Source organism: Sinohyriopsis cumingii, chromosome 13 (assembly GCF_028554795.1).
Source record: "Sinohyriopsis cumingii isolate HCF-2022 chromosome 13, ASM2855479v2, whole genome shotgun sequence".
Taxonomy (NCBI): domain Eukaryota; kingdom Metazoa; phylum Mollusca; class Bivalvia; order Unionida; family Unionidae; genus Sinohyriopsis; species Sinohyriopsis cumingii.
The window spans coordinates 17,827,447-18,115,804 of record NC_142973.1 but is presented as its reverse complement, the minus strand read 5'-3'; the positions used below and the strand labels follow the sequence as shown (position 1 = coordinate 18,115,804).

The 288,358-nt window shown below is 37.0% G+C and overlaps 3 protein-coding genes across 6 annotated transcripts; 1 reads left to right on the top strand and 2 right to left on the bottom strand.

Annotated features, from left to right (window-relative positions):
- Window positions 1-58,652: 58,652 nt before the first annotated feature.
- LOC149785002 (putative ammonium transporter 1) lies at window positions 58,653-144,495 on the bottom strand. The gene is made up of 13 exons (XM_089931267.1): window positions 144,469-144,495; window positions 91,203-91,236; window positions 85,049-85,138; window positions 82,866-83,093; window positions 80,074-80,174; window positions 77,919-78,056; window positions 69,208-69,441; window positions 67,814-67,952; window positions 66,967-67,061; window positions 66,331-66,457; window positions 63,979-64,092; window positions 61,714-61,729; window positions 58,653-58,995 (listed from the first exon to the last, which is right to left on the bottom strand). The coding sequence occupies exons 1-13, from the start codon at window positions 144,493-144,495 to the stop codon at window positions 58,653-58,655; spliced, it is 1,686 nt and encodes a 561-aa protein (XP_089787393.1).
- A 15,931-nt stretch (window positions 144,496-160,426) lies between these two features.
- On the top strand, window positions 160,427-235,081 carry LOC149785001 (carboxy-terminal kinesin 2-like). Its single transcript, XM_089978697.1, has 15 exons — window positions 160,427-160,520; window positions 165,201-165,299; window positions 168,502-168,733; window positions 184,644-184,751; window positions 192,454-192,688; window positions 197,122-197,332; window positions 200,894-201,061; window positions 204,972-205,118; window positions 205,554-205,670; window positions 207,494-207,667; window positions 211,535-211,699; window positions 214,961-215,099; window positions 221,977-222,116; window positions 225,129-225,278; window positions 228,239-235,081. Exons 1-15 carry the CDS (start codon window positions 160,497-160,499, stop codon window positions 228,281-228,283), a joined length of 2,154 nt encoding a protein of 717 aa, XP_089834823.1. The 5' UTR covers window positions 160,427-160,496; the 3' UTR covers window positions 228,284-235,081.
- Window positions 235,082-236,996: 1,915 nt separating this feature from the next.
- LOC149785000 (uncharacterized) lies at window positions 236,997-288,022 on the bottom strand. Of its 4 annotated transcripts, none has more exons than XM_089978700.1 (12): window positions 287,897-288,022; window positions 281,125-281,524; window positions 268,472-268,679; window positions 267,875-267,993; window positions 267,339-267,544; window positions 264,715-264,886; window positions 261,191-261,359; window positions 257,846-257,943; window positions 250,642-250,783; window positions 246,727-246,809; window positions 245,322-245,490; window positions 236,997-238,314 (listed from the first exon to the last, which is right to left on the bottom strand). In XM_089978700.1, the coding sequence occupies exons 2-12, from the start codon at window positions 281,485-281,487 to the stop codon at window positions 238,211-238,213; spliced, it is 1,833 nt and encodes a 610-aa protein (XP_089834826.1). In that variant the 5' UTR covers window positions 281,488-281,524; window positions 287,897-288,022; the 3' UTR covers window positions 236,997-238,210. The 4 variants fall into 4 exon arrangements, with proteins under 4 accessions (XP_089834826.1, XP_089834824.1, XP_089834825.1 ...); XM_089978698.1 differs by lacking the exon at window positions 287,897-288,022 and adding an exon at window positions 286,835-286,962; XM_089978699.1 differs by lacking the exon at window positions 287,897-288,022 and adding an exon at window positions 284,634-284,878.
- Window positions 288,023-288,358: the final 336 nt, after the last annotated feature.

The following is a 288,358-nucleotide window of genomic DNA, read 5'->3' as shown; positions in this document are numbered from 1 at the left end:
GATGTAGATCTGGGACACATTTGGCTAATATACAGAATAATGACATTGATGTAGATTTGGGACACATTTGGCTAATATGCAGAATAATGTCATTAATGACAACTGATACAGCATAGATTTGGGACACATTAGGCTGATACACAGAATAATGACATTGATGTAGTTTCTTCTCATATAAGAGCAAGCTACGTACACACTCGAATCTATATTCTAGTCATAGCGCCAAAACATGTCCCTGTTAGTTTTACCGGTTATTTGGAAAGATCGGTATGGTTGTATGTAATGCTAAGTCAGATCTAAGTTATGGGATATCGTTCATGTTGAAACAAAAAACACCTTGTGCTAATTTCAGATCAGTGTGATTTGCAGAATTTTTTTATTAACACCTCATGTAGGCAGCCAGTTCAGGTGAACACATAATATTTACAACGCATATGGGATTTTGACCCTTGGGTCATTGTCTTGGCATGAATGCTGAGTACCGGAAAAAGGTATCAATGATGGCAGGTTTGGTATGTGGAATGTAAATCGATTTCGAACCATGGAAGTTGCTGTAGTTAGTTTTGATTTTGTAGCAGTTGTTTCTTGTCATTGTTATTAATGTTAATTTTGTGTTGTTGTTGCTGCTGTTGTACATGTTTTACACTGACAATTATTTTTCACGGAGTTTTCAAGTAAACGAATCATCTGTGAAATATGTTTGCTGAGACAGGAGTGAAGATTATGATACAAATTATCATGAAAAGTACAGATCTGTCTTCCATACTGTGCTGGTGATAGAATGCCATTCCATCTACTTATCGGCCCATTGCATTCCGTCTAGGTCATGTCTGTCTCAACAAAACAAAGATCTTTACAGTGATGTTTCTATGTGAGTAAAACTTCATTCTTTCAGAGCGACTCCGCCCTCACCTGGAAACACACACACACGCACGCACACACACACACACACACACACACACGGTGTCGAAAACTGATCATGTAGATTTACAAACATAAAATATTGATGTTAATGCATGATATCTTTGTGTTGTCACGTTCCACAAAGGGGTCCATATATGTTTTTGTTTTCTTTAAATCTAAAATATCGTTTTTTGAAATTGTACAAAATTGAAAAGGTGTCAGTATTTTGCATATATCAAACCTGACCACATTTAGGTACCAAATTCAAAGAAAGGGCTACACATATTCAGATCAAGTTTTCTTTTAAAATCAGGGCAGTTGAAATGAACTTGATTAATAAACTAGGCAGTTTTTTGTGTCAGTAGGCGCAGATAGAAAAGAAATGTTTTCCTAGGCAATCCAACGAGGTAAAATTAAAAGAAATGAGAAATCATATTATCTACTTATTTTTTTCTATAAAACAACAGTACTATGTTCAATGGATGCTGGCTATGTCAGGCACAAGGTAATATAAAAAAATAGCTCACAATGTTGGACGGCTAATACAGTGTTAGAGAAGATCAGGCTGTAGCTAAAGGTTTCTCTAACTTAAAGGGATATTTTACTCGTTTCTATATTTTTTTTTAAAAAAGGTATTTTTTCATTTGAATATTGGCTTAAATTTTTCACAACTCAGACATTTAAAACAATCGTTTTGTCGTACAGTTCAACTTATTTGACTGTTACGTAGTTATATCTTTAAGTATTTTTCACATATACATTTTACCTCGTCTTTACTTCACGAAAAATCAAAACGTAAATATCTAGATTTGCATGACATCAACCATAAATACCACTGATGTTAATTTTTGGACAAAAACGGCGAGGATAGTTGTTTGTATTTATTTAGATGGAACAGTATCATTATCATTATCTTTGTTAATTGGATCTTATGTATACACTACTTTTGTAGGGGTTTAACTTGACCGAGCGGTGTCGAACCCTGGCGCGATTCCGCTAAAAGTCATAAGTTTCCCCTGATTCCAAAGACTTCCGTACCACTTCTTTTGTAAATTAGAAAGTCCAACGTGTCCATTTTAGAAATAATTTTACTCTAATTAATACAAAGCGATAGATCTCACAACTTCCCAATTGCCTATCAGTTGCACATCTGCACGGTTTCTCTTCATTAATTTAACGTAACATACCGTCAGCACTTCACGCCGTTAAGCTATACTACTCTACCAACTAAAACACGGAACTATTTTTACTACGCCACCATAGGCCAGTAAAAGCATGGTTTTAAGCCACAATTCGCCAGTAAAATTGCAGCACGTTTGCCACCAAGGCAGCATAAATGGTACCTGCCGACAACGGAACAGTCGCTTCTAGTTTATTCCATTGTGTAATCTCCAATCTCAAGAGTCACATGATTAATGTACACAACCAGAATTTTAATAGGGACTATGGAACGACAGAGATACCCATGCGGTTCTGACCTGAATTCACCTTAAGTAATCCATGACATCATGGAAACTCACTAACACTTCTCTCGGTGACGTTTGCTCCTAGTAATTGGCTAATTATTTCGGGCTGAGGAATATATTCCCAGCTCTGACTCCTCATAATCAAACAAGTAATCACAAAAATCTAAGAATTCCTTAAAACGAAGCGCTATAAACAAATGCACATATTCCAAATCTATTACAGCTTTAATGTTTTAAATTTTAACGTGAATCCGAGGTGGTTTAGTCATTAGCGTGCCGGAGTCATGACCAAAATGGCGCGGGTTTGAATCCTACCATCGGTCCAACCTGGTTCAGCTACCGTGGTGTGTCTTTGGGCAAGTAATTTTCCTACTATTGCCACGGGACTAAATAACTTATTCTTTTGTTGCCGTGCAGCAAAGCACAAAAATAAGACTAAACCTTTGAACCTGGGATATACTCGCAGCATCTGGTACATGTTGAATGCTAAACAAAAATAAATCACGCCACATTACGAATTATTGGATTCGTCTTTAAATAACACATTGTCAAGATATGAAACTGGAGTGGCACTAAAGATATATGCAATTGTTTGTTACTTTCAAAAGAAGCCTTACCACCAAACCTTGTAAAGATGGATTCTAAGTAACGGTGAAATGACTAAAATATAATAAGAAGGAAACAGACTACGAAATAAAGTTTTTCTTCAGCACAAAATCCTACAAATGGCTTAAGACACTCAATGCTAATAGTTAACTATAGGCTTGTTATAATCGATTTTAATACATTCTCCAATCTATCGAGTACCAAAAAGATGTTTCGCATTAAAATGTTTTTGTACTTACAGTGTCAAAGAACGTTATATATAAATGTTGGAATCGTTTGTTTTTACTTTTTTAGTTTTATTTTAAAAACAACAACCCTGAAAGAAATAAGTAGTGAACTTCACCTATCCTTAATAATGTACTACGTTTGCCGCTTACAAATCCTCATTTGGAGTTGATCTCAGGAGGTCTTCTTGCACTAGTTGATATTTTAAGACTTTGCTCTACAACTATTGTGATGCTATAATTAACTTTTCTTCCCTATTAAACAAAATTCAAATAAAAATGAGGCTGATCACATGGTCCAACTGTCTTTGCATAGCTACATCACTGGAGAGCAGGTTGCTAGGACTAATAAAGTTTCTTCTTACGTCCTGTTACGTCACCGCAAGTCTATCATGATGCAGCAGCACGTAAAATTATTTTTCCCATAACTAGTTCTTTTCTCCTTATTTGATCTTTCTCTGCTCGTTGTATTGTCTTCAGTATTTTACATAATCATAAAATTGTAAAAGTATGTCAGTCTTTCTATATCCATTTCCAATGCGTAATAAATCTGACATGACGTAGGCTTTCTCAAGTAATATCCATTTTACCTACTTCTTTGATTTAGTAGAATATATAAGCTTATATTATATCGCTATCAATAAAAAACAAAGATGATGTGGTAGTACATTGTTTGAATTCCCAACCCACCCAAATGCTAATTATTAGCCATTTGCCATATAGTAAGAGTTATTTGAAAATAATGTTCAAAAATGTTAATGTATATGACCACTCAGGAAAGGAATCAGTCTGTTGTGTCTAGACGGGTGTGTATATGAAATTTATGTTTAAAAACAACAATTTCTTATTTCAATAATTAATAAATTCTAACATATAACTGTAAACAATGATTTATCTAAAACATAGTCTTGCAAAATATATATTGTTACTGTGTACGCCAAAGTTTACCATTAAAAAATAAGATGATTATTTCGTTAAAGGTAACAACCAATGTGGAACTGTGTACAGCCTTTCATGAAAAACACCCATCCTCTTGGGCATTTTGTGTAATTTGATGCTAGCTGCAGCCTTCGGGAGACAGACGTTTATAAATACGTAACATTTCAACTTTTAGATGTCCCGAAACTACTCTTAGACTATTTTTTTTTTTCATGTCTGCCAGCACAAATTGTTGACACATGAAAATAACAATCCATTTGTAAAGAATAAAACATGTTTGATTGAAAAACATGAAAAATGAATAAGATTATTACTGCATTTCAAAATGATTTTCAAATTTAACAAACACAGAATCAACAACCAAAAGGACCTTATACTATTGGAAATACTGGGTATAAATACATGCTGGAAATGCTGGGTGTAAATACATGCTGGAAATACTGGGTATAAATACATACTGGAAATACTGGGTATAAATACATACTGGAAATACTGGGTATAAATACATACTGGAAATACTGGGTATAAATACATGCTGGAAATACTGGGTATAAATACATGCTGGAAATGCTGGGTGTAAATACATGCTGGAAATACTGGGTGTAAATACATACTGGAAATACTGGGTATAAATACATACTGGAAATACTGGGTATAAATACATACTGGAAATACTGGGTATAAATACATACTGGAAATACTTTGTATAAATACATGCTGGAAATACTGGGTATAAATACATACTGGAAATACTGGGTATAAATATCAGAATTACACATTTTAATCAACATTGACAATGTCCAATGAGATTAACCGAAGCGGAATTTGTCTATAGTCTCCAATGAGACAAAATAAAATTAGCAGCAAATATGGAGTCAGTTTTCCTCTGAAAATGTTTCAGCATCTTAGTGAGAGATATGGAAATGCAGTAGTATACATAAATTGGTAGAGTATTTGGCAAGAGTTTAAAAAGTTTTTGAAATAAGTCACGAATCAAATCCCGCTTTCATAAAGCGTCACAGTATTGAGCACAATCGTAGCACAAGTATAATTCCATGAAACATTCGTCTTAAAGTAAGGTAGTTATCTTAAGACGTAACATTATGATACGATATAATTTGGACATAGGAACAAAATTTTAGATGAAGTACGTTCTTTAGCTAGAAATTTTTATGAAAGCGATGCAAGTCAATTCACTTTTCGCCAGAATTTAACACTTTTTACATACAAGGAAATGAAAAACATTAGAAATCAAGTTGAGAAATGATAAACAGTTTGGTCACGTAAATATACTCAGCTTGACACTCATATTACACGAGGGAGAAGAGTCTATCGTCAAAACACACATAGCACTTCTGAAAACAACGAGTAAAAAATATAAGAAAGCTGATGGGTTTTTTTAATACTTGCATTTACTGAAGAAGTATCTGAGCAATACACGTTCAATCCGAAAATCAATCCTGTCAAAAGAATATTGTTTTTCTGCATCGAAAGACAATCATCATCACTATAAGCATCTGAAGGATGAGATTCTTTTGTAACGTTACTATAAGTTATCATAATTCTGAATGATACTCCGCAATGTTTAAATTCTCCATACAGTTCAAAATGTTCACAGTTCAAGAGACTGGCTTAAAGAAGGCGTGTAGCGTGGTCTCTTGTATGCAACGTCTTTCCTTAACTAATGTGATTTGTGTTAATAACTCCATCTCTTCTGCCATAGCCAAATAACGCCCATCCTCAGCAGTAGCAAGATAAGATAAGATAAGATAAGATAAGATAAGAAGTCTTTATTTCAGACCACATAGTCCGTACATTTAAATTAAAATATAGATATAAAGTAAAAACACTGTAAACATAAAAGAACATATACATCATACGTACAAGTATACAGATACATCTACACAATTAACTGCGCCCTGCATTGTTAGGAATGAAATTAAGTGGCACATATAAAGAGTAATTTATTCTATCTGCTAATAATTTGAGAATTTAAATGAATGTCATAGTTCCAAAGAGATTTCAATATACAGTTTTTACTACTAGATATTCTTGTCATCTTTGAGAATACATACTTTCTCATTACTTCATCAAAACTGAATGCATTATAATTTACAATCATGTAGGAGGCACTGTTCCATCTAGGAAGACATAATATAAAACGAGGACTATTATTATAACCAATAACTAGTTTTCTTTTTATACATTCATTAAAGTTTGTCCACAGAGGAGCACAATACATAGAGCAGCAATAAGATTTGAATAATTTAATTTTGATATTCAATGAACAATTCATAATTTTTTGTAGAAGCATGTTTGTTTGAGTACACAAAAATTGGCATTGTCTCATCATATCCTCATTATCTGACCGATTGGATTTCAGAATATGACCCAAATACGTATAAATGTTGACATATGTAAGAGCATTTCCGTTAAGATGTACAGGAGGAGGAGATGGTAATTTGAAAGAAATTGGCTGAAAGACCATGCATACTGATTTTTTTTTTGTATTATAGATGATATCGTTCTCAAATGCGTATTGTTCACATATCTTTAATAATTTCCTTAAACCCGTGATCGAAGGACTTATCAATGACATATCATCAGCAAAACTAAAATTGTTAAGAAACAACACATTTGGTGGCAGACGTAACCCCACGTAACACTGACCTAGCTTACGATTTAACTCATATATATATATATATATATATATATATATATATATATATATATATATATATATATATATATATATATATATATATATATATATATATATATAAACAAAGGGGAAAGAATACCCCCCTGCCTCACCCCATTGGTTACGTGGAAAGCGCTGGATAATACACTTCCCCATCGCACATAACACAACTGTTTGGCCATACCAGTTGTACTGTTGATCATCTATACAAGAAATGAATGGCATCGATCACGGTTAGATAATAAGCAATTAAGCCCAGTCTTTCTTAAATGGATTACCTACTATATTTTAAAATATTAGATTATTTATCACAATTTTCACAAACTATATCAGGTTCTAAAACCAAATAATAATAATAATAATAATAGTAATAATAATAATTATTATTATTATTATTATTATTATTATTATTATTATTTCTAATAAAAAGATTGCAGCAACAGGATCGTAATTTCAAACACAACTTAAATATTTTTTTAAAAAAATTAAACACAGAGCCACCTTTAAACAGACTACATTATCATGAACTGTTTGACATATAATAAAAGAAAAGGAAAAATATAGCTATACCTTAAATACATGCCATATTTTTCAGACAATATTTGTCACCTTGGTTTCGTCTCCCTAATTGAATTGCGGTCATTATAGCTATATGTTGTATGGTGTGTACAGTATAAATTTTACCAACTTTATTTTACCTGTGTTAAGGTCAGCGTGAATTTCCTGCACCTTATCATTTACATTTGGCTTGTCCATCTCATAAAAAATATCTAGTATTTATCATTTCTCTTCCTGCTGATAACTAGGTATTTTTTTTCAAACCAGGAAATTCTCAAGGTCTGGTTTGGAATTGGTCCTTGTGTTAGACGATAGCAATTATCATAAAATGTTTAAACGTGTATCTGATACAGCATTTGACATGGATGCACCAATTCTCAAAGATGAATCTGTGCGTGATTATCAATATTATTCTTATGACGCACGACATCCAAATCAGCGTGGGCGAACTGAGCTGCAAGTTCAGGATACAAGCGGATATTTCTTACCCGCTGAAGCATTTATTGAAGTAGAAGGTGAAATGCTAAAAATAGATGATACTGAATATGGAGCTGATGTTAGGGTTGGTTTTGTTAATAATGGTATTATGGCGTTGTTCGACAGTGCTACGTATATCATCGACGGAAGAAATATTGAATCAATTCAGAAAGACGTCGACGTTGACACGACGATATTGGGTTTAGCAAGATATACCGATAATTATTCAAGATTGACTGGTCCGTCAATGATGTTTGTAAAGGATACTTCTAGCAACCCTGACAACGGACCGTATAATATAAGACGATCAAGAAACGCCATCGACGGTTCATGGTGCTAATCCAAATTTCAACTTAGGATTCGCAGCACGTCGATCAATGTTGAAAGATGGAAGTAGTAGATTTTCATGTGCAATTCCACTGTCCCACATCTTTGGATTTTGCAGAAATATCAGAAAAGTCATTTTCGAAGCCAAGCATACAATTGTCTTTGTAAGAGAGGCTACTGACGATGATGCAATCTGGCGCCCTGCTGGTGATGTTGGTAAAGTAATACTGACAAAACTTTTATTGTGGATGCCAGTAAAGCTACCATCTCTCACTGAAGAACAACGGCTGGTCTCTTTTATGGACTCATGTGGTAAATCTACATTATCATGGTTGGCGATGACCACAGATAGTGTTCAAAGTACCACTAATGGTTTATTCACATGGCAGATAGCATCACAACAATGTGTTTCTGCACCACGATATATATTTCTTGCTTTCCAAAATACTGAACGAATAAATTCACAAACACACAGTATAATGATATTTTACAACCGTGGTATTACTGAAGTTTCACTGAGAATAAATGGACATCAAGAACCATCCGAAGATATATTATTGAATTTTGAGAATAATCATGTAGCACGTGCATAGCATCGTTTGAATACATTCATGAAACGTGATCAAAATATTGATTCTGGTCTACAAATATCACAACTAGATTTTACAACGCTATATCCGATCTATTACTTTTCGCTGGAACATCTGGATTTATTTAGACAATCTGTCTTTGATATACGAGCTCGTGTGGCAAGAGGAGCTATAGCTAATTACAGAGTAATCGCTGTTATACTCTCAGACAAAACAATGTTACCTGAAGGTGCTTGTGGACGAATGAGCTATTCATGCCCCAGTGGAAAACATGTAATTAAATCACTCATGATATTACAATGTCATATCATCACGTTAGTGTCAGTCTGACTCCTGGTCAGATTAAAAAGCTTCAATCGAAATCAGCAAATAAACGCGGAACAAAAATAGCACTAAAACAAAATCAGATCGCAGGTGGTCCGAATAAACTATCATTGACAGAACGTCAACTCATGCACTTCAATGAAGCCAGACAATCAAAGACTGGCGTTAGACTTAATCTTTCTGCGCGTGCCATAAAAGACGCAGTCTTGTAACTATATCAGCGTTAATAGCATCTGCAGCCCCAGCTGTTGAAAAAGCAGCTGCACTTGATGCTGTTGGAACTGCTTCTGGGATGGCACTAAAGAAAACAACAGGTCACGGAATAAAGACTTCAAAAAAAAAGGAAAAGGGTCTGAGACTGTCAGGAACCCCCCATTCATGGCACGGAAAGGGTATAAGGCTTCCCGTAACACTTCATGAGACGCAAAGCGTCTCCTTCCTATTTCGAATTTCGATTTACTTGATGTTTCTAAAAAAAATTAAACATCAAAAACTTCAGAGGTGTTTTTAAGCGTGACCAATTACCAAAACAACCATACCGTGTTGAAACCGGTATCATTAATCTCGATGGAAGTTCTGGTCCAGGTACCCATTGGGTTGCATATGCGATTGATCCACGTGGAATTATTTATTTCGATTCATATGGACTGGCACCACCAGAAGAATTTTTAAAATATGTCGGCAGAGAGCAAAGCGCTCATCTTCAAAACACTCCCGTCTGGTATTCAACATTACCAAAACAGACAACAACTGATCCGCCAATATGTGGCCGTCAAGTAATTGGTGTACTCGACGCTGTGTCAAAATCTTCCGATGCACCTCATAAGGTTGTACATGCGTACACGAGTTCTGTTTTAAATAATTACTAATCATATAATGGATAATGGTTGATATTTATGGAAGATCTTCTATCAAAGACAAGGAAGAAAAAGATATTGATTTCTCGAATTACTCGACTAGAGATGATCTTGCTGATCTTATGAACCTCTCTGGAGTTGACCTGGATTAGGTTGTTATTTTTTAGGATAAATACGGTGTTTTAAAGACGAGTAACATTAAGGGGGTCGACATATTTCGTAGAGTTCTCGGTGCTACCACGGATAACACTCCAGTATTTACTGACGGCGGTAGAATCAGAGACTCAAATGTATCAATCGCAACTATCAGAAATTAAATTATAAAAAGTGTTGCTAATTGTTTACGATTCACCGGTGATACAATGACAGGTGGACTCAACATGAATGGAAATAAAATAATTATTTTAAGAGAACCAACATACGATGAAGATGAAAAAAAATATGCAGACAATAACTATACTACAGTAGATGCCTAATTAACCACGCTGCGAACTGAGTATGACTTTCACGTAAACATGTTTTCAAATTTTCGTAGACATAATGCTCTCTGAAATTAACACGAAACTCGGCGATATTCAAACAGATATGTCAGATACTGAAACGATTAATCAACGATTAGGTGTTATAAGAGATCCTAGACCATTTTCAGATCTAATCACGATTGCGCAGAGGAATATCGATGATATTAGAAGAAGAAAAACTAGAAAATGTCAAAGGAATTTCTGATATTGTTTAAAAAAATAGATTAAAATTCCTCACAAGGAGATCATCAACGTGGTATACACAGTATCATTAGGATCATCAACATGGTCACAGCAAGATAACACTATCAAATATACCGCGGAAGTCGCTGTTGTGTACAGGCTATCCGTTTTCAGCTGTGCAAAATTTAGTATATTTACCACGTATCTCTGGCGTCATTCAACCGATATTTTTTTCTTGGACCGTGTCTATCGTGTTAAATAAAGCGGACGAAGAAACGTTTATGCTGGAACCATATGATAAAAAATTAACCACAGCTTCTTACTGGTGGTGTCTGGAATTTGTCGCTGAAACACCTTAATTGATTACTAAGTAGTAATTAGAATATATGATTTCACAATCGTCAGATCTAAATTTTGCAAACAAATACAGTTTCGAACAAGTATGTTTGTGGCATACCCAACTGAAAAATATCATCGACGAGTGTACAGTAAAACAAAAAACATATCTCAGACGTGTCGTTGTTACTGATATAATTGAATATTCTGCATCCGGGGTCATCGCTGGAACTGTAACTATCGTTGGAGCGTTATCAGCGTCATACGTGATAGCACCAGCAATGGGAATTGGTGTCACCATCATAACCGGCGTTGCTGATATTCTTAATATCTTCGCAAAAAAAAAGTATCCACGTGCGTGGTTGATAAATTACACGAGTATACACGAGTTATCTTCGTTGATATCATCAGGTCTTAGTGATGGAATAATATCAGATCAGGAATTCGCAGAAATGATTAGGATTTGCCACAAAGGCACAAATGTACCTTTGGGAATAACTGTATCGGAATCGACGACAAAAACGATGTTATACCTCCGGTTTAATAAATAATAATGTCGTCATCGCAAGAATTATTACAGCAGGTCGTCGCTAATACAACTCCATCAAAAACCACGATGATATCAGCAAGCTCAACCAATCCCGAATTTAGCGTTAGTTTTCCAACTGCGATTCCAGCCAAAGAAATAGCACTAGCACAATTACGAGCATATCACAGCTGGCCTAATATTAGATCAAATTCATTCGGTGGGTTGCAAGCAAATACTTCTCTGGTATTTTAGTATAAACATAAACCCGATGGAACACCAGACTGGAATGTTGTAAGTATACCTACGGGCAGTTATCAAATCGAACAGATCAATGATGAACCAAACGCGGAATCAAATCTATCACAGTAAAAGAAACAAAAATTGCAATCACTGTGCGCAAACCAACATTATCAGCCGCGATGGAAATAAACTCGCTAGAATACGCTGTAGATATATATCAATCATCGATCAGAACCGTATTAAGATGGCCAGAGATATAAGTTTATCAAGGACCGTTAGAACCACAACGTGATGAATTCTTCACAGACAAAAAAAAATATTTATAAATACTCCAGAATATCGAAAAAGAGAACCATGGAAATCTCCTCCTACTAGTATTAGATTTGGATTTTATGCTCGTGATGGTGAAACAATTTATAAATTACGGAGAAGTATATATGAATATGACAATGATAGACCATTTATCGACGAAAAAATTTATCAAACCTGAGTACTCACGTATATTTGATAACCTGCAAAATTTATTTTCCAGTATCACACAATACTACAATAACGATGTAAAACAACAGATTATTGAAACGATGTAACATCTAAATCATGTTATATCAGATCTTAATTATATCAATAAAACTATCGTTGAAACAATGATTCGTTGCGGTAGTTGTTTCTTAATCAGTATAAAATAACTGAAACAGAATTACTAACATTTGTAAAACCAGGATTCGTCACAGACGGGCTTAACAAATCAGTCATCAATATTATCGATAAATACTTCCCAAAAATTATCGCGTCATGGAAAAAAAAGCACCACCACCCGGTATTCGTAGATACGATAATCACCCGTACGGCGGCGGCAGACATATTTCGCCAGGAATTGTTAATATAACATCAACGATTGCAGATAATCTTGTATGTGATGTAATTCGCGGCAGTTAGCAAGTTGATCTCGAAAAATCTAATCAGGTTCAACAGGGATATATCTTACATACATTTACACCTCAAGTGCCTCCTAGATTTTTAATTGTAAGTGGACCTATTAATCCGGTCTATTTGCGCTGTCATAATCCGCTATTATCATGGATACATTTCAAGTTTACTGACGAGACCGGACACTTACTTGATTTGCGATATGAAGTTTGAATATGAATCTGTATGAGAGATTATAGATCTTCACGTTCTTAGAGGATTTTGTAAAATCAGTTTCTGAGTCGAATTTGGCGTTTTACAAACACTACACACTACAAATAATTATTCCTTGATTAAATCAAGGGATATTATATAATGTATCAACACGTGATATCTTTTGTATACAACAAAGAGATACTAGAAAGTGCCGTCAGAACAATATTTACACTTCCACACACATACAAATTTAGTGTCAATATAATTATTGATGAATACGACGATGAAGAATTTTTGTTAATATAGGAACATTTAAATGAGCTACAGAGAAAACATATTATTACGATTGTATGCGATAGAGATCATATCCTGAATTATGCACATTCTTGCATTGAATTTGATCAGCTTAAAAAATAAACAGATTCTTCCCTGATTATCGACCACATTTTATAATTTGCTGGGTAAATGGTATTCATAATTATGATCATCGACCATATTTTATAATTTAATGGGGTAAATGCCACTCAAAATCATAATTATAGGACTAATTGTATAATTAGCTGGAGTAAACGGTATACAAAATAATGAAAATCTCATAAAAAAATTGTATAATAATACTTTCATAAGCAAATCTAAGAGCTTTGTAACAGAATTTATTTTTGCTGCTGATTTTCGTTAATATGATGGGGTAAATTTTACTCAGAATAATGAAAATCAGTCAGCAAATTATTGTTCATCATTTGATCGGCAAATAGTATTCAAAGTAATGAAAATCTCATCCCCTTGACTTTGTCAAGGAACAAATAAATAATCTGAATCAGAATAAATATTCCACGCGTTATTATTCGCTGTTTTCATATCTTTCATTTTCATCAGTGACGCTTTTACTGCTTTCCTTTCACAATCATGGTGACAGCACTTTCATTTTTACAATGAATCGTTTCACGATCTGACATAATTTTTCTCAACTGCCTTACACGCGCATTCACAATTTTTTTTGTTTCGTTTTCGTGAGGTATTTCTGATCTAATTTTTTCAATCGCGCGTTCGAGTGATAAGAATTCTTCAACTTTTGTATCTTTCACGGTCGCCAAGGATTGTAACATAGATTGTTGAATCAGATTAATAAATCTGTTTTCAGCTGGTAATGTATATCTATCTTCAAAATTTCATTGTAGTTATCATTCAAAATCAAAAAATAATTTTTTCAGGATTAAGTTGGTCAGACAATTTTATACCGTCAAGTTGTAATTTCTAAATTGCAGAAATAATAGCATTAATATTTTCGAAATTCATTATATAATAAATATATATTTAAAAAAAAATATTTACACAAGACATCCCCCATGTCAACGTCACTCTAGTTACTCTAGATAAGAAATATATACAATCTTAGATCTAAGGACGGCAAAATGCCCATGTCAATCCCTAGATTGCCAAACGACTTTCAAGCAAGTCCAGAGGGTATATATATATATATATATATATATATATATATATATATATATATATATATATATATATATATATATATATATATATATATATATATATATATATATATATAATCGTAGATCTAAGGACGACACAACACCCATGAGAACTCCTAGATTTCCAAGCGACATTCTAGCAAGTCCAGAAGACGATACGAAATATATTTAATCTTAGATCTAAGGACGGCACATCATATAGTGGCATATTTACAACATTATATACAATCTTAGCTCTAAGGACGGCAAAATATACACGTTCAAAAAACTACACACCTTCCCCCATAATCAACCCCGGGAGAGTACAAAAAAGCACCCACCACGTGGAGACATTGTGGGGAGGTGTACTTGTTTGTAGAAGTTCGAGCATGGGTTGGAGCCTCCATCTATTAATGAAAAATTGCGATTATCGCCCTACCATCTGAAAATTTCTCAGTCATGGGATTTGAACGCCAGACCTCGAGAATGAGATCCAAAACACGCTAGCACTACACCACGGACTATCCTTGCAGATACATGTTTCAGAAATTATTATGAAGTTACATATGCTAGATTCCTAAATGAAAATTATACTGAGTAAACCATGATTATTATAAACTGCAGCGTGGAGTTATTTCAGTTTCCAAACACACCATTATAAAATAATTGCACATATATTTCTGCCGAGTTAAAGTACATGTTAGGTCTGTATACAGCTATCTTACATAGAAATCTAGAAATAACTTAGCTCTATTACATTAGCGGGGCGTGTGACTTACTGTTTTTCTGAATTTATCAAGAACGAAGTCAAAAGGTGTAAATATCCTTCTACGAATTTGCACTGTTACAAATTACGCTACTCCACTGACAGCTAATTGCCACATAGGTAATTAAATTACTGAATATAGCAATTACGATGACAAAAAAATAAATAATCGCGTTAGTTATATAATATTAAGCAGTAACAAACGGGGTAGCAGCATAATTACTCTACTGGATAAAGATTTTCTTGACAGAGTTATTTCCCTTCATTCGGAGTGTTTACATCTAACACAATCGGGAGATACTGAAATATTATTTTTTTAATAATATTTCTTCGAATACGCCTATCTGGTAATATTATCAGCGACATATTGTCAGAACGCGTTGAAATATCAAAATGTTTGCCAATTGCATTCATTGATTGAAATATTATTTCTTCGTTAGTCTCTGTATTTAATAACTTTTGCAATCTTTTGTGCTTACCAGTATTTCCAAATTTGCTATTTTGACTTTGTGTAACAGCTGGTAAATTAACCAAGGAATTATTAAGTTTTTTATGGCAATTAATATGATCGATCACAAACCTTTTTCGATTTGTCCATGAAAACACTCGTAGATAAATTTATGACAAAGATGCATTTTATTCCCCCGCCCGTATTTAATATGAGATAACCAGCATTAATGACAGTGCTGATTGTTTTTTTAGTCGACAGTTCCTGATGAAACCATCAAGAAATGATTCATAATTCTTTATGATGGGATGTTTTACACATCTCATTTTACATCATTTATATAATAATATTATTTGTCTAAATTATTATTTTATTGTTGGAATGAATATCTGGCGAAATATTTTTAATATAATATGGCTTTAGCTCTCTTTATCTTTTACCACCACATTGCACACACAACTGAGTTTCACTTCTAACCCCAATACCATACTTCAAACACGGTTTTGGTCCTAGACTCGCTCTTCGCACTCTTTGCATATGAAGTCCACAGCATTCGTTTACGCAAGCTCTGTTACAAGAAACTGAAGAACCGATCATTAGCCATTGACAGTTATTCTTTGTTTGAATCATTATATATATATATATATATATATATATATATATATATATATATATATATATATATATATATATATATATATATATATATATTATACTTCAACTTAAATATAGATTTGCCTGAATTATAATATATAAGAGTTTGAGATATTATCTACGATTAGCCTTGTCAATCTAAATTCGGTCTTGACAGAATATCTTCTTTCTTGCCGAGGCGAGCTTTGGTTGATCCGACGAATAAAACTCTTATTAAAAGTATTAGTGGCGTCAGGGAAGAATTTGGCGGCGATGGTGCATCTCATGCCTTGTCAACATTCATAATTTTACGCGACACCGAATGTGTTATCGATGCTACAATGAATGACCTGTCACGAAATTGTGTATGATTTATATCAATATGTATATGTGATCAAAAATGTACTCGGGTTTCGTTGCCGCGTACAGAGTCACCCGAGGTTGGTATATTTTTCGGCTATAGTTATTTGGAAATACTGAGCGAAACTCAACCCATGCTGCGTGTGCAAATTGCCTGCAGCGGAAAACCTAAGTACCTAGCTGCGCATATCTGTCACTCCTAGTATACATATAGAGCAAATTCTCTATAAACGAATTACATTACGACGAGTCTTGTCAGGAAGCTTACCTCTTTTAAGGGAGCAAATCTCCAGCTGTCGAGGTAATGAAATTTAAGTATACTTTATTACTATTCGTTTTATATGACAGCATTGTTTCATATATTTGATGTTTTAGAATTCATTCTAAATTCGACAGAGAGTCAATACCTAGGTTATACAACGCCATATTAGAAATACTATAGTAATGTTTCGAGTTAGCTATTTGTTGTAACTGAACAGACAAATTGAATTTAATTATACGCTGCATGCATTGAACGATTAATGTGATGGGTTACGAATTCATGTGCGCATGCGCAACATATATCAATGCAGAAGTACTTAACCGTGTCATATGTACTACACGGTTTAGTTGTTATAATTTTAGCTGCCTTATACATGGTTTGATGTGGAGTCACAGAACTCTGTGTGGTTTCTTGTGACGTGTACGCTGTGTCTGGTGGCGCTGGTGTTCTCGATGCGAGGGACCAAGGCTTCGCGACCATCGGGTCTGTGTCAAATGTGAGGGCTCTCGATGGATCCTTCAACAGACTGAGAGGGGCGGACCATACGTGGGCGCTTCTCTGACCATTGACTAGAGCGAGTGGAACCGGAGATACATCTTGGACGTCAAATGGGCGCCACGATAGTTATATATATTATGTGTTCCATGTTGTTATTTTCACTATTACCATCTGAGCAAATTTACATGCATTCCCATTTCGATATCGTTATATGAACGATACATTCAAATTTACATGCATTCCCATTTCAATATCGTTATATGAACGATAAATTCATAATTACATGCATTCCCATTTCAATATCGTTATATGAGCGATAGATTCATAAATTTATACATATCCCTATATCCCTTGGTGTTTAATAAGACCTTGTTTATAATGGGGTGTAGATCGTATACTTTTATTTTGTTGATCGGTGATAGGACTTAATTCAGGTTTGTTTGAAATTCCATTTGTTAAATTCATGTTTGAGTTTTCTCTTTGAATTGCTTGTTGTTGATAGTTCCATGTTAGGAAGTTTATAATTTTCCTTATCTTTTTTGTTTATAATGGTGTCAGATTTGTTAATATTTAATTTGCGTTTATAAATAAACATCTTATTAACGCAGTTGCTTTCGGTGTCTTCACTAATCCAGTCCCAACCCGGCCTCATCTTGTGACAGACCAACGAGCGGCGACGATTATTAATTATCTCGACAATCAAAGATACTTTTTAGAGTCAAGTTTATTATAGTCGTAGAAACCGCGGAAGTAAACGATACTTGGATTATCCGTGGCAAACGTGACCCCGCTCGATTACATCACACTGAAAACAATGTTACGTTAAATAAAAGTTCCAAACCAGGAAAGATGACTGGTATTGACAAACCGTATTATGAACGAGAGTATCCTGTGACTGCAGAGATGCAATGTAATATAGCCCAGTTCGAATACATCATTTACCTCTCTTAAAGAATAACTGCAGAGTTATCATTCTTGCTATGAGTGTACATTAGTTATTTCCGGGGAGCATTGTAACAAGAGATTTAAACAAAGGAAAAGGCGATCCATCAAATTTAAACGTTACATGTACGTAACATAAACGCTCTGAAAAATGCCATTCTTTACTTGAATTGTAAAACGTCGACTTATTTAAAACCTGATGTTTTTAAAATCGTCTTTCAGCAGGAAATAAATTGTACACTGTTTCATTTGCTCTTACTTTAAGATTTATAAGTGAGTCAATTGCAATGAAACATAATAGCTTATTGCTATCAAACAGGATCACGTTCAAACAATTTGGACTTCATGCTTAATAACATGAGTCTTTGAACTAGATTTAAAGTTTATTTTAGTAGAATTGTATGTGTAGTTTGTTTGCTTACATAAATATTTACCCTAGTTTTGTTTCAAATGATGGAAAGTTTGCATAAACTTGAGGGGCCGTAAATTTTAAATTGCGGGAGAAATAGAGAAACAAAAGTCATTTATAAATTTGCAAAAGTACTTATCCTTCCTTTTTGGTAATGAATAACTAAATCTTGAAAATACAAATTACCCATAACAACAACATAGCAAGCTTGTGAAGAAATATGGGGTTCGAATTTATGTGAGTACATCGAAGAAAACTAATATATATTAAGACTGAAATTAAATATATATGAACCTGTTGGGGAAATACTAAATTCTGACTGGTTTTTGCCATCTCGGCGACAACTATATAGATGAAATTCCGCACGGTCAATTAGATCCAAGCCAATGAGATAACGACTTTAATATTTGCACTTTGAGAAGTTATGCAAATGAATATATTAATTATACCTTTCCTTTTTCTTAACATAAAAATGATTTCGAATGAGTCTTGTACAGAGCTATAAACCACTAAGTTCTTGCCACAAATGTGGTTACCAGAACCAGAGTTCATGTACCATGATGGTGTTAACTTAAAAAGTCATGAACCAATAGTTGCATTTCAAAGTTATCCTGAAAAACTTGCTGTAAATGCAAATGACTGCAAAGCTATCGAGTTAAGAACGAGAAAACAGTCCAAGTGCACAGAATGGAATGTTGATAGAAGTGGTCGATTAACTCTGTCAAAGTTTGGGATGATTTGTAAAAAGCTACCCAACACTTCACCCAACTCCATCTTAAAGATAGTCATGCGATACACAAACTTCACATGTGATAGTGAACCGCTCCGGAGGCCTAGTGGTTAGAGCATCCGCCTCGGATGCGGGAGGTCGTGGTTTCTATCCCCGGCCGAGTCATACCAAAGGCTTACAAAAATGGTACTAGCAGCTGCCTCGCTTGGCGCTCAGCATTATGAGGTTAGTGTTAGGACTGGTCGGACTGGTGTCAGGATAATGTGACTGGGTAGGACATGATGTTACATGTCTGCGGCATGATGCCCCAGTGCTAGACATCACTATAAGCTGCCACACTGCAGACATCGTAGCGATATGACTGAAAAATTGTTAAAGCCACGTTAAAAATCAAAATCACACACACACACACACACGTGATAGTGTGAAATGGGGCAACAGTCATGAAGCAGCTGTACATAGCTTTTATGTGAAAAGAGTCTGGATTTATAATCAATCCCAAATTTCCACACATAGGTTGAAGTCATTCATATTATTATCAGATGCAGGGACAACTTGCAATTTCACAATACAAATGGTGTGACTTTTATGTGTGGACCTTAGAAGGACGTTCAGTAGAACGTATTTTTTTTACATTGAATTTTGAGAAAGTATAGTCACCATGTTGAATGAGTTTTGCCTCCTTGCAGTTGTCCCTGAAATTTTTACTAGACATATTAAACGTGGGAAGACTTAAAACCATTAGGTGATGCATAATTCAGTATTGTCGAAACAATCAATATCTGTGTTAGTTGAACACTTTTAAAAGAAAAGAGAAGAATGGAAAAAATATTTTCAGATTTTTTATGCTGTTCAATTTATGTTCCCTTAAATTGTGATTTATAGAATAAATTTATGTGTGCATTGCATTAGAATGCATTAAGAACTAAGTACTACTTCAATACATCTTTTTTGAGTAAATTTAAAGAGAGATATTCATAATACTACATTTTACATACAAATTAAATCAAAGTTATGTCCATATCTTTTCTAATTGTTCATGATTATTTCCACAATAACCTGACATAAAGTTCATACCAGTATTGATACATTTTATGTAAGCATCCATTTATATAAAATATATTCAATCTGAAAAGTTTAGTCTTGATCTGGAGTTTTGTGCTCAGGAGATCGATAATTATTACCCATGGCTGCGGCTGAGAAAGCATGCAACTCATATTGTCCCCCCCCCCTTTAAATACGTGTTCCTGTGTGTCCGTCTATCCACACAACACATAAAAGAAATGGCAATCTATTCAATAAGTATCCTAGCCATAGTTAGAAATTGCTCCCCGGAAGTGGCAGCTTATACTTTTCTTATCGTCGGCAATTGAGAGCACGTCAAGGGACGTAATTTCAAGATGCACTTACCGAACTGGGCTATATCCGCTGAATGATAGACCTAGCGTTGATGTTCTGAAACCGATGAAATTTCGAAAATTAATTGTGTAGCCGAACAAGTAATGGAACATTTTACAAATGCATCACGTGAAAATAAACTAAGATATATATGACGTGAAAAAAATAAACAAATGGGTTGAATCAGTGAAAGACAAAGGAGCTACAATAAATGATGTTGCTAGGTTAGAAAAAATACTAACGTTCCCAATAATGGTGAAAACAATAAGAGGAGAAGTATTATACGATCCAAAATATTTATCGAAAGGAGCTCCAATAAATATCGTTGATTATAAAGCGCATGCTTGGACTTCTGCTATAACACTATTTCCAAGAAAAAGAACCGTAAGATTTTGCCAAGGAAATATATTTGATTCTATTAATGAAATAAGTAAGAATGATCCTGTGTCCGTGTGGCTATTTCAATGTTCTGAAGAAAATCACGACGAATTAATAAAAACTGATGGAACTATCTGTATCGAAGAAAATAAAGTAGTATTATTACGATATGTTTGATGTAAAAATACTATTATCGTTAACAATAAGTGAGGCAATAATATCATATTGTCCACAGAAACAAATTTGACTTCCGGAAGAGAAAAACCGATCTTTGGATCCCAATGAAGATCAAATCAATTATGAGAATTAGCTCTCTAAAGATCTCGGTAGAACGATAATTGGCAAATTCACACACGGTGGTTCACGTGATCATAAGCGCCGTTGTTGTCGATTAGTTATCGATGATGCTGAACTAGACTTTATGATTGCTGATACAACGAAGAAGAATACCTGTATTTGCCGAGAAACAGCTTACCTGTCAGATGGAACTAAATTAGGTACAGTTGTGAGTTAAACTGATGGTGAGTCACCACAGTTTACTCATTTAAGATCTTCAATGCTCGCGTACATCTCAATAAACCTACTGTCGATGGTGAACAGATTTCCTAAACACGCTGTCAGAGTAGCAACAGATTTTTCTATATCTACAAGAAGCATATAAATCGATTGAAACAGCTGAATATAGGCACTGAATCATCGTGGGGTGGATGTAGAATAAAACGAGAACAATTACACAGCTATGATGAAACAGCTGATGTTGAACATAAAATATTTGTCGTGAAAACAATCAAACATCAGTATCATCAGCACCATCAATAAATTATCCCGTAACGAAATATAAGACGATTTATCTAAACAGACCAGGAGTTCTGGTAAAACAACACGTGTGATCGAATTATTTCGTGGATTTGATATAATTGTGTTAACCCCTACACATAGACTCGCATGAACGAACCAAGAGTTAAATCTCATACTTATCACAGCTGCTTCTTCCGATGGAAGAGAGATGCATGGACTCCTGAACGAATGGGTGAAAAATATATTCCAAAGATTATTATCTGGGATGAAATATGTACGGTGTCGCTGGAGACATTAAAAATATTTCTTGATTGGTTGTTGACAAAAAAATGCTGCTGTGATAATGTGTGGCGATCATGACCAACCACCGCTTTTGTTGGATTGTCTCCACATGAATGGCTAAAAAAGTTCGCGGATTATTATGAAGAAATAAGTGATGATCATAGAGCACTTGATCCAGAATTAAGAGAGCTTAAGAAATTAATCAGACTACAACCAAATAAAGTTAAAGGTAAAATAATGTGTGAGATAACTTCAGAAACTCCTATTAACAGTTTTTGGAATTTATGGAGACCAGATGATTTGATAGTTGCAAGTAGAAAGATAGTTCGTGATACACTTCAACAACAATTATTTCTGTTACATAAAGTACAATTTTCAAACATACCCGTACTATTGTGTTATCGCCCAGCAGATACTCGACGGCAAAATATCGAAGTTTAAATTCCAGGTTATGGTAGTAAAAAGATTATTGCGTTAAATTCCATGGACACTAGGATATGCTACTACGATTCATTCGTCACAAGGATTAACTATTTCGGATACTAATATTTGGATTGCTGATGATCGCATCGAATGGTCGTACTTAGTTTGTCTCGCTGTGTCAGAAAAATATCTCAGCTGCGGAAGGGTATCATAAACTTCACAGAAACTAATAACTAAACTCAGGAAATCAACGATGATGTAGTAAGAAAAAATTTAGTAAGTTATAAACAGTGTGACAAAATAATAAGCGCGACTTTGATCTTAACGCTGAATTTATCATGACTTTGAAACAACAACAGAATAATCATTGTGTGAGCTGTAACGCAGTAGTGTTGTGGCAGTATTCATATAATAATCCAAGACAGTTTACCGTCGATAGAATTAACAATAGTCTTGGTCAAACAAGTGAAAATGTGATGCTGACCTGTCTTTAGTGTAATCGACGTCGAGGCGCAAGTTCACAAAAGTGAACGCGGTGGTAATTGTGTGTCTTCAGGAATTACTTGTAAATGTTGCAAATCCACGCTGAGGGGCAGTTGAATCTAATCTGTAGATTGCAGGTCTACCCGTGGATCTTACCACGCTGAAAGTGTTATGTGTCGTCACACTCCAAATAAGACCAGCAGCTTTTCTTTTACCCCTTCACGTTGATTGGTTCATATGAATACCTCACAGTCACAATGCCTAGTACTGGTTGTTTTGAGAAGGAGTAATGCCGTTTGATTGGTATATATTATTTTGTGATCGCATCAGTGGGTTGCATAGAAATTGCACGAGTAATTTCATTATTAAACGCAGCTATCACACTTGGCAGTCTTGCAAGCCAATCACGAGCTCTCATGTCTTTTTGAACTTTGTTCAGGGATATTTCCTGCGCATACTGATAGCCAAATAACTGCTTAGCAAGTTTTCGATTAAATCGTTCAACGATTGCCTGATAGCTATCAATTGAGGTGTGCCCTCGTCTGATTTTGACGTTGTTTTTTCATGATGATACTGCACCAAGAACTTCCTTGCCAGGATCAACCTGTAGCAACTGTGGCCATCGTAAGGGTCCTTGTTGATAAATTCGTTCAAAGTCAGATGCAACTGCAGATGCTATTTTATTTGATAGTGGTTCTGCTTCTTTATACCTACTTGCAACGTCAACGACAGTCAATGCGTATTTGTATGTGCGTGATTGACGTCCACGTGTTTTAATAGCATCGTGTGGTAAACACAAAATATCAGCTTAATGAACTTGCTTTGGAGCGCTGACATCAAAATGTGCATACTGAATTTTTTTAGGTGGTGGTAAATAAATTTGCAACATTGCTTGTCGTGCTACCAAATTTGCAGCAACAGAACGTGTGACATTTGCTGCATCAGCGAGTTTACTAATCGCTGCTTTACCTCTCCAATATCCTCTTGGGCTATAATAAATCGATTCAATAATAATAATAATAATAATAATAATAATAATAATCGGTTGATTAATTACCGGCTCCTATACTAGTTTACCATTTATTGCGGAATTTACTAGGTAGCTAACAAGTTTTGCTCTGAGAGTTTAATTTTTTATGGAATTTAACGAGTGAATCAACTTGACATCTGCAATATGTCGTTGTTGTAAATCCTTATTTTTATACCCTACATCATGAACGTGACATGCTTGATCAATAGCATTTATTGGATACTCTCCAGGTCTTGGTTGATCTCGCTCGTCAAGTCGAATATCAAGTCGGGTTCCAGGACCACAATAATTATATCCAGAAAGATGTTTTTCTCCTGGGTGTTTAGCCCATGGAGCTCCTGGTAATTTTCCTAATGAAGCAGCGATATCACCAACTGTTTTCCTTGTCTTGTCAAGGGAGATAAATTTATATGTGCTTGTACCATATTTCACACACTTTCCTGTAAGTGCATGCTTCTTATTTTATGTTATTATTGTTGTTAGTCCACTGGTGAGGGTTCAGCATCGAACACAATATAAATCCATATTATTTATTATATTTCTACAAAATGGATGTCATTGATTTTTCAACAACATGAAAGCAAGAGCCAGTCAAACATCATCCAGCGCTGCCAAATTCTATCATAGCAATGATCATAGGCCCATCTGGGTCTGGTAAGACGCAATTATTACTTAATCTGATAATGAGATGTCTCAAGTGGGATAAGTTATATTTAGTGGCACCATCCGTAGATAATCAACGATGCTACGATGTACTTAAAGATTTTAATGAAAATAAAAACTTTTTGGACGAGGACGGCAATGATATTATTGATTTTATCACCGATATTGATGAAGCCCCATCTGTAGATGACCTCGATGGATTTATTAATAATCTCGTAGTATACGATGATGTGATGCTGGAAAAATTCAAATCCTGCTCGGATTTTTTTCTCGAGGCAGACACAAAAACACAGACGTGATTTATGTTACTCATCGATATACACAAATACCTAAAGTGATCAAAGAAAACTGCAATATTTTAGTTGTGTTTAATGGAGTTGATACACATACTCTGCGAAATTTTCATCAAATTTGGTGTTCAGGGGATATGGATATGATTAAGTTAAAAAATTTATTTTCACGTGCGCAAGCTATCCGACACGGATTTATCACGATAAATTTACATGATCCTCGGTCGCGATATAGTGTAGGTCTTTATAAACTATTTGATTAAGAGATTTGAGCAGTGAGGGTGACGACCAACAATGAGTGTCCGGTGGGTAAACAAACACACAAAAACACAACTGTCGAAAATAAAGTAACCCATTTAGAGAAATCTCGGTCGGTTAGAGGCTTCGGTTTGGAGTTACTGACCTTGTATTTTCATTTTCGTAGGAAGATTTATTTTCGCGATCAGACTTTCATAAGAAGTGGTCTGTTTACCCTCCCTGCTACTGTGTGTGTGTAAATGAATGTCAATTGTTTTAGCTTGCTACCTCCATTTTCATTGCGTACAACTCTGTTTTAATTCACGTAGTTTTTTTTCTCAATAATATCAGTAGTAATGTATGGGACCCTGTAGCCTCAAACGGATTTATAGCCTCAAATGAGACTCTATGGTTCCAAACGTGTTTATAGCATCAGATGAGGCACTATATGCTCAAACGAGTTTATAGCCTCAAATAAGACAATATGGCCTCAAACGGGTTTATAGCCTCAAATGAGACTATGGCCTCAAACTGGTTTGTAGCCTCAAATGAGACTCTATGGCCTCAAACTTGTTCATAGCCTCAAATGAGACTATGGCTTCAAACGAGTAATAGCCTCAAATGAGACAATGTGGCCTCGAACGGGTTTATAGCCTCCAATGAAACTATGGCCTCAAACGCGTTTATAGCCTGAAATGAGACTATGGCATCAAGCGGGTTTATAGCCTCAAAAATGAGACACTATGGCTTCAAACGGGTTTATAGCCTCAAATGGGTTTATGCTGTAAAAGATTTCATGGGGTCAAAAGGGGTTAGGGTCAAGGGTGAATGTAAAAGGGTTTTAAGGTTTAAGTTGAAAAGATACAGTTGCACAAAGACATACAAACAAAACACAGAGAGACAACATCTTTGGCAGTAATGAAATATTATCTTTTCTAAGCAGATGAGTAGCTCTTAAAAAAGGGACCGTTGGGGTATTTTCTTCTACTTCTTCTTTGGCCACCATTTCTTCCACCAGGTCTTTGAAGACTTTCTTTTTGGGAGACTTTCTTTTCTTCCTCAGAGATTTAGTCAGGGTGACCCATGGCTCTAAACTTTTCCTGGATCTTCATCCAGTCTGCATTGAAGCTTTCAAGATCTCTTTCTTTTGTATGTTCTCTTCTTTTTTCTTTCTTTTTCTTGTCCTTTAATCTTAATCTTCTCCGTTTTTTCTTCTATAACTTCTCTGATGAGCTTCTTGGCTCTTTGAAGGGCACTCAACTCTCTTCTAATTCTCTTTTAACTCGGCTTAGGGTGTGTCATTGAGCATCTATTTGCTAGCTGCTGCTCTATGCCCACCATGATGTCTACCGCTTACTGCAACTTTCCTGTCTTGTTATTCTCCATTGTGTCTTCTCGTCTTATGGACGACAAATGGTACGAATGTATATGTGTCTGTTGGATTATAGTCGTTGTTCCCATTCAGGCATGTGCGACTAAATTAATGTGAATGGCAAACAAATGCGGCCACCCGTCATTTTAATGTACGACAAATGTACTACTTTATTGGCCATCGGGTGGGAAAAGAGCCATACACCCGATGACACCCAGGTACCGTGTGAGCACCAGCTTCATGGATATTGTTGATTTTTTACTAATGGGCATCGTTCCACCGATTCGTATTATCATTCATGTCTGTTCGAAGCAAAGTATCAGTAAGGGTACGCGTAGTCACCGGTTGGGTCAGCTTCATTCTGGTATGTTGGCCTAAAGTTATCGCCTTTGTCATTTGAATACATAGGACATGTGCTGCTATTAATTTAATTTAATGAGGAGATGGTATCGGTTCTATCTCCCTTTTAAGTTTTGTTTTGTTTCGATAATATATGCCTCCTTGTGCGTCGGGACCTGATTTTTAGAATTTATAACTACCTTATATGATGTAATAGTGTTTTGGGGAGATCAGTTGTGCTGTTCAATAGTGCTTACATGTTTTATCTATTTAAATGTTACCGCCCTGTGCGGCTTGATCTGGTGGATTGGACTTCTTGTCCACTCTATAATATTAATTGGGGGATGTGTATGTTTATTCTATAGTTTGTTTCCAAAGAGTTGCCACTTTGTCCGGTTGGTCCTGTTGACCTTGTTCTTTTATGGTCACCTTATAACTCCTAGTTTTGGGGTCATATTACAACTTCTATCTTTCTAATTTAGAATAGCCAATCTATGCGACCTTGTGCGGCTGGTCTTGATGGTCTGGGCTTTTGACCACCTTATATTGTCTGTTTTACGGGCCAGTGGTTTTGATTTATAATTTATCTTGAACTTTATTTGATATCAGTTCATGGTAGATTCTTTTTAATAATTATGCCTTAATTGCTACTCTTTTCTTACTGTAAAATGAATTTGATATCAGTCAGAGTTATCTACCTTTAGAATGTTAATGTGTATCTTATTAATATTTGGTAATTTTGAACCCTTGCCATAATAGCCGACTGATGTTGTAGTTGTTGTGGTTAATTTGCTCCAGATCTTTTTTTTTTTTTTTTTTTTTCCTATCCCTGAATGTATCTAAGTAAGTTTTGACAATTTGGACATTTTAATTACTTAGTTTCAAAATTTCTGGATAGGTTATTTGGGCTTTTTGTTTGTTCTGTTGGGTGATGCATTGTTTGTTGGTAAAAACCTTGCAAAAACTACTTGCATGGAGAGTTTTCTTTCCGGTTCTTCAATTGTTTGTAATTTTGATGTAATTTAGATTGTGCAATCTGTGGGCATATATTTTTCTACTTACATCCTTAGAATAGAGTGTAGCAATGTGCCTTTTAGGCTGTTATTCCATTCCCTTTGCCATTTGAGATTAATTTCTTTTATGATTAAGTTATATAATTCCTGGGTGCTGTTATCGGAGTAGTATGGCTTTTTTATCTGCCATTTCGTTCCCAGGAATATCTATATGTGATAGGACCTACACGAATTCTAATATGCAGTTGCTTTCTTCCAATATTTTTAGTTACAGATTCACTACTTTCAACAGATTATCTCTGCTTGACGAGATTTTATGATCCAGGGAGTGCAGCACACTGAGGGAGTCGATAACTATCACCACTCTTTGAGTCTGGATTTTTTGTATCCATTTAATAACTTGATTAATTGCCCATAATTCAGTTAAATAATTGGAGAAGTGACCTGGCAGTCTCGCCTCCAGAGAGGTCAGGACAGCATCGATCCGGCTTTTGGGATTTTGATCCATCTGTGTACATCATTGTATGCCTCTGATATCTGATTCTATTTCTGAGAATATTTTTTCTTTGCTTCATTTCTAATGGTTGGTCTTTTTTGCATGCATATTCTACAGGTGTGTAGTTGATTTTGGGGTTTTACAGGTCTTTCGTGCAGGGTCAGGGAATACGACAATATCTGCTTGAAGATCCGAGATATTCAGTTCGTTCTTTAGCTGATGGAAACTTTATCCTCCAGGACTGGTTGAGAACAACTTACGTTTAAAGGTTTTGTTGCACATCTCAGTAACGTTTCTGGTGGGGTGCTACCTGTGGATAGAGATCCTAGCAGAATATTTTAGAAGAGTTTCTTCCCGTCTAAGCCTAAACGGTGATTCTTATGTAAAATCTGCAATTCTTCCAGTGAGGTATATTTGAGAACACCGGTGCAAATTAACAGAGCTTTGTATTGTATTTGATCAATTTTATAATCACTGATGGGCTGACCTTGAAATAAACCTGTCTTCCAATGGGCTGGCCCTGCAATAAACCTGCCTTCCATAGTCAAATTTGAAAAGAATTAATTATCCATATAGGGTGAGAATTGTATCCTGGTCCACATACCAATCGGTTCCTTTAAGGTTCCTCAGGAGATTGTGGTATTGTCTCCATCTTTTCATAGCATAAATTATTTAATTACCCCGATCTTCGCTAGCCAAGGTTCCCTTGCGTTAACCCTATCTATACTTTGGCAGATCGTTCAGATATTTCGGTGCTTCGGGTCTGTGAATTTCATTCGATGCTGCGGAAAGCCACCGCATGCAATCAAAACAAGTTGTTCAAATTTGACCACTGTTCCTACAAGATGGAGACAAATGGAGCACACAATGGACGCATAAGTAATTTGCCACTGTCATTCCGTGTTTGTACAAATACATACTTTCCCTCAAATACACATGTAATGACTTCTCTCTGGTACATAGTCATACTTTTGATATTAAACTTACAAAGCATCCTTCTGAGGTCGATTGTCTCCCCTATTTTCAGCCGACGTACAGCGTAATGCTGTTATCCGCTATTGGTTAGTCGGCATTGCATACTAAGGGAGATAACTCAGGAAATCTAATAGATGTTACTAGGCCAAATCTCTGAAATATATGTAGGATCCGCCAAAGTGTAGATAGGGTTAACACTTCGGAACCTTGGCTAGCACAGATGGATTGACCCATGTGATTTGCTGATTATACATCATACCTTTATTGGGGTGTCATTTAGGTATAGCTTGGGGGGGGGGGGTCTGAATTTTTTCTGGGACCATACATTTTAAAGTTAGTTTTGTGTTTTAAAGAAGAACAGAAGTTTTTTTTTTTCCATGAACAGAGTTTAGCATTCAGATTAGTTTGTTTCGAGAGTTTTACTTTTTCTTTGTAAACAAGGAAATCAGATGCATTTCTGGTATTTCTGAATGTATTTCAGGCTGTTTTTTGTATTTAATGGCTTGTTTACAATGTTCTGACCTAAAGGGTACCGGCTGTTCGACGTTTCCCTATCTCATTCTTGGGGTGCTGTGTCCATCAGCCAAGGACAATATTTCAACGATGTTTTGTAGAGTTGATTGATAGTGTGGTCTTACAGCTGTTCCACCCGCACCCCATAACATAAAGTTCGAAACACCTCCCAGTCGGTCTTGTCAATGCGCCACCAAGACACCCTGGGGATTATATTTATACTAATTGGTAGTTGAATGGTTATCGTTCTTGGGAAGTGGTCACAACCTAGAGTACTTGTTGTGTCAATATCCCACTCATCTATTTCAGTTATTTTAAGAGTGCAGAATGTTATGTCTATTGGTACGTCTGACATTGCAGACTGTTATGTCTGTTTGTACGTCTTATATAACTGAATCAAGAACATGAAAGAAAACTTCCCTGACAAAAACTATAAAACATTATGACAGACAAGACCAAAACAAGGAAAATAAATTTGGGCGGACCTAAAGATACTCTCTCAACATTTTACATGCAAACACTCTATACTCCATTAAAACACACATTATATCAGGAATTTTTTTATATTATTAAATACAAAGACAAACACATACATACATACACCAAACCATTGAAACACACCTTTTGAAAAGGAAGGGATTTTTCTTTTAGTAAAGACAAACACACACATACACCAAATCTACAAACCACACACTATCATACAAGCAGGGACAGCAAGTGTTTATAGACACACCACTAAACCTTCACATACAATTACACAAACAAAAACAGTCTGGTAAGATAAAGACATTTTTGTGTGGAAAGACAAAGACATATACAAACACCCACATACATTAACACTTAAAGCAAATTGATAAGTATATCTTTTCTAAAGAGCTGTTGACTTTGAAAACGGCCGTTTTTTCCTCCAGTGCATCTGGTTAATGCCCGTACCTCCCTGGTCGAGCTCCACCAACACATAGTCTGCTCATATGGATTGATGGAGAAAAGCAACGCTGACGGAGTTGTGTGACATCAGAACCCCAATCCTCTGTTTCAGTGATTCTGACTGCTCTTTCCCTCAACAATCTACGAGGTGCTTGTGGATGTTGTGGTGGCTTCGGCCGTTGTAGTAGCTTCTGCTGTGGTGGTAACGGCAGGTATGAAAAGCTTTTAGCTTTGTTCGTAAAAAGAAAATTTCCAGTAGGAACTGAGGGGGTGTAGTAGTGTTTGCTAATTATTGTGTCAAGAATATGCAGTGATATGCAGAATTGTGTTTTGTTCTATATTTTTTCTAATTTACCAAGATCGGGGAGATAGTTCTTGTATTTGTATTTCCAATGCAATGTTGTCGGGCATTTCTGCGTACTTTAGGTTCCCGTCACCAATATCGAAGCAGAACTCATCCCGACTTCGAGCGATGGACGTAAATAAAATACAGCAATGCTTACCATTTGAAAAGTGGGAATTGTCACCAGAATATTCTGTTCAAAATAATATTAATTTTGGACACACCGGATACCAACCCTGTGTTTTCGCATAGCTTTGAAAATGTGTGTGTGTGTGTGTGTGTGTGTGAGAGAGAGAGAGAGAGAGAGAGAGAGAGTGTGTGTGTGTGTGTGTGTGTGTGATTTCGATTTCAAACTTAGCTTTAGCAATTTTTCAGTCATATCGCTACGATGTCTGCAGTGTGTCAGTTTATAGTAATGCCTAGCACTGGGGCATCATGTCACAGACATGTAGCATGATGTACCACCCAGTCACATTATCCTGACACCAGGCCGACCAGTCCTAACACTAACCTCTTAATGCTGAGCGCCAAGCGAGGCAGCTGTTTGTACCATTTTTGTAAGTCTTTGGTATGACTCGGCGGGGGATCGAACCCACGACCTCCCGCATCCGAGGTGACCACAGTAGCGGTCTTTGAAAAGATGTAATATTTATCCATTGGGCTATGGAAATGAAATAACATTACTTTGGACTATTTCTGTCAGCATTTCAGTCGAATAATTAGGTCCTATTTATAGCTGTTTTTACAAAATTCAACGTAACATAACCAATAAATGTCAAGAGATATTAAGTAATCTAAACAGATCTTATAAAAAATATTAGTAAAGTTCAACATTTTTTATAAAAATGATATTATGTTGAAAAGAAACAACAATGAATATGATGTAATAAGTTTAAAACGTATCGTTTATGGGAAAAAATACCAAAGAAGTTAGAAACAGTCTATACGCCCGGTGAATTTCTTGAGAATCCCGTTATAGCGGCAAGTTGACATTTTGGATAGCAGACGATTTTGTATGTGTGGGACAACTGCTTGCAAATTTGGAAACTTGGTTTAAAATGCAGTTTTTTTAAGGTATATATTTCTATCGTTTATATAATTTATTTATTTGTATGATTCTAAAATATATATAGTAAATAGGATTTTCTAGGTTAAAAGTTTAAATAGGTCATGGAGTGGGTGTCATGTTGACATTTAGAAATGACATTTTCATGTGCATTAAAGTAAAAATGTGGGATACTTTTGTACACTTTATGAATATCACTTTCCTTAATTAAAGAATGATCGTTCTTACGTGATACAAATTGGATTTTCGACCAGAACCAACACGTGATCCAATGTTTACCTGAATGTTGTATCGTTGCGCAGAAGCACGGAATTGGCCGACATGGTGGGTATTTCACCCCAGAGACTGCCAATTTATGTCAATCCAAAACAAAATGGAATCGATTTATTAATTGAGAACGTAGAAATAATACAAATATATAAATCAAGAAGCATCTTTGGCAGTGGGAGAGAATTGAATGTTCGTATCAAAGATTTTCTACACTTATACTTGATGACAGTTTAAAAAATATTCTCTCTGCAACTTAATAGAAAAGACTGAAGCACACACACACAAAATTTAGTTTTAATTTTTTTGTAGAAATGTGTAAAATCTAAAATACATGCACTTATAGGATTTTCAACGATAAGGATCGGAATGTAACATGTATTGCAAGTTACTGGGTTCAGCAAAGTGGATTATGTTGTAGTCTCTACAGAGTTATTTCCCATCAATCAAACTTTGGTACTATTGACAGAGAGAGCAGCGGGGGGGGGGGGGGGCGAATCCTACAAGTTTTTTCCGTCTAAAATCATCTCTATCAATCCATTTACAAAAAATAAGTCTTATTTTGGAAAACAAACCCTTATTTTAGTAACAATGACAATAAAGGTGTCTATTTACTAAAATAACAGATTTAATCCTATAATCTAGTCTTGGAAACGTTATTGCTGTACAGATTACATAATAAAACCATCTGATTTAGCGCCCCCCCCCCCCCCTGCTGCTCTCAACAAAATGATGTGTCAAGTGGAATTAAAAATTTAAGTTAACAATAATGGCCAACATCGGAGAAGCACATTCTGCTAGACTAGCTCGAAAGCGACTGGCGGCGATTGAAAAATTTCTTCCTGTACGAGACAGTGTAAGACAAAAATTACAAGCACGGCAGCAAGCACAAGTTGAATTCATGGAAGGTACAGAACAATTATTTCAACCCGTTACAGCAGCTACTGAAAGGGCTGCGGCGGTCACCAAGGAAGCTTTACTGGGAGATCCAACAGATATAACAAAACCGGGTATTCTTCCAATGTTAAAACAAACTGCTGAGCGGACTGAAAAGATTGCTAGAAGAACCAAACAAACAAAAAAGATTTTACGAGATCCAACAGCTCAACCTCCATCCGCCGTCAAAGAAATACTTGAAGGCTTTGGGCAAATTCGTACTGAACTCGCGTCCAAACCAATAAGGGAAAATATTGGACTGATTGCAAAATTTAGAGAAGGGTTTGTCGAAGATATTAGAAATACTCCAAGCGAAGAATTGCCCAGAAAAATATTAATTGGTATGTTTAATAAATCTAGTATCTTAAACCCCGGTTTTGAAAACGTGAATGATGATAATTTTATTAAATGGATATATCGTATATATAAAAACAAAAAACAAGCCAGAGACGATGATTTAGAATACAGAGGTCTCCTTGAAGAAGTAAAAGGAGTTTATAACGAACATGTAAAACAACTAGAATCCTCCCAGCAGAAACCTTCTACACCTTTACAACAACAACGGCGGAGGATAGCAGATACTGACCTAGTCCCGTTAAGTGAATATGAGGTTGCATCTGAACAAGGTCCACGTGGTCAAAAATCCAAGCCAACTAGGTCGCCGATAATTGGTTTAACAACGTCTCCTGAAAGTTTACCGCAAGATGTTTTAGCCCCAAGAATTGTAGAACAACAACCAAAAGCCGGATCTGGTCTAGCTGTTTGCCCTGATAATGTTCTCAATGATGTATCACGGCTAGAAGTTCTCATCGGAGGAAAACGAGCTGGAAATAACTCTCCGGAAATAATTAATGAAGCGGCTGATATCTGTCAGCGACTATTTCGCGGCGGCATCATGGATTCTCGCATCTATAGAGAACTCATTAACGAACTCGCAGACGGTTATTACAGCGACTAATAATTTTAGTTAGAGAAACAATACTTAAATAAAATGATACTACACGATTCTTTTCGCATACCAAGCATGGTTAGAATAGTAAACTCACGATTACCAGTATACGAGGTTGTTTACGGAGATGGAGTCGGTGATGTTGTCAGAGATTTAGTCACAAGGATTGCTCCAAAGGCAGGACCGTTAGCAAAACAATTTGCGATGAAAGCTGCTGATGTTGTCAGGGATAAATCCATTGGCGCTGTTGGTAATCTTGCCGGGAAAGCATTTCAATCAATCAAAGATAGAATAGCACAACTGATACGAAGAAAACCACGTGTGGTTCAACCGCCAGTAAAACTACCATCCACCGAAGCTATGCAGGCAAATGTTAGTAGCGTAGTAAATAGCGCTGCAAATCAGAAATTAACTGAGCTCGCAACGGGAATTACCTCCAAAGCGTTGCAAGATAGTTTAACCGCTAATTTGATAGCCGGTAGTGGTTTCCGACGATGACAACATTTTTTATTTAGACCGTTGTATTCATAATAAAATGTTTGCACACAAACTCAATGACGCGTTTAATATGTCCAAACCAGTACTTAAGGATGATTCTTTACGTGATTTTCAATATTATTCTTATGATGCTCGTACTCCTGATCAGCGTGGGCGAATTGAACTGCAAGTCCAGGATACAAGTAGATATTTCTTACCCGCTGAGGCTTTCACAGAAGTCGAAGGTAGATTTACAAAACATGATAACACCCTTTATGACGCAGCTGATAAAGTTGGTTTTGTTAACAACGGCATCATGGCGTTATTTAAAAGCGCCATATAAATGATACATGGAAAAGAAATTGAAACAATTATCGGTTTAGCAAGATATTCGGATGATTATACTAGATCAGCTGGACCGTCAATGATGTTTGCAAAGGATGCCAGGGACGTTGCTGATCAAAGTCCTTATATTTTTAGACAACCACGGAACAATGTTGGAGCCGCTGATGCTGATGTTGAAGATTTATATTTTCCAAACCCGAATCATAATCTAGGATTTGCAGCGCGTAGAGCCATGTTAAATGGTGCTGGTCAGTTCTCATGTGTGATTCCGCTGTCTCATATATTTGGATTTTGCAGAGATGTCCGTAAGGTTATATTCGGCTCCAAACACACAGTTGTACTTGTACGAAAAGGTGATGATAATAATGCTATCTGGCGAAATGATAATGTTGCTGACGCTGGTAAAGTGACGTTAACTAAATTATCGCTGTGGATGCCAGTGATGTCTCCGTCAATCGCTGAAGAACAACGACTACTTTCTTTTATGGATACAGGCGGTAAAACACTACTGTCCTGGAAAACGACAACCACAGACAGTCTTCAGAGTGATAATACTGGATCGTTCACGTGGCATATTTCATCGCAACGTGGATTATCAGCACCACGACATATCTTTATCGCATTTCAGAATAATAGTAGATTAAACCGTCAGCAAGGAAATCCGATGGTATTTGACAATCTTAATGTCTCTGAAGTCTCGTTGAGAATAAATGGACATCAAGAACCATCCGAGGAGATATTAATAGATTACGACGGTAATCGTGTTGCACGTGCGTATCATCGTTTGATGTCATTTATGGGACGCGACCTTAACGTGGATACTGGTCTGCAAATATCACAAAAAGATTTTACAACGTTGTATCCGATATATTACTTTTCGTTGGAACATCTTGATCTGGTTAGACAATCTGTTGTTGATTTACATTTCAAAGCTCGTATAGGCGGTCCTATACCAGCTGAAGATCCTGGTCCACCTGCAATTCCTGGTGGTTTTAGAGCAATCGCGGTCATACTTTCCGATAAAGCAATGTTGCTTGAGGGTGTTGGCGGCCGAATGAGAGTCATTGATGCACCAGTAGAAAACCTGTAGGTGCTCCAAAAACTTGTAAACAATTAGATCAATATCGTATTAAATAAAATGTCATACAGTTACGTTAATGTGTCACTGACTCCTGGTCAGGTGAAGAAATTACAATCGAAAAACGCGAGCACATGTGGGACATCAATAACGTTAAAACACAATCAGCTAGCGGGCGGTCCAAACAAACTGTCATTGACCAAAACTCAGCTAAAACATTTCAGCAGCGCGAGGCAGGGCACGACTGGAGTTCGACTTGATCTCTCTCCGGCCGCGGTCAAAGATATGGTTAAAAAGGGAGGTATATTTCCTCTTCTCGCAGCGATACCAGCACTGATAGCTTTTTCTGCTCCCGCAGTCGCAAAGGCAGCCGCGTTAGGAGCTGTTGGAACCGCAGCTGGAATGGCACTAAAGAAAGCCACCGGGAAAGGATACAAAAAAAAGGGATCCGGTCTAAGACTACCGGGAACTCCGGCGTCATGGTACCCAAAAAGGTTTTGAAAACACTTCCAACGACGCAGTCTCCGTTGAGCAATTTTGATTTACTTGATGCTGCCTCACGGTTACGTATAAAGAACTTCAGAGGTGTATTTATGCGAGATGAATTACCAGCAACACCGAATAATCCAGAAACAGGAATTATTAATCTCGACAACCGCGAAGGTCCTGGAACTCACTGGGTTGCTTACGCGATCGATCCACGTGGAATTATCTATTTCGATTCGTACGGGCTAGCACCGCCAGTTGAGTTTCTCAGGTACGTCCAAAGATTTTCAATTCCAGTTTGGCAGTCAACGTTACCAACACAAACACTGATTGATCCTCCGATATGCGGTCGTGAAGTATTAAATGTTCTTGATGCGATCTCAAAATCAGCGAGTCCTCCTCATAAAGTCGTGCATGAATACACGTTGAAATCACATCTGTGATTTCCAAATTTAAACAACCCCATAACAGATAATGGTTGATATTTACGGAAGATCAAGCAGAACCAAGGAAGAAAAAAAAGATATCGATTTATCGAAGTATGCGACCAAAGATGAAATTGATGATCTTTTAAATCTAACCGGGATAGACCCAGATGAGGTTGTTATTTTTCAGGACAGGCACGGCAAGCTAAGAACCAGTAACATTAAGTGGAATGACATAATCGCAGGGTTATTGGAGCTGTCACGGACAACATCGTTGTATTCACTGACAGCGGCAGAATCAGAGATTCGTCGATATCAATTGCGATGCTGCGAGATGATGCACGAAAAGTCGCAACGGAGCGTGTAGCGAAGACCGGTGATACAATGACAGGTGAACTCAGCATGAACGGCAAAAAAATAACCGTTCTAAAAAATCCGGAAGGTCCCGAAGATGCCGCAAACAAACAATATGTAGACACCGTTGACGGTAAACTAGCCACGTTGCGGGCAGAGTATGATGTTCACGTGGGCGCGTTTACAAGATTTCGAAGAAACTCTCAAAAAACTGGTGATACCGTGGATAAGTTCTTTGGGGCTCCTCCAGTCATCGATATAAAACTTTCTGAAATCAAGACCGACATTGACACGATCAAACAAACACAGCAAGATATCGTATCGGGTATTCCTGATATCGTTAACAAAACCAGTCTGATTAAAGTCGCCACTGGAGTTACCCCGGGGCATATCACCAACATCGTATACACGGTATCATCGGGATTCGCAACATGGTCCCGACAAAATAATTCACTCAAATATACAGCAACAGCCACTGGTATGTACAGGTTGTCTGTGTTTTCAGCCGCTAAATTTGAAATCTTCACAACATATCCCTGCAGACATTCCACCGATAAGTATTCGGGGGTTGTAACTGTAATACTAAACAGCGGAACCGAAGAAATATTTATACTTGAAGCCGCAGACGAGAAATTAACCGCAACATCCTACTGGTGGTGTTTGGAATTCGTCGCAGAAACACCTCAATTGGTTACCGTGTAATTGAATAATGTCAACGACAACATTAGATGCCCAGCAATACCGATATGATCAGGTACGCGAATGGCAATCAACGTTGAAAAACACCATTGAAAGATGCGCAACAAAAATAAAAAAATATAAACGCCGTGTGACCGCGCTGGACATGATAGTGTATTCGGTATCCGCGGTAGTTGCATCCACGGGTGTGCTATTGTCTGCGCTGACACCAGTGACAACTGCAATCGCTATCACAATCACAATTTCTGCCTCAACGACGATTGCGGGAGTCGCCAACATCATCGCAAAAAAAATATCCTCGTGCGCGACAACAAAATTACACGAGTACATGTTAATGGCCAACGCGGCCAACAGCGCCTACTCGAAATTGTCCTCGTTGATATCATCCAGCGTAGACGACAACAACATATCAGATTCCGAATTCACGCTCATGTCCAACATATACCGCGACTACGAACGCGCGGTGAATCTTGATTTGAAAACGAACAACAACAATAACGATGGAGATAATTCAGCGCCAAGCGTTGCTCGACATAGCCGCGAATACAACTCCGGTAAGGACCACAATGATATCAATATCGTCGACGCAACCAGAGTTCAGCATTAATTTTCCAACTGCAATTCCAGTAAGTGAAATCGCGTTGGCACAATTACGAGTATATCATAGTTGGCCCAATATCAGGTCGACATCATTTCACGGACAATCGCCGAATAATTCATTTGTTTTATCATATCAGAATAGCGCTGACGGCACACCAGATTGGAACGTCATTGCGTTACCCACTGGGAGTTATCAGATAGAAGAAATCAACAAAGAAATACAGCGTCAAATAAAACGTGTCACCGGAAAAGAATCAAAGATCAGCATATCAGCACACGAGCCAACGCTGTCAACGGTCATCGAAATCTCAACGCCGGGTTACCACGTAGACATTTATAACAGTTCAATCAGAACAGTATTAGGATGGCCTCGAAATCCACCACCGGCACCGGCACCGATACCACCCCCTGCACCCGAAAAATCCGATTATATCACTGACGCGAAGTCATATCACGGAATTACACCCGGTTATAGGCCGCGTCTGGATGATATAAAAGGTGCAACGGTGGATAGGTGGATCCCGCCTCTTAGTGACGGCGGCGATATTGTGTTGACTTTTACTCGTGCAACATATTCAACGGGGGTGGGAGGATTAGGATTTCGTGTTTATCTGAGCGAAATTACTGAATTTTTTAAAACTATTAATGTGGCGCACCGCACGCATCTAGCGCATCTACGGCAACGCTTCCAAGAACATCTTTCTGATGTAACAGGTTCACGTGGAGAAATTATTAAGCAAATCGAAATATTAAATCAGATTGGCGCAGATATAGAATATATTAACCAACGAATGATTCAGGTAGTAACTAACAGTAGCTCCATCATTAAACAACAATTTTAGGATAAGTACTCGCTGACCGAAGCTGAACTACCGAATTTTAAATTACCAGGATATGTTCCCCCGGTCATCTTGCGAAAATTCGTCACTGATATCGTCGATGAATACTTCAATGACATACTTGCACAATGGAAGCGAATACTACCAGAACCCGTTATCTTGGCACATGATAATTCCACCAGCGGTGATGGCCGGCATATTTCTCCGGGCATAGTAAATATCACTGATGTCGTCGCGGTCAATCTTGTATGTGATGTCATCGATGGCAGTTACAACATAGACACGACAACATCGAATCAAGCCCAGCAAGGGTTTATATTGTATTCATTTACTCCTAGAGAACCACCTGGGGTTTTGATTGTGCAAGAGCCAATCAATCCAGTATTTCTGCGTTGTCATAATCCGACGCTGACAAGGATAAATTTTAAAGTCACTGACCAACAACAGCGACTGTTGGACCTGCGTGGGGAAACAATCAGTCTAAATTTACTGGTGAAATCTTTCAATTAGCGATATCATAACATAATAATGTCCATGAAATCTTCGAAACGATTTCACAGTGAATCACAAAGTGATTGTGAAACACAAAGTGTTTCCACCGACAGTGATTGTGTTGTCACCGATGATGAATCACTGTCAACACAATGTGATTGTGAAACACACACAAGTGTTTTCACTGACAGTGATTGTGAATCACAAAGTGATTCCGAATCACAAAGCGATTCCGATGAAGAAACACAAAGTGATTCCGATGATAGCCCGGTAGGAAACGGCAGAAACAACTCCTGTTTTGCAATCAGCGACAGCACCGTTATAATAAATTATATTAAATGAAAAAATATATATAATGACTCACTACCAGCATGTTCGCGTGCACATATTTGACCGAAAAGAACTTGCCGATGAGATCAGAGCCGCATTTACACGAAATGAAAATATTCGATACCCGCTGATAGAAACCCGGATACGTGTGGGAAATGCAGAGCATTTCAAAGGCGGCTCCGATAAAATATTGCTGAGCAGCGATGATATCGAACGGCTGCGTGACCATAATTACATTTACGTGTTCTTCAGCGATGACGAAATTTTGAACTATGCACACTCATGTTTGACCAGGGCGCAGTTAGATGACATTCTCGCGGGCGGAAATATTCCTTAATATTGCATTTAAACAGATATATTCGCCAAGCAAATATATAGTGATGAGATTTTCACGTTTCATGGACGATCGCTGTCCGACCCGACTTCGCAGCTTCAAAACGATAACTAATCTTACTTCATTCGAATACTTGTCGGTGTTTGAAAACATTAAATATATCCCTGTTCCTGACACCATTTGGGGGACTTTTCCCAATGTCGTATATCTCCGCTGTCGTTGCCGCTGAAGTTTTCCCGCGATGGTCTTCTAGAAGAGTATAAAGATCGTAAAAAATTTTTCTTCTTCAAAACCATGTACGGGTACAATAGCCGCCATAGATCCCATGAAGACTACCATGAATACAACACCCGCGGACAACCGATACACAGCATTGAAGCGCTTAAATTTATTGAACGAATTATGATAATTGTGTTATCAAGTTAATCCTTGTCAAGTTGACGCAGTTGTTGCTCCCAGTCTGAAACACAAGGTGTTTCCGGGCAATCTTTTTTTTACCGTGGGTTTTCGCGTTACGACGACGGTAAAAAAATACTAAAAAAAATTTTTACCGTGAAAATTGTCAGTAATAATAATTATTATTCGTTGATGAGCTGATCAAAAATAATTATTCGTCGATGAGTAATTTATCGAGTTGATCAGAAAGAACTTTTGAAAGTTTTTCTCGCTCGAATATTTTCCGATGTCGTCAAGAATTTTTTTTATGACGCGAGCCACCGGCACGAAAGTCTTAATTTGGTCTCGGTGCTGACAAATAATTTTATATCGAAGTTCATCATTGAGCAGCTTTACCTTTCTGTATTCGCGCTTATGAGTTTTATAACCTTGTGCGCGAGCTTCTGCGATGCTATCGTATTGATCCTGCAACCACGCGGAATTAAAAATTTCACGGGTTGTTGCGAATTTTTTTACAGCATTAATTTCTTCGGTGAGTGTCGCAATTGTTTCTTCGTTCATTATACCTATAGCGTTTTTTTGTCTCTAATATACTGTCAACGTTAGGCAGGTTCATAAAAAGATATAAATTTTTTACATTTTTCCGAGTATGCAAATTTTGTTACGTTTCTGAGAGTTCGATAAATAGATGCCGAGTTTATCTCGAAATATTTAGCGGCAGAATATATCGACGGAAATTCGATTTCTTCGTCATCTGTGACAGCAATAACAGGCTGCGGAGGAAGTTTTTGAGCAATTCTTGTTGTGTTACGAGAATTTTCGCGACAAGTAACAACTCTTAGATTTTCGATACGGTTATCTAATTTATCACGATTGATATGATCAACAACGAGTCCTCGCTGAATTAGTCCGTGAAAGCATTCGTAAACAAATCTGTGTGAATAATAATTTTTTTCCTTCGCTGGATTTATAGACCATAACTTGTTTATAACCACAGTTACCAATAATTCCAAGTGGTTTTTTTAATCTGCAGTTTCTGATTGTTCCGTCTGCTGAAGATTCGTAGTTGGTGTAGATTGGATGTCGTCTGAATTCCATTTGTCTATACTAGAGGGCTTTTGTTTGTTTAAATAATAGATCGGGTTTTTATTAATATATTCTTGTTCTGTGAGGATATGATTATGCTTACGCTGGTAATACCTGGCGAGCTCGCGAAATCTCTTACCGCCGCAACTTGAACATAACTTTGTTTTTCCACGGACTGCAATATCGCATACGACACAAGTAACTCCACCGTTGAATCCTCGCTTGAAATTTTGATTATGAGATGCACAATATTCGCCGACACATCTTCGTTGGCATCGCTTTTTGGTGCCCGCGATTTTCCATCCACAATAGTTTTCAGGCATATATAGTTGCTATTTTTTTAATTAGACACTATTTGTTCTACTGTTATATATGGAAGAATTTGACAGATTGTCATCGATAAGACCAGCCCTGGGGAGATTTGATCTTGATAGGTTAACCGGCGATGCTCAACGAAAAAATTTAACAACGCTGAATAGAATCATCGGACGCGCGAAACAGGAATTTCGTGATGATGGTGCAAGTCACGTATTCTCGACGTATAAAATTATCCGTGAGAGTTTTGAAGATATCTTTGAAGAACTGTTTGGGGAAAATGTCATCGACGGCACAATGACCGATACGCGCGCGGGCAATATTATTGAATATCTTGATGATAGCAAATATGGCATGCTGATAAAATTTATCACAGGTGTCGCCGATGATGAAACCGGCGAGGATAAATGGATTATCCGTGATAAACGTGATCCTGTACTCGCCAACGGAAAAACAGTTTTGTTAAGTCGTCATAGCAGACCAGGAATGCTCGTTGGAGTTGATAGTCCATATTATGTCAGAGCGTATCCTGCATCTGCAGTTGTTTACGGATTATATCCTATAAAAAAAAAAAAAATTGATAAACTTGCCCCGATGAAAACTTCTACGTTAAATTGTGTAGCCGAGCGAGTAATGGAACATTTCAGTAACGCAATGCGAGGCAACGGTTTAACACCGTCAAGAAAATCCAGGATAATAACATGGGCTAATCGAGTCAAAGATAGCGGAGCATCAATAGCGGATGTTGCTGCGTTAGAACGTTCACTAAGATTTCCTATAAGGGTAGCATCGTTGACCGGAGAAGAATTATACAAACCAAAATACAACCGTAACGGATCACCGATAACAATTATTGATCATAACAGTCATGCTTGGACTGAATCAGTTAGGATATATCCGCGAGACCGTGTTGTAAAATATTATAACGGAAACATATTCGACAGTATTTATGAAGCGAGCAAAACAGATCCTGTGTCGGTATGGTAGTTTAAAAGCGATGAAGATTCCGAGTATGATCAGTTTGTGAGACCCAACGGAGAAGTATACCGAACACAAGAACTACAACAACGAATGAGAGCACTCGCGGAAAAATACTCATTTTCCGTTGACTCGTTAGATCAGTTACTGACGCGCTGTTTTACTGTTCCTAGTGTTGCCGCGCACATCGCCAGAGAACGAAATTCATGGAAACCAACCAGCGATAGATTCCTCGAGGATATCAAGCTGAGCTGTGTTGAATATGGTCACGGTGGATTGTGGAATATTCCGTATTATTACCGCGACATGATATCCGCAGATATGGCCGCGTGTTACCCGGGAAGCTTTCTCGGGTACGGCGCATGTAATAAATATTTTGATAGATTTGGACATCCGACCAACTTGATGACAAGAGTATCCGTTAATGGACCGCTACCTGATTTTGACTTGACTGGATTCGCCCGGGTGACATCATTTCAATTTGCTGAGAAGTTGCACCCGATCTATTATGTATGGTTCGGTAGGCATTTCGCAGAGAAAGGTTGGGTTCCGATTGTGTTGCTGCGATACATGCTTGACAGTGGCGTGCTAACATCGTTGACTGTCGGTGAGGCAATTATATGCTATCGTAAACAAACCTCAGTTTGGTTGCCAACGCCAGCTACCGAAAAAGAGTTTATCGAAAAATTGACTCGAGATAACCCAGAAATTTCCATGGATACCGCTGCGAAATTGCTCAAGATTAAACTCAAAAGCAATGAAATTGATGCGAAGGATCTTGGACGAAGAATAATAGGTAAATTTACTCAAGGTGCAGCATTTGATCACAAGATACATCACAGCAGATTAATTTTCGATGACGCAGAATTGAATTTTATAATAGCTGACGCCGCCGCAAGAGATGTGTTTTGTAACCGTGAGGATGCATTGTTATCGAACGGAAAAAAATTAGGCACGATTGTTAGTTACCTTGATGGAGAATCATGTCAGTACACACATTTAAGATCTTCGATGCTAGGCTATGTTTCTATAAATTTGTTAGATATGATAAAGAGATTTCCTGATCCACACAGCACTGGCATGGCAGTCAGAGTTGCCACGGATTCGTTTTACATCGACAAGAAACATTTAAAGTTACTAACCGATATAATTCGCGGCGGAAATGGATGGAGTTCGTGGAGAGTGAAAAATGAAAGATTACACGAGTATTGTGAATCAGCTGATGTCGAAATTAAAGATAATTATCGTGAATCAACGATGACTGAAATATCTTCCAACAAGTTTCTACCGTCTGTGCATGATCCTGTTGCCAGACACAGAACTGTTTATCTAAACGGACCAGGTGGCTGTGGTAAGACAACTCGAACAATTGAGTTATTTCGAAATTCCGACATGACCGTGTTAACGCCCACACATAGACTCGCGCGAGAGATGAAACAACGCGGAGTTAATGCTTGCACGTATCACAGTTTTTTCAAATACAGCGGAGGTGAATGGACTCCTGAACGAATGGGCACAAAGTATATTCCTGAGAAAATTGTGTGGCATGAAATAGACACTGTACCGCTGGACACAGTGAAAATGTTTCTTGAATGGTTAATGACGAAAAATACTGCAGTTATTATGTGCGGTGATCATGGTCAACCACCGCCGTTTACAGGTGAATCTCCACATGATTGGCTGACGAATTTTGTTGATTATTACGAAGAAATCGATGACGACATTAGAGCACTTGATGAGCGACTAAAGAAGTTTAAAAAGCTGATTAGACTACAGAATAATAAAATTCAATGCGTAGTTATGCGCAAGGTAATTCCAAGGACGTCAATGAAAGACTTCTGGGAAAAATGGAACCCAAGTGATCTCATAGTGGCAAGTAGAAAAGTAGTCAGAGACACACTTCAGCGGCGATTACTTCAACTGCATAAAGAAAAATTCCCAACGTTGCAGGTACCGTTATGTTATAGACCAACGGATACACGATTACAAAATATTGATGTTGATATTCCAGGACGATCAACGAAGCAGCAGTTAGTGTTAAATGATATTGTGTTAGTTGATGTTGATGTTGTCGTTGCTGCACTTGCTATGAATAAATCTCCGTGGATGTTAGGATACGCTATGACAATTCACTCCGCGCAGGGATTAACCATCGAAGACACAAAAGTCTGGATCGTTGATGATCGCATCGAGTGGTCAAATTTAGTTTACTTAGCCGTGTCAAGAGTGCGAAGAATGTCTCAATTGGGAAGAATTGTGTTAGATACGTCAACGACATCAGTCGTCGATGAGTCAGCGACGAATTCCACGATAAGAAAAAAATTAACCGATTGCAAACATAGCGACAAAAAAAATCATCGGGAGTTTGATCTTGATGTTGAATTCGTAATTACGCTACGACAACAACAATGTAATCGCTGCGTGAATTGCAATTGTGTAATGTTATGGAGATATCCGAAAAATGACCCAAGACAGTTTACGTTAGACAGAAAAAATAGCAACCTTGGCCACACACGTGAAAATATCATGTTGACCTGTCCTGAGTGTAATAGACGCAGAGGCGCCGCTGCAGCTATTTAAGTGTGGATCACTTTAGTGATTTTGGTGGTAATTGTGTATCATCGGGAATCACCTGAAGTTGCTCACGGGTGAATCCGCGTTGAGGAGCAGTTGAATCTAATCTATAGATTGCTGGTCTGCCAGTGGATCTTGTCACGGTGGATATCTTATGTGTGGTAACACTCCAAATGGGATCAGTCGCTCTTCGTTTACCACCTTCAAGTTCGCCTGGTTCGTATAAATATCTTACAGTAACATTACCCAACACTGGCTGTGTTGAAATATTATTTCGTTGTATTTGTATATATTTTTTTGTGATCGCGATGGAAGGTTTCATGTTGGTTGTTCGAGTTATTTCATTATTTAGCGCAGTTATCACACTTGGTAATCTTGCAACCCATTCGCGCGATCTCGCATCTTGAATGAATTCCTTCGAGTATTGATATCCAAATAACCGCTCAGCAAGTGTTCGATTAAATCTCTCAACGATTGCCTGATCACGATGAATTTCAGTGTGTCCTCGTCGTATGGTAACGTTATACTGCTTCATCAGCGATGATACTGCACCTTGAAATTCTTTGCCAGGATCAACTTGTAGCAGATGTGGCCATCGTAGACCACCTTGTGGTCCAGGGCCTCGCTGATAAATTCGTTTAAACACATCGGCTACTTCAGACGCCGTTTTAGTTGTTAACGGTTCCGCATCTTTGTATCTACTTGCAACATCAACCACTGTTAACGCGTATTTATATGTTTTCCGACGAACAACATCATGTGGCAGAAATAGTATGTCAGCCTGATGAACTTCGTTGGGTACACTAACATCGAAATGCGCGAAGTGAATTTGTTTGGGCGGTGGTAAATAAATTTGCCATATTGCCTGTTTCGATAGCCAATTTTTGGCAACCTCTCTTGTTACCGACGCTGACTTGGCGAGTTTATTAATTGCTCCGTTACCTCTCCAGTATCCGATCGGGGAATAATAAATCGACTTCATTGGAAATGCTTGCATCGTTATTAATTACTAGCGCCTAATACTAGTTTAGATTTCATTGCGGATCTTATTAACCAGTTAGCGAGTGACTCTTTAAGAGATTTATTTTTTATCGCGGATAACGCGTGAATTAATTTCACATCTGCGATATGTCTATGTTGCAAATCAGGATTTTTATAAGCTACATCATGAACATGACAAGCTGCATCGATAGCGTTTATCGGATACTCGCCGGGTTTGGGCTGGTTGTCGCTGTCAAGTCTGGTTCCAGGACCGCAGTAGTTGTATCCGGGAAGATGTTTTTCCCCGGGATACTTTGCCCAGGGAGCTCCAGGGAGTTTTCCAAGTTGGGCTGCGATGTCACCTCCGCTAAACTTTTTTTTGAAATCTAAATTTTTTTGTGCACATCGAGCACATCTACCAGAAAGTGCTTCCCTATTATTTTTTGTCGTAATTGTTGTTAAGTCGTTTGTTGGGGTTCGTGCCCTGCACTTCACACAATATAAATCCATAATACTATTCATTTGTATACAAATGGAAGTTACTGATTTTTCTGCGACGAAGAAAAAAGAACCAGTAAAACATAATAGTGTGTTACCAAATTCTATCCGTATGATTATCATAGGACCATCTGGGTCGGGTAAAACACAGCTGTTGTTGAATTTGATAATGAAGTGGATGAAATGGGATAAACTATATTTAATTGCCCCGTCTGCAGATGACCAGCGATGCTACGATGTGATAAAAGATTTCAACGAGAGTGCAAAAGCAATCAGTGAGAATGATGAAAACGTAGTTGAATTCATAACTGATATCAATGACGCGCCTGGCATTAATGACATCGATGGATCAATTAACAATCTAGTTGTGTACGACGATGTGATGTTGGATAAACAAACGAACCCTGCAAGAATATTTTCCCGTGGTCGTCATAAAAACACAGATGTCATTTATTTAACAACGTTATACACAAATTCCAAAAGTAATTAGAGACAATTGTAATATCCTTGCGGTGTTCAACGGAGTTGACGTACACACGTTACGAAATATTCATCAGACTTGGTGCAGCGGAGACATGGACATAAATAAATTCAAAAATTTCTTCAGTCGTGCACAGCGAAAACCACACGGGTTTGTGACGATAGCGTTACATGATCCTCGGACACGGTATCGAGTTGGACTTGACACATTATTTTGTTGAGAGCAGCAGGGGGGGGCGCTAAATCAGATGGTTTTATTATGTAATCTGTACAGCAATAACGTTTCCAAGACTAGATTATAGGATTAAACCTGTTATTTTAGTAAATAGACACCTTTATTGTCATTGTTACTAAAATAAGGGTTTGTTTTCCAAAATAAGACTTATTTTTTGTAAATGGATTGATTGAGATGATTTTAGACGGAAAAAACTTGTAGGATTCCCCCCCCCCCCCCCCGCTGCTGAGAGGAATCATCCCGTTTTCCGATCTATTGTAGCCTGAAAAATGTTCATAAATTAAATAACTGTAGTAATATGGATTCGATTATGTATATAATGAATATATCAGTAAAATTTGCAACGAGTAACGGTGAAAACGATTTCTTTACAAGATGAATAAGGCTGTCATTGATAACCAGATAATACAAAACATATGATGATAAACATTTTATAAAGCGATAATACAAAACATATGATGATAAAGATTTTATAAAGCGATTACGTACATTATATTTAATCATTTGGAGGTTATGAATGTATGGTCATTACTATTCAAGTAGCTATTTAACTGAATGATAATATTCAGTTTTCAATACGTAGAGTGAAATCAGATGCAAATTTCAACAAGCTAATTTTACAAGAGTTTCAACTAAAATTACAGGTGTACACTTTTAAACATTTATAGTCCTAATCGTGACACACCAAAGTTTGACACCGAAGTGAGGCAAGATATAAATGACTTTTTTAAAAAAAACCAGCATATAGTTATTAGAGGTGATCCATTTAGCTATGAATCAAGAACGTGATACATATAATTAAAACTTCCTTATTAACCCGAAGGCAAGGGATGCAGTAATAAATATTTTAGCTGAATATAATCTAATTTATACGTGTCCAGGAAAAAATATGTACACACAAAGAAGTAAATGCAGAAAGAACAACCTCATCAAACGCAAGCACTTTTTGCAATAGCAAATTATGTCTGTATAGAACCAATTTATCGCAATGATCATTCTCTAGTCCATGTAACCCTTATCATTTGGATGGCCTCGAGTGCTTGCCTTTACTGATCACTGCCATCTCACCTCGGACTCGGCCAATGTGGGTGTGTGAGAAAGCTGCCAGTAGCTTCTCGTGGGTCGATGGTCTATACCGGCATATTACCGGTTCTTCCCCCGCTATTTATGCTGGCATATCGTGTGCTGAACAGGGGCGTTAACCCCAAAACAACAATCTTATTTTTAAATGACAAAAATAGTAAGAACATTTTGGAAATTTAACAATTCTTTATTGAAAGATGAAGAATATATACACTTGTTAAGGACTCAGTTCAAGAGTGCAAGAACAAATATGACTCACACATTAAATTATCATTTGGAACCGGCTCCAGTGTCTGAGGTCAGATTCTCCATTATTGATCAATTGCTTTTGGAAATGGCATTTCTAGAAATTCGGTGTAAAACTATGTCTTATGTTTCATATAAAAAGACAACAAGCTCAACTGGGAGACCAAATAACACATTAGATTACTATTTTAAAGAGAAAAAAAATTATAAATAAACTACATATGAAATGGTTTCAAATTTTTTTTGTAATTTGAAAATCAGTTGTTGTTGTTGTTGTATGGTTTAACGCCATTTTTCAGCACACAATAGGCTATACATGGCTGCCAGTATTAATGGTGGAGGAAGAACCCGGGAAAAAACCCGGAAAGAACCACCGACCCACGAGAAGCTACTGGCAGGCTTTCTCACATACCCACATTGGCCGAATCTGAGACTCGAACCCACGCAGACAGAGGTGAGATGGCAGTAATCCGTAACGGAGAGCGCTTTAGACCACTCGGCCACTCGGGGCCCCTTGAAAATCAGAAACTATACGAGAAGGATCAAGCCAAAGCTAAACAAGATGGAACATTTGAACAACAATTGATCTACACCGTTTAGAAGAAACTAAATTATACGATGAGACGTGATCAGTTTCACTTGAGGCTTCATTAAACTTTAGAGATATCCCTAAATTAGATACAATTAAATACGGACCAATCAATGACCCAATTAAGCTAACAGAAGCACCATCAAGTTTAAGAAATATATCCAATAATAAAAGTCTAGGATCAACTGGATTTTAAAGTCTTGTGGACCGATAATGGTCAGTATTGTTTAAGAGCAATTAATTTTGCCTGTAATAATGGCCACCTACAATCAACTCAGACGGAAGGTATTATAACTTATCTCCCTACATGGGATAAACCAAAACAATTTTTAAACAAACGAGATTTATTTTTAAACTCAGTGTTTCATGCAAACTCGCTTCAGAATGCATCACAAAAAAAAACCGACATAAGCCTATACTCCCGTTAATTATAAGTAGTGATCAGACGAGTTTTATTAAAGGCAGAGACTGGGGAGAAAATATCCGTACTCTTTATGACCTTATATATTACACAAAAAAATGTAACTTACCCGGATTATGTTGTGTGGTCTTTTATTGATAAAATCCTACATTTTCTCAATTTTAGCAAAGACTTTCAAGGCCGTATCTAGCCTTTTTCATGCAAAAATATTAAATATTGTGTCACTGTAATGTTCTTCGTGATTTGAAATCAGTATACTTTTTTAGAAATAAGTGATCTATTTCGTATGTGTTTCACATAAATAATGATCACCTATCCCCATACATGTTTATTTCAAGTCATTCTAATTAAAACATAGAATTCCTATTCCACAGTATGCAGGTGACCTTGAAAACTCAAAGATGGACCTGCATGAATTTCTTGACATAGTCAAATTCTCTGGATATTTTGGGCATACGGGTTTATTATTGTGAGACAGGAATAATTATATGTATCTGGGTGTTTTGGTTGTAGTGCATGGCGTGAAGTACTAATATTCGGCTTGAAAGAAGTTACTAATAAGTCATACAAGTTAAGAACAATTAATAAAAAAGATACATGTGTGCAATAGGTGACTCGAGGAAAAAAATCTACAGTGCTTGCGCGTTTAACAACATTTCAGTTTACAAGGACTGACAGCGACTGTTATGTTAAGGAAAAACAAACATCCTCAAGTCTGGCTCATGCTGGTGTTTGATTTGCTCGGTATGAGACCGATTTTAGCAATGTATACTTATCTATCTATCTATCTATCTATCTATCTATCTATCTATCTATCTATCTGTATGTCTGTCTGTCTGTCTGTATGTATGTATGTAACGCCTTTTTCCGGCTACAAAAGTTTTGGGTTCTCCTGTCTAGCTTTTGATTAGAAAGAATAATACAAGACCGTATAGAATCAACATCGAAAGTATTTATTTGTAAATTTCCTTAAGTACAACAGCAGGTGAACATGCAATTACTGAATGTCAATACAATTACATATACATAAACATTTAAGATTTAATACCAGACTTATGTAAACCAGAGAATAACGGGAGACAAAGGTGATCGACTCCCCTGGGGGAAGGTGCAATGGAGCTTCAAATATAACCGCACCTTCTCCACCTCCTTAAGAATATATTTGTAATGATTTATATCACATATAATTCTCGTTATGGACGTACAAGAAAGAGTTGCTTAAATTGGGGCAGTGAATAAGGTGAAGTATTAACCTTCAGGTGTTGAAGGTCATGAGTACTGTAAGGTGAAGGTGCAACGTGAGTACGTCTTTTAACGAAGGTGAAGAGTGACGGTTTAGTAGAGTTAATATACTTATATAGCAGTTTCTGAGGGAACAATTTGTATGTTTCCCAGGATTGTATATATCATAATGATCTCTAGCCTTCACTTACATAGGTTAATCGCGGTGATAATTAAACCGAAGGTGAAATCACATCAACCAATACGGTAGCAGACGTCACCTCATGAATAATAAATAACTTCTGGAATTCCCCGTAATGTCAAGCAAGCGTATTAAATTTCATTAGAACTAACCATTGCAACCCGACTATGTTTATCCAACATAGCTTGAGACATTATTGAAAAATAGTTGAAATGGGTACAACGTCACCCGATGCTTTGCTTCCCTCTGCTCCGAACGTTGGACAAGATAACAGTGAAGCCCCATATTACATGTACGTGGTGCTATTAATAGGAAAAAGTCATGTGACCAATAGCCAATCAGATTCCATAGCGCTCACTGACCAAAAGAGTGCAAATGGCGGATTAGTACGTATTTTGACGGTGAGTGCACAGTCATACATGGAATAATTTGACCATGTCCTGGTGGAGCTATACATGACACAAGGTAATTTCATTATACTGCTATGACTAACATGTAAAATATGCACAAAATATTCATACAAGGTTACTATACATACCGAATCTGTCTATCACATCGTGTCAAAACATCGTGAATCAGCGTGTTCCAATACACAATGCAGGTAACAAAATTCAATTGCTAAACGCTGAAAGACTTGTCCTAGATAAGTACCTTATACATATTACCGTACATAAAGCACATATCTCGTCTAGGAAATGATGCATAGTAATTACATTGTAAATTCGTAAAGAAGGTAATGTTCATTATATATATATATATATATATATATATATATATATATATATATATATATATATATATATATATATATATATATATATATATATATATATATATGTGTGTGTGTGTGTGTGTGTGTCTGTGTGTCTGTGTGTGTGTGTCTTGTTTTATATGTATACTATAAGGATTCATAAAGTCCGTGGTTATCGTCCGTTCACAAGTGATTAATGAACTCAAATGAGTTTATCTTGCGAAGTAAAATACTTTCAATAAGCTTTCATCCATCTCTCAGAAAGCATAACATATCTAGCCATATTCTGGGCTACCTCACATAAAGCATAACGTATCTAGGTAACTTCTGGGCTACCTCACATAAAGCATAACGTATCTAGGCAAAACTTCTGGGCTACCTCACATAAAGCATGAGGTATCTAGGCAACTTCTGGGCTACCTCACATAAAGCATAACGTATCTAGGCAACTTCTGGGCTACCTCACATTAAGCATAACGTATCTAGGCAATTTCTGGGCTACCTCACACAAGGCATAACGTATCTAGGCAACTTCTGGGCTACCTCGCATGAAGCATGAGGTATCTAGGCAACTTCTGGGCTACCTCACATGAAGCAGTATGATCTAAGACGTCAATGACATGCCCTTTCAGATACTCTAACATTGTCATTATCTAACCATCCAAGATGTCTTCAGACCATTTTATTTTGAAGGCAACGTTTTCACTATTATGAAATAACAGCTTTCTATTATATTGAACTGAAATGCGGTACATACTAATGTAAGGGACTTTCTCATCGGGGATATCCATTTCATCATTATCAACTGACATGGCGGGCATCTGCTATTGGCACAATTATATTTTTCTACTTTCTCGTCTCTTGATACACACATTTTTTTATGGCTTGACTATAGTTGCGATTATGTCGACCAACAATGTCATATAATCGCCTATTTTAATTTTTCTTTATAAGGCACCATATGTGTTTGCAAATTATTGTATTGCAGCATTATACAAACTCAAAATCTTTAAATGTCAGGCACCGAAAACAACCAGTCAATATTTAACACGAATGCAAGATATGTCACACACCGAAAACAACCAGTCAGTATTTAACACGAATGCAAGATATGTCACACACCGAAAACAACCAGTCAATATTTAACACGAATGCAAGATATGTCACACACCGAAAACAGCAGTCAATATTTAACACGAATGCAAGATATGTCACACACCGAAAACAACCAGTCAATATTTAACACGATTGCAAGATATGTCACACACCGAAAACAACCAGTCAATATTTAACACGAATGCAAGATATGTCACACACCGAAAACAACCAGTCAATATTTAACACGAATGCAAGATATGTCACACACCGAAAACAACCAGTCAGTATTTAACACAAATGCAAGATATGTCACACACCGAAAACAACCAGTCATTATTTAACACAAATGCAAGAAATTCCAATAATACAACACCAAGATGTATATAATTCGTTCGAAATTATGTTTAAACTCCTTCGCAAAATAACGTTTAATTGAAACGTGTCCTAAGCGACATGCCATAAATTCCGCTCTGGAAGAACACAAGGTATACATGTCAAAACTCGCCGTCTATAACAATGTTACACTAACCTTCCTTTAGAACAATCGTAACAGCCATGGAAGGACCTGCTTATAAAGTACATAATTTCTCATATATCTTACCGGATTAATACTTTAAGTTTCATATAAAGAACAACTTAGTCTCTTGAACCCCATTTTTAGACTTGCGGGAAATGCCGTCTCACACACTAGCGGAAAAACATCCTACAGGTACAATATTTTTAATAGTTACAGGGAAGATCATATACATGTATTTAATATTTACGAAGAAATACAATTCTTATTAACGATACATAGTAAATTTAAAGAAATGTACATTATCTTTAAAGTGGTATCAAGAATGAATGACTTAATAGTGAAAGATATTCGGTGGCTAAATATTTACAAAAATATATGCAGTGAATAGACCGCGTACAAGCAAGCCAAGAAATACATTTCACATATTTTTCATAATTGTCTTCCTTTCACAACCTTACTGTCTATATGGAAACTGTTATGGCTATCGGGTTACTTATATACGTTTGGTACAAGTCTCTGTGTTTGATAGCCATCGGGCTACTTTATATGCGTTTGATACAGGTCTCTGTGTTTGATAGCCATCGGGTTACTTTATATGCGTTTGATACAGGTCTCTATGTTTGATTGCTATCGGGTTACTTATATGCGTTTGATACAGGTCTCTATGTTTGATTGCTATCGGGTTACTTATATGCGTTTGATACAGGTCTCTGTGTTTGATAGCCATCGGGTTACTTTATATGCGTTTGATACAGGTCTCTATGTTTGATTGCTATCGGGTTACTTATATGCGTTTGATACAGGTCTCTGTGTTTGATAGCCATCGGGTTACTTATATGCGTTTGATACAAGTCTCTGTGTTTGATAGCCATCGGGTTACTTTATATGCGTTTGATACAGGTCTCTATGTTTGATTGCTATCGGGTTACTTATATGTGTTTGATACAGGTCTCTATGTTTGATAGCCATCGGGTTACTTATATGCGTTTAATACAAGTCTCTGTGTTTGATTGCTATCGGGTTACTTACATGCGTTTAATACAAGTCTCTGTGTTTGATTGCTATCGGGTTACTTATATGCGTTTGATACAAGTCTCTGTTTTTGATAGCCATCGGGTTACTTATATGCGTTTGATACAAGTCTCTGCGTTTGATAGCCATCGGGTTACTTACATGCGTTTAATACAAGTCTCTGTGTTTGATTGCTATCGGGTTACTTATATGCGTTTGATACAGGTCTCTGTGTTTGATAGCCATCGGGTTACTTATATGCGTTTGATACAAGTCCCTGTGTTTGATAGCCATCGCGTTACTTATATGCGTTTAATACAAGTCTCTGTGTTTGATTGCTATCGGGTTACTTATATGCGTTTGATACAAGTCTCTGTTTTTGATAGCCATCGGGTACAATATATGCGTTTAATACAGGTCTCTGTGTTTGATAGCCATCGGGTTACTTATATGCGTTTGATACAAGTCTCTGTGTTTGATGGCCATCGGGTTACTTATATGCGTTTAATACAAGTCTCTGTGTTTGATTGCTATCGGGTTACTTATATGCGTTTGATACAGGTCTCTGTGTTTGATAGTCATCGGGTTACTTATATGCATTTGATACAGGTCTCTGTGTTTGATTGCTATCGGGTTACTTATATGCGTTTGATACAGGTCTTTGTGTTTGATAGTCATCGGGTTACTTATATGCATTTGATACAGGTCCCTGTGTCTGATTGCTATCGGGTTACTTATATGCGTTTGATACAGGTCTCTGTGTCTGATAGCTATCGGGTTACTTATATGCGTTTGATACAAGTCTCTGGTTTTGATAGCCGTCGGGTTGCGTTTGATACAAGTCTCTGTTTTTGATAGTCATCGGGTTACTTATATGCGTTTAATACAAGTCTCAGTTTTTTCATAGCTATAAAGCTCATATATGCGTTTAATAGTAGCCTGAATCATAGGACAATACTGACTCTTTGCCACAAAGACTCATATCACAATTATTTTTTCCTATATGGTCTCTACTTTTGTTTCTTATTAAATTTATAAAAAGATGAATAAAAAACATTTAACTAATGCATATTTTATTAAAATTCGAAATTTACAAGCGTAAACCCTAACCAAGAATATATACGATCAGTATTTTAAAAACCCGAGAAGCAGATGTTCATGGTAGATGCATTAACATATTTATTTTGTTAATTGGTGTTTCTCACAGATGTAAACAAAACTGACATTAGAGCAAATTGCAGCTGGAGGTCACGAGCTGCATTCTACAAACATACCCTTATAACACTGTGCGCATTTCGAGGTTTATTATAAATGCCTGGCAGTCAATATGCAAAACTTTTCTAGCAACTATATTTTCGTAAAACATATTTTGCATAACTCTGCAACTTATTTTCATGAGGAGTTATACTGCACTTCAGAGGAATGATGGAAACATATTTCAAACATTATTCTATTGAAAAATCTGTTAGCTCCGTTCATTCGAGCTATGTAATGGACATCAACAAAATAAGTGATTAAATATCATTTTTATCACAAAGTTGTCCGTTAAATGTCAAGGAAGCAGGTCAAATACATGTAAATCATTTCTCTACAAATGTGTAATTCTTGTGCCTATATTTAGTTTCTTTGCAAGTTTATTTACCCATCAGACATTTTCTTACCGGGTAGCACTGATTTATTTCGCTCGTTCATTCAGTAGAATGAATTGGATTGATCCCCTTGGCTATCAAACCAAGCATTATCTTGCTAGAAGTTGAGATTAACGTCAAAGTGATTTTTATCTATCTACTTATAAATTATTCCGTAAATGCCACCCCTTACCTTGATGATTGCTGATGTCATAATCTACTGTAACGAGAAATATGAAGACAAGAATCAGAAGTTGATACAGGTGAAGTCTATTATGAGAATCACGTTATCTTTCCATGAAAATTGACGTTTACTCCCTTTAAAAAAAAATCCGTCAACCCAACTATGTAATCTGTTTATGAGTATAAAATATATCAAACAAAATGGCCGCCTTTACTCCACATTAAAATTTCTGATCCCATTTCAATTAACACAATACACAGAGTAAAAGTAAAATTGACTTAAATATAAGGGAATACGCTAGGATGTGGTAATGTACTGTTCAAAATGTTGCCTATTATCCTAAAACTTCCATAAAGACTGATCGACATATGGTTTTAAGTGATTGAGTGCTTAAAATATGGTCATTCTGCTGTATGGAACGTGAAAAATTAAAGAATAACTCGAACCACTGACCTATTCAAACATAAAGCTCAAACGGTTGTCAAGAACCCCCACTTTCCCATACTACTATTCGATGCTATAACTCTGCGATTGTTGTTCTGTAACTGGTGTTGGATGGCTAAAAATGGTAAAATAAAACAAATAAAATCACTTGCCATACATATTGTACTAATATATAGAATATACATATATACAGGATATTCGAATTTCATGGCCCTGCCAATAGACTTCTTACTGTTTTAGAGCGAAATAGTATCCACCATATTTAAAATATCTCTTGCTTCGAGAAAACTTATATGTACTCGTGAACATGTGCAAGAAGAAAACAAAAATTTACAAAGACAGAGAGCGAGAAGAAAAGCCTAAAGAATCTTGTGCTCACGTTTTGTTAGCAAGCGTTCCATCATTAGATATTTGTGTTGTATGTAACAAAATTGTGATCATAAAACATTTGGAATGGAAGAATCAGGATATCAAAATCAATCTAAAACCTTGTTATGGTATCAAGTGAGATGGTTGTTTTCAATTCTGAGTCCTTGCATGATTCCTTGCAATCCAGTTCTTTCACGACACTTTGTTTCTGGTTATTTGTTGTCTTGTCTTCTGGGAACGCGTATGAACCATTTTCGCCCATTTTAACTAAAACATGGCCGCTGTGTGTCACATTCCATTAAATGCCGGATTTTCGAGGGAAACATCAAGTTCATATGTAATACTTCCTTGCTTTGTATGTATCCTTTTAAAATTAGAGTTGTCGATTGAACTCTTGTCATCCACTTCGGTGATGGTATGGTTCAATTGATGACTGAGTGGTGGTCTCCATTCTGGATGTTCATGTGAACCTTTATCGTGTAGTTGTTGGATGGACGCGCTGCTCTTTCTGAATACTGAATCTATATGTATATCACGCATGGCAACGCTGTTATTTCTTCTTTCTGCAACAATTTCTGGATGTTCATATGGACCCCTGTCTTTCAATTCTTGGAATGTCATCGCCATATTTCTGTACCCTGAAACAAAGATACACTGTCATTGTTATTATTATTATTATTATTATTATTATTATTATTATTAAATTTTACGAAGACCCTTAGCGACGATGACGAGAGCTGGACACGAAAGTTGTTTGGCAAAATCAGAATAATAAAGCCTAATATATTATCCCTTGTTATTCGTTAAACAGGAATAAACTGCATTGTAATAAATCAATAAAAATATATTTAAATATATAAAGGCATCAAGAAACAAACAAGTTAATTAATGTATATAAACATATAAAGGCATCAAGAAACAAACAAATTAATTAATGTATATAAACATATAAAGGCATCGAGAAACAAACAAGTTAATTAATGTATATAAACATATAAAGGCATCAAGAAACAAACAAATTAATTAATGTATATAAACATATAAAGGCAAAGGGAAACAAATTAACATTGCCACCCATACGCATTGAACTAATGTAAATTGTAGGAAAACAAGTCTTGCTGCAGTCTAATATTGAAAAGCCTTTTTTTCTACACCGATGATTAAGATCAACATTTCAATTATTGACTGATATTCATTTCATGGAATTTGTTAAAGTCATACTGTAGATGATACTTAACGGAATGCAATTTTATTTTCATGTAAAAGAAAAATATGAAATTTAAGCGTCTAAACAACAGTCTGTTACCGACATCAATTAAAATGAGTATTTGACGTAAAGAGATTTTAAGCAATGAAAGCTATGATTCATTACAGAGAATTGGAACGGACTGTTCATATTGAATTAGTATATGAACGCGAACAAAGCTAATTAATTTATGTAGCATAATGCAATATGTTTGAAGTATGTTCAACAAGTTCACAACCACTACGCCAATATAATTATTTACTAATTCGAGATTATAATGCACCTTCACAGTAATGTAACATAAATTATAAGTCCCTAAACTGAACACACTTCGAACTCACGCATTGAAAAGTAAGCCTTCGAACTGTTTCATCGCGACCACTTCTGTTGCAGGGATACATAATCTTGATTAGTTTTTTTTTAATTCTACGTTTTGACATTTATTGAAAATTGAAGATTTAAATTGCTGCAGTAATTTCTAGTTTAATCCAAAAATCTTTCGTTTAAATGGAATATTTATATTGATTCTACCATTCAGAAACGATATTCACGATAAAAAGTAATTTATTCTAGTAAAAAATGTTTCATTGGAAATACTTACTGAATCATAATACCGTATGAGAACTACTACTACCTCGCAAAACCAGCCCTCCCATGAACACTTTTAGCTAAAAAGAACTAAAAGTCATCTGCATACACAGGTGGCGGTCGGACAGATGACCTACAACTGATACAGGGATTGGCGAATCCCAAGAACATGTCATTTACTAAGGGTAAGTATTCGCGAAGAACCATATTTCGCAAGAAATTAGTTTCTTCTTAACTACGTTACCCGATCTTAATACCTTAAGAAAATAGGTAAGAGGTAGAGGGGGGTACATCCCCTTACCCAAAGGTGGCCATCTCCGGTCATCCAAGATATGTGAGACACCTTCTAGGTTACCCGATTGGAAAAGAATTCATCTTTAGGGGGAGCGGCTTCCAAAAGGAAACATTTTCCCTTCCGCAAATGCAGCGAAAATCTTGAATCCGCGTCTTATGGAGCTGTCGAACGAACAAGATGGGTCAGCTTCACTCATCACGCTTCCCTCTTTGATTGCTAAGAACAGATTCCCGTCCATAAGTAACCAGACTTTTGAAATGTAATCTCTGTCTACTCTGGACACTTCAGTTCAAGACCACCTATAGTATTTAGTACGAGCTTTGAAGTGTTATCTTAGAATATCAGCCATTGCGTCGTGGGAAATCACGCTTATTTTTACCTCTCGAACAGGGACAGGACGATAGAATAGCACAAACCCTTTCATCCTGGATTTGGTGGGCTATTCGCTTTGCACATCGAGTAATAACTCGAGCTCAATAATTTTTTTACGCATTTCGGCTCACGAAGTTAAAGCAGTTGCCGCAACTATAGCCTTTGACCAGAACTGTTCTCTACCTGACAGTATGCATGCTGTGGGATCGAGATCGGAGTAAATATTCTCCAGTTTTACCTCCAAGATCTTTCGTCCCAACGGATCCAGCTCGATCTAGTAGGACCTATAGATGTGGCGCAACGGGTCATCCCCACGCCGTCATGTTAAATCTCTAATCAATCACGAAATATTGGAGTCTTCTGATCTCTTATCAATCACGAAATATTGGAGTCTTCTTCCTACCGAGACTACGATAAGGGTAGGATGTAGTTCCCATATATGTCATCAAGACAGGGAGAGTCTCTTGGAAACGATGGTGGAAAAGAGGGACCTCTCTGACTCGTCCACTCATTCAAGAGCTGTGTGACTATTTCCGGATAGCATGCGCTCTAGGGACGTACCTGCGACCTTGTTGGTTGCTGTATAAAACCTGAGGTTAGATGATGGAGATTGCGAGCGTACCTTGGGCCAATATCGCTTCTGTCAACTAAAATTCAGCTCCTGTCCTTGGCTTAGCTTCGAAGTCCGGCGGACCATGTTTTCCACTAACAGGAGAAGGGGTGAAGGCGGGCCACTGGCGCCTTAAAACCAGTCGCTTCGGGTAAATGGGACTCGTAAACCTTGGATGGTAGCTCATCTATGAGAAGAAAAACTCTGATTACAAACCTCTGCTACCTTGCGGCTATACCCACTCTTGGGAAAGGCTAAGGGAGTAAACCCCGACAGAAAATCCGGAGACAGAGTCCCAAAGGCGGACTGACATTGACTTCAACGTCATTCCGGCAACTCCTGCGACGCCGTTGGTGCCAAGCTGTATCGGCATTCGTCGTTCCCTTGGGTCCACCAGCTGCGTGGAGGGGGATCTGAGCATGGGCAACATCTGATTCTCCATACCATCCTGCCCAGGCTTTGTACCTCCAATGGAGAGGACACTCCAGCGTCGTCGTACAGCGTCGGCACAACACTAGAAGTATCAGTTTACCGGTTCTAAGTCAAAGCTCGATTGGCGTAGAGCTTGGCGCCAGGGGTTACTTCTGACGGTGGGAGAGATCACCATGTCGCATTGGACAGTTACCGCCCGCCTCAAGCTGGGCAGCCTTCAGCCAGTAAAGGGCTGCCCGCTATGGCCTGCCTGCTTCACTAGGAGCGTGGAGCTTAGAAAACCATCTCTACTATGGCCTGCCTGCTTCACTGGTTGAGTGGAGTTTAGAGAACCATCTCGACAATGGTCCACAAACTCCGCACCAGGAAAGACTCAAAGAAGAAATAAGAAGACTCCAGGTCTTCGTTTTGCAACGTGGAACATCAGGACTATGTGTCCTGGATTGACTGCTGGCCTACAGCAGATCGACCATGCACGGAAGACTGCCGTCATTGGCGTGCTAAGATTAAAGTCACAGAGGTACTCATCCTTGAATTGCTCTTCGTCGATTATGCAGCCTTGACATCACACACGGAAGATGGACTGCGGCAGCTGGTGTGCCGCCTCTCCCACGCCTGTAAGGAATTTAGACTGACCATCAGTTTGAAGAAAACGAACGTCATGGCGCAAGACGCAGACTCCCCTCCCTCCGTCATCATCGATGGGTACAACTTGAAAGTTATTGAGAATTTCACATACCTGGGGTCCAACATCTCCAGCTCATTCTCCATTGATTCTGAGGTGAACGGCAGGATTGCCAAGGCATCAGCAGTGATGACCAGACTTAACCAGATGGTCTGGAGCAACCTAACCTCACCGAGATTATCAAACTGTGTGTCTACCTGGCATGCATGCTCAGCTCACTCCTCTACAGCAGCGAAACATGGACTACCTATGCGAGACACGATAAGAAACTCAACAGCTTCCACCTGAGATGCCTGCGGAGCATTCTGCACCTCCAGTGGCAGGACAAAGTACCCAGCACAGAGGTTCTAGAACGCGCCAACATGAACAGCATGTTCTCCATTCTCAGCGAGAAGCGCCTTTACTGGCTCGGTTATGTCAAGAGAATGAACCCATGCCGTATTTCCAAGGACCTGTTATATGTGAAGTTAGTAGAAGGTGCACGACCGACTGGACGACCACGTCTGCGCTACAAAGATGTTTGCAAGAAGGACAAGAAGACGGCCAACATCAATGTCAACGACTGGGAGAGCTGTGCTAACGACCGTTCCACCTGGCGCCTAGCTATCAGACAGGGCGTTCAAAAAGCCAAGGAAGACAGAAACATAAAGCAAGCTAAAAACAGAGCTAGAAAGAAGGGGAAACAAAAGCTTACTCTGGAGCTACACCATCGTCTCCCGTAGACGGACGGATGCCAAGAAGAATGCATAAAGACACTAAGCATAGAGATTGATTAGAGTACAATGTAATGTAATGAATGAAGCAATAAGCATATAAATTGATTAGAGTATAATGTGTGTAATGAATGAAGCACTAAGCATATAGATTGATTAGAGTACAATGTAATGTAACGTAATGAATGAGGCCTTGTGCGCAGAGACTGATTACAGTGTATTGTAATGAATGAGGCATTATGCATAGAGATTGATTACAGTGTATTGAAATGGATGTGGCATTATGCACAGAAATTGATTATAGTATATTGTAATGAATGAGGCATTATGCATAGAGATTGATAACAGTATATTGTATTGTACCGCTCCGATGACCTAGTGGTTAGAGCGTCCGCTACCGATGCGAGAGGTCTGGGTTCGATCCCCGGCCGAGTCACACCAAAGACTTATAAAAATGGTACTAACAGCTGCCTCGCTTGGCGCTCAGCATTATGAGATTGATGTTATGAGTGGTCGGCCTGGTGTCAGGATAATGTGACTGGGTGGGACATCATGCTACTTGAAAGTTGGATATTGTTGACACAAGGGATACAATATGAAATTTAGTTTAGCTAGCTGACATAGCAGAGCTGACCAGATGAATCATCTATGTTTATCAATGGTCTCGACTTACCTTGAAATATCTCCATAGGTGTACTCTCGAGTATCTGTATTATCTTCTCGACATGACCGTGTCCGTAGGACTCAACTGGGTAGCCAGGCTCTTTGTGTCTTGGGATGTCCAAGCCTACAAAACGAACACAAAAATGTTTCAAATAATGTTTTGAGTATGTTAAGCTGAACCACTGGGAATTACATAAACTTTAAATTACGCCATGAACCTTTGCTTTAAACGCCATAAGACCTAATCTAAAAATCAAAGATTGGTGTTAAGCGCTAAAGAGTCCTCAGCTAGTTGGGTTGCTAATGGTATGGTTTCTAGATCAGAAAATTTCTGACACTGGGTACCAAAATTTTTTTACAAATCCACCACATAGATGACTAATGTGCAAGATATTTATTTTATGATTAAACAGTATTATATTAAATACGTAACAGTAAATATAACATGGTTCTGTGGAATTTAGTTTTATCTTCAGCAAAAACATTATGATTTATGTTATCTCATCTTATGACTGAATTTCTTTAACGTAATAAATATCAAACAAAAGACCTCTCTGAAGAAAACAAATCTCGAAGACATGATACACACGTAAAGAAGTTTGAACTTGCTCATTATAATCGTTTTCGAGTTAAACAGCGAAGTGGAAAACGTAAATCGCTTTGTCCTATGTTGTTGTGTAGTACTACTCTGTGTGTGTGTGATTTAGATTTTTCACGTAGCTTTAACAATTTTCCAGTCATATCGCTACGACGTCTGCAGTGTGACACTTGAAAGTGATGTCTAGCACTGGGGCATCATGCCGCAGACATGTAGAATGATGTCCCACCCAGTCACATTATTACCAAGCTGAACGTTCCTAAAACTAACCTCTTAATGTTGAGCGTGTAGCGAGGCAGCTATTAGTACCATTTTTAGAAGTCTTTGGTATGACTCGGCCGGGGTTCGAACCAAACCTCACTCATCCGGGACGGACGCTTTAACCACTAGGCCACCGGAGCGGTCTAGTACTAGTCTATATGCATGCACATATTAAGGTTCTTGAATGTAAAGGCAACAGTTCCAATAACAGACCTAAAAATACAACGTGCACGTTATAGACTCGATCATACGTCAGGTCCAAATGCAAACTGCGCATGAGCTGATCTATAAGGTGACTGGAGAGTTTATTCTGTGAAGTCTGTTATGAGTAATGAGTATTTGAAAAATATTTGTCCTGATCAGTTGGTCTGCTATGAGTAACGAGTATATGAAAAAAAGATATGTCCTGATCACTTGGTCTGCTCTGAGTAATGAGTTTGTGGAAAATATATTTCCTTATCAGTTGGTCTGCTATGATTAATAAGTATATGACAAAGATATGTCCTGATCAGTTGGTCTGCTATGAGTAATGAGTATATGAAAAAAGATATGTCCTGATCAGTTGGTTTACTATGAGTAATGAGTTTATGAAAAATGTATGTCCTGATCATTTGGTTTACTATTGGTAATGAGTTTATGAAAAATGTTTGTCCTGATCAGTTGGTCTGCTATGAGTAGTGAGTTTATGAAAAACATTTGTCCTGATAGGCCAGCGCATTAAACGACGGCGGATCAGTGTCTATGTCGTTTGAAGTTGGATCTGACTTAAAGGTGACAATATGAAATACATGGTCCAACAGTGAATTAACGAGGTCACTTCGACCTTTATTAGTTGGCTGTAATTCTGCAATGAACAAGAACACAATTTAATCTCCATTTACAACATGTGCGCGTGTGGATTTCACGGCTAGAAAATTAGAGTTTTTAAGTTACCTAAAGACATTGAAAATTATCAGTGATTAAAGATTGTCATATTGATGAAAAGTGACAATAACTGTTGAAGTTAAAAAAAATGTACTGTTTGACAATTATAAAATTTATCTACATTTTACTGTAACTCAGTTCGACAAGATGCGAAATGTGTTCAACGTCATTAGATTTCATAAACACTTTTTTTTAATTCGAGATGTGTGATGAGAGTACAAAAACGTAAATAAAAAACGAATCAGGCAAACGTAATGTGAATCGGTATTTAAATCTGAATCTAAAATTTGTTCCTGAATATTTAGCCATTTTCATCGTAGATGTCTTTGTATTAAGACAAATAAAAAGCGAGACCTCAAAATTTTTTATTTATTTCACTGGAAGTTTGGTTTCTTTGTTTTTGTTTCTTTAAAAAAAAAAAAGATATGATGTTTCATTTTCAACCACTGCATGTGAAATCTATGGAACCTGATGGCTGATCTGATGTTTTGCTCAGAAAAAAAAAAACTTTTAAAAAACGATGTTGTTTCATATCTTTTTTCATTTTGACAATACTGAAACCCCTATTGAGGGCCTCACCTTTGAGTTCAATATCCTCTGGTACCCTTAGGATCTTCATCCATCTCATGATTCCAAAAGAAATTGCACTCCAAAATGCAGTCCAGGCCATAATGAGGGTTATACCAGCCAACTGCCAACCAAGGAACTGAAATCGAAAGGCATCAAGAAAATGAATCCATCAGGGTTTTAACTATACTTACTCTCGAGACGACAAAAATCCATTTAAAATAGAAGCATGAAATGAAGACCTCACCTGGAGATTCCAGTGACATTGTTGCATTTCTTTTATGCTCTCATATCCGTGTATGTATATATTAAATTGCATCCGCACACAATTTTATTTGTCTTAGCTGCGCAGCGACAATTATTTTAGCTCATTACTTATATAAAAATGACATAACACTTTGGACTGTCTTAATTAAATCGCTACTCCTACGTTGAAAGTTCTATTGCTCGTTTTGTTTTTTCAGAAACCCATCTTTACAAGCACATTGTTTGTGGAAATGATGTCTTTACGTATATCTCAAATTTTACCAAGGTACAAAAAAATGCATTTGCTTTGCAAGGAGATGAAGAACTGATGCAATTTGTGTTTTTTCCAACTTCTCTTACCTTTTTATATAAAAATTATAATGAATAAGTAAATAAACACACCAGTCCTGACTGCCGATTCCATTTAAGGAGGATGCCTTTATTCCTGTCCAAAAATCCGACGGCAATGACACCCAGTGTTCCTCCTCCTAAATTCACTGAAATCGTGAGACAACTAACACCGTTAGCATGGACATTATTTTCCAAAAGAATCAGTTGTGCAGTTAACGTTTGTACAAAGTTTTTCAAGCGTTTTTGAAAGTGGTCATGATGATAGCATTTTAATACGTATTTGCCAAGAAGACGAATAAATATGATATCAGTCGCCTTCTTTGCTATAATCGCAAAGCCTGCTTTCTCGGCGCATAATGGAAAAGTTACCGTGACCTAGTATTATGAACCATGATTATTAGTCCACAAAACTAGTGAACGTATAAAGCATGGCCGTAAAAGTCGTCATCGGTATGAAAAAAAGACAAAAGATTTGGAGGAATCGTTGCAGCTCGAAAAACAAATCACTCACTGAGACACGATGAGCTCCAGTGACCTTATAAAACAACAAAATATGACCTTATAAAACACAACAAAATATGACCTTACAAAACACAACAAAATATGACCTTATAAAACACAACAAATGACCTTATAAAACACAACAAATTCATATCAATATGTCATGCTATCAAGATGGTGGGAAATGAATTCAATATAAACGCAATTATTACACGTAACTGAGGAAAAAGGTGACATTGGTGTTTATAAAAATGAAGGGAGAGACATAAACCGCACTTAATAATATTAATACTTCTAATAATGATTTTTGATTTTGTCCTTGTGTGTTTGAATATATATATATATATATATATATATATATATATATATATATATATATATATATATATATTCTTACTCGCGACAGCATCGGTTGGGTCATCTACACGGACTGCACGGACGAGCCAGCACCAGACGTGATAGGTAATGCCTGCTGTGATACCCAATATGCATGAACCCCACGGATAAAGAACATTACACCCTGCACAAGATGCAACCTATAAAGAAAACAGTTATTATTGAATTTACTTTCGTTTCTCGGCCTTCATTAAACAGTATATGTTTGGTTATAAATGTATTTGGCCCATGCCCACTAAAACGCACATAATAAATTTTAACCTTTCATGACATAAATACATACATACATGCATGCACGCACGCACACACGAACATACATACATGCATGTATTCATGCATTCATCCATCCATCCATCCATCCATACATACATACATACATTAATTATCCGATTTGTGTATGTAAGAAATTTAAATCAATTGCTTTGCATGGAAAAATAAAGAAAACATATATATAAAAAAGTCTCTTGGGGAATAAATGTATATATTAGAGATAAATTTGTTATGGGCAATATATTTGCTTACGGGTACGAGGGTAATATAATATCAATTAAATTCAACTGTTCAATATTTTGAAGATTTTCTTTTTCTTTCGCCTTTTAGAACTAGCAGTCAATCTATGGTGGATATAAATATTTTTGACATGTTAAGTAAATCACTTGAAAGAATAGAAAGTAATTAGAATAAAAAAATTTAATTTTGTTATTTGTGGTGACTGTGATTCTCGAACGTCAGTACGCCCGGATTTTGTTGTTGATGACGATATTTTATATATATATGCATTACCCGGCGCGTATATTGTTGATGATTTTAATAATGTTGATGACAATACTCGATATATGTATGCAATACCCGACGAGTATCTTGTTTATAATTATAACATTAAACCCGTGTTTCACAAGGTACTGCATACCCCAACTATGGTATTGCTTCTCAGTACCTTTTCAGTACTGTTCTATCGTTTGAGGTTTGTGAGCCTAATATTGTATCAGATCATTGTGTTGTGCTTTATACATTAGAATTTAATACTGTTGTTGATGATGAAGCAACATTTATAAGTTATTGTTGTGTATTGTACGATCCGCCAATCAATTCAATTAATTGAAAATGTATTCTCATGCACGCACGCACGCAAGCACACACACACAAGCACGCACGCACATACATACATATATACATGCATGCATGCATGCATACATACATACATCCATACATACATACATATTTTAGATAGTTTGATAGATAAATGAAGAGAATGGAAGTGAACAGAAAGATGCACGGGAGAAGAAATTAGTATGAAAGAAAGCCTAGGTTATTGATGGTTAGTTATACTGACATAAATTAAAACATAAAGAAACATAAAGATTATCTGAGTTGCAAACACGTTTTGAATCTTACCATTCCGGTGATTGCACCGTTACTAGCGACAGTAATACACCAGGCACCAGATCCAAACCTGGGAATACGGTAGACGAAGGTCGCAGTAAAGGAGGCGAAGGTTGCCGTGATCATCGTGTTGACGATCGCGAGACTAATGGCTTCACCGTCACCCGCCTTACTAAGGGAAAGCTGGGACGCACCGTTAAACGTCAGGTACCCAAAAAACAAAATAAAACCACCTAGAGTTGATAGCTGCAACAGAAATATATTTATCAATAAAAACGCTTAAATCTTTGTATGCATGTGCATAAGTTAGTAATTTAGTGTGGTTTAATGTGGTAAAAAAAAATCCGAAATTCTCTCTTTAAAGATGAATTCAATGAATCATCCATACCTGTGAAGAATAATATGCGTATCACCCTTTTGTGTAATACATTGCAAAAACATTGATTAGGGGGCGCTCTACAAATATTATTATCTTCGTAGAGTGAGACATGCATAAGGTGAAGTTGTTTGTATCTAAAACATTCGCAATGGAGAGAACGTTCGCATACCTTTGTGTTTATTTTCATATAATGTGGTTGAAATTTCTTTGGATATTGTACTTGTGAAAAATGTACATAATCTGAGAGCACGGTTAACCAAAAATGACTGCTCCCGTGTGACTAGTAACTTATGGCGATTTAAAGATAACGGGGCTGTACCACTGAGAAAGAGAATATGGAATCTAGGGACAATCAAATTCTAGTGTGAATATTGAATGGAGGGACAAAGGAAATTTAACAATGTGGGACAGTCTTGGGACAAGAGAATGTAACATGTGTGACTTCAAGACACTGGACACTAGGAAAAAAATAGCAACAGTGTTGCAAGTGGCTGGCCTCAGTCGGACATTGAATTAGTAACAGTGTTCGAGTTCATCACAATACGCGTTGATGAAGGTAGGTATGAAAAAGGCTATGTGAAATAGACGTTTAGGGACAACGGGGTTTATAGGGACAAACAAAACATAGACATACACAAACAAGCAGACAAAACATACAAAAAGACAAAATCAATTTAGGTAATAGCGAAAGAGGATATCTTTTCCAGTCAAGGAAGCAACCCTGAAAAGGGTCGTTTGGGGTCTTCTCTTGTGGAAAAATCCTATGGTGAAACCCTGCTACATATTTACAGCCTCAACTTGTAGAAATTCATATGGAAAAAAATCTTGTATCAATTTATAGCCTCAACTCTTGGAAAATCCTAAAATCATATTGGAAAAAATTCAACTTATGGAAAATTCCTTTGGAAAAACCCTGATATCTAGTTATAGCTATAACTTGTATGAAATCCTATGGCAAAACCCTAGTATCACTTTATAACCTCATCTTGTAGGAAATCCTATGGAATAGCATAAGTGTGTATTTGTAGCTTCAAAACGTACCAGTTTTACAAACAGCTGACCTCAAATGAGTGGTGACTTAGTAACAGTGTTCGAGTTGACCTCAAAAGGTGGTAGTCTGGTAAATGTTGAAAATTCTATGTTTTGGTCTTTTATTTGGTGGAAATGAATGTTTTGAATAACTGTACTTTGGATTTGGATTTGAATAATCAGGCTCCGCCTGACTCTAACTTACAAGTTATGGACTTAAGGTTAAAATACAAGAATGAAATCCAGTTAAGAAAGCTTGAGCTTCAAGAAAGACAGATGCAGTTAGATAAAGAGAAGGGAAATGCAGTTGTAGAAAGAGAAAAGAGATAAACAAATGCAAAGGCAAATAGAAAAGAAAGAAAGTGAACTTCTGAGAGAAATGGAAAAGGAAGAAAGGAACATCCATTTCGATTAAAAGAATTAGACCTGCCAAGTGAAAAGCGATCCTCCACTTAACATACAAATTCAGGGTTTGATGTTATTAAGAATATTAGGTTAGTGCCCCCAGTATTGGACTATATTATACCAAAGTGCATGTTTTGGCAAAGCCCGAGACGTCTACGCTTCCCTGTCAGTAGAGCAAAGTACTGACTATGATCTGGTTAAGGTATGCATCTAGAAGGTTTATGAGTTACTGCCTGAGGCTTACAAAAAGAAACTGGACAAACTCCTGTCGAATTTTTTGCAAGAGAAAAATAGCAATCCCTTGATAGGTGGTGGTTAGCCAAATTTTTTTATCAAGTCTATAAAATCTCAGACAAATCTTATTAGTTGAAGAGTTCACGAGCTGTGTCTACAGGGACGGTAAGACTTATCTTGATTAACATAACTGTAGATGCTGCTCGTACTGCTGATGAGCATTCCTCAGCTTATAACGTTTCTTTTGTCAGTAAGTTTTCTACTCATCGTTCGTCTGGTAAAAACATATTTCAGCCTAATACGAGCCCTTCCAAATCTCAGTCTGGCACAACGTTTGGAAATTAAGTTTCTGATAAGATTTATCAGAAGTTCTTATATCGTTCTACGTGTACCTTTTGCAAGAAGAAATTACACGTTATTTCTGATTCCTACAAACTGAAAAATAAGCAACAGGATCAAGACAGGCCTATTCCAAATGCTTTTATTTCTAAGAGGTCAAGGTAACGGTCGTGCATTGAAAGCAATATATTTGTTGGGTCAAATAAACTCCAGTCTGATTTTATTATGGATAATTATGAAACATTTATGTTGAAATGTGATTTGGCCAATTCTATCACTATTAAAATTTTAAGGGACATAGGAGCTTCTCAGAGTCTTTTATTATTAGGTACTTTGCCTTTTTCTGAGAAGTCTTCTTCTAATGAGAGCGTTCTTATTCAGTGAGTAGAGTGCGGTTTTGTTAATGTTCCTCTCCGTTGTGTAAATTTATCATCAGACTTGGTTTCAGGACACGTGACATCCGGAACATTTTCGTCTTTACCCATTTAGACATTCATTTATTACTAGGCAATGAACTAGTTGGAGATCAGGTTGTGGTTAATCCACTTGTAACTGAAAAGCCTTGTTTGGATCAGAAAGTCGATCCTATTGAAAAAAAGAATTCTCTGACTTATGCCAAGCTTGTGCAATTACTAGAGATATGGCAAAGAAAGCTCTTGAGAAAGATGTTGATCAGGAAAAAATTATTTTATCTGACACATGCGTTGGTCAGGTTTTTGATGAGGTCACTTTCACGCCTCGTTTGGATCAATCAAAAGGTATTGATCATAGGGATCCGCTTTTAACTACTCATTCTCATTATTCTAATCAGGGCGACAAACGACAGTCTCTTGTCATCGAACAGGAAAAAGACCCTGAGATCTCCTGCTTGTTTCAGAGGGCCATTAGTGAAACCAAAGCCACAGAATTACCCATTTGTTATTTTGTTAGCAGTGTGGTTCTTATGAGAAAATGGAGACCGCCAGAGGTACCTGCTGGTGACGAATGGTCAGTTAACTATCAAATTGAAGTTCCTTAATCATACGGACAGAACATTCTTAGTCTGGCCCATGAAACTCATTTAGCTAGTCGTTTAGGAATCAGTAAGACTTTTTACAAGATCTTGAATCACTTTTTGGCCAAAAATTAAAATTGATAATTGTAAATACTGCTGATCTTGTCACACTTGTCAAATGGTAGGAAAACCCAATCGGAATTGGTCTTCCCAAATCTGTCCGGTCTGATTGAGGGTCAAATTTTATTTCTGGAATTTTCTATCCAATTATGCTTGAATTTGGCATCCAGGAATTTAAGTCAAAATTTAAACTAACCTTTGAAAGAATTACAATGTTCATTCTCGTGATAGAGTTCTGTCTCACTGACTCACTCTAAATTTTCTTCAGATTAAGTGTTATGGCCCTTACGAAAGTTAACAAGAAAATCAGTGAGTTAAATTATAATAATAGTACTCCTGGGATGTGAATCTATTAAAGGATTATCAGTATGTAGATAGATATAGCCAGGTTAATCATGCAATTAATTTTGTTTAACTTTGTTCCACACACTGAGGATTTAAGCTATGGCATGCACTCGAACTGTATTGATTTTGGGGTAACAAATCTTCGGAATTAAGAAATTATGAATAACCTCAACCAGAAACTTTCACATCTGCAGCAACAAGAAAAGAATGAACTAAAACAGTTATTACTTGAATATGAGCATTTATTCACAGATGTTCCTACAGTTACAAATAAAATCTACCATGACGTTGAAATCGTAAATTTCACGCCAGTGAAACAACACTCGTACAGGATGAACCCTCTCAAACAGGAAAGTTTGAAAAAAGAAATTCATATTTGCTGGGGAATGATTTCATATTACCGAATAACAGTGACTGGAGTTCACCATGTATACTTGTTCCGAAGCCAGATAATATTTTCCGCATGTGCTCTGACAATAGAAAGGTGGACAGTGTCACTAATTCAGATTCATTTCCATTACCAAACACTAATGACTGCTTTGATAAAATTATAAATTCAAAGGATGTCACCAAATTTGACCTGCTGAAGGATTTTTTAAAATTCCACTGATGGAAAGGGCAAAGAAAAGTTCGTCATTCGTGACTCCAGATGGACTTTATCAATATAAATTTTGCGACGAAATGTTAGCCTTGTACTTAAAAACGTTTAATGAACATAATTGCATCTGGTCTAGATAATTGTGATGCTTACATCGATGATGTCATCATCTATATCGACACCTGGAAAGATAAGTTAGCGATAATTCAGAAATTCTTTGATAGACTCAAGGATACAAATTCGATAATTAATTTATCCAAAGATGAGTTTGCCGTGCTTGTGTAACATTTCTAGGACATATCGTGGACATGGTCAAATAAAAACCATAGATGCTAAGGTCAAGGCTATATCTGAATTCCCTGTGCCTATCAGTGAAAATAAACACCTGATGCGGTTTTAGGGTATGGCTTGATACTATCGGAAATTTTGTTCCAACTTTTCCATAATTGATGAACAAATTTATTGAACATGGAAACAAAGTTTCAATGGTCTTAAAATGGTAGGAGCCTTTTGATAAGTTAAAGGCCATTCGTAAGAGTGCATCGGTACCTACAGCTCCAAATTTTAGTCAAACTTATAAAATGTCTTTTGATGCAAGTGATGTTGGAATTGGTGCTGTATTGATTCGAGATGACAAAAATAGTGTAGATCATCCAGTGTGCTTTTTTTTTAAGAAGATAAATAAGCACCAGAGAAATTATTCCACAATCGAGAAGGAATGTTTGGCTTTGATATTAGCATTACAACACTTTGAAATCTATATTATTTCAGCTCATCCAATTATTTAGTGATCACAATCCCCTTACCTTCATCAGCAAGATGAACAACAAACTTCTGAGATTATTAATATGGAGTTTGATGTTGCAGAAGTACAATATTGACATCAGGCACGTCAAGGGGAAATACAGTTTAACAGCAGATGTGATGTACATTCACTTTTATAGAAGCATAATGTTTCATGAACACTTTGTGTCATTCATAAGATTTTATCTTATGTATATTTGACTAATGTTATTTTTAAAAAGAAAAAGCTTTATTACATAAATCTTTCTTTTTCTTTATGCGTTAGCTTAAAGTATAATATGCGGAGCTTAAATCTCACAAACATAATCTCACAACCAGCTATACCGTCCAACACCTCGTGAAAATATTATCCATTAAACCATCTATAATATTCATCACGCTCCACCCTCCATACACATACACACACTCACACATATACACACGCACGCATGCTATCTCAAAACACCACGTGTGGGCTTAGAATCTAAGAGAAGAAGATGAAAGCAAACATCCATCACACCATTAAAAATACCATCCACCAACTATACCATTCAACACACCTTACATCCACTATCTCAAAATACCTTGCGCCAGCATAGAATATAAAAAGAGAAGAAATCTCACAAACGTAATATCCAAAACATCGCCTATACCATCCCACACCTCTTACTCACACTATCAAAATCACCTTGTCTTAACTTAGAGTGTAAGCGAAGAAAATAAAATCCAACAAAAATACTCTCACATATCTTATATACCATTCAGCATCTCATTATGCACTCTATCATAAACGCCTTGTGTTAGCTTAAAGTGTAAGAGGAGATGAAAATAGACAAACGTATTATCCATCACACCACAACAAAATACCATCCACCACACCAACTGTACCACTCAATATCTCATTATACACTCTACCCGAAATGCCTTGTGTTAGCTTAGAATGTATCAGATGAAATCTCACAAAATACAATATCCCTTGCCCCACAAAAAATACTATTCATCACACCACTATACCATCCAATATTCCAACACCATCCAACAGCCCTGATACACATACCATCCAAAACGTCCCATGTTAGCTAAAAGCGCAAGAGAAGGAGATGAAAGCCAGCAAAACATGTTATCCATCACACCATAAAAATACTATCCATCACATAACTATACCATCCAACATTCCAATACCATTCAACACAACTTACACACTAAATACCACAATGACTTCTGTTAGCCTAGAATATATGAGAAGGAGAAGAAATCTCACAAACATAATATAATGGAATCAACATCATACACCCCTTACACACAATATTCCAAAGCGCCCTGTGTTAGCTGTGTCAAACTTACTCTTACCATCTTATATACCATTCATCACCTAATGTTGTTGTTTAGTTTAGTTATAGTGGTGTGCGCACAACTGTGCATGCGCCACTAGATGACCTAATAAAAATAATATCCTTTACACAATCTATAACATCCATCACACAACGCCCTATCCCAAAACGCCTAGTGTAAGCTTAGAGTGTAAGAGAAAGAGATTAAAGGAAACACTACACATTATCCATCACACAACTATCTCATCTAATATCCCAATACAACATCCCACGCAGCTTACACACACTCTCCCAAAAATGCTATGTTTTACTTTTGAGTGTAAGAAGAAGAGACGAAATCTCACAAATATGTTCACTGTAAGTATTTTCGTTCGATTTCAACTTCTTCGCTTAAACTCTAAGCTAATACAAGGTGGGTTGGTGAATGTGTGTACAAGGCGTGGGATGGTACAGATGATGTTCTGGATATTATGTTTGTGAGGTTTCGTCTACTTCTCTAACATTCTAAGTTAACACAAGGCGTTTTGGAATAGTATTTGTAAGGTGTGTTGAATGGTATAGTTGGTGTTGTGGATGGCATTTTTATTGTGTGATGGATAGAATGTCATGCTCGCACTCATCTCCTTCTCTTACACTCTAAGCTAACACATAACGTTTTGGGATAGTGTGTGTGTGTGTGTGTGTGTGTGAGAGAGAGAGAGAGAGAGAGAGAGAGAGAGAGAGAGAGAGAGAGAGAGAGAGAGATAGTGGAGGGTGATGGATGGTATATATGGTTTAGTGGATAGAATTTTTATGAGGTGTTGGATGGTATACTCGGTGTGTAAGAGTACGTTTGTGAGATTTCATCTCCTCTTCTTACACTCTAAACTAACACAAGGCGATTGGGATAGTGTTTATAAGGGGTGTTGAATGGTATAGTTGGTGTGGTGGATGGTATTTTTGTGGTGTGATGGATAGCATGTTTGTCTATTTTCAGCTCCTTCTGTTAAATCCTAAGCTACCACAGGGCATTTTGGATTGTGTGTGTGTCTGTGTGTGTGCATGTGTTTTGCTTATCCACATTAAACCCCTTTGTAAACCGTGTGTCCATAAAAAGCCCTTTAAGACGCCATAGAGTCCACTGTTTAAACTATATGTTCCGTTTTACATAGAATGACAAATACTTACACAGACTAGCATCTATTCAGGTCAGATCGATTACTTTTATTAAGTCACCGAACATTTGAGGTCAGCTACTTGTAACACTGCTACGTTTTGAGGCTATACATATAAACTTTGGCACTTCGACAGGATTTCCTATAAGACGAAACTAAATATAGATACAAGGGTTTTTACAATGGATTTCATACAAGTTGTAGCTTTAAATATATACCATGGTTTTTCCCAACGAATTTTCCACTGATGGAGACTAAAAATAGATACTAGGTGTTTCCATTGGATTTACCACAAGTTGTAGTTATAAATAGATACTAGATTTTTCCATAGGATTTTCCGACAAGTTGAGGTTATCAATTGCTACTAGGTTCTTTTTATAGGAATTTTCCACAAGTTGAGGCTATTAATATGTACCAGGGTTTCTCCATAGGATTTTCCCACAAGAGAAGAAACCCCAAACGACCCTTTCCGGGGTCACTCCCTCGCCTGGAAAAGATATACTCTTTCACTATTACCCCCCAATTTTGTCTTTGTTTTCTATAAGTATTTGTCTGTGTATATTTTGTTTGTTTGTTTGTGTATGTCTATGTTTTGTTTGTCTAACATATACTATCTTTTATCAGCTTTTAAGATAGAGAAAATTAATTTTGCAAGACCAGGCAAGGCCAGGTTCTGAAAGCACAACGAATGAATGACAAAACATATAAAATGTAACAAATTTTATGGGCTCTATTTTTGTTTTAAATTTACTTCTGAAATTCAGGAAGTGAATATGACCAAGGGGAGCTAGCAGGAGAACATCTGAAGTAAGGATTCTCTATACCATAAATTACACCCGTCAATCAGACATCAAATAATTGAACAGTTCTTTTAACAATCCTTAAGATGTACAAGGTCTTTTTAAAATAGCCAGTATAATTAGTGACAATAACCTGGGAAAATCTTTTTCTTTAAAAATCTAAATCTCCTATACGAAACTGTAGAGCGCCATCAAAAAAACTAAGAACTTACCGGAATAGAATGCCCTCTGATATAGACTGCTACTCCAGTCTCCGGGTCAAATCTGCCTATTCGCGGTCCAATTATTGCCGCCCCGACCAGCGCAGCCATGCCCCCTACCGTATGCACCACTCCACTTCCGGAAAAGTCCTAGCATATGTATAATGCGACTATTAGCCTGGCTACATGTTTATGTTGCTGTTAGATTGGTTAATAATACTGGCACTTATAATATATTTATAATATGAAATTTTTTGTAGTTTAAGACTCATTTCAAACCTAGCTGTATAATATATTGGAGGAACAGGAACTGCACACTTCTATATCAAAATATGGTTTTTATTTATTGTATAATGATATCCAGCTTTCATCTTCAGTATTACTGATTTTCGCACTTTTAAATCTACAACGATGTAAGTTTTAAGGGTCTTCATACACACTGGGAGGTCTGTGTGTGTGTGTGTGTGTGTGTGGTGAAGGAAAACCTAGCAAAACCACGGGAACAACCATGAACCGACCCACAAACCGAGACACGATCCCAAGTGAACAGAGGTGAGATGTGTGGGTGATTTGTAACGGCGAGCGCTTTAGACTCCTCGGTCACCTGGGGCCCTCGGGAGTCACTTAGATGTACATAATAAATATACTATTATATTTGTAAGCCGTAGGAATGACTGTCGGCCTTACGAGAGTATTGTGATATTAGAACATGTGTCAGATAGTGCTTTTTCCTAGTAAATCGCCTTTCGCAGTAGCATATTGAATAATGAATAAATTTTCTCATACACAGTTAAAATAAACATGGGGGATAGTCAAACCTACGTTTACGATATAGCAGCGAAACACATGAAGGCAAATTAAACGCGGTGTTCGAACTTAGTAATGGAAACAACGCCTGCACTTCGATATTTTAACAACGTAGATTCTTCTGAACGTCTCGACTATGACTGTAAATTTGAGATGATAGAAACTGTTGATGTTGTAATGTTTGTGAAAATGAGGAGAGAAAGAGAGACTGTGTGTGTGTGTGTCTGTGTGTGTGTGTGTGTGTGTGTGTGTGTGTGTGTGTGTGTGTGTAAAAATAGGTCAACGAGTAATGAAACTTCTATTCAAGGGACTGGCTTATTTTTTTTTCACTCTAAACTACTTCTCGCTGATTCTAAACTTTTGTCATAAAAACAAGTTGAAATGGAACTTTTAAAATTACTTGTGCTATTTTCCATTTGTTGAAGTTAGTGGTTTCAATAAATTCCTTGTGAATATTTTTCACATGCATGCAAATCATTCGCTGACAATATGCAAGATACAAACCGACACAATGGGGTAAAGGTCGAACCCGCTTTAGCCATCTGGGAAAAATGGGCAAGATGCAAAACCTATACAATGGAACAAACGGACAAAGCCGTTTTACATATTGGGGAATAATAAGCAAGATGCAAATCGACGCAGTGATGTTTAGGGTTGAACCTACTCTACCAACTGAGGAATAATGAGCAAATTGCCAATCGACGTAATGATGCTTAGGGTTGAACCTACTCTACCCATTGGGGAATAATGAGCAAGATGTAAATCGACGCAATGATGCTTAGGGTTGAACCTACTCTACCCATTGGGGAATAAAGAGCAAGATGCAAACACATTATACACACATGTAGCGCACTATAACCTAGCGAACCAGATACTTGTAGTTACAATAATGTAATCTAGGCACAGTTATCTCAGTTAATGATTACTATGTATTAATTACAACGTATGGTTTCTGCTGAACTCGTATGAAGTTATATGGCTAGAATACAAGTTGCAATGACCTAAACGGACACATGGACCTAAACCAAACATTTATTAGAGAAACACATTACTCTTCCAAAATGGCGATGTGTCCTACAGGCCTATCTGTTCCATTTTTCAGATACTTTCCTCCTTAGCAAAGGCTTCTTTAACAGTAAAGAAATTCCAAAATGTCTCACGCAAACTAATGACAGACGAGAATGAAGATTGGGTTTCATCATGACTATTTACTATATAAAAAAAAAAATGAAAAACAAAACAAATTAAGTAATAAACAAATGAGGACTCCTGAATCATTGGAATCATAACCACTGTGTGGCTATGTTTACGAATACCCCATGTCTTCAAAGGAATTCCCCCTCCTGCTCCTATAACTAACCCGGTATCCAATCCGTCCAATATCGCCTCCATAATCTATCCCCTGGAAGAGAAATCCATTATGCCACCAAGTCCAGTGAGTCACCAGTGGGTATATAAAGCCTGAAGATAAAACGTGTATAAAATACATCATTCAGTTTTGACTGGAATAAGTTTTGTAATGACTTTTTTGACGTTATTTATCTGTTTAAAACTGTTATTTATCGCCAAAGAGTATATGCTAAACAAATTTTTTTAAAATATATAATCAGACGAAAAATTACTGAACGAGTCAGCTTTCAAAATAATATCTAAGATAAAATATGTAACAAGTCAATTAAGCACCGGTAACTGCGCACAGTAACAATGAATTCACCATTTTTTGCAGGATACTTCTTTTAGTGGATTTCGTGGCTGCTACAAACTACCAAACCCCAAAACAAACTTGTTATTGTGTGAAAAAATAGGTCTCCTTCGCAAATCCACGAATTAAAGTACTGACACAAACGTCAATTTTCGCAAAAACGCGAAAATAGATACCCATCAAAATAGCCGAATACAGAGTAACTACAATTAGGCCGGAACCCTTTTTAATAACATTAAGAAAGAGGCAAAGCAAAGAATTTACAGGAATTCAAATATTGATCCTTAATTAATGAAAACAAATAATCCCTGAATTTATCTGGACATTGTTGGTTAAATAAAATCCTTATAGGACTTACGGTACTAATTAAGTTCCCATAGTAAACCTACGCAAACACCTTGATATTAAAAATTCAATAACTTAAAATTTTTGAGTGCTCATGATTAGACCTATATTTATCAGTATAGGTGAAACCTAGATATCAGCTTCTGTATAGAGGAAAATATATGAGCCGCGGCATTTTCTGGACCTGCATGTGCTTGAATCAATTCCGCACCAAAGAGTCAGGTGCTAATTTTAGTAATGAGTGTTCAAAACTCAAGACTGTTTAAGGACTGAAATTCCATCAATAAAACAATGTCTCTGGGGTTTTTTTCACTTACAACTAGGAAAAGCTCTCAAAAGATTCTTTTTCATAAAACTGAACTTACATTATTAACCAATCCTGGTCAGCCAAACCCATACATACTCCATTTTATGTTCCCCCATTTCCAGGCTGGTTTCCATTTTTCCATATCATCAGTACCGTGTGACCTATACAGTGTGCCACCTTTGTAATCTCGAAGTGTCAGTGAGATCTACGTTATATGTGAATAAAGGTACTGAACGGTTAGTGATATCAACATGATACGAACATGAAGATACTAAAATGTCCATGAGATCGACATGAAACGAACATGAAGATACTAAAATGTCCATGCGATCGACATGATAGGAACATGAAGATACTAAAATGTCCATGCGATCGACATGATAGGAACATGAAGATACTAAAATGTCCATGCGATCGACATGATACGAACATGAAGATACTAAAATGTCCATGCGATCGACATGATACGAACATGAAGATACTAAAATGTCCACGAGATCGACATGATATGAACATGAAGATACTAAAATGTCCATGCGATCGACATGATACGAACATGAAGATACTAAAATGTCTACGAGATCGACATGATACGAACATGAAGATACTAAAAGTCCATGCGATCGACATGATACGAACATCAAGATACTAAAATGTTTTGCGATCGACATGATACGAACATCAAGATACTAAAATGTCCACGAGATCGACATGATACGAACACGAAGATACTAAGATATCAATGAGATCGACATGATACGAACATGAAGATACCAAAATGTCCACGAGATCGACATGATACAAACATGAAGATACTAAACTGTCTATGAGATCGACATGAAACCAACATGAAGATACTAAAATGTCATTTTCCTTTAAATTTTTAGAACTTTCCTCTTTATTGGCACCATATAGCCATCATTGTGTTGATGTGCAATTAAACGCTAATACATACTAATACATATCTAATGTCTATTTAAAGCAATTTCAAAACTATTGAACTATTTAGGGTAAATATTAAGGTTGTTATGTTAAGTTTAATCAAATAGCAGATATGCATGGTTAAGCATTCATTAATATTGATAGCGACCAAAAGTGTGCTGGCCTTTCAAAGCTAAAGCCCAATCCACGATATTGGTAAAGTCAATTTTGGGCGATAGAAGCTATATTTCATGGGTTAGAAATGTATACGATTGGAGAAAACAAAGAGATAAATGACGGGTCAATTTACATCAATGTCTCATGAAACATACAACGGCAGCTATATGCGGACCGTGCATGGGTGTGAGGGTTTTCAACTACAAAAACAATCGGAACAGACTGTAATTTAAGTAGCAGGTCAGTTTCGGCCAGTTTCACTCCTCGTTGCTTTTAGGAGATATTAAACATGTTAAACATTTGTATGTTACATGCTGGTAAAATATTTCACGTTCGTGTACAGATGTTTGCGTCATTAAACTTCTCCAATTATTTTGAATGAAATCGTGACAAAAGACTTCAGATGGTGGAATCCGAAAACTATGCGTAAACCACCAACCATGGACGTACACAGAATTATAATTACACGTGTCGAGAACGAAGATCGATCCTAAATGCATGTGGTACAAAGCGAGCAAATTATGCTGCAACATCAAAACCGCTGACTCTTTAGCTAGCAGAAGGGTCGTCATAAACGTTTCGCATAAGTCCTAAAACATTGCTGTGTAATCATCGTTAAAAATCCCTTCTTAAAAATTATATTTTTTTCTGGAAGACACTTAATTAATCCCTTTAATGTGTTTGTGGTTTAGTCTCTTACCAGTCATGATGAAGCTGAAGATAAAATAAGACATAAATTCACACCGCTCGGACATAGCCCCCGACACAATAGTGGCGGCAGTTGCAGTAAATGTGAACTGAAAGAAAAAGTATGCATAGCGACTGGCAGGAAGGTCAGTGATCGCGAAGTACGTATGTCCAATGAATTGATTTCCATCTCCATATGCAAATGCAAAGCCAAAAAGCCAATAGGATACACCACAAATGACTGAAAATAAAAAGGAAAATTATGTTATATATATATATATATATATATATATATATATATATATATATATATATATATATATATATATATATATATATATATCTGCAAACGCTTTTTTGTTGTACAAATTTGCAAAAAGATAAGTGTGATGTACAGGTATGTCAAAAATGAGACCTAAAATCATTAATAAACCATATCCAAAGAGATATTTCCACAGACTCGGAACAAAACAAGAAAATGGTTTTGTGATAGTTGTATAACTCCTCTTTTCCGCTTTCCGTACATTTTAGTTATACATTGAGAATGGAATAAACGTAACTTGTGATTTGCAAAAGTTCGATTAGATACATCTAACAATGTTTTGAACTTCCTGAGGGAATTTAGTTTACTAGAATATAACACACTTCAATCTATATTTTAAGGAATTTCAATCTTGTTTCCTTTATCTTTTATTTCAAAATTTTGTCAAGAATTTTAACATTGTACATTTTATATTTTTTCCTCGTAGTACTACGTATTTACGTTTATATGGAAGGGTTCGTCTTCCTCAAGAGCTTTGTGTTGTTCTCATCATTACATTTGTAAAACTTAACTGTTAATCAGTTCCATATAGGCAGTATTGTGCTGTCGTGCCGTTAAACCCACCTACCCCATCCGTCCATACATACATGCAAATATAAATGAGAGAACGTCAGTAAAAACACACGAGTTCTAGGCCATAGTATGGGGAAATACAGATGACATGCGCGTCGAACGTTAAACCAGCTACATAGGATTAAATGAGTGTACAATAACTGATATTATCATTTATTTCATAACGAGACATTTGACATTTCTTATATACCCATTTCTTCTGACATGGTCGATGTGGCGTTGGATACCGATTCTCAGTCAGTACACCCAGATTGGAACTATTTTGGTGTCTTTTCTGACGTCCGTGCGTCGATATATTTAGATGCATTTAATTGAACTGTACAAATCCCATTTCGTTTTCAACCGCTCTATAATGCTTTAATCGTACCCTTACAACAGTCATGTTCACTATATCCATCCGCGCAGATACAGTCGTTAATTTGACAAAATGCTCAATTTGAAAATTTGTAGGTACAAGTTACATTTTCAAAATGTCGCTGTCTTATAGTTATTGTATTTGGGAACTTCTTTTATGGATGTAGTAATGCAGCATGCGTTAATCGCAATGGAACAGTGTGTGTGTGTGTGTGTGTGTGTGTGTGTGTGTGTGATTTTTAACGTAGCTGTAACAATTTTAGTCGTATCGCTACGATGTCTGCAGTGTGGCAGTTTATAGTGATGTCTAACACTGGGGCATCATCCCGCAGACATATGGCATCATGTTCCACCCAGTCACATTATCCTGACACCAAACCGACCAGTTCTAACACTAACCTCTTGATGCTTAACGCCAATCGAGGCAGCTCCTAGTACCATTAATTATTATAAGTATTTGGTATGACTCGGCTGGGGTCATTGGTATTGAATTGAGATAACAAGAACCATACAAATGAATGGTTTTTGACTTTGAGAATGGATAAACAGAAAATTTACGTTCTATTTTCTAGTAGATATGAAGAGTTATTTTGCTTGTGAGGTGGAAACATTTTAATTGTCACTTCTGAATGTTTTCCTTATATCTAAGCATTAACGCATTGTTGTTGTAGGGTTTAACGCCATTTTTCAGCACACGATAGGCTAGACATGGCGGCCAGTATTAATGGTGGAGGAAGAACCCGGGAAAACGTCGGAAAGAACCACCGACCACGAGAAGCTACTGGCAAGCTTTCTCACATACCCACATTGGCTGAATCCGAGACTCGAACCCACGCAGACAGAGATGAGGTGGCAGTGATCCGTAACGGAGAGCGCTATATATTCCAGCTACAAAATGCAAAACAATTTAATTTTAATACCAATTCTTTCATAAAATATACGCTTACACGAATCGCAAACGTTCTTGATTAGAATGTTGGTGACGTTCTTGCTTCTGACTGAGCCTGCCTCCAGAAGTGCGAAACCTGATTGCATAACTGAAAGAAGAAAAAGAAGAGTTTAGTAGTTTTTATTCAAATTTGAAAGTGAGTTCAAGTTTCTAAGTTTCCGTTGAATACTCTAGTCTGCTGGCAAAAAATAGTGTTTCCAGGCAGAAGTTTGTTTCCTGGATAGTTGAATGGTATTTAAAATACAGCATCATACATGACAGCCATTTTAGTACCATGGCAACGTGTATAGCCATTTTAGTACCACGTCAACGTGAGTAAACCGCCGTTTCCAGCTACACACTGTAGCAGTCGACATTGACTGGTGTATCTATGAACACGGACTCGCAGTACCACTCTGAGAGGCACATCACAGCCGCTGACACCAACTGGTGTGGGCAGGAATACAGAATAGCGGTCAGGTGACTATTAATTAGGCATTATATCCACTCAATCACCGCGCTTCCCTATGCGGTAAAATAGAAACAGAGGTTCCATTTCAACCACGGAGGTAAAAAGGCACAGATGTTGCTAGTAATGTCTATGCAAGTGACTGAACAATGGGTCTTAAATCGTACAGAAGGAACAGATTGAGTGATTGATGGTTTTCTTGATTAACTGATTATTTGATTAAATGAATCAGTTTCACAGTCATTCATTTGGAAGGACAACTTAATATAGCAAAAATTAGTTGTTGAATTTTATTAAATCATTCGGTTTTCGATTTTTTGTGTGACTTGGTTTAAGACCATACAGTCGTAGTAGTATGTATCTGTAACAGTGGATTTTAAATAAAAACATTATTACAAAACATACATGGTCAATCTTGTCGCGGTCAGCGTGACACGTGACAATTAACAGGGATTCTCGGGGGGGGGGGGGAGCATAACTGATTTCTAATTAGGACCCGCTTGGATAAAGGTTAGACATAGTAAAAACATGTTAACTTTAGGTTTAAGTAGATGGAAATGACAACGTGGAGACAAGCTAGAGACATTTTTAGGCCATTTGAAATAAGTGTCATAAAATTAAATTTTCCAGGAATAGTTATTGATAAAGACTGACTAGACAAAATTGTTCTTGCTTCAAAGGGCGTGTTAAATTTTTAGAGGTTAGATAAAGTTAATTCTGACTGGCCAAGTAAAAAGAGATGTGTTTCCCGGACGAAAATCAATCTTTTAAGTATTCTTCCTCGCGAAATTAGTCTAAGTTTCTGAAGGTAAGCGAGAAGTCTCAGCCCGAGATCAGTAGAAAGTACTTTTCTCGTTTCATTGTCCAAGAGATGGGTGTCTGGATAGTTGAGGACAAGGAATAGAGAGCATCGGCTTTACAGAAAAGAAAGCGAATCTCGGGAAAGCACACGGTTTGTTTCAATCGCTACAATATATTCATCGATATAAATTTGTAATTATTTGTTGAATTTATTCATTTTAAATTCATGCTTCAATTTTCATTGAGTTCAGAAGTTAATATCGCATTCACTGATCTTGAATGTTATATGACTCGTGTATTCTACGATTGTTATAAAATATTACATTGATATGAATCCGTTCGAAGAACCCCGTTTAGATGCCACATGAATCACGAATCCTAATAAATGTATGCATTACTTCTAATACAAATCGTGTGAACACCTGAATTTATCTGTCTTAAAAATGTACGTAATTTGGATGCTAAGAACTGATTTTAATATGGCTATATCAATGAAATGCTAGTCAGTAAATATGGCAGTTAACAAGATGTGAAGTCCATTAATTAATTTATGTAATTATGTTGTTAATTCTTTTAACCAAGAAATAGGTTCACGCCGAACGACATCGTTCAGTTAGTGAGTTATAGCCCAAAGGGGCGTCGTATTAAGATGTCTAGTTTTGTCATGGTTCCAGTTAGGAATGTACATAGCAGCTAGGAAAAAGACATTAATTTCATGGTAATTGGCTTGTGTGTGTATCACGTTGCGAGCTGACCATATCAGCCTTAATTATGCTGAGTTATGATAAGACGACATCTAGGGTAACAACAGCGGGAATATTGTTTGACGCCAGAAAAGGAAAATTTGACAAATATCTAGGTTGTGTTTTGTTCTTTTGAAGAAAAAATTGCTCAGAATATACACCACGTAGTGAGACAATGTATGTATGTATGTATGTATGTATGTATGTATGTATGTATGTATGCATGCATGCATGCATGCATGCATGCATGCATGCATGCATGTATGTATGTATGTACGTATATGTGTGTATGTATGTATGTATGTATGTATGTATGTATGTATGTATATGTGTGCGTGTGCGAGTGCGTGCGTGCGTGCTATGTATGTATGTATGTATGTATGTATGTATCTATGTATCTATGTATGTATCTATGTATGCATGCATGCATTCATGATTGTGGATTAAGTATTCAAATCATTATTAATGCAAACATGTTTTGGGGGGTCTGGGTCTTGGACATTGGTATTCCTGCATGGAATTACCTAGTGTACCTGATGTTTCCGATGTTCTTTATTATAACTTTGGTAATAGTTATTATCTTCATGACAACTGAGATGGTTCTAGCAGAGAACTTATGACCCTAATCCATGTTCTTTTTGGGGGGTCTTAGTTTATGTGTGTGTGTGTGTGTGTATGTGTGTGTGTGTGTGTGTATATATATATATATATATATATATATATATATATATATATATATATATATATATATATATATATATATATATATATATATATATATATATATATATATATATATGTGTGTGTGTGTGTGTGTGTGTGTGTGTGTGTGTGTGTGTGTGTGTATCTGCTCTTGTTTATTTGTGAAATTACTAATTCTTGCATGTGACATATGAGGCAGATTCAGGGTTATTGCTGTTGAAAGCATTTGATTTGGGTGTTATGCGAAATATTTATTCAAATTATTATTCACAGGAAACACAGAGAGCTTTTAATAATATTCTTAGACAGAAACATTAATTTGTAAGTATAGTGAATTCAGACGAGGACATCTTGGATTGTATTATTATGAAACATCAATAGACTGTTGGCACATCTCCGCGCTCTTAATCACTTGTATGACTTGTACATTCGAGACTAAAGGCACATCAACACTTGAGCGTCGGATCATATTTGGAATACCACAGGAATTTAATTAAAACTTGTATTCGTTAGGACTTGTAATAGAACCTTTAGGAATAATAACGATTTAATTCACAATATTGAAAGTTGTTTTAAAATTTCACCTTGTATTCTAGGGAAAAAATTATTTGTTGATTTTTCACAAAACTTGTCGGTTTCCGCTCCATTCTGTTACATAGTTAAAGACCATAGATTAGTGTGTGTGTGTGTGTGTGTGTGTGTGTGTGTGTGTCAGACAATCCCGCTATGGTATTATAAATAATACTGCAGAAGGCGTGCATTAAAATTTAACGAGTCCAGATCCCCCATTGAGCAAAGACGACACTGTAATTACAAAGAACAACTAAATTGAATAGATAACAATATTATGAAATGTAAAAATCATTTAAGCTGATTTCCTGGACATTAATCTTCAAGTTTTACTAACAACTTGGAGGTAAAGCTTCAGTTTAATTTTATTTGACACAATAACTGGCCTTGTCATCCAAATTCCACTTTACACTTTCATTCGTCACACGAAAGTTAATGTAATATTGTGAGAGAGTCTCTGTTCAGGACGTTGGTCCTGGTACTCGTCCGCTATTAAATTGTCTTCCTTCCTCTTCCTCCTTCTGTACTTCAGACCTCTTGTGTGCACCCTGAAAGTTTTACTCGGTCTCCTTCGCTTTCCTCATTTCTGTCCTCCTCCCTACTCCCTCCTTCTTATTCTCTCGGAGTCATCACTATGTACACATTGGGAATCTCTCAGCGCCGACTTTCTCGAGCCCCTTGGGGGCTTTCTTTAGAACCTTGTTTTACATAGTTCAAATTCCCTTCTTTTTATTGGTAATATCTTGACAACATTCGAGTGGAAATAGACACTCAACAGAAAAAAAAAACAGATAGGCAACATAATCTTTTAAAAATCTGTAGACATTTTTATGAATTGTGCACCAGCATTCAGTATTTATCAGCACTGTAAGTTTCAATCGTCTTTCACCATCTAAGCCTGACTGTGTTTTTCACTACCCGTCGTTATGTGCTTTTGACATTTTTCAGTAGTAAGGTACATGAACGACCATCGATACCTAAGATGCCTAAGATCAGACAAAGCTAGTGCAAGGAAATGAAAACCCACTGATACCTAAGATCAGAGATAGCTAGGGCAAGGATATGAAAAGCCATTGATACCTAAGATCAGATATAGCTAGGGCAAGGATATGAACAGCCATTGATACCTAAGATCAGACAAAGCTAGGGCAAGGATCTGAACAGTCTTTGATACCTAAGATCAGAGATAGCTAGGGCAATGATATGAAAAGCCATTGATACCTAAGATCAGATATAGCTAGGGCAAGGATATGAACAGCCATTGATACCTAAGATCAGACAAAGCTAGGGCAAGGATCTGAACAGTCTTTGATACCTAAGATCAGAGATTGCTAGGGCAAGGAAATGAACAGTCATTGAAACTGAAGATTAGAGATAGCTAGGGCAAGGATATGAACAGTCATTGATACTGAAGAATAGAGAGAGATAGGGCAAGGACCTGAGCAGTCATTGATACTGAAGATCAGAGATAACTAAGCAAGGGTCTGAACAGTCACAGTAAAGAGAGCTAGGGCAAAAATATGAACAGACGTTGATACTGAAGATCAGAGATGGTTAGGGCAAGTATATAAACAGTCAATGATACCTATGATCAGAGATGGTTAGGGTAAGGATATGAACAGTTATTGATACCTAAGATCAGACAAAGCTAGGTCAAGGATATGAATAGTCATTGAGACCTAAGATCAGAGATAGCTAGGGCAAGGATATGAACAGCCATTGATACCTAAAATCAGAGATAGCTAGGGCAAGGATATAAACGGTCATTGATAATTAAGATCAGAGATAGCTCAAGCATGGATATGAACATTCATTGATACCTACGATCAGAGATAGATAAAGCAAGAATATGAACAGTCATTGATGCCTAAGATTAGAGATAGCTAGGGCAAGGATATAAACAGCCATTGATACCTAAGATCAGAGGTAGCTAAAGCAATGATATGAACAGTCATTGATATTGAAGATTAAAGAGAGCTAGAGCAAAGATATGAACAGACGCTGATACTGAAAATCAGAGATAGTTAGGGCAAGGATATGGACAGTCATTGATACCTAAGATCAGAGATGGTTAGGGCAAGGATATGAACAGCCATTGATACCTAAGATCAGAGATGGTTAGGGTAAGGATATGAACAGTCATTGATACCTACGATCAGAGATAGATAAAGCAAGGATATGAACAGTCATTGATACATAAGATCAGATATAGCTAGGGCAAGGAAATGAACAGTCATTGATACATAAGATCAGAGATAGCTAGGGCAAGGAAATGAACAGCCATTGATACCTAAGATCAGACAAAGCTAGGCCAAGGATATGAACAGTCATTGATACCTAAGATCAGAGATGGTTAGGGCAAGGATATGGACAGTCATTGATACCTAAGATCAGAGATGGTTAGGGCAAGGATATGAACAGTCATTGATACCTAAGATCAGAGATGGTTAGGGCAAGGATATGAACAGTCATTGATACCTAAGATCAGAGATAGGCAGGGCAAGGACATGAATAGTCATTGATACCTAAGATCAGAGATAGCTAAAGCAAGGATATGAACATCAATTGAGACCTAAGATCAGAGATAGCTAGGGCAAGGACATGAATAGGCATTGATACCTAAGATCAGAGATAGCTAAAGCAAGGATATGAACAGTCACTGAGACATAAGATCAGAGATAGCTAGGGCAAGGAAATGAACAGTCATTGATACCTAAGATCAGACAAAGCCAGGACAATGATATGAACAGTCATTGATACCTAAGAACAGACATAGCTAAAGCAAGGATATGAACAGCTATTGATACATAAGATTGGAGAGAGCTAGGGCAAGTGTCTGAACAGCCACTGATACCTATGATCAGAGATAACCTTATTATTATTATCACAGAGAAAGCACAATCCACTCATAATCAAATTGAACTACACCTATGTTTCCTCTAGCAATCCCATTTATGAATTATTGAGCAGCAGGGAAGTTCTACAGACCAGGTGGCACAGACGAAATTAACCCTTCTAGACAAATAATTTCCGTAGAACCCTCAGAATTCAAAAATAAAGCCTCCTACGCGAAATAATCCGAAAAATTCCCCCCAAATTTGCATTTTCGGACACAAAAAAAATGGCGGCTTTTTTGGGGGGGGATATTGTAAAATTTATTTGCCGTAATTGAATTTGGGTTGCAATTTTATGAGTAAATTTGATCAAGACCAACTCGATACCTACTACGCGGATCATGAAGATTAATCGTGACAAAACCATGTGGTGTTGCCTGAGCGTGACTAAAGAAATTTTTAAACTTATTTATATCCATGTCGCCATTGCACCAAGTCTGATGGATATTCCTCAGCGTGTGAGTATCAACGCCATTGAACACTGATAAAATATTACAATTATCTCTAATTACCTTTGGAATTTGCGTATATCGCTGCGTCACGTAAATCACATCGGTGTTCTTATGTCGGCCACGCGAGAATATCCTGGCTGGATTAGTTTGCTTATCCAGCATCACATCGTCGAAAACAACAAGATTATTAGTATCACCGTCTAAACTTTCCACTGATGGAGTTTCATTAATATCCGTTATAAATTCTATTGTGCCATCCTCAGTTTTATCGCTAAATTCCTTTAGTACTTTATAACATCGCTGATCATCAACGGATGGCGCAACCAAGTATAATTTATCCCATTTTAACCATCTCATTATCAAATTTAGCAACAATTGCGTTTTTCCAGAACCAGATGGTCCAATGATTATCATTCTAATCGAATTTGGTAATGACGCGATATGTTTTACTTGCTCGCGTTTTTTCGTGGCTGAAAAATCAATTACATTCATGTTATTAGAATATTATGGATTCATATTGTGTTAAGTGTCGCACTCGAACTGCTACGATAAATCCAATCGAAGTCGTTACACGCAACAACAGAAATGCAATCAAGGGAGAATGTGAAGTTTGCAAGACAATTAAGTTTAGATTTGTAAAAAAAAAAGTAGAACCGGAGGAGACATCGCAACCTCCTTAACAAATCTGCCTGGAGCTCCCTGGGCGAAATATCCCGGAGAGAAACATTTACCAGGATATAATTACTGCGGACCTGGTACAAGGCTAGATATAAGACTTAACGATAATAATCAACCAAATCCTGGCGAGGATCCAGTAAACGCCATCGATAACGCATGCTACTATCACGATCTTGCATATCGTAGCGGAGATTTACAACAAAGACATCTCGCTGATATTAAATTAATTCACGCAATAGATGCTATTCCTGATAAAAATTTCAAAGAGAAATTGGCAACTTGGTTAATAAAAGGCGCGATGAAAGGTAAATTAGTACTAGGTGCTGGTAATTTATAATGGAGCAAATATATTATTCTCCGCGAGGATTTTGGCGAGGAAAATCAGCAATAGCCAAACTTGCTAAGGCAGCAAAAGTAAAGCAATCTGTCGCTGAATCGTGGCTATCGAGGCAAGCAGTTTGGCAAATTTATCTTCCTCCGCCTAAGAAAATATCATATGCGAGTTTCTCTGTCAGCGTCCCTAATGAAGTCCATCAGGCTGATCTTATGTTTCTTCCTTACGATACCGTTGACGGAGTTACATATAAATACGTGTTGACGGTTGTTGATATTGCTAGCAGATACAAGGAAGCGGAACCGTTATCGAATAAAACAGCAACAGATATTGCTAAGGCGTTTAGCGAAATTTATTCACGATCTCCATTAACATGGCCGAAGCTTCTCCAGGTTGATCCAGGTCGAGAATTTCTTGGCGCGGTTACTTCACTGATGAAAAAGAATAATGTTAAAATCCGTCGCGGTATTGTAGGTGTTCATCACAATCAAGCTATCGTTGAGAGATTCAATAAAACTCTTGCAGAACGATTATTCGGATATCAGTATGCGAGAGAATTTATTCAAGATAAACGATCTCACGATTGGGTAACAAGATTACCTCACGTGATTAACGCGCTAAATAACGAAGTAACACGAACAATATCAATGAAACCCGCAATTGCAATTACAAAACCAAATATACCACTAAAGCGAAGTTCAATAATTTCGCCGGTGCTAGGTAGCGTTATTGTAAGGTATTTGTATAAAGAAGGAGAAGCCGAGGGTGGCAAAAAAAGAGCAACCGATCCAAACTGGAGTGTTACAACACATAAAATATCGGCCGTAACAAGATCATCGGGAAGGCCAGCAATTTATTTTCTAGATTCATTAGCACCACAACGAGGATTTACCAAAGAGGAACTACAAGTAATTCCAAAGGATACTCAATTACCGCCATCTTCGTTAATGTGAAATCTAATTCTACCTAACTGAGATAATTTTCTTACTCGAGACACGGCCAGATAAACTAAATTTGACCAGGAAATTCTATCATCGACAATCCAAACTTGGCCATCTACTGTTAATCCCTGTGACGAGTGAATCGTTGCTGCGTATCCAAGTTTCCATGGCGATCTTTCTGCGTTTATCGCATCATTGACAAGATTAATATCAACGAAAATAATATCGTTTAAAACTAATATTTTTTCTTCTCCACATGGCAAAATAACATTAATATTTTGTTTTCTAGTATCAGCGGGCCTGTAGCATAACGGAACCTTCAACGTTGGAAATTTCTCACAGTGAAGTTTGAATAGTATTTCCTGAATAGTATCACGAATAATTTTTCTGCTAGCAACAATCAAATGATCTGGACGCCACAAAGTTAGAAAATTATCCATCGGAGTCTCATCAATTATTTTTCTCATCACATCACATTGAAACTTATTAGGTTGCAACCGAATCATTTTTTTAAACTCGGTTAGTAAAATATCATTAGATCTATAATCAGTATCAATCTCTTCATAATAATCCACAAAATTTCTAAGCCATCTATGAGGAGATTCGCCATCAATAGGATCAGGTTGGCCGTGATCGCCGCACATTATTACTGCGGTGTTTTTCTCTTCCAACCAACTTAGGAATGATTTTAGTATAACTAAATTTACTGTGCAAATTTCATCAAATATTATAATCTTATTAACGTACTTGTTTCCCATTCGAGCCGGATCCCACAATCCACCGCTGTACTTGAAATAACTGTGATAAGTACAAGAATTAACACCACGCTGCTTTATTTCTCTTGCTAGTCTGTGAGTTGGAGTTAACACGATCATATCAGAATTTGAAAATAAGTTTATTGCTCGTGTTGTTTTACCACTACCGCCAGGACCATTTAGGTAAACGAATTTGTTTCGTGAAATCGGATCAAACGCAGATGATGCTGTTGATATTTCATCACATTTATCTTTATGAAACTTATCGCAATCTTCTACATCCGCGTCCTCACAATAATCTAGAATATCCTCGTTTTTTATTCTCCAAGTTCCCCAAGAACCATCGGTGATTAAATTTTCTAATCTGCACTGATATTTCTTATCAATATAAAATGAATCCGTTGCAACCCTTACCGCGATATCAGAAAATTTATTTATCATTGACAGCAAATTAATACTCACATAAGCGAGCATCGATGATCTTAAATGAGTATACTGCGCGGATTCTCCATCGAGATAAGTGATCACTGTACCCAATTTTTCTCCATCAATAATAATATTTTCTCTACTGCAAAATATTCCACGAGACACTGTATCAGCAATAATAAAATCCATCTCGGCATCATTGATAAATAACCTAGCGTGGCGATGTTTATGATCAACTGATCCTCCTTGAGTAAATTTACCAATTATTTTTCTTCCAATATCTTTCGCGTTCTCACAATCCGTGGGTAACCACACCTCGGTCTGCTTTCTATACGATATAATCGCTTCACTTACCGTCAATGATATCAACATCGACGAATCCAACATAAATCTCAACAATACCGTAGGGACCCATCTGCGTTGAGATAAATGCCGACCAAACCAAATATAACAAATTTTATGCAAATTTTCAGCAAGTTCGAATGAAGTAACATGAGCGAATCCTGTCATTACAAAATCAGGTAATTGTCCGTTAATTGCAACTCTAGTCATCTCGTTGGTGGGATGGCCGAATTTAGCAAAGTAATCTGCACAATCGCCATACCCAAGGAAACTTCCAGGATAGCATGCGCTCATATCAACGGAAATCATATCTTCGAAATAGTATTTGGTATTCCATAGTCCTCCATGGCCGTATTCGATACAGCTAAGTTGAATATCATTGAGAAATTCATTTCTTGTAGGTTTCCACGAATTTCTTTCTCTAGCAGCATGAGCAGCAACAGACGAAATGGTAAAGCAATTTGTCAGTAATCGATCTGGATTTGATGAATACTTCACCGCGATATTTTTCATCGATTCATGTAATATTTCATCTCGGTAAATATCTCCGCGTGGCAAGATAAATTGATCGTATCTTTCTTCGCTCGAGAATAACCAAATCGATATTGGATCGGACTTGGCTAATAGTTTGATAAACCTAAACATTGCATCGGAACTATCTTTGGATTCCACCGTGGATTTTTCCACGGGATAGAATTTAACAACACGATCTCGTGGGAATATCATTACCGACTGACTCCACGCATGTGAATTATGATCAACAATTTCGATTGGTGTTCCTCGAGAATTATACGGCGATGAATATAATATTTCACCCGATAGTGTTTTAACCGTAATAGGAAATTTAAGTTTCTTACTTAACGCAGCAACATCATCGATTGATGCGCCATCAACAACTGTCTTTGCCCATGAATTAATTTTATCCAATCTCAATTGAGTCAGACCAGATCCGCGACGAGCATTTTTCATGTGCTCGATAACTCGCTCAGCTACACAATTTATCATCGGAGATTCCCTCATCGCAGGTAGATTTTTCACATCAGGATTATTATTCAGTCGATAAATTCCATAGACAACAGCACTAGAAGGATACGCCCTAGCATAATAAGGACCATCAATCCCCAGCAGCAATCCCGGTTTCGAATTTTTATCAAGAACAACATTTTTCTTACCGCCACGTACCGGATCTCGTTTATCACGAATAATCCAAATGTCATCGGGCATTTGTGCAATAAATTTTATTCCGAAAATAAATCTCTCTTCTTTGTGTGAGTTTTTTATATGTTCGATTATCTTCTTCGCTCGCTCCAGATTCATCGTAGCATCAACGAAATTAGTTTTCCATGTCGACCAAACATGAATCGCTCCATCATCGAAAAATTCCTTCTTCGCACTATCAACTTCAGGAATGATATATTCTGCCTCATCAAGATCAAATAAATCCATTATTATATTTTAGACAAATATCTAAATATAATGAAGCAATGCGCGTGGATAACAGTTGGATCAACAAAATCATGTAACAAATCCTGCAGAGGTGAATATTGTGGCGCTCATATATACGAAATTCGACGAGGTAACAAAGGACCACAACGATGTTTAGTTTGCCAAGTTGGTATTCGAGGAAAAACAAGATTATGTTTCTCTTGTGGAGGGAAAAAATATCGTGAGTTACGGAGATATTATGAAAAAAGATCCTCGTCAGTGATAAAATGTGAGGAAGATTATATTAATCGATTCAAAGCAAATTACGATTTAAACAAACAGAATATCATATATGAATCACAAATCAACGATCCCTGCAATGAAAATCTCACACGAGTATAGATCTCATCCTACCATTAAGAATTACGAAGCATCTGCCGATGGTAATATCAGAAATATCAAAACAAAGTATCATCTCGGTAATGTTTGTAATTCGGGGTATTTGGCGTGTAACTTCAACGAGAATAAAAGAATAAATTATCTTTCTCACAGATTTATATTCGAGTGTTTTCATGGAATCATCAAGGATAATTTGGTTATCGACCACATTGACGGAAATAAACTTAACAACAAACTTTCTAATCTTCGCGCGGTAACTCCGAGTGAAAATGCAAGATTTGGTAATACCAGTAGCGGACGGCGACCAGCTAAGGCGGTTAAATCGATAAATCGAGAAACAGGTGAGGAGATCGCTTTCGAATCGATGAAATCAGCTGCGAAATATTATAATATTAGTTCAGCATCAGTGCGGCGAGCGGCAGAAAAAATAATCCACGCTACATTTTCATATAATCTCGGCAATTGGATCGAATTCTCCTATGTACCAATAATATTTGATTCGGAGAGTGACGAAGAATAATTGAATATCTCCGCAAAACAAAAAAAAAAGATTAATTTTTTGAAAATTCTCCTGGGTTTTATTTATTTTTTTCCCCAGAAATATTTCTGGGATACAGATTTGGAAAATCTCACTTGTGATTTAAAAATCAGAGATTCTCACGATTTCACCAAAAGATTGATACTTACAGTTTCTCCTCGTATATCAAGTAAATTTCCTTTCTGATCCGTTAGTTTGAAATTTATTCTTGTCAATAATCGATTATGACATCGCAGGTAAAACGGATTCATTGGTTCTTTTATTATCAAAAAACCAGGAGATGCGCTAGGTGAAAATGAATATAAAATAAAACCCTGATGAGCTTGATTTGATTCTGACGCATCAGCATTATAACTACCCTCGACAACATCCGCGTGAAGATAAATCGCGATAACTTCCGTTATATTAACGATACCCGGCGATATATGTCGTCCACCTTTGTCAGGATCGTTATTGTGTTTAAGAATCAATTCTGAATGTATTTTTTTGGTCCATGTGGCATGTAATTTCGGAAATAAATCATCGATGGTATCAGTGACGGATTTTCTCATCGCATCAAAATCAGAATTAGGAAATTTAAATTTTGGCAGTGTTTCCTCGGTTAATTCAAATACTCTCATGAATTTTTGTTTCTCACCCGAGTTCTTGATCAACTCGAATTTGCTAATAGGAAGAACATAGTCGGCAATTGATATATCGTCGACTATCGCCTGAATAAACATATCATGATAATATTCAATATCATTCGCGAGTTGATTTAAAATCTTCACGTGCTTTATAATTTCGCTACATGAACCAGATTTATTTAGGATGCATTCATGAAATGATCCTCGCAATAAATTTAATTGTAATTCGTGTTCTTGAATAAACTCGTCTAGAGTTCTTCTTACCAAGATACCGTCTATGGGGGCTATTATCCTGTTAATGTGGGTAGCGTCGAAGATTTTCACATCTGGGGGGATTTTAGGAAGAGGCAACCATGAGAGAATTCTTTCGTTAATAAAAGTGAAAGCGAACATTACCAGGTTAAATTTGTGGTTATTCATGAGATTGATGGCGCTGTGGATCAGAGGCTTGTGTTTGATATCTCCATACCATCCTTCGTTGGTTGTAAAATCTTCCTTTTTTGGTTCCGGTAGTTCTGGAAGAGTTTCATCATACCAACCTGGAATAATAACATCCGATTTCTTTGGTTTTATCAGAGGTGCGACCTCGGGCCAACCTAATATATTCCTGATCGATGATTGGTAAATATCTACCACGTACGGTGATTTCACTTCTATCATTGACGATAGTGTTGGATCATGTGAAGATATCTTTATTCCCGGAGTAGCATCGCCGGTTAAATTTGATATTCTAGTGGTAAACTCATTATTCAGCTGATCAATTTCGTAACTACCGGTTGGTATACCAACGACGATCCAATCGGGTGTTCCATCGGGTTTATTCTTATTTGCAAAAACAAGTGAATTATTTGGCATCAAATTACCGAATGATTTCGATCTAACATTAGGCCAGCTATTGTAGACACGCAACTGTGTTAATGCAATTTCGTTAACGCTAATTGGTGTTGAGAAATTAATGCTAAACTCTGGTTTCGTTGAACTTAGTGATATTAACGTTGTTGTTGGCGGTGTCGTGTTTGTCACGATCTGGGCTAACTCGGACATTATTAATATTCATTTGTTCAATCTCCGAGTAAATACTAATCATTGAAGAAAATTCTAGATCGGATATAATACCATCGTTGAGACTCTCAGAAAGTAACAATGATAACTTCGAGTATGCGTCATTTACCTTAGTTAGTTTACTTTTGTACGAAGATAACTTTTCACTCGTGCACGAGGATATCTTTTTCGCGATGATATTAAGAACACCCGCGATTGCTGTTGTTGACGAGATTATTATTGTTGCTACGATTGGCGCTATCATTGTTACCGCGGATAGAATTATTCCTGCACCAGCGACCACAGCAGATACTGCGTAAACAGCAACATCAATGATAACTAATTTGCGCTGGTATTTATTTATTTTTGTTTGATAATCGTCGAGGAGTTTTTTTAACGAATCCTGCCATGATCGCGCCTGATTGTAACGGTAATCAGATGCGTTCATTTATTAATCTACGATAACAATTGCGGAATTACTGCCTATATTCGGATAAAAATTCGAAAATTGCAAAATAATTCACCGGTCCCATGGTGGTTCTATCTGGCGGTTCTAGCGTGAATGTTGGATTGCCATATTCACTTAACGAAATAATAAAAAATCCAGGGCAGAATTCATAAATTTTATTATTCTGATCCGGTTGTACCTTAAATTTTATATCGGAGATAATATGTGCTCGATATACGCCAGCAATTGGCGCGGTAAAGCTAAATGTGTTATTCTGGGGTGTCCAGGTAAGATTATTTATGGTTAACACAAATGTTAGATTGCATCGTATAATTCTGTCTATCAAATGATCTGGCACATAAAATTTCGCCAATCTTGGGATATTCAATGACGATATTTTTGTGTTGATATTGTTAATTTTTGTGGTTGTTTCGATAATTTCCCTACCTAATTGCTTTACGTCAGTGGCGTGACCAGTTTTATCGGCGGATTGATCAATTTTTGTTGTTGCAGCAAGAAGTTTCGTGTTTAAATCTCGAATTTCTCCGTCGTACGTTGATGTATCGACTTTTTGACGCACTAATTCACGTACCACGTTAATTTCATCGTTGATGGATTTTATTTGTCCTTGCATCACGTTAATCCCCTTGGTAAATTCAGGAACAACAACATTACCGAGTTTAATAATTTCCTCGTTGATTTTTTTGTTGAGATCGTCGATCGATGGTTTCTGACCCATCGAGATATTTACTTCGTTAATTTTGGCAAGAATATTAGTAATTTCCTCGTTGATTTTTTTTATTTTCTCGCTAAGATCGTCGATTGATGTTTTATCGATTTTCTGACTCATCGAGATATTTACTTCGTTAATTTCGGCAAGAATATTAGTAATTTCCTCGTTGATTTTTTTTATTTTCTCGCTAAGATCGTCATGTGATGCTTGATCGGCTTTCTTATTTGCTAGTTCGTTTGCGGCGGAGGAAGTATCACTGGATGTTTTTATATTCTCGTCAAATTTTTTGCTAAATTTATCTAAAGCATCGTCAAGTTTTTTAAGGTCGTTATTTAGCCTATTAAGTCTTTTTGTCATTCTATCCTGAAGATCGTCGTGTAATGCTTTATCGGTCTTCAGGGATAACTTTGCTATAATATCGGCGATATCAGCAATAGATTTTAATACCATCTCCGATTGGCGAGTAAATTGACTAATGTGATCGCGGTATTCGTCTCGCTTGATTATGTCAGTTATTTTAACGTTACTAGTTTGTAATCGCCCTTCGGTATTTTGAAAAACAGCAACTTCGCCAGGATCCACCTCTGACAGCGATAAAAGATTGTTAATATCGCTCTTGGTTGCAAACTTTGATGTATCGATGTCGACTGCTCCCTTTTTTTCTTTTCTGAAGAGAGATCTACCGTAAATATCAACCATGATATTTATCTACGGTATATTCAAATAAAATTTTGCGAAAAGGACGAGATGATTTTGAAATTGCATCAAGGACGTTAATTGACTCCGGGCCGCATATTGGTGGATCCGCTAATGTTTGTGTTGGAAGTGTTGAATACCAAATTGGAAGTTTTAATTTTGACACATATTTGATAAATTCATTTGGCGGTGCTAATCCGTATGAGTCGAAGTAAATGATTTCGCGAGGATTAATCGCATACGCAACCCAGTGAGTGCCAGGACCAGAATTTTTATCAAGATTTATTATTCCTGTCTCGGTGGGATTTGGTTTATCTGGTAGTTGATCTCGCATAAATACGCCTCTGAAAAATTTTATTTTCTTTTTTTTTGCTTCACTTATTAAATCTAAATTTGAGGCTGGTAGACTCGACTTAGACCGGATCCGTATGGGGGTCGTCTTAGGTAAAGTCCTGATCCTTGTTGCGGCTGCATCAATTTTGCGAGAAGAGAGGGGAAGAGAAATCCTCCCTTTTTTTTGCGATATCTTCCTCCGACGACCTTTCTTCCTAATGCAGAACCTATCCCTCCAAGTGCACCTAATCCTACTGCCTTTGCAATCGCGGGAGCCGCCGCAGCTATCAATCCTGGAATAGCGGCGAATAAAGGAAAAATACCACCTACTTTGATCATATCTCTGATTGCACCTATCGAGAGATTCAAGCGAATACCAGTATTTGCTGATCTGGCTCTGGTGAAATGTCCATGTTGATTTTTAGTTAACGATAGTTTGTTAGGTCCACCGTGAAGTTGATTACTTTTTAAGGTTAAACTTAAACCTCGTCGCGCTGTTGTTGCTGCATGAAGTTTTTTCACCTGACCGGGAGTCAGAGTTACGCTGACGTGATCGTATGGCATTATTAATAATCACTTAATCTAAATTTAGAATTTTGTTACATGTTCTCTACGGGTGCATCGATGACTCTCATTCTTCCACTAATACCTTCTAGGATCATTGTTCTATCACTAAGAATAACTGCGATTGCTCTTGCTGGTCCTCCTGTGTTAATTCTGGCTTTGAAATGAATATCAACGACAGACTGCTTTACCAAATCGAGATGTTCCAGGGAAAAGTAATAGATGGGATAGAGAGTATTAAAATCTAACTGTGATATTTGCAATCCGGTATCAATATTTTGATCACGTCCCATAAAACTTAATAATCGATGATACGCGCGTGCCGTCGAATTGTTCTCAAAATCGATGGCTATTTCCTCGGATGGCTCCTGTTGGCCATTTATTCTCAACGATACATTTGTTGCCTCTAATCTATCGAATATCATGTTACTATGTAATTGATCGTCTCTAATCATGCTTTGCAGAGCAACAAAGATATGTCTAGGTGCGGAAGAGCCTTGCTGTGAAGCAATTCGCCAAGTAAATATTCCGTCCAAATTAACATTTTCGTTGGAGTCAGTCATTGTTGTCAACCAAGACATGATGGATTTTCCTCCTTGATTCATAAATGATAATAATTTTTCTTCTATGATCATCGATGGAACTATTGCTGGCATCCACAAGGTAATTTTTTCAAGGACAACTTTACCAGGATCACCAGGATCTCGCCAAATGGCTCTGTCATCATTGGCATCTCGAACGAAAGATATCGTATGCTTCGCTCCGTAAATAACTTTTCTGAAATGTCTGCAAAATCCAAAAATATGAGATAATGGAATTGCACAGGAGAATTTTCGTTCATCTCCCTTCAACATATTTTTTCTTATGGCAAATCCAAGATTGTAATTGCCATTGGGGGCAATCATCGCTGAACGAACATCAGCGGGGTGGCCAGCGGGGTCTACCGGTCTACCAATATCAAATGGTAAATGTTCAGGGTAGTTGGAATTATCCTTGGCAAACATCATACTAGGACCGGCTGATCTGGTAAAATCATCCGAGTATCTTGCTAGACCTATGATAGTCGTTGCTATATCAACGTTGTTCGTAATTGATTCAATCTCTCTTCCATCAATCATGTAAGTGGCATTCTTGAATAATGCCATGATACCATTATTGACAAAACCAACACCAAAATTTGCATCGTAGTTGGTACCATCAGCTGCCTTTACAATTTTTCCAACAAATTCGATATACGCCTCAGATGGAAGAAAATATCTTGTTGTATCGTGGACTTGAATTTCCTTCCGATTTCTTGAATCTGGCTCAACTACATCGTACGAGAAATACTGAAAATCTCGCACTGATGTATCCCTACCTACTGGCTCGTCCATATCAAATACTTCATTTGACACTTGTGCGAACATTTATTACTAATAATATCGTTTAAAACGAAGACCACTACCTGAAACAAAACTTGTATTTGCTAAATTTGTATTAGCAACATTCTGTGCTGGATTTATATTAGCAACTTCCTGCACTAGATTTGTTATAGCAGCTTCCTGTGCTAGATCATTTATTTTTTTATTTGCCGCATCATTTATGGCCTTACTGACTTCAGGTGGCATTTCGCTGGTAATGGGTAATTTAACAGGTTGCTTTTTGCGTACTAAACTTAATATTTTATTTTTGATAGCGTTGAAGCCTTTACTGGCCAAATTACCGATACCAGAAACAGCAGTCTCACCAATCTTTCCTATCGCTTTCAACCCAAATTGCTTAATCACGGGTCCAATTTTAGGTATTACTCGAGTAACGAGACTTCCAATGATATCGCCGAATCCATTACCGTGAATATATTTGTATACTGGCAATCGAGAGTTTACTATGCGGACCTGATTAGGTCTGCGTTGATGTTTATGAATAATCATATTATTTCAATTGTGTTGATTTAATCGATGAGTTCATCGACAAACTCTTTATAAATGTGAGAATCGATGATACCACCACGGAATAATCGCTGACAAATATCTGATGCTTCGTTGACTATCTCACGGGAGTTATTTCCGGCTCGCTTTCCTCCGATTAATACTTCAAGGCGAGATACATCGTTGACAACACTATCGGGACAAACTGAATATCCGCTTCCTGTTGGTGATTTTTTTGTTTCTGGAGATTCCAATGGCGTTGAGTAAAATATTTCGTCTGACGGCGATGAAGATGTCCCTGACGACGATGACTTCGGTGGCAAATCCTCTATAGGACTATCTTGTTTAGGATATTTATCCTTTATAGTAAGATATGGGCTTATAGCAGCCTTTTCAAGAGGAGCATATGGTTGTAAAATAGAAACTTCTTCAAGTGATTTTACATGCGGGGGGTATGTTAATTTAGAAATAAGTTCCTCTGTGGGATTATAAATTTTTTTAGGACTAAACTTTTCAGGACTATCTTGTTTAGGTGTTATTAAAGTTGATAATCTTGCTTTTCCCTCTGATAACTTTATTCTGTAATTACCAACATCCGATGAAAATTTCGCAAAACCTTCATCGGAATATCTTACTGGTTTTCCTAAACTACCAAAATACATCATCGCATACCAATCAAGTGTGTTAACTTTATCAGCATCAAATTCTTTTCGCAAAAAGAATCTTTTATTTTTCGTAGAATCATCCGCAGCTATTTGAACTACTGAATCATAGTCGCCAAGTAAATAAAATCTTTTTGGATTCAAATAAATATCCGCTGTTACACTAGGATCAATTTTAAACACACTAATAACCGGTGATGATACATGTTCGGGAACAATTATCGGTTCATCACTCTGATCTTTTTTCTTTCTTGATTTTCTTTCTTTTTTCTGAGGTGAAGTTTTTTCTTTTGGTCTAGCTCCTAATTCCTCTGGTTGAAATATTGGCTCCTGTGGTTGAATATCTTCCTGTGGTGTTTCTTTTCTTCCTCGTTTTTTAGTTTTTTCCTTCTTCTCCTGTTGTTTTCTTTCTTTTTCCAGTTGTTTTCTTTCTTCTTTTTCCTGTTGTTTTCTTTCTTTCTCCAGTTGTTTTCTTTCTTCCGCCTCTTGCTTATTAAATCTTTGTATATCTCTTGCTGTTTCTAAAAATCTTCTGTAACGCGGATCCGCTATCTTACTTATTGATGTTGTTTGTGTGTAAATTTTATATACCATATCATACCAACTATCGCGAGTTGCATATCTTTTTTTTCCCACTGCAGTCAAAAATTCAGTTCGACCACTAAAATATTCCTCCGCAAATTGGCCAATCTCATCTATATTATACAATGTCGAGAGGGGCTGCGATATTATTTCCCATCCCTCATCGGTGAAATTTTCTCTTAAATTATCGATATTAAACTTCCCTTTTATCATTGCGATTTTTCTTCCTCCCGGTTTTCCATCTCCAGGTTTTCCTCCATCAGTAATTGCAAGTTGTTGCGCCGCTGCTGCTATTGCTAATCGCTCGGGTAATGTTCGTGATTGATCCTCAATACCTTTCAACATAGGAAAGATTCCACGTTTTCTAGCATCTGGATCTTTTTCGTCGCCATATACAACCTGCTCAATTGTTCCGGTCACTGGCTTCAACCATTTTGCCGAAGTTTCTGAAATTCCATGTTGCATATCTTCGTAACCACGAACATTTTTCTTAAATAATCGTTTTGTCGGAATTAGCTTCTTTAATGCCGCTAATTGATCTCGCGCTAATCTAGCAGATTGAGGTTCTCCAACTGTGCTAACTTTTCGACTCATCTTATTTTCAACTATATTGTTTTATTGTGAAATAAAATTAGTATCCGCAGTCGGAATTTGCAATCACAAACAAATTTTACAATACCCCCCCCAAAAAATTGCTGTTTTTTTTATGCCTAAAAATGCACTTTGGGTTGAAATTTTGCGGATTAATTTGCGCAGGAGGCGTTATTTTTGAATTCTGAGGCTTCTACGGAAATTATTTGTCTAGAAGGGTTAATTTCGTCTGTGCCACCTGGTCTGTAGAACTTCCCTGCTGCTATTATTGAGTCACTAAATAAATTTAACTTTGCCTGACCCGCCATCATTTTTGTTTGCAATTCTGACTAAAATCTTGGGGCAAATGCTGCAGATGTCATGGACGGCGATTTAGATGAAGATCTTACCGATAATATGAGGTCACTAACGCTGGTTGGAATGGACCGCATTGATTCCGCTTTTAATTGAATACATGGTCACTAAAGCCGTTTGGAATGGACCGCATTGATTCCGCTTGTAACTGTTGTTATTCTAGGGTTTAACGCCATTTTCAGCACAAGATAGGCTATACATGGCGGCCAGTATAACTGGTGGAGGAAGAATCCTGGAAAACCCAGGGAAGAACCACCGACCCACGAGAAGCTACTGACAGGCTTTCCCACATACCCACGCTAGCCGAGCCTTGGACTCGAACCCACGCAGACAGAGGTGAGATGGCAGTGATCCGGAACGGTGAGCGCTTTAGACCACTCGCGCTTGTAACTGAACACAGGGTCACTCAAACCGGTTATTTAAGTAATTGACACCTGTTCTCTCTGTCTTGATGTAAGAGAAGTTGTTTTGGGCGTTTTGTTGTTTAAAGTTGCATAAGATTTTTTTTCTACGCTAAATGTTTACATTAAGAATGTTTAAAAATTAATTCTTTGTAATGAAGAAAAAAAATACAAATAAAATTGCAATGTTGCAATTTTTCTTCATTCATTTTCTTTTGTTGATTTTTTCATTTTCTCTTCCTCCTTCTTACTTTGTGCCTATTGTTTTACTCGGCCTCCATTGCCTTTATCTTTTTACTCCTTCCTTGTTATTCTCTCGGTGTCATCACTAGCAGCAGAGAGGGTGAACAGACCATAGAATTCCGACAAAACAAATAAAACAAACAAATAAATCATCTCGTAGAAAGGTCCAGATTTTACAAATGAACTTTTCCTTGAGATGTTTTATTTCTGCAATGACCGATTGTACTAATAAAACCTCAGTTCGAAATAGTATCTGAAAAAATAAAGTACTCTACGTATTTATTTATTTCTTGTTTATTTTTTTGACGACCAACGTTGGTAGGTACCCTCTCTGCTGCTCCCCCTGTTACCCAAATATTTTATCAATACCCACACGATATCTTGTTCTTGGATCATGTAAATTTATTGTTATAAATCCATGCGGGGTAGCTTGCGCTCGTGAGAAGAAATTTTTGAATTTAATTATATCCATGTCACCACCACACCAAGTTTGATGAATATTTCGCAACGTGTGTGTGTCTACGCCATTAAACACAACTAAAATGTTGCAGTTGTCTCTGATCACCTTCGGAATTTGTGTATATCGTTGAGTAACATAGATCACGTCTGTATTTTTGTGTCTACCTCGGGAAAATATTCTGGCTGGATTTGATTGTTTATCTAGCATCACATCGTCGTATACAACTAAATTATTAATAAATCCGTCTATGGAATCTACGGATGGTGCTTCATCAATATCGGTTATAAACTCTATAACATCATTATCTTCATCCAGTAATCGCGCGTTTTCATTGAAATCTTTAAGTACATCATAACATCGCTGATCACCAACGGATGGTGCTACTAAATACAACTTATCCCATTTCAACCATCTCATTATCAGATTAAGTAATAATTGCGTCTTACCCGATCCAGATGGTCCTATGATAATCATTCTGATGGAGTTCGGTAGCGCAGGATGATGCTTAACTGGCTCTCGCTGCCGAGTTGCTGAGAAATCAATTATATCCATATATGTTATAACATGAATTTATATTGTTTACGCTGTAGAGTTAAAACTCCAACTATTGATTTAGCTACAGTTACAACAAAAAACAAAAAAAAATAGCATACGGTGGAAAATGTTCTGTATGCTGTAGAAAGAAATTTTCGTTTTTACCTAATAAGCGCGGTGGTGATATTGCTAATTTGATGTCAAAGTTTCCAGGTGCTCCATGGGCTAAATACAGCGGAGAAAAACATCTACCAGGATATAATTATTGCGGTCCTGGTACCAGACTTGATATCAGGCTCGATAATCAAGATCAACCAAAACCAGGCGAGGAACCAATAAACGCTATTGATCGAGCTTGTCATGCTCATGATGTAGCTTATAAAAGTCAAAATCTACAAGATAGGCATATTGCAGATGTAAAATTAATTCATTCATTAAATTCTATAAAAAAAAAAAATATTAGAGAATCATTAGCTAATTGGTTAGTAAGATCCTCGATGAAAGGTAAATTAGCGATTGGGGCTGGTAATTAATAATGGAATCAATTTATTATTCGCCGAGAGGATACTGGAGAGGCAAAGCAGCAATTGGTAAACTTGCTGATGCAGCGGCGGTTAAACATTCTACTGCTAGCGCGTGGTTGTCCAGGCAGGCAATATGGCAAATTTATCTACCACGTCCTAAACAAATTCAGTACTCGTATTTCGATGTCAGTGTTCCTAATGAAGTTCATCAAGCTGATATTCTGTTTTTACCGCATGATACTGTGCGTGGAAAAACGTACAAGTACGCGCTAACCGTAGTTGATGTTGCAAGTAGATATAAAGAAGCAGAGCCGCTATCGGCGAAAACATCATCTGAAGTAGCCGATGCGTTTGAACGAATTTATCAACGAGGACTTGGACCACAAGGTGGTCTACGATGGCCGCAGCTACTACAGGTTGATCCTGGCAAGGAATTTCTTGGTCCAGTATCATCGCTGATGAAACAACATAATACCAAAATACGACGAGGTCATACTGCAATTCATCGTGATCAAGCAATTGTTGAGCGATTTAATCGAACACTTGCTGAGCGGTTATTTGGATATCAATACGCGAGGGAATTTATTCAGGATAAAAGATCTCGCGAATGGGTTGCAAGATTACCAGGCGTGATAGCTGCATTAAATAATGAAATCACACGAACAACCAACATGAAACCCATTAGCGCGGTCACAAAAAAAAATATACCAACACAACGGAAAGATGCTGGAAAACAAAAAATATTAGGTGATGTCACAGTCAGATATTTATATGAGCCTGGTGAACTTGAAGGTGGTAAAGCGAGAGCGACCGATCCTATTTGGAGTGTTACCACACACAAAATATCTACCGTGACAAGATCCACTGGAAGAAACGTAGGCGTTTCCAGACCTGCAATCTACAGATTAGATTCAGCTGCTCCTCAACGTGGATTTACACGTGAACAACTACAAATAATTCCCGCGGATACACAACTACCGCCGCGATCACTTCGGTGATTTCGATCACTTAACTAGCACTAGCGCCTCTACGTCGATTACACTCAAGACAGGTTAACATGGTATTTTCTCGTGTATGACCGCGACTATTATCTTTTCTATCTACGGTAAATTGTCTTGAATCATTACTCGAATACCGCCATAACATTATACAATTACAACATGCGCAATGATTGTTCTGCTGCTGTTTTAACTCAATAATAAATTCAACATCAAGATCAAAGTCACGTTTATTTTTTTTGTCAGATTGTTTGTATCCGATTAATTTTTTTCTTATTATATCATCATCGATGATGTTAAATTTATCAACGATTTCAGGAATTATAATTCTACGTAATTGAGATATATTTCTGACCCTCGATACCGCTAAATAAACTAAATTTGACCACTCGATGCGATCGTCTACAATCCAGACTCGTGTGTCAGAAATAGTTAATCCCTGAGACGAGTGGATTGTCATAGCGTATCCCAACACCCATGGAGATTTGTCAGCGCGTAATGCATCTTCGACCACACTGATATCAACGGCGACAATATCATTTAATACGAGAATCTGTTTCCTTGACTCTGTCAAGGGTCCTGGAATATCAACATTAATATTCTGTTTTCGTGTATCTGATGGTCTATAACATAACGGAACGGGTAGTTCTGAATATTGTTCTTTATGTAGTTGAAATAACTGCTGCTGTAAAGCGTCTCTGATTATTTTTCTACTTGCTACGATTAAATCGGTGGGTCTCCATGAGTTCAAAAAATCACTCATTGATGTCTCTGAGATTACTCCGCGTATTATTTCACACTGAATTTTGTTTGATTGTAATCTGATTAATTTTTTAAACTCCTTCAAATTTGCATCAAGAGCTCTATGATCATCATCTATTTCTTCGTAATAATCAACGAAATTTTTTAACCAATCATGTGGAGATGGTCCAACAAAAGGCGGCGGTTGACCATGATCGCCACACATTATTATGGCGGTATTTTTTGTCAACAACCAATCAAGAAACATTTTTAATGTATCCAATGAGACCGTACATATCTCATCCCAAATAATTATTTTAGGTATATATTTTTCTCCCATCCGTTCAGGAGTCCATGTATCTCCGCGCCACCGAAAGAAACTATGATACGTGCACGATTGTACTTGCCGCTGTTTCATCTCACGTGCAAGTCTATGTGTGGGTGTCAGCACGATTATATCTGAATTTCTAAAAACATTAATCGTTCGAGTTGTTTTGCCGCATCCACCAGGTCCATTGAGATATACTGTCTTATATCTAGTTATTGGATCACTCAACGATGGTGCTTTCGACATTTCTGATATTTTGTTACCCTCACGATAAACATCTCTCATTGGAACATCTGCTGATTCTGTATAATTGTGTAATAGTTCCTTTTTTATTCTCCACGAACCCCATCGTTCATCATTACTTGTAAATTTCATAACAGGTTCTAAATATTTACTTGAAATATAAAACGAGTCCGTTGCGACTCTGACTGCGGTCTCAGGAAATCTATTAATCATCGATAATAAATTTATAGAAACATAAGCCAACATGGAAGATCTTAGATGAGTATATTGCGGGGATACGTCATTTATGTAACTAACGATCGTACCTAATTTTGTTCCGTCGGATAAATAAACACTCTCTCGATTTACAAATGTATTTTTCGCCGTTGTATCAGCGATTATAAAATCGTACTCGGCATCATCTAGAATTAATCGTGCGTGATGTCTTTTATAATCATATGCACCACCTTGAGTAAATTTACCTATAATTTTTCTACCGAGATCTTTTGCGGTTTTGAGTTTATTAGGAATATCATCTTTGGAAACATCCTTAAACTCGCTAATAACTTCAGAATCTGACATGGGCAACCAAACTTTGGTCTGTGCATGATATGATATAATTGCCTCACTGACCACCAACGATGTCAGTGTCATACAATCTAGCATATATCGCAACAGAACTATAGGTGCCCAACGTTTTTCACAAAAATGTCTGCCAAACCAAACATAACAAATCTTGTGAAGATTTTCGTTAAACTCGAACGACTCAATACAGGCGAATCCAGTCAGATCAAAATCAGGTAATGGTCCATTAATTGCCACTCGCGTCATCTCGTTTGTAGGGTGACCAAATCTTTCAAAGTACGTAGAACAATCTCCGTATCCCAGAAAACTTCCTGGATAACATGCAACCATATCAACCGAAATAACATCATTGTAATTGTATTTGGTATTCCATAATCCGCCATGTCCGTATTCGACGCAGCTTGCGCGTACATCCTCGAGTAAATCAAATCGTGTTGGTTTCCATGAATTTCGTTCTCTGGCTAAATGAGCCGCAACAGATGGAACGGTAAAACAATTAGTTAGTAATTTGTCAGTATTTTCCGCGTGCTTGCACTGTAAAAACGTCGCAAGATTTTTCATCTCGTCATGGAGGGATTCTGTGCGATATATTTCACCGTTCGGTTTGACAAACTGATCAAATTCACCCTCCTCATTACTTTTAAATAACCATACCGATACAGGATCGGTTTTACTTATTTCGTTGATAAAATCAAACATACTATCTGTGGGGTAAAATCTAACAGTTCGATCACGTGGAAATATTGTTACTGCGTTAGTCCATGCGTGCGCGTTATGATCGATAATATTTATTGGAGCTCCTTTCGATTTATATTTCGACTGGTACAGTACTTCTCCCGTTATTGTCGCCACGGCTATTGGAAATTTTAATATTTTTCCTAACTCAGCAACATCTTTTATTGTAGCACCGGTATCCTTAACTGAATCAGCCCACGAGTTTATTTTTTCACGCCTTAAATCAGTTAATCCATTTCCACGCATCGCGTTTGTAAAGTGTTCTATTACTCGTTCAGCTACACAATTTAACCTTGAAAATTTCATCGGCGCTAGTTTATCAACGTTAGGTTTTTTATTTATCTCATAGATTCCATAAATAACTGCTGTTACAGGATACGCTCGTTCATAATACGGTTTATCAATACCTGTCAGTAGACCCGGTCTGGAATTTTTACTTAATATGATAGTTTTATTATTACCAAGGACAGGATCATATTTGTCACGGATAATCCAACTATCTGTTTCTGTTAATACAATAAATTTTACTCTGAAGAAATATTTTTGATTGCCCTCGTATTCAGCGATGTAGTTAATGATAGTTGCCGCTCGCTTGTCGTTCATTGTGGCGTCCGTGACAGTGTTGCGTATAATCTTGAACGTTGACCATGTATGAGATGCACCATCCGTGTAAAATTCTTTCTTGGCGTCGTGAATTTTCGAGATCAAACTTTTATTTTTCGGATCAACCAGATCTCGTACTGGCAAGTCAGAAGATAATCTGTCAAGGTTGAATTTATGCTTAACAGGCCTAGTTTGGGATAATCTCTCAAACTCGTTCATATAATTAAAACAAATATTTAAATAAAGAAAATTATATATATATATACAATGTCCCAATGCAGATGGTTGATGATCGGCTCAGTAAATCGATGCAACAAATCCTGTAGAAAGGAATTTTGTTGGATGCACTCACAAAACATACGACGAGGAAGTCTAGGACCAATACCATGTCTACGGTGTGGTATTGGAGTGCGAGGAAAGACAGAATTATGTGGGAAGTGCGGCGGGAAACGGTTCAGAGAGCTTAAAAGATTTTATGACAAAAACAATAATAGCGGTGAAAACGCTATAAAATCCGTGAGGGATTATATATCAAGATTTCAGACAAACAATGATTTAAACATATAATATTATTATAATGGAGCAAAATATATTTGTCCCACATCCTGTCATAACAAACTATGAATCAAATATTAATGGTATCATCAGACACTGCAAGTTGAAGAAACAAGTTGGTTATATTACTAATGCTGGTTATCTAATGTTCACATGCGGGGGGGAAAAGAAACATTATCTGTGTCATAGATTTACGTATGAATGTTTCTTCGGAGTGATCAATGATGGTCTTGTTATTGATCATATTGACGGGGACACTCAAAACAATAATTTATCCAATTTACAAGCTATCTCTCACAGCGAGAATAATACACGCGGTAATACAGGAAGATGTAAGACAATCGGAAAGAGGGCGGTAATTTCCTCAAACATAGAAACTGGCAAAGAAATTATGTTTCGTTCAATATCTTCTGCTGCGAAATATTTTGATATTCACCCGCAATCAGTACAAAAAGTCGCAGAAAATATATATAAAACAGCTTTATCGAAAAAATATAAACAGAAAATTATCTTTAAGTATCAATAACTATCATCACCACATTATTAACTATCATCACCACATTATTAACTATCATCACCACATTGAATTAATTTTTTTAATTTATGTCACAGTAGGTCCTCCATACACTACTGAATTTTTGATTATATAAAGGGAGATTACTTTGTAATATATAGTTTTCTTCGTAGATGGTTGGTTTTTTATGATCGTAATTAGTCAGTTTAACTAATTACATCGTAACTAATTACTCGTAGAAGTATTATTTATGTTTTTTAAATATTTCCCCATCATACAACACATGATAATGTTATTGATCCGTAGGAAGCTGTGTGTGAAACAGAAACCGTTTGTCATTGTAATCGACCTGCAGTTGTGTGTTCACTGAACTTACATTCTGGAAAGTTCTTTGACTGGTGCATTAATGCCACTGTTATTATTGATTCTCAGTCTACTTGGGAAACCCGCTACAAATACAGAAACTATTATTATTGATTCTCAGTCTACTTGGGAAACCACCACAAATACAGAAACTATTATTATTCAGAAACTGTTATTATTCAGAAACCGCTACAAATACAGAAACTGTTATTATTCAGAAACTGTTATTATTCAGAAACCGCTACAAATACAGAAACTGTTAAATACAGAAACTGTTATTATTCAGAAACCGCTGTTTACTGTAAATATTGGTTCCTTAGCTATATATTAACTTCCAAAACATATGTTCGTAACAATGTTTGATAGCTCGATCAGTATGGTATTGGACTGTGACGCTCGCGGTCCAGGATCGAATCCCCATGGCTGACAATTTGTCGGTGGTGCGCATAATTGCGATTTTTATAATAGTGGGGGGAACCGCAAACCCCCCCCCCCCCCCCGCTCAGCAAAATTCCCAACCACAATATTGACTTGTGGTTGATACATATTTTCGTATCACCCACTGGATTAATTATTGTGGGTGGGATTTTGCTGAGCGTACATGTTTGTACTGTCCTTAGTTAGTGCCGTTTCATTCATAATCTGAGCTCGCTAATACACTCGATAGGGGCTCTTCATTCATTGTATATATGTTATATGTATATCCTCTAAACTTGGTAGATTGCGGTGGCAAGCTACGAGTTTAACGAGGACTGTGCTGTCCTTAGTTAGTGCCGTTTCATTCATAATCTGAGCTCGCTAATACACTCGATAGGGGCTCTTCATTCATTGTATATAACCATCTCATTGTATATATGTTATATGTATATCCTCTAAGCTTGGTAGATTGCGGTGGCAAGCTACGAGTTTAATGAGGACTGTGCTGTCCTTGTGCTGTCCTTAGTTAGTTATATGTATATCCTGTAAACGTGGTAGATTGCGGTGGCAAGCTACGAGTTTAACGAGGACTGTGCTGTCCTTAGTTAGTTATATGTTATATGTATATCCTCTAAACTTGGTAGATTGCGGTGGCAAGCTACGAGTTTATTAATGAGGACTGTGCTGTCCTTGTGCTGTCCTTAGTTAGTTATATGTTATATGTATATCCTCTAAACTTGGTAGATTGCGGTGGCAAGCTACGAGTTTATTAATGAGGACTGTGCTGTCCTTGTGCTGTCCTTAGTTAGTTATATGTTATATGTATATCCTCTAAACTTGGTAGATTGCGGTGGCAAGCTACGAGTTTAATGAGGACTGTGCTGTCCTCCCTCTTGGGCCTCTAGACCGTTGTTTGGCGGGTTAGGGGCTCTCGTAGAGGGAATATTTGCCTAATGAACTTGGTAGATTGCGGTGGCAAGCTACGAGTTCTTGGTTGTGCTGTCCCTGAAACATCCCGACGAACTCGCTAATACACTCGATAGGTGTTCTAGGGATATTTTTTTTATTTTAAAGATTCATATATTATATAATGAACCATGAAAATATCAATGATGTAATTGTCGCTATTAAAAAATTAAAAAAAGATGGAATTAATATATCTGATGAACTTAATCCTGAAAAAATAGTTTCTGACTTTGAGATTTTACAAGAACGTAAAACCATGGGGACACACACACTATCATCTGAATACAGGCTCATGAAACGGATTCAATCGGCAATGTTTCAGTCGCTAGCTACCGTAGAAGATGATCATGTGAAGGAGTTCGTTCCTCTTTCTACCGCCGTAGAAAGAATTAAATCGTTATTATCCCACGAGTATGAGGCAAAGAAAACGATTAGTACCCGTATAAGACTATTAAGAAAAATAATGTTAGATCGTGAAACGATCCAAAGTAGTAATTCCGATGAAGATGACTGAGATCTTTGATCAGAAATATTATTTCTGAATTTGATGGGTTAGTAATTTGTTTTTTTTTTACTGAAATTTAACAAATTTGTACAAATTTCTTAATTTTGACTACCATTTACCCCATCAAAAGCATAAAATTGTACAAATTTCTTAATTTGAGTACCATTTACCCCATCAAAAACATAAAATTGTACAAATTTCTTAATTTTACAAATTATTTATTTCTGAATTAATTTATTTATTTACTGAATTAATTTATTTTTTTTTACTAAAATCAAGAAAAATGCACGAACTACTTGATTCTGACGGGGTAGTTGGTAGTCAAAATCAAAGAAAAATGCACGAACTACTTGATTTCTGACGGGGTAGTTGGTAGTCAAAATCAGGAAAATTGAGCAATTTCGTTGTATTTTAGTAAAAAAAAAAGTAAAAATCTCAGTAAAAATAATATTATTAATAAATAAAATTAATTTATAATAAATAAAATTTGTTAGGAACAATTTGACAAGGTTAGAACTTTCTTGATTTTGACGGGGTAGTTGGTAGTCAAAATCAAGTAGTTCGTGCATTTTTATGTTTCTGAGGGGGTAGTTGGTAGTCAAAATCAAGTAATTCGTGCATTTTTATGTTTCTGAGGGGGTAGTTGGTAGTCAAAATCAAGTAATTTGTACAATTTCAGTAAAAATCAGGAAAATTAATAAATCCTATTTTTTTTGTGATAGAAATTTTAATTTTACTTTCATCGACTAGCTTTTTTAGTTGCCTAGGCCGATTAATTTGTACCAAACACAAATTTGTGCCAGTAATAATAAAATATTTTTTTAAGTTGATCGAATTTGATTCTGAAGATCTACGACAAAAGTCCTTAGACAGAAATCCTTACGACGGAAGTCCTTAGACAGAAATCCTTACGACGGAAGTCCTTACGACGGAAGTCTTACGACTTTACATACAGATTTATTACAAGCTCTTCTTCACGTATGTCAATCAAGCGATTAAGGTGGTCTGTGAGTTTAAAATTGATTCGTGTTAACATATTATTGTGACACCACAAATACACGGGATTAGTTGGTTCTTGCACGATTAAATTTCCAGGGGGAACTTGTGGTGTGAACGTGTACAGGATGTATCCTTGTTGAGCTTGATTTGATCTTCCGAGATCTATTTGATAGCTGCCATCGATTACGTCACAAACCAGATTGACCGCGACCGTCGGTGTTATATTAACGATTCCCGGAGATATGTGTCTTCCGCCGCCATGTGGATCATTATCATATCTGAGAACAGTTGGAGGTGGTGCTATTTTTCTCCATGCATCGAGTATTTTAGAAAAGTTTTCGTTGATAAGATCCTTAAGTGTTTTTCTTAATTCATCTGTTTCAAATCCTGGTAGTGTAAAATTTAATAAATCCGATTCAGTTATTTTATAATGATCAATGTATATTTGTCTGAGACTTTGTTTTGTTGTCCAAGGAGGATCATCATTTATTACTTTAATAATAGCCTGATTAGCGTATTTAAGATCTAATACAATTTGATTTAAATGTTGTATCGTTACAATGATCTGATGTTTTAGATTGATATTGGGATACTCCAGGATATAGTTTTTAAGTAAATATGCTAATGTCGTTAATGTAGTTGTGTGTTCAGTTCTAATTTTATTAGCTGTTATTTTGAAATTTCGTTCATAAACAAATTCAGTTAAAGTTTCCATATCAACATCGGTGATAGAAAACGGTATCACAGAATATCTTTTACCATCTCTCAAAATGTAGTGTTCATTTTCAGTCCATGGATACAAATTCGGTATTTTGGTATTGTTATAAACCTAGCTTCGTCCGTGAGAAATTCAATTAATTTTGGTTCTGGTGGTCCCTCATGCACCGGGGGAATTTCAGGCCAACCTAGTACGGATCTTATCGTGGACTGATAAATATCAACGGCATAATCAGGCGAGTTTATTTCAATCGTCGAGGACAGGGTGGGTTCATGAACGTTTATTGATATTTTTTATTCTTTTCCTGTTATTGATTTTATTCTACGCGCAAATTCCTCACTGATTTGTTCGATCTCATAACTGCCGGTTGGTATTCCAACAACAACCCAGTCAGGTGTTCCATCGGGTTTGTTCTTGTTAGTAAATACAAGCGAATTATTTGCTGGTGTACCATTAAATGATTTTGATCTGATATTTGGCCAGCTGTAATATACTCGTAATTGTGCTAGTGCTATTTCTTTTACTGGAATTGCAGTAGGAAAATTAACACTAAATTCAGGATTAGTTGAACTTACCGAGATCATCGTTATCTTTGGCGGAGTTGTGTTGGTCACGATCTGCTGGAGTAATTCTGTCATTATTGATACTTGTATCTTTAATACCTTCATCGTATATTTTGGTTATCATTGAAAATTCGAAATCAGATATAATTCCATCACTGAGACTCGCTGATAACAACGAGGATAATTTCGAGTATGCTACCGTCGCTGTATGTAATTTTATTTTGTAATCGGATAACTTTTCGTTCGTACAAGTACATATTTTTTTTGTGATGATACCAAGCACACCTGCAATAGTTGTTGCTGCTGATATACAGATAGTTACAGCTACTGGTGCCATCGTTGTCAACGCTGATAATATTACACCGGTTCCAGCAACAACAGCGGATACTGAATAAACAATCACATCAACGATAACCAATCGTCGTCGATATTTTTTTACTTTTACTGTATATTGATCGACTTGATCTTTTAGCGCCGCCTGCCATTCACGCGCTTGATTGTATCTGTATTGTGCACCGTCCATATATATTTTTATGCAGTAACCAATTGAGGTGTTTCAGCTACAAATTCCAAACACCACCAGAAGGATGTTGCGGTTAATTTCTTATCATCTGCTTCCAGAATAAATATTTCTTCGGTTCCGCTATTTAATACAACAGATACAACCCCGGAAAACCTGTCTGTGGAATGACGCCATGGAAACGTTGTAAATATTTCAAATTTTGCAGCACTAAACACAGATAGCCTGTACACGCCAGTGACTGTTGCGGTATATTTGATAGTATTATTTTGCTGCGACCATGTTGCAAATCCCGATGATACCGTGCATACGATGTTTGTAATATGCCCGGGAGTTATTTCAGCTGGAATTTTAATCAAATTGGTTTTACTGACAATCTCAGGAATTCCCGCTACGACGTCTTGCTGTGTTTGTTTGATCGTGTCTAGGTTATTTTTGATATCAGCGAGTTTCATGTCAATGGCGCGTGGAGTACCGAAGAATTTATCTATGGCATCATCGATTTTTTGAAAATTTCTTCGAAATCTTCCATAAGCTCCTGCGTGAACGTCATACTCAGCCCGTAACGTGGATAATTTACCGTCTACGGTGCCATAGTTGACATCGACGTATTTTTTTGTTGCTGCGTCTTCGTCAGATGTTGGATCTTTTAAAACTACTATTTTGTTCCCGTTCATGCTAAGTTCACCTGTCATTGTGTCACCGGTGTTTCTCACGCGATTAGCAACACTTTTTGCAATTTCATCTCTGATGGTTTTAAGTGACATACTTGAATCTCTGATTTTGCCGCTATCAGTAAACACGGGAATATTATCTGTAACTGCACCAAGTACTCGCCGGACTATATCATTCCATTTGATATTGCTGGTTTTTAGTTTACCATATCGATCTTGAAAAATAACAACTTCATCTGGGTCAACTCCAGCCAGGTTCATAATATCAGCGAGGTCATCTTTAGTCGCATACTTTGACAGATCAACGTCGGATTTTATTTTCTTACTAGTAGAAGATCTTCCGTAAATGTCAACCATTATAATAAGATCCGTTGTTTAAAATGCTTTACGCGCAACATATCGGTTGCTTGTATAATCGTGCACGACTTTATGTGGCGGCCTGGATGATTTTGATATAGCGTCGAGTACATTAATTACTTCACGGCCGCATATTGGCGGATCTGTCATTGTTTGTGTGGGTAGCGTTGAATACCAAACTTTGGAACCTCTAGTTGTTGCGTGAAGTGGTGCGACATACTTGATAAATTCAACAGGTGGAGCTAACCCGTACGAATCAAAATAAACAATTCCACGCGGGTCAACCGCGTATGATACCCAATGAGTACCAGGTCCGGAACGTTTGTCAAGATTAATAATACCTGTTTCTAGTTTGTTTGGTTGTTTCGGTAATTGATCTCGCATAAAAACACCTCTAAAGGCGGATATTTTTAATTTTTTAGCAGCATCAAGTAAATCAAAATTTGATGATGGAACGTCTAACGAAATGACCCTGGAAGCCTTAGGCCTCTCCCCCAACGAGATCCCGGTAATCTTAGACCGCGTCCCTTTTTTTTGTTATATCGTCCACCAGTAACTTTTTCGAAAATTTTTTTACCCGCCGCTCCAGCAACACCTCCAGCAGCACCTAACGCAACTGCTTTTGCTACGGCTGGAGCAGCCGCAGCTAGTAATGCCGGAATGGCCGCAAGAAATGGGAATATACCACCCGTTTTAACCATGTCTTTGATGGCGCTCGGGGAGAGATGGAATTGAACTCTAGTTTTTGATTCTAGGGCTTTATTGAAATGTTTAATCTGATTATTTGTCAACGATAATTTGTTTGGACCACCACTAATCTGATCTCGTTTTAGTGATATTTTAGTTCCGCATTTGTTGGCGGTTTTTGATTGAAGCTTTTTTACCTGACCAGGAGTCAGGGTAACATTAACATGACCATACGACATTTTTATATAAAATATATTTTTCTAAATAACACGATTAAAGATTTTCCACCGGTGCATCAACGATCCTCATTCGACCACTGCCACCTTCAAGTAACATGGCCTTGTCGCTAAGTATGACCGCGATCGCTCTGTAGAAGCCGGGAACAATTGGTGGACCGGGTATATCAGGAGGAGGGTTAGTAACATGAGCTCGAAAGTGTATATCAACAACAGATTGTTTGGATAAATCAAGATGTTCTAGTGAAAAATAATAAATCGGATATAGACCTGTAAAATCTAGTTGTGATATTTGCAACCCGGTATCTATATTTTGATCACGTCCCATGAATGACATTAAACGATGATATGCGCGCGCTACATGATTTTGATCAAAATTTAGTTGTATATCCTCGGCTGGTTCTTGATGTCCATTTATCCGTAAGGAAACTTCATTAACTCCAAGGTTATCAAATATCATATGTGAACGTTGTTGATTATTCGTCCGAGCATTATCTTGTAGTGCAATAAAAATATGTCGTGGTGCAGAAACACCCTGTTGTGATGCTATATGCCATGTAAATAAACCATTAATATTGCTTTGAGCAGCATCTGTGGTTACTGTTAACCATGATAGCAATGATTTGCCGCCTTGATCCATAAAAGATAGTAATTTTTGTTCCTCAGTAATAGATGGAGTCATTACTGGCATCCATAGTGAAAGTTTTGATATATTTACTTTACCAGCATCAGCAACACCAGCACCTCGCCAGATTGCATCATTATCATCACCTTTTCTTACGAGCACAATTGTGTGTTTAGCTCCAAAGATGACCTTTCTAACATTTCTGCAAAATCCAAAGATGTGAGATAATGGAATTGCACACGAAAAATTTCTATTATCTCCTGACAGCGCTGCTTGGCGTGTTGCAAATCCTAAGTTGAAAGTCGCGTTATCACCTTTTACAATATCAAAAGCAGCAGCTGGTCTGGCTGCGTATTCAGGACCATCAGCAACCGGTTGTGGATCAGATGCAGTATCTCGAGGTGTCCGTATTTTAGCATACCTGATATGATCAGCGTTGTTGGTGATATCCTTAGCAAACATCATTGTTGGACCAGCTGATCTTGTAAAGTCGTCAGAATATCTCGCTAGACCAATTATTGTTGTAGCAACGTCGACATCATTCTGAATTGATTCAATATTTTTTCCATCAATCATGTATGTGGCGCCACTAAATAATGCCATAATCCCGTTGTTGACAAAACCAACACGTAAATTAGCAGCATATGGCGTATTAGCTACAACATCCGTTACAAGTCTACCTTCTACTTCAATAAACGCTTCAGCGGGCAAGAAATATCTACTTGTATCATGAACCTGTAATTCGATTCTCCCCCGCTGATTTGGTAGTCTTGCGTCATAGGAATAAAATTGATAATCACGTACTGACTCGTACTTAAGGACAGGTGCCTCCATATCAAATGCTGGGTCTGATTCGCGCCTGAACATTTTTATTATAGTTACCATTTTTCCAAATGATGATCATCGTCGACGAAGACCACTTCCTGCTATTAAATTTGCTGTTATATTTTTTTCTGCTTCTTCAGATATCGCCGCTAGTTTTTGATTTGCAGCCTGATTTATTATTTTACTTACGTCTGCAGGCATCACCTCAGTACTTGCCAGTTTCACCGGTGGTTGTTGTTTTCGTCGCAATAATCGTGCTAGTCTTTCCTTGATCGCCGAGAACGCCTTACCAGCAACATTGACAATTGCACCAGGAGCTTTATCACGAACAATATCAATAGCCTTCATCGATAATTGTTTTGCAACAGGTGCTACTTTTGGAGCTATCCTCGTGAATAATCCCCGAATGACATCACCAAGTCCATCTCCGTAAATAACACTATAGATTGGTAATCGTGAGTTTACCGCTCTAACCTGTGTGGGTTTACGATGATTATCATGCACAATCATCTTATTTTATTTACCATTTATCTAACAACTAGTCATCAACGAGTTCATCAATAAGTTCTCGGTAAACGCCAATATCCATGATACCACCTTGAAATAGTCGCCGACAAATATCAGCTGCTTCATTGGTTATTTCTGGTGAATTATTTCCGGCACGTTTTCCTCCTATGAGAACTTCTAACCGTGACACGTCATTGATGATATTATCAGGACATAAACCAGATCCTGTTTTAGGTTCATCTTGAGGTGTTTTAAATACTGGTGGTTGCATTACCGAAGTAAGTACTTCAGTGGTGGCCGGGGGCGAGTCACCTTCTCGAAATCCATGTGGTGAACCTGTCGGTGTAAATGTCATTTTCGGTGCAGAAATTTTCTTCGAGGGGGGTGATTTAAGTGACTCTTTAGCCTTTTTAATTTCCGACATCAACCTTTGCTGTGGCGAAGAAGATTGTTGTTGTTCTATTTGTTGCAGAGGTAGCAGCAGGGAGGGCGAATCCTACAAAATACTTTTCCGAGACACCCCTTCCAGGAAACTATTCCTCGATAGAGGGCTTATTTCGACGAAATAACACTTTTATTCAGAAAACGAGACAAAAGAAAATGTCCTTGAAAATGCTTTGTATTTCCGCTGATATAACGCGAGTTACTTCAATAAATCCGACTCGTATCCGACATAATTTCCACGGTGAGGTATCATCGAAAAATCAGGTGTAGTTTGCGCCCCCCTGCTGCTCTACGAAGACGAAGATTTCCAAGGAAAAACATTTTTATGTTAGCGGAATTAAATCATTGACAAATAAATAATGGCAAATATCGGAGAAGCACTTACTACTAGATTAGCTCGAGAACGTCTCGAAGCAATTCAGAAATTTCTTCCTGTCCGTGATAGTGTCAGACAAAAATTACAATTAAGACAGCAAGCACGGGAAGTATTTGCAGAATCCGCGGAGGAATTATTTAAACCCGTCACTGCAGCTACTGAACGGGTTACAACTGTCATCAAAGAAGATCTTCTTCCGGTATCAAAACAAACTGCGACGCAGGCTGAAAAAATAGCAAGAAGAACTAAACAGACAAAGAAGATTTTACGAGATCTTCCAACTGGTATAGCTGCGGCTCAACCTCCACCTGAAGGTACTGACGTCGCCGCCGGGGAAGAAAAACCAAAATCAGTAAAAGAAACCGCAGAATTGATTAAAAGATTTAAGGAAGATTTTATCGAAGAAATTAAAAATACTAAAAGGGAAGAATTACCTAAAAAAGTATTACACGGTTTATATAATAAAACTAAAATTTTAACCCCCACCCATGAAAAAGCAGCTGATGCTAATATTATCAAATGGATATATCGAATATATACAAACAAAAAGCAAGCTAGAGATGATGATCCAGATTTTATAAATTTTCATGAAGATTTAACAAACCTTCATAAGATACTAGTAAAACAAGCAAAAGAAGAACAAGCAAAACAAAAACAAATAGAACAAAAACAACCCGCCGGGTATCAACTTCCTCCACCTCTGCAACAACAGCAACAACAGCAACCTTCTTCTCGGCAGCAGAAACAAACTCGGCAGCAGAAAAAACAACCTTCATCATCTCAGCCACAACTTCGGCCGCAATCTCCAGAGGAAGAATTTCACGACGCACCAGCCGCTACTGGTAGTGGTCTGGGAAATAATTTTATTTGTCCTGATAATATCATCAATGATGTATCACGGCTAGAAGTTCTCATCGGAGGAAGACGTGCCGGAAACAACTCTCCGGAAATTATAAACGAGGCCGCAAATATCTGTCAGAGACTATTTCAGCGTGGCATCATGGATATCGGCGTTTACCGGGGACTCATTGATGAACTCGCAGACGGTTACCACAGCGACTAGCAAATTTAGTTAGAGAAACAATAATTAAATAAAATGATCGTGCACAATTCTCAACCTAGACACGCTAGCGTGTTACCAGTCCGCGTAGTGAACTCGCGATTACCAGTCTACAGAGCAACCTACGGAGATGGTCTCGGTGATACAGTTACTGGTTTGTTTTCAAGAATAGCCCCTAAGGCATTACCGATTGCAAAACAATTGTCGATGAAAGCTATTGATGTCATTAAGGATAAAGCCCTTGGATCTGTTGGTGATCTCGCCGGGAAAGCATTCGCGTCAATCAAGGACAGACTGTCACGGTTAATTCGCAGATCAAAAAACCACCACCGGTGAAACTGGCCAGTACTGAACTTATGCCCGCGGACGTCAGTAAAGTAATAAATCAGGCTGCCAATCAAAAACTTGCAGAGCTTGTAACCCAAACACCCGAACAAATAAATACAAGCCTGATATCAGGAAGCGGATTTCGTTTTAGAAGACAATAATTTTATATAAAATGTTTAAACCTATATCTGATCCAGCGTTCGACATGGATGCACCAACACTAAAAGATGAGTCCGTGCGCGATTATCAGTATTATTCTTATGAGGCAACAGTACCTAATCAACGCGGACGAATTGAATTACGAGTCCAGGATACAAGTAGATATTTCCTGCCCGCTGAAGCATTTCTTGAAGTCACGGGTGAACTTGTAACAGATGTTGTCGCTAATACAGAATACGGAGCTAATGTTCGAGTTGGTTTTGTTAACAACGGTATCATGGCGCTGTTCAAAAGTGCTTCATACAGCATTGACGGAAGAGAAATTGAAATAATTCAGGATAATGTTGACGTTGCTACAACAATCCTGGGATTAGCGAGATACTCAGATGATTACACTAGATCAGCTGGTCCGACTATGATGTTCGCTAAGGATAATTCTGATCATCCGGATCATAGATCTAGCATTTTTAGACAAGCAGTAAGTCGTGCTGCTCCTCCTGTTGCTGTTGATACAATAGAGAATTTACCATTTCCCAACCCTAATTACAATCTTGGTTTTGCTACGCGTAAATTAATGTTATCAGGTGACCGTAGGAGATTTTCATGCGCAATTCCACTATCTCACATCTTTGGATTTTGCAGAAATGTCAGAAAGGTTATTTTTGGAGCCAATCATACAGTTGTACTTAACCGAAAAAGTGATGACGTTGACGCCATCTGGAGAGAGGATACTGCTGGTGTTGCTGCCGGTAAAGTAATATTATTCAAGCTTGCTTTGTGGATGCCAGTGATGTCCCCATCGATCACTGAAGAGCAACGATTACTCTCTTTCATGGACACAGGCGGTAAATCACTGATATCGTGGTTAACAACATCAACAGATTCCATTCAAGGTGCCGGTGCCGGGCAGTTTACGTGGCACATAGCATCACAACAGGGAATATCAGCGCCGCGACATATTTTCGTTGCACTTCAGGCTAATGCGAGACCGGGTTCACAATTGCGGAGCCATATGATATTTGACAAACTTAATGTCTCTGAGGTTTCGCTGCGAATAAACGGGCATCAAGAACCATCCGAGGACATACTGATAGATTATACAAACAATCAGGTCGCGCGTGCGTATCATCGTTTGATGACATTTATGGGACGTGATCAAAATATTGATACCGGGTTGCAGATATCACAACTGGATTTTACAACGCTGTATCCGATTTATTACTTTTCGCTGGAACATTTGGATCTAACAAAACAATCTGTCGTTGATATACACTTCAGGGCTAACGTGGGTGAGTTTCCCCCCGGTGATCTGCCTAATGGTATTCCTGCTGGTTTTAGAGCGATCGCTGTCATACTCTCCGATAAAGCAATGCTGCTTGAAGGTGTTGGCGGACGAATGAGAGTTATTGACGCTCCAATCGAGAATATGTAACGCAATTAAAATCAAACTTAGGATATAATGTCATACAGTCACGTTAATGTCACCTTGACTTCCGGTCAAACGAAGAAATTGCAATCGAAGAACGCAAGCACGTGCGGGACATCAATAACGTTAAAACGAGATCAACTTGTTGGTGGTCCAAACAAGCTGTCGTTGACTAATACTCAGATTAAACATTTTAATAAGGCACTAACAGCAAAAACCGGTGTCCGACTTAATTTCTCTGCTGCAGCTATCAAGGACATGACTAAAACCGGTGGAATATTTCCCCTCATCCCAATACTAGCTGCTGCAATTCCAGGATTACTTGGCGCAGCGGCAAAAGCTGCAGCGTTAGGTGCAGTTGGAACCGCAGCTGGAATGGCACTAAAGAAGGCAACCGGAAACGGATATAAGGGGGGGCGCGTCGGTCTAAGATTATCGGGAACTCCATCACCAGCGGCAGCACAGGCGATAGCACTCGGTGCACTTGGACCGGCAGCTGGAATGGCACTAAAGAAGGCAACCGGACACGGGTACAAAAAAAAGGGGCGCGGTCTAAGACTACCAGGAACTCCACCATCATGGTATCCAAAAAAATTCTAACGCCGTTGAGCAATTTTGATTTACTCGATGCTGTTAAAAAATTGCGTATAAAACATTTCAGAGGAGTATTTATGCGAGATCAATTACCGCAACAACCGAATAATCCAGAAACTGGCATTATCAATCTCGACAACAAAGACGGTCCGGGAACTCACTGGGTTGCTTACGCGATCGATCCACGTGGAATTATCTATTTCGATTCGTACGGTTTAGCACCGCCAACTGAGTTTCTCAGGTATGTCCGCGGAGTGCCTCGCACTCTCAACAGCAGATTTTTTAATATTCCAGTGTGGCAGTCGACGCTACCAACACAAACATTAGTTGATCCGCCCATTTGTGGAAACGAGGTTTTAAATGTTCTTGATGCAATCTCAAGAAATCCAGCAACGTCTCCTCATAAAGTAGTGTATGAATATACCGCATCGAGAAACGCTAGCGTTTCCAATGCTAGGCATTTTCATGCTCGCATTTGAAAAACAGCAATAAGAATAATGGTGGATATTTACGGAAGACCTTTCACAAGAAAAGTCAAACCTGGCACGGATGTTGATCTCTCAAAATATGCGACCCGAGATGAAGTCGATAATCTTTTGAATATAGCTGGAGTTGACCCAGATGAAGTTGCTATTTTTCAGGACAAGCAGGGAAAACTAAGAACGAGCAACATTAAGTGGAATGATATAATTCGCAGAGTTCTTGGAGCTACCAAGGATAACTTCGTTGCATTTAGTGATGGCGGCCGGATCAAGGACTCGAATATATCAATCGCAAGCATCAAAGACATTATTGATAAAGGTGTTGACAAGTGCGTGAAAAAAGACGGTGACACGATGACAGGCGAACTCAGCATGAGCGGCAACAAAATAACCGCGTTAGCGAATCCCGAATCCGACCAGGATGCGTCAAACAAACAATATGTGGACATCGTCAACGGTAAACTAAATACGCTGCGGTCAGAGTATGATGTTCACGTGAACGGGTTTAAAAGACTCCAAAGAAACTTTCAAAAAACTAGTGATACCGTGGATAAGTTCTTTGGAACTCCTCCAGTCGTCGATGTGAAACTCACCGATGTACAGAACGACATCAGCACGATCAAACAAACACAGCAGAATATCGTAGCGGGAATTCCTGAGATCGTTAACAAAACCAGTTTGATTAAAGTTCCCACTGGAGTTACTCCCGGGCATATCACCAACATCGTATTCACGGTATCATCGGGATTCGCAACATGGTCACAACAAAATAGCACTATCAAACACACAGCAACAGTCACCGGTGTTTACAGGTTGTCTGTGTTTTCAGCCGCTAAATTTGAAATCTTCACAACATATCCTTGGAGACATTCCACCGATAGGTATTCGGGGGTTGTAACTATAATACTAAACAGCGGAACCGAGGAAACATTTATGCTTGTAGCCAACGACAAGGAATTAACATCAACATCTTACTGGTGGTGTTTGGAATTCGTCGCTGCAACGCCTCAATTGGTTACGTAATTGAAAATTACCAGTAATTTTAAATAATGTCAACGACGCCAGATGCTCAACAATATCGATATAATCAAGTCCGTGAGTGGCAATCTGAGTTAAAAACTGTCATCGACGCGACGTCCCAAAAAGTAAAAAAATACCGCAGACGCATAACAGTGTTAGACATCGCGGTTTATTCAGTATCTGCCGTTGTTGCATCCGCGGGAGTAATACTATCAGCGGTCACTCCGGTAATTGCAGTCGCGGCCACGATCTCTGTTTGTGCGACCACAACCACGGCAGGAGTTTTCGGCATCATAGCAAAAAAAATATCCTCGTGTGCTAACACAAAATTACACGATTACACGACAAAATTAAATACAGCCACGACCGCATATCAGAAATTATCATCACTGATATCATCATCGTTAGACGTGCAATCCAGCGACGCCGCGTTGATATCAGATTCTGAATTCAAACTAATGTCAGATGCGTACAATGACTATTTGAAAACTAAACAAATAAATAATGTCACTGATGGCAACGCCACAGGAACTGCTTCAACAAATAGTCACAAACACAACACCGGTAAGGACCACAATGATCTCAGTGTCCTCGACGACACCACAATTCGGTATTAATTTTCGAACTCCAATTCGTGTGAGTGAAATCGCGTTGGCAAAGCTCAGTGCGTATCACAGCTGGCCCAATGTCAGGTCGGCATCATTTGGTGGTCTGCAGCCGAATAATTCATTTGTGTTCGGGAGACCCAGCGCGGACCCACAACAACGTGAACTTGAATGGGATACAATTACACTCCCCACTGGGAGTTATCAGATCGAAGAAATCAACAATGAGATACAACGCCAAATAAAACGAATCACCGGCAAGGAAACCAAAATATCTATAGCCGCGCACGAACCAACGCTGTCTGCGGTCATTGAAATCTCAACACCGGGATACGCCGTGGATATTTATAAAAGCTCAATCAGGTCCGTATTAGGATGGCCACAAGAACAACCCGGGTTCGTGCCGGGTCCGGAACTGCCACCGAAGTCGGATTTCACGACCACGAAGGAAGAAGTACACGACCTTGTCAACAAGGTTGGCGACGATGGTTTTGTTTTATCTCGAACCCAACCACTAATAGAAAAAGTTGCGTTTACTTCAACTCACAAAGACGGTTTTGGTTTAGGATTTAATCCGTACGGGAATAATGCTTATCTCAAGATTTTACATGTAACCGAGATAGAACCTCAGATATTTATTCCGATCAAACAAATGCATAAAGAACAATTGGAACTGTTGCGGGCATATTTCCAAGATTATATTTCTGATACGACAAGTGGAAACGCTAACGTTTCTACAAGCAGTTCTCGCACGAACATTATCACGACCATAGAAAAACTAAACAAACTCGCATCCGCAATGGAAAAAACAAATCAAATAGTAATTCAAAAATTTCTGGATGATCCCGACAAAGGAATAAAATTTGCGACGTTGTATAATATCCGCGTGGAAGATATTCCTAGTTTTAAATTTCCTGGGTATAACGCACCCGTGCTGCGAGAATCAGTCCGGGATCTCATCGAGGAATCCTACAAAGATATCACTGACGCGTACGCGCGAACAAAACCACAACCTGTTATTTTAAGACACGACAACAGTACAGCATCCGATGGCAGACACATCTCACCCGGGATCGTAAATATCACAGATGTTATTGCGGTCAATCTTGTATGTGACGTCATCGATGGCAGTTACAGCGCAGGCAGCGCTAGCGCTGACACAACGACGGCGACGCAGGGGTTTATCCTGTACACGTTCACACCAAAAGACCCCCCTGGTTTTCTGATTGTGCAAGAACCAATCAATCCCGTCTATCTACGGTGTAATAATCCGTGGTTGTCAACGATAAATTTTAAACTCACCGACCAACGGGGGGATTTGTTGGACCTGCGTGGCGAGACTGTCTCCGTGAACTTACTGGTGAAATCCTGAAATTGGCGATGCTAGCATCGCTCGTGCAAAGCATTTCTGGAAGAGTTTCCACGCATAGCGTTTCTCTGGCGATGCTAGCATCGCTCACGCATTTAAAAAAAAACAGTTGTGTATAATGGAACACGAATACATCCACGCACGAGTTCATATTCATGATAAGCAAATTCTTCACACGGCAATAAAAACCGCATTTGGAAACGCTAGCGTTTCTGGAAACTCAAAGAGTCAGCCCCCAGAACAGTATTTCCCCGTTCGAATAATCGTTGACGTGTACGGCGACGAAGACTTCTTGTTGACGTCGTCACAATTAACACAGCTACAGCAAAATCATATGATCACAGCTTGGTGTCAACGAGAACAGATTATGAACTATTCTCATTGTTGTATTGATGTTGAAACGCTCAAGCAAATCCTGAACACTCATCGATGAGAAACTCTTCGAGTTGAGAAATGCAAAAAAAAATAATACACTTTTTTTTTACCCTGGAAATTCTTTGAATTTCTCAACTCGACATTTCCACGCTGGCGTGCACGCGGTGGTATTTATACTTCTTCTGGGTCCGCGTCTGAATTCTTTATATACCCTTTTAACAGTCTCACCCTGGTGTTAATTAATTTTCGAGTCTCATACTCGGATGACAATTCAAGCCTGATCTTCTCAACTGCAACGCACAGTGGAATAAATTCAGATACCTGATTGGACGTTATCGTGGCAAGCGATCTGTAAATGCGATCTTGCAAACCCTTAATGAACCTATATCTGGCAGGGAGATTGTTCTTCCCGGACCGTGATAGCTCATTCAAGGATTCAAAATCTGACATAATTGTTTCAGTGTCTAGTAAAATATTAAAACCCCGCTGTTGCAATTTTTCGAGTTCAACAATTATGACATTTATGTTTTCGTGATTCATATTATTATATATTTTTATATTTTTAAATTGGGAAACGCTAGCGTTTCTGAGAAGTCCCTTGGACTTCCAGAGAAACTCTTCGTTTTTTTTTCTTATACTGAGTTATCGTTGTTGTCAATGATATAACAGAATGAAATCTTCTGTTTGAGCTTCTTGGAAAATGCTGTTTTGTAGATCCCGGTTGCGACATGCTGTACAACAGGTGAACAAATACCGAAATACCTACTGGCGGCGTTTATTGACTGGAATACAATTTCTTCACCTGCGTTTATAGATTTAATAGCTCTTCTTGCAACTGTTTTACAACGCCCTGTGTTACCCAGTAGGCAGTTCTTGCTCTGAGTGACCACGCGAAGATTGTTTATAGAGTTATCAAGTATGTTACCGTTAATGTGATCAATGACAAAACCCTTAGGGATCACTCCAAAGAAACATTCATAGACGAAACGATGACATAAATACCTCTTTGAGCACGTGGCAGTAAATCTTAAATAACCAGCATTATCAACTGTACCAACTGGTCGTCTTCGCGTGCAGTGTCGCACCGTGCCATCTCGGTTTGCCTCATAATTTGGAATAGTTGGATGTGGAACAAATTCTTGTTCGGGGGTGAATTCTTGATTCATTATACTATAAGCAAATCATTTGTCTAATTCATAATTTGCCTGAAAACTTATTTATGTAATCACGCTCCGTGAGAGCGTTCGAGGCTGGATTTTTTTTATCATAATACCGTTTTAGTTCTCGATAGCGTTTTCCCCCACACGCTGAACATAATTGAGTTTTTCCTCGTACTCCAATGCCGCATCTGATACACGGTATCGGTCCTAGACTCCCACCGCGGACCTGTTGAGCATGTTGTCCACAGTATTCGCCTCTGCAACGTCTGTTACACGGCTCTGATGAATTTAGTTTGATCCACTTGCATGAGAAATGCTTTGCATTTCCAGAGAAACTCTTTGAGTTTCCGTTCATTATATATAATATTTTTGTCTATTTAAATACTTGTCTTAATTATAATAATGAGTTTTGAAAGACTATCCAGAATAAAACCCGTATCAGGTTCTCGATTCGATCTTGACCGGTTAACCACTGATCGTCGACGAAGAGAGTTAAAGGAACTGCTTGGTGTTATCAAGAATGCCAAGGAAGAGTTTCGTCGTGATGGTGCCGCACATGTGTGGTCGACATATAAAATTATCCCCGACGCGAGCGTTATCATTGATGCTACCATGAACGATACAATCGCGCGTAACATAATTGGGTATCTCGACGATAGAAGATATTTCATACAGATAAAATTTATTGTCAAAGTGGTCAACGAAAACGACGATGACACGTGGATTATCCGTGATAAAAATGATCCTATCCTTGACATTAAAAGGAAAACTATTTTGTTGAGCAATAATTCTAGACCAGGAATGTTGACGGGGGTTGATATACCGTATTACGCCAGATCGTATCCAGTAACTGCAGTCGTTTACGGAATATATCCGATAAAGAAACCAAGTGTAGATAAACTCACGCCAATGAAAACATCAGTGGTGTTAAATTGTGTAGCTGAGCGAGTAATGGAACATTTTAAAAACGCAGCACGTGGAAATGGTCTAACTGAGATCAGAAAAAATAAAATAACAACATGGGCTAATCGAGTCAAAGATGTAGGGGCCACAATTAAGGATGTTGCCGCGCTAGAAAAATTATTAAGATTTCCTATAACGGTATTATCACTAACAGGCGAGGAATTGTATAAATCGAAATACAACCGTAGTGGAGCTTCAATAACAATTATTGATCATAACAGCCACGCCTGGACGGAATCAGTTAAAATATTTCCACGCGATCGTGTTATAAGGTATTATTCCGCGGGTATGTTTGATTGTATTTATCAAATGAGTAAAACCGATCCGGTATCGGTATGGTTGTTTAGAAGTTCTGAAGTTGGTGATTATGACCAGTTCGTGACCCCGAACGGAGAAATATATAGAACTGCGGAGTTACAAAATGAAATGAAAGCGCTCACAGAAAAATATTCAACTGAGCAAGTTGATCAATTACTAACTAATTGTTTTACTGTTCCAAGTGTTGCCGCACATATAGCACGACAAAAAAATAATTGGAAACCAACCATGAAGAGTTTTCTCGAGAATGTTCAGCAGAGTTGCATCGAATACAGACACGGCGGTTTATGGAATAGTGTATTTGTTAGTGATAATATGGTATCGGTGGATATGATTGCGTGCTATCCAGGAAGTTTTCTTGGCTATGGCGAATGCGCTGAATACTTTAAACGATTTGGACATCCCACAAATTTAATGACAAGAGTAGCTATTAACGGACCTTTACCTGATTTTGACCTGACTGGATTTGCTCGCGTGGAATCGTTCGAATTTGCAACACGGTTACATCCTATTAATTATGCTTGGTTTGGCAGACATTTCCACGAAAGGAAGTGGGTGCCGTTTCCGTTGTTGCGGTTTATGGTTGACAAAACAATACTAACATCTGTTGTTGTCAGTGAGGGGATTATTTGTTACTCAAAACAAACCTCAGTTTGGTTACCAACTCCAACTGATACTGCGTGTTATTCTGACTTAAAATTAAATTATCCTACAGCGTCTGAAGAAGAATTACGCACACTGGCGTATAAACATGATGAGCGCAACTGTAAAGATCTCGGCCGAAGATTGATAGGTAAATTTACTCAAGGTGGAGCATATGATCATAAACGACATCACAGTCGATTAATTATGGATGAAGAAGAATTAAATTTCATTATCGCTGATACTACTGCGAAAGATACATTTTGTAGCCGCGAGGATATAATAATATCATTGCCGGGGATGCCTGGAAAACGATTAGGAACAGTTGTTAGTTATATCGACGGTGATTCAGCTCAGTACACTCATTTGAGATCCTCTATGCTGGCTTATGTTTCTATAAATTTATTGTCGATGGTGAATAGAGTTCCCTTCGCGGTAAGGGTTGCAACAGATTCGTTTTATATTAACGAAGACGATTTAACAGCGTTAGATTTACCAACATCGGATGATCAATGGGGAACATGGCGAGTAAAAAAGGAAGAGTTGCACGCGTACTGTGAATCAGCTGATGTTGAAATTAAAGATGAATATCGTAAATCAACAACCTTGTCGTGGACAACTTTGTCGTTGCCTTCTGTGTACGATCCAATTGCTAGACACAGAACAGTTTATTTGAACGGACCTGGAGGCTGTGGTAAGACAACTCGTGCAATCGAACTATTTCGCGGTTCTGATTTGGTCGTGCTAACACCAACACACAGACTTGCCAGAGAAATGATACAACGCGGAGTAAAGGCCTGCACTTATCACGGCTTTTTCAAATACAGCGGCGGTACATGGACTCCTACGCGAATGGGAACGAAGTATATCCCGGAGAAAATCATCTGGGATGAAATAGACACTGTGCCGCTGGATACATTACAACGGTTCCTGACGTGGTTGTTAACGAAAAATACCGCAGTTGTGATGTGCGGCGATCATGGTCAACCACCACCATTTGTCGGCGAATCTCCCCACGAATGGTTACGAGGGTTTGTTGATTATTACGAGGAAATGCGTGATGACATCAGAGCGCTTGATGACACATTAAAGGAGTTTAAAAAACTAATTAGGCTACAAACCAATAAGGTGCAATGTGAAATAATGCGTGAAATAATTCCAGAGACTTCATTTGATAACTTTTTAACGGCGTGGAAACCAGATGATTTAATTGTTGCAAGTAGAAAATCAGTCAGAGATACACTTCAGCGGCGACTATTTCAGTTACAGCGGCAGAAATTTCCAACGTTGGAAGTGCCGTTATGTTATAGACCAGATGATACACGATTGCAGAATATTGATGTTGATATTCCCGGAAAACCAGAGAAACAAAATTTAGTATTGAATGATATAGTAACAGTTAACGTCGATGCGGTCGAAGATGCATTAGCAATAAATAAATCACCGTGGACACTAGGATATGCTATGACGATTCATTCAGCACAAGGATTAACTATTTCTGATACAACTGTTTGGATCGTTGATGACCGCATCGAATGGTCAAATTTAGTTTATTTAGCCGTGTCCAGAGTAAGAAAGATGGCTCAGTTACGAAGAATTGTATTAGATACGTCAACGAAGTCAGCCGTTGTTGAGTTAACGCAAAAAGATCAAATAAGAAAAAAATTAGACAGTTACCGACAAAGTGACAAGAAAAATAATAGAGAGTTTAACCTGGATATCAACGCTGTGTTGTCGTTACGTGAGCGTCAGAATAATCACTGCGCGAGTTGTAATTGTTTATTGCTGTGGCAGTATTCGAAAAACGACCCAAGACAATTTACCGTGGATAGAATAGACAGCAATCTCGGTCATACGCGTGAAAATGTAATGCTGACCTGTCTTGAGTGTAATCGACGCAGAGGTGTTGCTGCAGTTATTTAAGTGATCGAGGTGGTAATTGTGTATCCGTGGGAATCACCTGAAGTTGCTCGCGTGTGAATCCACGCTGAGGAGCAGTCGAATCTAATCTGTAGATTGCGTTTCTCCCAGTTGATCTGGTTATGCTGGATATCTTGTGTGTGGTAACACTCCATGTGGGATCGGTTGCTCTTTTTTTTCCTCCTTCGAGTTCGCCGGGTTCGTATAAATACCTAACGGTGACATTACCCAGCAACGGGGACGCTAGCGTCGTTGGCTGCGTTGAAACACGTTCACTGACGCGGGGTATATATTTTTTTGTGATTGCATTTACAGGTCTCATGTTTGTTGTTCTGGTAATTTCATTATTCAGCGCGGCTATCACGTTTGGCAGTCTTGCAACCCATTCACGAGATCTCGTATCGTAAATGAATTCCCTCGCGTACTGGTATCCGAATAATCTCTCAGCGAGTGTTCTATTAAATCGCTCAACAATTGCCTGATCCCGATGAATTTCAGTATGTCCTCGTCGTATGGTAACGTTATGCTGCTTTGTCAGTGATGACACCGCGCCCTGAAATTCCTTGCCAGGATCAACTTGTAATAATCGGGGCCAGCTTAGAGGTCCTCGCTGATAAATTCGTTTAAACGCAGAGGCGACTTCAGCGGCTGTTTTAGTCGCTAACGGTTCTGCTTCTTTGTATCTACTAGCAACATCAACTACTGTTAGCGCGTATTTGTATGTTTTTCTACGGACAGTATCATGAGGCAGGAATAGTATGTCAGCCTGATGAACTTCATTGGGGGTACTAACATCAAAATGTGCAAAATTGATTTGTCGAGGTGGTGGTAAGTAGATTTGCCATATTGCTTGTTTTGATAGCCAATTTTTGGCAACCTCGCGTGTTACTGATGCCGCGTTGGCGAGTTTATTAATTGCTGAGTTACCTCTCCAGTATCCGGCCGGGGAATAATAAATCGCTTCCATTGTTATTAATTATCCAGCGCCTAATGCTAATTTAGATTTCATCGCTGATCTTATTAACCAATTAGCGAGTGACTCCTTAAATGATTTATTTTTTATGGCGCTTAGTGCATGAATTAATTTCACATCCGCGATATGCCTGTCTTGTAGATCTTTACTTCGATAAGCAACATCATGTATGTGACACGCTGCGTCGATAGCGTTTATTGGATACTCTCCCGGTTTTGGTTTAGATTGTTCATCAAGTCTGATATCTAGTCGTGTCCCTGGACCGCAGTAATTGTATCCTGGGAGATGCTTTTCTCCGGGATATTTAGCCCAAGGGGTACCTGGAAGTCGTCCGAGGGTTGCTGCGATGTCACCTCCGCTGACTTTGTCAGGCTTTTTTTTTGAAATCTAAATTTTTTTGTGCCACATTGCGCACACTTACCAGAAAGTGCTTGTCTGTTATTTTTTGTTGTAATGGTTGTTATGTCGTTTGTAGGGGTTCGTGCCTTACACTTCACACAATATAGATCCATAATTATTATTCCTTATATACAAATGGAGATCACTGATTTTTCTGCGACGCGAAGAAAGGAGCCAGTCAAGCATAATTCCGTGCTACCAAATTCTATCAGAATGATCATCATAGGACCGTCAGGATCGGGTAAAACGCAACTGCTGTTGAACATGATAATGAAGTGGATGAAATGGGACAAACTATACTTGATAGCTCCGTCTGTGGATGATCAACGTTGTTATGATGTTATAAAAGATTTTAATGAGAATGCAAAAGCGCTGAGTGAAGACGGCGAGGATGTTGTTGAATTTATAACTGATATTGAAGAAGCTCCGTCCGTGGAAGACCTCGACGGGGAAATAAATAACCTAGTAGTGTATGATGATGTGATGCTGGACAAGCAAATAAATCCTGCAAGAATATTTTCACGAGGTCGTCATAAAAACACTGATGTGATTTATGTTACTCAGCGTTATACACAAATTCCTAAAGTAATTAGAGACAACTGTAATCTTCTTGCGGTGTTTAATGGAGTTGATGTTCACACGCTGAGAAACATTCATCAGACATGGTGTAGCGGTGATATGGACATAAATAAATTCAAAAATTTCTTTAGTCGCGCTCAAAGAAACCCGCATGGATTTGTAACAATAAATTTACACGACCCGCGGACACGATACCGTATCGGACTTGATACATTGTATGGTTAACATAAAAATGTTTTTCCTTGGAAATCTTCGTCTTCGTAGAGCAGCAGGGGGGCGCAAACTACACCTGATTTTTCGATGATACCTCACCGTGGAAATTATGTCGGATACGAGTCGGATTTATTGAAGTAACTCGCGTTATATCAGCGGAAATACAAAGCATTTTCAAGGACATTTTTTTTTGTCTCGTTTTCTGAATAAAAGTGTTATTTCGTCGAAATAAGCCCTCTATCGAGGAATAGTTTCCTGGAAGGGGTGTCTCGGAAAAGTATTTTGTAGGATTCGCCCCCCCTGCTGCTGAGGTGGAGGAAGCTGATACTGGGAGGACTCTCCTTGTTCTAGTTGTTCCCGTCTCTCTCTATAAAGTCTTTTTACTTCTTCTTTAAGTCTTTCGTATTCTAGACCTCTAGCTTGTTTTTTGTTGTAATATACGCGATATATCCATTTAATGAAATTATCATCATTTGTTTTTTCATAACGGGGTTTTAAAATACTAGATTTATTAGATATACTATTTAATATTGCTTCAGGTAATCTCTCTCTTTCAGTTTTTCTAATTTCCTCAACAACTCCTTCGTTAAATTTTGCAATTAATTCTACGTTTTCTCCTGCTGGTTTGGATTTAGATGCAAGTTTTTTTCTCACATCGGCGACTTCAGTACGAAGTTCTCCAATATCTTCAAGTATTTCCTCACCAACAGGTGGAGGTTGAGCTGCGGCTATGTCAGTTGGAAGATCTCGTAAAATCTTCTTTGTCAGTTTAGTTCTTCTTGCTATTTTTTCTGATACCGGAAGAAGATCTTCTTTGATGACAGTTGCAACTTTCTCAGTGACGGGCTTAAACAGTTTTTTAGTGTCCTCTTCATACTCAACTTTTGCTTCTTGCTGCGCTTGTAGATTTTTTCTAAATGAGTCTTTGACAGGAAGAAATTTTTTAATTGCTTCTAATCGTTCTCGAGCTGTTCTTGCAGTATGAGATTCTGGATGTACCATTTTTATTATAACATAATAATTTAATTAATATCAGCAGAAGAGGAGCAGCAGAGAGGGTACCTACCAACGTTGGTCGTCAAAAAAATAAACAAGAAATAAATAAATACGTAGAGTACTTTATTTTTTCAGATACTATTTCGAACTGAGGTTTTATTAGTACAATCGGTCATTGCAGAAATAAAACATCTCAAGGAAAAGTTCATTTGTAAAATCTGGACCTTTCTACGAGATGATTTATTTGTTTGTTTTATTTGTTTTGTCGGAATTCTATGGTCTGTTCACCCTCTCTGCTGCTTCACTATTTACACTCTGGGAGTTTTTCAGCGCCGACTCTGTGTGCTTGCTTTAAAAGGTTGTTTACCCAGTTCAAATTCCCTTCTTTTTATGAGATAAGTCTTGGAGCGGCTTGTAGCTAGAGCTCCTCATCAGCATAAGCTTTCCGCTCTACTTCAGACAACACGTTTCTACCCTTCGAGAATTAGCAGCGCATTAACGTTTCTTTGTGGTTTACGAATAAAAATGACGACATTCGAGTGGAAATAGACATTCAACAAAAAAACAGCAACATATAGGCAACATAATTTTTAAAAATCTTTAGATATTTTTTATGAATTGTGCAACAGCATTCAGTATTTGTCAGCACTGTAAGTTTCAATTGTCATTTTACCATCTAAGCCTGATTTGTGTGTCAGTACTTGTGTGCTTTTGACATTTTTCAGCCGTTGATACCTAAGATCGGAAAGAGGTAGGGCAAGGGTCTGAACAGTCATTGAGATCCGAGATCAAAGAAACCTAGGGCATGGGTCTGAACAGTCATTGATACCTATGATCTGAGATAGCCTTTATCAAGCCAGATAATAATAATAATATTATTATTATTATTATTATTATTATTATCACAAAGAAAGCACCATCCCATCATAATAAAATTGAACTCGTCTAAATTATCCTCTAGTAATCCTATTTCTGAATTATAGAGTCACTAAATAACTTTGCCTCACCCTCCATTTTTATTTAGCAATTCTGACTAAAATCTTTGGGCAAATGCTGCAGATGTTACGGAAGGACGATTACGATTAAGATCCCAGTGATAAACTGACGTACAGAAGTTCATCAACTAACTCGCGTAGAAATTGCAATGAATTATGAGGCGCCGTAGCGGACAAAAACTGGTCCAATCAGAATGCTGCGGTTTAAAGTTTAGTCATCTGTCCAGAATTCCAATTTCAATTATCGAAATTTCAACTGCTTATAATTGAATACGGGGTCACTAAAGCTGGTTGGAATGGACCGCCTTGATCCCGCTTATAACTAAATACGAGGTCACTAAAGCTGGTTGGAACTGACCACCTTCATACTGCTTGTAACTGGTTGGAATGGGCCGCCTTGATCCGCTTCCAACTGAGCACAGGGTCACTAAGCCGGTTAATTAAGTAATTGACACTTTTACCCTCTGTCTTTATGAAAGAAAAGTTGCTATGGGTATTTTGTTGTTTAAAGCTGCGTAAGATTCTACGCTAATTGTTTTCATTAGTATAATTTAAAAAATAATTTTTGGATATGAAGAAACAAATACAAATTAAATTGCAATGTTCAAATTTTACTTCATTTTCTTTTCTTGAACTTGTTGCCATACAAACTTTCTATTATGGTGCATTTTAATACCTTTCCTAAACTCATGAAAACAACAACAAAGATAATAATAATAATAATAATAATACTTACAAAGAAGGCACAATCCCATGATGATCAAAAGGAACTGGTCCAAATTGGTCTTCAAAATGCCCACAGATGGTTCCAGGTCAGCTATGTTGTATATGGATGCATTAACTTTGTCCGCCATTTTTGTTGACCGGGTAACTAAAGAAACGCTAAATAAATTTAACTCTTCCCTTTCTTTCAGAAATTAAAATAAACTAAACTAATTTCTAGGATTTTGAGGAAAGTATCCTTTTTGTCATTCTGGTTTCCAGACACACACGGTTAATTCAACTGTTACGAAGAAATGCAGTTATTCTATTACTTTTCTAATGTATTATTGAGTGATAATCTAAAGGAATGTTTTTTGTTATAATAAAAAAAAACCACAAGAACGAGAACCTACAGGAAACATTGCACAAAATTCAAACGATCTTCATGAATATATTGCCTGGAAAATAAGTCATTTCTGATACTTCCAATTCTACTCCAAGTCTCCATTAAAATATTTTGACAATATCCTTTGAAAGGCCTGATGATGACATTGGATTAAAGTCGTTATCGCCCAGTCCTTTACACTATCGGATCCCATCGTCACTCCACCCTCCTGTCCGAAAGAGCTGACAACCGATTAATCACATTGGCCAACAGCAGATAACCACGCCCAGTCGATTGTCGTGACAATTTCCGAGCAGTCATGTTCACACGTGGACATATATTGGTTTATAGTAAAAAGTCAGATCAGGCCCGGTCCTAGGGCAAGGCGAACAAGAGCCTTGAGCCCTGCGCTTTCAGGTAATCAACTCCGCAATGCAATGTTTGTTTTTTTTTTTTTTTTTTGTTTTTTTTTTTGCTTGGGACTTCTGTATCCATCATTTCCATTCAAAACTTTACCTTATCAGTGGCATGTTTGTGCAGTATATGAACTTAGTTTGGTGACAATTTCATTTACAACGAAATAAATACTGGTATTGGCATGTACAATTCACGGAGCTTGTCGATTGTTTGGCAGTTTATGAGACACCTACAGTTTTGAACTAATACTACAGAAACGCCTGTGTATGGATTACGTAACAAACCATCCAACCCTACACTTACTTAAGCCATTTAAAGCATAGGGACTTATCACACACTCTGTCCAAAACAGTTGAAAATTGACGAATCACATCGGCAAACAACAGATAATCAAGCCTCATTGATTCTCTGGCAATTTCCTTGACATTCTTCTCACACAATGATATTCGTTACAACTGGCTTATAATGGAAAGGGGGGAAACTTGCTCTAAACTGTACTGTTCCTGTGCCGTATCAATCAATGCAAGTCGTACCTTTGAACTATTACTGTCCTATTTTTACAGATATTGGAACTAATTTGAGAGACAATTTCATTTCCAACGAAATCTCGGCTACAAGAACGCACCAAATGCCATTGACACTGGTTTGTACAATTCACACAGACTTGTTTGGCAGTTTATAAGGCATCTACAGTTTTGAATTCATACCATAAAAATATGTGTATATTACCTATTTAACAAACCTTCCAACCGGACGCTCCGGTTCAGGACTTGAGAAAGACTTATACGTGATGATATTTTAAACAATGTGTACGTAACATAATTTGTGGTTTAGTCGGACTAAAACATCCATGTCTGTGTTCAATTACAAATTACCACCACAAATATCACTTATCGAAGAGAAATTTGCGTTAGCGGCCAGCAAAGCGAAAGAAAACAAATTGCAAACAAATTGCTTGTCTCCTTTTTGTTATCTTCTGTGCATGAGTGCGTATGTTTATGTGTTTGTGTTTCCTTTATGTACCTTTATTAGTAACCACAGCATTGTTCGTAGTGTCCTTAACGCTGGGATGATTAATGGCCAAAGGGTGAAGTCTGGTCTAATCGGGTTCTAACCGCATTTTCTTATAAATAACGCGCACATTACATACCCATTTAATTTTACATGCCTGATCCGGCAGTCGATAAAGATGTTCAGTCTGTAATTCTGTATTACACACCTAAACGTTTCCGTATGGCACACCAAACATGGAACTACTTTTACAACTTTAAATATTATTAATAGTCCATTTACAAAATAACGGAATGATTTATTACTATACATTTTAAATTATTTAAAAGAATGCCAATTCACGTTTGGAATTTTAAGCAACGCGGTCATATCTGATGTAAATGGACGCTTTTCCCGCTGGGGATATTGGGAAAGAGTTAAAAGAAGTGACAAGCAGTTTATGTCAATTTCACGGTCTCTGGGCCGAGAAATTAGATTAGTTGTGGTGGACAATAATATCTTGGACATATAACCACGCCCCATGGATTCTTTGACAATTTCCTGGCCATTATTCTCACACCTGGAACTGGGTCGTAGTGGAAAGGGTGGGTGTGTGCTCTAAACTGTACTGTCCTTGTGCACTATCAATCAATTCAATGCGTACTTTTGAACTATTACTGTCATATTTTGTACAGATATAGGAACTTAATTTAGTGACAATTTAATTTCCAATGAAATCTCGGCTACAACAGTTCACCAAATGCCATTGTCATTGGCTTGTACAGTTGACACAGACTTGTTTGGCAGTTTATAAGGCATCTACAGTTTTGAACTCATACCATAAAAACATGTGTATATTACCTATTTAACAATCTATCCAACAGGACACTCACGTTCGGCCTCCTGACAAAGACCTATACGTGATGATATTTTAAACAACGTGTACGTAACATAATTTGTGGTTTAGTCAGACTTAAACATCCATGTTTGTATTCAAGGACAAATTACCACCTCAAACATCGCGTATCGAAGAGAAATTTGCGTTAGCGGCCAGCAAAACGAAATAAAACAAATTGCAAACAAATTGCTTGTCTCCTTTTTGTTACCTTCTCTACACGTGTGAGTATGTTTATGTGTTTTATGTACCTTTAGTAGTAACAGCAACATAGTTCGTAGTGTGCTTAACGCTGAGATGGTATACTGACCAAAGGGTGAAGTCTGGTCTAATCGGGTTCTAACCACATTTTCTTATAAATAACGTGCACATTACATATCCATTTAAGTTTCATTCCTGATCTGGCATTCGATAAAGATGTCCAGTCTGTAATTCTGTATTACCTAAAATTATTTCCGTATCGCGCACCAAACTTGGAACTACTTTTACAACTTTAAACATTATTAATAGTCCATTTACAAAATAACGGAATGATTTATTACTATACATTTTAAATTATTTAAAAGAATGCCAATTCACTTTTTGGAATTTTAAGCAACGCAGTCATATCTGGTGAAAATGGACGCTTTTGCCGCTGGGAATATTGAGAGAGAGTAAAAAGTAACGACAAGCAGTTTATGTGCATTTCACGGTCTCTGGGCCGAGAAATTAGAGTTAGCTGAGGTGCACAATAATATATTAGACGGAAGGTTGACCATGAGACATATATAGTGATGACTATGTATGGAACGCCATAGGTGTCTTATGTTTGAACTTAATACAACGTTGTGTGTGTGTGTGTGTGTGTGTGTGTGTGTGTGTGATCTTGATATTTATAACGTAACTTTAACAATTTAGTCATATCGCTACAATGTACGCAGTGTGACATTTTATAGCGATGTCTAACACTGAGGCATCATGATGGAGATATGTGGCATCATGTTCCTCCCAGCCCATTATCCTGACACCTAGCCAACCAGTCCTAACACTAACTTCTTAATGCTGAACGCAAATTGAGGCCACTGCTTGTACCATTTTTTAAATGTCTTTGTTATGACTTGGCCGGGGTTCGAACCCACGACCTCTTGCACCGAACGCTCTAACCACATAGACCAATGGAGCGGTCCGAATGGTCCATTCATTGTTATTTGAGGTCAGCTGAAGCCCATTTGGAGTTCCTAAATCATGACACGATTTAAACTTACCTTAATGTAGGGTTCATCAGTCGTCATGATATGGGGTCAAAGTATAATACAAATGCTGCTTGAAGTGTTATATGAGATCAAGTGAACCTTACATGAATTTGCGAAGTCATGATTTGACTGTATTAATTGCGGCGTGCATTGAATGTTGCATTGTTCGATTCTGTACCTACACTATATATCATTATTTACACGGTGGTGCCTGTTGTCGATTCTTTCCCTTTCCTGTCAGGTTACTATTTAACATTATATTCATTCATTAAGGTATAATATCTTTATTCCGTTTTGATTGTTCCTTTTCCAAAAGCATGGTGTTAGCCGGTTATTATCGAGTCATGTCAATTCATGCCGTACCGTTAATACTTTATTTTGTGGTATCATTATTTATGTGTTGTTGTTAATACTGCATTACATAAATTCAGATATAAATTATACTGGTTACTTTTGCCACTATCTTATAAGATCGTTATGTTCACTCGGAATACTTCCAACTTTATGGCTGCTTCTGCGTTGGTCTTGTTTTGAGGAAGCGTAGAATATTTGAAAACGTTGTTCCAGGTAAATTCGTCAAGCTGAGAAGTGGAGGAAAGATTGTGAAAGGGGCATGTTATTTAACAAATCTGTGTACATCAGTTGTTCCGTTTCACAATACAAAGGTTTGAACATTTGTACTGTTACGGATGTCTCATGTTATATGCAAAAAAAGTTGAGAAGAATATTGCTACAATTTATACAGCGAATAAATATTAATATATCCCCTTTTCATTCCAAGACATCAAAGAAAAAGCATAAAGCCGTCTCTTTTTTGTTGCTGATGAAACACGTAAATAAATTGAAATAAACTTATTCTCTTCTTCGTTTGTTTACTATAATTGTGATTTTCTTGTGCCACTTGCGGCAAAGTGTGCCTTCTCAGTAGCTACAGCTGTGTGTTGTACATTATGGTAATGTTAGTTTTATCTTGAAATGTGATGCACGGTTTTGGAACAATCTAAAATATAAAACAACATTTAAATTTTCCACCATCTTTGATATTCATTCATGAACGAATAGATCCATTGATACATTGATGTGTGTGTGTGTGTGTGTGTGTGTGTGTGTGTGTGATTATGATTTTTAACGTAGCTTTGACAATGTTTCTGTCATATCGCCACGATGTCTGCAGTGTGGCAGTTTATAGTGATGTCTAGCACTGGGGCATCATGCCGCAGACACGTAGCATGATGTCCCACCCACTCACATTATCCTGACACAAGGCCGACCAGTCCTAACACTAACCTCTTAATGCTGAGCGCTGAGCGAGGCAGCTGTTAGTACCATTTTTGTAAGTCGATAAATTGGTGCATAAACAAGTAGAACATTCAATGTTCGTTAACAGAAATTAATCATTTGGTTATTGTTCGAGTTAAAAAGTCAATTGTTAATGAATAATATTTCATATTTCTAAAAGAACTTCAAGAATACTCAGTTTTGACATTCTACATAAAACCATGCTCTTTTAGGCACACGTTTTGTTTAAATGCACTGACGATGAAACACTATTCTTGAACAGTTCTCGTTTATATACAGTATCAGCTTACCAACACAAATACGCCAATTGAGAGGATCGGTACTGAGTTCGTATGTCTCGTGTACGTACTGGTCAGCTTGGATCTTTGACGTCTTCTTGTCCTACCTCTTACGAACGTACCCCGTGAGGGTTTCTCGGTAAACTTTCTGGGACGCAGAGGTTGTCTCCTCCATATCAAGACACTTCTGAAGTTTACCAAGAGATCTGACGAAACCTGTTTATTATTTCAAATATCCTTATCGACGATTAAATCCGAGATTTCTGTCCTCCCGACAACGGTTTGTTAAGGAAGCAAATTGGCAGCTTCCGGTCTGCGCAGGTTGACCTCTAAGTATTTGTGTACACGAACATGATGATATTGAAAAGAAAGGATTGTGGTTATTTTTAGGAAATATCCAAACAAATTTTGAAAATAATTTAGAATCGTGTTCATCTTACCTTAGATAAGGATGTAAATGTTTAAACTGCCTAATTTACATTCTTTCTGTTCCCAGGCCTAAATATATTCAGAAACAGGTTTGTACACCCCTCCTCATGCATTTTACACCATTAATTGTGATCCTTGCAATGGATCGGCAATTGTTCGTCATTATTAAGACTGCATATTTTGGTTGCAATTGTTGTAACACTTACCCCTTTACCTAATAGCGCTTTAAACCACTCGGCTACACGGGGCCCGACATATGACAGATGTAGCCACGTATGCAGAAGCATGCCAGTTTCTTTACCGATCAGTGCCATCTCACCTCTATCAGCTTGGGTTCGAGTATAGGGTATGTGAGAAAGCTGCAAATAGTTTCCCGTTGGTCGGTTGTTCTTACCGGGATTTAATCCAGGTTCTTCCTCCACCAGTTATACTGGCTGCCAAGTCTAGCCTATACTGCGCTAAGAAATGGCGTTAAATCACAAAAAATATATAAAAAATCTACTGTGTCATTTGCACTTCGTATGGTTCTGGCAATCGGAAAACCTAGTAACATCACCTGTGTTAAGACTGTTTTAATAAGAGTAGCGGATCCACAAGTTCTTGATTCTCATTCAGGACAGCACCTGCGGATTAATGACCTAGTCACAAGTCTGCCATTATGGTTTTAAAATATGCCAATTTGCTTGTTAGGAAATTGGCCTTAGGCACGAGTCCCACTTGCATGCGTGAACTCAGCATGTTAAATACCAAAGCCGGACCGCCCCTATCTCATTAACTGGTTTCTTCTAACGTTACCGGACAAGAATAACACTGGTGTTATGTATATTTAGTTGGCATTGGTTGTTAGGTTTTCTTTTTTAAATTCTTTTCATTATATGCTATTGTAATGTAACGTTGTATGTTGGACTTAATCATGTCCAAAATCAAGTTTGTTTTCTACTTGAACTGAATTATTGATTTTGTTTTTAATTTTATTCTGTAAACAACTGCTACATAGCTAAAATATTCTCTTTGTGTATGGGTTTAATATCAGATCATTATTAATAGAACTAAATATGTTTATTTGGGTTTGGGTCTAGGTTATTGAAATTCCTTTACAATTTACCTGATGTATCTGACTTTGTCCAGGTTATATATTATAATTTTAGTAACATACTTTCTAATATTAACTACCATTATATTTTGTAAATATTATGAACTTTCTAGAAGGTTATTTTCCACTGGGTAATGCTTTTTTATAACAAAAATATTTTTAAAAAATGTTAATTTAGACCTGAGGTTAAGCAGTGGACTATATAATCATGGAAAGATTATTCATTCGTGCCTTAACAGCCGAGCAAAGTAAAGTTATTGTTGTGTGCAGTATTCGATTTGGAATTATTCAGATTATTTCTTCTCTGGAAATACAAAGTACTCTGATAACATTCTTGGAAATAAAGACTGAATTTATACTGAAATTTCAAATAGGGATTTCTTCTTGGATTGCATTACTGTGTTTCAGCAAAGGACTATTGTTATAACAACACAATACAGGTCGCCGCTTGCAGATCAACACCTTCAGCATTGAACTTTAATTGGTTGTTATTAAGTTTATTCATAACTTTAAATTATTAGGACTTGTGTCTGTAATTCTAGGATTATTTTGGGATTTAATTCGCAATACCGTAAGTTCTTTTTTGTTTTCACATTGCAATGTCTGGAAATGCATTTTTTTTTTTTAAATTTTACAAAGCTTGTTGCTTTTCACTCTGTTCTATTACTTATTTTAAGAGCATAATCTCGTAACAATGGGCTTAAATATAATTTGACCAGCACACATTTCAAAACTACACAACGGCCTAACTGGAGATGCATGAAGGACAAAAGGAAGTATTTGATAAATAATGGTCCATAATAACAGAACATTTTTTGTAAGTACATCTACTGTTGAGTGAGCCTCTTAAAAACGCAAACTATAACTCTGGACCAGTCCCTATTGGACATTGAAGAACCATTCCAGATGATGAAATAAATCCTGTAGTGAATACGTAAGACCCGACGTGATGGATTTACTTCTTTCTACAAGACATCAGTGGCCTGACAGATGATGGAATATATATATTTAATCAAATTATCAGGTGATTTTGAAAATGCATGTTGGCTATTCATGTTTAAAACAAACTCTCACGCAGTCGGTAACATCGGTATCAGTGTTAGAAGATGATGTGGATATTAATTCAAAGACGACAAGGACAACCGGAAGATGCGATTCCATGAAAGCATGACATATTCAAACAAAAAACTAAACTATGTTGATGAAAGTGAGAATATACGTTTCACACCGTGTGGCATGGTTATCAATGTGGACAGTATATAGAAAAAGAATTGGCTGGTTTAAGCTGGGTTAGACTATGCCATTAATTCCGAGGTAACTTACGTATTCCATAAGCTAATAAGCAGTATCTTGGACATGGTTTGATCCATGCTTTTATTTGTCAAATTCAATGTATTGTTACTACTTGTAAGTACACTCAGGGCCGACAAAAGGCGACGTGTGTGCATGTGTGTGTGTGTATGTGTGTGTGTGAACTGGGGATGTATCATCGGGGAATGGGCCCATAAGGGGGCCGAACAACACTTTATAATTTTATAAAAGAAATTTTTTGTTTGAACAAGAACTAGGGGAAGCCCGGGTGTTTCTTACGCCAGTGCCCGTGATCGCTCTCAACGGCCCTGAGTACACTGTGTGTCATATGACAAGTAAAGTTTCTAATATCTTGAGATCGCGTTCTGTCTTCCATATTTCAGAGCAAAATAAGTGAAGGTAAGCAATACTTAAATTAAGATGAAAATAATCTTAACAAAGAACTTGAAATAGTGCCTGAAAAGAGGATAAAAGATCCATGTAGTGTTTACTTTGCTAAGAAACTTTGAAAACGTTCACATGCATTTAAACGGGCAAATCTGAATATCTGAAAGCAAACAAGATGATGTAATTGTGTCTAACGTAACAAGGCGCGAAAGAAATGACACGAACTCGAGCACACTGTGTATGTTGTCCTAAGTGGTGGCTAGCAGTTTTGAGCATCTTGTTCTTGGGGTCAGAACTAAATGATGTTTCCAAATACACAATGGCCAATTGTAGAATAATTTGAAATAACTATGAACAATCAACCAAAGCACAAGATGAATATACCGCCTTAATTTTATACATTTAGTAGCAGGCATGCTTTAAATCTGTTCTAAGTTGTCGAATTTGTTGACAGATAAACAATGTGGAGAGACTTTATAAAAACCACACAAAAGATATTGTAGCTTTAATTGTTAGGTTGTTACTGCATGAAATGAATTAAAGGGCAAAACACATCATCGCTGCAATTCCGTCGGTAGACGTAGAACTGCAAGACCGTTTTCGAGAATTTACGGGGACATACAAATTATTTGGTGAAGGAGATCGAATACGACAAAGTTAGGAAAAAATACAAAATTATATGCAAGGATTTCAAATGGTTACTGACAAGTATTTAAATGATTTCAGTCGATATGGGTATTTCTATAGCTTGACTATGTTTATCTGGTAACTTCTGTTTACCCCAATCTTTACTGGATTTGGCACAGCAGACATTGTAATTAGTTCAAATGCCGTGAATTAAAAAATAACCCGAAGTAAAGTTTTGAAACGGGATGAATTATAGCAGTAATAGTAAATAAAGTAAATTATATCGATTAATTGAGTAGCAAAGCGATGATGAGTTCATTGTCATCGTCATCGAGGACAATCATTACAAGAGATGAAAAACTCAGTCAGGAAAAATGAATGGGAGACATTGAACAAAAGGACCTATAGATAAAGGACAGATTAGTTAAAAATACTGTGTTTTTATTCGCCCTTCGATTTAAACATGACTATGACATCACTTTTTTTTTGTGAGTACGTGAGTCATTTTTCAGGCCAATTTATGTTCTGGACCGTCTGTGGCAACTTGTCAGGAGATGCCGCGTGATTTGTTTGATCAATAGAGAAGGTGCTGCAGTTCTGAGATTTACGAACGCCCGCTTCTACACTGCCTCTGCAATTCTCCTCCACTGAAAGCATGGAGCGGTATGTTGAACAATCATGTGCGAAAACATTCCAAGACTCGGGGTCGATGTTGATATGTTTTAAGGATGACTTGGGGGAATCTTTGAAGAGTGCCGGGGTCGATGTTGATATGTTTCAAGGATGACTTGGGGGAATCTTTGAAGAGTTCCGGGGTCGATGTTGATATGTTTTAAGGATGACTTGGAGAAATCTTTGAAGAGTTCGTTCAGATCACCCTAAGCTCGCTTTTCTTCTTTCTTCCCTGATAATCGCTCTTCTGGCATCCTGATGACATGGTCTACCCATCTGAACTCTGATTTTGTAGGCTGAGTATGGATGCTTGCAACTTGGAACATCTGCCAGTGCGACAGCCTCGGTATCCACCTATTATACCCTGATCAGTTTTCTCATGTGAAAATTGTTTAGCTTCCTTGCATGGCGTCTGTACACAGACCAAGTTTCGCAAGCATAACTCTGTAACCAGGCTGAAAACTCCTTTGTATTTCTTTTATACCTTAATTTCATTTTGTCTGAGTAGAGTGAAGATTAGTTCTTGCTACTTCACAAGCCTTTGACAACACATATTTGAAATAAGAGAAATAATCAATTTTTTTAATCTTTGAAGTTTCATGTTAAAGACGTTTCTCTTTTAATCCTTCAATGCCCCATCCCCTCAAAAATAGTTCAATATGACTAAAATACAACGATTCTTGAACTGATTTAACAGCAAATGAAATGAACTTTCTCATCCTAACCATTTCCTGAAGGAAAACAATATGACCCAACGACGTTCTTCAAAGTTTTATAAAATCTTGATAAATTCCCTTCTCTTTCGGGGTGATTGGCAGAAGATATGAAGCGTTGGATGCATAATTCACGCAGAACTTGCCGGAAAAGAAAAGACATAAAATTTCACTCTTGATCAGACTGGACAGATTTTGCAAGGAAAACATGTGCTAAAAACTTTCTTAAAACGTTTACAATGAGTTCAGTTTTAATATATTTCAAAAGACTTGACGCTGAAAATCGTTTGGAAGCATACATTATCGTGAGCAAATATTGGTTGCCAGATTTGGTCTTAGGCAAGTAACCGAACCGACACCCTCTTTCATTCTTCTGCTGATTAGTTCTTCAGACGCAAGAATAAATTTCAGACGAGCCTTAAATTTCGTCTGATTTGGTTTTCCTACCATTTGCTAAGTGTGACAATACCTATATTATTTCGAAGAGGCACTTTTAATTTTCGGACAATAAAGTTGATTCAAGACCTTGTGATAAATCTTATCAACTCCTAAATGACTAGACAAGCGAGTTTCATGGGCTAGACTTAGAATTTCTTGTCTATATGATTTGTAACGACATTTGATAGCTCAATGACCTCTCATCAGAAGAAGGTACCTCGGGTTGTCTCCATTTTCTCATAAAGACCACATTTAACAAAATGGTTCTTGTATGGCTTCAGTTTCGCTAATTGCGCTCTGAAACAAGCAAGCGATCTCATAATCTTGTTCCTTTAGGACAACGAGTAATTGCCTTTGGTTATCCTGATTAGAGGGGTCCCGAGTGGACGAGTGGTCTAAAGCGCTCACCGTTACGGATCACTGCCATCTCACCTCTGTCTGCGTTGGTTCTAGTCTCGGGCTTGGTCAATGTGGGTACGTGAGAAAGCTTGCCAATAGCTTCTCGTGGGTCGGTTGCTCTTTCCAGGGTTTTCCTGGGTTCTTCCTTCACCATTTATACTTTTCGCAATGTATAGCCTATCTTGTGCTGAAAAATAGCGCTAAACCCAATAACAACAATAACAACAACAACACTGGACAGAATAGAGAGAATGAGTAGTAAAAAGAAGATCACTGTGATCAATATCTGTTGATTGACCATTACTTGGAGCAATAAATAATATTCTGGTCAACACTATTCTCAATAGCTCCTTTTGCCAAAGCTCTGATAATAGCGCATGCAGAATATAAATCAGAAAATACGCTTTCAACGTAATTCATATTTTGAGTCAGATAGAAGTTGATTAACCATTACGTCATCTCCAGCGAGGTCATTGCCAGGTAATAAATGAATACCTTAAATAGTTAAAGAAATCACTCCTCCATCAGTCACATGTCCTTTCAGTCATCTTGCCCCGGGCAAGCTAACTTCTATAAAATGTTTAAATCCCTGAACATATACTTCCATGAATCGAAAACACCGGCGAATCTGATGCAACGCATACTTACCCCATACCTCTAAATAGCCCGCAGTACAAAGTCTTGACCATATGGGCAAACTGTGAAATTTAACAATCTAATAGGAGCTAAATTATCATTCAGTTTGATAAAAGGTCAAAGTGCTGCACAAATGATAGGGCGATTACAATCTCCGTACCGACAGTAATTTATTATTTCAGTAATGACACCTACAGCCCAGTATTACATATGAAAAGGTCAATATATTGGAGCACAGTGCTATTAATAATCTGATTCATTCTCTTTCTACTCGACCAGTAAGTCTTATAATTATAAGGATTGCACAATAAAACGGACGAACAGAAAAATTGGATACATATAAGTGTGCAAGTAAAAGAGTAGGAAACAATACTAAAATTAATCAAATAACAAATGAACAATAAATGAATGAAAGAAAAGAGATCCAAATATCATAAATCACGGATTTATATATATAATCGAATGGGTGAAAAACTCGGCATCTTCATGAATGGCGAAGCCACGAGTTAAAAACACTTAAGTGTTTTGCCTATGCGATGAAATATATTCGGTTTTTACTTCCAGTATGCCAATTTTTACTTATATTTTATGCTCAAACGTATTGGCTATCAAATTGTGATCTGTGTATCTATATAACAGATTGAAATAGCAGTACTGAATCATTTATGTTCTCCTGTGTTTTTATTCACAGAAAAAAATGCTAACAGTTCCTAATTTAAAGTAAAATAATACATTAAGAAACATTATTAACGCCTTTTTTATATTTGAATTAGAATAGTCTTTATCGCGAGGCAGCCATTTTACCAGACTGCTACGTAAGCATCTAATACAGTGGTTCCCAAAGTGGGCGGTACCGCCGTTTATGGGGCGGTGGGATTACCGGGGGAGCGCTAATGCTGAATAATGTATTTTTACGGGATAAAGCAGGGGCCGCTGAGATGCAGAGCGATGCAGTTCAGACTTCATTAGAAGATGTACACTCCCAATCCAAAAGTAATTCAAATATTGGTAATGTCCTCTGTCAAATGTATCATCAGTTGGATTAGTGGAATTAACTAACATTTGGACAGTATTTAAATAAAGAGATTTAAGTTTTGTTATAATTTTACCTGGCCTGTAAACCTAACATCATAGTAAAACAGTGCACGCAGTCTCTCTCATTCCTGCATTAGCAAGGTTCATGAACTCAATAATACCTAAACGGGAAGGTTCAGTTTTATTTCCTCTGAATAATGGCGGTAGAAATAATTAATGAGAGAGATGGATACAAATGAGCGGTGGTGTAAAAGAGAGATCATCGGAAAGAAAGTTATAAAGTTACAAGCAAATGGATTTTTTCCTTACTTCTCAAACGGAATATAAGTTTTGGACCAAAATGTTGCCTTTTTTCTTTCGCTCCACGTACTGAATAGCCAGTCTTCTACCAAGCGAATTTCTGGGCAAATTTCATAGACAAACAGTAATTAAATACGTTCAATTTTCAACAGAAAGCTAATTAATTTACAGTACATTTAAAGTCTTTTCATGTTTTCATTCAATACAAGAAATTATTAATGGATTGAACTTAAATTAATAACTTAAGGATATATTTTAAGAAAACAAAGATTATGTCTCATTCTAGATTTTTAATATTCATTTAGATATCTTAACAAGGAAATTCTAAACAATAGAGCAATATTGTTTTCTTTTTTTCTCTTTATTTTCTACTGGAAAAGCCGCCAGAATTTAAAATGTAAACATACAGTTCCCATCTTATGCCCCTGTAATGAAGAAATTTCAAAAACAAAAACAAGATGATATTCTTTGAAATTTGCCTCACAACCAAACATCTGCTGTGATACGTCTGCCTTTATGTTGCAAATGGTTATCAGTTTTAAATTCTGATTTATAATTCAATTCCTCAGTAATTTAATCAACAAATTGCAATTCCATCTACTCAAACTTAACTCTTAAAAATCATAATTCTGCATACCATATTTTTGAAACTCTAAAGCTCAAAATGACTTTAGTTAAGTTTGTCATTTTAAATGTTTTACATTGTGTAATGTCTCTTGGGAATTAAACAAGGAGTCAAGTTTTCTCCGAAATGTAGGACATTTCACTCCGACCGCTCCGGTTGCATAGTGGTAGAGCGTCCGCCGCGGATGTGGGAGGTCGTGGGTTAGATCCCCCGGCCGAGTCGTACCAAAGACTTACACAAATGGTACTAACAGCTGCCTCGCTTGGCGCTCAGCATTAAGAGGTTAGTGTTAGGACTGGTCGGCCTGGTGTCAGGATAATATGACTGGGTGGGACATCAGGCTACATGTCTGCTGCATGATGTCCCAGTGCTATCATCACTATAAACTGTGACACTACAGACATAGTAGCGATATGACTGAAAAATTGTTAAAGCTATGTTAAAAATCAAAATCACACACACACACACACACATTTCTAACCAAGCCTTGAATCTTGACATGATTCGCCGAGTTTTTATTAATTGCCTGGATTTTAACAGATTTCAGTGGCAAAATACTCTGTATGTGTGTGTGTGTGTGTGTGTGTGTGTGTGTATATATATATATATATATATATATATATATATATATATATATATATATATATATATATTGGATGTGACTTTGTAAACCAGCAATTAGAACTCAATGAAAAAAAAGTATTCTGTTCAAAATAGTTGTGTCCACCAACTCAACTAACTGCCATGAAATACACATAAACTTCTTTCACGATGCTTTCCCATTATCCCTAGCGTCAGAAACGTCATTTTCACCCCATATGACTGCATTTCTTCAAATTACAAGCGTGACATTTTTGAATATTTGAAAATGTATAGCAACAAAACATTCCGGATGTTTGATAAGTGGACTAGTTTGGAATATTTCAAGTTGTGAACGTAGCTTCAAAATGTGTGATACGAAATGTGCAAATCGGAATCAGATTAAGCAGCTGTACCGAACGTCAAAATCAGCCTTGTGTGACTAAACGGGTAGACATATACCCATTACAATAAAATCTATTAAAAATGTCATGTATATAATAAGTTTCTGCTCTATATTAATTAGCTCAATTTCACGGTCAGCATGTTTCTTTAGTGCATTTTCTTCTTTAAGCCTATCTTAGCTCAAAAAATTACGTAATGCATATTCATGAGTTCAATTGAATTCACTGTGTGTTCCGTTAATGCAGTTTCTGCTTTGATTCGATTCCGGTTTTTAAATAAAAATGTTATTCATAATAGTTTTTTTGCACCCTTTTCATCAATTATTTGCGTGCGGTCAGTAGCCTTTTCATACGTGCATAAATTATAAATCATATATTCCGTGTACCTGCGGGAGACAATACTCGTAACAATAAAAGAAAAATGAATATATTATAGGTTTGATTGAACAACTCACCTGTATTATGAAAATCTTTCATATTTACACCCGTCTCTAATAATACAACAGGTAATCGTCATAGGTGTGTGCACGAGAGAGAGAGAGAGAGAGAGAGAGAGAGAGAGAGAGATTGGGGGGGGGGGGGGGCACCATAACATGGTGCTTTTATTCTTAGGTATTATATCAGTGGGCGACAAATTATATCTCTTTAACACTTTTTATATAGATAATGAAGATTTCCATTGTAATCTCCCTGCATATTAGCACGTTTGCATATCATATGTTTGTAATTTGTAACTACACCAACTATTCATATGTAATTAATTATGATCACATAACTTATGGAATGTCTGCAATTACATTCACTCATCAGAGTTTCGAGTGTAACTCTTCTGTCACGATGTCACGAGTGACCGATATAACTGAGGGGATACAAACAATGATGAACGGAGGGAAGTTGATCGACGGCTTAAAATATTTTGGCTAAAGCATGATCTGTATACTAAATCAGATTATGCCAATCTATATTATCATGATTCTGTGTGTGATACTGAATGATAATGTCGGAGAAGAAGGCATGATAGACGCACGCAATAGCAATATAGAGGGAACGTAAGAGTGGACTTTATTATTTTTTTTTGCCATGTTCAAATTTGCACTAATGTGCAAACAATCGGCAGTGCTCAATTCAGACACTCTCATCCTATTACCTTTACCTTAGCCTCCTCTACCACTTAACACTAAAATGTGTTGAAATATCATTTAAAGTCAATAGAAACCCCCAACATTTGACTCCGTATCATAAGGACATGACATTTTTAATGGATGTTTAAACTTATCATTAGTATTCAACATATGCCTGTTTGACTTCAACCATCATTTTTCGGTCAGGAACATCATAAAAAGCTTCCATCACGCATTGGTGTTAGAATAATTCAACCCTCGGGTTACTAATTTCTAATCCTCAGGTAAATGTCCCTCTCATACACTGACGCATACGAAGTATTATATTTTTCAGAGTATTGTATATGTTCATTTGAAATTTTATTCACTAATACAACGGGGTGTCCTCAGATCACCTCACTGAGCCTGCGCTACTCATACGGCCCCAAAAAGAAAACAAAATCGGAAAAAAGTGATTTGAATTACCAATTCATTTCAAATTCAGAATTATGTTCACCTTCCATTACATTGTAGTGAGTACTAGATCTGAGCCAGCTTCAAACAATGTCTAATATTTGGAACTGGGTGTGGGGTGTGACGGCCTAAAGCTGGCCCGCACCTGGGTCCCCAACATTTTTCATGAGATATCAATACAGCTTTGTATGTCTTTTTTGTCTGATAAACTACGCTAAAGAGACCGGCCTGCATGTCAATACAAAGAAAACCCAAGCGATGTCCACAAATTCCGCAGCTACTCCTCCGTTTACCATTGACGGAGAGACGCTTGAGTTTGTAGAGGACTCACGACAACGTTACCAAAAAGACATCCAGGCCAGGATAAATAAAGCCAGAGGTGCTTTTAGCAGACTCCGCCCTATTTGGAAATCAAAACAATAAAACCTCAAGACAAAGATCAGACTTTACAATAGCAATGTAATATGGGTATTTTTGTACGGCGCCGAGTGTTGGATAATAGTGAAGACAGACATGAGCAAAGTAAATTCATTTCACAACAAAGGCCTCCGTAAAATCTGCAACATCTATTAGACAAACAAGATCTTGAATGTGAACCTATGTGAAAAGACAGGATGTAACAACATTTCCTTGGAGACCAGACGCGTAGGATCCAATGGCTCGGGCACTTAATGAGGATGCCTCAAGAACGGATACTTAAGGAAGTCCTCAGATGGTCACCGGCTGGTAAACCTAAATATAGACTGCCAAAGATAACCTGGCAAAGGACGGTGATGACCCAGCAAGACGAGATGGGAGTTTCCTGGGACGAGACACAAACCATTGTTCAAGATCGACCTCGATGGCAGAAGTTAGTTATAGCCTTACGGAACGAAGATGACTATGTCTTTTTTCGAATGAAATTATTTATCAATATTTCTGAACATACATACATACATACATACATACATACATACATACATACATACATGGATATCATGAGTCTGTAAGGGGTCTGCCAGTCATGCAATTGTACTACGCGATTGTATTATGAATAGAAGAACATTGTTGCCGACGTGAAACAATAATCGAAGACGAGAAACAACTGCGACATGAAATCGCCAAGAGAACTGCGCTGATAGTGATATACGAACGTGATTGTTTCGTTGTAGATGATATTTGTGGTCTTGCCGCAGCAGCAGCTGTTGGTCTTGGTATGACTGGAATCACGACAACTTCATCCATCGTCGGTGCACCAATCCAAATAACTGTTGGGACGATGTCGATAGTAAGAGGTGTCTCTGGTGGTGCTAGCAAATTAATCTCGATACAATTACATTCACAGATACGTGTATTTTCAAGGCTACTTACAGTGGCACAAAGCAGTCTCAAAACGATTAGTAAACTGTATTCGGTGGCTGCCGACGATAAAATAATTAGCATAGCTGAATTCGAGACTGCTTGCGGAAATAGACAATCACCCACAACTCCGGGCACAAACAAGGGACCGTGCGGTGGCGGATTTACAGACAATACAAGTCGAGTACTATATATATATATATATATATATATATATATATATATATATATATATATATATATATATATATATATAATGGAATATATACAACCAGATTATATAGAATTCTAATATTGCCAAAGGTGATATTATTAAGACCCTTGAAAACGAAACACTATCATCTATGAGTTATGATATATCTTTAATGACAATGTGATCCAATGAAATAGAAAAGACAAGAAAAGATATTGAAAAGGACTGTCACAAATCCTCGACCTTGTAAATATTACAGCACTGTCCACATACTTTGCAATAAAAATCGTAAAATATATTCGAAAGCAACGACATGAAGAAGAACATGGTAAACATGTAGTAGATGAAATCATAGATAATATTAAAGAGATACTGGAGTGTCAGAAGTATCAGGATTATCCGTACAATTGGTAATGGTACCGCTTCGGTGGCCTAGTGGTTACAGCGTCCACCTCGGATGCGGGAGGTCGTGTGTTTAAACCCCTGCCGAGCCATACCAAAGACTTATAAAAATGATATTAACAGCTGCCTCGATAGAGGCTGAGCAGTAAGAGGTTAGTGTTATGACTGGTCGGCCTGGTATCAGGATAATGTGACTGGGTTGGACATCGTGCTACATGTCTGCGGCATGATGCCCCAGTTCTAGACATCACGATAAACCGTAACGCTGCAGACATTGTAGCAATATAACTGAAAAAATTGTTAAATCTACGATAAAAATCCAAATCACACACGCTGCTGGTAATAAAACAGTAGTATTGACAATTACGGTCTTGCTTATGCCACTTCATTTTCATGGATTATTAATTCTAATCATCCACTGCTTTCACATCCTGGGGGTCTATCTGTGGCTTCAGGTCAGGAAAAAATGCAAGCATGGAATATGACAGTACTATTCGGCTAGATGTGCGAAGAACAGAGTCTTATACGTATTAAAAATAATACACCTTGACGTCTCAACACCGACGATACCTGCACATTTAATGCTATTCCTGCAACGTTGTGATAAAAAGATAAATAATAATTGAGAGAAAAACAGTCATTGTTGCATTTGTTGTGGTTAGTGAGAACACGTCATTGTGATGTTTTGAAGTTATGGTGCAATAACAACCACTGGCTTGAAGGCAGTTAAAAATACCTTCGATGATTTCTTTTTCTTTATTTTTTTCTTTTTGTTTTTCTAGCAAGCGACTGAAACTCGAGGAATGTTCCATCTGCAATCAACATGATCGGAACATCGCTCGGTCATCTCCGTCAGATCGTGAAATAACCTCGGGAGTAGTGTAGAAATACACCTAAATTTAAAAGGTATGTCGATTTGCCTTTGGCGGAGTGCATTAAACAACTAACGCCAGCAAAAGCTCAAATCATTCCGATTGTTTGTTTTTTTTCTTCTTCATCCAATACATTGTTCTAGGTAAAGAACTGTATGTAGTTCATAGTATTGTTTTCAATTATATCCTAGGTTTCTTTCTCGATCTGGCGGAAATGGCCGATGAAGTTCCGATTGCAGGAATGTTCTGGTTCAAGGGGCGCTACTCATCGAAATTCTCATTGAAAGTGAAGCAACAACATTTCAGCCAATCATTAGGCCCAGTATAAAAGTATTATCCAATCAAAATAGAATTGTGATGTTTTGGCTCGAATTTTAAACAGAAAGATGGCTGTAGCACATACTTGCTATATGCTTGAAAATCAGGTGCAAATTTAATGAAAACGAATATGGATGTTCAGGTAAATACCTGCGTAGATTTCTTTTATGATGTTTAGATGCTTTACATTTAATGTAATCATGATACGCTCTAAGTAGTTTGTACTGTGTAATGTAATAGTAGGTTGCAAATATTTTAATAGCTTTACTATAACCAGTATAATACTTAAGGTGTCTAAAAATAGTTCACGAGTGTGTTTCTACTGTTTGTATTATACTGGATAGACCTGAAACTGATTAGTGCGTCTGTGATGATGGTTTGTAAATTTAAAAATCACGTAGTCTTGTTTTGAATTCATCAAAAATACTGGCATATGCAAAACTTTCTGGCAAGTAGAACTTTTCAGTCTTTAATTTTTCGGTGGGTGGGGTGGGTGGGTGCTATAATAATAATTACAACTATAATAATGATATGGACATAGTACAGTGCCTAATCTTTAGAAGCTCTAAGCTTTACAATACTAGATATCATTTAGACATTAGTCCTTCAGCATACGACGTATGACATGATGTTGTTTCGGTAGCACCAAAACATAAATAACATAACACCATGAAATTACAAAAGAAAAACATGGGGATAATAATCAAGAAGTAACAAATTTGAAGTCATCTGTTCTAAAGGAATATGGATGTACAGTCCTTCTAAACTGCTAAGTCTGACAAAGCCACACAAGGCGTGACAGTCATGTTAAGTCAAATTAGAAATGTGTATTTATGTTGTAAATGATACTGATGAATAAATTAAGTAACCAAAAGACTAGTTTTCAACATAATTATGCCAAATTAAGTGACTGAAAATTGGGTAACAAAGGTCGAATTTGACTAATGATAACATAATTACAGTTTACACAGTCTGACAAGGTTATATTTCAAATGTTGGATATTACATTATAAACTGTTAGTTTTATTGTTTATTTTTCATTATATGCCCAAATGATTCATCAATTTTTTGTCAACATTTCTAGATAATGTGATCTGTCTATATTAGACAAAACACAACAAAGGCACACGCCAGCCGAGTCATACCAAAGACTTACAAAAATGGTACTAACACCTGCCTCACTCAGCATTAAGAGGTTAGTGTTAGGACTGGTCAGCCTGGTGTCAGGATAATGTGACTGGGTGGGACATCATGCTACATGTCTGCAGCATGATGCCCCAGTGTTAGACATCACTTGTATAAACTGTCACACTGCAGACATCATAGTGATATGACTGAATTTTTTTAAAGCTACGTTAAAAATTCCAATCACACACACACACAAAGCCAGACAAACTCATAAAGTGAACTTGTACACAACATGCATGACTTTTACTATAGATGGGATGTACACATGGGTGAGGTCAGATGGGTATATTGGACTGTAGACAGTTTCATGTGACCCTTGTAGGGTGGCCGCGTGGTCTAAAGCGCTCACTGTTGTGGATCACTGTCGTCTCACCTCACTCTGCATGTGTCTCTGGCTTGACCAATGTGGGTACGTGAGAAAGCTTGCCAGTTGCTTCTTGTGGGTCGGTGGTTTTTTCCAGGGTTTTCCTGGATTCTTCCTCCACCATTTATGCTGGTCACCATGTATAGCCTATCTTGTGCTGAAAATTGGCATTAAACCCAACAACAACAACCTCTGACCCTTGCTACCCCATTTTTGGTATTTGTCTATGTTGGGGTGTAGGGTCAGAGCCAGTTGCCTATGGACAAGTTGGAATTCGATGGAACCGTTTGGTGTCAGCATAGGTTAGCTGCCTACTTGCCAGCGCAGACTTCAATGACCTTAAATCAGGACATACCTCCATGATATCCATTGGAAGATGATTTATTTTATCAGAAATTGTGAGTATAACATTCATTATGTTTTTAATCTGCTGACAGACAAGACAAAACTGCAGCATTGATGAAATTTTACCTGTAAATCACTATTTGCATTGCTAGTCACATGAACTACCCAAATCTGTCAATCTTATATCCATGACATCAGAAGTCCAATAGTCTGGTGATATTAACAATAACCCCATTTAAAATTTGGAAAACAAATCGAAAATAAAAATGAAATTCATATAATGTTTGTAACTGCTCTGGTGGCCTAGTGGTTAGAGCGTACGCCTCGGATGTGGGTTCGATCCCGGCTGAGTCATGCCAAAGACTTACAAAAATGGTACTAACAACTGCCTCGCTTGGTGCTCAGCATTAAGAGGTTAGTGTTAGGACTGGTCGGCCTGGTGTCAGGATAATGCGACTGGGTGGGACATGATGCCCCAGTGGTAGACATGACTATAAACTGCCACGCTGCAGACATCATAGTGATATGACTGAAAATTTTTTAAGGCTATGTTAAAAATCCAAATCAATCACACACATAATGTTTAAAAAGAAACCAAAAAGAACAAAAACTTCTTAAGGTGTTTGTTCTTAAAACAACCGGAAACTTGTCACTGTCACAGCAATCTGCGAAAAGTCAGAACCACCAAGAGAAAGCATGTGTCAATGTTGTAGTCACATTTTACCAATAAAAACAGCTGACATGTGCTCTGTTTGATGAATCTGGATTTCTTCAGGTTGTTGCAATATCAACACGTTTTTGGTTGCTCTTCTCAGTAAATATGTTGAGAATTAAGTGTGTATTCATTTTCTTTAAAATAGTACATGACTTTTGTTTGATATTTTCAAATTTTGTGTACAACTACATTGGGAATTGGTTTATTCCTGATATCATGTAACCATGTGAGGTAGCTTCTTGTGGATCAGTGGTTCTTCTGGGGTTTTCCCTTAGTTATTCCTCCCAGTTACACTGACTGCCATCATATCTTGTGCTAGAGGAGTTAAACCCAAAACATAAATTGGGACTAGAATATAAATATATCCCAGTCAAGGCCCAGCTCCTTTTGGCATGTTTTGGCTATGATTATTTTGTTTAATTTAGGTTCACTTTAAAGATAAACAGTTGATTCCTCTGCTCTGGAATATACCACAAATTTTAAGGTACTGGTACTAGCTTTTTGGAGAATATGAAAATCTACCGGGGACTAGTAATTTAAAAGCCCCAACCATGGGCTAGTGAACATATTTGGCATGATTTCATTCTTGTTTACATATAAGAGGAGGGGATGGTTGAGGATTACCAACAGTTGAAACAGACACATGCATACTTTGTAAAGTGTGTCAAAACTGCTGATGTTGTCTTCTGTAAGTTTTAGTATGAACGAAGGACAGATTGGCCAGAATTATGGAGAGGAGAGAAATTTGGCCTACTACTGAAAGACATCTGTCCATGTAAACAGGTCTGCGTAGCAGTTACTTCGCTGCCATTATTGTCATCATCAACATGCAAGACCAAGACTTCTTTCTTGAGCATGGGATGGGCATTAACATTTTTCACTAGATTGTAGATTCCTTTCTTTGACTCTTTAATACAAATGAATGCAAGTCCTGTGTCTCATCTTTTGTTTTGATGTTCTTGGGTTGCAAAAGAAAAGAAACCAGCAAAAACAAGATAGAAGGTTATTGTGGCTGTTTTTGACTGAATTCAAAGTCCCCCATGTGTGCTTAGTGAGCAGACTTTGCACAAATGGTCAGTTTTATTGTCTGACAGAAATTTTGTACTGGATTTCTATAAGTTTGAGCAGTACCCAAAAGCACATGGTTGAGGATTATGGGTACGAAACATATATAGAAGATTAAATATTCAGTATCGGTGCTGCTGCATTAACTAAAGCAGTGTACAGGGAGAAAATAAGATAGATTCAAGTGTCCTGAATAAAATTCTGTTGGGTGGGGTGGCTACATAGGCATGAGGAATTAAATTCTTAGTATGGAACAGGTATGGGGCTGCTTATGATTGTAATCATAATTGTGAATTTCAGAATCTCTATAATCATAATTTTAATCGTTCTTTATTGACAGTGTAATTTCATAGTGTAATCATGACTACTAATGAGTACAAACCAAAAAATCACTAACAATAATAAATTTTCTTAAACAAAAGACCAGGCATGTTGACTTTTACAGTAAGAAATGGGTAATTTTAGGTGGTCAATATACAAGTTAATTTTCTAAACATATACTGTCTTATAATTTTAGGTGATCATTTGTTAACTGAAAAATTCATGTTCAACAAGCAACTCTTTCATCAGGTATAAGTTAGCAATGAAATAGACTTCAAATAAACATCTCATCTATTTAACATTGTTATGGCTGATCTCACAAGATGATTACAGAAGCCAAGTACTTTACTTGGGTTCTAAGCAGAAGTCCAGTTACTAAGATGATTGTCGAATCCAAATAATTTACATTGTTGATGTTAATATGATGTAAACAGTGCTAAGCAGTGCTCATTTGGCATGTTAATTTGTATGTAAATAATTGTCATTAAACATTTATATAGAGTTAAAATTGTTTGATTATCAGTTAATCAATGTATGATATCTGCCCAGAACAAAAAACCATAATCAAGCACCTGTAATCGACCCCATGCCTGGTATGGAATGTCCATGGCAAGGGCTGTTGATAAACTGTGTTTGAATTTTCTTGAATAAACATGAAATGTGTATGGATATCTTTAACTCCTTTTTTCTAAATGGTCCCAAGGTTTAAACTGGTGGGGCCCCACTTTTTCCATTTCTGGAATTAAGTCACAGTATGAATATTGAAATTAGAAAAATCACTCTGTACATTCATATTATTTTTGTTTTTTTGTTTTCTTTTGTAGAGGAAGCCCCTTGTAGCACAAAATGGGTCACGGCTACCTCAACCACAAAGTAAATTGAAGCCTCCTACTTCTTTTAAAAGACCCAGAAGTCCCGAAGAGGTGAGGTGTTCCAAACTTGATTACAAAATACATTGATTACATGGTCTTTTAAGCTATTGTTTCTACTGTTATATTTTCCAAGAATTGAATTTTGATCCCAGTTCTAGGCAGCGGGCTTGAAAAGGTTTCTGGAAAAAAATACTCATCAGATATTTGGTATGCTCAACAGTTCTTCATCTAAGTGATCTTTTTGTATTTTTGCAGTCATATCCTTTCTTGTGTTGTATGCTATTTTTGTCCAAGGTCTTGCTTTATTTTATTTTATTGTATTAGTGTCTTTGTTCTTTGACTTTGAGCATTTGGAGTCCCTTGTTAATGAAGCAATATTTCTTAAGTTTCATCTCTTTTAGTAATCAGAATGAGTTTGCAAAATATGTTTTCATTTCTCACAAATTGGACATGAAAATGACAGTAATGTTAATGCAAGGCAAAATACACGTGATTGTAGCACAAGTGTGTATGAAACAAGAACTTGAACTCAGAATTCATATTTAACGCTGACTTCATCTTGACTATGATGAAATTTGCTGGTACAAATGGGAGGCAAATACAAGCGTGAGAACTTGTAGACTTGATTGGAAGAAGCATGTTGCGTGATTTAAAAAAAGTCTACCCAGATGGTATGTTAAAAGCAATTTGTAAGCATGTATGGCTTGGAAAGCAAATTCATTTGACTCGAAATAGAAATAATAACTTGCATATATTAGCCTTCATGAATTTGTACCCAGATCATTTAAATGTTTTATTGAAGGTTGCATAGTAGTTAATCACATATGTCTGTTGAGAAAACTCAAATGATTGGTTTGAAAAATAATGAAAGAGTGTCGTTGCTTGAAGACTTCACTAGCCAGAATGCCATACATATATTTTGTTAAGTCAAAGAACACTAACAAGTAAAGAAACTGATTTGACTTTATGATCATTATTTGGAAGATATTTGTATTTGTTCAACTGGTTGGTCTTATATCTTTGTATTTGGGAGGCTGAGCAACATGACTGAAGAACATAAGCACATGTCAAATGATTTGATTCGCTTTAAAAATTTCCAAAAGCTGTTTTTCAATTGGCTAATTCAAAGGTCACCAGAACATGACTCCTAAGCAGCTGCTGTCAGATCTTCACCTGGTACAATGGAGAACTGATTTTAATCAGATTGGGTTTTGAGGACCTGTCAAAGGGGAAGGGATGGGTTGGTACGCTCCCTTGAGGTTCCCATTCAGCCCCTATGGATTTTATTGTCTTCCACCAACCTGTATTGAGTCTCCTTTTCTGACTATGGCAGCATGGGTGACTCTGCTGTGGTTCTGTGGAATGGTGGACAAGACATGTCCAAGATCTTCTCTGCCTCCTATGCTGGAGGTGATCACCAGTCCCTTTCTCCATGGAGAAAGGATCGGTGGTTAGAGTCCTGTCACCTAACCTAGATCCCCTTCTCCAATGTGGAAGATGGGACAGAATGGTCCTGCTTCACACCAAGAGCAAACACAAGAAGATGAACTGTTGATTTTTGTGGATGCAGATAGTTCTCAGAAAAACCTGTCAATGTCCTTCTCATGTGCTTGATTCTCTTTCTTTGTCCTACACTATGGATCAGGTTACAGAGGAGGAGGTGTGGACATTTGATAAAACAGCAAAAATGAGGTTTACCACTAATTCCGCCAAATCTGTGTCCCAAACACCTTGTCCAATGTTATGATCCTGTTCAGTTTGGGACAGCCTGTATAGACTCTGCTGGGCAGCATTGTGAGGGAACACTACTGTATCATGTACTTTATTATAAGGCAGTCGCATTATAAGACAGTATACTCTAGCTTTCATAACAGCATTATAATGAGTGAGTGCTGTATCGTGTACTTTATTATAAGACAGTTGCATTATAAGACAGTATACTCTAGCTTTCATGACAGCATTATAATGAGTGAGTGCTGTATTGTGTACTTTATTATAAAGCAGTCGCATTATAAGACAGTATACTCTAAGTTTCGTGACAGCATTATAATGAGTGAGTGCTGTATCATGTACTTTATTATAAGGCATTTGCATTGTAAGACAGTATACTCTAGCTTTTATGACAGCATTATAATGAGTGAGTGCTGTTTTGTGTACTTTAATATAAGGCAGCCACACTAGAAGGTGGCATGTTTTATAGCACCCATGTACACTGTTATAGTGGGAGTACTGTAATATGTACTTTATAAGTCAGCCTCACTAGAAGGTGGTCTGTTTTATAGCACCCATGTACACTGTTATAGTGGGAGTACTGTAATATGTACTTTATAAGTCAGCCTCACTAGAAGGTGGTCTGTTTTATAGCACCCATGTACACTGTTATAGTGGGAGTACTGTAATATGTACTTTATAAGTCAGCCTCACTAGAAGGTGGTCTGTTTTATAGCACCCATGTACAGTGTTATAATGGGAGTACTGTAATTTGTACGTTATAAGTCAGCCTCACTAGAAGGTGGCATGTTTTATAGCACCCATGTACAGTGTTATAATGGGAGTACTGTAATATGTACTTTATAAGTCAGCCTTACTAGAAGGTGGTCTGTTTTATAGCACCCATGTAGTGTTATAATGGGAGTACTGTAATATGTACTTTATAAGTCAGCCACACTAGAAGGTGGTCTGTTTTATAGCACCCATGTACAGTGTTATAATGGGAGTACTGTAATATGCAAAGCAGAATCACAATAAAGATCCTACAGCTGGTCAAATTCTGCTACACAAATATATATATATATATATAAGGAATGATAAAAAGCAAATTATTAAATTAGTATGGTTAAATGTTAAAGTGAATCAAAGCTTTAAAATGCTTTTGAATTAATAAAGTACATATGTCAGATTTTTAGACCAGATAACTTTTAATGTATTAAATATTATGATCTTTTCCTAGTATTTTTCCATATTAGATACTGTAGTGTTTCAACATTCTCCATCTGGGTAGGTTGACAAGCAATTATTCACAATTCCATAGACCCAGGCTCCCATTGTAAAATGGGCATAATCATTCCTTATGTTTTGTCTTTGGCTCGGTTTAGCTGTTTGCTGCACTGGATTATTTATTCAACTAAAGATATTAAAAAAATCACTCGGTACTGCATTTAGTTCAGTAGCATATCACTTGTAAGACCTATAAAGAAAATGAAGTATAAATCTGCCCTATTGTCACTGTTTTTTTAATACATATTTTCTATAGGCATCTGCTTGTAAACGGTCCAGAACAGACACCAGCACATCTAGCAGCAATGAGACCCTAGACAGTTCTACTGTTAGCATATCCAGTACTAGCAGCAAACAGTGTTTTTCAAATAATGTTCCTAAGCTACGCAACAGTAAGAGCACCAGCACTTTACGGCCATCTGTTCTTAAACCACTATCTACATCAAAGACCAAATCAACAGCTACAGTCAAGCCAATCTCTAGACAGGGTAAGATGATATTTTTTTAAAATTCTATTTAGTTATTGTGAATATTAATAGTCATATTAATAGACAGGGTGAGATAATAATTATGTTTATTTATATTTAGTTATTGTGAATATTAATAGTCATATTAATAGACAGGGTGAGATAATAATTATGTTTATTTAGTTATTGTAAACATTAATATAAAAACAGGTAAGACGTATAGCTGAGACTATGTGAAGGATTGGAATTTTGTTTCAAACAAGATTTTGCCAAGTATCTGGCACAACATTTTTATAACAGGGGTAGAATTTGCTGAATGAAGCATAATAAAGGATTCTTTTGTCAGAAAGATAAATGAGGGTTAAAGTTATTGTGAATACTTATGCAACTTTCTGAAAGCAAAACATCCATTGAAAACTTCCTTTCAATAAGATAGGACATGAACAATTCTGTGTAACTATAAATGATGTTTTAACACATTTTAGAGTTCAAAGAATTTTGGTTGAAATGGCAATGGTAATGGCAATACATATTGCAGATAGCTTACTCAGTGATGCAAATGTGAACAGGTTAAAATATAAGTCCACACTAATCCATAAGATTAATTCTGACAGACCATGACACAACTGACATGAGTCACAGTACTAGGTGAAGTGGAAAAGCACCATTGACTTTGCCCTGTTATTTGTTGAGGTACATTGTGTGACCATAGTTTTTTAGAAGCTTCCTCGCCTTAGGCAGCTTGGTTCCAGAGTAGTGTTGTAGGTCAAGGTGAAATGTAGGCATGCATCAGGCTGGTGTTGATATCAATTGCGTTGACAGAATAACTCTTGTACGTTCGCAGGCATGTATTTTTTTATAGCTGATTGACCATTGATCCTTTCCCGAGTAAGTTAGCAGCTATCAGTGCCCAATTTCTGCAATTTATCCTTTAATGAAAAAAGTATAAAAACTTGTGTTTTGAAACTTAAACAATAGTATGTAACTAGCAATTCATTTTTAAGAATAGAATCATTGATCTGAATATTTTAACTTCCTAAAGTCGTTTTGAAACTGTAAGTGAACTTGTCTTGGGGAAATTATGGCAGACATTGCTGTGTTGGATAAGTACCACTTCATTCAATTGTCTGTTTTCGTAAACCATTCAGCAAATATATTTAAAGAAATATTCAAGTCATAGAAATAAAAGTCTAAATATTATGTGACAGAAGAGTTCTCTTTAAATTGCAATTATGTAGGTCTGAAACATGTGGAGAAATGCTATATTGTGGAGCTTGAGAAGTGCTGTAAGGGCAAACTTGTTTTCTGACTTCTCTTTTTCTTGTGAAAATACAAAGAAGAAAAAAAGCAGCAAAGCATATACTGTTTAACTAATGCCTAATATTAGTACTAGAAGGCAGAAAAACAATAAAACCTTACATTTGCATCCCATCAATGGATTGTTGTAACAACGCTATAAAGTGATTGGTTATATTAAGAAAACCCCTCTTTCTTAAAATAGATGCACTCACAAATGTTTTATGTTGGAAAGAAGGGTTTGAGTTCATTCATATACCGACTTTAATGCTTCATTGTTTTGTTTATAGGAATAGTTACAGTAATGTTTTATCAGCAACAGAGCAATTAGGACAATCACTATGATCTGTCATATGTGTTTGCTACCATGTACATGGTACAGGGGTTGTTTGATCTTAAAATTGCGGTTGTAGCAGATGTGACAAAGAGGCCCTTCATCAGCTTCGCAATACTGGATTTCTTTGTGAAGCAGTTTCCAGCAATCATGCCTGCAGGAGCTTCTGGATCAGCTGCAGATGCAGTTTTCTCTATACCAGGTTGAAGAACTACCTCCTGGAATGCTGGAGCCTAATTCAGCAGCTGCCATGGATCAAACATGGATGAAGATTGGTGAGGGCAGAGATAGCATGGGTCAGGCAAAATTTCTTGCCAAAGTGATGAGCCATATCTTTTCCATCACTCACAGCAATGAATCCTGTGAGAGAATATTTAGTTTTGTGAAGAAGAATAGGACTGACGTCAGGAGCAGTATGAAAACTGAGACACTAGAAAGTCTTATTGTTGTTAAACAAGAAAATGTATTGTTTGCTCAGAGAGACAGTTTGGCAAAGTTATGCTTAAAAGATGCAAAGGAGCAACAACCATGTCTTTCCAGGAGTAGTGTTAAGTGATGTTCTTCACTGTTTAGTTTTTTGTCTGTTATTTATTATCTACAAATAAACCATTTTAGAATTGAATTGGTATGTTTATTTGAAAACCATTCACTTTTTGTAAATGTGTTCAACATACTTCTCCCTTGATGAGATCCTCCCTGCAGTAATTGAAATCTCTGTGAAAATTTTTCAAAACCTCCCATGAGAACTTTGTTGGGGTTGGCAGGTCTGCAAGTAGCATTTTCATATCTTGTGTGAAATTTTGTCGTAAAGAAAACTTGCAAGGTACACATTCTATACAGATCCAATTGGAATTTTAATCAATAGATTTGTTAGCTTTAAGTTTATGTATTTTAGCTGACCCTTCTAGCTCCACCCCCACCCCCTTGTTAAAAAGTGGAAGCTTTTTTTGTTCATTGTAAGGTTGGCGAAAAATCAGCCAAACCTTTGTTGCAATTCATACGTAAGTGCTGAAGAATGTCACAGTTCATATTATATTGATTAATTAAATCTTTTTCTGTCTAAAAAAAGTCACTTTTCCCTATAAATTCAAGTAGACCTATCCCCGTGACTGAAATAATCCTTGATTCAGCTTTCATCTTGAAATTGATATATCCCTCAGAAATAACAATGAGATTAAGAATTTTGTAAAAAAAAAAAAAAAAAAAAAAATTTTTTACTTGAATCATGAAGCTGTATATTTAACTAGGTTGATTAGTGTAAAACTGCCTGATTGCAGGACACTTTTAACTTCAACTGCTGCTTCAGTTAGTATGTAAATATGTAAATGAGTTACAGTTAATATTTATCTTGATTATCGTGAAAGAATGTTCAAGTAAAGCTGGAACTTGAGAAGTGTTGGCTATTGTTTTGGCACTTTGCTTGCGAAAGACAGAATAGTCCAGGATTCAAGGTCATGTGTGAGGTAGGATAGAACTAACCTGCAATATTGTTCCACACTGGAAAACATGATCAGGTCAAACCAAAAAAAAAACATGTTTCTGGTTAGCCGTCCCTCCATGTTTCACATTGCTAACCCTAGTATTTTTCCCCCCATGGTAAAATTCACATTCAATATATATATATATATATATATATATATATATACATACACAGAAGTCTCGCAAGGATTTTAAAACTAGGAGTCCAGGACTCCCATTTTGGTAAAAATAGGAGTCTCACCATCAAAAGTTGCAGTCCCTTCTTTCCTACAGAATCAACGCAGACGTGAGTGCATCCATTTTTAGATGGAGAGGTTTTCGTAATGTAATCACTCACTTTAATATACCTTCATTACAACATTGACAGGATTGCAAATTTATGGTTTATTTATTTGTCTATATCCTTGTAGTAATTTTAGGCAATGGTTAAATAGTATTTGATTTGCTGTTTGTTTTTTTTTCCCCCGTATTTTCGCAAATATGAGTCAAATCAGAAAACAGCTTAGACCTTAAAGTGCATCTCACTAATTCCAAAACATCGCATTGTCCCATACGTTTCTGACCTACATAATTTGCATTTTAAAGTTAAATCTTTAATAAAATAATACCTTTGCTTTCAATGATTTGTATATTTTTCTGTAAATATTTGCCCGATGATTTACGAAAACAGACAATCTAATAAACTGGTACATCCCAGACTTAGCGAAGTCCGCCATTATTTCCCGTTAGGCCTACTGGTTCACTTACAGTTTCAAACTAATTTTATGACGAAAAAGTGTACAAGAGGCAATTAATATATATCCAGATCACCGATTTTGATCTTAAAACATATGTTTGTATGTTTTATCATCAAAGGATATCATGCAGGAAATTGATAGTTGCTACCTTACTCAGAAAAGGGTTAATGGTCAATCAGCTATCAAAACATATGCTTGTGAATGGGCAAGAGTTTGTCAACGTAATTGATATTAAAACTAGGCCTAGCTACTGATGTGTTGATGAATACATTTCACTACAACACTAGAACTAACCGGGCTAAGGCGAGGGGCATTTTAAAAAAAAGTATGGTCAGTCAATGTACCTCTTAAATAGCTCTTGTTCGTCCATCAGAGTGATACTGAATTTTGTCAATCCAAGTAAGGACTTATTCCAAACACTAAGCTAGGCATCACACACTTTCTTACACTTAGCTACTGTCCTATCCGAAATATCAATTCTAGCAGCTTTAGCACTCTTCTAAATCTCATTACAGTCTTCGTAAGTTTGCCGTTTAACCCCAAAATAAGTATCCAAATTTATGAATGGCATTTTGTCTAAGTCTCAACATGTCTTGATTCTGAGATCATGTGCACTACTTACTTATTCCGATACATTCGGAAATGAACACAGGGACGAAAGCTAAAGTTGTTTATTTGATGTACTTTTATAAATGACCGCATGTACATCTCTGGGTCTTTCTTCCTCTGAATTGAATCACTGTAAATATCTACATTTGTCCCACCCGGCCGCCAATCAAAGCCTTTGAACTTGCCGCACAGCTTTTGCATTATGTTCTTTTTTATGTACTCTTATAATGGCAACATGTCTGTACATCAAAGGGTCTTTCAGTCACTGAATTCTGTCATTGTAAATATTAGCACAGCTAATTGATCAACACATTTTCCCACAAAGCAGGTGGCCGAAGCAGGACTGGCAAGTCTTTGAATTTTGCTGCACACCTATTACATGCGTAGGGAGGACTCTCGCCTCAGTGATTTTCTGTGTCCCAGGCCAAAATTTGGCGTCCAAATACACGTAATTCGGCGTTTCCTATATATGTGTGTGTGTGTGTGTAGAAAGAAAATGACAAGCCTACCGTAATTTAAACAATTGCAATATGGAGAAAAAAAATCTTGGCTTCATATATATAGGAATGTAAGAAACCATTTCTTCAAATCCTTTCCTCATTTATTGATGTTTTGTAAAGATATTTTTATAAAAAATTGTATCTGAATGCTTGTAATAGTCATGTTTGTTTGTTCTGGGTCAAGCTACGGCCAGGGTTTAAATGATAGGTAACATGGAGAAGTTATGGTTTTAGTTGAGGCACCAGTCAGCAGGCCATTGCAAGACTAGGTAGTTGCCAGGTTGATGTGCTCTCATATTTTAGTAATTCCTTATGGGCATGGGGACTCCTACCAATACTTTGTTACTCTGGAGTGTCTTTTATACCACCAAGGCACCATGGATAAGATTTCCTTATCCCCACTGGTTGACGGACAATGTAGGCTTTGCCTGCCTGACCCCACCTTTGACTTCATTATTGAAGGAAAGTTAAGAGGGTCGCAGTTTGTCCAACTCAGCATTGGGAGTGTTATCTGCATCTGTAGCCTGGTGAACATCAATGCAAGTGTCTTGAAAAATTACTGAATTTGTTTTATTTACATATAAATTCAACACCATTTGTATCAACATACATGGCTACACCACTCATTCAATAGATGCTGAAAATGAGTGGTTTGTGTACCTATAAACGGCCATGTTGGTCCTGAGGTATGGAAGAGTTCATTTCAGATATAGGACTGAGCATTAATGGGAGCTGTTTAGAGCTGCCAATGGGTTCCTATTTACCTTATACAAATTTTCTGCCTCTGCAAGAGTCCCCATAAGTCCTAGGCTTGTATAGGCAGCACTCACTTTGTTTTTAAGTTGACAATCCTTAAATGAGCCACGAATTTAATTCATATACTTGGCTAATTAGAGTTCTGTCTCTTCCAGTAAATGTTTGACCTTAATCTGTTAGCTTTCTTTCCCACCAGACAACACTTTGAGTGAACTGTAAGTGATACTTGCTCAGTAACAGAAGGGGGTTATTTGACCTTGTTGCACAATTGACACATCTTCTGTTGCAACATTTAATAGATTTGACATATAATAATGGTGGTCTCACGAGTCGAGGAAGACAAGTTGTGCGATCTCATTCAACGGTGGACGCGCATGTGGCTCCTGAGTCCAAATTCTGATGCACACAGGTGGTTGCAGGTGGGGCATGTTAAAGCTATGTTAAAAATATGATTTCACATACTGTATGATTAAAGTGTTACTTACAAAGCCCCAACCGCTCCGGTGGCCTAGTGGTTAGAGCATCCACCTCGGATGTGGGAGGTTGCAGGTTCGATCCCTGGCCAAGTCATACCAAAGACTTCCAAAAATGGTACTAACAGCTGCCTCGCTTGGCGTTCAGCATTAAGAAGTTAGTGTTAGGACTGGTCGGCATGGTGTCAGGATAATGTGACTGGGTGGGACATCATGCTACATGTCTGCGGCATGATGCCCCAGTGCTAGACATCACTATAAACTGCCACATTGCAGACATCGTAGTGATATGACTGAAAAAAATGTTAAAGCTACGTTAAAAATATGAATCTCACACACACACACTTACAGAGCCCAAGCTCAGTCTCTACAAAAGCACCAGCATGTAACAAGAAGCAGAGGAAAGGGATATTTATGATGACTAAACCATGGAGATTTACTAGATGATGATTGAGGATTTTAGAACTTTATCAGGCAATGAGTTTTGAGTTTTGGACTTTGTACCGGATGACATTCGTGACATTTATAGGATACTGTGAATTTAAAAAAAGGTGGACTTAACGTTAATTGTTTGTTTGTATGACACGTGGAATTAACACATTATGGGATTTTGTGAGTATGATCATTCAGAACTTTTTGTACACCACTATGTGACCTATAATTCATTTTATGGATTAACATATAAATGGATTATTTTAAATCCATTTATAGACCACTCCAGTGGCCTAGTGGTTAGATCATCCACCTTGGATGTGGGAGGTCGTGGGTTCGAACCCCAGCTAGGTCATACCAATGACTTACAAAATGGTATTAAAAGCTTCCCCACTTGGTGCTCATCATTAAGATGCTATTGTTAGGACTGGTTGTTGTTGTAGGGTTTAATGCCATTTTTCAGCACAATATAGGCTATACATGGCAGCTAGTATAACTGGTGGAGGAAGAACCCTGGAAAACCCTGGGAAGAACCACTGACCCATGAGAAGCTACTAACAAGCTTTCTCACATAACCATGTTAGCTGAGCCTGAGCCTGAGACTCGAACCCACGCAGACAGAGGTGAGATGGCAATGATCCGTAATGGTGAGCGCTTTAGACTATTCTGCCACTCGGGGCCCCTGTTAGGACTGGTTGGCCTGGTGTCAAGGTAATGTTACTCAGTGAGGCATGCTGCTACATGTCTGCTGCATGATGCCCCAGTGTTAGACTGTTAACTTTGACATCACAATAAACTGCCACATTGCAGACATCGTAGCGATATGACTGAATTTTTAAAAAAAGTTACATTAAAAATCACTCACAAATACAAATCCATTTATGGTGAGGTCACATAGCAGCTGATTCTTAGTTATCTATATATCTAGTTGGGCTTATTTATTTATTTTTAAATTTGTAACCCTGGCTCGCTGATGACAAGTCATCTCTTCATTCGCATCTGATTTGCAAAATAATTGTACACTTCAACCACTGAACAAATACACGTTTGCATGCTCTTCGTGCCAGTGTCAACCTGCAAATAGTGAAGCATTTTTTGGTGAAAAATTACTGATGTTCTTCACCACTCTAGTGGTCTAATTGGTTAGAATATCTGCCTCAGATGCGGTAGGTCATGGGTTTAAACATCAGCAGAGTAGTACCAAATATTTATAAAAATGGTACTAATAGCTGCCTTGCTTGGCACTCAGCATTAAGGTTATTGTTCGAACCGGTTGGCCTGAAGTCAGAATAATGTGACTGGGTGGGACATTATGCTACATGTCTGTGGCATGATGCCCAGTGCTAGACATAACTATAAACGCCACACTGCAGACGTCATAGCATTATGACTGAAATTTTTTTAAAGCTCTAAAAATCCAAATCACACACACACACACTGATTCTTTTCAGATTCAAGTGGTGGTATGAATATGCAAAATGAATGGTAGAATGAAGGATGGTGTGGAGTTCATGCTAAACGAGGATGATGCTTTTAAAACGATGTCAGATACCAAGTTAAATGAACTACTTAAAAGGAAGCCATAATTTCTCTTAGACATCCATCATAATTTTTTTAAATTTATCAAATTGCCTCCTATCATGTATTTTGAAAATCTTACTGTTGCTATTTATCCCTGATGGTGATATCATGACTTCCTGTGATGTTTACTTGGTGTTATGTATATTTAATTTGTTATTTTGTTTGTTGTTTTTTTTTTCTTCTCCATAATTGTATTTTGGACTTGACCTTGTTCAAAATCAAGGTCATTGTGTTTCTGACCAGTAACTTTTATTTTTGTAAACAAATTTATGAGAGTGGGTTAAATAAAAAGATTATCAATAGAGAGATAAACATGTTTATTTGGTCCTGGTCTAGGACTTTGCTATTCCCCATGTATAAACCTGTTGTACATGACATTTAACACATTCTTTGTTATAATTTTAATAACAGAATTGATCTGTCCAAAACATTCTTCAAATGAACTTTGGACCTATGTCCTGGCTGTACTTAGTGTCTTAGTTTACTTGAAAAATTATTTATTCTTGCAATAACATCAGAAGCAGAATCATTTGTGTTGTTGTGTTCAGTTTTGATTTGGGTGAAATTATTTATTTAAATTATTATTCACAGGAAATACAAAGTGCTCTTCAATGACACGCTTGGACTGGAACATTAATTTGGATGTATTGTGACTGCACACATGAACATTTTTGGGCTTATTTTATGGTTATGATTTATGGTTTGTTTTTAAAAAGATATATATTGGCACAACATCACACTTCCACTGACATATAACCACATTCAAGACTAGAGGCACATTAACACATTCAGCATTGGATCTTAGTTAGAATACCTCGGGAATTTAATTAGAACTTTATTTTATCAGGACTGGTGATATAATTTTTTTTACTATATGGGATTTAATTTGCAATAGTGTAAGTTCTTTTTAAATTTTCACTTTGTATTCTATGGAAATAAATTATTTCTTGACTTTTACAAAACTTGTTGGTCTTTGCTCTTTTTTATTACTGAGTTTAAGACCATAGTTGTAATATTTGTCCTATGTAAAATGGTGCTGATCTGAGATTCAATATGGCCATTATGAATCTTGTTATTAGTTCTCATCGTGTATAGATGGGTGATCATATTCACATTCCACTGTTCATATGCTTCATTGAAAACCATTAAAGTACTGTGTTTCGGCTTTTTTAAATTGTCTCTGAAACTTATGAAATATTGGCAGAAGATGAAAAAATTGATGATGTTGTCAAGCAATGTTTATTTTATGGCATCTATATGCCACCTGTTTATGTCACATGATGTACTTTATTTGTTGATTGACAGATGCAAGGGATGTATTTTGACTTTTCTTGCAACAGTGTAAACAACTGTTTGTGTATGGCAGTAAAATATTTGCTAGTAACATGGTATGAATATATGTAGTTATAAATTGCTGAACATTTTCCATTTGCTTGAAATTTATGCTTTCAGTGTCGCAACTAATTTTGAAGAATTTGAGATTTTCCAGGTATAATCATGCTGATGAACATGTTCCGTTTACGTGATTGTGATATACTATTAGATTTGAAGTTTTAATAATAAGTTTGGATGGTGGATTGAGGATTTTTTCATAACAGCATTCCTTTATGGAATTAAAGAAGAAATTTGTCACATGCACTCAGTGAATAAAAACATGCGGCTTGAGGCATCTTAGATAGGCGAGATATAAATTGTACCCATCTATCCACTGTAATCAAGTGTAAGTAAATCTGAGATCACATTTCCTCTAAGAAAAAACATGTATGGCAATGACATCTGTAACTAAAACAGAAATGATTAAAATGATCCAACCAGCATTAATGTTTTAAGAGAATATTTAACTGGACTGTGCTTCAAATGACCAAAGTGTAAAGAACAATCCTTGCCATCAATGTAACAAGGTCACACAAATTTAAATAACCCAAATTTGAGAATGTTAACCAATAAAACTGCCAAACAGTGATATAAAAAAGTCTGTGAAGTGAAAACTTTCAACTTGATAACTATCATTTGGATCTGTTTCTTAATATCTTTAGTGAAAAAGCAAAATGGAGTCCAGTTACATTTTCAGACCAATTAATGTCTGTTTTCATAATTAATATCAATATTTATCATTTAAAGTAACATTGATTTTTTTAGTGTCTCTGTTATCATACATTATTTGGATATGTTTGTGGTATATGTATTGTGTTATAATGGTGTCTTACATTACATCTTTTGATCAACCAAAGAAATTAGGTTTTTACATAGTATCTAGAAGAACTATCTCCATTCATATGAAAATAAATTGCCTCATATCTTGTGTTTCACGTTTAAGTAATGGGCAAATTACAGTAACTGTGAAATTATTGGAAAACTGTAAAATTAGGTTTATGACATCAGATTATGTACTTTACATGTATATTCTTTTATTTATCAATACCAATCTTTCTCCGCCCAAGTCAGACATGTACATGTGCCTGTGTTGACAAATACATGTAGATGCAAGTTAGAGCTGAACAAAAGCAACCTCTGAAATGTGTGAAAATTGATCATTGATATTCTCTTATTGTTTTTCAAAATTTCTAAACAAATCCTTTGTTCAATTTTATGATTGTATTGTGAAAAGAGCTTGTAATTTGATAACTTAGAATCCCAACAAAATGGGTTAAATTTCATTTCCATTTAGGTACATTGTGCATTTAGCTTGTTAAGATAAGATCTGTTTTGTAAGTGGAGAAACAGTACAGTACTAATATTGTATTGTATTGACAGAAAAAAGATATACGTGTCTACAAGACTACATTATACATCCCAGTAATGGTGCAGTCATACAAGTTATACAAATAGACAACACTTGATTAGAAACTGTTCTGTGACTGAAAGTTGAAAATATGAGAAATGAGAAGATGGGTGAATCAGACAAGTTATTGAAAATGTTAGACCTTTACATGTATTTTGGTGTCAAGGGCATAGTATGATATTTTACCTGTTGGTCCTACATAGTTTTTCCCCAAAACAATGTACAGAAAACCTTCCTTTCTATAAAGGAAACTCAAGAAACAATGAAATTTTATTTGCTATTGACAGGTGTCTTATATGCAGTTGAATTAAGTAAGTAAACTTACGACAGTTGGTTTATAAAGTCCATTTCTTAATGTGCTTTGTCTTTCTATGCCATGCCAAAAACATTATTAGGGCAATATATAGTTTTTCTCTTTTTCAACAGTCTGTCCATTACACCATGGTCTTGTTTTACTCTTTGATCAATTTTACAATCATCATAACAGAACAGCTGAGTTTAGTCAATGTGTGTCTACTATGGTTTTTTTAAATAAATTCTTTTTGTCAAAGTATATATATTTGTCATAGGAAATAGATTGTGGAAACTTAGTAGTCAAGCAGTTAAATTATATATGTATATATATGGTAGTTATCAAAATACACACCTAAGACTAGGAACATAACCTAACTGGACATGCATATCAGTTAATTTTCATTCTGAAAGTGTAACCTCCACTGTTGATTTCTTCCAGCACAATTTTTGCTCATTTGCATGTTTAATCTGTGATAACTTGAGTCTAATGAATGGCTCTTGGACTGAATTTATATTTAATATCCTCCGATTTGTTTGAAACTGGATAATTATTCACTATTCCAATGGATGTTTATTTACTATTCCAGTGGATTTGATAAGTAATTGTGACAGTTCAGTTTTATATGATTTGTTACATGGATATATGTTAACATTGCACCTGTATAGATTTACATTTATCTAATATTTGATTTTGAAAGGTGGTTATTTTTTATCTTAAAATAACAAGGGAAAGAGAACTTTTATATTGGACTAAAAGTTTGTGTGATACATGTACATCATACAATGTGAATATTTTAGTGCCATCACCTTTTTAAATGCAAAGTATGATTTATGCATTTATAATAGATCGTGATTGTTGGATGTATCTTTCACATGACTTGCAGTGAATATGCCTTACATAGACAATGATTTTCTTTTAACACAAAATTTTGTGTTGATAACAAATTCTGTTGTGTATACTATTGGAAAATTATCTACAAAAATGAATAATACCATGACACATGAAATTTTTCATGTTCAGGCCTTAGCGATATTTATATTGGAACTGTTAAGATGACATAAAATTCTATGTTGGTAGTGAAAAGACTCAATCATTTGGAAGTTATTGCATGTCAAATGTAAATTTGATTTGAATTGTCATGTCTCGAATTCCAGTTTTGAAAAAGTCACGCAATTGTCAAAATGCTACTAAATGTAGAGACAATTCTATAACATCCTGTGATTCAGACAGCAGTTTCAGTGATTATGAATTTTATCTCAACTGCCAAAAAGGCGGGACAATTTTTGCCAATAGGGTAAAATTTAGAACTGCCCAACCTACCATCACACCTGCCAACTCACAGTTGTCCAAGAACAATTTTAACAAGAGAAGTCTACCATTGACACCTGCTAAAACCTCGGCAATTCCGAAACATAATGGAAATCAAAATCATAGCAAGAACAACAATCTTGGTCACAGCTGTACTGATGGTGTTAAAAAAAATAACACTGAACACCAATTTATAGAGCAGCATGACCCATACGCTAAGTGCCTGGAGATTGTCAATAGAGACAAGGGTAATTTTAGCAGAATTCCAAAGAGCATTAGGATCATAAATGGAGTTCAGAAATCTCCTGCTGTGTCAGATGATGAGAACAGAGGTAAATCACAACTAATTTGCCATTTGTCTCACTTTTTTATCTCACCTGTGTTAGCAAATGGTGAGACATAAGTAATGCTTTGTTTTTACTAATGGCAGAAGTAACAGCTTTCATGCTGAGGTTTTTTCAGTTCTACTGGATGTAGACCAGATAGCTTATTGCCTGTCATCCATACAACTATTGCTATTCCTCCTAAACTACTTAAGGATTGCCTTGAAACTTTGCACACATTCATCTTCTGGTCTAATTAGTCCTTGATGAAAATGATGTCATTCAGACTCTGCACTGACCATCTTGAAACTTCTATAATTACCACTCTCAAATGGATGGATTTATCAAGTTGGTGTTTTCACTTAAAGACTTCTTATTCTGTATTTTTGGTCCCAAATGACAATTGTGCCAGTCTGGTTTCCAATATGACCACTACTGAGCCATCTTGGAAATCTTGTTATTTTTGCTTCTTTTGAATAGAACATCATATTGACATGGGATTTTACTAAACGAATTGTTATGATGACAAGTTGAGCCAGCATGAAAATGTTATCACTCTGATGTCCAATATGACCACCAGCGGCCATCATTTTTTTAGCTACTCCTTCATATAAACATGGGATTTTCACTGAAAGACTTCTTAAGATATCTAATTCGTCCTAAATAAAGTTGGTGACGATCTTATGTTCAGTATGGGAGCCACTTTGAAAATCTTATTATTGCTATATCTTTGCTAGCCAAGGTTCTGATATAATGCTATCTACACCTTGGTGTATCAACCAGATATTTCTGTGCTTTGAGTCTGTGAATTTCATCAGCAAGCCGCATCATCCAATCAAAACTAATTTGTTCAAATTTGAACACTTTTCCTACATGATTGGGGCAAGGGGAGCACACAAGTTGAAAGGACTGATAAATAGCAATTCTTCACTGCTGGTCCATGTTTGTACAAAAACCTTCCACTCAAATGCAACTATAATGGCTTCCCTATAGTATGTAGTCATACTTTAAGTGTTAAACTTACAAAGTATCCTTTTGATATCAGTTACCTCCACCATTTCCAGCCAATGTACAATGTATCACTGTTATAAACTATTGGTTAGATGGCATTATGTACTAAGGGAGCCAGTTTGTGATATCCAATAGATGTCGCTAGGAAAGAGCACTAAAACATCTGTTCAATCCACCAGTGTATATAACATTATATTGAAACCTTGGCTAGTGAATTTATTGCTAGCGCTCCTGTACTGAAGACATACTGACATGAGGTTTCACCAAAAGACTTCTTATGATGTCTAGTTGGTCCAAAATGAAAATGGTGGTAATCTGATGTCTGATATGGCCGTCACAGTGGCCATCTTGAAAATCTTTATTGCTACTCTTCCTGAACAAAAAGTAAGATTGCCATGGGTTTTTCACCTGAAGACATCTAATGATGTTTAATTGTTCCTAAATAAAAATGGTGCTGCTTAGACATCCAACACGGTCACCATAGTGGCCATTTTGAAACTAGTGTTATTACTACTCTTGAATAAACTATCAAATCAGCATGGGATTTTACTGAACAAATATGGGGGGGGGGGGGGCTTTTTTTCATGTCCCAAGATTTATAGATTTATATGCATTAAAAAATTATAGCATTTTTGTTGTTATAACACTTATAGACAAAAAAATCCAAAATAAATTGGCAAGATTGCCGTACTGCACACAACAGTGACCAGCTCTTGTTCATTTAGCCTTCCACATCAGTAAACTGTCTTGAAAATCTTTCATGGCTACTTCTAGATGGTTTTTTTAAATTGTGTTTTCAGCAAAAGACTTCTTCAAAGGTGCTGCCAAGGCACTCAGTTGTGTGAATGTTGTAAAATTTGTAAGAATGCATGCACTTGTAGAGCAGTGATGCACATGATCTCATGCAAATTAGTTTATTAAAGTTGCACATATGAAAATGTACTCTGTTTATATACAGACTTTATGTAACATCCACTCTTAAAGTGCTTGTTCAGTTAGGCAGCTGTTTCCACAGCTGGGTTGTTTTGCTTGACATGAATAGTTAAACTAAATCTGATGGGCACATTGTGTCCTGGAACAAGCATAATGTCATAGTTTGAACCTTGTGCCCTGGAACAAGCATGTCATAGTTTGAACCATGTGTGTGTGTGTGATTTGGATTTTTGACATAGCTTCAAGAATTTTTCAATCATATCGCTATGATGTCTGCATTGTGACAGTTTATAGTGATGTCTAGCACTTGGGCAACCTTGTGTCAAGGAACAAGCATTATGTCATAGTTTGAACTTTTTGTGCCCTGGAATAAGCATTATGTCATAGTTTGAATCTTGCATCAAGGAACAAGCATTATGTCATAGTTTGAACCTTGTGCCCTGGAACATGTATTATGTCATAGTTTGAACATTGCGTCAAAGAACAAGCGCATATTTGAAATATGGGCCTCCTAGAAAACCCCAAATGGCATCACATGATTTCATTCATTAAATACTGGCTGATGGTAGTAATGATGAAATAATTTTGAAAGTTATGAATATATCAGATTGGAGCTAGGAAGGTGTTAATGGAGATACCAGTTAGTGATTCTGAGCCTGAAAATAGTGTCAAATATAAGTCTTATGTACATACAATAGACAGCGTGCCATTCAGTCCCAGTCCTTCTGCAATGTACTCTTCTTAAATAGAAGAATTGGTCTTATCTTGAATTTCCAGTAATATGTGGTGCATGCTGACTTGTTTCTGCTGGCGGTGTCAGGGGGGGGGGAATTGTTTTTGCTTTGCTAATGTATACATTATTTGGATTTAATGTTCATTTGGACAGGCATGGTTAGTTTTAGGTAGATAACCATGTGCTCTGTGGTCAATGTTAACTTGGGCTTCCTTTACAGAGATAAAGACCATACAACTTGGAGAAACTTATTTAACAACTGCAGCATTGATCTGCTTAAAAAAGGAAAGCTTCCACTTAATGCTAACCCCATGGTCTGCTAATGTTGATGTCCCATTTTAATTTACAGCTCCCATATCAAACAAGACTACATCTGGAAATGTGTCACGAGCTGTTGGCAGTACAGGAGTGGAGCCTGCCACATCAAATTCCACAGCAAAACCTCCTGCTGCAGCAGGTAAGTGGGAGATAATGATAATACTTTTAGTGTCATTGCATCATTTCATACAAATGCAGTAGTTTTTCACAGTAGCACAGTACAATGCAACTTCAAATGAAACTAGTTAAATAATTAAATGTTACTTTTAAAAATTTTGTATGAAAAAGAAGTAGGGCAGTATATCGGCAGATCACTTCAATCTGGTACAACTTCTTATACAAAATGTGATTATGTGCATGTAATTCAAGCTATTCATCTAACATCAGGGTTTCTATAAGAAATATAGAGTAGCCAAAGTTGAATGGGAGGGGGTCAGCCCAACCCCAAAGTGCGCCTCTGTTGGTGAGGTGTATGTGGGGCATACCCACCCCAGAAACTGAAATGGTGTCTATCATTTCAACTTCTTGAAGAAATGTCTTTTTTGGTTTTTATATATATATAAAAAATTAATAGAATTTTGTATAAATTTTAGATTTATATTTTGTTGTTTTTGTTTCATTTTCCTTATGATCTTATGCATACCATTCATTTAATAATAATATAAACATGTCATTCAGTATCATCTGCTTCATTGATATCAATACTGAACCATTGTAGTTTGTTCAGTTTTTTGAATGAAATGAATATCTTTTAATTATTTAGATGATGAACGAATATGAAAATAAACATAAGAAAATGCAGTTTTAGAAATAAATTACAGATTTGTCTCTAAAAGACTTGAACTAAGAAGACTCACTTATGCAGCATTTTAATATCAGTGGTGTATTTTATGTTCATCAGATGCTTGTATCTGTTGTATTTAGGTCACACTAGTGTTTAATTTATTACTGGTATCCTTCGTATATTTTATCAGAAAAGCATCTGTTTATCTAGTTGTCTTTGATGTAGGTTGAATTATGTGCTAGGCAAGCTCTTCAGTGATTTAGGATTAGACTGATCTGTATCGAATGGAAGGATGACAGTACTGCATTGAATTATGAAGCATTTCAAATGATTTTTGAGGTTTTTGACTAAATCGTTACCAAGCAATGCTTCTTGAGTTTGATTCCTCTAATAGTAGCTGGTGTCAGAATAATTTTAATTCCCTTTTATTGCTCCGCTTCATTATATTTAAATAATTCCTTGTGGCATTCAGTAATGCCTGTTGTCAAGTATGGGCATAAAAACAGTGAGGGACACTCACACCACCTGTCTTGCATGCTAATCCTAATATTCTACTGACTTGGGGTGATACCAGTGTTTATATTGGGGTGATCACGCAGCTCAGCAGCAAGTCTGACACAATATGGCAGTCTGCCCCATGGATTACACATCCTTCAACCTGGCCTCACTGTGGACTGCCGCTGGCTCAAGATTTTAGCTGCTGCTGTGCTCTGTTCATGCTGCTGCTGCTGCCCCCACTTTAGTACTAACACTGGTCTCTACATCAGTCTACTATTAGTACAACAGATTTTCAGTTGATGCATTTATTATATAGAGACTAGTTCACCGAGTTTAATAATTGTGTTTTAAGATCATAATAAGTCTTTTGAATATTCTATCAGGATGGATAATGCGGTCAAGTATAACTGTTTGTACAAAGCTGTGTGTAAAGCTAAGCTGCAAGCTGTAAACAAGAACAGCAAAAAGAAACTAATTGGTTATGGGATAAAATAAAGCGTGATGAAACTACATATGAATATGTTACTGCTGATCTAGCAAGTAAAGTGTTGGCGAGCAGAAGCAATCTTCTATATTTCTGGTCATGCACGAAAGCACCGGCACCAGTGGTGACTGTATTGAAGCCTTAAGTGCATGAGATTTCCTCTCCTGCTGATGTTGATGCTTTAGCACCTACGATCATGATTTCAGCTGCATCTGATGTGTTACCACCTATATTGGCTGGCGACGCTGCATTGAGTCATCGACTTCAACATGTCTGAACCTACTGCCAGGATCAAGAAAACAGCAGAAACTCCACAACATACCAGTGTTCAACATGACATCTCTGAAGCCCAAGAGCAGCTTTTAGCTATGGTGGCACTCTACAGTTTCGTATTTTGCATAGGGTTAGAATTTTAAAGAAAAAGAATTTCCCCGGCTTTCCTCACTGGTTGTAATGGCTGTTTAAAAAGACCTTGTATATCTTAGGTATAATTAAAAGAACCTTTAATTCCCTTTATTTTGGTGTATGATTGATGGACGTAATATGGGTTATAGAGTATACAGCTTGGCCTTACTCCAGATGTGCACCTTTCAAAAATGTGTTAGCTCCACTTGGTCATTTTCACTTCCTGAACTTCAGAGGTAAATTGTATTAAAAAAAAGAGCCGATAACTTTTTTTCACATTTTATATATTTGGTAATTCATTCATTGCACTTTCAAAAGCTGGTATTGTCTAGTCTGGCAAAATTCATTTTCCCTATTTTAACAGCTGCTATGGATAGTGTACTTTAGACTAATTCAGGCTGATTTTTTAGCACATGGTAGCAGTCATTTTAGTTAGCAATGTGCTTAGACCATGTACAATTTCCAAAAGTACAATATCCAAAGAAATATCATCCACATTACATTAATGTAGTATAGAGGTATGCAAACAACTTAACCTTACATATGTCACTCTCTCAAAAGTACATAATAATTGGTGAGCACCCTCTTTACTACATTTAAGAGATGCAGGCCTCATGACCAAGGAACTAAAGGAGAAAATGAAGTCGGTTGAATTGAATCTGAAGCAAAAGAAACTGAAATTGAAGTGGCTGTGCCTGGAGGCCACAAGGCAGCATGAGTGCCGTCTCAAACTCAAATGAACTCTCGAAGATATAGTGGAAGAACATCCTCCATACAAGGGATGGATGCGGTAGACCTGCCATCACAGACAACAATCTGGATCTTCTCAAAGCCAATTGCATTGATTGGTGCTGCTACCAGCGGCTTTCGCATGAATTGTGATCATGTAAGACACAAGATGACCCACATAAAATCATATCAAAAGAAGGCTATCATCTGTCGAGGTCAGCGACGTATCTGTGGCTTCTTTCAAGACAATCCAGCGCAATGGAAGGTAACGTCACATAAAGACCGTACCTGTGAAACTGACAAGAGCTGCCAATACCACTCAAGACTCACAAAGATGCAGCATTTGCATTTGCATCTATGTCATACCTAGGTGAAATCTGTTCTATATTTGCAGTAGACATGTGGTTCTACCTCAGCCAAGATGACAAGGCTAAAGTGCCACTTGGAATCCTGGCAGCGACAAAGTATGCACCTTTACTTATGCTTCTCGAGCATACAGTGCATTTGCCAGATCACGACTTTGCTGTTGCATCCCGCTATAAACTAATCCCATCTGTCTATGCTGCCTGTGTTGTGACTCCAGGAAAGCTAGTCGTTGCTGTAACAGACTCTAGTCCTACGTATATTGTCGTGCATTCAGTGAAACACGGCAGTAGTACAGCTTTTACGCATGGTCATGATACGGAACGTCTGCGCTCAATTCCAAGTTTCCATCCAGTGATGTACACAGCTGATGGTCATGTGAAACCAATAGTGGTCGTGGCGAGTGATGGAGGACCAGACGAGAATCCAAGATTTCCCAAACCTCTACATGTTGCAGCCACTAGATTTGTTGACCTGGATCTGGATGTGTATTTGTCAGGCACTCACGCACCACATTATTCAGCCTACAATGGAGTTGAGTGCCAGATGGCACCACTGAGCCAAGAGCTAGCTGGTATAGTGCTACCTCATGATCACTACGGGTAACATCTCAGTGCATCAGGAAAACCAGAAATTTGCGAAAGCAGGAAAAACACTGGCATAAGTATGGTCCGCAGTCATATTAGATAAGCATGATGTCCATGCAGAATGTATTGATCCAGTAGAGCGTGAATCACCCAGTGAACCAGAAGTTAAATGGGTCGCGCATCACATCAGAGTCAATATTTTCTGCCAATTATTAAGTGTGATGATTCCGGCTACTGTCTCCCAAGGTGCACCTCATGGAAAAATTACTTTCCTGAATCTTTCCTGCCCGAACCTGTTGTACTGACACATTCTGCAGCTGGTCTTAGCTTTCCTGATCCAGAATCTGTAACGGATCTGACACACATGTACTACAGTTCACTTGTTCAGCGGTTAGCTTTTGAATCATCAACAGTTCCTTTGAACGCGTCATTAGATATGCACTGTCCGTCACTTGCATGACCTGAAATTATCAAGTGCACATGTTCCATGTGCAGCATGTATCATTCCTCGCAGGCCAGTGTAAAATGACATCATTCACACTACTGAGTCTGTTGACAGTGAGAACAATCAAAAGCTGGAGTATGACATCAGCAACATTGTGGATATTGAGACGGTGGCCCAGCAGACTGCAGCTAATGCTGCTTTTCTTCAGCCTGACATTGTGCCTGTTGACGATATTCCTATAATACGTAACCTGTTGGACTGGTTCAGTCGGCATTTGAATTATAGTGGACACTAGACAAACTTTTTAAAATTACGCATCTTATTTATTTGATGAAGCCAGACATTCAACGCCAGTGGACTATATGTTTTATTAAACACGTTAATATTATTAATCCTTGGTTGTTTCTGCGTAAACTAAACATAGGCCGCTCTGTAGCATTCAGGGTGTGTGTGTGCATCAAGTGTGTGTACTGAGGGGGGTGTCAAGCTTTGCCAGAGTTTGGCGTACATACATAATGGATCGCCCCTTACCTAGGGTGGGTTGATTCTAACCTTTCTATACCCCTTACTCTAATATTCTACTGATCTAGATTGATCCAAAGGTCTGTACTGGGGTGATAACCCATACTATAGAGTTGGGCTGATTCCAGAAGCTGAGCAGGCAAGAATGCTTAATGGTGTAATTATTGCTTAAAGATAAGGAAATCTTTCTTTTTAAATTGTTTTCTTTTAGTCAGAATGCTTGTCTAGTCAAGGGGGTTGAAATTAGTGGTATTCCACTAGCCCAAGGCTAGTAAATTAACTGTTGGACCAGTTCATAATTTCAATAGTCTCATAGCTGGAAATTGTTCATTTGTTTCCATCATTGTTTTGTGGGATGGACTAGTAAAGATTCAGACACTAGCAAATTTGTCAGTCTGCTAGTTCAGATTACAAAGAATTTATTTTCAATTTTAAGCCTGTAGTCAGAATCAAACTTATGGTGGTGTTGAACATATGAAGGTTTTGTTTCAGTTCCCTGATTTTTAATACTTTCACTTCTGTTTGTGTGCCTTATTGCCCTTTTTGTCTTGTAGCTGGATGCATTACATAGCCAGGGCTCAAGAAGCTTTCATTTGGCAACCTGAACTTGGAATTTTAACTTGTCTTTTAGTGTACTTGCTACTGAATCTACTTAAAATGGTACTCATCCAATAGCACCTTGAGAAAGTAATTTGCCCTTCCTTTCCCAACCACTAATTTCAGTACAAGCGGACATATGAAAATTTTTAGCCCACATAATGGGTTTTCTTTTAGCCATGACTGGAATGAATCTGGTTTTTCTACATGGTGTAAATAGACTGGCTAGTGATATAGGTGGACAATGCTAATATTGTGCCTTTGTTGATGTGACGTTTGCACGCATTGGGGTGGGGTTCTTCCAATATAATTTAATTAAATTATGATGGAAGTTCCACCCTGGCTCGTGAGGTTAGAAAGTTAAATTAGTGATGAGGTAGATTTTCAGCTCTGAGCCCCCAGTCAGCTATGCCGACGGTTAAATTATAGAGAACACGAAGATGAAATTCAATCAATAACAATTTAATAAATTTGATAATTTAAAATGATAACTTCCAATCACTCGTCTTTCCCTCGACCAAGTGACAGCCTAATTCATCCCGTGATTTACAGTGTGAGTTCGATTTTCCCCCTGTCCTTGCATCTACTCATCTCTTTCTTTCCTGCTAATTCCTTCCTTCTTTCCATTCCTCTAACTCCTCCTTCGACTCCGTTTCCCTCTCTACTATCTCCTCCTCCATTTTTCGCTCCCAGTCTCCAACTTCTCCTGACTTCTCTCCTTTCTTCTCCTTTCCTCCGTCTCTCTATCTGAGACTACTGGACCAAACTGTAACTGGTCTGTCCCTCAAAGCTTCCTGTGAAAAACCACAAGGCGTTAACATATGTTTTATCAAATCTCACCTCACACTAGATCATCAATTAATGATCAGATAAGGCCATCACGGTTTCTGTCACGCATGCGTACACATCGAAATTCCCACACACTTCTTGCAGGGTAAACAATGGCGTAATAACACGGTATCAGCGAATTGTCATACAGACATCAATACATTGCGTCAGACAGTATATACACATATATATTTAATCTCATCGTACTACAATCTGACAACAATCAGACGCATGTCTGTACATTACAAGTATTCAACAATGGCAAAATCTGTAATCATATGAACACGTGTGTTAGTCTACTATAAAATACCCACATAGCAAAGTACAATATTAACTCTTACAACGACTAGCAAGTTATATAATTCTTTACAAATATCAACTCATTTCTTCAAAATATGCAAACATATTAACAAAACAAAATAATTATTCCTACTATGTTTCTAGTAATAATAAAGTATACATACGACCTACAATTAAAATGCAGTCGCATTCCGCAAAGACCGAACAAATAGCCCACTGACCTTATTTGAAGCTCTCTGTACTTAGAATTTCCTGCTCTAAGATTTTCCTGCCAATAACAAATGGCTATTCGGAGTTACGCTAACCTCTCCTCTGGGTAATTTCTCTCAGCAAACTAATTCTTGCCAGAAGACGCGGAGATATCATTCTACCCAAATCAGGGTCTCTCCTCTATCTCGATTCTGATTGGCTGGCGCTGTGACCCTGTCCAATCGTCTTAGCGGCCAGTTCAACCTGTCTGTCTGTCTGCAGGGAAAAGAAGTTAAGACTCTCCCACTACTTCAGGCAACTTCTTTTGATCTTGGACAAACATTTCCACACCTAGGTGATAATTGGCTTCGCAACTCTGAGGTCTGGCTCTCCACTTCTAGCTACGGCAATCTTACGTAATGGATTAGTGCTAGCCTTCGGCAATGTTTAACATCAAACAATGGCTTGTCAGAATTACCTTGATTATACATGTTTCAACTGGGCTACTCTGGGTTGGGGTAAACATGACAGTTGAAATTTCCAAAGCTAGCTAACATTCTGTGTAGTTGAATTCAGTTTGTACATGAGCAGTGAAGACTACAAAGTTGAATAAATGCTGAGACTAAACACAAGGGAGATGTACAACTAGTATCAATGTTTATCTCAACTAAATGCTGGTTGGTTTTATAAATGAGAGAAGTATAATTATGGGTCCCTCTAGTGGAAAATATATCAATAAATATTTCTAAAGTTGAGTCACTCTGACTACCTGGATTTGTTATTCAGGGTCCTTAAATTGAAACTTGAGATAGAGTTGCTGGTTTCTTCTTCAGGAAGCCCTATATTACTCCAATTAGCATGTGAATTTCATTTTCATTTTTCTGTTGAGTGCACAAAAGCAGGTCTTAGGGAAGAAATACTTTTGAGTAATCAAGATTTGAATGTAATGTTAATCATCAGTGGTGCCTCTATATCATATCCAGCTATTTTTTTTTACATTGCATTCTTCAGTGTGCAAAAAAGACTGCATTGAAATTCAGGTGTTATATTCTCTGAGACTAATTGGTAGTCACTGCTACCTTTCAAATGTCTAATCATTTTCTTCATCAGGAGGTAGTAGGAAGCGCCCAGCATGGGACCTGAAGGGTCGACTCCAAGATATGGAGGGGCTTTTACGTTCCCAAGATGTCCACAGCCAAACTCTGGCCATGCAACTGACTGACTACAATCAACGCATTGCCCAGTTGGAGTCTCAGAAAGACCAGCTGTCTGATGCTGTCTCACAAAAGGAGCAGCAAACTTCAGATGCCTCAAAGCAAATTTCAAATCTTCGAAATCAGCTAAGGTGAGTTACAGTGTAGTTGCCCTCATCAGAAACAGTAAGTTTAATACAAGCTATTTTCCATGTCTTCAATCTTCAATTCCATATAATTATCTTTATATGTACTGGCTTATATGGCAAAACCAACCTTTCCCTACAGGAATTCCATATAATTATCTTTATAGGTATTGGCTTCTATGGCAAAACCAACCTTTCCCTACAGGAATTCCATATAATTATCTTTATAGGTATTGGCTTCTATGGCAAAACCGACCTTTCCCTACAGGAATTCCATACAATTATCTTTATAGGTATTGGCTTCTATTGCAAAACCAACTTTTCCCTACAGGAATTCCATATAATTATCTTTATAGGTATTGGCTTCTATGGCAAAACCGACCTTTCCCTACAGGAATTCCATATAATTATCTTTATAGGTATTGGCTTCTATGGCAAAACCAACCTTTCCCTACAAGAATTCCATATAATTATTTTTATAGGTATTGGCTTCTATGGCAAAACCAACCTTTCTCTACAGGAATTCCATATAATTATCTTTATAGGTATTGGCTTCTATGGCAAAACCAACCTTTCCCCACTTGAATTCCATATAATTATCTTTATAGGTATTGACTTCAGTGGCAAAACCAATCATTCCCCACAGGAATTTTCTAAAGTTATCTTTTTAGGTACACCACTCCCTTGATAACTCGCGCACATCGGGGTCCAGAAACATCTACCACACTATAAGTGAGGCATGATTTATCGAGGGACCTATAAAATAACCCCAAAACCAATAAAGTGATCGACGACATAAAGGAAAAATAAGGGGGGAGGGGTAGGCAGATTATAGTGTTGAATATTCACTTTATAATCGTGCTGAGATTAACTGTGAATAAATATCTCTTCAAAACGGTGTACTTTGTTAATTATTTCCTCACAGAGCAACATTAATTTCAGGATAAATTACAGTATATTGAGGCGATCATCGAAAACATTATTCCACGTGGTTTCCGTTCGCTTAACATGTGTACTATGTCACTAATTTTTATGTTGAATTGGATACATTCTAGTTTTATTGTTTGATCCAAATTAGACGGTTTTTTTTATATACAAAAGATCGACTCTTTTCGAGAAACAGTGTCGATCGAACGGTAGATTTGACTGCGATAAAAGTAAAATGGAAAACAAAAAACAAGGGTTAATCAGTACTAACATATTTAATGGGTCTACAAATGTAAAACAACATAAATTAGAACAAGTTAATACTTGCCGTTTGTGCCACGCTTGACAAATATCTATTCACTTTCTGAAAAAATCAGTTAATTTTTTTTGTGTGTGTTACTCCTTGGTTTCTCTGCCGCCGAGAAAAATCCCTCAGATTTCTCAACTGCATGAGCTTTACATAGTCAACATTTTGGGTCTCCAGCCACCTTATGGCAGTATCAAACGATTTGATTGCTTCCTGTGCAGAGGAGGGAGGTGGTGCAACATCTGCATCTGCATCACTTTCAACACTTGTGGTACTCCAGTTAGAATCATCTTCTGCTGCAAATTTGTTCGTTATAGAATTAATTATTGTTTCATCTGACATGTATTCGGCTGTGGGGCAATCAATGTCAGCACAAATCCACTCCTCCATATCATCAAGAGAAACGCCCATCTCAGGACCATGAGTCTGTATGTATTTCTCCCAAACAGCCTCGGCATTAATGACATCAGTTTCTCTGAAACCTTCAAAGTCACTATCATCGTCGCTGTCTCTGTTACTGTTTTGCTTTATGTCAAAGGCAGCTCCAAGACCCTTAATCCAGCACCCCAGGTCTGTTGTAATCGATTTTTAATGCAACAAACACTTCTCCAAGTTGCTGATCAAAACAAAGCCGGCATGTAATTAGGTTCTCAGAGAAGTACTCACAGGTTTCGATGTGACGGTCGATTGACTCTTTTCGTGTTTTCAATGAACAGAATATGTTGCGATTATAATGTTTACACTGAAACAGAATTAAAGGATTAGAACGTGACTTTCACACTGGAAGACGTTTAATTGGTGTTTATTTCATTCTCTGTTGCCACCTGTTAGCATTTACCAGAAGTTTTCATTGATTGCTATTTCACCAGACTGTTTATTTACAGTATACTGACAGATATTTATCATAAAAACTTACATAATATATGATATCTTTAAACAGAGGTCTCGCTAGGATTTTAAAACTGGGTCTTTCTGCCTCTGAATTCAATCACTAAATATCAGTACATTTTCTCACCCGGCCGCCAGTCGGAGCCTTTGAACTAGCTGCCTAGCTATTGCGTCATGTTCTTTTTTTTATGTACTCTTATAAAATGGCAACATGTATGTACATCAAGAAGTCTTTCAGTCACTGAATTATTCATTGTAAATATCAGCACAGCTAACTGATCAACACATTTTCCCACAAAGCAGGTGGCTGAAACAGGACTGGCAAATCTTTGAATTTTCCCGCGCACCTATTACATGCGTACTGAGGACTCCCGCCTCAGTGATTTTCTGCATCCCAGATCAAAAATTGGCATCCAGATACGCATAATTAAGCATTTTAGAGATCTCTGAAATTAATTCTTATTTAGAACTTGCAAATTTCAAAATATTGATTCTGTTTTTACGAGCATTAATCACCATTTTCGATGATAAAACGAGCAATGTATCACGGTTTAATTTACCAATTCTTATTGTAATTTTTTCACGTTCAGCATATTTTAAAGATATTTTAAATACATTTTCTCTGGAAAAAATCGGGAGCCAATACAGACACTGCATTATAAGCGCGATTGCGAGTTATCGAGGGAACGGTGTATTGATCTCTTGAAGTAATTTTTCAGTGTCATGTATATCTTTGTACAAACTTTAACACTAAATTACAATTTAACAGCAAATCTTGTAATTCTTAGTAGATTTTCTGTAAAGAAAATTTGAATTACAATCACAGCTGCCCCATTTGTCACTTTTATAATGCAATCAACTTGTCCAAATGGCTATTCCCATTTCACCCAATAAAACTTCCTCATTAAAAGTCATGTATTGATTGGTCTCCTGCATTCCACCATCAACGACAAGGTGTTTCCTAACCAGACAGTGGGAGAGAGGATCAATAAACTAGACAAGTCTCCGCCTGAGAGCAAAAATGGGATTACAAATCCCCAGTCAGAAAATCCCCTATACCCAGAGGGAGATGACACAGTAAAGTCCTGCCATGTGCCAAGAGGATGAAAAACAGATGATTTTTTTTCTTCTTATACTACATGCTAGCTCAGCTTCAAACTGTTTCCTTTAAATACTTTGTCTCTTTCATTGTCTTTTGTTCTAAAATGAACAATATTTCTGAATTGTGTCCACCAGAAAATATTTGAACTTCACATTAATATCTCACCTGGCAAGCATTAAAGTTTGCCGACTATAGAAGCCAGTTACAGACCTGCCAACTCTTATGATTTTGCCTTAAGTGTTATGAAAATTACCCTTAAAATACAGACTTATGGCATACTAGCAAAAACTACTGAAAAATGATCATTGCTGAAAAATCTGGATAATTGGTACATCCATGTTTTATTTGGATCCGGGTTTTCATCTTAGAATGAAATTAGTCCGAGAACCAGACTAACTTTACAGCAGTACCCAAATGGCATCCAGAAAGCAATGCATGTTTAAGACTAAAGGGAAAATAAGCTTCTAGAAAAGTGTTAATAATCAACACAGAAGAATAAAAAGGAGTATTCAGATTCTTGTGAATAAAAGCTGGAAGGGACACAATTACGTTTATTGAACATCACATGCCAGTTTGAGTATGTCTTGTGACGGGAGATAGGATTGCTGTCGTCATGTGAAATGGAAAATAATTTCCAAGAATTATGTCAAGTTGAGAGATAGCAACAAGCCTTTCAGCTGCATAGGGTTTGGAACTAGAGTTTGTGCAACTGTACTAGTGGTGAATAAAGTCTACGTGTACTTTACAAACTTTTAAGTTGAACATAATGTTTATCGGCAATGTGTCAGACTTTTAATTATGTTTTCGAACTTTACAATTATAGCAGTTAAAGATATTGCTACACCTTTCTGAAAACTGGTCAGTCTTACGGAAAATAATCAACTACCTTACTGAGACCGACTCGTCTGGTTTGGCAGGTCTGCATTTATGTGTAAGTAGAGAGGCAGCACCAGTTTCTGCACTCTGTTAGTAATCAAATGATTGTTACATATTCTGGGCTCTTCAATAAATTTGAAATAGCAGAGGGAAGCATAAATATATAATGTATGTTACATTTTGTGTCTGCAACTAACGAAACTTCTGCATAGAATTTAGAACCATTGATGACCATGTGGTTATTTTCCTTAGCCAATATATTTTCACATATTACATTCATTTCAGAAATGTGGTTATTTTCCTTAGCCAATATATTTTCGCATATTACATTCATTTCAGAAATGCTGAAGATGAATTTAATTCAATGAAGAGAAAGTACCAGCAAGAGTTAGATGACCTTAATTTTGCCAATTCCTCTCTTAAGCGACAGAAGGAAGCACTTGAGGGTGATATTTCGGCCCTTCAGCAGGAAACTAGTGGTCTGAAGTCAACAGTGTCTCAGCTGACATCAGCACAGGCAGGGCTTAATGCTGAACTAGAATCAACAAAGGTACAGAGATTGACAGTTTGTTTACCCTTTGTTCTTTTCAGATTAAATGACAACTGTTACAAATTACATCTAGTAAAATATCATTGCTGGTTGCCCAAGTTTTAACAATGGAGAAAATGTGAATATTCAATATTTATTTAAAGTGGCAACTATTTATCTATGAACAGTATGGCCATGGTCGGCCTTAGGCTGATTTGGCCCAATCAGGCCCCGCGCTCAGAGAGGCCCCACACATTAGTAATTTTAAAGCCATGGAAGAAAATTTTAAGTTCAATGTCATATAAAACTTGTTTAAAAGTTTATTTCCAAATGCCATGCTCACAGGGGGCCCACGTGTAAATCCAGAAGACTTGCCAAAATGATCCAAATGAGGTTCCGCATTTGCTAAGGCGATTCATGAGTATGACAACCAGTTAAAAAGCTTTCAGCTTGTCTTGTTTATCTTGACCATCGTAACTGTAAAAGATCTTTGCCAAGTATTTATTTTCTCTCTTTCTTTTTTCTTTTGTTTTTCCTCCCAAAAATACACAATCTATATTTGAACTCTTAAGGTCCATATACCTTACAACATCTTTAGTGGTAAAATATATTGGTAAAGAGCATGGGTGGAACCTTTCCTGTTTTGGCTGAAATTCCCTTCTCCTTTTTTTATACAGACCTTTTTTCCTTTTGTCTTTTTGTTAACACTCAGGCAGACATGTACCATTTTTATATTATTATTATTATTATTATTATTATTATTATTATTATTATTATTATTATTATAATATCACTAGTGTGGGAAAGAAAGTAACAAGACACCAAGACAATCTATATCACAGACATGATTTTTCTCCGTTTTAAAGGGGAATTCTGCTTTTCTCCTGACTTGAATCAGATTTTTCTTGATATAGTCCATTTTTTATATCATCTCCGGGTGCCCTGAGTGGCTGAGTCTTCTAAAGCTCTCACTGTTACAGATCACTGCCGTCTCACCTCTGTCTGTGTGGGTTCAAGTCTTGGGTTCGGCCAATGTGGGTATGTGAAAAGCTTGCCAGTAGCTTCTTGTGGGTCGGTGGTTCTTTCTGGGGTTTTCCCCAGTTCTTCCTCCTCCATTAATACTGGCCGCCATGTATAGCCTATCTTGTGCTGAAAAATGGCGTTAAACCCCACAACAACAACAAAATGTCATCTCCGATTCGGCTTTTTAAAAACAGTCAGTCCAAATTCGTTATGCATTGACCCTTGTAAATTATTTGTTCCATATATTAGTTAGCACACAAATATTGTAAAGAGTATTCTGATTGGTCAAAGGTTTAAATTCATCCAATGAATCTTCATGTAATGGAAACTAATGGCAAAGGAAAGAACAAGCATGCTTGCAAAACAAGGCTTCCCGAGTTGTTGAGAGAAACCGTGACACGAAAATTTTAGATAAATTTTTTTAAAAATGTATGGAAATGGGAATGGCTGGAGCGAAAAGTTGATGGAAATTTAGTTGGTCAGTTTATAAGAAAACTGAATGCTAGAGGACTGGCATTTTTTGATCTCTGCTTTATGGTAATTGCAGTTGGAAGAGTTTGGAACAGCACCTACAAAAGAAGCTGCATACGGAAAAATTGAAACTCAGAAGGCATCTTGAGAAAGTGCAATTCATTACTATAAGAAGAAAGATTTCATGTACGAGAGAACAGATGTAGCTCTGTCAGAATATGCACACTGCATGTTGCCAATACAAGCACCAGCTTGAAAGGATAAAGGATCTCATTGAGAAGGAAAAGAAATGATTGCATATTGAGCCCAAAAAGTCAGTGGTGACAAAAAGGAAGGCAAAAGAAATCTTTGCCAAAGCCACAAAAAGAACTTGACTGGCGTTTCAACAGGTTGTGTCCATTGGAGAAAAAGACGTGAATGTATAGGATTACTTGTATATTACCGCTCCGGTGGCCTAGTGGTTAGAGCGTCCGCCTCGGTTTCAGGAGGTCGTGGGTTCGGTACTTGGCCAAGTCATACCAAAGACTTATTTACAAAAATGGCACTAACAGCTGCCTTGCTTGGTGCTCAGCATTAAGAGGTTAGTGTTAGAACTGGTCAGCCTGGTGTCAGGATAATGTGACTGGGTGGGACTAATTGCTACATGTCTGCAGCATGATGCCCCAGTGCTAGACATCACTATAAACTGCCACACTGCAGACATCATAGCGATATGACTGAAAAATTGTTAAAGTTACATTAAAAATCTAAGTCACACACACACACACACACTGTAGGAAAAAGTAAAGTAAAGAATGCAAAAGAACAAAACTGCTTACAACAAACTGCAGTTGCTTGAATAGTTAAAACTATATTATTACCTGTATGAGCACAAATCTAATTGCCTTTCAAATCAATCACAAATCTAATTGCCTATCAAATCAATCACAGATCTAATTACCTGTCAAATCAATCACTTACACCACAGTTTTGTCTGCAACATGAAAGGTGCCTGATTATGCCAGCAACAACAATAAGCTAATCAGATATTACAGCACGTGTATGATCCCTTAAAGCACGGTCCATAAACTCAGATTCCCCTGTTTGTATACTGAACTAAAAACATGACCAAGTTGCCACTTCCTCAATACAATTAGCTGGCAGTAAGTTTTTTGTTCAGAGACCATCAAAGTGCTGTTGTTGGCAGTGATCCGTAACGGTGAGCGCTTTAGACCACTCGGCCACTCAAGTGACCATCAAAGTGCAAAAATGCCAACGAAACTGAAAGACTGAAATCACTCCTATGTTTGTGCCTGCCTTCTGAATGGACCAAAAATCAACCAATACACTTGACAATAAATTATTACTAAAGAAAAGACTTAAAATCACTTACACAGCTAGTATGCTAAATAAATCATGGAGACCAACAAATGCATCTCAGGAAGAGTAATTGATTGATAACAAAACTGCATTAGTGTGACTAATTTTCACAGTCAAGTGACTTGTATTTTCATCTTTGGTTCATCAAACTCAGAATATCATGGACTTAAGTTCACCTATAGAAGAAAAACCAACGATACCAAATCAAAGTCAGTATGCCTAATTAATATGGCTGGATGACTTGCATTTATCATATTTATTTGTTACACTCTATTTCACTTAAACTCGTGAACTTTTATGTAGAGTTTAGTAGTTTTTGCTTTTCACGTGTGGCATCCCCAAAAATATCGGATCCTATTTCACGTTTTCATGTTAATTGGTATTCATGCATTGATTATTAAAATGTTAATTATAATGGAGATGGGGTATGCAGTTTTAGCATAATCTTATAACAAGAATTTTTTTATGTGTGATTGTTGCAGTAAATTGGTATATTGTTTACAATAAGTAAATTGGCTCCAATGAGTTAATGTTTCTTATGTAAGGATGTTCTTACTCTAAATAAAATTTGTGTCTAACCAGCAGTCATAAAAATTGGCATGTATATACATCTTGACAAAAGCAACTCAGCAGTACAAAAACAAGGTTACTGTGATCTAATTGTTAAGCTTGAGTGACTTGTAATTTTAGATTGTTCTCAGCAATGTAATAAGTTTGTTCTATTTCAAGCTGTTCTTAGACCAGTCAATAAAGGATGGAAAGGATAAAGATGCAGAGATACAGAAGCTGAAGGAAGAGATTCTGGCCCATCTTGCAACTATAGAGGAAAATAATGCCAAACTGAGGGAACATGAGACTGAGCGTAGAAAATTACACAACTCAATCCAGGAATTAAAGGTAAATGATTTGCATTCTTATCCACAGGCTTTAAGTTCATAATCATCCTTTTAATGTCCCTTTTAATTGCTTTGATGCATGTATAGTGACATTGCCTGTCCAGCCATGAGTTTGCATTTAGGTCAGTTTGAAGCACTTTGGTGGAGCATTCATGTTCCATTAAGATATTTCTTGTTCTTGTTGTCACTGATATTTCAACTAATGTGGCACACAGGTCAAGCAAATTGTAGTAAAGTTTCTTTGACTTAGCAGTCTCGGATTCGGCTAATGTGGTTTAGTGAGAAAGTTTGCCAGTAGCTTCTCGTGGGTTGGTGGTTCTTTCCGGGGCTTTTCTGGGTTCTTCCTCCACCATTAATACTGGCCGCCATGTATAGCCTATCTTGTGCTGAAAAGTGGCGTTAAACCCTACAACAACAACAAAAAGGAGCAAAATCACTTCAAAATCTCTATTTTTAAGAAATGCATGCTGGATCCTAGATTTCTTCCTATGAAAGATTGTTGTCTCCATTCACCAAAGGATTTGACAAACTGTATGCCATTTTTCTGATAAATGACCATCCACTGTTTGTTTGTTTTTTTAGCTCACCTGGCCATAAGAGCAAATGAGCTTATGGAAGGCCCTGCATCCATCAACATTTAAATTCTGAAGCACTGGATCAAATTTGGCCAAGAGCATGCTGTTTTGAAGGGCTTTCAAATTTATACAAATAAGGCTTCGTGGTCTTTCAGATTTATATGAATGATGCTAGTTGTATATCAAATATGACAGCAGTTACAAAAATAGAAAACTTAAAAACAATTTCTAATAAACATTGTTCAGAATTGACCAGATTGGACAGAAATATGGTAACTGTTACCAAAAAAAAGTAGAGTAACCTTAAAATGTGCTCTCAAAAACCACTCTCCAGAGTCTAACACATAAATATCTTTCAAGTTGGTATAAATGATGTTGATATGCCCTCAAATGTGGTGTCCAATAGTATAAAGAGGAATTCTTCTCTAAGTGCTGTGCACATGAAGGCAGGGTTGCTTGATTTAAATCATGCCCAGAAAATCATTCCAATGTTTTTTTTTAATTTTATTAAATAAGACACTACACAGATTGTGTGTAAATAGCATTAAAATATCTTAATTAAAAATTTAAGTCTAAATACATGTTGGATCTGCTCAAATAACTATAATTATGGGTTTGAACATTAAATTATTAAAACATTCAGAATGTAATTCTGATATCTATATAAACACTAGTAGGATGATAGGATCAGGTCAGCTAATTGTAATTGTCCATTGTGTGGCCATTTAATTCTTTAATTGGCTTCAGACTGCTAAATATAGCAAGACTGGCTTCTTTCAGTTTCAATTATGTGATAGTTGTTGGTCTGAGTATCTTGAAGGAATGAAGCCAATTGCAGTGGCTCTTAGTGAAGTGTAGAGGAACAGCTGGATGGTCAGTCAGGCTGTTGACATATGGCACAGGCTAAAATGGACCTAGCTGCTCTACAGCAACATAGAGAGATCAACAAATTCAAGACTTGTGCCAAGGAGGCCCTCACTCCTATTCACTTTCTTGACAATATTTTTGATCCCAGGTACATAGGTAGGAACCTCGTCAGTGAGCAAATTGACTGTATTATGAAATACGGCAGTTGGCTGACTGCACAATTTTCATGCATTTGGTTGATTGGTTGTTTATCAATTAGCACAAATCATGTCCTTGAATAGTCGAGGTTTATACAGTTTTTTAGACTATTACTAGTAAACACTACACCTGGAAACCAATATTCAGCCTGGTTGAAAAAAAACAAAAGACCAATGTGGACCTGAGGCCACTCACCTGACTGACATCAGTCTGATAGCTTAAGAGCAGTTGGCCAAGAAATTTGACCATCGGGATGCTTCTGTAGAAATTTCTTCTAGAACTGTTGATGATAACAACTATTTTAAGGTCTGTTTATTTTTATGCATCTTCATCCATATTTAATGGCAAATCAGCATAATTTGTTCCTGACCTAAAGGCTATATGACAGGATGCGTTCTGTGTTGCATGCAAGTAACAATTTTAAGAGGTGATTTGTCATCAGAGACAAGGGTTTACACGGAAAATAACCAGTGTAAACTTTGGTTAAATGAAGACAAAAATAGTCTGAAATATACTTATGAATTGACAACTTACATTTGTGTAGTACACTTCTCAAGGTGTTTAACAATTATGTGTATATGAAAAATCCATGAATTCAATTATTAGATCATATGTTCAAAATTTCATGCCTCTGTCACATCCCATTAGAAAACACAAATAACACTTATAAAAAAATGGTAGTCCTCTCTTGACCTATATCCCATTGCCAACAAACATGTGTCATTATGCAATTCGCTCTGATAGTCCTTTTCCCCAGTAGCACATGGTTGTATAGTTGTTTACATGCTACATGTACGTTACTTAAATTGGCCTAGATTTTGGTCACCAAAGACAACAATCATCTTGCCGAGGCAACCAAGGGGATGAGTCTATTAGAAAAATGAAAACATGAACAAATTCAAAAGTTTAGCAAACATACTTGCGAAATGTCCCACCTTAAGTTGAATTGATGGTTAAATATATATATAGTTTCAGAGATTGGAAATTACGTTTTATGTGACCATTGGTAGTGATCTTAAGCATAAATGCAAACAGGAAAACTTTCAAAGCGCAATAAATGTGTTTATATCACTATGGAAAATGGAACAATCATTCTGATTCCATTGCTTTTATTGAAGTTTGGTTCTCACTTCCTTTGATGAAAGGTCCTTTATAGTCCTTTATATTTATTGAAGATTGTAGTTGGCTTGCTTTTGCTTGCTTTGATGAAGGTACATGTGCAATGGAAATTGCCTGTAAAGGCCATCTTTGGAGGACTAAACAAATGTCTGTATTTTATTGCAGGGGCAACGTCAAACAATTGTAGAGCATTCATTGGGACATAATTATTTTTTCATTTGCTTAATATTTATACAGAATGATCAGTGCTTCAAATGTAATCAGTTTTCTTTGACGTTTCAGCAAAACTATTTTTTCTGGTACATTTAAAATAAAAATTTTGCAATCATTTTGTTGATTATAGCGTTCCTTGTTCCCACCGTATGAGGTGGTTGATTGTACCTAATCCAGTAGCATGATTATTGGAGTTCTATTACAGCATACAGTACTAAAGCCAGATGTCAGAAAAGCAGATGATGATATAACAAAGCACTGTTAAGGTGGTTTGTCAATATGAACAAAGAATTTGTTTTTTTAACAATAGATAGATTCCAGTGCATTTTATATCCAAGTTTGAAGCTTCCTTTCATGGTGCCCTTGAATTTCTCCACTCCAAACCCAAGATTGTATATACAAGTTTTAACAGCCAAAAATGTTATTGTCCCAAAAATCACCTAATGGTATATTCTGTTGCCAATGAAGGGAAAAAAATTTGCAAATATGGTGAAGCCCAGCATGATCCTTGAAATGTTTTCTTTTTCCAGTATCTGTGGCCATATTTTATGGCAGTTCCAAATCTTCTGTACAAATACAGAAGGCCTTCATGATGGGATGTTTACTCTCTAATTTGGACAATTTCTACTGAGTGGATATTGAGACAAACCTTTAAAATGTTTGCCTTATTTATTATTGTACCAGCAGAATTATTTGATGGCAAATCAGTATCATTTACATAAGCTTAAAAAGCAAGTGCTTTCGTCAGATTAGATCTATGTTGAATGGTATTTGAGAAGTTGGTTAAAGGTATTTCCCTTTTCAGTAATAGTGGCAATATTTGGTTGAATACAAGGGTTATGGTTAGTTTAGCAGGTCATTTCATCGTATTAAGTTGTACTGTACATTTTAGTTATTAATTTATCATTTCTAACCTGCCAGAAATACATTTTATTTCAGGGTAACATCCGAGTGTTCTGCAGAGTTAGACCTCTGATTGGTGAGGAGACTCTAGGAAATGATGGTACATTGCAGCACATGAACTTCCCTGATACTGAAGGCAAAATTTTAGAGCTAGAGAAAACTGGTGATGTTAGTCTCAATGAGGTATTTATTATTATTCAGCATTTAGAAAAGATTTCTTGCATACATATGGATCTCAGCACAATAGCTTGAATTTCTAGAATAATTAAAGATCCCATGATTCAAAATGGCAGTGATCAGATTTGTTTTTACATGTCTTTTATTGACTGAGAGAATATATTTAGGTCCAGTTTTGTATTGTAGAAATATTTAGCAAGACACTCCAATTTTTTTTAACTTTTTTTATTTATTTATTTATTTTTATTTTTTATTGTTACTCATTTAGCAAATTATGGCAAAATGATGTAGTCAGTTAGGATAAATTTTATGGTAGTGCTTAAATGAAGTTAGTTGGACCAGACTGTTCAAATACTGCCATCATTTTAAATGATGGAATAACTTTTTGGATGAAAGCTAATCACAAATTTATTTAGCAGTTATCCGTTGCTTCTTTTTCAGAGTACCATATCAGCAGCAAGAAGAGGAAACAATAAGTATGAATTTAATTTTGACAAGGTTTTCCAGCCCACTTCTACACAAGCCGAGATCTTTGAGGAAATCTCTCAGCTCATTCAGGTAGAAATCTTGTGCCAGATGTAACTTGACAAGATGTAGTTATAATACTGGTTCCCAGTTCAAAATTTCTATTGATTTCCCTGGTAATTGACATTGCTTTTAGACCTTCATCATGATCAGTTAAAATTTCTGTGCATTTTTATTCCCTAAGTATGCAAAACTGGGCAATAAAGCTATTGCTGTTTGTCTGTCTGTCTGTATCCACACACATTTTTGTTTCCAGAGCAAAGGATTCAAACCATTCAGGGTATCTCTATGAAACCTGGTACATAACTAGTGATTCAGATAGTCCTTTTGCGATTCGCAGATAGGCCTTTTGCTATTCACAGATCGGCCTTTTGTGATTTGCAGCTAGGCCTTTTGCTATTCACAGATAGGCCTTTTGCTATCACAGATAGGCCTTTTGTAATTGAGATAGGCCTTTTGTGATTCAGATAGGCCTTTTGCTATTCACAGATAGGCCTTTTGCTATTCACAGATAGGCCTTTTGCTATTCACAGATATACCTATTGCTATTCAGTTTTTTTAGTTCAGTATTTTTTCTGTCCATACATTATCATCGTTGTTGTTACCAGGGCACAGCTCTCAAACCATTTAAGGTACCTCCACCAAACTTGTTATACATATTAGACTTGTGATCGAAGTTTGCCTTAAGCTATTTAAATGTTCTTCAGATTTTGTGTATTTTATTGTTTGCCCATGTATCAATTATCCATACCTTTATTTCTGAGATATAACTCGGTGTTGAAGAGCTTCATTGAAACTTAGTACACATATTGTACTGGTTGTCACAGTTGCTATTCAGTATTCTTCAGTCTTAAAAGCCTTATGCTTTATCTGTACATTAATTATTCCACCATTTGTATATTATTTTCTTAATTTGTTAAGATACTTGTATGAATTTTAGTATGCATATTGGAGCAGCGGTCCATATGTACATTTTCCTCTTCAAATTAGTTCAGTTTCAGAGTTTTTAATGTTTTTGTATTTTTTTCTGTCCATTATTGAACTATTGTATCTATGAAATTTGACGCACAAATTTAAACTGGTGATGTGCATATGTTTTTTGCCATTTACCATTCTTCAATATCAGTATGTGTATGTTTTGTCCATTGTTTATTCATCATGCATCCACCATTTACACTTTAATTTCTGGAGCAAAATTCTTGATGCATATCTCTTTACTCACTTTTAGCAGATATTGTTGCAGGACAGGAAATGTAGACGACACTGTCTTTGTTCACTTGTGTCCTTTTCACTCCCCCATTTAGCCCTCCTCCCACTATCAAACACACACACACACACAGAGTAGGGTATGTAAGATTATATAGCTATGTTTTTCCATCTGTCTGTTAACATTTTAGTGTTAAATCATAATTTGCAAACTGATACAGGTACTTTAATCAAGCTTGGTATATATGCCAGGCCAGTTGAGAGATGTTCATTTTATGCATTCATTATTGTTTTATTTTACCATGGAAACTAGAGTGCTACCTTGATGAATATGGTTGATTGTCTTTTCTTGACAATCTTCTGATGTAGGAATCCCACCACAACCATCATCATAGTTCTTCCATCTCATGTGTGACAAATTTTCTTTCCATGCAGAAACTTGTTAAAATAACGTGATAAATAAAATTAAAAAAATAAATTTTAAGTGGTATGTCAAGAATACTTACAGTAGGTTGGGCCTGGTTTTTGTTTTTTCTAGTCTGAATTTTACTGACTTGCTGTGGGCATCCGTGTCAAATGGATACATGCCCATGGTTTCAAGATATTAACTTTGTCAACAATTAATGATGTTTTATATTTTCTTTTTTTAGAGTGCTCTTGATGGATACAATGTATGCATCTTTGCATATGGTCAAACTGGGTCAGGCAAAACGTACACAATGGAGGGGCCCGGTACAGGGGACCCAGAGACTATAGGCATGATCCCAAGAGCTGTCATGCAGATCTTTGACACTATTCGGGGATTGGAAGACAATGGTTGGCAGGTGGGTTATTAAAAATGTACATGAAATTGACAGGGAATACTATTCCATTAAAATCTATCCAATGGAGGGGCAATTTGTTTCCTCTAGTGGGTGGGATGTGAACTTGTTTAATTTGTTTTATTATCTATTTGGAGGGTCAGAATTGAAGTCAATATGATCAATTTGTATTCTGGTTCTAATCCATATGGATTTTGCCCATTGGGGCAAGAATTGTGACCAGCTGCAAAAACAGGTTAGTTGTAAAAATGTATTTTTTTCATAGGTGCTGTAATGCTGGCATGTAATATAGATTACACTTTTAACACACAAATTATGCTTTTTTGCCAATTATTATAGCAATAATTACAGTTATACCTCTTGGGTGGTTGGCATGTATGTTACTACCATAATTTGTGTGAGATGCTGGGAAGGACAGTCCTATCTCACTTTGGGAACTGTCTCAGGACCACAATGTCCTTCCATCAGGGTGGACTCCCCCCACACACACACCTCCTTCACTGGGCATCATCTCATTCAGATCTGTTGCTCCCACACTGCAATGGTCCATGAGCTTACACAGACATTATCCCAAGGACAAGAGTTTTACAGGCAGCAGAATGGGTGGTGTGTCAACTCTTCTACACTTCAACCACTGGTTTCTGCCTCCAGCTATCAGGTTCATTTTCCAACCTGATCCCTTTTGTCCACATGCCCCTTGGACTCTAGGGTATGAGAAGTGGGTATATCAGTTGGGGCCTGGGATTGCCTCTTGGATAAATCCTTGGAAGCCATGGAGCTTAATGTCTGTGCACTCTAGTGATGATCACCTCGCATGCTGATCTCATTTTGGCAGCCTCCTTCGGTCTCTTAAAGGAGAAATAATTTTTCCAGTTACACTTCAGCACTTGCTAAAGGCTGTAGCAATGACATTACATTATGCACTCTTCATGTTGATGGTACTGTCAACAGATAGCTTATTCACCTCCACAGGGGAGCTGCCTTGAAGACATCAAAATTCTTGTTGGGTCACAGCAAGAAACTTGCAGACTACACCCCACAAGGCATCATCACCTATGTAGCATCACATTATTTGAGTGACCAGCTACACAAGTTTCTGGCAGCAGGTTCTGGCCCTTTTAATTAGCATGCCCAACCTGACTGCCCTATGCACAGTCTCAAGCAGCCTTAGTTAAAGTTCCCCCTGTCATTTGCTAGTCAAGACAGTCAGAGAGGCCAAGGGAGAGAGACTGAGGACTCTTCCCTCATCTCCAAGGAGATAGGGGGCAGTGTTGCATCCTCTCCAGCAGTGTTTTCTCTTACCAATGTGTGTCACAGTCCACATTCCTACCTTTCAAAAAAATTCCATAGATGCTCCACCAAGTCAGGATCACCACTGCTTGGCTCATCCTGGTTGTCCACCTGTTGCCCAGTAATCACAGTTTGACTGCCTACTTGACCCATTGGTAGATGAGAGATTATCACAAAGGAGGGTACGGCTGTTGCAGCACAGGGTCTCTCCTGCACAACAGTCTTTAGATTCTCCACCTTCACTATTGGCTCATCTCTCAGTCAGTCTGTCAGGACCCATTTTCCATACTAGGAGACAATCTACTTCCAAGATGTATGATGCAATGTAGAGCATCCTCTGTAATTGGTTCAGTATTTTGTGTTGTTTGGGCATTGACAGAACCTATTATGACTCTTTAAGAATCTTACCTTGAAGACTTTTCCTGCTCTTTTTGGTGTACAAAGGGGAAGGAGTGAGCTTCATGCCTCCTCAGTGGAAAAGAGTTGTTTACGGTAGAATGGTAATTACAGTTTAGCTCATGTTCTTTGCTATTGTCGGTTTCGAAGTATGAGCCACATTTAGTAGCTCCGTTTCCAATTGTGAGTCATATCTGTGTGGTGGATGATCAAGGGAAATTAGAAATTATATAGTATTAGTATAATTTAGAAATTAATTAATTAACTAATGAAAAATGCCATTTGCATAAAAAGGAAATAAAAGCTTTCTTGAATCTCTTACAGAATAAAGGCAGACAATGTCACATGCAATCCATTTCAAATTGGTTTATTATTTGTGCAGTTAATTTTTCTTTAAATAATTATAAAGGGATCAAGATTACAAAAATGAACTGCTGAGAAGTAGAGTTTTGTTCAGATCAAGTCTTTTGTTATTTGTTCCCCATAATCTTAAAATGGTATGCTTGCTTTAACATGCTTTTCATAGATTGTGAAATGTATTTGGAAGGGTACTGGAGTTAAACCAGTCGATAATGTGACAAGTTAACTTCCTTTGTAAGCATCAGGTATTTTGAGTGATACTACAAATTGCCAATGCAGAAATAAGTTGTTGCAAAAATGTTATCTAATATTCATAGTTTAAAAGAAAAAGTGAAAACAATTCCAGCTAAATGAAAACAGCAAGTTGTTTGTTCACTGTTGAGGAATTTGATATCAGAAAGGTCAAAAAAACATGATCAGTTATACATTCTGAAGCAATGGGAAAATGTAATCAATGGATGAGTGTTTCCACCAGATGTTTGTACCTTGATTTTATTGACTTTTATTGACAAGTTGGTTATGTACCATGATCAATGAGTATTCTCGGTTATTTTAAATAACATGAATACAAGTTTGTCACATCAATTCTCAAATACGCCTGTGATATTTAAATGCAAATATGAATATTTAAAAACTGGTTACACAATTCATACTTAACATGTAATTATTACTCATATATATGTGACCTCCTTCAAAAAGCCACCCCTCCTCTAAAGTCACTTTCATACATGCCAACCATTATGCTTTTGGCACAATCATTATGCTTTTTTCACCTAATTAAATCTTATGCTTGCTTGTTTATGGATTATGCTTCTCCAGTTCATGAAAAAATAATGCAATAAAAGGGTTTTTATAATTTTTATTATCATCTCTTTAATTCCACTCATCATATAAATTTGAGAATATTCTCAAAAGAAAAACTGCTGCATAAAAATAAAGTAAGAACTAATTTGTCCATCATAGTTCTACATGTGCCTTCCTAATTTTCTATTTATAGTAACTGTATATGGCCCATTTCCAAGAAAACAGACTGGTTTCTTTAATTTGAAACTTTGACTCTCAGATTCTTTAATTGATAATCAAGATAGGTAGTGGACCAGTCTGTAATTTTAAACAAAATGGCTCCAGATGTTAAATGAAACGGGCATTTACATTTTGACTTGTGGATGAAAATTCTTAGAGCAGATGGGTCTTTTTAAACTTCAAAACATGTCTAATCAGAAAAAGGACAAATCAACACAGCTTTACAAATTTGTAAAGAAGAATATGAGAGTGATGCAATACAGCACCTGGATTGAGTACTATGTCGTGCTCATTGCAGAATTTATGGATTTCATATTCATTTGGCAAAAGTTGGACATGCAGACCAGTTAAAGTGAGTGTTGAATGTAAATAATTTTTCAGTATGTTTTATCTTTGTATTCTGGTTCTAATCCATGTGGATTTTAACCATTTTTGCAAAGTATTTTAATAGCTTTTAAAAAAAATGTACATTTTTCCTACATTGTACTGTAATTATGGCAAGTAATATATAGATTATGCTTTTTATGCTCAGATTACTCAAAATTACACTTTGTTACCTTTTTCGGGGGGGGGGGGGCTCTTTGTTGGCATGTATGCACTTTCCTGCAAAAGAGTGTTCTTAGAAGGGATCACTGGTGTGCTGTGATTGTGTGTGCATTTGTTTTTTTAAACAAAAAATAAATGGTTTAGTTGGGATTTAGTTTGTCATCAAAAATGGTGGCCTAAAAATTAATTTTTGAGACGGTGTTGTACGTGTTACATGCTTTTTTCTCTAAAATGCAGTTCTCACCCTTTTTTCAGTATCAGTTTGAGGCCTCATTCCTGGAAATCTACAACGAGACAGTTAGGGACTTATTAGGAAATTTGAAGGAGGAAGTGAAACATGAAATCAAGCTGGCAGGACAGGGGAATAATGAAGTTGTTGTCACAAATCTCACAATCGTCCCTGTAACTACAGAGGAACAGGTATGCGCACATATTAATCAGAGTTATAATCATCATTGCAAGCCAGGTGAGACTGTCTGCATTTCACCACCACTCACTGCTGCTTGTTCAAGATTTCTTCGTTAGCCAATTACACTGGTCAACAGTGAAATCATTACTGACTTGAAAAGGCCCTAATCTGTAGTATTTTGGTGTGCCGAACACGAATATAACCGTGAAAAATTTGTATTGGCTCTCGTTTTGAAGATATTCATATACCTCATTTTCTATGTTTCACTGTGTAAATTTCTCCAGTAGGACTGCAGCAACATCCGGAATAATGATGTAACATTGCATAATACCATCATGCTCACATCATCCACAGTTGATTGCATCATTTTCTGATGCAATGCAATACTAATGCCATGCGGCTGCTGAAGTATGTTGACGTCAGCAGTGTACTATACATGTGTAGGCCTATTATACTAATGCCAGGCGGCTGCTGAAGTTGACGTAAGCAGTGTACTATATAAAGCCCAATCAGATAGGTTCAGCATTTAAAATATTTTAGACGTTGTGCGAGACAGTTCAAGCTACTGTTACATAAAACTTATTATTTTATCCATTTACGTACAATAAAGAACAGTAATGCCTCGAAAGTGTGTTAATACCGCGGACAATTTTTGCTATATTTGTGGGGAAGTGACATTTGCCAACCAGAAGAAAAGTATCAATTCTCAAGTGAAGAAGGCATATCATCTTTACTTCGGATGCAAGGTTGGTGACCAAGACAAGCCTTGGGCTCCGCATATATGCTGTGCTACATGTACAACACAGCTTTCACAGTGGTTGAATTGCAAAAGGTCATCAATGCCGTTTGCAGTCCCAATGGTGTGGAGAGAGCCAAGCAACCACCTAAATGACTGTTACTTCTGCTTGGTTCCTCCTCTTTCCGGCGGAATAACGAAGCGAAAGAAGTCGAGAATAGTCTACCCAAACATTCCGTCTGCATTGAGACCAGTTCCACATGGTGAGGGACTTCCTATTCCAGAACCTCCAGCAGAATATTCTCTTGATTCATCTGACGAAGACAAAGGTGAGTCGACCTGTTCTTCTCCTGGTCCATCAGCATGCAGTGATCCAGATTTTCACTGTGGTGCATCATCAACCCCACACAGAATAACACAGGAAGAACTAAATGACCTGATTCGTGATTTGGACTTATCAAAGAACAAGGCAGAATTGCTAGGATCAAGACTCCAACAATGGAATCTTCTAGAAGAAGATGTCACAATTACTGCATATCGAAAGCGCCACCAGCAATTGGAGCCTTTCTTCAGAAAGGAAAGTAATCTGATATTCTGTTCCGATATTGAGGGCCTCATGAATGCTTTAAAAATCACTCATGACCCACAAGAATGGAGACTATTTGTGGACTCTTCGAAACTGAGTCTCAAGGCTGTGCTTTTGCACAATGGAAACATTCTTCCATCTATTCCAGTAGCGTATGCTGTCCACATGAAAGAGACATACGATAACTTAAGGCAGCTACTGAATTCCATTGAGTATAACAAGTACAGCTGGCACCTCTGTGGTGATTTGAAGGTAGTTGCCCTTTTAATGGGACTGCAGCAAGGATATACAAAATACATGTGTTTCTTATGCGAGTGGGATAGCCGAGCAAGGGAAATGCACTACATGAGGAAGGAATGGACTCACAGGCAGAATGTAGCCATTGGAGAGAAGAATATCCAACACCCAGCTCTGGTTGAGGCTCAGAAAATCTTGCTACCACCCCTTCACATCAAACTAGGTTTGATGAAGAACTTCGTGAAAGCCATTGACCGGACTTTGCCAGCATTCCGATACCTGCATGAAAAATTCCCTCGACTCAGCGAAGCAAAGATTAAAGAGGGAGTTTTTGTGGGTCCTCAGATTCGAGAGCTTTTCAAAGATGACCGGTTCAACAACTTGCTGGAAGGTGACGCGAAACAAGCATGGAATGCTTTTCGCCTAGTTTCTACAAACTTCCTCGGAAATGTTAGGGCAGAAAACTATAAGGAACTAGTAGAAGACATGTTGATGAAGTATAAGAAACTTGGCTGCAATATGTCTCTAAAGATTCACTTCCTTCATTCCCATTTGGATTTCTTTCCTAGCAACTGTGGTATTGTTAGTGATGAACACGGCGAACGTTTTCATCAAGATATCGCAACAATGGAACAAAGATACCAGGGAAAATGGTCCACTACAATGCTGGCTGACTACTGCTGGACACTCCTCAGAGATGCTCCCGAACAGCTGTACAAGAGACAGGCGAAGAAATCTAAGATGTAGTCAATGACTTGATTTTTTATAGGTAGGCTATTACAGTTGACCTTTTACTATTGGAATGCATTTCGTTATGTAAACATTAATTTCTTGCAGATTACAAAAAAACTAGAGCCAATTTTGCAATTTGACTGTCATATTCGTGTTCAGCACATAAAAATTGATAAGAATTGACTAATTTTATTTCAGTAACATGACTTTTGTAAAAATTTGTTGTCCAGTGTTACTGCTGGTATGAGTAAAATCTTCTCACCATTATGACCTAACATGGTCTTTCACACTGCTTGAATGAGCCAATCAAAGTTACTCATTTGGACACACTTGATAAAATCATCACTTTAATTTAGGTGTTGGAAATTGTTACATTGTTTTCTTGATGACCTATCTATTTATGTCTTCTCATGAAAACCCAGGAAATCTCTGCTCAGGCAGCAGTGGGTGATAAAGGGGAGCAAAGTGGATTGTCCGCTATGGCTTGTGACACTACTATGTTAGAGGATAATAAAAACTGAAAAACGGAAACAAAAACTTATTTTGAAATCTAGAAGAAATAACTTTTAATTTGGCACCATATTGGAAGGATAGAGGTAAACTGCATTTTTTGTATGAAGAAAAACATTTTGATCAATGAATTTAAAACAATTAACAAACTCATCACCTTATTATTTTTTTACTTCGATTTTTTCTTCTTCTCTTTTTCTCTTCATAATAAGCCAAGTTGACCTAAGTAATGGCATGCACAGGGAAGTTATACTGATAGCTATCAACTCAGATAAAGTTTATTTCTTGCTATGGCAATATAAAATAGTATTTTTCAGTGTTGTGTAAGCATAAATTTCATTTATAAGGTTTTATATACTTGTCATATAATTACTGAGGAAAATTTATTTAATAGAAAAAAAACAATTATTTCTTTCTGAATGTACTTTTTATGTCAGTGTGTCTTAACATTGTTTCCTCTTTTTTTGTCAGATTCACTCTCTTCTAAAGATTGCAGCTCAAAACAGGGCTGTGGCAGAGACTAAATGCAATGAAAGATCATCAAGAAGTCACAGTGTCTTCAGGTTAAAAATCACAGGTTCTAATGAGTTTACAGGAGAAAAATGTCAAGGTATGCACATTATTTTATTTAAAAATGTCTGCACCATGTTATGTAAACTGCAGTAAAGTTGAGTTGGGTTCCAAAGCTTGTTGTGAAGATAAAGGGCTAAGCTTAGCCAAGACTCAAATGGTTGAAAACATTTACCAATAGGATGGACTAGATTATTGAATAGTGAGATATTTTACTTGTGTTACTTATTTATAATTAAAAAAAGGGCATCACAGTAAGACTGCAAGATTTACCAAAATTTCTATACACGTATACAGTAACAGAAACACCACCATTTAATCAAACTAATTCTACACTCAACCTATCCCCTAATTTATATTAGGCTTACAGCCGACAGCTATTTACATATAAGCTATTGTCAGTGTGCATACCATAAATTTTGCGATCATTTTATTTGCTGTGCATCTTTTACCTTGTATTATGACAGGCGTCAGTTTGTATGCTATGTCTTTGTTGACAAATCAGACAAATTTGACTTTATATATGCCTTTGGCATAATCGTTATGTTTTTTCCTCTCACCTAATTACACCTTACATTTACCTGTGTATGGATTACGTTTTTTGGTACATTAAAAACTAAAATAAAAATAAAGCAATAAAAAGCTGCATTTATCATTTTTATTATCATCACTTTAATTCCACTCATATAAATTTTAGAATATTCATAAAAAGATGATTGCTTTGTCAGAACAGCATATGATTACTAGATGTCCTCGATGTACATATATTTTCTTTATTTTGTGTTTATAGTAACTGTAGATGACACATTTCCAGGAAAAGTCTGGTCTCATCAATTTTGAACTTTTCCTCACAAATTCATTATATTGACAAGATAGTTAATAAGCAGACTAGTCTATACTTTTATAGAAAACTGTACCAGGTGTTAAACAAAACCGGCTTAACTGTGTGATATGACTGAAAATGTTAGAGCAGAGGGATCTTTTCAAATTTCAAGAAATGTCAGATCACAAAAAGGTCAAACAACACCATTTTACAAATTTTAAGAAGAATATGAGAGTAATGTAATAGAGCACTCAGATCGAGTATGTGTCATGCTCATTGCACAAGTTCACTATTATTCAGTGAAAGTTACACATGTAGATTACCTACAGTGAGTGATGAATATAAATCATTTGTCAGTATATTTTGTGTTGTCTTGTTTTAATCCAGATGGATTTTGTCCATTTGTGATAAAAAAATATAGACCAGCTGCAGAACAAGTGTAGCAGTAAAGATGAACACATTTTTCCTACCATGTACTTAATTATGTTATGTCATATATAGATTACACTTGTTATGCCCAAATTACACTTTCTTGACATTTATATTAGCAATAATTACACTTACACTACCTCTGGGGTGGCAGGTTGGCATGTATGCATATATAATTAGGATTGTTATGATATTGTTTTATCCTGCTTCGGCTAATGTACATCATGAATATATCAATAATGCAACCAGATTGTAATGTATTGACATGCACATTGGCTAACACCAAATGTACAGTATATGTTTTCTTTTACATAGTTACCAAATTTGTAATTGATCACAAGCAGGAAATTAAACCAAGCCATTTACACAAGTAAACATTGCAGCCTTACATAACAGGAATCCCCTAGCCAAGCAACAACTGCCTGTTGGATAATGTTTAACAAAAGTACATTAATAGAAAGTACAGATGATCAAATGTACAGATCTCTTTGTAAGTAAATAATGAAAAACTTGGATGCAATACAATTTGTCGTTCTATATAGTTATGCATGCAGCTTTGGTTTTCATTAGGTCAAGTCAACTTGATCAGTTTTGAAGGGGGGGTGTGCAGTTGGTTTACTATCCTACCAAGTCAGCAACCATTAACAGCAAAAGCACATGTATTGGTAAAATGTCACTCATACAGTGAAAGGCATAAACAGGAAATTTGATAACAGTAATTACTACTATTGCATTCCTTACCTTTTCTGAGTGTTTTGTGTTCCTTTTGCTAATGTTGAAGGGATTTTGCACCTTGCTTCGCAGGCAGTACTTCTATTCACTGACGACCCTTATAATCTGATGTCTGGGTAAGTATTACCTACCAATCTTTGGTTCTCAATTATCTTGTTTTTTTTGTAAAAAAAAATATTTTCTCTTTCATAGATTAATATGTTGCTGGTTGTGGGTAACTGCAGATACACAAACCACCTGCCAATTGTGCACTTGTTGTGCATGCACTGACCATGTCTGATGTATTGTCTTTCCACAGATCAAGTGTGGGACTTGGCAGAAAGTCATCACACCTACAGAAGGAAGTGGAGTTGCCCCACACCTTCCTTGTCATCAAAATAGTAGGGGTCTGGATCCCCACCCAGATTATGAATGTCAGCTCCCATTGTGAGTAAGAAAGAAGGAGCAATCTTCATGGTTCAGAGATTGCCAAAAGGATAAGGATCCCTAATCCTTGGTTCAGTGCCATCAGGCCTGGTGAAGGATAGATCCTTAACTCCTTCCATAAGACAGAAAGTCTGAGAGCTGCATCTTTGTGGCAGTGAGGAGCAGCATCCTTAGTGGTGGTATCCAGCATTAAAAAACTGCCTTGACAACAGGGATCAGAGGCACACTTGTCTGTCAGGTTTTGTTCACTAGTCCAGGTACTAGACACTGAAGGCTGGATACTGGTCAACTAACTCACCAGGCTCCAAGAGCCAGGTAATAGTCACTGGTACATGCCTATCAACCAGGTGGCAGGCAAAATCAGAGTTTTGATCATCAGGACAGGGATTAGGTCTACAACACCCCCCACCCACCCCCCATCTCTGTGTTACCATCAAATCCCATTGAGTCAGACCTGGTTTTGCTTGTCTGTGTTTCGTCTTACACTTGCCTGTATATGGATTACACTATTCTGGTATATCAAAAAATAAGATAAAAATAAAGCAATAAAAAGTTGTGATTGTCTTTTTTATTTTCTTCTCCATAATTCCACTCATTTAAATTTTGAGAATATTCTAAAGAGAAAGACTACTGCATAAGAATGGCACAAGAGCTAATTTGTCCATCATAGATCTACATTTACTTTCCTAATTTTCTATTTATAGCAAATGTGTATGACCCATTTCCATTGGCATGTATGGTGATGAATGGAGAATCTTCTTCCTGCACCCCATGACAGACTGGGTAACTCGTCAGTAGCAACCATCCTCAGCCAACAAAAAAAGGGGGACAGCTAACAGTGTTAGACATGTGAGCAGTTATGTGACAACACAAACCCTGATGTAACATTTCTCTCTCTCCAGAGTTCTGTCTCATATTAGGAGCGGCTCAGGATGACAATACTCATTCCATTCAGGTCATCTGCTCCATCACAGTTGTTGGAGGAGAAGGAAGTTTTGAGATTTGATGAGGCATTAAATGAAATTCGTTTACCAACTCTTCTCCGCCTTGGGACAGCTAATAGTGTTTTGTGCTAAAACACTTCTGTGACTGAAGACACTAAGATTCCTTTCAGTCTGGAGAGACTGTTGGGGTCCTATTCTCATTCAGATCTTTGGCTGCTTCTACATCCATCCTTAGTGTGGAAGCTTGCACAGAAGTTTTCCCGAGGCAAAGAGTTTGCCAGGCAAGCTCCAACTGATGGTTTCCAAGATCAGATTCATTCCTCTGCTTGGTGTCTTAAATCTTCCTTCTTGGACTTTGGGGTCTCGATGGGGGGGAGGGGTATTGACTGGGACCTGACCTCATCTCCTAAAAGCCTTGCAGCTTAAAGGTACAAAGCCTAGTGATGATCTCCAGCAGCACTTCAGTGCTTGCAGGAGGCTGTGGTCAAAATGTCAAGGCACAATCTTTGTCAGTGATTGTTGTATGGTTTAACGCCATTTTTCAGCACACGATAGGCTTTGCATGGCGGCCAGTATTAATGGTGGAGGAAGAACCACCAACCCACGAGAAGCTACTGGCAAGCTTTCTCACATACCCACATTTGCCGAATCCTAGACTCGAACCCACGCAGACAGAGGTGAGATGGCAGTGATCCGTAACAGAGAGAGAGTTAGACCACTTCACCACACAGGGCCCCCTTTGTCAGTGATGCTGTCAGCAATATTTCTCCACCTCCAGAGAGATACTGCCTTAGAGACATCTAAGATCTTGCTGCATCACAACAAGAACCTTTTGAGGGCTGTGCCACTTAAGGCGGAGACACTTTTTGGGATGTCTCATCCCTTGTGGGGAGTCCCAGAATTTGAAGGACCATCCACACCAGTCCCTGACCAACCATGGGGACTTGAAATATTTTCAGTCAGACTTGAAAGATCAACAAGCAACCCAAGTTCAGATCTCCCTCATTCCTGTCTTTCTGTTGATGAAGAAATCCAACAAAGCCATATTGGAGGTCTTCAGACTCCTCCCGTTCCCAAAGAAGGGAGGTAGTTGGCCCTTGAGAGTTGCACCCTCTTCAGCAGTTTTTCTCTTCCCACTACTTCAGAAGTTGCTAGATTAGCCCTTTTGTCAATAGTATAGTTGAGCATTATGTACAGTGTGTGGGTCTGTTACTTGAGAGGAGCAGCACCTGCCTTACCTCTGGGAACACGGCCTCCTATTTTGTTTCGTCTTTAAGAGCTTATCATGTATTTTTAGCTTCAGATACCAATTTCTCACTCATTAATGCCCATGTGTTCTTTGGTCATGATCTAAACCTGGTGAGCCTCTCAGTGAGGTTCTTTTGATAATCCCGCATTAAAGATGGTTTTCCTTCGTGTTAGCTAACTGGGACCAAATACTTGTCATATCATTGAAAGAGGATTGCCTTTGTTTCAGGGCTAACTTTGATTCAGACAGTTCTTCATTGTGTGCCAACGTGGTTTCCTGGCAAAGAATCAGCTTCTTTTGGCTGCTCCTGAACAAATTAATATCCATAGTCTCAGTTCGACTTGTGCTAGGGATGATCAAGACAGACTACTTTGTCCAGTCTGGTGTTTGCATTTCTATCTGGCTAAATCAGAAGGGAAAGGGAATGGTAAGAAATGTCTCTCTGTCCCTTTCAAAGGTACTTATATCTCAATGGCTACCATTTCTAGGGTAGATTAGTTTGGCTATCATAAAACCTATCAATCATTCACAGAGATATATCACTCCTGCTTGAGAATCAAGTACATTAGGCTCTGGCTATTTCTAAATCATGAGATAATGAAAGATGCCTTTAAGCCTGCTCATTTTGCTTTCATCTCACTCTACCTCTATTTGATGGCAAGCCGTCACAAGGGCATGTGTGAATTATTCCCAGCTAATTTTACCTCAACGAGTCATCATCCACACCTGCCAACTATCGATATATGATTCACGATACACAGCCTATGATACAATGCATTATCAATGCACCTATCAAATTTCAGTCTTTTCGTTTCTAGAAGGTCTGCCAGCAGTGGGTGGTGGGGGTGGTGCCATCATTTATGTATAGACATATTGGTTGTATTTCTGGTTACAGACATATATAGACTTGTCATGTGTTCATATGCCATTCACATCCTTGACAAGGTATAATCATTGTTGATTACATATATCAGCGTAAAGGATATATTACAAAATTTATTACCTATGTCATATTCAAATACTGAACAGATTATTTAAAAGCCATTTTTGTCCTAGGTTTCTCTGTTGCTTTGTATCTAAATGGACCTTGTTTGGATGTCAATGCTTCCAGTGTGTCATGCAGTGAATACACCAGTTCTGATTGGTGATTATTGTTTTACTCTGGCCAAAAACCACCATTCAGAATTAAATGTGTCATGTTCATCTGACACCAGAAGTGTAGCTTTCAAATCTGATGCAAGTAGTCAAGATGCAAAGCAACAGAAAAATGTAGTTACTAAATAATCAGTAAGTCGTACAGGGGGAACAAATATGGTAGTATGTTATGAGCGGCTGAGCTTGTTGAAAAAATAAAATAATGAGCATGAAATTGGCAGGAATGTTATGTGCAGACATATTTCAAACCAAGTGAGTTAGCACCATGTGTTTGTTAATTTGTAGAAGACAAGTAGGTGTTGTTAATATTTTTTCTTTTTTATTGATATAAATGAGTTCCCAATTCCTGCCTAAGCTGTCTCGAACAAATTCTCATTTTAAAGAATTTAAAGGCAAAGGACTAATCATTCACGACTTCTGAAGACTGAAGTAACTTGTCTAGGATAAGTATCATTTTGTCTCTATATGGGTATCGATATGTCAAAAGTATTAATTTATCATTTCGCCCCATTGCCATAGTCAAAATATGATGATCTGCAGGTCTTCTTTTATATACCTAGATGGTCCAGATCATTAAAATGAAAATCATGTGATCTGTATTTCTGTTAAGAATGCTGACTAACCATTGTCAACTTATCAGCACCTTTACCTTTTTGTTGGACATTACAATCATTTGTATAGACCAGTGGGCTGCAGACTGCGGGGGGTGGGTGGGTGGGGGGGTATATGTGAAATGTTTTGAAGTTGAGGAGAGGTCTGCATACTTAGAAACGGCTGGGAATAACTGGTATACATCTTGACAAATCCTTGCTTTTGTAGATCTCTAACAGTCATGCAAAAGTCTTCTTGAACAAGACCATGTTTATCCGAGCTCCTCAGGTTAAAAAAAAGAAAACATTTTTAATAAATGTTGGTTTGCTTGAGTTGTTTGGTTTCAACATCACTTTTAATGCATTTCTAACTATATCATGCTGAGGAAATGGGACCAAAGTCCATTTCCCAAGGAAATATGGACTGTCCTTTGTGGGTATTGAACATACAACCCTTGAAACAGAAGCATGGCCCTATACTACCATAGTTCTCTGGTGGTTAGGGTGAAGAAGGTAGGATCTAACTATATATGGACATGACAAAAAGATGCATTTAACTTCATTTTCAGGTACATTAAATCTGGTTGACCTGGCAGGAAGTGAGCGTTTGAAGGAGTCTGGGTCAGAGGGTCAAAGGTTAAAAGAGACACAAAATATCAATAAAAGTCTTAGTAACCTTGGAATAGTTATCCTGGCACTTGCAAATAAGGTAATGCTTTTCTTTCATGCCTCTTTAACTTCATTCCAAATAAGGTAATGCTTTTCTTTCATGCCTCTCCTAATTGCGTTCTAAGTAAGGTAATACTTTTCATTCGTGTCTCTCTTTAACTTAATTCCAAATACAGTAATGCTTTTCTTTCATGCCTCTCTTTAATTGCATTCTAAATAAATAAGGTAATGCTTTTCTTTCATGCCTCTCTTTAATTGCGTTCTAAATAAATAAGGTAATGCTTTTCTTTCATGCCTATCGTTAATTGCGTTCTGAATAAGGTAATGCTTTTGTTTTGTGCCTCTCTTTAACTTAATTCCAAATAAGGTACTGTATATACTTGGGTATAAGCCGAATAATTTAGCTTATATGTGGGTCATGCACTTTTTAGTGTTTATACCAGTTTGGGGGTCGGCTTATACGAGAGTATATACAGTAATGCTTTGCTTTCATACCTCTCTTTATTTGCATTCTAAATAAATAAGGTAACTCTTTTCTTTCATGCCTCTTTTTAACTTCATTCCAAATAAGGTAATGCTTTTCTTTCATGGCCCTGTTTAATTTGATTGCAAGTTAAGTTTCATGTATGGATTTTTAGTAACCTTGGTAGTGTAATTACAAAGTTTTGGAAAAGGCATCAAAATGGTTGATGAGATGGTGGAAAAGAAAAAAAGTCATCCATGAAATTTAGTAGGTGGAGTTGGTAAATTTTTATTTTGATTTGGTATTATTACAACAAAGAAACACAAGTAGGTTAGATAGTGCCATTGGCTGACAAACAATAAAGTAAACAACTGATTTTGAGAAAAAGGTGGCTTCTAACAAAATCTGCTCTGATCAATCATGGCACATGCAGCTATGGTAATGTCTTCCTCTTAATATCCTTCTTTAACTTGATCGGAAATTAATTATATACAGTATAGAAACTTTTTCTCAAGTTGCATCGATCATGGTATAAACTGGGGGTTTTTTGTGTCCTTTTGGTGAATTTTATGACATTGCTTACACTATAGAATGTCATCTATTCAGAAAAAATACTACAATCCAATAAATAAGCTCAGGGGTTCTTGATTGGAAATGTGCAGATATTATTCTTGTAATGGCATCAGCTACAGAGAACACCAATGAATATTTATCATCTTTTGAATAAGTTTATTTTATGATATCATATCTATGATATCAGTGAATTTTTTCACTTGTGTAAAATTGAAATAATTATACTGTAGGAGTGCTGGATAAAAATAAGATTACTTGATGAAACTTTCTTGGTAATTAGTCCCTTAATTTTTTCTGTCAACAACAAATTACACACTCCACATCTTACTTAATAAGGTTAACATATAACATAGCAAGAACAGGTTAGTCTTTACATAAGAAACTGATGAAGTCTGAGTGTCTCAGCTGATGTAACCACAATGGGAAGACTTGTAGATTTACATGGTGTTCACCACATATACATATCAGAAACTGGTCAATAATGTCTTCAGTTGGTTGACTAGGGGAAAACAATTTAAATGAATATTTGAAGAAAAGGTTTTAAATAAGATGGATGGTTTATTTCAGGTCAAACTTGACACATTAACACAGTTGTTTTTTTCAAGGCTGCATCCCTCTTTTTGTACAAATGCATGTAAATATTGGCAACACATCATAAACAGTACACAAAATTAGCCTTCTGTATTATTTATTATCTTATGTTCTGTGTCCCAATTAGTACCTTGAACGAGGCTTCAAGTGGATGACATTGGAATTGTCTCTTTCCAAGTAATAAGGTGAAGCCGCTTTGAATGAGATTAGACTTTAGGTCTTGGAACTTCGATATATATGTGTAAGGGTAGTGTAATTTAGTGGTAAAAAAGCACTGGCTCACACACTTTTCTATACATGTTGTTCCAGTCTGACTATTATGAGCACGGTTAAAGTGTTTCAGGGCCTTAAGTAACAGTGCTTCTGCGTTATTGTGCATGTATATTTGTTGGCATTTTAAACTTATTTAAGAAACAATTCTGAGACTGCAGAGGAATGCCTTTAAAATGGGAGGTCCAAGTTTATTTCTTTTGTATTACTGGGAAAACTGCAGGTCCCAGACTCTGGACCACTGCTATTTTCAGACATGGGAGGAGGGAATATTTATTTTTTACTGGGGAATTAGCATCTTGAAAAAGGAGAGCAATGAAAAAGTAGCAGGCAAGCATTACATAATTAAAACTCGTTTTATCCACTCACCCAAGAAAGCTATATATCTAGTTCAAATAAGGATGTTACATCTCGGGGCAATATTTATCCAATGCTACAGGTGCTACACAGAATCCTTTATCACATAAAGTTTTGCTTGAATCTATTCTGATGAACTGATTATTTTTATACACCTGCAGAGTGACTTATACAGTTGATAAAAAGCTTGAAATGTTTGCCATTAGTTGTTTCTTAAACAAAAATCGTAAATGGCAGATGTTAATGCAAACTATATATGTCATTATGTAATTACACCTGGAGTATCAGTGATTAATCCCAGGAAACTTTCATGACATATACAAAATTGCTTTGATTTGTTTTTAAGGCCCCCCCCCCCCCCCAATATGTTTCCTATTGTACTGGTTTTAAAATTAGGGTAGGTAGATAGGTCTTTTTTTATATATAAACATTATATATTCTATAATGATTAGTATATATTATGTACTAAGCACTAAAGATTGGGCTAAACCAGATCAAGTACATGCACAAATCAATTTTGGGAATTTTTATATTGTTTTCTAAGCCCTGGAGGAAAAAAGTGCTTGGGTCGCCAGTGAAAAACAATGATTGTTGGCCGGCTGGAAACACGTTTGTTTTTGCCTAATCTTGTATTATACAGTCTTCATGTACTTGTTACTAATACCACCCCTTTTTTTTAATAAAAGGTATTTTCCATGATATTGGTGCTGATTTTATAGAAAATGTTACAATGAATAGACATGGTTGAATCAGCTCTGGCAGTTTATAATTTAGACCTTCAATTCTTTTCGATTCCAGGATTCACATATTCCCTATAGAAACAGCAAGTTGACCTACTTATTACAGAACTCCCTGGGTGGGAATAGCAAGACTCTAATGTTTGTCAATGTCTCCCCTAAGGAGGAAAACTTCCAGGAGACCCTAAACTCTCTGAGGTTTGCAACAAAGGTAATCTTTTCTTTCACTTACAAATCATGGAAGAAGTTTTTAAACATGCAGAAAATGCATATCTGTTTACTGAGTATGATTTCACATTTCTATGAAATATTTTACAAAAATGTCAGCTGCTGTTCAAAGAATTTATTTTACAGGCAACAGAGAAAAAAACAAAAGTTCCCCAAATGAATTGTAACAGTTCATCAGCTTTCTTGTTTAACAGTTCAAATCTATATTAATGAATTATCGACCATTTTGAGTTAAAATTATGACCATTAGCTTGAATAAAAATAAGCAAGACTGCTTTGAAATAATTTATTACGAGAATTAAAAAAAGGCACAAAAATAGCTACCATAACTGAGATTTTAACCTGGGACCCTTTGCAACAAAAAAAAAAAAATTAATATCTAATATACTCTGCTGTACATTGCTATGAAATTCAATGTAGTTTCATCAAAATACATTTAATAGGTTGAACATTTTTAGGAATATGTTAGTAATAAAATATTACAAAAACTAAATGTAACTAGGTGGTTCTATCAGAATTCATGCATTTGTACACCTATATCATAGGAAGAAGATGTTAGGTACAAAGACTGACAAAACTATTACTGAAGTAAATTAAATGCAAACCAGATGTTTACTTCCAAACTAACCAGAAACTAGTTATTGTGGCAGAAATGACACATTTGTTTCATAACGAGTTTGGCCTTACAAACTAACCAGATACTAGTTATTGTGGCAGAAATGACACTTTTGTTTCATAATGAGTTTGGCCTTCCAGTATGGTTCAGTCTGTGCTGTCTCTTTACACTGGACTGAAAACTTCACTAAAATTTTAAAAATTCAGCAGATGTTTCATGCAGAAAAGCCAGCAATGTGTACTCAGCTTGACATATGTTATAAAAAGCCAGCAATGTGTACTCAGCTTGACACATGTTATATATACAGAACTCATAGTGCATTCAGAATCCTTAGTTTTACTAGGGTAGCTGTTCCATTCATTGTTATCCTCTTGCTGATAAATTTAATAATTCAAAATACTGAATCAGGCAACCATTGGCCACAGGGTTTAATTGGGGACTTTTGGTTATTTGAGTTTTGCTCACCCCTGACAGCAGGTTAACCGAGTATCTTCACTTTAAGTTATAACGGAAGCCAAGTGTCCTGTTTTTCCCGTATATTTTGTTCCTGAATACGGGTGTATATTTTTCTTGTTAAATAAATTTTAAAAATTCCTTTCAGTTTTATTGTTTTCAGAACAGGCACTCAGTTCCATTCTGACAGTAAAGTATCACATGTATATAGGGATACAGAGTTATAGAATATGATTGGTTCATTCAAAATTGAGGCTATCACACCAATCCGTAACCACCATATTGACCGTTCCAGTGGCCTAGTGGTTAGAGCATCCGCCTCGGTATCTAAAGGTCGTGGGTTTGAACCCCAGCCAAGTCATACCAAAGACTTACAAAAATAGCACTAACAGCTGCCACGCTTGGCACGCGGCATTAAGAGGTTAGTGTTAGGACTGGTCGGCCTGGTGTCAGGATAATGTGACTGGGTAGGACATCGTGTTAGATGTCTGTGGCATGATGCCCTAGTGCTAGACATCGCTATAAACTGCCACACTGCAGACATCGTAGCGATATGACTGAAAATTTTTTAAAGCTACGTTAAAAATCCAATCACACGCATGCACACAAACCACCATATTGGATTGCACGAAACAGTTGCTATCAGTGCGTCTCATCTTCATAATATTCTACTTCTAGTCATGTTAAAAAGGAAAGCAGAAAATTCAGAATTTTCTCCAGCAAAGAAAAGAAAACAGAACTGGAAGGACAATTATGCCATAATGTCTATATTTGTGAAATCACCTAGTAAAGGCAAAAACTTTGCATTTTGCAAATTGTATAATTCTAATTTAACTATTGGGCATGGAAGCACCCACACGACATAAAACGACATGGGAAAGCTAATAAACATCAGCTTGCTGCACCAACAACAGAGTCCGAACTTACAATGTTTATAACCTTGAAGTAATTCAATTGGAAGTTCATTTTACTAAAATTCTTTTAGCAATGAACCATCCCTTTTCATTTACTAGTGTTGCTGGAAATTTATTTTGCACACCAGACAGTAAAATCACAAAGGATTATTCATGCACTAGAACAAAAACATTTCAGTAAAAAAATTCACACAGAATTCAGATTATCAATGAAAAATGGTATGTTGGCATCAATAATGATTGAAAAAACAAGGCGTGGAAAAGGCTTCTATAAACAGCCTGTCTGAATGTTAGTGTGTGCACTCTTGCACATTCTGAATGGATTGACATAAAATAATTAAGTTATTGTCCTACTTTACTAGTGGTTGTATATGTTGCAAATAGTTACATATGCATTAATTATTTAAAAATCAGTATTTTTGTCATAAGCAGTCGATATTTTTGTACTCTTTGGTTGCAGCTATGGATTGATATATTTATCTGCCATGATCCATTCACTATTGTTTCATACCATCATTCGCTTCTATATAATTTTTTTTTCATTCTTACATTTTGTTGACTTGTGAATATTATGCCTGATTTAGTGACTTTTAGATCAGAGAAATTAATCAAAAATGCAATGCATATGTTTCCCACTCTTAGATGTATTTACTATGTACAATTTAATAGAGGGTCATGTTTATGTTCATTTGGTTGACATGGCCTTGCAGAAATGTCTGTTAAAGATAGGTGATTGTTCAATACATGTGACCTTTTGAGGCAGGTTGGACTGTATGTACCAGAATAACTTTAAAACTGAGTTGGCTAATAATCAGCTGGAAATATATTATTTGAAGAACACTGAATTTTATGGCCAATCAAAGGCAGCCAGCAGACTAAATATAAACTTGCTTAGTGGGATGCTAGTAGTGAATCAAACATTTAATTCCACAAGTAATTTGTCTTTTCTTTTCTTTCTAGGTGAATCAGTGTAACATTGGAACAGCCACAAAAAAGATAAAGTGAAAGGAATGTACATGAAATGACTAAATGAGAAGCAAGACTTGAAAAAAAATGGAGATATTGTAATTGTTCTGTTTGGCCTAGTGATGGAGACCAATTTTAAATCTCACAAAATAATACCATGTGAAAAAGCAAAATACAGAAGACAATTTGTTAGGAGTAATTGCTGTTAATAATTCAAAAGTGCCTAAGATAAAAGAGCTGTCTAAGCCTAGTCCTTATTTTACTTTCCAGAAAATCCTAAAAAGCCAGCAGAAAAGATAAGGAAAATATTACTTTTTTATTGCTGTTTATTTAACATGTTTTCCCAAATTATTCTTAATGTTTATGTAACAACGAAAATGTTTGAATATTATATGAGCATGGATTGTATGGTCCATAAAAAAGCACAAATTAGAAAAGCCAATAAACAGTAATTGATCTTTGGAGACAGACTACTGATAAAAAAGCATTGAAAATGTCTTATTTTTATACCTTTTTTCCTTTTTCCTTTTCTGTTGGTTTTTTATTTTTTGTTTTGGTTGTTGCAAAAATTGATACCATGAAAATAAATGACTTGAAGCTGATGTAATGCTTAGAATTAAAGTAGTAATTATGCATATAAAATAGTGTACATTTTCTACATCTTTTTGTTCCTTTTGTACTTCATGGTTTTTTTCTTCAGCATGACCTACTTTGTAGTCAAGTTTTCTAAAGTAAACTTACTATCCATATGTATATTAAAAGATCAGCATGACCTACTTTATAGTCAGATAAGTTGTATTGCATATGATCTACTTATTGATCACTGGTTTTTGGGCAGACACTTCTCAGTTGTCCTTCTGAAGTAAACTTATCACATGCATATATAAAGGTCAGCACAACCTACTTTTGTAGTCAGACAAGCTGTGTTGCATACAATCTACTTACTGATCACTAGTTTTTGAACAGCCACTCCTGAGTTGTCCTTTTAAAGTTAACTTATCACATATGTTAAAGGTCAGCATGACCTACTTTTGTAGTCAGATAATCTCTGTTGCATATGATCTGCTTATTAATCATTGGTTTTGGGGTAACCACTTCTGAATTGTCCTTCTGAAGTAAACTTATCACATACATATATAAAAGGTCAGTTTGACCTACTTTTGTAGTCAGACAAGCTGTGCATCATGACTTGCACTTATTCTTTCCCAGAAAAGCATTGGAAATTAACAAAAGCAATTTTACACTTTGCATTTAATAAGAAAAATTATTTGGTGCTCATTCTTATTTTGAAAATTTAAAAACATTCTCTTGCCTCTGTTTTTTTTTTAATTTTAAATTTCACATTTCAGAAATATTCATGCTTCAGTATTTCAGTAAGGAAGGGTTTCATTTCCTTTTTTTTTTTGTAACCCACTCACATTTGTAAATCAAATGGGGAGATTATTGTCTGTACACTGCCTTTTTTCCAATTCATTTTTCTGTGGTAAAAATCTCCCCTTATTTTGTCACAAATGACAGGTTTAAATTGCTGTCATTGTACCAGTTGTAAATTGTTAGGTTCAAGGACAGTAGATTTAATACTAGGTGAATATTTAAGTGGGAATTACTCATTTTGATGATATTACTTCCTGTATAATATAATCACATTCATTTTGAGTTGATATAATTAAGATGAAATACATGTAATTTGTACAGTAGCTTGGTTTATATTTTAGCAGTAAAAGAATGTTGGAAAGAGTAATAAAGTTCCCTGTATATATATATATATGATGTGTGCAAGAAAGAAAGAGTGTATTTTTTACGTGAGAGAGCACAGAAATTTAATGGGACTGCTCTTGGAGCAAACTTTGTTGAATTTTATTTTTACCCATGATTTATAGCCTGGAAAATCTACCTGGAATTTACTTCAAGGATTTCATAAGTGATAAGAATAACATGTATCATACCCAAAACTTTTGTCAAGCCAAACATATAACCATATAATATATGCACATCTTGTAGTTTTTAAACTGCCTAGACAAAATATTGAACTCAAGACCTGAAACAAGTAATTTAGTTTTTACGTCAGTGATATTTTGCACACAAAAAATAAGTTTTTAAAATTCTGAAACATTGATCATCTACTTTTATACTCATTATTGAAAAATAAGTTATTGGAGTTTGTAGTACTTCACATTTTTGTGCTAGGACATGTCATGTGTCCAAGTGCTCTGCCAGCATATCTAGCTCATCCTGGGCCTTACAATGTTAGTCTTGGTCCTGCAATGTTGTCATGTGTCTGAGTGCTCTGCTAACACTTCTAGCTCATCCTGGGCCTTACAATGCTAGTCTTGGTCCTGCAATGTTGTTATGTATCTGAGTGCTCTGCCAACACTTGCTTATCCTGGGCCTTACAATGCTAGTCTTGGTCCTGCAATGTTGTTATGTATCTGAGTGTCTGCAAACACTTTAACTCATCCTGGGCCTTACAATGCTAGTCTTGGTCAGGCATTGTTGTTATGTGTCTGAGTGCTCTGCTAACACTTCTAGCTCATCCTGGGTCTTACAATGCTAGTCATGATCCTGCAATGTTGTCATGTGTCTGAGTGCTCTGCCAACACTTGCTTATCCTGGGCCTTACAATGCTAGTCTTGGTCCTGCAATGTTGTCATGTATGAGTGTCTGCAAACACTTTAACTCATCCTGGGCCTTACAATGCTAGTCTTGGTCAGGCATTGTTGTTATGTGTCTGAGTGCTCTGCTAACACTTCTAGCTCATCCTGGACCTTACAATGCTAGTCATGATCCTGCAATGTTGTCATGTGTCTGAGTGCTCTGCCAACACTTGCTTATCCTGGGCCTTACAATGCTAGTCTTGGTCCTGCAATGTTGTCATGTATGAGTGCTTTGCAAACACTCCTAACTCATCCTGGGCCTTACAATGCTAGTCTTGGTCCTGCAATGTTGTCATGTATGAGTGCTCTGCAAACACTTTAACTCATACTGGGCCTTACAATGCTAGTCTTGGTCAGGCATTGTTGTTATGTGTCTGAGTGCTCTGCTAACACTTCTAGCTCATCCTGGGCCTTACAATGCTAGTCATGATCCTGCAATGTTGTCATGTGTCTAAGTGCTCTGGGCCTTACAATGCTAGTCTTGGTCCTGCATTGTTGTCATGTATGAGTGTCTGCAAACACTTTAACTCATCCTGGGCCTTACAATGCTAGTCTTGGTCATGCATTGTTGTTATGTGTCTGAGTGCTCTGCTAACACTTCTAGCTCATCCTGGGCCTTACAATACTAGTCATGGTCCTGCAATGTTGTCATGTGTCTAAGTGCTCTGGGCCTTACAATGCTAGTCATGCACCCGCAATGTTGTAAGAAGATGCATCTTTTGGACCTTCAATAATCAGCTGTGTACTCTGATGAAACTGAATCATATGGGTGTATGTTTTAACTAAAAGGTCGTTTTATTTTTAAAAGAAGCCTAATTGGCAAGGAGAACATAGAATGAAACATTACATGAAAATAAAAGTTGGCAAGAATATAAGGAAGCAGATTTACTATGATGAAGGTTTATTGAATTTCCTTGAATATAAGGATGTTATGACCATTGACTGACTCCCCATTTATCAACTGGACCTCCAATTTCTGTAAATGAGGACCATGGCATCTCATCTTAAAGGCTCACAGAGAGCTCTGTGTCTGTGAAACTGATCTTTAATTTTCCAGTGTTCACCAGCCCCTATCATTGTCAAACTGAAGATAGCTATAGGTTACAGTGCCATTTCCATTTGAGAGAGTTCTGTAGCACAGTCCCAGTGAGAGAAATGTAACAAATAAGAAAACACTAGTGACTCATTCATGGATCACTAGATGCCATAATGGACCCAAGGTCCTTGAGCCTAGTTTGTTTTAAAAGGAAGCCAACATTCATTTATAAAATCAGAAAGGTATCTATGAACAGTGAACACACCGGTAGTAATGAAACTTGAAAGTAAATTTGACGAGAAGCAACTCAGATGATCAGCCCGCCCTCATGACTGGTTTGAATTGGATTACAATTGAGAGGCCAGAATTATGATGCATCATGGGCATGTCTTATGTCCCCAGTGCTTGCAATGGGACAAAAACTACTCAAATGAAGACAAAGGAAATTTTGCTTCCATATTTGTATCCATTCTTAGATGACCTAATTAAGTTGTCAAATGATTACAGTAACAATCCAAGTATTAAATTTTTTTTAATCACAAAAACCTTGTTTGCAATATCAAGTTCAAACAAAACTTAATGAAGACAAATTAGTATTAGTAAGCATACCTGTATTCATGTGTACACAACTGTCTAGGTTCTTGTGCCAAATCAGCAATTTTTAAATTATTACAACTTTTTCTTTAAAGCAAAGTCTTAGAAGCACGATTAAGCAAAAACCAAACTTGAAGTAGACAAATGAAATAAGGAAGGCATGCTTTTATACATATGTAATGTAGATGGCCTTATTAGATTTTCATGCCTTTACAGCAATTTTTTGGAAATATTTCTAAAATTTTAACTTTTGGGAGTTGGGCATAAGTATTTTTAGAAACAAATCTAGTTTATTTTCTGCTTCTAAATTTGCATAAGTAGTACTAGATTATTCAGTGAAACTAGGACATGGATTCAGTGTTGACTGAATGAAAAATACCCAGTTTATGATGCTATTATTCCCTAAAACTGATGTGTTTCAGCATGTAAGAGTTGGTATGACAGAGAGAGTGAGAGATGTCATGGACATGAAGTTCTTCAAATGGCAGCATTTGTGCATAATTTTATAATTAAATTGCATTTTATATTTAAAAGTATCTGTTGTAATATTAGGGCAATGATGGAAAAACCACAATATCAAAATGGAAAACTGAGTCGGGTGCATTTAAAAAGCAACGGTTTTAGAAATTACTTCCCAAGTAATAAATAATTTTGCTCCATAAATTAAATGCCGTAGAAAACACATTTTTCATTTTGATATCTGTACATGCATTACATTGCTTTGTAAACCCGCATGGTAAATGACTTACTGCTGGCCTTGTATTTGTTGTAGTGGATATGCCATATGTACTCCCTTATAAGTCAAGTCCAACTGTAAACAACAAAGATCCTGATCTGCCATAGCATAATGCACCTGCAGACCAAGGAATATGTTGTTCTTTTGATTACTTCTAACAAATTGCACAGACCCATATCTGCTGGTGTATTATGTGCTGGCCAGTCTGGGTCTGTGTAGTTTAATTGGACTTATAAGTGAGTACATATGGCAGATTTTAGTGACCTTTACTGTTTCATTCAGTTTCTGAAACCTGAATTGTGTATACATTTTGACAATTACTACAGCATATTTCCATGTCAGTCATCATGTCTTAGTTGATAGACAATCTTTGCTTTTTGAACACGATTGCTTGTACAGTTATATGCACATGCATCCAGTCCATAAAAGGCAACTGTAACCTATATCTGCCACAAAATATATGCATGTGGGCTTAGTGTTTGACATGAAAATGTAATCCTTTTTAATAGAAAAACTATTGTGCATAGAACAAAATGAATTGTACTATTGTCATGTATCTTATGTGTCATTGCATTTTTATGTGTTTGGAATTAAATGGTGAACATTTATGCCATGGACTACAAATTGACAAATGCCTTTGGAACTGAAATTTATGTGATTGATCTGTCCACAATTTACTGCTGTTTAACCAAAGTTTGTACATGTCTGAAATTAATTACCAGCATCTATCAGACCAAAATGGAATATAATGCTAATGAACCATGTCAGTAAGAACAAATATTGTGGATATCATAGTACAGTCAAATATTGTTTATTCAACACAAATTATTTGCAACTGAACAATTATCATGATGTACAGATGTGATTATCAAATAAATGGATTCATTTTATGCAGGATTAGAAGTTGTTCCCATTTGCAGAATTATGAAACATGATTGTTGGATAAATGAAAGTAGACTTTTATACAGAAATGGCTCCTTGTACCTTATGGTCTATGATGGAAAAAGCCCATTGTGTTCTTATGGTCTGTGAGGAAATAGCCCTTTGTGCCTTATGGTATGTGAGGAAATAACCAATTGTGCCTAATGGTCTCTCTTCATATCAAAGCTTTTTTTATTTATTCTAACTCAATTTTTGGTGATTCGAGAATAAATAGTCTCTAAAGGATGTTTCATGTTGTTTTTAATTTTGGTGACACATAAACTTTTTAATGCATTAAAAGCAGAACTGTTTAGGCTATCTATAACAATAACACTACCAAGTCATACACATTCCTTAGATCTTGTGACCGCTCTGGTGGCCATGTGGTTAGAGCGTCCACTGCGGATGGGGGGGAGGTCATGTGTTTAAACCCCAGCTAGGTCATACCAAAGACTTATTTTTAAAATATGGTACTAACAGCTGCTTCGCTAGGCACTCGGTATTAAGAGGTTAGTGTTAGGACTGGTCAGCCTGGTGTAAGGATATGTGACTTGGTGGGACATCATGCTACATGTCTGTGGCATGATGCCCCAGTGCTAGACATCACTATAAACTGCCACACCATAGACATCGTCGTGATATAACTGAAAAATCGTTAATGCTAAGTTAAAAATCCAAATCACACACAGATCTTGTGACACATTTCATCAGTGAAGGCATTTCAAACGTGGTATCAATCTTTGTATATTTTATCTTTCACTGAAGCTTTATTAAAAATTAACTGAAAGTGAACACATTTGATGCATTTTTTTTCTCACAACATATACATGTTATTTTCACTCTTCATTCCAAATGTATTCTGATCTAATTAGTCTCATTAAAAAATATCTGTAGTTTGTGAGTATTGAAAAATTGTCTTTATTTCTATTGGCCAGTTTCTTTCCTTTTTCTTGCTTTTAATTTTTTTTTTTTGCTTTGTTTTGCTATTACTCCTATCTGAATAACTCTACTCCAGAATTTCAGATTGTACATCACATTCGTTTTAGTCATATCCTCCGTGAGTTTGTTTATCCATCCACTGCATCACTCTACTACAAGTCTGCTTATCCATCCACCGCATCACTACTACAAGTCTGTTTATCCATCCACTGCATCATTCTACAGGGGCCCCGATTGGCCGATTGGTCTAAAGCGCTCTTCGTTATGGATCACTGCCATCTCACCTCTGTCTGCGGCGGTTCGAGTCTAGGATTCAGCCAATGTGGGTATGTGAGAAAGCTTGCCAGTAGCTTCTCGTGGGTCGGTGGTTCTTTCCGGGGTTTTCCCGGGTTCTTCCTCCACCATTAATACTGGCTGCCATGTATAGCCTATCGTGTGCTGAAAAATGGCGTTAAACCCCACAACAACAACAACAACAGCATCATTCTACAAGTCTGTTTATCATCCACTGCATCACTCTACTACAAGTCTGTTTATCCATCCACTGCATCATTCTACAAGTCTGTTTATCCATCCACTGCATCATTCTACAAGTCTGTTTATCCATCCACTGCATCACTCTACTACAAGTCTATTTATCCATCCACCGCATCACTCGACTACAAGTCTGTTTATCCATCCACTGCATCACTCTACTACAAGTCTGTTTATCCATCCACCACATCACTCGACTACAAGTCTGTTATCCATCCACTGCATCACTCTACTACAAGTCTGTTTATCCATCCACTGCATCACTCTACAAGTCTGTTTATCCATCCACTGCATCACTCTACTACAAGTCTGTTTATCCATCCACTGCATCACTCTACTACAAGTCTGTTTATCCATCCACTGCATCACTCTACTACAAGTCTGTTTATCCATCCACTGCATCACTCGACTACAAGTCTGTTTATCCATCCACTGCATCACTCTACTACAAGTCTGTTTATCCATCCACTGCATCACTCTACTACAAGTCTGTTTATCCATCCACTGCATCACTCTACTACACGTCTGTTTATCCATCCACTGCATCATTCTACTAGTCTGTTTATCCTTCCACTGCATCACTGTACTCAAAGTCTTTACAGTTTAAGACGTATTCACACCAAACTTTCTGATAAAGAGGATCTACTGCCAATTCCCAAAATAGGATGATTGCGATCCACTTGTAATGGTTCACTTTCACCTTGATTACCAATTTATGTCCAGGTTGGGGACTGGATAGCCAAGTGGTTGATGAACTTTGATTACCTGTTTGTGTCCAGGTAGGGGACAGGATAGTCCAGTGGTTGATGTATCCAGTCTTAAACCTTAATCGAAGCATTAAAACAACTCGCTGTAATCTTACTTCTTTTGTGTGTATGATATCATTTCAAGATAGTTATTTGCTATTACTTTAAGTGTTCTTTTTGTTTCCCTCTGAACAAACATATCCAGCTTTGGAGAAGCAACTTTAGGGTGGAATTTGTTGTGTACCAAAAGTGGGTCACTATCACCCATAGTTTGATTAAATTAAATCATAGCATTTTCTTGAAAACACTTCTGTCAAACAATCAGAGATGATTAAGGATGACCAATAATTTTAAAAAAAAATATATTTTAAAAAAATAATGTAGTTCAATGACTATTTAACTTAAATGCTAACCCAGATCTGTTGGCACAATATCCATAATACTAACCTTGTATTCTTTGCATCATATTTCTACACAATAATAACAAGTTTATTCCAAACTTTTGGCATAACAGCTGCGCACATATTTCAATGGCACCAATGAGATAGAAATACAAGATTTTGCAAAGTTGGGTTTAAAAAAAATGAACAAGTGGCAATAAAATTAATTTTATTTTACATGCTCAAATGATCTAGATTTTTAAGTCTCATTCCTAGTGGCTCTGAAAAATAAATGCTGAGACAATGTAACAGAAACTTATCAGTGACCTACTGGAAATGCAAGCAGTGATTTATTTGCATGTAACAAACTGATCAGTGGCTTACTGGAAACACTGGCAATCAGTGATCTGCATGTAACAAACTATTCAGTTACTTACTGGAAACACTGGCAAGCAGTGATTTACATGTAACAAACTGATCAGTTGCTTATTGGAAATACTGGCAAGCAGTGAATGAATGAGTCGTCACTAAGTAAATTCTAACACATGGTAACATACTTTTTCCCAACCTATTATATCTGCTTATAAGACCAACAGTAAAAAACACAGACCCTGATCTCCTAACACATAATACACATGGATCCATGTTTGTGTTTGTTCTACTGATTAGTCAAAAAAAAACTAGACAGATTTGCCAGTCCATTATGTGATGGCAGATTAGGGTCTATGTAGTTGGATCCGACTTATAAGCAAGTAGGGTATAAAAATGCATTGTGGGATATCTATTAGCTTGTGATTCTGTTCATTAAAAGGAAAAAGAAATGTCAAGGAAAGAATTTTACATGGGTGCACATTTAATTTGGACTTGATGCAATAAGTTGAAAAATATGGATCTTGTACATGCCTGGCATTATTCAATGAGTTGCATAAATTTCACTTGAAATAAGTTCACATGTAAGTTTAAATTTATTGTATAATGTAAATTACTGATTTTATTTTAAAAAACCTTAACATTCAAGTACATTCTGATACCCTGGACATTACGCCTTTACATTTTATTATGTAAGGACATATTTATAAAGTCATGAATTGGTATTTCAACTAGTTCAAAATTAAAATATGAAATTTGGTTAATTTAGTGTCATATCAATGAGGTCATGTGATGATAATTAAATATTCTATACTTTTTAACCTAATAAAAAATTGCAGCTTTTTTGTGATGCCTGCAGTGTACATAGGCCTGAGGTAATAATCTAATACTGCAAATTTGTTTCATGCCTACAATGTACATAGGTTTGGGGCATAATTTAGTAGTACATGTAATATATGCATATCATATAATAATTATTTTTTAAAAACTTAAATGTTTTGTATGTGGTCATTTATCACATTGAATTAATGCTTTTGCCTGTCATTTTTTTCACAAACTATTCTTTCAACAATCTTCGAAGAATTTTTCCACTTGCTGTTTTTGGAATCTGGTCAACAAACTTGATCCCACCACGTATCTTCTTATACGGTGCAACATTTTCTGCAAGAAATAATGTGAATCAGATCAAGGCTGTTTTCGGTAAAAAACATTTAGGACCTAGGGAAGACACTTATAATCTGGTGAAACCATCAATAGATTTCATCTAGAATTCTTGTCATTTGCATAATGAACCTTGGAATAATCAGCGTACCCAGACATTTTTTTACAACAGTGCATTCCCTGAGAAACGTGGTTGCATCTAGAATGTGCCATTGTGAAACACCTGTCCCCACAAATTATGATTTTCAACAAAGTTTTCAATTCTGTGCAAAAAAATAAAAATTGTATGCATTTTGTGGGGAAAATGTGATGTGATATATATATATATATATATATATATATATATATATATATATATATATATATATATATATATATATATATATAAAAGATCCTGGTTGTCACTCTTAGTGGATATGTTGTCCCTGTGCAGCTGTGTATTTTCTGTGTATCACATGTCTGATTGGATACTAAGGTGTGTGTGTAATTTGGATTTTTAACAGAGCTTTAACAGTTTTTCAGTCATATTGCTATGATGTCTGCAGTGCGGCAGTTTATAGTGATGTCTAGCACTGGGGCATCATGCCGCAGACATGTAGCATGATGACCTACCCAGTCACATTATCCTGACACCAGGCCGACCAGTCCTAACACTAACCTCTTAATGCTGAGAGCCAAGCGAGGCAGCTGTTAGTACCATATTTGTAAGTATTTGGTATGACTCAGCAGGGGATCGAACCCATGACCTTCCGCATCCGAGGCGGACACTCTAACCACTAGGCCACCGGAGCAGTCGGATGCTAAGGTAGGTCAGGAGAGCAAACATTTGATACTGGGGTAAGCCTGGCAGGATGATGTGTTAAATTGCAAAACTGCTTAAAACTCCAACACTTTTTCATTATTTTAGATACTGCTCCGGTGGCCTAGTGGTTAGAGCCTCGGATGTGGGAAGTTGTGGGTTAGATACCCGGCCAAGTCATACCAAAGACTTACAAAAATGGTACTAACAGCTGCTTCGCTTGGTGCTCAACATTAAGAGGTTAGTGTTAGGACTGGTCAGCCTGGTGTCAGGATAATGTGACTGGTTGGACATCATGCTACATGTCTGGGGTATGATGCCCCAGTACTAGACATCACTATAAACTCACACTGCAGACATCATAGCTATATGACTGAAAAATTGTTAAAGCTGCGTTAAAAGTCCAAATCACACACACACACACACACACTCATTATTTTAGTTGTACGTCTGATAAGAGTCAAAGTACAGATGTTTCTGTCAATCGGTACTCTGACAGTGAGCAAAGGAATCCTCATGCTAATCACATATCAATTGATGAAAATGATAGGTCCATCCAAAGTCCAGAAAAAAGTACTTTTTTATTCAGACTGGAGAAAAAGTTGACCTTAGCTCAAAACGAATGAAATAAAAGAGATGCTTTTTAAGTTGCTGTGTAAAACCTGGCCCAAAAAATTCCTTCACAACTGGAAATACTAATTTCATTATATCAACCCTTGACAGTCAGTGACATTGAATTACAAGCTCAGGGACAACTGATTCAGGATCTGAAACTAAGGGAGAATCACAAAACTTTGTGCATGTGACTCACAGTAAATATGTGACATTGAATTTTAAGATACAAGAATGGACAGAGGAGTGACATGACCTGCCACCCATAGTTTGATTCTTTAATGGTAAATGCGTAGAGACAATAGCATTATCAGAAAATTAAAGATTATGATTTCAGTTTTAAGTGTTATACAGTAATACACAGAATATGTGTACTATTTAGTGATATACTGTACTATACAGAACACATGATATGCATTGTGTTATACTGTACTATACAGAACACATAATATGCATTGTGTTATACTGTACTATACAGAACACATTATATGCATTGTGTTATAATGTAATATATAGAATACATGCTTACTGAAATTCACCCTCAATATCATTTTTAAATTTCTTTTTGGGTCAATTGAGTGCCTTTCTCCCCAGTCTTTGCATTATTTGAGTGGAGTGTTTTTGTGTCATTTGCTAATTTTGAATTTCCTCTTGCTAATTTTGAAAGTTTGTTGCACCTTGCTTAGCAGGCAATGTTTCTGTTAAGTGTTAAACCCTTCTTAGTAACTGGTGCTAAGGTAATTATTACCTTCCCTTTTGTTCCCAGTTTATCTTGTTTGTTTTTGTTTTGTACCTTTTTTCATTCATACGTCAATATGTTGTACGGTGCGGTAGGCACAGGTACAAGATAGCCTTGTAGATCCATGGAGACATGTATCCCCTATATCATTTGGGCTAATATCAATCCAGAAAGAAAGCAAGGAAAATTTAGCTGGTAGGTTAAAAATATTACCTATTAAAGACCGAATCTGTTTGAGAAAAGCCAAATTAATGTACAGGATATCTCATAATAGTGCTCCTGAATATTTACAATCACTATTCCAGTATAGGCTACCTGGTAATACTCCCCACCTGCGATCTATGTCTACCAAACAGTATAAAATTCCCAAACCAAATAAGGAGTTATTTAAAAAAAGTTTCCAATACACTGGAACTCTGCTCTGGAATAGTATTCTAGTTGAGATTAGAAATGCTCACTCTATTTCCTTCTTCCAAACCCAATATATCCAGTGGCTTCAGAGATGCAGCTAAAATAAATAAATTCTTTGTATGACGGCCTCAAGGTAGATTAGTTTTTAGCTGATTGTGTTACCCTCTTTAAATAAGGTCATTATTATTATTATATTATTATTACATATTAAGCACTGGTTGTGCGTGCAAAGACACATGTTCAATATGCTGTCTTTGGACACATCAAGTTTGGGATTGGATGGAAAATTGCTGCACCTATAGAGGGAGAAGGAAAAGCCCCACTTTCTCCTCACAAGATGATCTGTTCCCTGGAGAGGTCTGGATCCCTCTCCATTTTAGCGAAATCAACTCAACCCATGGGAAAGAAGTAGCAATCACTGGTTTGGAGATTGTCAAAAGGCCAAAGATCTCTGATGCCATCTGTGCTGGTGAATGACATATTCTTAACCCCTCCCAAAGGAGGAAACATACCAGAGAGTGAGTCACACCTTCCTGGCAGAGAGGAACAGTGCCCACTTGAGGTAAAAATAGTGCCAGTGAACAATAAAAGGGAGTTGCACCTTCCTAACTACACAGAGCAGTAAACTTGATCTGATAGATCAGAGATATGCACATATATCAAACTGAGTACTGATTACCATGTATCCCTCAATAAAACACACCTGTCAAGCAGGAGATCGGGTTTTCACCATTGGTCTGGGGACAGGAATTGGGTTGATCTGCTCCATTCTTTAGATTAACACCCAATCCCCATGGGGATAGGGAGTCGGTTTGCCCCTCCCCCATTCCAAATTTCTGTATTCTTGTCTAATCATTACAGGATTTGGGAAACCCCTTTAACTGGTTTTGAGTCTTGATTACCCCAACATGACAGGCAGTGGACCCACCTTTTTGCTCTCTCCTCCATGATAGTCGAGAAGGGATCAGTGATCCCAGTAAGTAGGGTTAGTGTAATCGCCCTCTATCAGTGGTTACTAGGCAATACAAACTTTATTTGGTCTCTCATTCTCGAGAAAGGCGGACAATGAAGAGAGTCCTTGTCTGACTCATAAGCAGCTTTAAGATCATGATGACATTTCTGTTCTGGTGGAATCAAATGAGTTCCCAGAAGAGCTGATTGTGGCAGGTCCTTCCCTTACATTTGGGTTCCCTGCTCCTTCCCACCAGTCAGGTCAGGTGTTGGAGGAAGAAGTCCGAACATTGATACATTTGGTTACAGCCTCCTTATGCTCAAAGCATTCTGGGACTGAAGACTCTAAGATTCTCTCCAGTCTGGAGAGGGTTTTAAGGTTTTACTCATTCAGATGTTCTGCTGCTCCTGCACTGTTATAGTTTGGGAGTCTGTGCAGAAGTTCTTCCAGGGCCAAGTGGCAGCAGAAGGGGTGGTCTATCCCACCTGTGTTCTGGCTGCTAATGTCTGCCTCCATTTATTGTGTTCATTCCCATCCCCTGTTTGGCCCCTTAAGCCTCCCCCTTGTTGTGACCAAAGTGGGTATATTGGCTGGGATCTGGTCTCATCTCCCATTAAAGACCTTGGAGCTCAGGGATCAAAACTTTGTAATGATTGCCTCTTTTCAGTCTCATAAAGGAGGATTCATTGTTTCCAGTGGTGCATCAGCACTTTCTGGGGGGCTGTAACTAAGCTTTTGGGGCATACACTCCCCTTGTCAGTGGCAAAGCATTCCCACTTCCATAGGGATGCTACCTTGGAGACATCCAAGGTCAAGGCTGGATCAAAGCATAACCTTTTGGTGGCTGCATTTCTTGAGGCAGAGATGCTTTTCTATGGTTTTATCCCACAATGGTGTTAATTTAATGGAAGAAGTACACACGCTTTTGCAGAAGGAGGCAAGAAAGAGAGTGGAAAATGACCAAACTCTGGGTTTTATTCACATATCTTTTCAGTGTTGAGAAAAGGTTGAAAATTTGAATTCATGATCAATCTACCATAGACAAATTTCTCTGGATAAATTCTTAAAGATGGAGACCACTGCATTCGTCAGGAACACCATAGGCCTTACAATTGCACACTCTCCATAGATCTGCAGGATACATAACTTTAAAATCCCCATCTTCCCCTCTTACAGGAAGTATCAGGTTTTGTCACAACCAGCAGCTATTTCAATTTCAGGCTCTTCCATTTGGCCTCACCGCTACCCCTTGAGACATTATCAGGGTGATAGGGGTAATAGTAACCCACTTGAGGTCTTAGGGATCCCCATACTCCAATATGTCTCACGAAAGGCCAATCCGTCTGTTGGTGAATGGTGACTCATCTGGGTTCAATCCAATAACTAGGAAAAGTAGGATGTTGTCCCTTCTCAGGACTTTGTAAATGTAGGGATAAATTTTCTCACCAATCAATTGAGAGATCACATCCCATTAGGCAGGACTGGTCAGATTCTGTCCCTCATAGTGAGTCTTTTACCTGATGGCTAGATTGGGATCGGTGCCTGACCAGAGTCCCAATTTAACACCACTTCTTTGTACACACAAATACATTAAAATCAGGATGGGGTGCTCACCTGGAACTAGAAGTTTTAGTTCTTCAGGGACTGTAGTCTTGTGAAGAAGAAACCCTAAATATAAACAACCCAGAAATGAAGGCATCATTTCTAGTCTTGCAATGGATATGATGTCATTGTGTTACGGCTGCCTCAGACAACACAATAGCAGTAGTGTATCTCAGGTGTCTCTTTCCATGTTAGCCTGGATTCTTTTCGAATGGGCAGTCTCAAAGATCACACTCAGAGTCTTCCATATTCTGGGCAAAAGGAATATTCTTGCAGAGAGCCTGTGCAGATGAGCTGAATATTTCTCAAGTAATAGCCTCAGCATCAGTCAGTAGCAGAGGCACTTTTTCAGATGTGGAGAAGACCATTAGTGAACTTGTTTGCAATGAAACTGACAAAACAAGCTCCCCTTTTTGTTGCCAGTGCTTGATCATATAGCCTAGGCTGTGGATATTTTCATTGGGATCATCTGCATGTTTACACCTTCCCGTCTTTCATAATAATTCCAGAGGTTCTCCACTATGTCGGGATCTCCATTTTGAGGCTCATGCTGATAGCACCCCTGTGACCATAATGGTCATGGACCAAGAAGCTACTTAACCTATTGGCGGCAAGCCCAGGAGATTGTTGCAGTGGGTCCTCACTGTCAGGGAGCTTATCAGTCCCTCACCAAAAGGGACCTTTTTTTCATAAGAATCATAGTCCATGAGGATAGGCTACTGCCACATCCTGGAATCAAGCCTCTTTTTATGATGTTATGAGAGCAGCCTTCCGGTGGTCTTGCACTATCTTTTCATACTTAACATTCAATCTTTGGTGCTACATGAGCAAAAGGCATTTATTTGTTGGGATGTGGCCATCTACCAGTTTATAGTATAGTGGACTCTCCTATCATAATAGTAAGTGTATTGTTTTCTTGCACCATTTTTGTTTGGGGCCACAGACATGCAGTTAAATGATGTGCAGATCTGAGATGAACATGGCACATTAATGTGGTTGGAATGTTTTGATTATGTAATGATTAACATAAATTTACTGAATTTGTAATAAGTGACTGAACTTGCAAGAACTGACTCAATTTGTGATAATTTTCTGACAGAAAGTGATTGTTATTTACCATTGATACTGTTTGGTTTCAAGTTTTCATAAAGAATGTAATGATTGTGAAAATCTGAGGCAACAAAGTCAAGTCTTTTGCATTTAGTTGTTTCTATGAGGCAACAAAGTTCAGTCTTTTGCATTTAGTTGTTTCTATGAGGTACCAAAGTCAAGTCTTTTGCATTTAGTTGTTTCTATGAAGCAACAAAGTCAGGTCTTTTGCATTTAGTTCTTTCTATGAGGCAACAAAGTCAAGTCTTTTGCATTTAGTTCTTTCTATGAGGCAACAAAGTCAAGTCTTTTGCATTTAGTTCTTTCTATGAGGCAACAAAGTCAAGTCTTTTGCATTTAGTTCTTTCTATGAGGCAACAAAGTCAAGTCTTTTGCATTTAGTTCTTTCTATGAGGCAACAAAGTCAAGTCTTTTGCATTTAGTTCTTTCTATGAGGCAACAAAGTCAAGTCTTTTGCATTCAGTTGTTTCTATGAGGCACCAAAGTCAAGTCTTTTGCATTTAGTTCTTTCTATGAAACTTTTCATGTACCATCATGAAACTCTGTAAATTCACCTTCAGGAGCTTACAACTGGCAAACAATGAAATTTCATGGTCAAGTGGTTGCACATGATTTCACTACACAGTTCAGAAGCTGACAAAACATGACATTCCACAGAATTTTTCTTGATATGTATTTTATTACTGATTTCACTACAAAGTTCAGAAGCTGACAAAACATGACATTCCACAGAATTTTTCTTGATATGTATTTTATTACTGAGTTAAAGATGGTCCACATACCTGACACATAAGCCAAAAGCTCCTCCTCCTTGGCATTAATATTCGGTTTGCAAACAACAAAAGCTTGGGGGATTTCTCCAACCTCTTTTCCTGCCTTAATTCCTACTACTGCTGCATCCTGCACAGCTGGGTGTGTGCAAAGTATGGCCTCTAACTCTGCTGGGGCAATCTTAGGGACAAAATTACATAATTTTTATATCCTATAACATACCTAAAAATTGAATAATAAGTAGTATCGATATTGGTAATGTATATACCCAGAGAAGAACAGAGGATCATAGTATATGTAGTGCTACTAACATTTGTAGGTGACATACTATCAAATAAAAAATAGGACTATTGATAGTTTTCTTATGAAATCATAGGCTTTTTGTATGTACATCCCTGGACAGGATCAGTTTTTTTATGGAAAGGGGATCATAAAAATTTAAAATCTGGCATATTGATTTATCTATGCTACATATGTCCTACGTAAATGCCTAGGAATATCTCCTGAATCACAACTTGCAATCGTTTTTGTCTTCCTCCTGTATCAAATGTATGAGATAATAATAAAACATCAATATATGCTCTGGTTGGTAGAAACTGGAAAGCAGCATCAGTATGGGTGTTAAAAAAAGAATATTTTCATAAATATTTTACATCAATGGAAAGAAAATAAACGTTTTGTTCACAACAAAACGAAAATGTCTGCTTATGATTGAGAAAAATTTGTCTTTTTGAGATACAATGTTAGAAACATTGCACGTGTGCATAAGATCATTAGCATAATGAAGTCATCTGTCAATGCATGTTCTCATGTGAGATAGTTAAGTCCCACATTTGCTTTTTTGTTGGGCAATCCTGGTTATATATATATATATATATATATATATATATATATATATATATATATATATATATATATGTGTGTGTGTGTGTGTGTGTGTGTGACCTACAGTACCTATAAGTAGAGCATTAGATATATAGAAATGAGGTAAAGACAGAGAGAACTTTTAAAATCTCTACAAATTAAGTTATTTTAAGCTTGGGGAGGAGTCAGGGGGTTATTGCCACCAGGCAAAGGAGCTTTCATTCTCTTGTTTTGCATTTTTTTTTTAAAGCTGAAATATTCACAGCATTTCACACTCATTCACCTTCATCTTAGTGGGACCCGGACAATTCTTAGTGGGACCCAGACAATTCTTTACAAATGAATATTATGGGGGTGGGAGCAATTGAAATAAAAACTGTTCTCTGTAGCAAATCACAGGTGTCGCTACAGAACACTGCCCCCAGGCACCTCAAACACACATGCCACTGATTTTAAGAACCCCATACATCTGGAAACTAGTCTGGGTCTACGATTTTGCAGATGATGCATGTTGCACATTTGTAAATCTGGTAATTAACTTTATAAACTGACCTGGTAGCCTTTGTACTTGATGAGCTCTTTCAGTCTGTCTGATATCTTGATGTATCCTTCCAAATCATACTTGGCCAGATCACCTGAAAGAAATAAAAACATTTATGTATTTATCTTATATATAACGAATCTTTTTTATGAATCAAAGGAAGTGAGTATTAAGTACCCACAAAGGACTTGGCTGTTGGTGTGTGAGGAGGAAACCTGAGAACCAAAAAGTAATCACTGACCCTGGATGGATTTTCCAACGTACATGCTGGAACTGTGCATCAAATCTGGGACCAGAGAAATGCAAAAACTTTATGTCACTACAACACTATCTAGGTTCAAGAAATACTGTATGATGACTGCAAACATTCTTGTATTACCTTACTTACCCATTTATGACATAATGTAACTAAAAACACTATAGAATGTCGTGTATTCGAAGTCGGTGGAAGATCTCATCAGCCAGATGAACATCAACGACTAATCTGAGAGTGCATTATAAAAGGAAAATCTTGCTCACCAGTGTTTGCTGTAGATCATCAGTAGGGCAAACATCATAGGGGGCCAAACAGTCTAAAATGCTTCACTGACCACTGACCTCTCTCTGTCCACATGGGTACGAGTCTCAGGCTCAACCAATGTGGATATACAGGGCTCAAAATTAGCGGTAGTCCGCTAGCCCGAGGCTAGCAGATTTCCTGTCGGACTAGTAACTTTATGTTAATAGTCTGATGGGCTAGTAAGTTTCGGTTATCAATAGTCAGCCTTTGTTTACGCCATTCCCTAATAAAGACTTGACTTAGCAGATGCTCTGTGAAATCAAAGCAGTTGCCATTGCAGACACAGTCATAAAATATTAGCATGAGAAGATAAAGTCAATTTCTGCCTCGGAAAGGTGCGTTTCTATAACAAGAGTCCATCTGATTTTGTGCATTTCACTTAACAGCGCAAATTATGGTCCCGTCATTAACAACGGAAGTTTGGTAATTGGTCCTAATTAATCTGATAACAAATTAAATGAAAAAATGACGTGGTATCACACTTTATTCATTCAACTACAGTAATAAACTACAAAGTGGTATACCACACAAAAAAACACGGCAAAAACTATTCCAAGAAATTAGTTTGCACATGTTTTTGTTTAAGGTTCTTTTTTTTTGCTCGCTACCCAAACGCTCCAACAGTCACAAACTACATATTTTACATTTCCATCAAAATAATTATAAGAATTACGATTACGTTAATGACACATCCTTTCCATACAACTACTTTTTCTATGATGATAAGAATAATTTGTTTATATTTTTCCCTTACAAGAATGAACAAATAATTGAATACATGTGGAGGTATCCAAGCAGAATGCCGTACATTTGTTGGGAATTAAAATCTCTGAGCATGGGCATATAAGATTTGAAAATTTTCCGCCTTATTATTAATATCAACAATACATTTCAAAACAAGGCACAATTCCCTCCTAATAAGACAGGCAAAATGTGGCATTTTATAGAAGGCGTTCAGCCACCAGAAAAAAAAGCAAATGTTGAATAAGAATGATGAGGAATAATTCTTATGATAGGGAAAAGCGTAATGGAAAGTTTCAGAAGAAATCGACAAAAGACAGGGAATGGCTGAATTATGACGAGGAAAGGTATGTTATGTGGTGTAACTGGTGTACGCAATTCACAAAAACAAACACAGAGAAAACATCCAATTTTGTTGCGGGTTGTTCAAACTTTAAAACTGAATCGGTAAACATACATGAAAGCTGTGTGACATTGTTTTATGAACAGGACTAGTAAAGATTTGGCAGGACTAGTAAATTTCTCAATATACTAGTCCTTCTGGCTACAAAGAAATTTGTGTTAAATTCGAGCCCTGATATATGAAAAAGCTGCCAGTAGCTTCCCATGGGTCTGTTGTTCTTACCAGGATTTCCCGGGTTCTTCCTCCACCAGTTATACTGTCCACTATGTATAGCCAGTCCTGTGCTGAGAAATGGCATTAAAACCCCAAAAGAACAACAACAAGCATCATAGAATCTGATATGGCATAATACAAAGGTAGATCAACAATGCTTCAGTGAGATCATCTGAGAGCATTAAACAAAGAAATATCTGGATCAACAATGCTTGCAATGAGATCATCTGAGGGCATTAAACAAAGGAATATCTGGATCAACAATGCTTGCAATGAGATCATCTGAGGGCATTAAACAAAGGAATATCTGGATCAACAATGCTTGCAATGAGATCATAGAGCATTAAACAGGAATATCTGATATGGCATAATACAAAGGTAGATCTGGATCAACAATGCTTCAGTGAGATCATCTGAGAGCATTAAACAAAGGAATATCTGGATCAACAATGCTTGCAATGTGATCATCTGAGGGCATTAAACAAAGGAATATCTGGATCAACAATGCTTGCAATGAGATCATATGAGCATTAAACAGGAATATCTGGATTGAAAATGCTTGCAATGAGATCATCTGAGGGAATTGAACAAAGGAATATCTGGATCAAAAATGCTTGCAGTGAAGAGGGCTATACATATTCCCACATTATGCCCATGGCAGCTATATTGTAGATCATTAACAGATTTTTCTTTTAGAGTATATATGCTGTTTTGCACCTCAGGAAAATATTACAAAACAATTATAACTGAATAAACTCAAAACAGTTTTTTAGTCACTATTTATAGTAGTAATGTAAGAGCATGTTATTCCTCAATATGCCTTTTTTAAAAATGGCAAATTCAGATTGCCTTATATAAGACCAATGCCAAAGTCAACTAGTCTAACATCCAGGTAAAACTTGCAGGCAGGAAATTGTCTGTTAGTGACCACATTGGGAAAGGTATATGCACACAAGGAAATACAGTAGAAGCAACAGCTGCAATATGTAATAACAGTAAATAAAAAATTGTAACACGATTATATGCATGATAAATTTCCTTGGTTTATATTTTCTATTTTAAAAGATTAGCATAAATGGCCATATACTGTGTAAACCTAAAAGAAGCGCCCAACATTTCAAATTCCTTTTGGCAAATATCAGAACTTAACCAGCTTTAACATGACCACAAAATCTCTCTTGTGGTTGTTGTTGTTGTTGTTGTAGGGTTTAACGCCATTTTTCAGTACAGGATAGGCTATACATGGCGGCCAGTATAATTGGTGGAGGAAGAACCCTGGAAAACCCCGGGAAGAACCAGCGACCCATGAGAAGCTACTGGTAGGCTTTCTCACATACCAATGTTATCCGAGCCTGAGACTCGAACTCATGCAGACAGAGGAGAGATGGCACTGATCCGTAATGGTGAGCGCTTTAGACCACTCGGCCACTCGGGGCCCCCCTCTCTCTTGTGCGTTTTGCAATGCTATGTAGTTAACACAATGAGAAGAACTTTCAGTTTATACAGAAGAGGCACAACAGATGTAGAAAAACTGTTGTCCAGTAAAAACAAACAATTCTCCATTTATGTACTTTAAAGACATGATTTGATCAATTCATCATTTTTCTTTTCTTGTCTCCAAATTTATTTTTTAGCATTAAACTTGGTGATTTGGCACAGCTCTTTCCTGTGGGACAAAGTTTTACATGTGACAGAATATTCATAATGTATGGAAGATGTCAGACTTAATTTAATGCCTCTACTCTTTTGGACATAATGCATAATGCACCACCATATCTGGGTCTTTAACATTTGCACTTGGATTCAACTTATAAGCAAGTATATTCAATCTATTCTAGTACATAAGACTTACTTTACAATAAAAAGCAGTACCAAATCTGACTTTTTATGACCCCATTCCTCCATTACTCTAAAGTTACTCGCAGTTTTCTCAATACAGTGTGTAAGAGAGATCTATGGCCATGTGGAGCTGGCCAAATTTAGTTTTAATAATTGTTTCTTAATACTGACCTGTATACAGCCATCCATCTCTAATAGTATTGCTGGTAGCCTCAGAATTCTTCAGATAACCCTTCATAACCTGCGGTCCTCGCACCAAAAGCTCCCCCTCCTTCCCTGGGGGTACAGGATTCCCTGTTAAGGGATCTATCAGCTGAAGAAAGTTTTATTGCGTTTATTTCATTATTTTGAATCAAATTACACATGTAAAAATTATACATGTACAGTAATAATAATTTTCATCACTTAAATATTTGTATGTAAAAGCATAGTAATTCATTCTCATTCTCCTCCAACTGCTCTGGTCACTTGGTGGCCTAACACCTCAGATGCAGGTGGTCACACTTCAAACCCCGGCTGAGTCATCTCAAAGACTTATAAAAATGGTACTAGCAGCTACCTCACTTGGTGCTCAGCATTAAGAGGTTAGTGTTAGGACTGGTCGGCTTGGTGTCAGGATAATGTGACTGGGTTGGACATGATGCTACATGTCTGCAGCATGATGCCCCATTGCTAGACATCACTATAAACTGCCACATTGCAGACATCGTAGCGATATGACTAAAAATGTTTTAAAGCTACGTTAAAAATCCAAATCACACACACACTTCTCCCCCTCTGTCTCTTTCTGTATCCAACTGCCTCTAAATTAACTATAATTTTACGAGGGATATACCATTACAACAAGTAACATGACAGATTAGTGCAAGTTTTTATCTGGCTAAATACTGGTCGGTACATCTTTCAGGGAAGACAAACCATTCATTGCTATTGTTAATATTGTTAATACATTTACTTCTGTATAATCTGCACCTTACTGCAAGAAAATCGCAGACCCAGATCTGCCTTTACGAAATGCACATGCACCAGTAGTTTATTTAGAGTTCACATTTTTGCATTCTTGTATGATAAAATGTGAATGATCACCATGGCTGCCATTTTTGAAGCTGAGTTCACATAGTTATACATTGTACACCAAGTGGATACAATAATTCTGGCTGCCATTGAGGAGGTAGGGTTGACATAGTTTTACATCTATTACAACTCTATGGTCTTTAATAGAAAAGAGCAAAAACCAACAAGTTTTGTAAAATTCAACAAGTAATATATTTCCGTGGAATACAAAGTGAAAATGTAAAATGAATTTACGCTACTTTGAGTTAAATCCAAATAATCCTAAAATTTCTATCAAAAGTCCCAATGATCTTAGGTCACCATTTGCATTTTCTATATAAAAATTTAATAAAAAAAATAATGGAAAATTTCATTATGGAAGGTTCCAAATGTTTACAAGATAAAATCTTAGTTATAATTAGAAGGTCCATTACTAAAATTATAATATAAAATGTGGTAAATAACTCAGATTGACATAACCATGTTGTTTACAAAACCAAAATCAATGATTCGGGTCAGGAGAAAAATGAACCTGATTTTGGACAAGGTCAAGTTAAAAATACAGTTATCCATCGCATATAATGAAGGAAAATGAAAAAGCAACAAAACTAGAGACAGTAATTCCAGTTGCCATGGCATAGTTTTCCATCATAGACTGAGTAGCTGCAGTAATTCTGTCTGCCATTTTGGAAGTAGGATTGAGAGTTTTACATAAAAGATTGAGAAGATGCAGTCAAACTATCATTATAAGTAGCATAGACCCAGATCTGCTCTCGTGTAATGCACCATCAAATTAGGGTCCCAAATGTTTGTTTATATTTACAACTTTAGTGAAACACATCTGGGTAAGAACATGCTGTTTCCAATTGGCAGATCAAGGTAGGTGTATGCTGTTTCCAATTGAATTAATAATATTAATAATAATAATAATAATAATGACTTAATGAAGCTCAACTGACCAATCTTACATGAGGCCTTCTACAATGACATTTGTACAAATATATATATATATATATATATATATATATATATATATATATATATATATATATATATATATATATATATATATATAAAATGCACAAAGATAGGGTGTCTTTAGACAACAAATACTGTTAAAAACTTGAAAAATGATCTACTGCTACAATAAAATATATACAAGGCTTCAAGGATGAGTACATACTGGATTCATACAAATAGTAATAGCAAACGTGTGTAATACATTATAGGTGAGTACATGATAACAATGTTGTAGAAAGTAGTAGTAATGCAGTAAACAAAATCATACAAATGATTGTTTCTGTAGATGTTGACTAAGAAGCTTTTTAAAGCTTGGTATGTGTCAGCAGACTTTATATAATGTTTGGTGCCAGAAAAAGCAAAACTCTTCTTACAAAACTCTGGATTTCGTTTAGGTAAATATAACTTGTTGTTTGAGATGGATCTTATTCATACATATGTACATTTTTAACAAATTTCAAATTACATTTAAGATAATCTGGAGCCAAACCATGTAAGGATTTATAGACTAGTAAACCCTTCTAGTAAACCATGTAAGGATTTATAGACTGGTAAACCCTTCTAGTAAACTATGTAAGGATTTATAGACTGGTAAACCCTTCTGACACTGAGTTCTCTGCTGAAATGGAAGCCACTTTAGGGTTTTAAAAAGATTTGTTGATGGTGTATCTAAATCAGCATCAAGAATAAATCTAGCTGCTCTTTTTTGAAACTTCAGTAATCTTTTCTGATTTTCTATACCACTGTTACCCCAGACAGAACAACAATATTCTAGGTGTGGCATGATATATGCATTGTAGAATATCCTCTGTTCTTGAGGGAGATAAGGTTTTATTCTGTTCAAAAGATAAAGCAATGAATTATAACTACTTTAATGACCTTATCAACTTGTATTTTCCAGCACAAGATATGGCCTATCATAATGCCAAGTAGTTTTTTATTTTCAGACTGTTGTATATCCATTCCTTTTATCATTACTTTGATATAATTTTTCTCAACGTTTGCTCTTGCTCGACTACCTATGATGATGGCTTTTGATTTGGCTGCATTTATCTTCATACCATTATGTTCACACCATTTATTTATTTTTACCAAATCTTTATTTAATTTAGTACTAATCACATGGCCTGTTGATCCAATATTATATAATGCTGTATCTGCAAACATGCTGGTTGTGGATTGCTCAATGTGATATGTACAACAGAAGGATTAATGGTCCAAGAACTGGCCCTTGTAGAACACCTGACTTTATCAGTTTCTTATCTGAAAGTTTACTTAGAATAGAAACTTGTTGTCTGCCTTCAAGATAGGATGGAAACCAAGTTAAGCTTTCATGTTAACATGATATATAATAAGCTTTTCCAGCAGGCTTTTGTGATTTACAAGGTCAAAAGCCTTTGAAAGGTCAAGAAACACTGTGCCTACAAGGTTACCCTGATCTATTACTGTTAACCAATCATCCACCATTCTAGTTAGTGTAGTCTGGCATGAATGTCCTTCATAGTAGCCTGATTGTCATGAATGTGGCAAATTAAATGATTCCAGGTAGTTTCTAAATTCATTACAAACATGTCTTTCTAATATCTTTGAAAGTTATGATAAAACTAATATAGGTCTATAGTTATTCATATCAGACAGATCTCCATTTTTACATATTGGAGTTAATTTTGCCAGTTTTAGCATGTTTGGAAAAATACCTGTGGAATGGATTGAAGATATATATATGTGAAGGTGCAATCACTTGAGAGTTTTAGGAATTTAGCACTTATATTATCTAGACATGTTGCTGTTGTGACATCAAGTTGGTCTAATTTCATTTAAAATGAATTCAATAAATAAAATAATAAATTCCTTTGTATGAGGGCCTCAGGGTAGATCATTTCTTAGCTAATTATGTTATCCTCTTTAAATAAAGTCATTAGTAGTAGTAGTAGTAGTAGCAGTAGTAGTAGTATTAGGGCATATTTTAGGGATTTCGAAGCACTCTTCTTTGCTAAGTTTTGAAGAAGTATGTTCATTTAATTGATCACTTTTTTTTATAGGAGCTATGAAATCCACAAGTTTTTCATTTATATTCATGAAGTAATCATTGAGTGCATTTGCAATTTCAAGAGGTTCTTGCTTAATATCACCATTTGCATCACTAATACATGTGAATGGCAGGTTATTGACAGATTTGCCCATCAAGTCATTGAAGGTTTTCCAGAGTTTTTTAGGATTCTTTTTTGTAATACAATGTGATATTTCAGAGGAATAAAAAGTTTTCTTTGCCTTTTGAATCACTGACTTCACTCTGTTTCTCCATAACCTGTGATTGTCAGTATCTTTTAATTTATGAAATCTATCCCTTGTCTTAATAGCATTAATTATATCACTTGTAATCCAGTTTGGTTGAGTTTGTTGCTTTACTCTCTTGAAATTAAAAGGAGTTTGAGTGCTCAGGGTGTCAGTAAACATCTCTCAAGAGCATCTGATGGGTCATCAAAACATTAAATTACTGACTAAGGGTATCTTTCAGTTAATTAAGGAATATTTGTGAATTGTATCTTTTCATTATTTGATACTTAATATATTTGTGATAAGTTTTACTTTTTGTTAACTTAATTTTCATGTACAGCATCTAGGATAATGATCACTTATGGAATATTGGGGAACATCTGGGCAGACGTATGCTGTTTCCAATTTAATTGGCAGATCTGGGCAGGTATATACTGTTTCTGATTGACTTGGCAGATCTGGGTAGGTATGTACTGTTTCTGATTGAATTGGCAGATCTGGGTAGGTATGTACTGTTTCTGATTGACTTGGCAGATCTGGGTAGGTATATACTGTTTCTGATTGAATTGGCAGATCTGGGTAGGTATATACTGTTTCTGATTGAATTGGCAGATCTGGGTAGGTATATACTGTTTCTGATTGAATTGGCAGATCTGGGTAGGTATATACTGTTTCTGATTGACTTGGCAGATCTGGGTAGGTATATACTGTTTCTGATTGACTTGGCAGATCTGGGTAGGTATATACTGTTTCTGATTGAATTGGCAGATCTGGGTAGGTATATACTGTTTCTGATTGAATTGGCAGATCTGGGTAGGTATACACTGTTTCTGATTGAATTGGCAGATCTGGGTAGGTATACACTATTTCTGATTGACTTGGCAGATCTGGGTAGGTATATCCTGTTTCTGATTGACTTGGCAGATCTGGGTAGGTATATACTGTTTCTGATTGAATTGGCAGATCTGGGTAGGTATATACTGTTTCTGATTGAATTGGCAGATCTGGGTAGGTATATACTGTTTCTGATTGAATTGGCAGATCTGGGTAGGCATATACTGTTTCTGATTGAATTGGCAGATCTGGGTAGGCATATACTGTTTCTGATTGACTTGGCAGATCTGGGTAGGTATATACTGTTTCTGATTGACTTGGCAGATCTGGGTAGGTATATACTGTTTCTGATTGACTTGGCAGATCTGGGTAGGTATATACTGTTTCTGATTGAATTGGCAGATCTGGGTAGGTATATACTGTTTCTGATTGACTTGGCAGATCTGGGTAGGTATATACTGTTTCTGATTGACTTGGCAGATCTGGGCAGGTATATACTATTTCTGATTGACTTGGCAGATCTGGGTAGGTATATACTGTTTCTGATTGACTTGGCAGATCTGGGTAGGTATATACTGTTTCTGATTGAATTGGCAGATCTGGGTAGGTATATACTGTTTCTGATTGACTTGGCAGATCTGGGTAGGTATATACTGTTTCTGATTGACTTGGCAGATCTGGGTAGGTATATACTATTTCTGATTGACTTGGCAGATCTGGGTAGGTATATACTGTTTCTGATTGAATTGGCAGATCTGGGTAGGTATATACTGTTTCTGATTGACTTGGCAGATCTGGGTAGGTATATACTATTTCTGATTGAATTGGCAGATCTGGGTAGGTATATACTGTTTCTGATTGAATTGGCAGATCTGGGTAGGCATATACTGTTTCTGATTGACTTGGCAGATCTGGGTAGGTATATACTGTTTCTGATTGAATTGGCAGATCTGGGTAGGTATATACTGTTTCTGATTGACTTGGCAGATCTGGGTAGGTATATACTGTTTCTGATTGACTTGGCAGATCTGGGTAGGTATATACTGTTTCTGATTGAACTGGCAGATCTGGGTAGGCATATACTGTTTCCAGTCTAATGCATTTTATATATGGTTAAAAATGTTTTTTTAAAGATTACTTGGAGCTTTTACCTGTTCTAATTGCTACAGTCTTTCAAGATCATTACCATGGTAGCTAACAGTTTTATATGATGAAAAACGCTGTTATAAGTGTGATTTTCATAACTTCACAATTCGGAGCCCTTTAATATACTGTTATAATATAATTAACATATAATAAGGAGGAATGACATTTTTAAGTCCATGTCATCTGGAAAAGTAAGAACCATTATGACACAGCTTTGTTTAAATACGTTTATTTGGGATGTTGCATGATTCAAGTTACCATTACTTTCAGTTTGCTTTAAACTGAAACCCTAAAATGTTGACTGCACTAAAACAGACTAGTTTCCAAAACGGTCAACAAAATGGGTCAGCATAGTGCACACATTTCTATGATGACATGGATTCTCTCATGGCAGCTTCCTCATTGTCTTGAGTGGACAGGTGGAGTTTTGTTTTTGTTATGCTAAAGGTGCTTTAGTTTATATAAAAGTAGGTACATGTTTGTATCTTTGTTCTGTAATTTCAGTGTGATGCTTAAAGTATCCTTAGTAGGTTGGACTGTGTTGAAATGTAAGGAATCATATGATGTGTAGATCGTCTGTTACCATAATGTATTGTATATACAGGAACGACTAGTATATCTTGCTTCATCTCTCATAGCACAACCCCTATGATAATTTGTTGCAAACCATTTCATTCTATTTTATTCAGCCATTTGTACAAGTAAACTATGAAACATTGCAGTTACTAACTTGTTATGAAACCATGAATCAATATGTTATAACATGCGCTAGCCAATGTCCATAACCACCAACTGCATCACCTACCTAACTGTGGAATAGCAGGAACCATCAGAAAGTTCTTTCAACCCATATTTATTTTACATTGGTATGCATTTTGTAATGGGGTCCATAGTGATACCACATTATTTAGAGAATCATGTTGTAACAAGTGCATTATAGTGAGGGAGAGCTCTGTGTGTTTGTGTGTGCATATACAAACATGCACACTGATAAAAGATTGTTATCCCATATGCTTAAAGGTTAAATAATTCTAAATGGGTTTACCATGACTTCTGTGCTGGGAGCCATTCGACCCACTGTGCCAACTTTAGCTGGAGAGATATCATAACTTACAAGAGGACTGGTCTCTGTCAAGCCATAAGCTGCAATAAAGAATATTTGTAATCTATGCTAATTATTCACCCAAAAAGCACAGTCTATACAACTTGTTAAGTCACACAGCTAATACAGAAGCTGTAATAAAGCATATTTTTAAATCTAATGCTAATTATTCACCCAAACAGCAGGGTCTATAGAACTTGTGAAGTCACACATCTAATACATAAACTGATCTTCCAACAGAATATGTCATGGTACACTGAATCAGTACTGTTTGTAAGCAAGTGTACATTATATGCAGGTAGATTCTGTGAACAATGTCTTCTCTTAAATGTAAGAAAATTCAAAACATGCATCTAAGACTTTCTCCTTTTGTTTCTTACTTTATTATTTGGTCTTCTTATAAATAATTAAATTATAGTCATATAAAATAAGCAGTACAAGTAATGACTTCAAGTTCACTAACTGAATGATGTGAATTTTTAAAGTTAAAATTTAACAACAAAACACTTATTACATAAGTATTTAATCCCTCAATAAATTGCTTTTAAATTGCTTTAATTGCTTACTGAGCTTCAGTTGATTTCTGCTTCAAATATTCTTAATAAAACTAATTGTTCTACGAAGCATGGTATCTCACTTGATACAACATATTATGATGTAAATCTTCTATGGAGCATGATATCTCACTTGATACATATTATAATGTAAATCTTCTATGGAGCATGATATCTCACTTGATACAACATATTATGATGTAAATCTTCTATGGAGCATGATATCTCACTTGATACAACATATTATAATGTAAATCTTCTATGGAGCATGATGTCTCACTTGATACAACATATTATGATGTAAATCTTCTATGGAGCATGATGTCTCACTTGATATAACATATTATGATGTAAATCTTCTTTGGAGCATGATGTCTCACTTGATACAACATATTATAATGTAAATCTTCTATGGAGCATGATGTCTCACTTGATACAACATATTATGATGTAAATCTTCTATGGAGCATGATATCTCACTTGATACAACATATTATAATGTTAATCTTCTATGGAGCATGATATCTCACTTGATACAACATATTATGATGTAAATCTTCTATGGAGCATGATATCTCACTTGATACAACATATTATAATGTAAATCTTCTATGGAGCATGATGTCTCACTTGATACAACATATTATCATGTAAATCTTCTATGGAGCATGATGTCTCACTTGATACAACATATTATCATGTAAATCTTCTATGGAGCATGATGTCTCACTTGATACAACATATTATAATGTAAATCTTCTATGGAGCATGATGTCTCACTTGATACAACATATTATGATGTAAATCTTCTATGGAGCATGATGTCTCACTTGATACAACATATTATGATGTAAATCTTCTTTGGAGCATGATGTCTCACTTGATACAACATATTATGATGTAAATCTTCTTTGGAGCATGATGTCTCACTTGATACAACATATTATCATGTAAATCTTCTATGGAGCATGATGTCTCACTTGATACAACATATTATCATGTAAATCTTCTATGGAGCATGATATCTCACTTGATACAACATATTATAATGTAAATCTTCTATGGAGCATGATGTCTCACTTGATACAACATATTATCATGTAAATCTTCTATGGAGCATGATGTCTCACTTGATACAACATATTATCATGTAAATCTTCTATGGAGCATGATGTCTCACTTGATATAACATATTATCATGTAAATCTTCTATGGAGCATGATATCTCACTTGATACAACATATTATGATGTAAATCTTCTATGGAGCATGATATCTCACTTGATACAACATATTATAATGTAAATCTTCTATGGAGCATGATGTCTCACTTGATACAACATATTATGATGTAAATCTTCTTTGGAGCATGATGTCTCACTTGATATAACATATTATGATGTAAATCTTCTTTGGAGCATGATGTCTCACTTGATACAACATATTATGATGTAAATCTTCTATGGAGCATGATGTCTCACTTGATACAACATATTATGATGTAAATCTTCTATGGAGCATGATATCTCACTTGATACAACATATTATAATGTAAATCTTCTATGGAGCATGATGTCTCACTTGATACAACATATTATCATGTAAATCTTCTATGGAGCATGATGTCTCACTTGATACAACATTTTATGATGTAAATCTTCTATGGAGCATGATGTCTCACTTGATATAACATATTATCATGTAAATCTTCTTTGGAGCATGATGTCTCACTTGATACAACATATTATGATGTAAATCTTCTATGGAGCATGATGTCTCACTTGATACAACATATTATGATGTAAATCTTCTATGGAGCATGATATCTCACTTGATACAACATATTATAATGTAAATCTTCTATGGAGCATGATGTCTCACTTGATACAACATATTATCATGTAAATCTTCTATGGAGCATGATGTCTCACTTGATACAACATTTTATGATGTAAATCTTCTATGGAGCATGATGTCTCACTTGATATAACATATTATCATGTAAATCTTCTTTGGAGCATGATGTCTCACTTGATACAACATATTATGATGTAAATCTTCTATGGAGCATGATGTCTCACTTGATATAACATATTATCATGTAAATCTTCTTTGGAGCATGATGTCTCACTTGATACAACATATTATCATGTAAATCTTCTATGGAGCATGATGTCTCACTTGATACAACATATTATCATGTAAATCTTCTATGGAGCATGATGTCTCACTTGATACAACATTTTATGATGTAAATCTTCTATGGAGCATGATGTCTCACTTGATATAACATATTATCATGTAAATCTTCTTTGGAGCATGATGTCTCACTTGATACAACATATTATGATGTAAATCTTCTATGGAGCATGATGTCTCACTTGATATAACATATTATCATGTAAATCTTCTTTGGAGCATGATGTCTCACTTGATACAACAGATTATGATGTACCTCACTCTATCTGACTTGGAAAATCTCTTAATACAAAATTAATAAACACTGAATCTTGCTATCCATACTGCTGTCAAAACTGAAAAAGTGATACCAATGTTTCTAACACAGGCAACAAAACTAAAACTTTTAACATCATGAATGCCCACAGAATGGGGGGTGGGTGGGGCAAACATGTAGTGGTTAGCTGTTAAGTTATATGGATGGTGGGGCAAGTACCCTGCCTTGCCCTTTTGTGCAAGCACCCATATTTATGAATTATTTTGAATATCAATCTTACCCTGACAAAGTTCTGCTCCAATTCGATTGTTAACTTCTTTCGTCGTGCCCTCTCCAAGTGGTGCTGCCCCACATATGATTGTTTTGACACTGTTGACTTTGAAGTTACTTACAAGTGGACTTTTAGCAAGAAACAAAGCCAGAGGTGGTACCAAATGCATATAAGTTATCTAAAATGCAAAAAAACTTCATTAAACAGGGCTAAAATTAAATGCAACTGAATATTCTTGAGCATTATAAGGAAACAGAAAGTTGAGGGACACAAATATATGGCAAAGCATAAGGGTTGTGCATTATATCAGACGTATTTTGAAAGTTTTACCTGCTGCAACACAGTCATTAAGAACTAAAAGTTAAGGACTATGAAAAATAATATCACTACTGTGTAAGCTTAATTTAAGCCTTTTACCATATCTTCTATCTAGACCAATTTAATCGCAGTCAGACCTCACCAAGGGGCAATTATGTACTTCAGTGTGGCTGAAGGTACATACATACATACATACATACATACATACATACATACATTAGCCTATCGTGTGCTGAAAAATGGCATTAAACCCCACAACAACATACATACATACATACATACATACATAAACATTGGAAGTGGAGCAGTTTGTTGTTACAACTTATTTTGACTGAATTAGTACAAAGTCATCATCACACATCATTTCAATAGGGAATATTTCAAATTTTCTTTCCACTGTCTTTTTGAATATGACCTAATTGTTTGCTAAGGGTCCATCTTTATCCATGAAAATCCAGTCAGAAAGGTTAAAGTTCCCATTTGGACTGAGGTCTCTGTGCGAGTTCCCACTCATAACAATATACATATAAGATAAAAATAACATCCATGTATGAGTTCCAGTTAAAACAAGTATTTTATAGTTGGTTAAAAAAATATAGTCCTCTTAGACATGGCTGGCATGTGCAATTGATTGAAAGGTCATATACCTTGGACATGGCTGGCATGTGCAATTGATTGAAGGGTCATATACCTTGGACATGGCTGGCATGTGCAATTGATTGAAGGGTCATATACCTTGGACATAGCTGACATGTGCAATTGATTGAAGGGTCATTTACCTTGGACATGGCTGGCATGTGCAGTTGATTGAAGGGTCATATACCTTGGACATGGCTAGCATGTGCAGTTGATTGAAGGGTCATATACCATGGACATGACTGGCATGTGCAGTTGATTGAAGGGTCATATACCATGGACATGACTGGCATGTGCAGTTGATTGAAGGGTCATATACCATGGACATGACTGGCATGTGCAATTGATTGAAGGGTCATATACCTTGGACATGGCTGGCATGTGCAATTGATTGAAGGGTCATATACCTTGGACATGACTGGCATGTGCAATTGATTGAAGGGTCATATACCTTGGACATGGCTGGCATGTGCAATTGATTGAAGGGTCACATACCATGGACATGACTGGCATGTGCAATTGATTGAAGGGTCAGATACCATGGACATGGCTGGCATGTGCAATTGATGGAAGGGTCATATACCATGGACATGGCTGGCATGTGCAGTTGATTGAAGGGTCATATACCATGGACATGACTGGCATGTGCAATTGATTGAAGGGTCATATACTATGGACATGGCTGGCATGTGCAATTGATTGAAGGGTCATATACCTTGGACATGGCTGGCATGTGCAGTTGATTGAAGGGTCATATACCATGGACATGACTGGCATGTGCAATTGATTGAAGGGTCATATACCTTGGACATGGCTGGCATGTGCAGTTGATTGAAGGGTCATATACCATGGACATGACTGGCATGTGCAATTGATTGAAGGGTCATATACCTTGGACATGACTGGCATGTGCAGTTGATGGAAGGGTCATATACCTTGGACATGGCTGGCATGTGCAGTTGATTGAAGGGTCATATACCATGGACATGACTGGCATGTGCAATTGATTGAAGGGTCATATACCTTGGACATGGCTGGCATGTGCAATTGATTGAAGGGTCATATACCTTGGACATGACTGGCATGTGCAATTGATTGAAGGGTCATATACCTTGGACATGGCTGGCATGTGCAGTTGATTGAAGGGTCATATACCATGGACATGACTGGCATGTGCAATTGATTGAAGGGTCATATACCTTGGACATGGCTGGCATGTGCAATTGATGGAAGGGTCATATACCATGGACATGACTGGCATGTGCAATTGATGGAAGGGTCATATACCATGGACATGGCTGGCATGTGCAATTGATGGAAGGGTCATATACCTTGGACATGACTGGCATGTGCAATTGATGGAAGGGTCATATACCATGGACATGACTGGCATGTGCAATTGATGGAAGGGTCATATACCATGGACATGACTGGCATGTGCAATTGATGGAAGGGTCATATACCATGGACATGGCTGGCATGTGCAATTGATGGAAGGGTCATATACCTTGGACATGGCTGGCATGTGCAATTGATGGAAGGGTCATATACCATGAACATGACTGGCATGTGCAATTGATGGAAGGGTCATATACCTTGGACATGACTGGCATGTGCAATTGATGGAAGGGTCATATACCATGGACGTGACCGGCATGTGCAATTGATGGAAGGGTCATATACCTTGGACATGACTGGCATGTGCAATTGATGGAAGGGTCATATACCATGGACATGACTGGCATGTGCAGTTGATTGAAGGGTCATATACCTTGGACATGACTGGCATGTGCAATTGATGGAAGGGTCATATACCTTGGACATGACTGGCATGTGCAATTGATGGAAGGGTCATATACCTTGGACATGACTGGCATGTGCAATTGATGGAAGGGTCATATACCTTGGACATGACTGGCATGTGCAATTGATGGAAGGGTCATATACCTTGGACATGGCTGGCATGTGCAATTGATGGAAGGGTCATATACCATGGACATGACTGGCATGTGCAATTGATGGAAGGATCATATACCCTAAAAAGAGCTCATATTAATGAATTCAGCAAACACAAAAGGATTTTAAAACAGAAAGATCGCACAGAGTAAATAAAATAAATGCTTGTTTTATTCACTGTAACAATGACCCTTCAAGCAAAAGAACAAGAGTGCGGTGGGATAAAAGGGTAGAGTTCCTTTTTGGCTGTCCAAATTACTGACTTTGAGACAATGATTATGTATTATTATGCCCTATATTGAGAAAATCATTTTTTTTCATGAAAGATCTGGAAACACAGTATCATGGTAACTGGGTACTAACAGCTGCCTCGCTTGGCGCTCAGCATTAAGAGGTTAGTGTTAAGACTGGTCGGCCTGGTGTCAGGATAATGTGACTGGGTGGGACATCATGCTACATGTCTGCAGCATGATGTCCCAGTGCTAGACATCACTTTAAACTGCCACACTGCAGACATCGAAACGATATGACTGAAAAATTGTTAAAGCTAAGTTAAAAATCCAAGTCACACACACATACTCATGGTAACTGGTGTTTTATACTACATTAAATGTTATTCTCACCTGATGCTGCTGAATGGCTGACAAAAACAGATGTGGCTCAAACTTGGGTAAAATCACAAGCTTGGCTCCCTGAATAACTGGACCGAACTGAACAACCACCATGCCGTAGATGTGATAAAATGGCAGCAAACCAATCAATATGTCCTTCTCTGGTCTCAGGTGCATTGGCCCTCTTAGATGAAAATGTAATAAATTTGCCATGGTGAAGATACATATCAATTTTCACTGACAATATTTTTCATATCTTTTACTCAATAGTGGCTTGCATTCACATGTGTGTGTGCTTATGGGGGGGGGGGGCAGGTATTTTTTACCAATTGTCCTCCACCAAAAACAAAACAATGAAAATTCCATGAAAGATAAGACCAGACTAATAAGAAAAGGGACAATGGGTAATTAAGAGATCACAACATTCAGTCAAATTTGGAAGCATAAAAATGTGGCACTACTTAAACAACGTACACAATAGCAGCTTTTTCGCACAGTAGATAATGAAATTCTGGTATAATTATTACTTCAACATCGACAACAAGGAAAGTTTGGTATAACTGTTACTTCAACATGGACGACAAGGAAAGTTTGGTATAATTGTTATTTCAACACCAACAACATGCTAAGTTTTGCAACATGCCTAAATAGATCTTTTTTCTTTTCATTTCCACTGTATCACTGTACTACATTTCATCCACCAATCTGCATGGCTAGCATCAATAACAATAAATTAATCAAATGCCTTTTATTAAAGTCACTTTTTTATAGTGCAGTACAAATAATGGCTATTAATCTCATTTAAAGAATAAGTAATAAATAAAGAAAAATCAATATCTGCTTACTTTTTTAATTTTTCAGTAAATTTGTTTCATTCATCCAAAATAATCTCGAGAGTAAAATAAAAACTAGGAGGCACAGCCTGTTTTGGCTCCACAAACTGATTGATATCGAGGATGAAAAATAATACACATCATACATTCTATCTTCTTGAAAGGTTTATAGAGACCTATAATTATGCTACAGATCTGAATGAGGTTAATCTCATTAGTGGCTGTTAGAGCAATTGTTTATATTATTGCTATATACACATTTGCAGATGGCAAGTTAAGAAACCAATTGTCCCACTGGAATAAATTACATCAATGTATTTTTCTCGCAAGGACATCAATCAGACTACTGGCACATTTGCAACATTGGCAATGTACCGGTAAAAGTATGACACCTGCCAACCCACCACCTTGAGAACACCATGGAATAAGTTAAAGCAATAGATATCCTCTATGGACAGGTCAGTCAAAGCAATAGATATCCTCCATGGACAGCACCTGACCCTATGTCCATTGAAGGCATCAGTCAATCAACTATCCCACAAAAGATTCCTATGCAAACAGATTTTGTTGTATACCAATACAAATTTGCTGCATACCAATGCAAATTAAACGTACCAGTATATATACAAAATCGGTATTACTGTATGCCAAACTGCATTTGTTGTATACCAAAATGATTTTGCTTTATACAAAAAATATGATTTTCTGTATTCCAATATGAATTTGCTGTATACCAAAATGAATTTGCTATATACCAATACGAATTTGCTGTAAACATATGAATTTGCTGTATTCCAATACGAATTTGCTGTATTTATATGAATTTTCTGCATAACAATACAAATTTGCTGTATATCAAATACGAATTTGCTGTATATATATGAATTTGCTGTATATCAAATACGAATTTGCTGTATTTATACAAATTTGCTGTATACCAATATGAATTTGCTGTATACCAATATGAATTTGCTGTATAACAATATGAATTTGCTGTATTTATACAAATTTGCTGTATACCAATATAAATTTGCTGTATACCAATATGAATTTGCTGTATATATATAAATTTGCTGTATACCAATACGGATTTGCTTTATTACAATATACAAATTTGTTGCCTACCAAATTATCGATACATATCAACTCTTTAGTTCAACATTTTTCATCCAATTTCAGTGAACTTTTCATAGTATACTTATGAGCTATAAGGAATTTCTCAAACAAAATCCTCCAGTCTTCAAGAAAAAATAAGCAAAAAAGTAGACCAATTCTCCACTCTGTGCCATCGCTACCCTGCTGAGTGGATTAATGTGCCTCTTCTATCTGGCGACCCTCAATATGATTTTGTAAATAACCCTTGCATTGACCAGCTATTAAGATCACAGTATAATAATTCCATGCACTCTGCCCCTTTACTTCATTTGTTGTGATGTCTTTCTAAGGTCAGTCTGATATATGTCTTCATTGTAAAAAAAATGTAATTAATTAAAGTTCTTCCTAAAAAAATTGTCTACATGTATTTTTATAAAATGTAACATTACCTATGCTCTTTGTCAAAGTCTTCAATTTGGGAAGTAAGTAGTTTTGGCAAGTTGCCTACAATCAGATAATTAATGCCTAATGACAGTTCCAGGTTTTGAAAACTACTTTTAAACTTTGAGAGTCTGAGGGGTCAATTAAATTGCACTATTGCAGAATGCTAGTTACTAGGTTGGTGCAAGTAAGCATGACCACCTTTAGAAGCCCTGTTGTCCTACTGGGGGTTAAATCAATCGATATCCTCCCTGCGACAGCAATTACCTGCATAGTTGCAAAAGGTTGGCCACAAGATTATAGTGGGTTAACATGACCCCTTTGGGAAGCCCCGTTGTCCCACTGGAGTATGGTAATGCTATCATGTCCTCCTTGGGACAAATGTCTACATTGTCTGGGAATGCGCTCCCGTCATCCTCAAGTAAGGTTGAAAATGGTCTACATGCTTCTGCTTTTCCAACTACAATGATTTCCTATGAAAGAGAAAAGAAACAATGCTACAATTTGAATGTGCAATCATCTTCCAGCTTGTCTGTGGTGTTTTCATATAAAATCTCACAACATTAGATGATAGTTTGTACATCGCTGCAGGCACAGGGATTTGAGTTACTGAATTTAAGATATCAGTGGATGTTCACCTAATTAACTGAATGCGGCAGAAAACAAGTACACATTACAGCACCTTGACCACAATGTTATATCTCTGCAAAGGAGCTTTGCCAAAATGTAAGCCTTGAGAAATAAATAATTGTACATTTTCTCTCAAATGGAAAATAAAAAGTGGGATGCCATGTAAAAATGACCTTGACATTAGTGTACAACGTTTTGCTGAACTTGATTGCTTCCTTGATTATCTCCACCATGGTTGACATGGAAACAATGACGGTTGCTTCTGAATGCTCTAGCTGTTTCTGGATTTCCACTGTAAATAAATAAATAAATATGAATTATGGGTTGCATGTATATAGAGTTGTTACAGATGTGTGTTTATAGGGTTCTGTCCCTGCACAATCGTTACTACTCATTTTATAGCAAAGTCTTTTAGAACAATTTAAAAAAATAATTACTTATCTAATGAAGTTTCATTTGTTCCAGTATAATTATTTATGGTCACTTAACATCTTTAAGTTGATAAATGGCTGAGGAATACATAGTTTGTTAATAATTAAAGAGAATTTAACATTTGATTTTCTCCAAAAATTTAGCTGTATGTTGCAAATTTAAAAACTGATCTTTGGGACCTTGATCTTGGACACCCACCAACTCTTCTGATGTCAAAGAATCCGATGACAACATAACTCTATTTGAAATCATCAATCTTTACCCTGGCCTTGACCTTTTACTCACAGCTAACTGCAGCTGAGGGACATTCAACATGACTATATTTAACTTTCACTCACTTGGTGTATATACTGGATTGGCCGTGCTAACAGTGACACCCATTGCACCACAGGCTAGGAACACCATGGCATACTCTGGACAGTTGGACATAAAAACTAGTAGTGTGTTCCCCTTTCTGAGCCCCAGTCTTCTGAGTGCACTTGCTACTTTGATAGCACATTCCTTTAGCTCTGAGCAGGTATAACTTCTTCCAGTGACATGGTCAACCTTGCAAAAGAAAAAAGACAAACATATTATAAAGACTACACGAGTGCAATGCACATGCCTTACACCTCTGTAGTCAGGGGCTCCAAGCCTGTCTTAGCATGTGCAATCGATGGTACGTGGTTGCCCATTCCAAGCTAATTTCTTCTGCCAAGCCAACATCCAAGCTAACAAAACAGCACTGAATACAATCAACAGTGTTATGTCACTGGTTTATTATCCAAACACATTAGTAGTAATAGCAGAAGGAAAATTAATAGGTATACATGGAAATGGCACTTGGGGAGCTTAGCGGAAAAACCCTACATTAAAAAATATCCATGTGTTTACACTGAGATGGCACTAGGGTGCATAACTAGAAAATCTGTTAACTGTTTTAGTGAGTTCCTTATTCCATGTAGATAAATTTATAGCAAATGGAATTTAGCATGAAAATGTCACTTGGGGTTCTAACTAGAATGACAATGTTAAATTGTTTTATTTTCAATCCAAAAGACCACAAATTCTATCTAGCAACTGCCTTTTGATTACAATCCAACATACATCCATACTATCAAGCAACCATCTTTTTTTACAATCCAAGCACACACCCCTACTATCCATTGAAAAGGGTAGGGAAGTTTACATATGCACTTATACTCACATAATACCAACATACTATGATATATAAGGGTAGTAAGTGTTTACTACTATATCCTCTCACATATGCTATCACAAGAGAAGGGGCATGAGATTTTAAGTTTTTGATTTTGCAAGGAAAAACAAAGACATACTCAACACATACACAACACAAAATTTAGTCAAATATGATGTGTGTCTCTCGAAGTGGAACTGGAAAGAACTGTTGAGTTTTACCACTCCCCTCTCCCAACAGTGGTCATGCCCATGAATGGCATTTGGGGGTGGCAAGTGGGATGACCGCCCCAGGCCCCGCTCTTCAGGGGCCCCACACTTCAGGCCTAAGGTCATCCTTATGAGTTTGTCATGCTATATTCTCTGCCAAATCGTGAAAGTTGATCTAGTCTAGACATAATCAGTGTTTGCAGTAGCATACCAGTCGAGATACTCTGGCCCCGCGCGGTCATGGTCTGCCCTAGGCCCTGTGTACTCCTAATGCCACCTCTGGTCACACCTGCCAGGTCAGGCACACAGGCTGCACACCTATATCCCCATCTGTTTCCATTTTCCCTCCATAATGTATTGATTGAAACAAGTCTAAAACTAGGCTCGTGAACCTCATTCCCCCAATCTTCCTTCTCCTCCTCAGGGATCCAGTCTGGATGGCCCAATTTTCTGAATTTGTCTTTATATCACTGGGAGATTAGATAGTCACCAAAAGGTTCCTGGATGATGACTGTCAATTTTCCCCACAAACTATTTAACAGGACTGGCAAAAAATTAACTTCCTTCATCTTTTCAATGTGTTCCAATATGAGTTTTTGAGTTCATTTTTTGAATCTTAGTCTTTGACAGTTTATATCAGCCATGCAGACTGAAAAATTTGACACGTTCCTGTCCAAGTGTGTTCTTCAACCTTCTAGCACTGCAAGGATGGTGTTGATAACATGTTTCAGCATATATGCTGCATAAAGGAAACATCAGTTTTCCTTCATAATGATGTGGTAGCACAGGATGGTGCAAGTTGGTTGGGGATAACACTTTGCATTTGATCAAACCTTTGTACTGACGAATGTGCTCTGTCAACATTTCAGGGTGCTTGGTAGGAAATCTAGCACATTTGCACACCCAATGGTACTAGGAACACACATCAATGTATTTGATTTGCTCTACCTGAGATTCGTTCAAGTCATACATCAAGCATGTTGCATTGGTTCAACCTCCAACTGTCGTGTGGATTCTAAAAAGGTTTGATATCCATCACATAGTAACTTTCGATATTAAGTCTAAATTCTTGACGAGTTTTGAATCGTCGGTAATAATCATGCTTCCACATTTCTATCACCTGGTATCCTTAACATTCTAACCTCTAGTGTCGTTGGTATGATTGCTTAAGGGAAACAAGTAAGGCACCTCTGAAATCTCATCCAACTTCTTGGGTATATTTCTGTCGTCTAGGTTGCTTATCACCAGTTTTTCTTGACTCCACATTGTTGCTGTCATTCAATGGGAGAATTCCCGGCATGCAGTCAATGGGGTATGTGGCAACGGAATGGCATCATCGAAGATGTTGTTCCCTTGATTTTTGGCATTACTTTCTGACTTTTCAGAGTCCAATCCCCTCGTTCCATCCTCTTTACGTCCCTGATGCCTTTACAAGCATTCCACGTGCACTATGAGAGGCTTCTTGTGTCTACCGCATTTAACTCTATAATTGCTGTCACTAAGCCTGTCGAGGATTTCATATGTAATTTCGTCAAAATTCCCCTTTTTCTCTTTGGCGAAAACAACCAGATACCTGTCTGAAATTGCTCCCAACTGTTCCTGTTATCATAATTGAGCTTCTGTTGCCATGCCACATGATGCATTCCGTGTTCTCTCTGGCGTAACTATGGGAAATTTCTAATCTTCTTTCTAATGCTTGAACGAATTGATATGAAGTGCTATCATGTTGACTGGATGGTATTCCAAACACAACGTCTAATGGCAAATCAACCTCCCTTCCCATCATTATGAAACAGGGAGTAAAACCTGAGGTTTCATGCACTGCTGAATGGTATGCCAATGCTAGGTACAAAAGGTGCTTGTCCCAATCTCTTTGTCGTTCTTTGGCGAAAGCAGATAGGGATGCTCTCGAGCGTTCATCTTTTCCACAATGCCATCACCCTCTGCATGGTATGGACTGGTCCTAGTTTTCTGTATTCCAAGGAGTCAACACACTTCACTAAAGAATTGATCCATGTAAATCTGTCCTGGCACACTAAAATGTGTGACGATTTCCTATACTATCAATTTTGCGATGACTGTAGCTTCCTGGCAGGGCATTGGGAATATCTTAGTCCATTTAGTAAAGTAGTCAGCTATCAAAAGAATGTAAACGTTTCTGTTTTCGGTCCTCGGAAGTGACCCTAAGACGTCAACAGCTATACATTCCACTGGAACCTGGATGCACCCAACTTCATCTGAGCTCACCTTTTCAGTCCTGGTGACTTTCACTTCACACAGGCATCATATCCCTGGCACCATAGTCGCACATCTTAAGTTGGACCCAGCGATACCTTATTCTGATCTTCTCGAGGGTTTTCCTGATGCCAAGGTGTCCTCCACTGTACGATGCATGAACCATACATAGAACATCATTTCTTTTTTCTCGTAGGACTTGACTGAATTTCTCCAGCATTTCTACAGAATATGTAGTTCTTTATCCATAGCTGGTCCCAATGACTCCAGAGGCTTTTGACCAACATGCATCACGCATTATCTTGTAACTTCTTCCCACGGTGGTCGTTACTTGCTTTCAACCCAGCTTAATGCAATTGTGACATCATGGTCAGATTTCTGGGCTTTGGTGAACTCATTGCTACCACAGGAATGTCTGAATCATAGCTGCTAGTATATTAGTCGCAACACTCCATTATTTGTCTGTCTCTGGATCATTGCTGCTTACTTGATTTTCCTCTGCTTGAAAACCATGTTGCTTTTATGAGCCCCCAGAAAGGGCATCAGCATTACGATGCAATCAAGCGGAGTGATGCTGAATCTCAAACTGTGACACAACTTTGATCCAGGGGCCCCCGAATGGCCAAGTGGTCTTAAGTGCTCACTGTCACGGATCATTGCCATCTCACCTCTATCTGCATGGGTTTGAGTCTCAGGCTCGGCCAATATGGGTATGTGAAAAAGCTTTCCAGTAGCTTCTCGTAGGTCAGTGGTTCTTTCCAGGGTTTTCCCAGGTTCTTCCTCCACCATTTACACTGGCTGCCATGTATAGCCTATCTTGTGCTGAAAAATGGCGTTAAACCCTACAACAACAACAACAACTTCGATCCATCCTGTGAGTTGCCCTTCTGGGTTCTTCCATTGCAGTAACCACCCTAGGGAGCTGTGGTCTGTCCTGATCAAATAACGCCTTCCATAAAGGTAATGCTTGAAATATTTCACACAGAATACTTGCGCCAATATATCCTTTCTTGTGAGGCAGTATCTTCTTTCGACTTTCATTAGCGATCACCCAGCATAAGCTACTACCCTCATGCATCTGTCTTGTACTTGTGACAGGAAGGCTCCAAGTTCACTGTCGCTAGCGTCATTGACAAGAATGAAGGGCTTTACAGGGTCTGGGATTGCTAACACCAGGCTGATCGTCAATCCCCTCATCAACTTATCAAAGGAAGACTGACAATTCTCAGACGAGACAAAAGTTCTCCATTTTTCTGCAATATCGTTCAGCTCTTTATGAAGCAGCGATAGCATAAGCAAAGTCCTAGGAAGCTGAGAAGTTCTGTCTACGTCATCAGGACAGCTCCAAGTTCACTGTCACTAACGTCGTTGTCAAGAATGAAGGGCTTTACAGGGTCTGGGAATGCTAAGACCGGGCCGATCATCAATCGCCTCTTCAACTTATCGAAAGAAGACTGACAATTCTCAGACCAGACAAAAGGTCTCCGTTTTTCTGTCAGTCAGTGTAGGTTAGCTGCAGTATTGTCCAGCTCTTTATGAATCAGCGATAGTATAAGCATAGTCCTAGGAAGCTGAGAAGTTCTGTCTGCGACATCGGATTTCTCCAGTCGATGACGGCTGACACTTTCTCTGGATCTGCACGTATACCCTCCTTCGACACAATATATCCCAACTACTTGACCTCTTTTGCAAACAAACAATATTTTTTGAGTTTGAACGTCTGACCAGCTTCTAGCCACTGTCAAAACCTGTCGAAGATATTCCACATCCTTTTCTTACGTGCGTCCTAAGAATATAACGTTATAGAGGTCAATTAAACATATCAGCCATTGGAGGTCCACCAGAACAATCTCGATCATTCTTTCAACGGCTCCAGGTGCATTTGAGAGCCCAAATGGCATAACACTGAACTCTTATATACCTTGCCTAGTTGTGAAAGTCTATCTTGACTGATCATCTGGCTCCATTTCTAACTGCCAATAACCGCTCATGATGTCTGAGGTCAAGAACAAAGTTACCCTTGGAAGTGATTCAAGCGACTCATTGATCTGTGGTAGAGGGTAGGTGTCTACCACACTCACTTTGTTCAAGGCATGGTAGTGGATGCAAAACCTCATTGTACGACCCTTTTTCTTTACTAAAACCAAGGGCAATGACCAAGGACAGGAAGATGGTGAAATTATCCCTTTCTTCAACATGTCATTCACTTGCTTGACAATGTCTTGCCTGGCGCTTATCAGAACCCTTGGTAATTGTATTGTGACCTTGAACTCCCCGTTTCAGTTTCATACAGCGCCATCTACACCTCTTAGAAAATAGATACTAATCAATGATTGTGTAGTACTTCAAAGATCAGCATCAGATACAGGCATGAGTAACTGACATTCTCAAAAAAATGTATCCACGTTTCTTACCTGTTCTTTGGACCATGGCTCTTTTGATGCCCAAGCCAGTTCTTTTAAGTGAACCGGTACTCGAAGCTGCAACTCCCTATTTTGAAAGCAAGAATTTCCATCAAAGTAACTACTCCACCATTCCAATTTCTGGCACTATTGAAGACGACGGCTTATCAAACTTTCATGGAAAGATTATTTCGTGCATCACTGGAATGTTCACTGTTTCAGCGACAATTACTCTGACGCATAGTGCTTGTCCTTTATTTATACAAGGTAAATTCTCCTTGCTGACAGAAAGGCAACCCTTATTAACATCGAGTGGACACAAGTTAATCTTAAAAAAAAATCCAATCCATGAATTCCCTCTGCTGGGATGTCAGCAACCAGCATTTTTTATGTCATCGATGAACCCCATGTAATCTGTTTTTCAAATCAGGAGATTGACACCAGTCCCTTCAATGGTGCCTGCTACATACAACCCGAGGTCAGCATCGAACGATCGGTTTCCAAGTCACTAGGTTGCTTGGTTTCTCATGCATCTTTGTCTTTCATCCCTGTCACATCTCATGCGACCCATCGAATGTATCATTTGGTGCGAACCATTCCTACCTAGCTTCTTAACAGGGCAATCTTTCTTAAAATATCCCAACAGGCCGCACCCGTAACAAGCAAGTTCATCATTTTCTATTTATGTGTCGTTCTGGGACCAGTCTCGATTACTTCGTGCTCCTAACTTCACTCCTAAGTTCATTGACCAATTTTGTAAGCTCCAAAATTTGCTCTCTCTGATCGCTGGCTCTTGTTCTTTCTGTGCTAACATTCCAGACTTGACTTTTACCTTCTAGGCATTTTACTCAAAGAAATGACCAAATAGCTCTTGGAATCTTTAAACTGTACTGATCCTACTTTAATGTAGATGAGTTTGACTTCATTAATGATGACTCTTGGACACTCGGTACCTTGTTCTAATGTTTTAAAAAATATTTTGAGAAATTGTTAGCTATCACTGTAGTATATCGAATGTGAGATGAAAGTTTCACGTCGTCCTGGAATATTAATACAGTTGGGATAGATTCTTGTATACATTTCTCACAGACACTATGAGCTACGAAAAATTTAGGGTTGTGAATGACTTTCTCAAGTGTACAGTAATACCTCGAACATTCGCAAGGTTAGGTTCCAGAACCACTTGCGGATCAGGAGAAATCGCGAATGTTTGGTACGAGTCACTAAAAATGCTAATAAATGCTTATTTCTAGGGTTTAAACCCTAAATATGACCCAAATCATGCTCCCAAAGCACTTTAATTTCATTTAAAAGTTAGCTTAATACATTACCCTTAAAAAGAGAAATAAATGGTTGACGTAAAAATAGAGTACAGTATCGCCTAATGGGTATTTGCCACACTAGCGCATTTACAGTATGGTACATGTATACTAATATTACTCCTATACTAATTCTTTGGCTGCCGTTTTCTTTTGCACTCACAGTAAGGTAAAACCAAGTAATGAATGGGACTGTAAACTTAATGACTGACGTTTTCTTTGTCATTGTCAGGAAGGTAAACTAGGCAAACTTCATATGTCACAGAAGTCATATAACGAAGGTACAATTCAATAAAATAAAGAAAACATGTACGTAGAGGGTACCAATGAAAATTTCGCGAATCCGTGAATTCGCAAATCCAGAAACGCGAAAGCACGAGGTATTACTGTACATGAAAAGTAGAAAAAAAAAATTAAATCCACTTGTTTCTCTTTGCTGTTGGGCTGTTCTTCCTTTAAGTCTTCCTCGAGTTTATTCTCATGTTTTTTAATGTGACATTGATACTCAAAGTCCACAATTTGGTCAAAACAACAACATCTTTTCTTCCCAGACAAATGTGTGCCTCTGGATTACTGCTTCGGATAAGATTTCCATAAATGGAGGACAACTTATTAATTTGCAGGTACTTTTCTGTTATTGAACTCATGGCTTAGGCAAACCACTCACCTCTTCATGACCAGGTAAAAATTGGCTGGGCCGAGTCAAGTTATACTTGTCCCTAGGCTGAGTAAACACATATTCGCATCTTGAGAATAAAAATGAGTATAATTTCTAGTCTTAACAAGCATTGAAGTTCAACACCTCATAACATCTGGCGTGCATCAATTATAAATAAACTTTGCCAAATTATCTGGTGTCATTCTAGAACATTCTGCACAATCAACAACTGCAGTGTCCTTTACAGTTACCTGATGTAAGCTTGATGTTAAATTGGTAAATATTATGAACATATTATGCTGTAGTCCGATATATATCACACACACACACACACACACACACACACAAATCTGTGTTGATACTGATGGACAATACATGTATGTGGGTAAGATGTCAACTGTTCATTCAAATGTGCAATTGTGCTACATTCAAATCTTTCCAGAACAAACCTGCATACACTTTAGACACATACCATTAATTGGTAACAGCCATACATAGTGCGAAGTTCAAAATGGCCCAAGTACAGATGGTTGTGCTATTCCATGTCACCAAACATGGGATTTACTCCAGAAATATAATGTACATGTCACCAAAAGCGGGTGCTGGATAGTTGAGTGTGTTTTTGAAATGTAATGAAAAAGTGGGTACTGGATAGTAAGGGAGAGTTGCTGGACAGTAATCAAAAGTCAGTTGCTGAATTGAAGGGTCTGTTTTGAGTGTGATCAAAAAGTCGTTGCTAGATAGTATATGTGGTGTGTTTAGACTGTAACCAAAAAATGGTTACTGAATATTATGAGTGTGTCTTGGATAGTAGGGGTTATTCGTTGTATTGTAATAAATAAGCAGGCTGCTGGATAGTATATCTAGTGTTCTGGATTCTTTAATTTTTGTTAGTGACTGTAAATTGTAATGATTTTCAATGAAGAAGATATTACATATATAATTTTTGTACACGTGTCTAGATTCTATTTAAGATATTAAGAGTGCCTGTCAATTGCATAAGATCTATACATAGGTGTTGTCAGGTTTCCACTGATAAACATCTTTTCGAGTTCTGAGTTATTTACGGTTGGCAAGTTAAAGTCAGGTGGTTGAGTACTGCGATGTAGGGCACTGAATAGGTATTGTGCAATAATGGACTGATAAGAAAGGTCTGTCTGTTGGGTATATTTTGACATATAGTCACAACAGACTCTTAGAGATGTATATAAGGAGAGAATTGAGCAATTGATTTCATTCCTATTATGGTTTCTTATTTCATATATTATTGTGTTAAAATCAGTTTGCAGATGTGTTTAATGTTGTGTTTAGAAATAATTTGAGAGGAGACATTTATCTAGATTATTCGTTGGAATTACAAAGTGTTCATCAGACTGAAATATTATTCTTGGACTATTCTGAATTTATTCAAAAGAGTTCTGTGCAATGCCATTTTATACATCAGGACTGTTAGCAGACCAATACATTCAAGGTTCTAGAATTTATTCGAAACATTCTATTCTGGGAACTTGTGGTAAATACGTTTGGAATTATTTTAGATTTGATTCATAATACTACTGTAGGTTCCTTTTATGTTTTCTTGCTATAACTTTAATAAATAAATTATTTGTTAAATTTTACAAAACTTGTTGGTTTAGCTTCTATCTGTTACTTTGTTTATGACCATAGAGTCGTAACAGTATTTGTCACAGAATGTATATATCTATCGTCTTTTTATTATTTGGATTAAATACATGTAATTTGTATAAAATAATCAACTCAAATTTACAGTACATAACGTCATTACATACTGTTATATATGACAGTGTTATTTAAAGTACATGGATTCGGATATTATATTTTCAGCTGACTGATTAGTGATTGATTGATTGATGGTCGGTGATTTGTGAATGCTGAGTGTAGTGCTGAAGGAGTGAAGGAGGGACAGAGTGATAGTTATGCTGTATCTCTGTATATGCACCGTATTATAGGTGTTATTTAGTTGTGGTGCTAATTTGGATTGTGTTTTACCCAGTGTGATGCTGTCGGTGGGTGATGTTGGCCAGGAAGAAGATAAAGGTCAACAAGTGGTGAAGAACCAAGGCTTCTGGACCAATGGGTCTGCAGTGAACAAGAGATTTTACGGATCTTTAGGCAGACCAGAAGGGGCAGACCGTTCATGGTGGCTCCTCAACCATTCAACAGATCATTGGGGCTGAGAAGACCTTTTGGATTTGTGTTCGACTCCGCAAGATATATGTCCCAATGTTTCATATCATATTTCACTGTTTGAGTGAAAACTCATCATATTTCTCTTTTTGAGTGAAAACTCATCATATTTCACTATTTGAGTGAAAACTCATCATATTTCACTATTTGAGTGAAAACTCATCATATTTCACTATTTGAGTGAAAACTCATCATATTTCACTATCTGAGTGAAAATTCATCATATTGTACTATCTGAGTGAAAACTAATATTTCATTAAGTGAGTGAAACACATCATATATCATTAGTTGAGTGAAATATTTGAGCAAACTATATCATTTATTACTATTTGTGTGGAAATTATCAATGTTTAAGTGAATCAGTTTTTCATTGTTTGTGTGGAATCACTTTGATCATTAATCATTGTATCTTTTTACTATTTAAGGTTTTTTCTTGCATATCAGTTCACATTTCGTTTAAATCGCAATACATTATAAAGTGTGTGCATATTTTGTTAATATCCAATATTTTGATTTTGTTGGCTCACAAATCAAACAGTCTTTTTCACTGAATCATTCATAAATAAACATGGTTTTTTTTACCCTCATTAGTGTTCTTCATTATAATGCTACCCCAACCTGGTTATCTTGCTACAGTATTCACATACCAAGTCTGCATAAGATGTATTTGCATTTGTGAAGAAAAAAAAAATATTATTACCTCTGACTCTGAACCAAGGATTATGAATGGTTGGTTATCAAACCCATGTGAGAAAATGAACCAAGGATCATGGAGGGTTGGTTATCAAACCCAAGTGAGAAAATGAACCAAGGACCATGAAGGGTTGATTATCAAACCCATGTGAGAAAATGAACCAAGGATCATGGAGGTTTGGTTATCAAACCCATGTGAGAAAATTAACCAAGGATCATGGAGGGTTGGTTATCAAACCCATGTGAGAAAATGAACCAAGGATCATGGAGGGTTGGTTATCAAACCCATGTGAGAAAATGAACCAAGGATCATGGAAGGTTGGTTATCAAACACATGTGAGAAAATTAAGAGTATATTCTTATGCCGAGCTTGATACAGCTTTGCAATGTGTCATTATCTGTTATTGAATGAACGTCAAAATGATGCCGGACGCCTACAATGGCCATTATCATGAGCTTAACTGGACTTAAAGCCAGTAAAACTGCAAATAACAAACTGCAGACTCATGGAAGAACTGTTTTGATTAAAATCTAAAGTCATGGTATATGGTGTTCACATAATTTATTTGGCTGTGATGGAAATACCAAAGACGTTCATGAGATGAAATATGTTGACTGATCACCGATATTGCACTACAAGTTATATACAATCATGACAAGACTAGTGAATTTCGGTGGGTAACAAATTTATTGACAATCAACATGCTTTTCATGCGAAAGCGACAGTTCCTATCTTTTTAACATCTAAAGGTAGGGCATGACTCAGTTGACCCGCAAAAATTATTTATTTTTCATAAGGTCAAATCCATAGAAATACATTAGTCCCAAAAACTCTCAATAATATACTAAACATACGACGCTGAATCATATTTCAACAAACATCTGGCTCAGGAAAAACAAATACTCAAATCTTGCTGGCAGTTTTGAAATGAAAATATATTAGTTCTCTTTTATATAGAAGATTTTAAATGCTGAGCATGAATATTACTTTTGTCAAAGCAAAAACAAAATATTTAAAATTAAAACTTTCATTCATGTGTATTTCATTAAAAACCCACTAATACATAGAGTATATCTAGTTTTCTTTTAACATAATGATTGGAAAATTTTACATTGCATTGTTGCGAGTGGCTAAACCACGAGTGACAATACAAAATATTTCCACTTCACGAGTGAAATATTTCCTTATATCCCTTAAAGAAATATGTATATTTTATTTTTGTTATATATTTTTAGGCAAAAGCATTAATTTATATTTATTTTCTTTCATTCTGTGAGATTAAAGCTGATTAGTACATCGATATAAAGAAGTTCGATATTTTACAATAATTGAAGTACGATTAATGATTACCCATTTAGTCAGTATATACAGTGGTCCAATTTTGTATTTTGTCAAATTAATGACTAACCTACTGACCACTCAGCGACTTTGCCAGACTTTTTGCAAGCCTTGTTCTGAGCCCCACAGTCGATGTATAAGACCTTTGTCAGACTCTTGTATAGCTGAATGAGCCCAACTTATAGCCAAATAATTGCATAAGTTGCCTGATGACTTCCACTCAATGCTAATGTCCAAAGAAAATCACGCAGGCCATTATATTATACTACTTGACTTATTATCCAGTATCACCACTTTTGGAAATATTTCTGTTTTTATTTATTCATTTATTTATTTATTTATTTGTATTTATTTACTTGTACGTTTAGATTTTGTTTCGATTCAAAGTAATGCATAGTACGCTCAAAATGCGATAATGGTATAGGTTCTGTTGAGTGTTCTGTTGCATTTGGTTGTGTACAATATATGCTGGTATGCGAAATGCCTGATAACAAGAAAAACTTTGGGATCCGATAGATGGAATAAGTGCAAGCATATTTATAATACTTTAAAGTTGGCTCTCCAATGACACCATTAACCTTGCATTAATTGTGTGTGTCTAGATAGAATAAAGAATAACATAATGTTAAAGCTATAAATATTTTCATGGAACACAGATGCTCCGATGCAATGCCAGAAAACTAACATGAACACAGAACTTATCCGGATCCTTACACATTCTTTGTGGTGCATAACAACTGCCGTTCCTTACCATACATGTGACTCCCTTGTGCTCGTCTAGCTTGGAGAATACAAACTCAGAAAATGATACATCGGGTACATTGATATCCAGGTAGGGACTACGGATTATGGGTACACCATTCTCATTGGAAAGCACCAGTGGTCGTGAGGTTAGAAATGATGATCGTCTAATGCAGATATTGCGTGGCTTTTTGCGCTGAATTACACTTGTTTGTGGTTGTAGAAAGACAGACGATGAAAACGGATGATTATTCTGAACCCATGTTCTTTGATGAATTTGAAACCATTGTTTTTCCTGTGCAGATTTTGGGGACTTTCGTAGGTATGTTGAACCCAGGAGACGAAAAGCTTGTCTTTTGGATAGTTCCATCATATACAAAAATTCTGCAAGCGTCCGCTCCACCCTTTAGCTGCAAAAAGAAATAGGAATGCTTTATATGCCAAATCATACCAGTAGATAAAATTGTATTTTTTTTATTAAAAACTCATATATAATGGAGTCTCTATTCACTTGCAATTAACAAGACACCATCATTATTTTCTGACTATGAATATTGTATAGATGGCTGGACAGAGACAAACAGTCTAAAATGTTCTTGTTGCAATGTATCAAGAAAAATCTTTTTTACCTCCAGTTACATGTTTGTGAAAAACAGGAATCATTGCTGTGGATTTTGTATACAGTGAGGCAACTGACCCAGAGAGGGTATCGAACTCATGACCTATGGATTGCAACTCCATCGCTCTACAAACTGTGCTACATGGATCTCTTATCTGAATGACCAATCAAATGGCTGTATTTGGCAATTTTCAGTTCAACTCCAGGCCTGGAGTACAGTTTGGTGACATGGCATTTGCAGTATGACCCCAGGACTGGAGTACAGTTTGGTAATTTGGCATTTGCAGTATGACCCCAGGCCTGGAGTACAGTTTGGTGACATGGCATTTGCAGTATGACCCCAGGCCTGGAGTACAGTTTGGTGATATGGCATTTGCAGTATGACCCCAGGCCTGGAGTACAGTTTGGTGACATGGCATTTGCAGTATGACCCCAGACCTGGAGTACATTTTGGTAATTTGGCATTTGCAGTATGATTCCAGGCCTGGAGTACAGTTTGGTGACAGGATTAAGATTTCAGATATGAACTTTCTGGGCCACTTTGTTAAAGGCTCTGACAGCTCATGCATAACAAATGTGGTACAGTGTTTGCATTTTAAAATACTTGTTATATTAATCTACTGGGACATACATGTATATATACCTTCAGGACACGATGGACTATCTTGTGAAAGGTAATGCCAGTGAACCGTTACCAACTGACACAATTCATGTTTCACTAAAAGTAACATCTCTCTATACCAACAATCTGCATCATAAGGAAAATATGCATGTACACAAGCCTGGGAAACAAGACCTGTGAAGACGCCACCCACAGAATTCATCCTCAAACTCCTGAAGATAGTTCTTAAACTGAACAACTTTGAGTTTCAAGGCAAGAATTACCTCCAGATAAACGGAACAGTCATGGGGACTAAGATGGCTTCCTCATATGCAACTATCATTTTTTTTAATGGGCCGATAAGAAAGTCATCTTCTTGACTCTATAAGCCATAAATTAAACCAGTGGGTACGTTTCACTGATGATGTGGAAAAGAAATGGAATGATCGGATGGAAAAACCAAACGTATTCATCGTGCAGATCAACACTTTTCATCATTCCATCTAATTCACTGCTGAAATTTTGAACACGGACCATATAGTTTTGGATACAAAAACTAAAATTGTCAATAACAAACTCCATGCAAACATTTATTCCAAACCAACTGACAAACACCAATAGCTTCTTACAACTAGCTTCCACCCAAGGCATGGCATCCATAACATCCCTTTCAGTCAAGTATTTAGAATCAGGAGAAATGGATCAGATGAGGCAACCTTCAATAAGTGGTTCGGAGGACTGATCCAGCATTTGACAATGCGAGGCTACAACAAAGATAAAATAGTGGAAGCGATAGATAAAGCAAAATCAACATTTATTTGTAATTAATTGTGCTGCACTGAACACAATGTAGACTTTGTATAGTACTCACGCTCTTGTGGGGTTTTTGTGCTTTGTTAAGTTGCCGTTATTTACAATGCAGACCATAATCTTGAGATATTTTAAATCTAGACAGTATTAATTTTAACCCATCCATTCGGTGCCAGACAAGAGGGTGGAGTGGTGGAATGGAAGAATGACGGTTGGGATGATGAAATTTTACCAATGTTTATTTTATGGCTTCTATGATTAGAATGTTGTTTTTTAATTTCTGAATTGCTTTGGAAGACAAAGGGTGTTATGTTTATCTACAATACATGCAGCTATGACTCTGTGCAAAGAAAATAATTTTCCGTGCTCATATGTTTTGTTTAGAGGACAATGTTTACTATTAAATGTGTCTTACTTAGTGTACCAATGGTACCATATCTATCTAGTGTCTGCCTATATATCTATGGGGTGGGAATGCACATATACTTACATATGAAAGTGTAAAGTTTGGATAATGTCAGAAAGTAATATCCAAGTTTCATTGACTGAACAAGCGAAAAACAATATTCGACCACATACTAACTTATTGTGAGATTAAAGATCAAATGGAAGGGTGTTTTAGCATTTTAAAATGTTCTCTATTCAAATTTATTATTAATTTACTTTACAGTCACTGATTATATGTGGGGGATGGCATCAAACACATGTTCAACAAGTTTTTTAAGGATTAAAAAATGTCATGAAGTTAAAATGAAAACGTTTGTGGTTTGCTTATAAGAATATATATCTGGTATGCAAACTTAAATGGTACCAAAATGGAAAATACATTATAAGCAATGGCACACCCCACAGTTAAATAAATGAACTTCTCATACGCTAGGCATACATTTTATTTTTTATTTTTCAAATTTAATATTTATATATTACGAATTTCACAATTTTCTTTGTATCTGACAACTTCAAACGGATACATACCTAACCAGTGTGAGCTTTGGTCTCTGCTTTTGAAGCATTGTACTAACATGAAGTGATGGCACAGTTTTGCGAGAAATGTAGGTCAATACAAACACCATTTACTTGTTAAGACCCACGAGAAAGAAAATAGAGGCAGAGACCTACTTTTTTAAGGGTGCGCATGTAAGTGATTAAAGATGAATAAACACATCAGATTTCATGACCACACATGCAACTGTGTCTAAGAAAAGGAGCTACAACTAAATTCAAAGAAGGATAATAAACATCAAAGCATGAAAAGTACCATCACACACGCTTATAAGTTGATTCTAGTTTCCAACAACAAAGATCCTGATCTGCCGAAGCATAATGCACCTGCATATCAGGGTCTATCCTATTCTACTGATTACTCCTAACAAAATGCACAATGCACCGGCAGATATGGGTCTGTGCAGTTTGCAGTTGGACTCCTCCTATAAGCTAGTATAGACGGTACATGTTTGTCACTTCTTCATATATCTGCCTTATGCCTCACCTTCGTCAGGCAAGGGTATCATCCATCCACGTCGTTCCACACCGATATCCACAAAGAACAAAGTGGGTCGACTGCACTTGGCTAGTGAAGATGTTTCAGTATATCGATAGATGGAGAGTACAGTATCTTTTAAAACGATAGTTAGCTCGCATATCACCCCAAGTGTTAGATGCTAAGATTATGCAATTAATACAAGTCAGTTTTCGAGTCGATCCCAATGCCCAGTCCCTTCTAGTCAAATCAATCAAGCGTCTGATGTATCTCTGCCAACACTATACAATCCATGCCAGTCTTAAAATGGCTGTCAAAGAAGAGGTATTACTATATCTCAGCAAAATTATTATTTTCTTTTCAGATCACATAGTTTGTTTAACAGACTATATTGCACAATCTCCCTAATCGCCAATCCCTGCCCCCCCCCCCCTTTTTTTTTTTCTAAGGAGCCGAGCATTTACTTATCGAAGGGGGTAGGGAAACTGGGATTATTCATTTTTGTGTGTTACGAATCAGAGCAAGGATAAAAAGGACATCCCGACCCCTACCCAATTAAACAGTTGGTCCTATATTATGCATTCACAGGAGAAAGTGAAGAGAGGGACATGATCTCATCGATTCAAAGTTTATAACTGTTATGTAAAATGTTTTTTTGATAGTGTTCGACTGCGTAAATGAACTGAAAATAAAGTCAAAGGGGCATTTTATACAACAGCATTCGAGGGCATAAAGGAACTGAAAATTAAGTAAAAGGGGAATTTTGTACAACAGGTTTCAACAGCGTTAATGAACTGAAAATTAAATCAAGGGGACATTTTATACAATAGCATCTGACAGCGTTAAGGAACTGAAAATTCAGTCAAAGTTATACGTAGTGTTGCTGAAAATGTAAATTTTAGTGCAACCTAACTTTACTTGGATAATACTTATTGCATTATTATGGCATACTGGGAAATATTAAAAAAAAATGCATAAAATAAGGTAATTTTGTTACCAATTCAAGTAATTTAGCAGACTATGAAGTAAATGTCTTACATAACAAATCGGCCAGTTTTTAAGAGGGTATTGGTGTGAAATTAGAAATCATTTTACATTAAAAAATAACCATGCACCTGTACAACGCCTCAGGCTAACCACGGTTGCAAGCCAGCAAATGTCTAACTAACTCTCTTCAAATACGTCTTTGTACACGTTTCCAGCAATAGACTTTTGACATTTCTTCTGACTTGTATGGCCCATCTTAAATCATGTTATGATACGGTGATTTAAATTTCAGGATTAACGGAAAATACAGGCTAAAAAAATAAATAATAAAGTAATAATCAATTATGAATTGAAAGAGGTTATAAAATTTGACTTAAGTTTTATTATGCACAGTGAGTGTCATCGTTGATTTAGTTTGTTACTCAGATTATTTAATTAGTAAGTTTGTAAGTTTACAATTTAGTTAAAACGCGTTCACAGTCAATTCTAATATAAACTCGATACTCATTTTTTAAACAATGTTTGTGAGGCTAACAATATACATGTAACTCGAAAATCATGTCATCTGTTTACATATTCATAAACATGCATGCACACACAGACAGAGCATTCAAAACCCACTAATAAAAATTAGCTATCACGCAACTTTAGCTATACATCAACCTCAACCCCCAACCCCAATTACGATTTCATCGCTTGTAAATTTTGATAATCAGAGTATAAAGTTCATATACAAGCATAAAACTAAAAGTTATTTTTTTAATAGCTTTACTGTTATTTCCTACATAACGTTATAATTCTTTAATGCACTTAAAACTCGAAACTTTACGAACATATAGGTAAATTTTGTCCGCATTACCACATTTTATCCACACTGTAATGCTTTCGTGACAGTAACTATTACTAACGTTAAATCCTTTGTGTCCACTATTGACTTCTTCATTTAAAACTTATGAGAAACTGCTTTAAACAGACAATCACAAAATACGTATTGAATTCCAACCGCACAGACAAAAGGTTATTGGCCGAGTAGTTAGTTCCTCAGTTTGTAATCGGAAACACTGTATACACCAGTGACAGATCTAAGGTGAGCTGTGATTGAGGGTGGTTGGGACTGAGATTCCATTCTTCGTCGTCTTTAAAATATCTAGGTGGATCACTTAGCCCCACCTATTTCACATCCATTTTGCACAAATCACGAAACAAAACTTCCAATTTCTTACCTGAAATGCTTAGAAGCAGGCTTCCCAGACTAATCACACCCAGGTGAAATACGATGACACCCAGTCACTGTCACGCATCATGTACAATATTTTGTGGATTATTGTGACAAAAATCAAATGGGTGTTCTTAACAGCATGTAAGGTACAATGCTGTCGGATATTTATGCGCACTTAAGCTTTCCTTCTCCAATAATGAAGCAAAACGCATACCGAATTCTACCGATTGACGAAAATAAAATACTGCAATGCTTACCGTTTGAAAAGAAGCAATTGTCACCAGAATATTCTGTTTAAAAATAATATTAATTTTGGACACACGGGATACCACCTCCGTGTTTTCATAACTCGCGATATATCGGCCAATTCTGTTCACTGCTTTGTAAAGTTGTAATGTTTATCCATCGGCGTATATAAATTAAATATATTACTTTGGAGTGTTTCTGTCAGCAGCTGAGTCGAGTATTTATGTCAGGTTTATAGCTAGTTTTACAAAATTCAACGTAACAGTGCCAGTAAAGTGCAAGAGATATTAAGCAAACTAAACCGATTTTGTACAATTATTTAGTAAAGTTCAACAGTTTATAAAAATAAAAAAAGCTATCATGTGGAAGGAAAACAACAATGAATAGGATGTAACGTGTTTACAAAGTACTAAAAAAATTTGAAGCAGACTATACGCCTGGAAATTTCAAGAGAATCTCGTTCTAGCGACAAGCTGACATGTTGGGTAGCAGACGTTTTTGTATGTGTGGGACAACTTCTTGCAAAATTGGAAACTTTGATTAAGATGCAGAATTTTTTAAGGTATACATTTCCATCTATTATATAATGTATTTATTTGTATGATTCTAACAGATAAATAGTAAATAGGATGTTCTGCGTTACAGGTTCAAGAAGGTCATTGAGTGCGTCTTCATGCTGATATTTAGAAATCACATTATCATGTATATTTCGAGTCGAAATGTGGGATATTGTTGTGCACTTTATGAATATCACTTTTCCTAATTAAAGTACGATCCTTCTTTCTGATACCAAATGGATTTTTGACCACAAAAAACCCACCTGATCCAATGTTTACAGAAATGAATTATCGCTGCGCAGAATTATCCGACGCGCAGAATTGGCCGTCATGGTATATGATTGACCATACTACTGCGCGCAATTTGGAAACATGGATAATTCAGGAACTACGCACTTCCATTTTAAAGATGATTGATACGCACACTTAAATGCATCGGCGCCCGCAAACAGGGGCAAGGCACTGGCCCCCACCCCACCCCAGAGTTTACCTCTAAACTTGGTTTGGTCTACATCCATAACACTTAATAACTGATCACTACGTAATTGCCGCCTCCTCCTCTCCCCCCCCCCCCCCGCCCAACGAAAATAATTTGCGGGCGTCCCTGCTGAAATGCATATATTTTTTATACATATTTTGCATTCCACAGGGAATTCTTCGGATGTATTAAACTACTTTTTCTCTCTGTGTGGACTTATAATACCACCGTGTCCTTCGCACATCTT

Excerpts from the sequence above, each read along its gene's own strand:
- LOC149785001 (XM_089978697.1), top strand. The coding sequence starts at position 160,497 with ATGAAAACGAATATGGATGTTCAG. Across the intron at positions 197,333-200,893 it reads CTGAACTAGAATCAACAAAG|CTGTTCTTAGACCAGTCAAT; the intron begins GTACAGAGATTG and ends TTCTATTTCAAG. Across the intron at positions 205,119-205,553 it reads GTGATGTTAGTCTCAATGAG|AGTACCATATCAGCAGCAAG; the intron begins GTATTTATTATT and ends CTTCTTTTTCAG.
- LOC149785002 (XM_089931267.1), bottom strand. The coding sequence starts at position 144,495 with ATGACGACTGATGAACCCTACATTAAG. Across the intron at positions 66,458-66,966 it reads GGAATCGGCAGTCAGGACTG|TTCCTTGGTTGGCAGTTGGC; the intron begins GTGTGTTTATTT and ends TTTCGATTTCAG. Across the intron at positions 64,093-66,330 it reads AGAGGATATTGAACTCAAAG|GCTTGGACATCCCAAGACAC; the intron begins GTGAGGCCCTCA and ends TTCGTTTTGTAG.
- LOC149785000 (XM_089978700.1), bottom strand. The coding sequence starts at position 281,487 with ATGATGGAACTATCCAAAAGACAAGCTTTTCGTCTCCTGGGTTCAACA. Across the intron at positions 268,680-281,124 it reads ACAAGGGAGTCACATGTATG|GTTGACCATGTCACTGGAAG; the intron begins GTAAGGAACGGC and ends TTCTTTTGCAAG. Across the intron at positions 250,784-257,845 it reads CTCCCAGCACAGAAGTCATG|CTGATAGATCCCTTAACAGG; the intron begins GTAAACCCATTT and ends AACTTTCTTCAG.